The 275,084-nt window shown below is 42.1% G+C and overlaps 10 protein-coding genes across 26 annotated transcripts; 5 read left to right on the top strand and 5 right to left on the bottom strand.

Moving 5' to 3' along the window:
- Positions 1 to 24,151: 24,151 nt before the first annotated feature.
- rnd3a (Rho family GTPase 3a) lies at positions 24,152 to 36,287 on the bottom strand. Its single transcript, XM_026301640.1, has 5 exons — positions 35,842 to 36,287; positions 35,433 to 35,520; positions 28,867 to 28,976; positions 26,341 to 26,475; positions 24,152 to 26,114 (listed from the first exon to the last, which is right to left on the bottom strand). The coding sequence occupies exons 1-5, from the start codon at positions 35,989 to 35,991 to the stop codon at positions 25,866 to 25,868; spliced, it is 732 nt and encodes a 243-aa protein (XP_026157425.1). The 5' UTR covers positions 35,992 to 36,287; the 3' UTR covers positions 24,152 to 25,865.
- An 8,159-nt stretch (positions 36,288 to 44,446) lies between these two features.
- On the bottom strand, positions 44,447 to 48,945 carry LOC113127293 (RNA-binding protein 43). Of its 2 annotated transcripts, XM_026301748.1 has the most exons (4): positions 48,652 to 48,945; positions 48,073 to 48,167; positions 47,903 to 47,994; positions 44,447 to 45,117 (listed from the first exon to the last, which is right to left on the bottom strand). In XM_026301748.1, the coding sequence occupies exons 1-4, from the start codon at positions 48,848 to 48,850 to the stop codon at positions 45,012 to 45,014; spliced, it is 492 nt and encodes a 163-aa protein (XP_026157533.1). In that variant the 5' UTR covers positions 48,851 to 48,945; the 3' UTR covers positions 44,447 to 45,011. The 2 variants fall into 2 exon arrangements, with proteins under 2 accessions (XP_026157533.1, XP_026157532.1); XM_026301747.1 differs by lacking the exon at positions 44,447 to 45,117 and having other exon boundaries at positions 46,514 to 47,994.
- Positions 48,946 to 49,408: 463 nt separating this feature from the next.
- Positions 49,409 to 88,499, bottom strand: r3hdm1 (R3H domain containing 1). Of its 9 annotated transcripts, XM_026301257.1 has the most exons (28): positions 88,388 to 88,471; positions 85,035 to 85,183; positions 80,157 to 80,246; positions 77,506 to 77,704; positions 74,084 to 74,101; positions 73,379 to 73,468; positions 70,562 to 70,685; positions 67,958 to 68,036; positions 67,729 to 67,788; positions 67,213 to 67,353; positions 66,860 to 66,968; positions 66,581 to 66,676; positions 66,110 to 66,135; positions 65,756 to 65,809; positions 64,788 to 65,020; positions 62,815 to 63,084; positions 62,158 to 62,312; positions 61,629 to 61,754; positions 60,218 to 60,571; positions 59,906 to 60,035; positions 57,339 to 57,496; positions 56,722 to 56,855; positions 55,043 to 55,146; positions 52,836 to 53,017; positions 52,023 to 52,167; positions 51,789 to 51,886; positions 51,519 to 51,603; positions 50,349 to 50,668 (listed from the first exon to the last, which is right to left on the bottom strand). In XM_026301257.1, exons 4-28 carry the CDS (start codon positions 77,662 to 77,664, stop codon positions 50,349 to 50,351), a joined length of 3,450 nt encoding a protein of 1,149 aa, XP_026157042.1. In that variant the 5' UTR covers positions 77,665 to 77,704; positions 80,157 to 80,246; positions 85,035 to 85,183; positions 88,388 to 88,471. The 9 variants fall into 9 exon arrangements, 8 of the variants coding, with proteins under 8 accessions (XP_026157041.1, XP_026157045.1, XP_026157044.1 ...); XM_026301256.2 differs by lacking the exon at positions 85,035 to 85,183 and having other exon boundaries at positions 49,409 to 50,668; positions 88,388 to 88,498; XM_026301258.2 differs by lacking the exon at positions 85,035 to 85,183 and having other exon boundaries at positions 56,722 to 56,852; positions 88,388 to 88,499.
- A 29-nt stretch (positions 88,500 to 88,528) lies between these two features.
- On the top strand, positions 88,529 to 147,609 carry zranb3 (zinc finger, RAN-binding domain containing 3). Of its 2 annotated transcripts, none has more exons than XM_026301264.1 (22): positions 88,529 to 88,662; positions 90,199 to 90,378; positions 96,043 to 96,061; positions 96,328 to 96,506; positions 98,282 to 98,513; positions 102,162 to 102,247; positions 103,783 to 103,954; positions 106,860 to 106,994; positions 110,041 to 110,160; positions 113,583 to 113,702; positions 114,285 to 114,464; positions 115,028 to 115,198; positions 115,790 to 116,246; positions 121,041 to 121,337; positions 125,913 to 126,067; positions 132,082 to 132,186; positions 134,479 to 134,621; positions 140,201 to 140,335; positions 143,103 to 143,258; positions 144,117 to 144,309; positions 146,168 to 146,299; positions 146,999 to 147,609. In XM_026301264.1, exons 2-22 carry the CDS (start codon positions 90,254 to 90,256, stop codon positions 147,095 to 147,097), a joined length of 3,411 nt encoding a protein of 1,136 aa, XP_026157049.1. In that variant the 5' UTR covers positions 88,529 to 88,662; positions 90,199 to 90,253; the 3' UTR covers positions 147,098 to 147,609. The 2 variants fall into 2 exon arrangements, with proteins under 2 accessions (XP_026157049.1, XP_026157050.1); XM_026301265.1 differs by lacking the exon at positions 88,529 to 88,662 and adding an exon at positions 88,701 to 88,855.
- Positions 147,610 to 160,717: 13,108 nt separating this feature from the next.
- Positions 160,718 to 166,378, bottom strand: LOC113127172 (cyclin-T2-like). Of its 6 annotated transcripts, XM_026301496.2 has the most exons (9): positions 166,166 to 166,378; positions 165,619 to 165,700; positions 165,411 to 165,539; positions 165,211 to 165,271; positions 164,840 to 164,902; positions 164,517 to 164,562; positions 163,172 to 163,335; positions 162,886 to 162,956; positions 160,718 to 162,810 (listed from the first exon to the last, which is right to left on the bottom strand). In XM_026301496.2, exons 1-9 carry the CDS (start codon positions 166,321 to 166,323, stop codon positions 161,725 to 161,727), a joined length of 1,860 nt encoding a protein of 619 aa, XP_026157281.1. In that variant the 5' UTR covers positions 166,324 to 166,378; the 3' UTR covers positions 160,718 to 161,724. The 6 variants fall into 6 exon arrangements, 5 of the variants coding, with proteins under 5 accessions (XP_026157281.1, XP_026157282.1, XP_026157283.1 ...); XM_026301497.2 differs by lacking the exon at positions 164,840 to 164,902; XR_003295385.2 differs by lacking the exons at positions 160,718 to 162,810; positions 162,886 to 162,956 and having other exon boundaries at positions 163,199 to 163,335; positions 164,186 to 164,562.
- On the top strand, positions 162,808 to 184,283 carry LOC113127173 (transmembrane protein 163-like). The gene is made up of 9 exons (XM_026301501.1): positions 162,808 to 162,978; positions 168,763 to 169,111; positions 169,670 to 169,789; positions 175,689 to 175,732; positions 175,837 to 175,928; positions 178,440 to 178,536; positions 182,355 to 182,466; positions 182,644 to 182,785; positions 183,175 to 184,283. The coding sequence occupies exons 2-9, from the start codon at positions 168,919 to 168,921 to the stop codon at positions 183,233 to 183,235; spliced, it is 861 nt and encodes a 286-aa protein (XP_026157286.1). The 5' UTR covers positions 162,808 to 162,978; positions 168,763 to 168,918; the 3' UTR covers positions 183,236 to 184,283.
- Positions 184,284 to 185,586: 1,303 nt separating this feature from the next.
- Positions 185,587 to 191,532, top strand: clic5a (chloride intracellular channel 5a). Of its 2 annotated transcripts, none has more exons than XM_026302277.2 (6): positions 185,587 to 186,083; positions 189,275 to 189,384; positions 189,822 to 189,947; positions 190,030 to 190,136; positions 190,259 to 190,440; positions 190,524 to 191,532. In XM_026302277.2, the coding sequence occupies exons 2-6, from the start codon at positions 189,329 to 189,331 to the stop codon at positions 190,686 to 190,688; spliced, it is 636 nt and encodes a 211-aa protein (XP_026158062.1). In that variant the 5' UTR covers positions 185,587 to 186,083; positions 189,275 to 189,328; the 3' UTR covers positions 190,689 to 191,532. The 2 variants fall into 2 exon arrangements, with proteins under 2 accessions (XP_026158062.1, XP_026158061.1); XM_026302276.1 differs by lacking the exon at positions 185,587 to 186,083 and adding an exon at positions 187,163 to 187,397 and having other exon boundaries at positions 190,524 to 191,275.
- Positions 191,533 to 192,718: 1,186 nt separating this feature from the next.
- On the top strand, positions 192,719 to 252,556 carry mgat5 (alpha-1,6-mannosylglycoprotein 6-beta-N-acetylglucosaminyltransferase). Its single transcript, XM_026301659.1, has 17 exons — positions 192,719 to 192,853; positions 201,236 to 201,705; positions 204,761 to 204,925; positions 216,874 to 216,950; positions 218,029 to 218,118; positions 220,348 to 220,419; positions 222,883 to 223,044; positions 224,475 to 224,644; positions 225,106 to 225,240; positions 228,999 to 229,132; positions 234,760 to 234,893; positions 242,455 to 242,604; positions 246,224 to 246,370; positions 246,471 to 246,587; positions 247,360 to 247,434; positions 247,544 to 247,701; positions 248,318 to 252,556. Exons 2-17 carry the CDS (start codon positions 201,465 to 201,467, stop codon positions 248,514 to 248,516), a joined length of 2,226 nt encoding a protein of 741 aa, XP_026157444.1. The 5' UTR covers positions 192,719 to 192,853; positions 201,236 to 201,464; the 3' UTR covers positions 248,517 to 252,556.
- Positions 252,557 to 253,257: 701 nt separating this feature from the next.
- Positions 253,258 to 260,148, top strand: enpp4 (ectonucleotide pyrophosphatase/phosphodiesterase 4). Its single transcript, XM_026302005.1, has 8 exons — positions 253,258 to 253,630; positions 254,505 to 254,750; positions 254,921 to 255,214; positions 255,318 to 255,422; positions 255,566 to 255,764; positions 256,048 to 256,221; positions 256,331 to 256,600; positions 258,053 to 260,148. Exons 2-8 carry the CDS (start codon positions 254,514 to 254,516, stop codon positions 258,148 to 258,150), a joined length of 1,377 nt encoding a protein of 458 aa, XP_026157790.1. The 5' UTR covers positions 253,258 to 253,630; positions 254,505 to 254,513; the 3' UTR covers positions 258,151 to 260,148.
- Positions 260,149 to 267,402: 7,254 nt separating this feature from the next.
- On the bottom strand, positions 267,403 to 272,937 carry xkr6a (XK, Kell blood group complex subunit-related family, member 6a). Its single transcript, XM_026301838.1, has 4 exons — positions 272,124 to 272,937; positions 269,471 to 269,667; positions 268,313 to 268,730; positions 267,403 to 267,907 (listed from the first exon to the last, which is right to left on the bottom strand). The coding sequence occupies exons 1-4, from the start codon at positions 272,708 to 272,710 to the stop codon at positions 267,403 to 267,405; spliced, it is 1,707 nt and encodes a 568-aa protein (XP_026157623.1). The 5' UTR covers positions 272,711 to 272,937.
- Positions 272,938 to 275,084: the final 2,147 nt, after the last annotated feature.

Raw genomic sequence — 275,084 nt, forward strand, 5'->3', positions numbered from 1 at the left:
GCACAAACGGCAAAAAAAAAAAAAAAAAAAAATCCTAAATTGGAGCCCAAATTGGTCAGGATCTCCTGAGGAAGAAGTGGGGGGGAAAAAATCAATATTTTAAAATACAGAAACTGTGATAGATGCAGCCATCAGTTTTACAATCCAATCACTGGTGTGGAGATAATGATGGAGCTGATGAAGAAAAAGATGGGACGCACAAGAAGGGACGCAAGTGATGCGACAGAAATGTCCTGTAGCAGGCTCAAAACAAGCTCATCAGATTTATTTTGGAAATGCTACAGAACGCTATATCTCTACAAGAAGCCATCACAGGCTCCAGTAATGATGACCAGACCTGATAAGCGCTAAGTGAATACAAACAATGGCCAGGCTATTAAGCAGCAAAACCCTCAAGGTTAGAGAAGCAGGTCTGGGAGCACAAGGTCACCTTAAACCCCCGGAGAACAGGGGAGTAAAACATCCCTTTCAACTGAAATACATTGATCAGGCGTTCCTACACACTACCAAACCAATAATGCCCAAGAGTGAAACAGTTACATCTGCATTAACTGATTTTCTGACCACTAACAAGATATAAACACAATTCTGACATACAGTACTATCACCTTATAAAGCGGATATAAGAGCAAACATTGCCTGTTGGCCAGCAGATGTTTTACCACCTGCTACTGTACGTGATGGAATCAGGCAACTTTATTAAAGCTCTTCCTGTTGTTTACACTAAGTGATGTGCTTCCTCTTTGGAATAAACAGGAAAACGACACACAAACAAAATGATTTTGATTTCACGTGTGAGGTCAGAGAAGCAGAAATACTTTAGCAAGAAGTGATACAGTAACTGTGTCAAGAACAGGAGAGAAAGATTGTGGATTACCACCCAGGAAGAGGCAGTGACAGATCAGCCCCTGTGTGCTCTCAGGGTGCGGCAGTGGGGCTAGATGAGGGAGGTAAATAGATTTTGACAGCACATTTTAAAGCCTCTTGGCTGGATGGTGAAGGACGCATAACACAGACTCATACTAATGCATTCACAATCAGTACCACGAATGGTAATATATAAAACGCAGTATACATCATTCTTGCAGGACTAACGCTTCATTTGCTTTAACGCTCGGAAAGAAGTCAGTGCCACACATTTTCTTTGTTTTGCAATCAAACTCAGATTCCATCTCTACTGGCAAAACTTAACTCTGTGAGAAAAAGAATAAATCTGACTTCTGTGATTCGTTGGGGATACAGTTATTTCATCAAGGTCATCTCAATCTCCTCCCCCTGCTCAGAGCAAATTAAGTTAACCGTCTGGATGTGCAGGCATGTGTGGAATCTAGGTAATTATCTTCCGCTCTGAGGAACCTTGAATGATTGTTGGTGTAAACCCTGTGATGCAGCACTCCTCCATCTAAGAGTCGCTCTGAACTAACCAGGATTCAGCTGCTTTTTTTTTTTCTCTCCCCACAACATGGTCTGCAAAGGTTAAGAAAAGCCTCTACCTTTTACCTCTGCACACAATGTCACCCTCTACTGCTTATTTATACGCACACGGATGGGCAAACACACACACAGCAGCAGCAGAAGATGAGGGTCAAGGACAGGTGGGATTCTCAGAGAGATGCTGTTGAAAGCTGATGGCCTCTCTGAAACAAGGACAGACCCTGGGATGTGGAGAGAGAGGCAGAGCAGCAGATGAAAGAAAGCTATCAAAAGTAGCAGCTGGATTGGTTGTGACAAGATACTGATGGGATAGAGACGATCCACCAATATAGAAAGCCCTGCCATCAGCAGTTCAGTGCCTTCAGGTACGGTAATGGACAAATAACATGCATTCACTTCCTCTCTGATGCACTCGCAACAACAGTGCGGCACTTTGATTCCTGCGAGAGTGCTTTCCTTTGTTGCCTGTGAAGCAACAAGGGTCGGTGGGAGAGGCAGCCACGCTCTGCTCGCACCGTTCCTCCCAGCAGATAAACTTTCCTCTTTGTCTTCCTTCGCTGCCGCCGCTGCCTTGTGTGTTTTTGCTGAGCATCCAAAATGGGAAAACTGTCATTTCAGGATGTTTCTGTTCCCAGCTACACAAACCGCCTCTGATTCACTTTCCCCCGACAGATGGAGGTGAAGTGCCTTTTCTGATTTGCAGCCACTATCCGCGCTTCAGTCAATTACCCAGTGGCATTTTTGTGACCTTGCACAAGATAGTAATGACCTCCCTCGTCCTGCTCCTCTTTTTTTATTTTTTTCCTCCTTTTTTTTCCAGGGGACAGCAAATCCTCTATCACAGCCTGAGCTGATTGATGCTTTAGGTGCATGACCTCCTGTTAAACATGAGGATGACAGGAAATCCATTCTCAAGTTTCCATTTCAACACATAATTCGCCCTTTTTCTAAGGGCAAAAAAAAAAAAAAGAAAGTAAGTCAATTTTTTCAAATTTTACTTAGAAGATTTTTCATATTCCCTGAACCCCACACAGCCTCGGAGATTACTCCACCGAATCTGAAAAAAAACCTCTCCTTGGATAATCATGAACATAAGAAAGAACTCCAGCAATGCATTTAAAACGACGACATGATGACTGCTCTGCTGAAACGCTGTCTTGAAAAGAATAAAGCTGTGCCTAAAGCAATAATCACAGATTAAACAACAGAACTACAGACGGGATCATACAATCACGCTAAATTCCATCTTGTTTCACAGTCAAACTGAAACTAATGATACAAAAGTAAACAGACCATCGTGTACAGGGCAGCTATCATGCATACTAGCAGCATAAATGCATTCATGTATAATCTTAACATATTGCTACTGAGTGTGGTTTATATTAAGGCAGATTCCTTTGCAAAACATTCACTTAGACATATCACCCACATGAAACTATAATGCCCTGATGTGTTGTGGCAGTGTCTAATAAAGACACACACACATACACACCTATATGTTGACGAGGTGTGATATGAGCAGTGACAGTCATTGCCGCACGCTGTCTAATAAAGTACAGTGGCTCGGCTCCGTATTTAATATGTCAGCTGTCTGAGTGTCATCCTGGCACTGAACTGTTGTGACTGAATATGAAGCCTTGATACAGCAGCTTTCTGATCAGCAGTGCTGCACTGACACCCTGAGGCCTCTCTGTCACATCCTCTACATGATGATCAAGAGCTCACTCACAGCGATTTCTTTTTCACTATGTTCTTTATTCAAATTTTCTTGAAAATGCAGAAAGTGTATGCAATACGGAATAATCTGCAAACCAATATCAGTTAACATTGGTATAATGTGGTGCAATAAAGCAGTACATGCGTAAAACAAAAAAAAAAAAATCCCTCTGAACTGATAAATATTTTTGTTTAAAGGCAATAAGCAGCCTTATCAACATTTTACAGAGTCTGCAGAATGTTGGCTCAGTGAGATATCATTTTCAGCTTCCTGGGGGAATTTGCCACTGTTCATTTAATCTGTGGCTCCCCACGACACGTCCCTCAAAGAGAGGGGAGAAACAAAGGAGGCAGAGAGAAAGGAGAACACAACTCATATTTCATGAAATCAGTAGGAAACCAGAAAGCAATCAATGCGGAACACGACTCCACCATTTTCTTATTCACTGACTCAGACACTGAAGGATAAAGATCTTGTAATTTGAAAGCTTCATATTAATATTAATTCTGACAGCTGCTGTAGTTTCAGTTGTACATGCACATATCCACATGCATGCATATAAATATATATGTGAGTCTATGAATATAAGAGTTGACTCATACCAACTTCTCAACATTCATGAAGTATGAACATGTATTATTGATTAAAAGCCAGAATCACTGTAAACAAGAATCTATTACAATCACAATCTTATCATTTTTCAGCTGGAACCTGAAAGAATTCACACATACAGGCTCATTTTAGTCAAAATCCAGAGTGTGACATTATTGTGTATCAAATCAAAGACATCTCTGCTTTGCAGCATCCACTGAGTGTCACAGGATGTGACAGCAGGCTGTGGAGACCACTGTGCTCTGCAGTGACACTCTGTCCACTTGCATCAACAGCGCTGTCCCTTGCAGGGGGCCTGTCACCGCTATTCCCCTTTAACCACCTGCTCAGGGGGGAAAATAAAGCAGCTATGGGAACACCTGCCCACATCTGGCCCCTGTGCAGACGCCCTGTCACTGTTTTTATGGGTCACAGGGTGATCGCAAGGCATTTTACTGATTGCTGCTGAAGTAGAGCAGGGATGCTTTAGGTAATGCTGCATATGCAGTTTGCACATGCTGGCACATGATGTACCAAAACCAAAATGTAAAAATGATGTTGTGGTCCAAAATAATAATACATATATATATATATATATATATTTCCATCACATAACTCCCCTATCAAACACAAGACTGTCACTTTTAGCCTCTGGACAGGCGGAGGGTGGCTGCTTGTCTCTGCTCCCTAACTGTGCTGAGCTAAGTTACCATGCTGGCTCTACAAGAAAAGCAATTAAGCCCATAAAATGTCAAACCATTCCTGAACCCATTGCTTAACTGTCTGACAGTATCATATAGTATATGCTGTTGGCTCCCCAAGTGGCAGCAAATAGTAGCTGATGACTAAAATGCAAAAGGTCAGGGAAACTCCTCTTTATTACAGGGTTATGGTACTGAACTGCATTATAATGTTAGCTCTGTCATGCCTATTTGAACTGGGTATAATGAGGTCAGACTGTTTTGTTAGCAAATAACAAAATCTCATGATAAGATACCGGAAGAACAGCAGAGAGAGAAACAAAACAACTCTGGCTACATATATTTTCTTGTGTGCCTTTTTACACCGTAACACCCACATTTGTTTTGTGTGAAGTTCTGAGGTCATTTTTTTTTGTTGTTGTTGTTGTTTTCTCCTGCGGTGTGCAGTAAGATGGCAGCAGATGGTTTCCTTTCTGACTGCACTTTTGTCTGCGTCACTTGGGAGTTAATCCATCAAATAAACTACCTGTGCAGTGGTGTGTCTTGAATTTTTATTCAATTCTGAGTGGAAATAATATCTCCCACCCTGTCTCACAAGTTATTAATAAACATAAAACGCTGGCACTGTTTACAGAGGGGGTTTCAGTATTCATCTAAGCATACAGAGGAGATTACGTTTTGGAAACGCACTTGTGCTCTCAGAAAGTAGGACTTGGGCCGACATGCTCATCTATCTCAGTCTGATGTACAAGTTTTCAGCTTATGAGCAAAGTTAGGAAAAAGAAGTTCCAGCGTTGAAACTGGGAATTAGTTATCAAAAGGTTCTATTAGTATCCAAACTCTGAAAGCTGTGGAGGCTTCTTCGTTGGTATTACTTGGAAATAAAGCAGCAGTAGAATAAAAGGCGAGAGGTAAATATACTGTATGATGTTTCACAAACATCACCACCAAATAATTAATTTAGAACTTTTCCATTTGCAGAATGAGTGCAAACACTGAGTAAGAGCTTTGGCGGAAGGTGAATCAGGAGAGAGACAGAAACAAGAGAAAAAGTCTAGTGGTTACACACACACACACACACACACACACACACACACACACACACACACACACACACACACACACACACACACACACACACACACACACACACACTCTGAGTACACAGTTTGAACTCTGTACTTGGTTTTGCACTGTAGTGTTGATGGGGCGCAGCCTAAATCAAAGGCTTTTTTTTTTTAATTAACTCACTATATTTGCTTGTCAAGCTTCATATCACATCAGCTTCTGGCTGCTCCTACAGTAAATATCATGATAATGAGAATGTGAACAACTGGGGAATTCTGCATTTTAGATTCAGCAATTTCACACATTACTCTCTGAAAAAAGGAATTCATGAAATCTCTATTCCGAATCTAATTTCCTTCACAGTGCTCAACTCCCCACAGAGAAGAACAGATTAAACGGAGCCAAACCAGATGTGCAACAATAAAGTAAAAAAAAAACAAAAAAAAAACAGTAGATTAAATTTCTTCTTGAACTTCCAAAACAGCAAATTACTTACTTGGCTGTAAGGCTTTAGCAAAGTTTAATTGCCAAACAAAAAAAATAAATAAATATATTACCAAGAAGAAGAAATTTATTTTAATTTTCTGGAGTAATGTAAACATTCTCTGGGAGGAATCGGTTTTTGTTACTGATAGACAATCCCACAAAAGCACCGCACTGTGGAACACTACAAAAGTTAGAGATGACTCAGCATCTTCTATCACCCACTATAGAAATAAACTATTGATTATGTGTTATTGGGAAGATTGATGCGCAATTAAGGGAGAGATTTGGGAGCCTAATATCCTACTCACAGGAAGTTGGGCAGGGGACGACCATGTCAACTCACCATGTCTATAGCCATCCAGTCTGCAAAATCTGCGGGGACACCCCCCCCCAAAAACAATAATTCCTAAAATATGTCTTAAACCTTTGAAACATGGGAAAATATGCACAACAGTATAATCTTGAGTCAACTAACAGAGTTTAGAGTGTGTCTATGTTTTCTCATAAAGCATATAAAATGAGTTTCCTAAGCGTTTGTTTGCTCTTCTTTCTGTGGGACCCACTGGGCCAGTAATGAGATTGTCATTAAAAGGCCGGTCACTTTTTCATAAGCAGATCTGCTACTTCTCTGCGGGGCGTCCACCAGCCTAAAGACGGCAGCCAGCCGCTGCCTCTGCAGAGCTGCAGGAGAGCAGCCAAAAGAAATCTGCATAGTTCTTTCTGAGGAAGTTAAAATGTCATAACATTTTAACAGAAAGCAGTTGAAAGGTCTTTTATTATTAGGTGGCTACTGCTGGGGAGAGTTCACTGGGTTTTTACAGTTTCACTTATCCTTATTATTTTCATAAGGTTTTCCATTATAAGTTCTATTTCATCCCTACACATGTATATTCATACAGTACTCCAGATGCCAAAACACAGGAGGTGAAAAGCACCGAGACTTGTAAATCTGTAAGATGCTTAACTCCCCCGCGGCACCTGTTCTTTCTGCCTGTGACTCAACCTCCAATCTGCTGGCTCAGTTACACTAACATCTCTGCAGGGTGAGCCCTCTCCCTGACTTAATCCTGATTCGTTTGTCTTCCAAGCCACTCTGACGGCTCTTCAAGTGGGACTGCGTTGGAGAGATACGAGGCTCGCTTGTGTCAAAGCAGCATCGTCTGCCTGGAAAAGGAAAAACTCCCTTCCTCACAACCCGAAAACTACAGAACATACACACAAAACTAAAAGGAAACCACACAAAGCCTGAAGCATCAGTCTGGTGGCTTTTTATCATTAAAATGCTGCAGCTGGACTCCAAGCTTAAGGCAAATACATAACAAGTTATTAAGGCTGACAATACTGACAATGCGATGTGGGAAATTTTATCCTTTGGTCACAATGAGTAGTATCTTACTGTCTGTCAATTCTGTTTCAGCTTTCCTTAATGTGCTCAGAAACTGCTAGTGGCTTTAACCCTTTTGAATAAACACCAAAATATATACGTCACGACTGCAGGCCAAAAGACTCAATTGTCTCCTTGTTTACAAAAGAAAAGGGTATTTTAATGGGACTTGCTATCATGGTTTTTGTCTGCATGGCTTAAAATAATCAAATTAGATCCGAATCTATTCCAAAAACACATTACATTGCGTCATTGCAGAGACTAGAAGATGTAGCCAGTCCCTCTGAGCCGACCACCTCTAAAATGTTTGTATCCCATCACACAGACTGTAATTGTTACATCTGGTGTTAATGCATTATGGGTCCCTGGGCACAGACACACACTTTTTTTTTCAGCTGCGGATTAATATGCAATTTGACTATGGAGTATTTGTTACACAGGATGCTTCATCTTGTAAAAAAAAAAAACAACACAAGTACAGATCAAAATACCCCAGGAAAGACATCACACATAACTAAAACCACGGTAATATTTCCCAGCCTTGACTCTTGGCTACAGTCCTCGCAGTCCTGTCCAACATCATGCTACAGTAGAAGATGTGGTTTCAAGGTAAAAGTCTAAAAACACAACAGTGGAGGTGAGGTTTTCAGCAGGGTTTTGCACTTTACAGGTCCTATGCCAGGTCCTTCCTTTGACAACGTCTCCACTGACTACAGGACAAAGTGTGTGTGTGTGTGACTATCTACGTGTGCACAGTGCATACATACCTTATGTGTGCATGTCATGGGGAGGAGGATTTCACGTTTACACAATCTGACAACCAAATCTATAGCAGAGGAAAAAAAAAAAAAAACACAGCCACTGCAGTAAAAGTCTGCAGCTTCACAATTTGAAAAGATAAGTCTTCGACAAAATGCATCACAGATATGACATATCTGGGTCTCCACCAGCGTGGAAAAATCGTCTCAGTGAAGTCACAACTTGCTGTCATATTTCTGGTCCATGCAGGCGTCACGGACACGGTCGTGTTCAGGATTTCAGGCTTAAATTAGTCAAGCCATTCCTACTGTATCAAATGCTTTCACAATTACAAATTACGACTATTTTCCAAACTTCAAAAGTTGCTACACAAAACAAACAGTACCTTCTACTTCAGCTTTCACTGGGGCATCAGGATGTGCTTGTATCCATGGAGCCAGTGTCCTCACAAGCATAGAAAGAGCCTAACAGTGATGACAGATTTAGGTTATTTGGTTCATGGTCCAAAACAGTGTCTTTCGGTTTTGCCTCTAACTGCTGATTCCAGTCATTTTAATCAAAGTTTTGAGAAGAACTAAACACTCATGGAAATACTCATCACAAAATCTGTATTAATCCATGGCTGTAATAAAGTAAGTTCTGCTAAAAAACTACAGTTCATTATTTTCTGATTAATACCTACAGTAGGATCTAGTGGGTTTGAAGCTAAGCAAGGACTATTATATGACTATTGCATTGTTGGTTTTGGATCACTGCATTTAATGATAATCAGAAAAATCTAAAATACAACTTAAGGACCTTATGGGTTATGGGTTCCCAGGTCTCCATGGTGAAACATCAAAGACATAAACTAAGGCAGGCTTTGTTTTACTTTTATTTTAAACTGCATTTCTCTATGTCCTTTTGCTTATTCTTCTTTCCTAAAGCACACTTTTCCAACATGTCAGCAAGTTTTGCCATCACCGCTCTATTGAGAGCCACTTGAAACGAGCGTTTGACTCTGACTTCACTCACCAAGCCTCTGGATACACTCCCACTGCCATCCCTCTTGCTTTCAGAGCCACACACAGAGTGTGGGACGCCTGTGGAAAACACAGAGGGGATAATAACCAGCGTGTCAAACCTGGAGCTACATCAAAGCAACCCTCTTCATCGCAGCAGCAGTAGGTGGAGGGGATTTTACATGTTGCACATCCCTAAACATCCGCTGAAGTTTTCAATGAAATGTTCAGTTTTCAGTTTTGTCTTGTATCAAACCTGACGTTTTTAAAAATCCTGCTAATTCAGCACTGTGAAAAAGAAAGAAACCGAAGGGAAGGGTATGTCTGCAACAGTATTGTCAAATATTATTTTCATAAGCCATAAGCAGTAGTTTGATGTTCACTGATCTTCAATAGTTTTGCAGATGGATCCCTAAAAGCAATTAAATGTTCTCTAATTGTGTTTTCATCAGAGGCGAGGGAAGAGCCGGGATCCACCTGCAGCGTTTTTTAATTAGTCATTTCTCTGATGCAGTTTTAACAAGACTCACCTATGGAGAGCTACTGGAGTCTCTCGATGTTTACAGTAGCTCCTCACTCCTGCATGGATTTAAATACACACTATACACACAAAGTGCAGGAAACAGGTAGGGGGATGGAGGAATGACAGCACACCGCATTCAAAAGCATCAGTATACAGTTGATAACCTTTTATTATTTAATACTACTTCCTGATACTAGTCTGTCAATGAATTCCTGACATTAGTGTTACTGTACTTCTCTTTAGAATATACTGTTACAGCCTCTTTTACTAGACTTCAGTTAATATGGCCTGTCTGTACAATGTTTAAAAGCATCTTTGCAATGGATTGGCTAAGTTAAAAAAACACAAATGTAATGAGTAATGGAGCTAATTATGTCTGCGGTTGAGTAGTTCATAATGTAATGCAATTACTTTTCCAATCATTAAAGTGTAATGAGTACATTTTTCAAGTAACTTGCCCAACACTGGCTGTCATGCAGTGACCTCAGAGAAAGAAAGAAAGAAAGAAAAAAAAAAAAAGCAACTGCAACCAAGCGTCTAATCAATATCTAATCCAATTTTGGTAGCGTTTGATCAAAACACACTTTTAAAGGTCAAAACAAAAGGAGCAGCAAGCTGAGAGAAAGGTTTACGCTCGCCGCAAGTGAGACAACACATGAGGCACAATGTTTTTGTGCAGCTTTTCCTATCAAGCTAATCAATATTCTTTGGTCTGTAAGGTAGTTCAGTCACTTTGGGTTCTAAAAAGAACCCTGCGCATGTATGTCTAGGTTATTTCAACTACATCCTACATTTTTTCAGTGGTGTCATATTTAATGGGACCTAGGATTTAACGCTAATCTGGTGGAACTTCTGCATAAACAAACTGACCTTTTCAGTTCAGGTGTGTTTGTGTGCCTGACGCTTTGTGACAGTTCAGCTAATGGTTCCACACACAGAAAAAAAAACACCAACCAGTGCAAATATATTGTAGCTAGGGAGGAGCTCTAAATTCGATTTTCTGTTATTTAGCTGTCATTTTGTCATCCATTACTGTGCCCGTTGTAACATTGCTTACATTTAGATCAGGCAATGAACCAAGTCAAACTACTGTCACTATTTACACCAGGATTTAAATAAAGGGTATGCACTGAAACTTCCAGGAGTCATCTGTGCGGCATCACATGTATTTAAAGGGAAGCCATCTACCAGGATGTTTAGAGAGACCAGGCCGCCTTCTCCTCCATTGTGCCTCTATCTCTTCCTTTGAACTCCACCAGCTTCACCTCCCAGCTGCGAGGAAGGAAAGACGAAGGGAGAGAAGAGGAAAGAGGAGAGCGCAGGAGGAGGAGGAGGAGGAGGAGGAGGATGGGAGGGACAGCGGGGCGGGGGACGCTTCCTGCAAAAACCTCCAGCAGCTAAGGATCTGAGAGGAGATGAGCTCTGTGCACACAAAGCTCCTTCAACCAGCACACACACACACACACACACACACACACACACACACACGCACGCACGCACGCACGCACGCACGCACGCACGCACGCACGCACGCGCACGCACGCACGCACACACACACACACACGTCAAGTGCCATTACACATGAGGTCAAAGTGTAAGAAACACATTCCTCTGTCTGCAACAAGGGTCATAAAGTTATACATCCAGTTTGGAGGAGATTGTCCTGTTGGCATGGTGACCAGTGACAAAGAGGATGGATGCCAAACTCATCCATGTACAACACATGGCAAACATCATTAGCAGAAAACGCTTTTCTAATTAATATGGGATGAAGAAATGAACACAGATCAGTCCATAGGATGTAGTAAGACTGTTGTCACCTGGCGTGTATTGATTCCTGTGTGTCTATGGGAAATTCCCGGGGGGGTTTCTAGCATCTTCCTTCACCACAACACTGAATAGTTTTAAACAAAATTATTAACTACTTCTAATAAGACGACATCATTCTGACATCCACAATGACAAAGGCTTTTTTAAGAAATCTATGGTGTACATACTGGCTGAATGTGAAGCAGCTGAGGTTAGGCTTCCTGCTATTGATGAGGACACTGCTAACATGTCCTCTTTGTCCTCAGTATTTCGTTTAGCAGACAGCATTTGCATAATCATGCTGGGAAATAGCATAAGCACAAACACTTACTGGCATTTTGTTATTTTACAAATCATCACCAAGTCATTAAACAAACTGCACAGGCCATTTTCTTCACAACAATCTTGGGAAACAAAATCCAAGAATTAAAGCCGGACCCTGGTTCACTGCAGCTTTTCTGGTTCCATTTCATTTGAAGCATTAGGGAAAAGTGTCCACCACCACCTTCAGGCCAGTTTTCAGGGTGGAGTCACAGATCGCTGATGAATATCAGGTGGCTTCTTTTTTTTTTTTCTCCATTTCATGAGGTCATGTATCTGTTCTCCCCTTGAACCAGATGATTTACATGGATCAATGCAAAGCCAACATGGATGACTGTCTGGTTACATGCTTTGATCCATTATTAATAATGTTGAGGTAGTGCTTTTTGGTGTGTCTTAAGTGTGTATGTGAGGTTCCTTAGGGAAATTGTGCAGACGGCATATTTTACTATTTTACCGGCAGCAGATACAAGACAAATTAACCTCCAGGAAAAAAGTTTTTAGTGTCATAATTTTTGCTTGTTATTAATGTAGCTGCCCCCCCCCAGTCATTCATCATCAATATCACTCTCATCATCCTGAAATAGGAGCTACAAAAAACTGTGTGTCCTTCATGATCATTTAAGTTCAAATTGATGCAGTGATTTTAGTTTGCCGTTGTTACTCAACCATCTTTAAGCAAAAGCTTTGACATCCGCATTGAATCAAATCACAAAAAGATGAGCTGCTATTTAAATATTTCAAAGATGATGGGTGTGACTCCTGGATCAAAAACTGGTTCCAGGTCTTTTATCTCACTAGCTGACACACACGTAAAAATCAAACTGAAACTTTGACCTGTTCAACAGGAGGATGAATAGAAGGAAGTAGGTAAACACAAACCAGTGAATCAGTCTTTTGAGTAAATAATAGCCAGGGATTAGCTCCCTACATGAGGCTTTTATGTCGCTTTGGAAAAGATCCAGGTCAGTTTGGTAAAATAAAAGCTTCCCATTCTAGCACTCCAGTGAATGGTGTACAGTGAGAGCGGTGGTAGACTCCTAGCTCAGAAATATTTTTTGAAACACTGGGCCTTTAACTTCTAATAGAATCAGACAAAATCAGCAATTTAATGATATGTTTTACTTAAACCCCAGGTCATTCTGAGGGTCACATATCTGCATTGTCCTCATTTATCTGATATGGCTAAAAACCCCCTCATTTACATTGCAGTCCATCCATTGATCAGTCCTACTCCTGTCCACTGAGTGGTGGCAATGTACATGAATTTAATCTGTAAGTGCCAAAAAGCCGGAATAAAAGCAATTTGCACCCTTCAGAAGTTATCATGCCGGTAAAAAGAGAACTGGATAAGGTGCCAGCATGCGGTCTTGCTGCAACCTTGTCACAGCAGCCACTTGATCTTCACTCTCACTGCTCCTTCACCTCATACAAATGAATGCTGTAATAGCATCCACTGAAAGCACTCTCACTTAGCTGGGAATGCTAACATCGGATCAAGTAAATATGCCATTTAATCCATTCCGTGCACTTCTGCTGTTGTGCGTATCTGTCATATCAGAGCACGATTCAGCAGACAGTCCAGGTATTGGACAGTTCAGGGGGAGGGGTTAGCGCATTACGTGACAAAATTTAGAGTTGCTATTAAATGCCATTAAAATAAAGGATTTGCTTTAAAGTATGCTATTAAGATAAAAGGGTGTAATTTTGATATAGAAACACAAGAAAATGCTTTACAGCATTCGAGACACACACAATATATGATACACTGATGCAGCCACTCAGCCAGGAACGCAAGGTAACAACACAGAAAAGGCTCTTTTCATTTAATGGGACTATCAAGGGATCTCTTAAGGGACCTCTTTAAATGTCTGACATTAAAGCAATGCAAGGCTATTTCACATACTGACAGCTGCAAATGGAAGCAAGAGATAAGTGCTTGAAATGCGATGACTATGGGGCCCAGAAATCACAGCGCGACTTCGGCAAACTGCATTCTGCGTGCTTACATTAACCAGTGCAGTGCTGAAGCACATTTGAGGAACAATCTGGTCAAAGGATTACATGATGGTCCAGCTTTCTCAGGATGAGCAGCTTGGAAGATTTTGGGATTGCAGGAATGTTTTACAGGGTTCATTTAGCACTTCTAATCAGAGGAGACAATTTCCAGTCAGTCTTCACATCCATCACTTAAAGTTTATAATAAATTTATAACAAACCTGAATGACCTACACATGATCTTTGAGGTGTTTTCAAGACCTGATTAGATCATGCAGGATGCTGTAAAATGCCTGCGGGGGTTTTTCTTGGGTTATTTCTTAATTTTCCAGATGGCGAGGGAAATCCCGAGAGTTTGCCTTGAAATATGCAGAATGACTGCAGGAGTACTGTCTTCCTTGTTTAATTGAGTTTCAGTTTTTGGGCCCCCACCTCCCAGGGACTTTGAGTCATCTATAACCTCTCTGAGATTTAATTGCTCTTGGCTGTCATGTGCCTCGGGGGAGAAAACTGGCAGCTGTACAGGATTCCTGCGTTAGGAGGTACACGCTTTCACTATACCACAAGGTTTTATCACATTCATCGTGCAGAGGAGAAAGGAAGTTTTAATAAGCGTTGCATGGATACAGCAAACGTATTGTAGCGCTACAAGTGTGTCCTCATCAACAGCAGTATCGAACCTTTGAGGGAGTGCAGCCAAACCCTGCCTCTCCGTCTGCTCTCCACTGAACGCGGCGACAAATTAACAAGACATTTTCAACCCACATAATTCATCATGATTACATAGATGCTATTTGAGTGCCTTATGTTGTCTTACTCAACAAATTCACTTTCTCCTCCAGTAAATTGCTACTTTAAAAAAAAAAGAAGCCGCTTCACTTCCTTTTGTGCTAGTGTTAAAAGAAGGGCCTTGATGTTTTATTTTAAATGGCTATCCCACTCTTTTCAGCGCTAATGCTGCCACCGAAGGTATCTCCTTGAACACACAAGGGAGTGGCGCGGCTCTGTCAGCGCAGTCGTTCAAAACAGGCTGTGTGAAGAAAGAGTCACTCTCCCCTCAGCTCAGCAAGCTGCTTTCTATTAGCATGCATTCAATGTTTCTAATAGGGTTTCTAATAATAGTGTCGCTGTGGCTTCTTCCATCTGTGATCCATCCTCAATCTTTGGCTTTGCTCCGAGATGACTGATAGGTGAAAAGTCAGTGGGCTGCACACAGCTGATAAGCCAAGTCTGTACAACCCTATGGACTCACCTCTAATCTTCACACACACTCTGATTCAAGAGGGTTATGTGTGAGTATGTGTTTGTGTTATCTAACCTTGAGAGTTTTTTTTTTTTGGTTAGCTGAACAAACACTATCTTGCTGACTTTAAGTGGAAGAGTGAAGACTTTACACGCTCACTGACCTACCCTTTCATAACTGTCACATGTCAGGCTTCTCTACCTGGAGGAAATCACTAATGTAGTTTCTGGGATTACTCTTCTATATGACCCCTGCCTCCAAGATAATGGGTACAAAAAGTGACTAAATGATCGGTCATTTGGTCACACACACGCTGTTCAGGAAATTATTTATTTCTCTACTTGAAAAATCACTGTTCATCACTTATCCCACCTCCAAGCTCACAAAAAACTGTGTTACCATGGAAATAAAATACATTATTTAGAGTCTGACACCTGATTGGTCCATATCTAACCTTGGCAGGAGGTCGATTGGCTTTGTAAACAGTTATGCTAATGATGGTGCATCTCCACCTGCTGCTCCATCAGCACATGAAGGATCCCAGGGGACTTCTCCTCCCAGCTTCCTCCCTGCTGAGACACCAGCCACCCAGTTCAGTGCCATGTGGACATGCTACCACTTGTATTTGCATTTTAAACCGTAATCAACCCTTCAAATGATTTGTATTATCGTGTGGAGGTTGGACTGAAAACGACGGATAAACAGAGAAAATTCTTTCTCTTTGTTTCTTTCTTCCTTCTGAGTCGACTCCACGTTTTAAGGCTTTTACCCGCCCCCCCCCATACAAAACTATTTGAGAGGCTCTCTGCTGAGCTAATGCATCTGAATACATTACAGTCCATTAACAAATGGCCGCAGCAGGGACGTAATTGTGAGTTAATAGCCTGAGACAGGAGAGGTACCAAATAGAAAAGACGTTTTTGATTTAAGAGGATGATCATTAGGTGCGAACCCTTAAAATGTGCTTCAATAGTATGTTAAGATAAAGTTTAGCTCAAGCTTGATGTGTGTGTAACAAATCTTCTCACTCAGATTGTGTCTACAAGCTCACAAAAGCATGATTTCCTCATTTAGCGCATTTATTTTGGATTGACAAATCCAAGCAAGCACTGCACAATGAGCTTGTGCAGATGGGACTGCAGGCAAAAAAAAAAAATCATCCTGCGACGATGAATAACTTGTCATAGCTTTCTGTTCCCTAACAAAATGGGATCTCAAGACATTCACAGCTCATCAGAAGAAAACAATGACCATGAGCAAAAAAAAAAACAACAAAAAAAAAAACAGATTTTTAAGCAAATTGAGTTACAGCTCAGCAAAACAAATGCACCGCAGGGTTTCAGCAGCACACCAGGAGTGGCTGACAACTGATAAGCGTCTTTGGCACAGTGTAGCATCAGTGGCACTGTAGGGGGTTTCGGTGGGGAGGTGTGAGGGAGTTGATGGGTGGCGGGGCTGCCAGGGACCCATCCAGAGCCGAGTGATGATAATCAGGGCAGGTGGGAGTCCTTTTGTGCTCTGTGGTTCTCTTTCTCACACACACACACACACACACATATAAAGTGACTTGTGACACTGCAGTTTTTCTACTCTTTAGGGTGTCTTAAGCTCATGGAGTTACTGAAAAAATAACTAATAAATAAATAAACACATAGGATCATAGGATGCAGGTCTTCATTGAGAACAAATGGAATTTGAATTAGATGTGAATAAAAGGTGTGGGTGTGTGTCTGCTAATGCCAAGTGTGGGACTGCTGCATGTGGAGTCTCCTATTAGGAATAAACTAAACATGTTTGAGATACAGTCATGCAAGAAAACCTAAAACTAGAAACAGATGGGACTGTTCTCTACATGGCAGTAAAGAGGAACACAGAAACAAAGCCTTCCATTTGTGTCCTTGCTCCATCATTGGCTCCTGCCCACATGAAGTTCACTGATATGATCACTATGAAGTGGATATATCAGGGGATGGGGACTGTCTCCTGACAACATGCTCAGACATGTGTTGAGTCAGTCAACATTTGGCCCCTGACCAAAAAGGCCAAGCTGGGGAGCAGATGGCAAGAAGAGGGAGAGAGAGATGCAGCAGGTCAGTGGTCTGTATGTAGCCCAGACTGAGGATCAAACATATGGCGAACCAGATCGAAGAGGATGTTGGGGAATGATGAGAGAATCCAGTTTTCCAGAATATAATAATCAGCTGATTTAAAACTTTAAATGCAGTGAAATGCTAATTCAAATTAAATGAACTCGAATTATTACGTCACTGCTTTGGGGCAGCACCTTGTGAAACATAGTTTCAACAGGGGGGACGGATCATTGACAGGGAAATGGATTTTGGCACAACTGCACAAAAAAAAAGCACCAGACAGTCAAAAACCAGAGAGGTCCCGGATCATGTTCCGGCAGGATCCTGCACAAATTAAGCCTTGGGAGCCACTTGGCAGGTCACAGAAAAAAATTCTCCAAGAAGAAAAGAAACTGTTGTTCCCACAGTGCTCCTCCTATCACAATCCCCACGTGGAGAACTGCAGTAAGCCAATGTGAAAATGTTCTCCTTTCATTGAAATAAGAGCTGACTGGTGGATTGTGTGAGACTAGGCACCTAACAATTAGTAAAAAGGCTTAGAAGTACACACTGACATCAGTCAGTGGGTGTTAGAAGCCCTGAAAATGTATTTTCCTGATCTGCACCTTAATATGACAAATGCAGTCATACAGCAGCACAGCATTTTCTGGCAAAGGCAGTTTTGGTTATTTCACATGAGAGATCTGACTTTAGTCTTTGTTACTGAAACAAAGCTACATAAGGTTCACATACAAATACAAACTACTGTTATTTGAACATGAGCAGGCCTGTATTATCTGAGTAAGCACACCGAGGTTCCACACTGTTGCTCTTGCCTTGTTGTGTCAGCATTTTAGATTAAACCACATTTTCCCGTGTTGCACCCGTGAACTAAAAGCTTGTCATTCAGCCCAAGCCGTCTGCAAACCTCAGAGCCACGGGGAACGCGTTCTTTTCTTCATCCTCTTTTCTCAAGACCTTCAGCATTGAGTCTCCTACAAGCCTTTTCTGTAAAAAAAAAACAGCCATTGTTTCGCTTTCAGACAGTTTCTATTTTACAGCTGTGCATGACTGATTGTCTGAGGCAGGAGGATTTGAGGGAGGGAGGGAGGGAGGGGGAAACCAGTGAGCAATGCACAACCAGTTTAGACCCATTGATCTCCATGCTTTCAGTCTGTGTCTGTCCCAGCTGGTCGTGCAGGAAAATAGGGAAATGTGGGGGGTTGAGGTTAGTTGCTGGTGTCACACACACCAACAGCTTGGAGAGGCATGCAGATTTCCATTTAGAGAACTTAAAATGCGTATGAGAATATTCTGCGGGCAAGAAACGTTGATTTCTGCTTTATTGAGACGTAATAGCTCACTTCTGCTTCAGCCTAGTATAATATCAGTAATTTATAAAAAGCAATATGTGGGTGATGGATTATCATCCCTGCTCAATTGAGTTCTTGCTTTTACAGTTCATCCAATTGTACTGTAATCTAATCCAAAATTTTATTCCTTAATCAAGATGGAAAACAGTATTTTCACTCCTGCAATGGTGATGAATAGTGTCCTTCTTTTTCTAAGCCTGTTACTGCAGACAGATAAAGAATTTATTCTGTAGTGCACTGGAGAGTGGGAAAAGGTTCTTTGGCTTAATATTAAAACAATTTATCAAAACTATACATCTGGGAAATCCTGAGTGATGGTTTAATGTTGTGTTTGGATAGTTTACAGATTTATCCTTTATGAATCAAACTTAAGCTTTTTCATACTGTGCATCACTTATTTCTGCAAAATTCAGAAAAATGGCTAATGATGAATGGCACATCCCATAAAAGTGCAGCACCTCACAGCTACATTTCAAAGCACACAGTTTGTCACCTGTCAGGTAACTGCACCGGAGGCAGGTGTAAACAAAACAATATGGCAAAAGATTCTCTGATCTCCTTCTTCAGCCTTTTGGGTCCGAACTAGCCAAGGCTAAAATGGAGTTGAACCTTTTCTGTACCAGTAACGCTCAGTGCAGAGTCATGACACAGATATGGCTAAAAACATACTCTGAGTCTGAGCAGCTGCAAATCATAAGTACACAATCTTGGGAGTGCAGCGGAAATCACTTGCAACATATTGGCCATCAATGCATTTGCTCAGTTCACCTCCCACACTTACGCAACAGGACTGGGCAAAACGAGGCATTGTGGGACACAGAGTACAGAACAGGGTGGGCTGCAGACTTGCTGAAGGCTGATTTTCTGCCTGCTCATTCTGCTCAAAGGGTTTAAGACCAGAGCTTTGCTTTAGTGGTATTCCTTCCTACAGTATCTGGGTCAGCCTAAATACCATGACAGCTGTAGAATTATGGCATCAAAGATGTGTTCTTTGTAGGGGTCGGTGTCAGGCTCCCACTGCTATTGCAGTCCTCTGTGGTGAAGTGTTTTAAGGTGTACTGGGTTAGCACATGGACTGCTTTGCCTGTAGCTGCTACATTTTTTGTGTGCAATCACTTTCTATTGTTCAGTGTTGTGAGAGCTGCTTGCTGAGCTGTTGTAAGCCAGTTTGTGGTTTTCTTTTTTATCCACCCTGCCTCATTTCACATCAGCGAGTTACTACATTTGCTTTATTTCCCAGAATCCACTTAAACAAGCCTCAGAGTGCCTGCTCAGAAAGTCCCGTTCAAATGTAGGAAAATGCAAATTGTCATAAAAGGAACAGTAATGAATGCAGTGATGGCAAGAAAGCATTTTTTTTTTAGTTCAACATGTCAGACATATTTCACTCTGTTCTCTGGTGAGATCAAATGTTAGATGTTCTATTGGTGAATATAGAAGCAAACATTCCTGTTGCATTAAGTAAACCAACCAGAAGGTTCATATTACAACTATAAAGTTCAATTTAGGATTGAATTATCACAGCAACAACAGTTTCTGCATGTTTAACAAGAGTACAAATAGAACAAAACAAGTGTATATGTGTATATACATCCATATATATATATAAAAAATATATATAATATATACTAGGCTATATAGCCTAGTATACAGTGGGTACGGAAAGTATTCAGACCCCTTTAAATTTTTCACTCTTTGTGTCATTGCAGCCATTTGCCAAAATCAAAAAAGTTCATTTTATTTCTCATTAATGTACACTCTTCAACCAAATCCAGGTGTGAAAAACTTGTTGCATCATTCCTAAGAAGACTCATGGCTGCACTAGCTCAAAAGGGTGCTTCTACTCAATACTGAGCACAGGGTCTGAATACTTATGACCATGTGATATTTCAGTTTTTCTTTTTTAATAAATTTGCAAAAATTTCTACATTTCTGTTTTTTTCTGTCAAGATGGGGTGCTGTATATGTATATCTATATGTACATCTCTATGTAGCCATATAGATGTATATACATACATACATATATGTGTACATATAAATATTATATATTTATATACTAGCTTATTGCCCATATACGTATATATACATTGACCACTCAGGACTCGAACCCCTGATCCACAATCTCTTGCACCAAAGGCAGTGGCACAAAATGCTGAGCTATCCAGCCACCCTATATATCTATATATAGACGTGTGTGTGTCTTTACATGTGGCACAAACACTACGAAATAATTTCAGATTGACTCATCAGACTGCCTCAGATGAAGATCAGCATCAAACAGGATATTTTATTGTGGCTATAGTAGGATATATTATTGTAGATTGTAAGATTCCTGCGTTAAAGATTAAAGAAATAAAATGATTCTACATATATCCAAAAAATGTATCTAAATTTATCTTCTGCTTCTTATCTTAAAATATACATTATATATTGGATACTATAGTGGCATGTCTACATAGAATGTATAGGTGGCTGGATAGCTCAGTGCCTCGTGCCACTGCCTTTGGTGCAAGAGATTGTGGATCAGGGGTTCGAGTCCTGTCTGGTCAATGAAAAAACACAAAACAAATGCTACGGCAAGGGGGAGCCAGGACGCCCGGTTGAGGGGGGGGAGTAATGTCCCCCCCCCCACCCAAGATTAGGTAACAAGTCTCCTAAATTTAAACTTAAACTGAAGATGGCCACTGAAGTGTGATGAAGACCAGAAGACTAAGGCATGCCCCCAACAAAGAAGGCCATGAAAACCCCCCAATTGAGAGAGCATGAACAAGACTTGTTACCTAACCTTGAGTGGTGGGAATGACATTACTCCCCCCAGTGTCCTGGCTCTAATTGGAGATGATTAGACATACATATGATTTTATATGCATACAGAAATTATTTTTATTGTTATTTTTATTATTATAAATGAATTATTATATATTTTATGTTTCTATATATATATATATATTAAAAATAATATATAACATATATATAAATAATATGTATATGCAATATATATTATTTTATATGCACATATGTACCTACATTGAATGTATAAATGATGCATATAAAATTATATGTATGTCTAATCATCTCCAATTACAGCCAGGACACTGGGGGGAGTAATGTCATTCCCACCACCCAAGGTTAGGTAACAAGTCTTGTTCATGCTCTCTGGTCTTCATCTTCATCTTCATCTTCATCTTCATCACACTTCAGTAGCCATCTTCAGTTGAAGTTTAAGTTTAAATTTAGGAGACTTGTTACCTAATCTTGGGTGTGGGGGACATTACTCCCCCCCTCAACCGGGCGTCCTGGCTCCCCCTTGCCGTAGCATTTGTTTTGTGTTTTTTCATTGACCAGTCAGGACTCGAACCCCTGATCCACAATCTCTTGCACCAAAGGCAGTGGCACGAAGCGCTGAGCTATCCAGCCACCTATACGTTCTATGTAGACATGCCACTATAGTATCCAATATATAATGTATATTTTAAGATAAGAAGCAGAAGATAAATGTAGATATATTTTTTTGGATATATGTAGAATCATTTTATTTCTTTAATCTTTAACGCAGGAATCTTACAATCTACAATAATATATCCTACTATAGCCACAATAAAATATCCTGTTTGATGCTGATCTTCATCTGAGGCAGTCTGATGAGTCAATCTGAAATTATTTCGTAGTGTTTGTGCTACACACACGTCTATATATGCACATATAGGGTGGCTGGATAGCTCAGTGTTTCGTGCCACTGCCTTTGGTCCAAGAGATTGTGGATCGGGGGTTTGAGTTCTGAGTGGTCAATTTGAGATTGAAAAGATACGATACAAATGTTATGGCAAGGTCAGGGGGCGAAGTAATGTCACCTTCACCTAAGATTAGGTAACAGGTCTCCTAAATTTAAATTGAATCCGCAAACCAGAAAGACTAAGGCAGCAGACAAACTTCGAAGAAACCAATTAGCTTTGTAGCTCTTCAATCTCTAGTTGACCAGTCGGGACTCAAACCCCCAATCCACAATCTCTTGCACCAAGGGGCAGTGGCACGAAACACCGAGCTATCCAGCCACCCCACACATACATGTCCGTGTGTCTTTTCATGTAGCACAAACACTACGAAATAATTTCAGATCTCCTCAGATGAAGGGAGAAAAGTGGATAACGCTCCTAGTTTTGATCTTCTCCCATCAGTCCGACTTTAGTTTCTACTTTTTAACATCTGTTCCTTTTTACTTAATTCTGCTCTTTTTTTTATGTTTGTCATGATGTCTCCATTTGTCTTCTGATAATTTCATCTTGTGTCACCTAGAAAGTGTTTCCTTTCCAAGCTCAAAAATATAACACTTAAAATCTAAGTACAGCTAGTTTCATTTGACTATGCGTTTTTCGGGGCTTGTGCACAAAAACGAAGGCGGTAGGTAACAAGATATGGATATTGTTGCTGCAGTGTCTCTCCACTTAGAGATACAATAGATGAGTCTTGAGATTTAAAACTAATACTAATACATTAGGTGAAAAAAGTGTCCTCCATGCAGCCATAAAAGCACAGATGTGCCCTTCATTCCTGACATTTATGTTTCACCTGAGAGACCTGTTTCCCCTCCCTGACTTCTTGTACTGTACATGATGAAGTCACTGCATGATATATAGTGTGCTTTGTGTGTGAGGAAAAGCAGTTTTCATGCTCGGCAGCCCCGGGGGAATTTACCATGGCCTGTACAACACCATCACTGCTTCCAGCGATGCTGTAGCTTTTTCAAGCAGATGAGACGACGCAGTCTGACTCACACAGAGCTTTTTTGTTCCGTTCTGCTGCTACATAACCTGCTTTGCACACAGACGTCAAGGCAGTCAAGGCCTCAAGTCCGAGTTGTTTTCCTGAAAAGAGACTGTTTTCATACTGAAGAGCTGAATGTTAACGCTAGTTCTTCTGCCCTCACATTAAGTAGAGTAGCATTCGCTGTAACGTAAAACCCTTATCACACAATGATCCACGCTGCAATGACGGCAAGAAGTTGGGGTCAGACCTTATCAAACAATTACTTTGCGTTAAAAAAAATATTAACACGTTACAATTTTTAGATTAATGTAATTTTAACTAATTTTAACTCAAAATTTATTATGGGCAAAAGTCAACTTTGCACAATTCACCAAAGCAAATATAAATACACTGGAAAAATGGACTTTATTCGTGGTTTCTAAGAGATTTGACCCCAGTCATGTGTGTGTATTGTACATGTAAAAAGCTTCTGTTAAGAGAGAACAAACGAGGGCTGAAAACCAGTGTGAGCTGCAGGGTTTTGTGTGAGGGTGACTGAGCAGGAAACGGACAAGCCACATATAGGACACACCTGTGCAGTCATGACAATGGATCCCAGGTGTGTCCGCTGCCCAGAAGGGTAAAATGGAAAAGAACAAAATAATTCTCATTTAAATCTGGGGTCAAACACAGCTCTAATTAAAAACTAGTATCGATTTAATACAGTAATATAACCATTGCATCTCTTCAGTGGTGTGGTGACTCCTTAGAACCATCTTAGGTCCACTTTTACTCTCAGGCAGCAGATCACGGTGTAATTTTGCTATGATTGTAATGCTTTTTACATAACCCCCTCACATGCCTGGAATTTAGGCCACAGGTGCTGAGGTGTTTAGAATTTGCTCAATAAAGAGAAACACATACACTCCTCTTCAGTTATTTCTGCATTTATTCTGACGGGAAAATATATAATTCAATAAATATCATGGCAAACGACACTGGCAGACATTGGAAGGTGACATCAACATTCAACATGATAATGTACACGGAGAAGAGACAACAGACTAGGAACTGGCGATGGTAGTTGGGTCACTGAGCTCCTAAATGTGACAGCACAGGCATTTACACAAGCTGATTGGAAAAGCTTGAGAGTTACATTGAAAAGTGCATCAATACCTTTGATAGTCAAACAGTTGTTAGAGGATAATCACAAATCAGAGAAGAAATTGTTTTCTCAAGATTTCTTTTTTTTTTTTTTAAAAAGACGAGACGCCACAGTTACATTTTGATGGAATTAAAATAAACCCCACAGGCGAAAGGGGTCATGAACCCTGAACTCAAGCTGATAAAATTTCAAACCACATAGGAAAAATAAAATCCTGAAATTTGAGTTGAGACCTAGTCACACCAGAAAGTGTATTTCATAATTTTGGACTAAAACAAATCCAATAATCTACTGGAATGAAAAAAAAATAATAATAAATTGGTGTGACTGGGCTTTTATGAGGAGTCTTCCTAAGAGCTGAGTCAGAAAACTTCAGTGAAGCTGTGTTTGCTGCTTTCCACTCTCTCTCTCTCTCTCTGAAGTGCAGTGGGAAAGTGATTCACAGCTCTGACTGGCTGTCTGCCTGTTTAGGACACGCTCATTTTACACTTTTAGTCAAATTTCCACTTGTTAAGTGTTGGTCAATCTTTCTGGCCCATTAAGGATCCATTATTTCTGTTTCTGAATTTCAGCCTCACAAACTGGTGAAAATGAAGAGCCACATTTATCATGTGGAGGGAAGGAAGTGTTGGCCAAATCTTGAAAGCTCACTCTTGTTTTTGCCTTTTTTTTGTTTATGGCTCTGCAGCATCACACAAAGGAGTCCATAAACCTGTCAATGTGGAGAACAGTTGGGGTGATCTGTCCTCAGAGAGTTGTTGTGTATCCATAGCTGTTGAGGTGAACAATATGGCTCTTAGTGGGGAAGGAGCTAAAATAAAACAATGACGTAGTTACACAGCAATGACTTCACATTATACCAACGACATATCAGAGACAGGGGACACACAGCGGGAGGTTTCCTTTGCGCAGGACTAGAGAAATTCCTCTAATTTCCTTTGCTCGCAGACTAACAGTTACACAAACAGAACGGAGCGTGAATCAGTTCTATACCACAGTGACGAGTTGTCGTATAAGCCCAAATAAGAGCAGCTCCTGTTTATTTTTTACCCCAATCATGCTTTGGCACTCATTCAGGAGACCACATGCCCTTATACCCGTCCTTCACAAATGAGAGTCTCCTAATGACATCACTCCTCCTGCTCATTTCCTGTTGGTGTGGAAAACCTCGACTGCATCCGCTACGTCCTCCCAAGGGAAGCAAGTCACTTCCCAAGCAGGTAGCCCACTGACGGATAGCTTCCTCGTCTGGTGGGGCAAAAGGGGGGGGGGGGCACATAGATTAGGAGGCTACTACGCATTAATTTTTCAGTGGAGCAGAGTATTCCAGTAACATGTAAGTGAATTGAAGCTTATAAAACCCCTTTCCAGACAAATGAGGGGTCTTTAGCATGGAGGAAAGAGCAATGCCCCATAGCTTCCTGCTTGCGCTGAGCTCTGTCCTCATTCTCCTCAGTCTAAATCCCCTCGGTCTCACTCCTCACATGACCGAGCAACTTTTGGCTTTGTCCTTCCGGAGGTCCGAGGCCACAGCCGCCAGGTCGGGCCTACCGGGCATGTGTGAAATCCTCTTGGTGGCACGGGAGGCCTTACTGCGCTTGACGTTTTTGTTGCTTTTGTTGATGCAAGCCAGCGTAGCCACATGGAAAATGTCTCTGACGCTGTTCTCCGACTGCTGGGCTGAGCACTCAATGTAGGGCGCCGAGATCTGTTTGGCCATGCTGGAACCCTGTGGAGGACAGAGGTCAAATATGATCAGCGCCAGAAGAAAAGGCTTGGAGGTCAGCTTAGCAAGAGGGACATTTATAAGTACCTGCGTCAACAATGAGGGAAGGATTTCTGCTCTTGGGGATCAATTAAACACAGCTCAAAGTAGAGCACAATGAATTCAGTCACAGTCTTTGAATATCTGGCATTTACAAATGTGTCCTTTACAAGATTTCTAATCTGCTCACCTGGTCATAAGACACTGGTGTCTGTCTGTGATTGGAAAGCTCCACCAGCGTGCTCAGATCAGTGCGCAGGTCAGACTTACAGCCAACCAACAGCATCTTGGTGTTGGGGCAAAACTCCTGGATCTCCCCCTTCCACTGTGGAGAAAGACAAAAGCTGTCAATCGTGATTCACTCAGAGAAGATTACGAGTGAATATGATCTTATGTTATGCAAATGGTGACTTTACCATCCTAAATAAACATATTAAATAACATATATATGTTAGACACAATGACCTGAGTTGCACCCCCTGCCCTCCATCACATGGAGCTCCTCACTCTTTGAACCCTGGAAAGGAACGACAAATAATCCCCTGTTTCCGCCCTGGCGACAGTAAATGCGCTGTGGAATTTCTCCGGAGGCTTTAATCTGAGGCTAATGTGCTGACTGGTCAGGGGATCAAGTTCATCGCCTTCCATAGAGGAAGTCGTTTGGTACAGCGTGTCTACCCATGTCTGCCTACACAAACACCACAAGCCAGGACCAATGGTAATTCTCATCTAGATGCAGTGTACAGGCTGAAACCAGACCTTTAACTGACACAATGTGATGATAAGACCTTTGGAAAGGTTGTGTACTTTCTGCTTTCTACATTAGGGGACAACACATGCCCTCCTGCTGAGAAAGTGGTGAGGAGGGACCACAAATGAAGGCCAAACAGATGTATATCTGGGGTAAAGGGCTTGACAGGTCCTGGACTTGGAACCCTGAACCCAGTTGGACCTAGTCTGACTTAAATTGAGGCTGTTTTCTCTGGTTTCTGTTACATCTTGGCACAATCCTTCTGGGTGGACCCGACAACAGCAATCACACTCGGCTACGGACCAAAGCAACTGCATGAGGCCCTTTAAGGGACGTGATCTCATTCCAGTCTTAAAGAAATCTGAAATTGATGTGAGCCAGCTGCAGGTTCAGTTAACTGGCTCCTCCCTATAGCTCAGTGTTTCATGCCACTGACTTTGGTGCAAGAGATTGTTGGTCAGGGGATTGAATCCTGACCGGAGTGTCACTGGTTATTGAGAGATTGAGGAGATACAACAGAAATGCATGAGGGAGTCAGGAGGAATCATAGAATCACTTTTCCTTTCTTTAAGGAGCAATCCTACAATACATCCTACTATAGCCAATATATAATGTATATTTTAAGATAAGCAGAAGATAAACGTAGATTATTTCGTAGTGTTTGTGCTAAGTCCTGAGTGATCAGGTTAGAGATTGAAAAGATACAAAACAAATGGTAAGGGGGAGCCAGGATGCAAGGGAAGTAATGTCACCCCCCACCCAAGATTAGGTAACAAGTGTCATTAAATCTGCAGAGCAGAAAGACTAAGGCAGCAGACAAACTGTGAAGAACCCCATTTGTTTTGTACCTATTCAACATCTAGATGACCAGTCAGGATTTGAACCCCTGACCCACAATCTCTTGCACCAAAGTCAGTGGCATGAAACACTGAGCTATCCAGCCACACCCTGCACACACGTACGTGTGTGTGTGTCTTTTCATGTAGCACAAACGCTACGAAATAACTTCAGATTGACTCATCAGACTGCCTCAGATGAAGACCAGCATCAAACAGGATATTTTATAAGCATTATTAACCTAGTTTTTGGTGGTATAAACACTGGCTCCTCCTGTCCATATGTCAAGACACTGAAGCCCAAATGCTCAGGTGTGTTATTCAGAGGCAAACTGTAAAACGCCTCCTCTGCTGAGGTAGAAAAGTGCTACACAACCACAGTCCATTTATCATTTTCGTGCGGGTGGCTCTGAATGAGACAGTCATCAGCCCAGACTATCATAATTATCATAATTCTAATGCATTACAGTCATAGCAGGAGAAAAACATGTTCTGTGATGTGGAGGAAAAATACCACGTATCACTGGTCTTTTCAGCCACAGCTGCTCATTAGGGTCTTCTCAGTCTCTGTTTGGGTCTGTTCTGGTCAGTGGCATTTTGGATCTGTCTTTCTGTCTACATATTTTTGGTTCTTTTTCAGACTGCATCTCCCTGGAAAACTAATCTGCTGATGTCATTTGTGGGTAGATTTTCCATTGATCTACTGGGTCTGAAACCTGGACCTGTGAAATCCTAACCAGGATCTGTAACTTGCAACAAAAGAAAACGACAGAATGTGTCTGACTGCAGAAAAGAATGATTTTACAAGTTAGTAATCTTTCTATGAGGATCATGAAAGTCAGATGACTAATGCTGGCTGTTCTGCTTCATGTTCAATACACACTCAGACATGTGGCAGTCATCAGATGCTGGGGAACCAACAGCTTCTTGAGAACAACTTGTGGCTCTGCAACGCCTCAGCAGGAGTTGAACTTCCTTCTTCCCGCGAGGATTTAACACTTTACATCTACACATCACAAGATCTGCTACAAAACAAAACTCTAGACTTACATCTGTTGACCCAGTTTAAACGCAACGTGGTCTTGTGTCATCATGTCAGCACAGAAAATGAAATCAAAGTGCAACGCACCTTTTTCAGCACGCTGTCAAGTGTTTCAGGGCGGCTGATGTCAAAACAGATGAGGACCGCGTCCGAGTCTGGGTAGGACAGAGGCCTCACGTTGTCGTAGTATGGAGATCCTGCAGCAAAAGGGAAACAAGTAACTCAAAAAACAGTATTTGCCCAACCTTCAGACTCAGTTCAGTTTGAAGCTGTTACAGAACGACATGGACATAGGAATCTGCACACATCCAAGTCAATGCAGCAGAACCTGTCACTGTGACAGTATTTTTAGTTTGTACTTGAAAATTAATGGCTGTGCTGCAGAAATCACTGCAACTTTAATCTTCACCATCAAAGCTGTTACATATTCACTTTGCTGCTGGGTGCTATTCTGGGGAACCAGCTCCAAGAAAACCTCACCATCAGTAATTTAGAGCACAAAACTGAACAAGTTGTATCACTCCCGTCTCATCAGCAAAAGTTGTATAATTTACGTTTTTTTTTTTTTTTAACTCAGACGGCTTCGCAATTGGGAACACGGAGATTTGGACACTATTTAAGTCCTGAATTCTTTTCACTGACATGTAAATACCTGTATTCAAATGGTGGAAAGCAACCACATCCACAACATACTGTATGCATTAACACAGCAAAATCATCACTTTAATCGCTGAAGCATTCCTGACAGTTATTCTCTTATGACATGATTGCAGCTCAGCCGTAATCCATAGCAACCAGGCAAGAAAAACAAATCATGCAGCATCAGTAGAAAAAATGTGCTGACTGCAACAAGATCACTTGTTGAAGAAATCCTCTCCAGAGAAAACAGAGAACTTCAGAGTGAGGAAATAACTCCCTCCTCAAAATTGAAACCATGTGTGAGGGAGACGCCCATTTCTTGGCCAGACTGAAACATCTCCGGAGAAGAAAGGCGAGGACGGGAGGGGCAGGGAGGGATGGCGTCACGTCAAGGTGAGTCAAGATCACATGACGAAAAAGAAAAAAAAAAAAAGAGCTGACCACACACACGACCAGCTGCCAAGAATCTGGAGAATCTTGTTTTTGGTAACTGAAGGTTCCCTTGGGAGGTCCTTTCTAAACACTGCTGTGGAGAAAAGCCAGGAACACAAACACATACACTCGGAGGTCTAGCGTTCTTAATCTAAACAGTCTGGATGGGAGACGAGACCGTTTAAAACAATCCTCGGTTCCTTGCAGGCCTGGGGCTCGCACAGCAAAGCATGACACTAGCTGTTGTAGCTGGCTCCACCTCTGAATTCCACAGTGCCACTTTTCCAAATGTTGATGCACACAGGCCATCCACAATGCAGCTAATTTGTTTGCCTTAATGCCTATTACCATTTCAATAACTGAAGCTTAGTGAAGTATGCGTGCCAGGAACTCCACAAAATATATTATTTTGATGTCTCGATCTAAATGTAATGTCTTCCAGATGGGAATGCACTCGGTTATTTCCCAACGCCTCTTTGCTTTTCTACTCCCTCCCTAAGAATTTTACTGGAAAGCTGTCTGATAGGTGATACCACCAAAACAAAAAAAAAAAAAAACGACATATCACCGACGCTGCACAGGAAGTGAAAGACAAGGAGGAATGTTGGGGTCCACCGCAAGAATTTATTTCACGATCAAGGTCTTTTATTCCTCCCCCGTTCCCTGCCTGGAACCGATCACTGGGAAAATAAAGACGCTGAGACTGAAAGGGTAAGCTGTAGAAATGAAACACAGGCGTCTGTGAGTTGCTGGGTCCAGGCTGTGAGGTCTTCTTATGTCCCTGCATGCATTGCTGTGAACTTACCTGCAGGTTGAAACATTTATGGTTTCACATCTTTGAAACGCACTTCCAAAGCATTTCAAGCTGCACAAGATAGGAAAACAAACAGCTTCCACACAGGAATAATATTGGTTTTAGTACGTGCATAGAACTGGATAACATCAGGCATTTTCTTTTCGTGTCTGCTGTGACCAAACTCTGCTCTGAGGTCATCTTCCTGCCAAGCGGAAAGATAAGAGGAAATCCCACACACACACAAACACACACACACACACACACACACACAGATGCACACATGCACACAAGACCTGGTGACTGTCATCTAATTAGCTCCTGTCATTGTTCCCCCACAGGATCTCTAAATGTGGAAGGAAGACACACACCCTGTCCTCCCTCTCCCGACACACACTCTCCAGCCCCTCTCGCCTTCTCTTCAACATGTGTCGTGCTCACAGTAAATGAATATGATTGTGCACAGTGGCATGAGAGGACAAAGTATGCCGTGAAACAATACCAACCTCCCACTGAGATCCTGATGAAAAACCAAACGATTTTCCATGACTAAGTGGACGCTCTTCCAAGACGTAAAACTATTCTTCCTTCCTGATTGGGTAATGTGCTTTTACGGGCACAGCAGCTGGGATCAAAAACACCAGTTAAAGTAACAGCTATTCACCAAGCAAACTGGAAAATACATTCCACTCTCTTCACGTAATGTGACTCATAATTCAAATTCCCAGATGTTTCCTGACTTCCTGTAAATAAAAGTCACATTTTGCATGTTTGGAATACTGATCTAAACTATTCCCTGATTATATACATAGTGCACCTTCTGTAGAAAGCCTTCACACGGTAAACGCTTACTGACATGTAGATGCATTTTATCTCACACCAACACACAGTCCTGAAGAAAGTCTCAGCTGTGACTGACAATCTGGCGGTATTGCAACAGATCTGCAGGCCTGCTGATTTACTGCATAGCTAACATAGCTGAGCTGAGGGGCTGAGGTTGTGTGTGTGTGTGTGTGTGTGTGTGTGTGTGTGTGTGTGTGTGTGTGTGTGGAGAGGCGTTAAGCCTTCAGGGACACCTGTGGAAATAAGAAACAGCGACAGGCACGTCCAGCCCTCCTCCACTGTCGAGATTAAATATATAACCTCTCACCACCCAGACACGTTCAGTATAAACGGAGCAGAAGGCAATTTCAAACTCAGGTAACCTGAAGAAACATCAGCTGCGATCACTACGGCCGCTGCAAACATCCTGCAGCATAAAAATCTGAAGGGATCTGTCAGGAACGTGACAGTTCAATACAATAATACAATTCAATACGTTCTGTTTTAACACACTCCACTACATTGGTAATGGTTCATTATTATACATTATGTGGCAAAAGGCCACATTAACAGCAAACTGAGTCAGGTTTGACCCCGGTGCAAATGTATTCTAACAATAAGTTGTGGAGAGTCAAGAATGCACAAGCAGATTTTAATGTCAGGTGTAACACCATACTAATGACATTAGCAAGCAGGAAGTAACTTAATCGCTGCTGGGATTCTGCCGTCTTTCAGTTCATACACTGCACCACCGTCACACCACCACTCGGCAAATTCCACTGTGATTTAATTTCCCCCCGTAAAGGAGGTAGGGCTTTACTCCGCTAAGGATCTGGGTCTGGTGGGTACAATAGGGGTCTTTGTAGAGTAGGAAGCAGAAACCTTCAGTCTGAGGAATGCCAGACATGCAGCTCCAATTCGCTGAGCCCAGAAATGTGATCCAACGCAACAATGGCTGCCGACAGAAGAGCAGGGCGGGTGGGGGTACGGTGTGTGAGAGCAGCAGTGGACCTTAGTGAGTTCATGAAAACGTCCCACAGCTGAAGTGAACTGCCATGGGGGTAGCAGCACATGCGACGTGCTCGAGACCACTAGAAGGAAGTGATGATCTTCCCTGACTAAACTCCTTTATCTAAATTTCTTCCTGTTTTTCAAAGTGGGTCATCTTTTAATACGCTCAGTCGGCAGCTGTTCAGAAAACAAAAAACAACCAGTTTTCCCATAAGGTTTCCTGGCATAAATATCATCAAATAAGATCCATGGGGTTCCACGTGTGTCTCGTTGGGAGCACTTGATGTGAAAATCCCTAAGCTCCTGTGGTTCTTGTGTTTTTCTGGTAAGGTTTCATTAAAGCTTTTATTTGTCCTAGCTTGGGGAAAATTGCCAAACAGAGTTGGAGCAAAAAAAATAGTTCTGAAGTAAGAAAAATACTAAGCTGTTTCCTGCAGTCTGCTCCAGCATAAGTACATAATGAATATTTCAGCAGTGCAAAGGTGCTAAATCCTCTGAGAGATTAGCAGTGAAATGATTAGTTGATTGAAAATTCAGCAATTTTAAAGCTGCTCTCATCAATATTTTAACAATGCAGCACATGACGCAGTATAAAGTAGCTGGTAGTGATGAGGCCACGAAGGACTATCACCAGGTTTCTGCAGCTCGTCGCAGCATTTTAGCATCTTTCAGCTTGTTGTTTTGGTGTTTGCTAATGTTCCTCTGCTTCTCTTGGATGTGTAAAGCAACTGATTGCGGTTAACAATGTGATAACGAGTCAGTGTTTTTACAGCTCACTGTGCTAAGTCCCCACAACAAATCAATTAGGATTTAAGAAACAAAAAAAAATGTAAAAATGCAAATTACCTACAGGTTACAGCTTTAAATATCTTTGTGTTTGGGACCTAACACCTATCTCATGATGGGTGTTTTTAGATTTTTTCAAACATTGTACAAATTACAGTCTTGAAACTATCCAATACCTGCACCAATACTGACTGACCTTTAAGAAGGTTATTGAAGTTTTGAGACGCATTTTTCCTCATTTCTACTGTGGAAAATAAGAATAAGCCTCAAGCAGGCAGGCACTGAGCTCCAGGCGTAGCTCTGTTTACCTACACTGTCTCCCTATCCTGTTCGGATCTCAAACAAACACCTTTACAGCTAATTCAGTCATGCAGGCAGGCAGACAGTAAACCGTAAACCATTTCCTCTGCCGGTGAAAGAAATGGGAAGCATCAAAGGCTGCAGCCTTGGCCCCGGGGGACCCCACCCTAAGGCTGGGAAGCGAAGGCAGCACTGACAAACAGGGTGGGGGACAAATGGAAGGCAATACAACAGGCAGGCATTTACCTTAATGACCTGAATTACTCTCATCACCCTCCCTTTTAAACACACACACCAGGCTGCTCATTAGGCCACTCATCACTGCAGAACAAAGACCAGCACAGTGTGTGTAGGTGTGTGTTTGTGAGGCATGGCAGTCCAGTGTTTGTCTTCATCTCTGCATCCCAGTCTTTGCCTGTAGTGCATGTTGGGGTCTCACACACACACACAGACACCCCTCCCTAACACACCTCAGGAGATAAGGGATAGATTCGATCGGCCATGGCCAATGGGTGTCTCTACAAAGGGACCAGTCAAGCTGAAAGCTGTATCAATCAGTCATTGGGTGCATGCTTGGGTGGGGGTTAGGACTGAAGGTGGTTGGGCGGGGGTTCTGGCTCCATCTCAGACCCACTGATCTAATAGGAACCATGCCCCCCTTCCCCCCCATATCCCACCCCTTGCTGTTTTATGAAGCAAGAGAGAAAAAGAAAAATGGCCCCAGGCAGTCGGCCAGAACAGTGCAATAAAACAAAATTCTCACTCTAGCTCGCTTTCATTTCTTTGCCTTTCCACTTCCACAACACACACACGTAGGGATGAAGGAATCTGAAATTTGAGCTACTTGTTTTGCTTGTAGGCTTCCTGAGCCTGGAAATTAGCACTATCTGCCGACGCTATTATTTTCATTTCCCCAGGAGACTACAAGCCCAAAAAAAGACCAAATCATCAAACCTGAAGACGCTGCTTTTGCTGCACAAATGAGATCAGGCTGTTGTTAAACATGTTAAATCAGAATAAGAAAATTTATTCTGTTTTTTTTAAATTTTCTCTGAAGAGGAAAAACATTCCGTGTCGATCTTGAGAAAGTTGCTCACACATTTCTCAGGAATTTCAGGCAAGAGACCCGCAACAGCTGGCTGTTGGCTTGTTGCCGCCCATCACCGCCCCCACTGCGTGTGTGTGCGCACACACACAAACACACACACACACACACACACACGGCATGCACAAGGCATGACTGCCGTGCTATTCACTGCTCGGGCATTGATGGATGAGAAAGTGGGTTTGTTTACCCACACCAGGGATGCAGCAGCTGGTTTGGACCCAAAGTCCGACCAACAGGAGATAAAGGCTGGAGAGCCTGCACACACACAAACACACACACACACACACACAACCAAACTATCCCAAAATACACAACAGGAAGTATTTCAAAGTGTGTCGTGCACATGTACGACTGTCTACTGAAACATTAATTCCTCTGGTGCACGTCAGTGTTAAGTGTAATACCAAACACGTCCCTGTAGGTGAACGTAGACGGGTAATCTCAAAGAGCAATTCCCACTATGAAAAAGGATTAACCCAGCTCTATTGATTAAAATGGGTCACATATCAATTTCATTATTCAAAAAAAGGTGAGCCTACAGCAGCAGGCCCAGGGAAGTACCTGAGCAGTAGTTTCTGGAGATAAGGCCGATCTCCAGCTGAACAGTTAACAACAATAATCTATAATATAATAATCACGTCCACAGGGGTCACTGGGGGGGGGGGGGGGGGGGGGGGGGGGGGTCTGTGCTAGGGAACTGGATGTTTGTACATGCCCGGGCATTTCACCAGAACCAAAATTGGGGACGGAGAGCAGGATTACCTGAGGTGTCCCACAGACTCAGCTCGATCCTCTGGGTGTCGATTTCAAAGCTGGCTGTGTAGTTTTCAAACACTGTGGGGACGTAGCTCTGGGGGAACATGAAGAGAGGGCATGTTAGAAAACAAGCCTGCTTGGAAAATGCACTGTTTATAGCTTCAACTCAAGCTTGTACACAGAGGAGTCCAAATACTAGTACTAATACTCAACTGGTGCCACATTACAGCACTGTCACCACCGTTAAGACCTGTATTCATTCTAGGAACAGTGTCATACATGCATCACAGCTAAAACACAACGCATGTCCTTCATCAGCCACTCAGACACCTATTCGGGTTCACATACAGTGGATCATTACGATCCAGATTAGAGGCGCGGTGTTGGTGAGTGTGCGGTGTCTGCGGGGTCTCACCTCGGGGAAACAGTCCTTGGCGAACACGTGAAGCAGCGCAGTCTTCCCGCACTGGCTGTCCCCCACCACCACTATCTTACACTTCACACTCTGACTGGGATCCATGCCGGATTTCAGAGAGAATTTCTGACAAGAGCGTCTCTCCTTCATTGAATTCAATCGAGATCAAATGTATAAAATAAAAATCTAATAAAAAAAAAATCCTAATAATAATAAAGACGAGTCCAATCCTGTGCGTGAGCGAGTCGTCGAGCTGTAAAACGCCAGATGCGGTCTCGGTGCCTCCCTTGCCCGTCTTCCTTCCCCGGTGTTTCCGCCTGCTCTGAGCCGGTAAATGCCATATGTCGGTATTTATAGGGACGCGTCGGCCAATGGCAGCGGCTCTATGGCTCGTCCCTCCCGTCAGCCTCACACAGCAGCCTGCCGGGACCAGGACTCCACCATGGCGCCCCCTTTGGACACGACCACAACTTTGTAATAATACAAAACAATCCAATATAAACGATCATTTTCACATCGTCTGTGCATAAAGAGTAACTGGGTGTGAAACACTGAAACCAAAACACAAGGTAAAAACATTATTTACACATTCATACAACATAATCTAAACATTACTGAAAGCACATCTTCCAATGAGGTCACTAAAATAGCATGAACACATAAGAAAATAAGATCCAGTTAGAGCTTAAACCCTTTAAAGCTAAAATATGGACTATAACTACATATATTAGTAAATAACAGGAAGAGTCAGAGTTTTGAGTATATGAAAGGAATAACTGCATAAAGAATGTAATAAAGTTATGGTTTGAGGACTTTGAGGACTTACGATTAGTTGTTTTCTATCACTGCACAGGACGAATACTGTAAATAATGATATAAAAAGCAGTAACCAGATATGTTTGGTGTTTTCTGTCCACACACAATATTATTCATTATGTTTTCTACACATTTCACTCAGTTCTTACCCAGAATGAGCCCTCAGGCTGCTTCTGAGCTCGACCGTGTGAGCAGGTATCGATTCATTCACACACACACACACACACACACAGAAGGCTTTTTCATTAAGAACAATTTTCACTTCTCTGCCACATAAAACAAAAAAATAAACCCAGTGAACCCAGTACCAGATGCTGCTTATTTCCAGTGAGCAGCATCAGTAGTTTCCAGAGAGGATTCCCTCATTATCTGTGACTAATACATGTGGTTATTGTGGAAAACACAGGCAGGGAGAGCACATCAGCTTTCACCCAGAGCCTTATGACAAGACACATAGAAAAGGGGGGGGGGGGGGGGGGGGGATGGGAAGTAAATTTCCCTACAGGGTCGATAACTCAGATTCACATTTTTCTGTGTTTTTCTGGGTGTAAGCGGGAGCCCTTCTGGTCTCACAGCCTAATCTCTCAGCCTTCAGGCTACTCCAACATGGCATCACCAATCATTTCACAAAAATGGGAAAACAGCAGTGTTCTGCATCAGCTCTCCCCTCTGCGACAGAGCGATTGGACTCTGGGTGTTGCTGGCAGCGTTTTTACAGTGAGACAGCTCCACCCTGCAGGCTGTGTGATAGGAGTCCCGTCTGTTGTGTGGAAGCTCTTCCTGCAGGACCCAACAGTGCCAGGGGGAGAAGGGACTGGGGGGATTTTACACCCTGCTCTTTGACGTCCATCTTTGCACCATATGCATTTAACCTCGTTCAAATTCTGGCTGAAACAGATTTGGGATTTAGATTTTTTTGTGTCATAAAAAACATCCTCTAGCTAAGCGGGGATATGTTATACTTCCTTCGATCTCTATCATTTCTTTATGTTCAAATAAATCCTGCTAGCTGGGACTGAAGGGGCCCTTAGCAGAGGAACAACACTGCATCAAATGAGGTGTTTACACATTATGCCCCTGTGCCCTTCTCCAGTGTTATTCAGGCTGTGTGTGTGTGTTTGTGTGTGTGTTTGTGTGTGTGTGTGTGTGCTGCACAGCCATAGCCTGCAGTATTGCCAATCTCATTTAGATGCAGCCACACATTTGGGCCAAAGTGAGACTGACATCATTGCAGAAGCATCTTAAAGGAAAATCCCCCCAATTTATAGAACCCAAATGGCAACATCAGCTTGATGATTTTGAGAGTTTTTGCTAATCTCTTTTTTCCTCTCATTGTGATTTCCTACATTTCCCATAATATATTGTGGCAAACTACAGAGAAGGTGCATAAATCTGCCCGAGCAGTTTTAGAACAGTGGAAAGGTCAACATGTCTCGTTGCTTCGTTTCATTGTGGGCTACTGAGACTCAAACCGGTTCCATGATTCTTCTACAAGAGATTTCTGCCTTCATTTCTAGTATGATCGATGTTTTCATATCTGAAACAAAAGGCAAAATGAACCAAGAGGGACACAGGTAGACATTATACTATGTGTTTCTGCAAATGGAGCTGGTAGACAAGTACGGGCACACAACTACTGTATAAGGTTCCTAGAATAGAAAACAGGGTACCACCTGTTTTTAGTCACGTGGTGCTGTCAACATCCTGTGAGCCCTTTAAATTTCCATGAGGGCAAGGAAACAACAAATCCTTTCAATCAGAGCTCATTTGCCCCTTTACATAGTTGTCATATTGATTTTTGTTAACATGAGTCAACAGAACATTTAACTAAGCATCAGCTGTGTTTCAGAAAAAAAACTCTTCCTGTTGCCAATAAATGTAGCAACCCAAACTGAAGCCAAACTGATTTGGAGACCTGGACTGAATCATTTTGGATGTTCAAACTCAGATTTACAAAAAACAAATAATGATGTACTAAATAATTTAATGAATATACTGTAATTAATAGACCTTGACCTTGGTCCGCATCCCATAATGCTTTATTGCACAACTAGGTCAGCAGACATCTACCTTGCAGTATGTTTAAAGCATTTCACTGTCACTCTTAGAGCCATGGCACGGTGAATGTTGGATAAAAAAAACAAGTTTCTAGTGTTAAATCAGCGGCAGATATTTTTACGGCTATGAATAATCTGAATTATTCATACTGAAAATGCCTTAGAGCAGCAATACTGTATTTTCCGATGATAAACTCGCATCTATGGCTGTTTTGTGCAGAAAGCGCCCGTCGCTGTCTGCGATATCCAGCATAGTTCACGTCTGGGTCACACACCAGCGAGCATAACTCTTCCTGTGTGCGATAGCTCCTTAGAGCACCAAATCACAGGGATTTGCCCTACTGCTGCAATGGTTTCCATAAATCTTAGGCAACCGTTTGGAAAATGATGAGGAAAAAAAAGAGTTTTTCCCACACCAGACAGGTCAGAAGATGATTAAGAATGAGCACCAGATAACAGAATTTGACTCAGGTCTGAATGATTTGGTTTTAGCCAGTGGGGCGGCAGTGCTGGAGGTGTGATGAGTCGAGGTCACTGGGTCTCTCTGCCCTGACAGCCTGCTGCCCCACAGTTATCTCTGTCAACGTGCATTGAGTCAGAGGGAGCACTGACATTTACTGCTGGGGCGAATGCGGCACACATTCCCTTGTTTTCGGTCTGAGATAGATTTCCTCAGCGGTTGGCCACCGTGACCGGGAAATTAAGGGCAGATTCACAGCAGCTCAAGAGAAGCAGCGGCAGACGTCTCTTTTGTTCTTTATTCAAAAACGAAGCGAAGGCACCATTGAATTAACTGCAGCATATTTTCACTGGCATCTTCGTCTTAGAACAGACAAAAAGGAGGTTCCTTTCAAGATATAAGTAATAAACTTTAACTTTAACTAGCGGCACTGACAGTCTTTAAATCATTCTTCAAATTGGACTGTCCACTGGGTCACGGCTCTGGTTTTTACACCACGGTCATTAAATAAAATCTTCAAAGTGCATTGGTAGAGTAATAAGATTTTGTTTTGCAGGAGATGTCAGGGAGTTGTTTGACTACTCGCAGTATTCGTCCTAACCAGCCTTGATCTCTGGCCACCAGCAGCAGGGGGCCCTCAGCCTGAAAGCACTCCAGTTTCAGAACAAGGAGAGGTGTTATTTCACACCAGCTGGGCCACTGAGTGACCCTTAATAACATATGTGAGTGTGTGTGTTTTCGTGTGTGTGTGTGTGTGTGTGATTACTTACTCTGCATATTCACACAGAGATCAGTTCCTGAAAAAGTAAACGAAACCAATAACAGATTAAATGCCACGCTAATAAAAATGTGCCATCGCAAACCAAAAACACCTTAAAATGATGCTAGAAAACATTACTACAATAAATAATGTAAAACCTACTGAACAATATTAGTACTTTCCTGCAAATGGACACATGTATGTTACAAATTAGATGCAAGTTAAACATGACAAAACCACCTTTTTCCCAGATCAACAGTGAAAGTTCTGGCAGACCCACTTAATGCCACATACAAATACAGTGGGTTGCTCAGATGCTAAGCACACACAGCATCAAACAATCAGCATGTAGTAGCAGCCTTCAGCCTGACACACCTGCTTCCTTTGCCCTTATTAGTTTGTTGCTCTCCCATTGGCCAGCACTGGAAGCTGGTTGGTGGGTGTGCCACAAACCCAGCAGCCAAAGGCCCAAACTCTGATACAGCAGCGTCCAGGACCAGCTTCCACACATTGGATGTGCCGGTTATGTAACCTAGCTAAAACTAACACAAGGGATTTTTGTTCAAATGACTGTACTGCACAATGCACTGTACTTTCCAAAATGCCACTGTAGTAACCTTATTGTCATGACGTCATTGTTGTTTCTGTGACATCATAGTGAAGAAATGGCTGTAATTAAAAATGACAGTGATCATGTTGCCTGTTGTGAAGTGTAACGCAAGCAGAACATAGTGAAAATTACTGAACATCCCTGGGAAAAACTCCAAAATTCCTCTGAGCTTTGTCTTGGGAAATAGTTTTTTCCCCAGATCTTCTGAGTTCATCCTGTTCTGCTACTGGTCCAAGCTGACATGTGGTGGAGAAATGCACAAGGAAGTTTGATTTTACCGACAGCAGAGTGTTTGCTCCCCCAAACTTTTTTCATGGGATTGCACAGTTTTACCAAATGTTGGATGAGTCACCCGCTAACATTATATGATTTGTAATTTTGGCATGGGGCAGCAGAGTCAGAAGGCGTCCTGATTTAACAGGTACTCTTTGATGAATCCTATTAAGCTTTGTCTGCCTTTCCTCCCCCCCTTTGGCTTAAAAACATATGAGTTTTTTTCTTTTTTTAATAAACCATTAGCTTAATATCCTCGGACGAACGTCCTGCGGGGAAGCGAGGGCACAGCGCGCACACACTGCGGCAATGACACACACACACACACACACACACACACACACACTGCACAGCACAGTAAGTCTGTGGAGTGTCAGTCATTAGGTCTGCTCAGACATGGATACACACGCTAATGTAACATGCTCAGTGTGCGTGTGTGTTTAATAGACTGGAGATTGAATCATTGTGGGGATGACCTGATTCTTTAGGGAAGTTTTTGAACATGTGTTTGTGTGTGTGTGTGTGTGTGTGTGTGTGTGTATTTAAGGGTTAACGGTGCATGAAATGATGTCTTCATCAGCATGTCCTCAAGACGAACCACATGATGTGACAACAATCATATCTGTCAGTCACATGACAGGAACAAAAGGATATTAAAACCTTTGTATACATTTGAATATTCTGCTCTGATCTTAGCTGTGAAACTGCATCTTGCAGGATGTGACTTTTTCTTCACTGGACCCATCACAGCCACGCCGACGTGTCATATCACATGACAGGGCGATCCAGATCTGAGGCGTTGTGTGTTCGTGTGTGTGTGTGATGTGCGAGGTGCGGATGGGGGTGACAGCCAAGGAAACAGCCTGCGGTGTCATTCAGTCTCTTTAGCCCGGTAATGAGAAACGAGAAGCTCCATATGCGTGGCCGCGAGTTTAATGTCAGGACTGAAATTCAGCCTCACAAAAGGCAAAAGGGAGATAATACAACCACTGCTCTCATCAGTGTCAGCCTAATCAGAAGCAATGAAATATTAAACACCACCGACTGATAGCGGGGCTTCCAGGTGACAAAATGTGCCCTCTGGCTGCAATATTACAGGCCCTCGGCTGTTAATGAGACACAGCAGCTGATTGTACATCTAAATGCATGACAAGGACCACCACGCATTTGATATTAATCTCTTCAGTCACACCCCAGACTCCAGACTGCGTGCTGTACATGTTCTGGATACCCTGTGTTACCTCTTCCACACTGCTACAGCTCTGCACACTGACGGCTGCTTCACGCAGGGTTTAATAGCAGACTGCAGAAAACAGCAGATGATCCTACAGTCGTGGTGTCACATTAAGCAGAAATCTGGACACAAACTGTAAATAAGCCACACTAAAAATAACCTTCTCACATATTTCAAGTGTCCTGGCTATATTTAGCCAACAACCAGGTCATCCTCTGGCCCATATATGTGCTCACTCTCCAGCTGAGCTATATAAGAGAGAGGTTGGAGAGCCTCTACAGGTCGATGATGAGCTAAAGCACATGTTAACAGTCTGAAGAAAAAAGTAGAGCCTCCGCTGTCATCTGGATTCCTCTCTGTGGTGTGCCACAGTCAGATGAGAGCAGCGCAGAGCCTTCTAACAACTCCTCTCAGAGTCTCCTTCTCTTTGTCAGCACCCTGCTGATGTTCATGTGATCTCCGCAGCCCGGCGTGTGCACCCCCCTCCCCTCCCCACCTAGCGGCAAGCCTCTGCACCCGCCGTGGCCTGGAAATCAGCGGCACACATGGCGAGCATGGCGAGCCAAGCCCGTAACGCTCGCCCAAATGGACGCGGGGGAAAGAACCAGAGGGGGCGGGTGTTGAGAGGATGAGGTGTGATTATATCAGCATCTGCGGGTGCTCATTTATCTGCATAATACAACCATCCTGCTGACAGATACGATCATTTGTGGATGTTTGATGTCTACATACACAAACAGGCACCCAGACAACACTGAGCTGATTCTGCTGAGGGACAGTTTAAAAATAAAGAGGTGTGTGTGTGTGTGTGTGTGTGTGTGTGGTGGTGGGGTTTTCCTTCCAACATTTCTTTGATCTGTAGAAGTGGCCTGAGGTCCTGTGCGGCCTGCTGTGAGCTGAGTGCAGGCTGAGTAGGTGGGTGTGTGTAATTCAACACATTAAAACCAAGGTTACACTTGAAAACACTACAGTGCATAGTATCACACTGGATTGTTTTAATGAGAATAATGTGTCAGGTGAGATTAATATGTGAGGCCCTTTAGTTCATAAATCATACTTCCACCCACACACACACACACACACACACACACACACACCTTAGTCTTGTAAACACGATCATTCTCACTCCCACTTTCACACACGCCAATATGTGTGAGACAGAACAATTATATTGTTTATAAAGAAACGGCGTGAGTAAGATTAAGAATATATCTAAGAGGGACCAGTAGTTCTCAGTTGGCTCACAGCGTTAATGAAAAACCCTGCACTTTGCTCCAAGCAACATTTAAATCAAGCCGCGATGCGTTTATGGACAATTTAAAATGAACCAAGTTTTAGCAAAAAAAGTGAAGTTTCTGGCGACCGTTGGTTACGACAGAGAAATGTTTAAATCCTGAATGTCCTCCCGAGGGTGAAGATTTACTGGCACTGGCACCGGCACCATAATGCACCAGAGCATTAAGTGTAATATATGAGGGAGACCGTCTGAGCAAACAAAGAGGAAATTCTGCTAAAACAAGGCTGATATCACACAGACTATATGTGACACACTTGCAGCAGAGTTGGTGGGCTGAGGGTGCAGCCACCAGAGGGAAATGTCACTTGTCTCTCCTCATTTTCTGTCTGTCTCTACTCATAAAAGTCCCATAAAACCGGTAATGTTGCCCAGATGTAGACGTTTTGCCCGTGAGCTAACAATATAGAAGGCGCAGTATGTTGGGAATGCCTTTGATCAAGGCTTTATGAAGGAGGAGGCCTCTCTGATGGTTTTGCTGACATTTCCAGGCTCGAGTCGGGTTAATCAAATCAGTGTGTTTTAGTTTAGGTAGCAGTTCATTTTTTTGATGGTTTGAGGATGAGGAGACATTGTGTCTAAGTGTTTTCTGAATGAGTGAAAAGATGTTTTCAGATGCTTGTACTTCGGCAGCCCTGTCAGTGAGCAGAGACTCACATTTACACATCCTGTGGAATACTAGCTCAGTAATTCTCCATGTATACTGCAGTATTTCTACATATTTTCGTGATCACATGTAAATGTTTTTTTTGTTGTTGTCTGGTATATGTGACTGTGACCTGGTGTGACTGTGACTCTGCATGATCTGTTTACTTTTGGACACTGGATGTGTCTTTGTCCTTTGTCTAAGCGCTGACATTTAACTCGAAGCCAGCACGATCGTCTTCACCACGAGGCTGATTTCTGATGCCGGGCGCATACAAATGCACTCATCACACACACACACACACACACACCTGCATACACAAACACACTCAATTCCCTATTTAGGCAAGCATCTCATTTATCAACCAGACTTCCTATATTTTATTTTACCACCATAATTAAAGCGCTGACTTATTTTACGCTTCACAATTAACAGCAGAATCACAAGCCCCTCGTTTCAACACCGACTGGATTTTTCTGACTTTATCTTTATTAGTTTGCAGCAACAAATATTTCACTTTCAACCACTATCGATCATGTATTGACGTTTATAACACAGTAACCTTCTTGGCTAACGACACACGAACCACAAGGCATGGAATAAAAAGTCCATGAACCCAGCAGCAGAGTGTCTCAGTGAATCATCACTCAGGCCTGTAGTCCCTCTCGGCTCTACAGGTAACTTTTAGCATTTTAAATGGAGACTGTAGGAAAATGGTTAAAATTGTCTTCCTGTGTATCATTTGGAATAAAAAGCTAAGTAGCGTCACAATGAATGGGATCACTGGGGTGACACAAATCTGCCGCTGATTATTAGTCACACTTCGGGTTACATTTGCAACACTGAAGTGGATTCGGTGTGTTTACATTAGTGGCCATATGTTTTGAGACCAGTTAAACACCATTCATCCTTTCTCCTCAGCTAACCCACACACACACACACACACACACACACACACGCACACACACAACAGCATTTTCTTGGTCTGTTGCACACAATTCCTCCTACAAGGCTCTTCCATCACAACTCCCTAATACCCATACAACAGTTTGGCAGAGCAGTGGGGGAGCGGCGGGCACAACTCATATCCTTCCCCACTTTCCCCTCTCCCGGGCAGGGTGATGATCTGTAAAGAGAATCATTAAGACGCAATTTGTGACTGCGGCACACACACACACACACACACACACACACACATCGCCTGGAGAAGGCTATCCATCACCAGCAGGCCCCTCATTCCTCACTGTGAAAAAGATGCAGAGGCTTGCTGCTGCTCTCACTGACCTCTGACCTCCAAGATGCATGCGCCTAAACACGACGGCACAAGCACAGCGAGCAACAACCGGTGTTCCAGTGGTGACTGTGTCCACCACACCCAAACAACTAACACCAACCAACAGCAGTCGCTTTGTGGCGGTTTTGCATCTGGCCTCTTCCTCCATTATGAAAGTCATAAAAGCTTTTACTTTATTCAGAAATACAGCTACATAATTAAACTTTATGCATTAATATATTTTCTGCTTTGTGCTTGTTGACCCTCCCTTCTCACAATAACTGCAGCCCCCACCCAAATAATGAGCAGCTGTTGGAGTCGTGCTATTGAAGCGGTTGGCAGAGAGGTGCAGGTGTTAAGGGGCAGCGCTCTCTCCTCTGCTCGTCTTTGATGAAGGGTTCTTCTGCTGGAAATGTAATTCCTCCATCCTCCTGGATGTTTTCATTGTACTCGAGAATTTCCCCTAACAACGCCCAGTGCTGGAGCTCGGCAACCTCTTCCACTACGTTCCTATGGTAACAACCCAGTATATGTATGTGTGTGTGTGTGTGTGTGTCTGGGAGATGAGTGATTGTCTGTGTTTGTGTATGGCTTATTTTTACATAATGAATCAATTATCAAGGCTGTGGGGTGAGCTCATTTGAATAATCACAGACAAAAAAAAAAAAAAAAAAAAAAAAAGCTCTGCACAAAACATGATTTTGTTAAGTATCTTCACACATATACAGATCAGTGCTTTCCCAGGAGAAGGTGCAACACTGAATGTATGTGTGTGTGCATGTGTGTGTGTGTGTGCGTGTGTGTGTGGGGGGGGGGGGCGGCGGCACACACACCATCCAACTGACATCATTCTCCTGCCAAAACCCTCAGTCCATAATTGCTTCACTGAGCAGGGCTATGACAAGCTACAGTGACTTTATTTTTAAGCAGTTCACCATGTGTGAGGAAGAGTCATGTCGCCCCCTAGTGTCCACGGCTGGGCCATGACTGATAACAGCAAAACTAAGAAACATCACAGCCCAGCACAGTACTGAGGCAGGACAGGGTGACTTTATTTATGACTTAAAACAACACAAACATCTATTTATGTTTTACTGTCTGTATCTTTACGTTCTCTACTGCCATGAAACCGACTTTAGTCTCTTAACAAAAACCTTGAAGAAAATAATATATTGCCAACAGACATGACATAAAGTTTTGAAAAAAAAAAAAAGTTTTGTGTACTGAAATTTCCACTGCTGGACAGGAGAACAGAAATCCATCATTATGTGAGACAGGTTGGCCTGTGTCATTTATGTCTACGGCACGGTTTGGATTTAGAGCTGCTGTTTAAAGGCCTAATTATTAATCCAGGCATAAACAAAAGGAATGCTGGTCTTATAAAGCACATATACAGAACAACTGCACCACGCTGTGGCCACTGATAAAAGTACATCCATTAATTTTTAACTACTGTAATTATCTATTACCTGACCTTAGTCTTTCATTCACACTCACGCAGAACAGGCAGGTAGACACATATGGGCCGACGACTTTGATACACAAATCCTCACGCATGTAAAGAACATCATCATATATGATATTCACATCTTTGCAGATCTTATCCAGTTTCTGTCTCTGAGACTGGTCCCCCTTGTGATAATCAATCTGTTGAACTCTTAAGATCTTCAGCCACTGCTCCTCCAAACGCTTCAGGTTTTCCAAGGCCTGCTGGATCCCTGAGGCCGCCTTCGAGGACTGCTTCGCAGTCAGACATATCCGCACGAGGTCGTTTTGTTCGACATACTCGGACACATCGAAGCCTCTCAAGCACCTGTCAAACTCCTTCTTGTCAAACCTTTGAATGTATTTTAATATATATGTGTCAATCCAGGTGCACTCAGAGTCAGGAACTGGCAGACAGACGGCAGATGGGTCGTCTGTAGCCTCAGTGTCACACTCAGAGGATATCAAGGCATCTTTAAATCTGATTTTTAGCTGTTTTGATGTGTCTGCTGAGCTGCTCCGATGTGATTTCCTAACATGGTCAGTCCTGCTGTAGTGAGAACCTAAATGATTCCATGTTCTGGTGTTTGTTGCTGAAATCCTGTCTGGTCTAGCGTGTTCCGGTGTAAAATGGTCTATTGCTGGCTGTTTTGCTGATATTTTCTCTGCAGGGACCAGGTCTCGGTCAGCTGAAGATGATCTAATCCCTGCATTGATCTCCCCCCTGAACACTGGCGTGGGGCTGGCTTTTGCTCGCTCAGGTCTACGGTCTGTGGACCAAGCATTCATCTCCTTCTCTATGTCAGTGTCTGTGCCATAAAGCCTCCCCATTGTTTGCCAGTTTTTAGTTAGTGCAGTTGAGAGGAGGCGTTTGACTTCACCTGCCTCACTTATTTTACGCAGCGGCATCAATAAGCTGTTTGCGCCTTCTGCTTCCCGCTTAGCTTGGGAACCACTGCAGCCTGCCAACTCAGGACGAGATATTAGCCTTGGATTAAGACGAGATTCTCTCAGTTTGACGGCAGCAGTCGGGGCTGTGGATTTAAGCTGGCTGGCCCTGTGGACGAGGTCCTCTCTCAGGGCCTTGATGGCACTGAAAGGTCCCTGGATGGTGGCTTTTCTCTGGTGGAGCAAAGGCTGGAAATGCACTGACCTGTGAGTTGACTGCAGACTCTGAATGAGCGATACTTGATCACTGCCGAAAACGGAGAGGTCTAACGTAGCGCTGAGGACGTACAAAAACACCTGCACAGGAACACATTGGAATCAGTGTCTTGACTGTAAATACTCTGGACTAGAGATGCTTTTGGTGGCCGTGCTTACGTCTCTGGTGAAGGGGAACACAGTGAGACGGTAGTCTTCAGGAAACCTTCTGTCCATCATCACCTGCTGCTCTTTTCCCACCACTCTCTTCGCATCTGCCAAGAGTTTGTATTTGTTTAGCTGTGGTCAAAGCCTGACTCCACCCCTCATGTGCTGGTCTGCTGCTGACTTCTTTATTATATATATATATTTATTACAGTATGTGATGTGATAATGACATTTGAGTCACAGATCCAACAAGTATTAGATTTTCAAATAATCATCTAAACCCTCCATCTGTTATTGCATTTGCAGGTGTCTTATATTTTGAGGCTGCAAAGGCCCAGCAGACAGTTTTCATCTTTCTGGAAATAAAGAGGACTTGTTTCATGCCTTTGTAAAGGCTTCATTGATGACCCCCTGACTCAATGTGCACTGGTGAGGTATGAGGAGCAAGCAGGGGCCGGTGATACGGAAGTCGGTTTTAGTTTTCAGCCACTTTTGGAGCCTGGCGTATAAAAAGACGTCTAGTTTTAGCATGAACACGAAGAGGACACAGGCCAGTTCTAGACTAGTCTACCGTGACCCTGCTTCACTTACCTTCCGCTTTGTCAAAAGTGACAAACGCGACTCCCTTCATGTTAGTGGGGTATGTGACGACCTCCACGTCCCCTCCGCGGCTCCTCTTGGGGCTTTGGAAATGTATGGTCAGCTTGTCGATCATCCTGCTCACGGGCAACACGTCGATCACCCCGGACACCACCACGGTCCTGCTTTCGTCCCAGGAACCGCTCTCCATGTCGGCTGCGCACCGTCAAAAACCTCAAAACCACCGGGACGGACAAACAAACGCGCGCTTCTCCTCCACGCAACAAACACACTCCCCGTCCGTTGCCATACACACAGTTTTACACTTTCACTTTCACTTTGTCACTTCTTCTGTGCAGTAACAGCATTTGTCCACTGGGTGTCGCTGTTTCTCCACACAGAGCTGAGAGCGTTCACCGACAATGGCTCATTTATGCAGCTGGAAATGAGGCTACTAAAGCAGAGCAAATATCTCTGCAATGCCCTGAAGGCAGAGATGCAAACTCCATGGCAACGATTTCCAACGAGCTGCCTCATCTGTCGCTTTTTTTTTTTTGGTCCCCCCCCCCCCCCCCCTCCCAAATATCTCAATAAACCCTCATTTTGCTGACTGGAGTACAGCACAGCTTATACCCTGGAAAAAGCTCCATCAAAAATGTGTGGTGCAAACATTTATTAGTGAAAACAAAAAAAAACAAAAAAAAAAAAGAAAAAGCTACACCAGACACAGAACACACACGCAAATCCAAAAAAAAAAAACTTGACTGCATTTTTCTTGTGCATATAAACATTTTAATTAAATATAAAAGAAAAATGGCCTGGCCGAGTGCAACAAACAGGAACAAGGGGTTAAAAGAAAATCCAGGCTCTGTCTGATACCAATCAAATCTCCATCTTGATCATCACTTCAGTGCAAATGCAACATTCACTGTGTATAAAAGTGACTTTAAATAATTCAGGTAGTATATCTATTATTCAGTGTTTATGATTGTATGGGCTCACATGGTACAGGTGCTGCTGTGTGTTACCATTGGGAACATGTACAAGGGAACAAACTCATTCTTGTGTATCCAACGAGACAAAACACGCTGCTTGGTTTTTATGAGTCAGTGACTGGGATCAAGACACTTCTCAGCTGAGTTACTGATCAAAGGTAAATGAAATAAAACACTTGATCTGATACGAACGCGCGATTTCTATATGACAGTATGGTCAAATTCTCAAAGGTGGGCGCAGAAACAGTCTTGAAGCAGAAACAAGAGTATCATGTGCATGTTTTGTTCACTTGTGGTGCTCACAGTCATACGCCTGTTAATAAAATAGCCACAGTGGAGACACTAACACATCTTAACTTGGAACTAAATCCCCAAACTCTCCAAACACTTTCACGTCTGAACAGCAAACTTGATTTTTTTTTTTTTTAAACGATAGAGGGGGTCTCTAGTTGAGCTCAGCAGCCACGGACGCATTTTACAAACTCGACCAAACTGGCAGGTTGGCGCTCAGTTCCTGCTCAGACCTGTAGGCCAGGAGGGAGGAAAAAAAAAAAAAAAGTAAAACAAAATAAAAATAGACATTCACTCTTCAAACATTTGATACTGTTTTGGATTTGGACAGAGTCTGGGAGGTGGTCCAGACTGAGGCAGCAGAGGCAGGTGGTCAGATGTGCGTTCATGTGGCGCTCCTGGGATGCACCAAGATCTTAGCAGCTATGAGCCAGCTTTGTCCGACTCACACAGCTCCCCTTTGTGTCTGGTGCTAGTTCGGAGTTTAAAGGAGGCCCGGGGGCCGCTGTGGTGGAGCGTGGTGCTCGGAGCAGCGTATCTGGAGGGGAGCATGGCAAAGACAGAGTATGATGAGGCCAGGTCCCTGCCGGGAGCGTCTCTGGTTGTGCTGCACAGCCGGGGCTGATGGTCTGACAGCCGCTGGATCAATTCGCCCCCTTTGCAGAGCTCCGCCAGGAGGTGGTGGGAGTCTGTACAGCTGATCCCCTCCGGAGGATCTGTCACTTCCCGGACCTGACTGCTCACTGCAGACACACAGACAACGCTGTGAGCAGTGGAGCCAGTAAATAAAACAACTGTCATGGGTGAAGAGAAAAATCAGATCTGGGCCGTCAGGAGGCTTCAATAAACTGCTGCTGTCAGCTTTAAAGTTAAAAGGTGGAAGGATGGTCAGGCCTGCCGCAGTCTGCTCCAGCAATTATAGAAAAACCTCAGCTGAATTTAGTTCGTGCCGTTTTGAACGCACTGCTGTCAAGCCTATCAATAAGTTTGCTTTTCTGCACTCCTCTAAAAAGTGACACGGGGCTGCATATGAGCCCACTCCTCGATGATTAGTGTGAATGTTGACAAAAGCAATAATGCAAATAAAAAAAAAATCTCAGCCAGTGCAAAAAATATGATGTGATATTTGAAGTAATCAGCACATTTCTGTCGGCACGAATACCGTCGGGGCTGCAGGTTCCACTGGCAGGTGTGGATTCTGCCCCGTCTGTAATTTATTCTGCTTACAATCACAAAGATGCCTTTTCCACAGCAACAGAGCACAGCAGGCACATTCTGACACAATCAAAACCTGATGTTATTTCAGTTAATCTGCTAAATAGACGACACAGCAGCCGCTTTATCGGGCGATGCATCCTAACGCGAGATTCTCTTTCTGATTGACATCTAGAAAACCGTCGCTCTGGCTGCGTGTTTTCAGTAACTGGTTAACAGCTAAATTTGCCAGATTAACATTTAGTGCTGCTTTCTATAGAGCAGGTCAAATCACAAGTCAGGCTGCGCGGTACAGTAAAAAAAAAAAAAAAAAAAAAAAAAAAATGCTGTTAAATCGAGGTTCACTAAGCTCAAGCCTCCCTCTGGACATCCAATTACCTGCTTCACCTACACTGAGATCTGAAGACAGAGGTTTTCTGCTGGCCTTCCTCCCAGGACCACTACGCCAAACCCCCAGTGGACCCTACGGAGACAGAGAGGATAACAATCAGGTTGATTTGTGGAAGGCATGGACTGAGTTTCTTGGGGAGTTTGCAGACTTGAAAAGTAACACACCAACACAGAAAGTGACTGTGTCAATTTTATAATCTGCGAGATTATAAAAGAACTTTTATTAGTGACAAACTAATGTGTGCCTGTGTGCCTGACCTGGTGTTTGGCCACCATGTGGGCAGTGGGGATCAGCGGAGGTCTGATTGAAGGTTTGTACTGCAGAGGCTGGCCCAGTAGAGAGTAGTGTGCTTCACCTACCAAAACCAACGAGCAAAACACAGAGTTACTGAAAACTCCAACATCTCTTTACCACTGGGATGTATGTGTGTGTGTGTGTGTGTGTGTGTGTGTGTGTGTGTGAGAGACACGTGTGGCCCATGTGTCTCTGACCTTGTCCACTGTGGCAGAAGGATGCAGGCAGCTGCGGGTGGTGGTGGGTTATGACAGGGATGGGCGTGATGCCTGATGGGAGGCCCTTGACGGTGGACAGCTGGCCTGGCGAGGGAGTGAGTGCCGGAGACGAGGGCAGGCTGCTCTACACACAACACACCAAGGGCGCATCGAGAGAAAACAGGGGGAAAAAAAAAAAAAAAAAACATTCATTCAAAAAAAAAAAAAAAAAAACACCTTGGCTATATCTTCTTTTCACAAAGTCATTTCGTGGTTCAAGTTGTTGCTTTAATGTACCATTCCATCCACATTTGTCCCCCTAATGTACCATTACACCCTAATGCTAAGGACTATTTTCTCCTCATTTTCAGGTTACAGCAGCGTTGACTTAATTTGCAGAGCCTATTTACTACAACATTTAACCTGCCTGGAGCTGCAGGGAGGCCGGTTTTGGCTAAAGGGGACAATTCTCACGTCACTGTCAGCCTCACTAAATTGGCTTTCAAATTGCTTTTTTGTGACCGTCGTAACTTTCTGACACATACTGTAGTGTCCTAGGTGGCAAAAATTACCTGAGCTGACTTGTAATTTAATTTCAAATTATTTGGGAATTGCTTGTTGTCAAGTCCAAACCTCTGGGCCACTGAGCTAATTAAATGTTTTCAAAACCAACCTCCAATAAGGTTGTTAAAAGGTTATAAACACCAGACACGTCATTTTGTAGAACCAACTTTTTAAGCATCGTCTGAAAAGCTGCACCGTTTCTGTGCAAGTGTCTCCTCCAAGCTCAATGCGCTCGGGCAGCGTTTGTACCTGGGTGTTGTCTAGGGGCAGGGGGAGCTCAGCAGGCCTGTGGCTACGCTGGTGCTCCGGGCCCAGGTGTTTGTGGCTGGGTTGTTTCCGCTGGCAGGGGGAGGGGGCCCGGGGCTGCTGGCAGGGGGGCGCTGTCATTTGCAGCATCACCATGCCACTGCCGGGGGCCGGGGGTAACAACCCTGCATGCGCACAAATAAAAATAAAAAGACAAAAGCTGTTAAGAGTGTTGGTTCACAAGAGGCAAAGCAGGGCAGGCAGACGCAGGGAAAGACTTAATACTGCTGATTCCAATTTAATCCGTCACAGAAACTCATCACTAAAGTCCTGAGTAAACTGACTTTTTTCAGCACTTCTGTTCAGCTACACACCTCATCAGTGAAAACACCGCTCTCACACCGTTATCCGCCAAACAATTAGGTTGTAAATGCCTTTATTATAAGGCCACATCTGTAGTGGCAATAACAGAATCCATTTCCTTTTCCTGCTAAACCCTCTGTGATGATCCAATTATCTAATTACTTTCTGACACGTGACGAGACTTTAAAAAAAAAAAAAAAAAAAACACACACACACAAACAAACACAGGTTGAGATGCAACCTCGTGCTCTATGAACTCAAAACACAGAATATATTTCCATCTAATTAATTTCTGTTTACACATTAAGTGGAAATCATACTGCAAACTCTGCACGGCCCCTGACGCGCTGTTGATTTATGAAATAATACCTAATAACAGTAACAAGGACAATGGATATTTGGACTTAATCTGCAGATTAGTCCTGGCCCTGGCCCACCCAATTAAAAATGTTTACTGGTGACGCTGTAGGTAAGGCCGCGGTGAGACCTTCATCTGTCCTCATTACTGACAGTCTGGAAATGATGGCTCCCTACACTGCTCTCCCATAATAATCAAGAGATGAAAAATAAAGGTCATTAGTAAGGAGCCCCACCTGGGCCTCTGGACAGCTATTCTGCGATCCATGAAAACCTGGCTTATAATAAGGAAAAAAAAAAAACAAAAAAACAAAACAAAAAAGTAAAAACAGTCGATTTAAATTGTGGTCTTTCTCAGTCACTTTGCAAAATTTCATCTACGTATCTCCCACCAGCACTATTGCCTGGACTATACTGCTATGAGCCTTTGATTGTGGATGCATATATATTTAAAAGTAGAATGAAGTGAAATCAAGTGTAATTGTCTTTTGACTCACATCTTATCAGAGATCAGGGGCATAAACACACAGAGACGACAAACTCTTCCATCCATGGGACAAAATGAGGGTTTGCATGTAAACTACATATTAAAAGAAACACATGCGTTTTATAAAAACACCTAAATACCCACTCTTTTTTTCAAAATGTTCCGCCTCAACCTCATATTTTCTAGTTTGTTCTGAAAAATAACATCAAACTGAATATTTGGAGAACATATATAATGGTTCTTTGGTGAACTGCAGGTAGTTTTTCCTGCTCTCACGGGTACAGTCTTTGCTGTAACTGTGATGAATGAAAGAGAGAATCATTATTTAGTAGTAGGACCAGTTGGGAAACAAAGAATATCATTAGCAGTAATAGTAGATATGCTCATGTCAAAGCATGTGATAATCTGTCCCAATGCAATCAGTGAATGATAACTCACACTGTGGAGATGCCAACAACTTCATCCGAGGAGTCGTGAAATCAATGATTTCTTACTTTAATTTTTTTTTTTTTTTTTTTTGCACAGTGCGAAACAAACAATGAAGGAGTTATTGTTGATGCAACATTCGCAGCGGTCGACCTGCTACTTGTTTAATCTCCGTCCAACTCCGGAGAAAAAGGTGGATGTGCAAATCACTTTCACTTATCCAACCTCCAGGGAGTCGTCATCGCCACGCCTCACTGTTTTTCATTTTGAAAATCTGGCGTGTAAATCTAATCACGCTTCTGATGCATACACAGTGGAAAAGTAAACCCAGGGAAGATTATTTCATTATGAAGAGCGGGTCGTGGCTATGAAGGAATATATTCTGCACTTATTGACACTAAGGGATGGGGGAAAAGTAAGGAACACTGGAGCTCTGGCAGTGATGGGGAATATCCAGGGTGACTATAGTCAGAGCCAGAAGTGAATGTTCGTACTTTACTGATGTTCCTGTAGAGCTGCATGTGTCTGACTCGAGACTCTGACTGGTCAGTGAGTCGGCTCCGATGGGTGAGCGTACCTGCGTACTGCTGGCCTGGGTGCTGCTGGGAGACACACGGGGGCGAGGTCTGAGGAAATTGGAGCTGCTCCATCATCGGGGTGGGCAGAAAACTCACTGTTGAGCTGTGAAAGGACACACACAAAAACTGCCTTACACTGAAATAAAGTCAATCTTGTGTATATAAGTGTTTTTTTAAACTGTTGGTCAGCAAGAAATGAAACACAGCATTGATGTGGACAAGCCTGTAAATACTCTATATCAACTAAATGTTGCCGTATTTGTCAACTTAAATGCTTCTGGCATGAAGAAAAAATCTAACATGATCCCCCTTTTAAATAATCAGAAAATCTTAAAAATCACTTCTAAACCTGCGCAGATATAATTCTGCAGTAGCTCCGAGATCCTAACGCTGCAGAGCTGAGGTATCAGATTTAAAATTCAGCAGTAAGTCCATCTGCAAAGTAGGCGCTCTGCTCTGTGAGGAACCCCCCCCCCCCCCCCGCCCTGTGGGGACTCACATACAGCTGGTGAAAAAAGATGGGCTGCAGGTGGACAGTCGGTCCTCGTGGGAGAACAGCGAGTGGCTCGAACGCTGCCGCATAAATCATTCCCACACTCCCTGCCCTACTAAAGCAGCCTCATTTTACAGCTGGGACAATGAGAACGTGACCTCTCTTTGCATGTATGTGTGTGTGTGTGTGTGTGTGTGTATCTTTGCATTGTTCTTCTGCAGGTGACGGTGTGACATGGCTGCTACACGTCTGGTGTTTATGTATATGCGGGAACACAGTGGTCCCAGCAGTGCCTCACTCACCAGCATCCAGATTGATAGGGTCCATGGAGGTAGAAACTAATTACATGTTTTGCTTACTGTGAACTAGTTCTATCAATCAGCTATAATGAGAGAGAGCACGGCGCTCCACCCTGCTCCGCACAAGCAGAGTGGAGAGGAAAATGACTACAGCTAGTCGAGAGGGCGTCAGACTCGACATTCATCAGCCTGATGCAAACCCAGTTCACCAAAAGCATCGTGGTAATAACTTCATTTTTCTCTCCCTGCGGTGAACACACATGACCTTGGCTCAGAGGTGCTTCGGGGGATTCACTCATCAGGCCTGTCGGGTCTATAAATAAGAGGCACCTTCAGGAGTGAGGAACAGCGTCAAGCGGCAAGTGCAAATCGGTTTCTGGGACGAAGCGTGTGCACGGCCGAGCTGAAAGTTCCACTCTAAACCTGATTAAAGCAACTTCAGCTTTTAAAAATCTGTCAAAACTACAAGATGCACAGAAAATCAGAGCATGACACACTGATGTGCGTCGATTCTGGAGCACAAAGCTGAACCAGAAAACATAATTAACTCTTCTTAACAGCTGTGTCAGGCCTTTATTCTCATTATTAACTGCATCGGTATTAAATGGGTTACTAACAATATAAAGTTAATACAAATCACTAACATGAAATATCACCTCAGACTAATTATGCCAATGTATCACAGTACCAATTTGTAACTGCTGCAAAGGATAGCACAACTGAACAACAACAGCTTCTGCAATAACAACTGGATTGTTAACCGCTCTGTTAAACCCTGAATCCGATGTGAACCAGTTTTGCGTTCACACAGGACACCGCTGAAGCTGAAGGAGAAAACAGGTACTGTAACACGTGAAGGGCGTCAGTGATAAAGCTATGGTCGTACCTCATGGTGGTGTGCTGGTTAGGGGGGAGCAGGCTGTAGCAGGGCTGCATGCCAGCAACAGCCACTGCTCCCTGTCCTGGCTGGCAGGACACAAACACTGGCTGCTGGTACGTCTGTTGCGGCAGAGAAACCTGCTGCAGGGAGGAAAAAAAAAAAAAAAAGTAAATCAAGCAAATAAAATGGAAAACTGGCTTTGCTGTCTAATTCCAGCACACTGACACAATTGTTAGTCCGTTTGTGATGTTCTCTAATCGCATAAAATACAGATACTCATTCTCTTTTATGTGTAACAAGAAATAAAATCGTTCACTTATACAGCTTCAGTGGAAGTGCTTTCTCTGTGACACTGACTGCCAAAAACTGTTTTTTAGCGAGCACGCCAGTTTTGTGTTGCTTATTAGTCATGTCAAACTCCACTGCATCAAAGTTGTGTCTTTTCCTTCATCTTAGGGACAAACAAGTCAACACTCGTGTTTTTGTTCTCAAGAACAGCAAATTTCAATTCGTAACTAAATGAACTGGAGCCTTTTTTTTTTTTTTTTTTTAATTTTTAGCCTGGTGTTATTAATCTATCTGACACTCATGGGGAAAGCTCATAGACGCATCTATGATACTACCTGATAAGATTGCATTGGAGGGTACTGGACCATCATGCCTTGCATCTGGTTGCCCATATTGCTTTGCTGGTTGCCAGTGAGAGCGAGGTTGGATGTTGGCTGCATGCCCACCACGGTCTGGTAGCTGGACGCTGGGTTTGGCATCACGGCTTGGTGCACTGAGGTGAAATGAGAAAAGGCACAACGCTGTGACAGAATGAAAAGAGACTCCTGATAGGGACACGATGACAATAACAAGATTATTATTCATGAGTCACATGCAACAAGCGACTTTCACAGCAAAAGCACCAAGGAAAGGGCTTGGCTATCAAGATTAAAACGGGTCAATATTTGAATGATTTTATTGTGAAAGTCGCTTGTTAAAACAATCACAATAAAGAAATACTGAGAAGGAGAACAAGAGGACAAGCAGTAGATTGAAAGATTGTGGAAGTCGGGGACCGGCTTGGGGAGTTGAGCTGTTACAGCCAAGCAGGTTTCAGGCAGTCGGAATAAATGAGAAAGTCAATATATTTGATTTAGCCTGTGGTGGCCTGAACCTGCAACCTGCCACCCCTCTGCCTGAGTAAATAAATAAATAAATAAATAAAATAAAACACCCTTTTCCACTTCAATGAGTGATTAAGTTCAGGGGGTAAACAGAAAATGGGATCACATTTCTACAGTACTTGTTAAAACCCCATTTGGAGCGTCACAAAAGACAAAGTCACACAGAGACGGCCATTTTCCAAAATGCCTAAAATGGTGGTGCTTATTCCTAGTCAGTGGTCTGTGTGTGTGTTTGTGTGTTGGGAGAGAGGGGGTATCAGACACTTAAATGTCAAGGTGACAAAAAGAGACATTTGAAAATACTATCCCCTGTGACACCCACAGGAGAGGACGTCCTTTGTGAAGGTGTCTTTACAGGCTGCCGCCCTGGGAGAGAAGCTACAACTAGACAATGAAAGTGCTCCGCGAGGAACCGAGGGGCGAGGACTATTTTTATCCACCCTCGTCTCCCACCTTCACTCGCAAACCAAGCATGAAATGACCCTAATATCAAACGCACACAATTTTATTCCATTCCAGCAGGCAGCAGATGAGGGGACGGGTTTTACTCCTTGACTTCAAAAAAATTCCTTCAGAGGCCGATAATGACCAACTGTCCGGACGTCACTGATCATTCTGTTTTCGAAGGATGACAGTTTTGAGCAGCTCGGGGGATTAAACTCCTCCTGTGAGGACAGAACAAGAGCAATTTTAAAAGGGAGTTCCTGCTTTGCGTTCGCACACGGTCGACGGCCGGTTTTTACAGCCGCCTCCTCGTCGTCGTGATTACCGGCCCCCTGTGCTAGTGCTGACTGTCCTGCCACGGCGTCGTTACAGTACTGCATGTCTTACAGGTGAGCAGTGAAGGGCTGAAAAAGAGACCGGTTCACTGTGAGATTCATAGAGACCTCTCAGACAGCGTCCCGGCCCCGCATCCCGCCTCTCAGAATCATTCCGTTCGTGAATAAACACATGGCTAAGACTGACTGAAGGTGTAATCATTTAAGCTCTACGTACAAGTGCCAAATAAATTTGGTGGAAACTTTCTTGTAATAAATAGGAAGGAAGACAAATCCTTTGAGCCCTTCATATTATAACATACTTTCCCAGAATGACCAGGACTGAAGCAGATGCCCGGTGGTGGTGGTGGTGATGCAAGTAAAAGGAAACACAGGTTTCTCTGTGCACACCAACTGGGCAGTCAAGAGAATTTCTTCTAATAACTTATTTAATATGTGCAACCCGTGCTGCACAGCCTCACCTTTAGTTTTATATGTATTTTTCCTGAATTATGGTAAAAACATAAGGGAATTGAGGTGCTGCAGTCATTTTTTTGTGTTTCCCTGTGAAATAATTGCTGTCCTTTGCCTTTGTAGGTCAGCGTCATTTGTCCGCTGTCTATTCCCCGGGTCCCCAGCAGGGAAGCTGCATTTGCAGCCTTACAGATGACAGAATAGTGCTGCAGTCACTTACAGAGACGTGTGCACGCATGGCTGTACAAGTTATAACTGTAGCAAGACTACAGTTAATATGTGTGTGTGTGTGAGCTAAGAGAGAGGGCTGAGAGGGAGCTAACAATCTCAAGTCCTGTGGTGAGCGGAGAAAAAAAACAAAAAAAAACAACAGGAACAGAATAATCAAGTGGATGACTCCCGGGGAGGCATCTGAACTCGCAAAAACAAACAAACAGAGAAAAGGAAGGGAGAAATATGTGTCCTTCACTAGAGCTGTCGGACTGCGGCTTGCAGAGCTCCCTCGTGGAGAAACAAACATGAAAAACAACAAAAGCTACCTAAGAGCCATAAGTGGGAAGTTTACTAAGTCTATTGATATAACAGGCTGAGCTCTGCTCTTGACAACAGCAGACCTAGAAACTCACATCAGTTACTGTGGCTTTTATTCATTAAACAGCCTTTGATTTGTCTTTACATCATTAAGGTGTAGCTTTGGTTTTATCACAGAGGCCAGAGAAAATGGAGGAAAATGAAAAACGGACTAATTGGGACATAAAACCCTTCTTTAAATGAGCATGCTTGTACCTTGCTGCTGGGGCAGGTTTTGGCTCTGAGGGCAGTTATAGGGCAGCGGGTTGACGGGGGTCCGGTAGTGCTGCTGCTGCTGGTTGGAGCAATGAGGGTGGTGGGCAGAAGAGCAGTAACATGTGGACATCTGGAAGAGACGCAGAACACAAACTGAGGGACTGTATGACACATGGACTGTCGAGTTCATTTCACAGCAACAGGAGAAAAGAAGGAGTAGTCATGAAGCTGATTTCACTGCAGCACAAATTACAACCTTTTTAAAAACCTATATACAGCCAGTATTGACACTGTATTAGGTGCGCTGCTGACCTGCTGGACAGGGGGCTGGATGTACGTGTGCTGCTGGAACAGCTGCTGGTTCAGGGTGGAGCCAGGAAAAGCAGCAGAGCCCGGGCTGGTGCTGTGATATGCGTGGCTTTGCCCCGAGGTCGGCAGCGGCACGGGCTGGCCCTGCAGCACCCCCGGGTGCCCTCCTGATGGACCTGCCACCATGTAGCCAGCGATCTGCTGCGGAGGAGCTCCCTGCAGTACCACAGGGGAGGGGTGGTGGTGGTGGTGGTACACAGTCGGATAGTGGCGGTGGTCTGCGGCTGAAGCGCCGCTGTCGCTGGGCGGCTGCTGGGCCAGGGTCATGTGACTGAACTGCGCGTTGAGGGCATCAGGCTGGACAGATAATTCAGTGTTAAATTTATGACACGGCAAATGAAACGCAACAGTAGATGTGGATATATAGAACACAAGGACAATGATGATCAGACCACGGGTCACAGTGTTTCACTCATTAAATCTACTCATAATATGGATTATTACAGTTCAACCACCAGGGACACTGAGTTGATTTATAAGCTAAAGTGCTAAATCAAAATCAAATTGACTTTCAGTTCCAGAGAGTAAATCTGCCCCCTGGTCTGCAGAGACGAGCGGACTCTCGAGTGACGTGTTTATCTGTACCACCAGTGCAGTGCAGTCCACGGCGTTTCTGACATGTTGTTGGAAAAGTTGTGTTTTTAGCCATGGTTTATTCAGCGCTAACATCTGGTGATGAATGAATTATTAATGGAACTTTCCACAGGCATAATTAGTCACAGAGGCATGTCTTTCAGTAAAACCGGGTCAGAAATGAGGTTAAGTGAATGCATGGTCTATATATGTGGGTAATGGCTCCTACTGGATTTAGATACACCTTTCCACCAATGGACTAGTTAATTGGGGGAATAATAATAAGGTCTGTGTTGAAGTTTGGAAAGGTGAGAGGATGTCATGCTTGATTTTTGATCCCATTAAGAAGACCTTGTTAAGCCAGATCACCAGTAACGCACAGTCAAGACAAAAACCATGAACTACAGTGAATGTGGATACTGAACTCTGCCTGCTGAATTTACACTTTACAGACCCAACATTTTTCTGATTGCAGTAAGTGCAATATATGTGGCAAACAAAAAAAAAACAAACAAAAAAAAAAATATATATCTCCCAGAAGATCAGTTATTAAGGCAGACAGATACAGCATGAAGACCTGGATCAAAATAGAGCTCAGAGCGATTCCATAGCACGACACCAGCTGAGCAGAATTCTTACGCTTTCTGGACATCCGTGTCAGAGTTTGATTTATTAATTTAACTGCTCAGAGGAAAGTCTATAAATAAACTCTTAATGAGCCAGGTCTGACAGGAGATGGAGCAGGAGAAGAATAATAAAATGGAAGAAAGAGGTTCTGTACCACAGTGTACTGTTGGTTAGGACAGACGGGCAGGAACTGAGAAGGAGGAAGAGGAGGAGGAAGAGGGTAAGAGACCGTTGGGTTGTGGACAGGCTCGGATGACGGCTGGAGAGGAGGACAGATCGGCTGGGGAGGGAAGGGAAGAACAGATGGACAGAGGGACAGGAGATGAGACTTGACATAGTAGAACAACAGTAACAAGGTGGGAGCGTCAGCTGACCGCTCGCCTCCCACATTTCTAGCTGTCTGCTGTTGAGTTGCCATTAACATTAGCTCTGTGTCATTTCCAACTAACTTCTTTTAAAATGAGAAAAATCTGCGATTGGCGGCTACACTCATGACGTGCTGCAAAAATACCGTGCCAGGTCGGTCAGCGTCCTCACCAGCTGTTTAACTACACTGAAGACTGGAAAGCAACGAAACAGGACAGTCGCTGTGTGGGGGAAGTGTTTATTGAGGTTATCAGAAAGTTAGCTGTGCACTTTACACGACTCCGATCTTAATTGGGAGGGGGGGGGGGTTCGCTCACCTGGGAGTGGAGATGACTGGGTGGCTGTTGCTGGCTTGAGAGGGGGATTGGCTGCTGTGGCGTTTTCCCATGCTGTGGGTTCCTGCCAGCTGCTGGGATGACGCTGGCCGGGTTATAAATGACTGCGCTGCCATCAGTATGGACGAAAGGCTTGCCTGTCAGATTAAATTCGAAAGAGACCAAAAAGCACGGTGATGTCAACTTTATACAAACGAATAATTCAGCATCATGCAAATAGACTTGAATAATGATCCTTGTGACAAGAAGGACGAAACCATACATGGTCCATAAAAGGAGAGTCAACAGAATTAATAACCTTGGCAGCATTTTGCAGTTTACTGCCCAAAAGTGCACAAGTGTGTGTTAGGCCATGATGAATATTTACAGATTTCTCCCATCTGTTTGATGCATTTTGATCAGCATGCTTTGGTCTGACAAACCGAGTGTAGCCCCATGCCAACCTGTCCCCAAATCATAAATATTTACTAGGAAACCAGAAAATTACAAGAGAGGGAATATTATTTTGGGAAAATCTACTTTGATTTCACGCAGCAGATTGAGACCGGGTCACTGACCGCGGGAAAGGAAACAAATTAAATTTGTTTTTGAAGCAGAAACTAGCTTTTCATGTTGACATAGGGGCGCCGCATTACTCACCTGTGTGTGGGTTGACCAGTACACTTCCAGGTGGTATCCCTGAGGCTTCCAACGGCAACACGTAGTAGTTTGTTGTGTCTGCAGCTGGTGGTGGCTGTGAAGGGATGTTCTTGAGCACCTCACTGTGTCCAGGGCCTCTTGTGTCGGCGGTCGGGTGGGTTAAGGGTGTGCTGGGGACGTTGGATCGAGATGATGCTGAACCTGGGAGAGGCAGCTGGGGACGGGATAGCGAGCTTGATGAAGAACCGACGCTACTGCAGGATTCAGAACCTGAGGAAGGACGGGACAAAGTGATGATCATCTCCTCCCATATTTTCCAGGACGACCTTAAGACAGCCTCTGTGAGGAGGAGAATGAACTTGCTGCTTCTAAATTGTTAGTTATTCACGTGGGCGGAAAGACTTGATGGTGATAATGAAGCACGAGAGAAAATTCACAGTTGTGCCTCCTGCTAATAATGCAACCTCTCTAGGGGTTGCATTGCATTCTGGTCTCTTGAGGCAGCTGCTGATGGAGTTATTGACATCTTAGTACATTCTGTGATGGATTCCTCCCTGGGTAATTACTGAATGTCGTGCGAAACGGTAACCATGTAAAGAAACCTCTCGCTGCTGGGAGGAGGGACTGACATGGCAATCTGGTGTTTAGGGTTTTAGATGGTTTATTGTTTCCTGCTATCCTTTAAATGTCCTTGTAAAATCAATGTTTTTAAATGAGATTCTGATAACGCTGGAAAAGGCATTCAGTCCTTTAGATTTGAACTCTCCTCAAAAATTGGGTTGTGGACTCAGAAAAAGGGGAAATTAATGACATTGCTGGCTCGACCAAAAACAGAACGATTATGTCAGTTTTTTTTTTTTTATATATAAAAAGGTTGAAACAATAACTTTATTTTCATATTTGAGGAATTCAGACATAAGCTCCTTTGTTCAGGTAGCGATGGCGTGCAGCCTGTTGCAAGGAAAGGTTATCTGAGGGCTGAGGAGAAGGGCTAACGCAGGAGAACACGGCAGCACAGGCAAGATGTCTCCTCAGCTTAAACTCCCAAAAACACACAAGTGAGGGCAGCCAGCCCCCTCGCAAACAACTTAAAGAACTGCTCAGGCATGAAGCCTGCTGCTGCTACCTCTCCGTGAAACAAACAAACAAACAAACAGATAGAAATACACACACACAAAAAAAAAAAAAAAAAAAAAAAAAGAAAGAAAAATGTCATACAGAAACAATGGCAAGGAACAGATCAGAAAAAAGCCAAGGATTTCTACCCTGTGAAGAACATGCTTCATCTCATCTCAGCCATACTGCACTGTGGTGTGAGCAGTGGCAGTTGGGGGGGAGCAGCCCTAACTTCATCTCAGTGACGTGCGTGCTGTGCTCAGACATGCATTATGCAGTAAGTCCTCACTGCTGCTTCTTAAGAGCCTCTTCCATCACTCCGTCGCTGTACAGTAATTACTTCTGACAGCTGTCCAGCTACAGGGTGGCCCAGAGACTTTATCGACCACGGCAGGACAACAAACATTTGTTGTGGTAAGACCTCAGGTGTCTCGAATGCCAAAGGACTCTGCTTAAAAATGTGGATTTTTCTACCATCTTGCTTGTGATTTTTTTTTTCCCCCCTGTTCGTGCTGTGATAGAGGGTTTCTCCCGCCCTTGTTCGAAAGAGTGAGTTCATAAACAACATGCTCGGTCCAACGTTCAGAATTAAAATTCTGGTCAATGTAATCAGCCACATTTTAGGACGAGAGTCATCCATTAGCCAAGGGACGATTCCGATAGGACGTGACATTTCTCTGCAGAAAAACAATTCATTAATGGCAGAATACGGACTGTCACCATTCTGCGCCTGCAGATGCATCTGTTGTTTTGCAGACTGCGTGTTCTCAGGACATGTTTTTTAGCACCAAAGGAAATTAGAATCTTAACACTGTTACATTTGGTGCAGACTGCTCTGCGCCCTCTGTCTTTCTTGCCTGTTTTGGAGAGCCTCCCAGTGCTCTTGCTGCTGGCTGTGCTGTCCCCTCGCATGAGGCCGGGGGAAATGCCGCTGAAGCTGCTGGCCTTGGTGATGGCGGGCCGCGGGGCGAGCCTGTTGGAGCTGTCCGAGCTGTCGGTGCTGCTCCACGGCCGAGGCTCGCCATGCCGTGGCAGTGTTTCCGTCTCTGAGCTGCTCTGGCGGCTGGCACCTGACCGGCTGGCCCGTAACCTGGAGGAGGAAATCCATTTTTCGAAATATTTTATCTCCTGCTTTATCATTAAATCAAACAGCTGATTAACCATTGTCCACAAACAGAATAGCCTCCAGTCAAAACACTAACAAAATTAGTTCATGTAAAAAAAAAAAAAAAAAACATCACAGGTTGGCAAATATTTCAGTCTCATCAGCTTTAACCAGACTTTAACATTTCTGCCTTAAGATCTTAAAACATTAAAACTATGATAAATGAATGAGTTATTGAGCTATTTAATTTGTAAATTACTTATTTGCCACAGTTACAAACTAAACAAGACACCTGCATCAAAGTAGCTGCAAAAAAGAAAGGATTTATTTGTATGTTTCAAGGCCTGAAGTCAGAGCAAGACTGATTTCCCCCCCACCAAAACAGAACGCTCATGTATGATCACTGCTTGATCAATAAAAGATGAAATTTAAGAAAGAGATGCTTTCATGGTTTAATTGGTCAGCTCTGGTTGGGATTATCTGTCCCACATGAGGAAGCCTGGGCAGAAAATCCTATTTAGGAGAATCTTTCTCGAGCGGCAAAAAAAAAAAAAAAAAAAAAAAACAACAAAAAAAAAAAAAACAACAAATCCTCAGATCAGCGCTCCTGTTCCTGAGCGAGCCGATTAAGACAGACTGCGATTCAAAGGCTTTTTTTTCTTCTGCCTGCGGTTCAGGCTCTGAAAGGAGCTGAATGATTTGTGACGGGGGTGGTCCTACCTGAACATTTGCCGCCTCTGTTGGGTGCTCATGCATGCGTCTTCATCCTGAGCACTGAAGGGAGCAGAGAGGTATTACAGAACAGGCGCTGACAAAATGAGATATCCACCATTTTAAGACATGACAGAGCTGACTCTAATTGCTGCTCTGACAGGAAAACTATAAAAGTGATTGAAAACCATTTAAATTGAACCACGTTAGTTACACCTGAAAGAACGGAATCAGCTCTATTTTGGCCAATTAACTGATAATCCGTCATCCACGTTAGATACAGCTCTTCGGGAGAATGTTATTCCTCCATGAGAGGAGAAGCAAAGTCAGTGGTCATTGAATTAATGCGGTTTTATTGCTTACCTCCTATCTAGTATGAAGTGATCTCCCTATGGGTGAGAGGAAAAAATTGCAGTCAGTTACAGGGGAACGGCCTTTTCTTATCTCAAACGCATCTGTGTTTGGATTTGTGCTATGTTTAATTACTCAGTGTAATACAAATCTTATGTCTCATTAATGTGCTTTTAAATCTGAGTGTACAATATCAGTTAGCCAATAAACATCACCATAACTTTGATGATGTTCTGCTCGGACACCATTATACCAGGCTGCAGGTGTTAGTTATAAATCTGACTTCTCCACAAAGATGTGGCTCCAAATCGGAGCCACCCCCTCTACAAATTCATAAATCTGCAGTGGTAATTGGTAGCGAGAAATCTACTGAATTTGCACATGAATAGAAACGACACAAAGATTTGTGCAACATGGCTCCCCACCCCCCCACACCCCCCCCCCCCCCCCCCCAATGCTCCCGCCTACACAAACAGCTCTCACATCATGTGCAAATATCCTTTCTCTGGCTCGCTGGTACTCCTCCTCCCTCTCCTCCATCGATTTGCTCCTCTTGTCAGCTTTCAAACGCATTCGAATCTGGCAAGGACACACCACACACACATACATACACACACACACATACAGACACACCCGCTTCTTTAGCAGCTATGTCAGGGACGCCAGATTGTCCCACTCTTACCAACATGTCAGAAATGAAAGTGACAGCTTGGTGGGGAAAAAAAAAAAAACAACAAAAAAAAAAAGAAAAAAACCACCTACCGTGCTGTCTTCTCGATCAAAGCTGGAGTTGTCTCGTTTGAGAATGTAGCGTTTCTGAAAGTCGTCCGCCCTGTCATCCTTGATGTGCTCTGAGAATTTCTGATCGGGTCTGTCAGAGGGGGAATTCACAAGAGTTTTAGCGGCAGCTTAATTTCAGGCAGATGCTGACAGCAGCATATGTTAACCAACAAGCAGGGCAGCAAACCAACCTATCTGTCGATGGCTGCACGACATTTACCACCAATTAAGTCACAGTGTAGTGTCCATTCAGTGATCATCAGTCTGCCAAAACTACAATTAATGTTCCGTTTTAAGAGGCTGGGAAAACATCAATAGACTAAAAAGAGGCTCACATTCTAGTGTTGATGGTTTTGTTGATCACCACTGATTTTCCACTGGGGTCCACATTGTGGTCCATGCCAAAGTAAGCTGCCACTCTGTGCAACAGCATCCTGTGGTAGGACGTCATGGGCGGGAACGTTCTCTTTTGGCTCCTAGACAGAGACACAAACGTAGTGAGTCTCCACAGTGTAAATGTTTAGGCTCTTTTAAATTGATAACATCCATCACGTTGCCAAGTGTGAAATGAGGACCTCAGAAAACGGGAGTGAAGTAAAGACCTTGATGAGTATAAACAAACATGACTACATCACAGTGGTCCAGACTGAATGGACCAAAAGAATCTAAATAGAGAATCTGAGGCCCAGAAGTACAGACTCTCCAGAGCAGTCACAACTGAAACAGGTGGGACCGTGAACAGCTGTTCGTCCCAAATGACTGACATCACCGCTCATCCGAAAACCCGTGGTTCCTCCTGTGCTCATGTTCTGGAGAGTTAACATGATAATACCTCAATGAAGATTTCTTACTTGTTATTGCTGATGAAGTCCAATATGTCCTGTTCCAGCTTCAGTAGCATAATTCGATCCCTAAAAGATAAAACACTACTGTCAAACACTTCACAATTGGGCTCATATCATATCAAATGCAAAGATTTAGTCACAGCTGTTGAAAGGAACTGATTCCACTGGTGTGATCAGGCCTTGAGGGGCCAATGTTTCACTGCAGTCGTTTTCTTTCAGTGTACGGTGAGCATACCTGGGGTTGCCCTTCAGTGTGTTGACCAGGAACTCATGGAGATCAATACCAGTTGAATCTGTGTAGTCTTGACTGGAATCTAAACCAACAGAGACATACGTAAGCCTGGTTTCAATGATTAACACGATGAAATTAAAGCACTGCATTACATAGACTCCCAAAAGAATATTCATAAGATCAAATTTAATTTATGAAACAGTCCCTCAGCTTAACTGCGCGCATGTAAATTTCTCAATACGATTTCTTTTCTTGATATAAACAAGGAACTTGAAGTGTTCCACCCTGTTGACTCCCCAAATTAACACTGAACAGTTAATGAAAAGCCTGTTGTGACTGCTGATATGCAAATGGATCAGGCTGTCATTCAGCTGTTTATGAGGGAAATCAGCAAAGTCAAACTACACATCAGAAAACAGAAACTTCATGGAGAGTGACACTGTTGGGGACCAGGCTCTTTGTTGGTTGTTACTGGCAGGGCCCAATTCAAAAAAAAAAAAAAAAAATAAAAACTGCCAGCTTCTCTGAGCAGCAGTGAACACTGCCAGCTGAACCATTTACAAATGAAGATGTGGTCCTGTAACATGGAATGAGATAGGAGACAGTAAGAACTGAACAAAAATGAGGACATTGAAAGCAAATAATTCACCTTTCAGTTTCAATTTTCCATTTTTCAGTTTCGTTTTTTTCAGTTCTCATTTTTTCAGTTTCAGCTCTGACACAAACGTCTCGTGGGGGCGGGTGTTACAGGACCGTGTCCTCATTGGCCAGTTACTTTTGAGGGACTGTTATTTTGCTTCATTCTTATTGGTCATCTGCTGTTGCCATGGCTGTTGTGCTGAAGACTGGGTCTGCCTGGAGACTGATTACGGCAAGTGGGAACACTCGGACTGTTAAAGGTGTCGCTGGCCCAGTTTTCCCGTTATAAAGTTAGAAAACAGACACTGCATTTGTGTTTGTGGTAGTACGAAGGTTGTAATTAGCATTTCTAAAGAAAAAGTAACTGCATAATCATAATAGCGGCCAAAGGAAGCAGTATTAGCTGTACATTCTTCAGTCGCAGCTCCAAAGTGGAGGTGACAGTTTTTCATTATCTGGAACATTTGTCTGTAACACAAGTCGCTTTCTTTCTGCTGTAGCCTGTTTGACGGGTTACAGACAGTTTCACAAGTCAAACATTTAACCACGTTATCCGGGCCAGCGTCACCTATAACAGTCCGAGTGCTCCCACTGGCCGTAATCAGTCTCCAGGCAGACCTCAGCACAACAGCCCCTGGCAACAGCAGCTGACCAATAAGAATGGAGCAAAATAACAGTCCCTCAAAAGTAACAGACCAATGAGGACACGGTCCTGTAACACCCGCCTCCACAAAACTTTTGTCCAAGAACTGAAACTGTAAAAAGGAGAATTGAAAAATTTTAAATTGAAACTGAAAAAACAAAGAAACAAACAAAAAAAAAAAACCATCACACATCAAACTGAAAAATGAATTATTTACTTTCAGTGTCCTCATTTTTGTTCAGTTCTTACAGTCTCATATTTCATTCCATATTGTAACAAGGTTAACGCCAAAAAAAATGTAAAACAAATAAATAAAAGATGTTCCCGTGCACCAACAAAAAGATGGGACTTATCGGCGGCAGTCAGCGGACACATGGAGAGCACTCCCCTTTGTGGGTGTCTGGTTTCTATAATTGGAGGCTGCCTCATCAGTGGTGTTGCTCCACAGAGGGAAGCAGACACCTTTATACGCCCGTGGGAAGCCGTATAATTGCTTCACGCCTTGAGCTTGTCGCAATTAACTGAATCACGCCAATTATCGGCCCATAATGAGATATCATTTAAAATGGAGAAGTGGTTTCGGACAAACTGGAGGGCACTGCACTGGGAAAAAAAATGTTTAGGCCTGGATGTTCTTCGTGACATGGTAAAGGATATAATTATTAGAAGGCTGTAATTTGGCTGAGTGACATGGATTGTGTGATAAGTATCAGTAAAGCATTTGGCTTCATTTCAATACACCACCTTCAGTGTCACCACTAACACACCATCACCAATATGATATCATATTTGTGTGTGTGTGTGTGTGTGTGTGTGTGTATATATATATATATATATATATATATATATATATATATACACACACACACACACACACACACATATATATATATACACACACATATATATATATATATATATTAGGCTCCAGCAGATCCCCGTGACCCTGAGCCAGGAAAAGCGGGTATACAAGATGGATATATATATATATATATATATATATATATATATATAGCACATTCATGTCTTAAGCTCCTTGTTGGGAGTAATGTTTTTAAATGAGGCCCCAGATGTTTATAACGTAAAGAAAGCTGAGGTGCTAATGGAAATATTTAAGCTTCTGTGGCTGTGATGGCAAATCGATTTCACCGACACTGAGCTCATCATGTCTCTAAAGACTGAAACGTCGCTAAAACTATATTAGAGTAGAGCTGTTGGTTAAAATAAATAAGGATAATTGGAAAATGTAGATATTCAAGAAAAAAAAAAAAAACTTAAAAAACTGTAAGACATCAGTTCATTAAGGGTTTAACTGTATTTCTCACCTCTTGACAGCATTTTTCTCTGCGTTTTCTCGGGTTTGTCCACCTTGTCGCAGATGTCCTCTTTCTCAGTTTGGTCCTGTGTGGTTTGCTCTTCCTTTTCAAAGGGCTGGAGGTGGAATCCATCCTGTGTGGGGGAGGAAAAACAACTGAAAACTCTTGGGCGACAGAGTTACACGTTTGAAGCTGATGCTTATTAAATGATGGATTGTGCATGTGTTCGTCAAAAGGCCTCAGTTTCACCAATTTGGGAGAGCTCGACCGGTTACAAGACGCCCAAGTGCAATGATGTCAGCATTTAGCAGGAGCATCACACAGAAGATGTGACCTGTGTCTGCTCTGAACAGCGAAGTGATTCATTTAGAAAGGAGGCATTTAATTGTGTGTGAGCTTGCCTCAGGTTCTAGGTCAATTTGAGAATAGCACGGGCCAAAGAGGCCACTGTAAGACACTTAATAAAATCCTGGTTTATCACCGAAACCTGTTTCCTTGTCTGTAATAATGCAGATGCCTCCATAAATTCAAAGTCACTATGGCAATTAATCCACCAGATTAGCTTGTTTTTATTAAAGCGGCTGAATAATACATGAGGTTGAGCCTGAAATTAAACAACACAGCACATTTCATTCCTTCAAATCAAACAGAAGGAGGAGTGAGCTGTAAGCCCCTTCCAACTGCAAAAACTGACTGTGCTGCAATCTGGCTGAAACACTGCTGTGTGGGTTTTGGGAGATCTATCAGAACTGGCCTCAGTTCACCCCAGACATGCTCTTCCCCGCCACACACACTCCTGCACACTCACACATGTTCGACCCAGAGCAGTATCTGATTTGCTTTTCAGGCAGTTCTGTAACGGCTGGATAGAGAAGCTGAGTAGAGGAGAGGGGTTGCCAGTGCCGGCGAATCAAATGCAACTGTGGAAAGCCAACATCAGAGAGTCTGTGTGTGGCTCAGAGAGACGGGGAAGGGGATGAATGAAAGAGTGAGAGAAGGGGTGACCTAATAGTGGGAGAGCAGCTCGTAACCAAAAAAAGGTCATAAGTTTGATCCCTGTAACAGCTGCGACGCCAGATAATGAGATGCTACGTTCTCCTTCACTTTCAGACGCTTGGAATATATGTGAAAATGTAATATGCTAATGTGAAACGTGACTGACTAATTGCCTGAGCGAGACTGGAGAAAGCGAAAATGAGTCTGGGGATGTGTGTTGTATAAGTGACAGCGGGTTCATATGTACAGTATGCCTGTGTGTGTGAGTGTGTGTGTGTGTTCATGAAAGTGAAAGGATTTTTTTTTTTTTTCCTAGCAAGAAGCAGTGATGTTTGCTACTTAATGCCACCCTCTGCATCACATGGAGGCAGCCTGGTTGGTGTGCAGCTGCTGCGAGCTGCCTCATTTGTTTCCTGACACCCATTTACCTCGAGATAAAGGAAAAACAGCATGAAAATGATGGTCTTCTGAATATGTAATGAACATGCTGTCAGTCTAAAACAAAAAGTACGGCTGTATTCGGAGCCCCTTGACTATCGGCCATTGATTGGAATTGACAGCCAGGCGTACAGTGTATTTTTCAGGATGTGGAGATGGCTTGGACAGCCTGTAGATCCACAGAGACAATAAGGCAAAATGGTGAACAATGGGAAATGTTCAGATGTGATAATCACGTAGTTTGACTGAGTCTCGGTGATCTTGAGACTGAATGTGTACTCCACTAATGTGTTCTCTTTTCTTTATTGCTTTGCCTCGTCCCTCCAGGTTAGGCTGCCGCAGAAGGAGTCTTGACTCTGGGCCCAATAACAGTAGCGGGGGAAATATCAGAAGTATTCAATTAGAGCGCTCCACAGCTCTCTGTAGCTGACGTGTGGAAATTGTAATTTCCTCGACATGATTGATGGCAGTAATACAGGACGTCGTGTGAGTGCAGACGATGCGAGACTGTAGTGGGAATAACACCGCCCTCTGGTTATGGAGCTCGGTGCTGACTGGCTGAAACCCCAGGAACAGATACACCTGTGTGTGTGTGTGTGTGTGTGTGTGTGTGTGTGTGTGCGTGCGCACGTGCCAGGAGCTGTGCAGAGCGCCATGTAATGGAGAAAGTTTGATCAGATGAGGGGGGTGGGGGTTGGGGGCTTGCCTGAAGATATGATGTAAAAGAAGAGTTGATTTAACAAGCAAGCAGCCGGCTCACAATTGGAGCTCTGAACTTTCTGTTTTGATGAGGTGATGTTTTCATCAGGCGGTCACGGCCAGGCGTTTAATCATAGCTGTCAGGCCAAGGCCACTAATCGAGCATGGCGGGTCTACCTGCTCAAATCGAATGACCTGAAACAAACTGATCCCAGGTCAGTACTTCAATGTTATGCATATGGGCATGTATGTCACACTGAACTTGATGCTTTATGTTGCCATGTATGTTCTAGATCTTTGAATTTTAATCACTACAGAAGCTCAAATTTAGCTCAGAAACTGTCAAAGGTGATATAATTTCCATCCTCTACTGATGAATGTGAAGAGTTGATCCATCGACCTTGGTGCCACCATGGAAGAACATGATACATTGAGACAATGTAATGGGTAAAGTGCTGGTCAAATTTCAGATAACATCGAAAACATGAAGGCATTTTTGTTCACACTCCATGTCAACCAAGTATAAAAACCATTGCCGAGAGGAGTTTCCCTTTGGTCACTTCCTTAAAAGTGCAGCTCATCCTCACTGGACATTCAGCACACATAAACTTGATGCACTCCAGACGGACTAGCTAACATTAGCATAGAAAATCATTGAGTAGCTGGAGCTACCCAAGCTCAGGAGGTGGTTACCTGAGGTGCTGCTGAAGGCTCAGGAATAGGGCAAGGAAAGGACTCTTCACACACTGCCAGGCTCCGCACGAGTTTTAGCCTGGTGTTGGACTAGGGTGGGGGGGGGGGGGGGGGGTTCAGGTAGGTGGGGCACAGTTAAAACCATGCGCACACACACAACTGCATCAATATCATCACGCATCACAGTGACAAGTTAGAGGAAAACAGGAACAGCCAACGAGCACAATCGATTTTTGTGAGCAAATCATACAATTTTAACATTTCACATTTTAGCTGATACATCTTTCCCCAAGCAACTGAGTTTTTGACTGCTAAAATGAGTGTAGACCTGTGGCTGCAGAGCTTCTCAGATCACCTGATCACAACAATCTTACATTTAAGAAAAAAAAAAAAGGAGTAAGCATATTTTTAAATAAACCCAAGCATTCTCATGTTTTTCCCTGAGGGAACAGCAATGCAGCAAGCACAACGTAAATGCCCATTTCAGACTATTTGTTCTTTCAGGCAGAGTTCACACCACAGCCTCCACTATCATTCATATATAACGGCATCTCAACATATTGCAGCGAGGTTATATTAGACATCTGCAGCAATGCATGTGATGACATCTTGCTTGACAAGAAACACAGGCACAACTTCAAACTCAATCCAAGCAAAACAACGCAATCCAAGTGCACACGAGACGTCATGCCGAGCCTACTGTACCTTGGAATACTTCGCAGGCTGTCCATAGTTAGAGGGGGTGGTGCAGGGAAGAAGTGCACAGAAAAAAAAATAAAATAAAAACAAAAAACAAAACAAAAATCAAACAAGCCACTCAAGTTTGGAAGAGAAAAGAGGATTGTTTAAAATAGTGAAGGTTTGAATTAAATATTACTGGCCTACATTTTGTGCCTGCGTGTGCTACTAGCTCTGTAAAAGAGCACAAAAAAAATTCATAGCGAGAGAGCGAGCAAAAAAAATAAAATAAAATAAAATAAAAATCCTGCAATGGTGGTTTATGTCTGCTGCTGAACTCAAAAAACCAAGAGCACAGAACAAAACTTGGTGGTATTGAAAAATAAAATGAAAATCCTTGAATTCTCAAGTTCACTATTTTCTGCAAGCATGAATAAATTCCTGCAGAGCATATGTTACCAGAGTGGTTGCACTGTAGGGCCTCTTCCTCTCACACACACACACACACACACACACACACACACACACACACACACACACACACACACACACACACACACACACACACACACACACACACACACACACACACACACACACACACACACACACACACACACACACACAACACACACAACACACAGAGCAGAGCAGAAAACAAAAGCCAGACATTTGGCTGAGAGCGATTCGGGTCAGTTTTATGTGTTGCTCCCAGCTCCACTTAGCTGTGATGCGAATCAGACCAAGGCGCTGGAGGTGAGCTGCAGAAAGCAGAGAGAGACCAGCCGCCCAACAGTGTGTGAGACAGCTCAGTGCCTCTGCACTTCATGCACTAGTGGTTGTGTGTGTGTTTGTGTGTGTGCGGACGTACAAACAGAAGGTCTCTCTGTAGCACGCATAGAGGAGCAGAGGAGGAGGGGGGGGGGAGACCTGGCAGGAGCCATTTCAGTCTAAATTGTAACAGAGCCCAGTCCTCTGCTTCCTAATCCCAACATGAATCCACACATACACACACACACACACACACACCACAGCTCTGTCCTTCCCACCTGTCCTCTAAAATCAAAAGGACAACCCCTCCCCTCACTGAGCTTGAGGGCCAAATAACACCTATAAAAAATTGAAATGGGCCGCTGTTCGCCCATCTCCAATGCCTGTGACCTGACGCGCCCCTTTCTATATCAGGTAATATGGATGTGGGGGTGGGGGGGTGTGGGCTGGGACTGTGAGCGCACTGCTACACCAGCTAATTGAGCGTCGTGGGGCCGGTGGGGAATGAACAATGCCGGCAGGAGATAAAGGAATGGGGAAGGGGGAGAGGGAAAGGGCTGAAGTCAGCAGAAGTAGGGCGGCCAGCAGCCACCTGTCCTGTCGCAGAGGACGGAGCTGGAGAGCTGGAGGCAGATGGTGGCAAAGTCACCCAGTCTTTCCTCCACCACCCCTCCCACCCACACCCACACCTCTGTGGGAATGCTTTTCTTGCCCCTCCTGCCACCACACCCCATTTCTTATCCCAGTTTCCTACCTCCTCTGTTCGTCCCACAGTGCACATTTCAAGCGTTTAACCGCTGCCCTTACGCAGAACGACAGAATGAACTTCACCTCCTCTACTGCTGGAAAATTACGAGCAGAAAGGTCAGGGCTTCATTGCTGTCAGCATATCTTGGCAGATCTTGTAACTGGGGAATAATTACGCTACTGTGAGTTTTAGGAATAGGAGCAGAATGGGAGGTGAGTAGCTAGAAACTTTGTGAATAAAGGGAAATGAAGGGAGGCAGGACACACGCAAAGTCATTTTAAGGTGAATCATGGAAGAAGGGCGGGCAGAGCTTTGCTTTAGGTGGGAAAAACTGAGGCAAAGGGCAGCTTGTATAAGTTGAATTTGAAAAGTCAAGATTATTATTATTATTATTATTTTTTTTTTAAACCAATGCCACCCCATATTTCAACCACTACTTTGACCTCTTATCTTGTCTAAATATTATGAAAAGGTTTGGTTTTAATGTAGAAATATATTCATTTTCAATAGAATCAGCTGAAGTGCTGAAGAGTTGGAATTAATAAACCTTCTTGTCTTCAGGCTAAATGAAACTAACCAGCTGCTGGCTCTATCTACAGTGTTATCAACATCCTCATCTCATTCACTACCATTAGCCACCATAAGCTACTGGTTATATCACACCAAATATGGCTGTTACAGCAAAACCTCAGAGTGATATGAATTGAGCAATGGGTGCGTTTTACTGCTGATGAAGTCAACTTTTCATTTCCACGGAAGAACTGTGTCGTTTTGTCTTTCGAAAGTTACATTTTGTCACTTAGCAAAAGGAGAAACATGTTCTGGACCCTGTCGATCATGTTTTAATACCCACATCCTCTCTCTGATCCCTCTTTCTTACAGCGTTCAACCCATTCCTCTTTCCTGCTTCCTCCTGCGTCCCCCTCCTTTCTCCTCTGCTGCTCCCCCATGCTGGTGTCATTCTGTTCCTCGGGGTAAAATAGACACAGGAAGTTGGTAGATAAGCCAGGATTTGAGCTCCAGATTATCTGCCTGCCTGACTCCCTTGCTCTGCCTGCTTCCAACTACAAGGCCAGATTGGCCTGAATCCTATTTTTAAACTGCAGCCAAACAGACAATCCTTTCCCTTTCCTGGATTTTTGTTTTTCCCGAACAACTCCTGAAGAGATTTGACATCGTTTTGGCGTTTTTTCGCCTTTTTGTGTCCATTCCTCTGTGAGCATAGACCAGTCAGCACCTGTTAGACTGAAAAGCCAAATGAACAAGTGCAAATTTTCGGCAGTCCCAAAGCACATTTGTTGCAATGACACAGAGACCTAATTAATTAGCAGTTTATTTGAAAGTTCTCTGAGCTGTCCTGAATCCCCAGCAGATCCACCGCTTTAATGTCTCCCATGGAGGATACATGAGCTACGCTAGTTTACATGCCCTAATCATCTGTGCTGCACATGCCAAAGTTTCTCCACAGTCAGGCAGACCTCACTGCTGTGGCAAAGCAGACTCCAGTCCCGAATTATTATTTCAGTCTGTGCAGATCGTACTCTTCAGGAATACTCTGGCTTGCCGAAGCAGCTGGAAAAGCCATCTTGAACGCCGCAGGTGACAAGAGATCCCCAGGGCAGTTGGTGTTTGACACTGACTGGTAGTGAATTTTCATGAAGTTGAGCGTGGAGAAAAGTGAAAATGTCTGGTGACATGTCAAGTGTCCTCAGCTCAATCTGGGCCTGGTCAGGGTGCTGACAACACTAAGCTCTCAGAATGAATGTTTATGAGCAGGGCTAAAGAAATGTTGAAATATCTGATATGAGAAACTGACACTTCCTTTCATAAAAGTACTCAATCATTCAAGTCAGTTCAATTCTGGTCAGTGGTGGATGTATATGTGACAGAAGCGTTACCGGACAGTTTTTAAGGCTACATGGTTCTTTACCTGATTGTCCTTCTTATTGTTGTTGCCGTGGTCATCTCTGCTGCTCTGGTTCTGGTCGGTAACCTCAGACTTGGTGGTGTTGTCTTTGCGAGATGACACCGGGTCGGCGGCCTCGGAAACCTTCATTGTTTCAGTGTCAGTGGTATCGGACATTCTCATTGCAAGGTCTTACTGGGAGACACTGGAGAACAGAGTGAACCTAAAAGACAGGAATTTGCCTTTAAGGCTCATTTTTCTGTCATGAAATAAAAGCGAGAATAACAGATGACTGGCTAATGGCTGTTTACTTTCTTTCAGGTGTTCTTCTGGGTGTTATTTTGAAAGAGAAAGGCAAAACACTGTAGGAGTAATAGCTGTGAATCTCCCCAGGTGTAAAGGTACAAAGTCCCTGCGGAAGAGCATAACAAATGTTGTCATGGTGGATATTTAGAGCTGTTGTTTTGAGTGTTATCAGTGACAACTTTAAATGTCCGCCATGAAAAAGGTCTATGCAGTAACAAGCAGGAGAAATAGGACAGGCCCAGTCTGTGTGTGTGTGTGTGTGTGTGTGGTGATCAGTCACTGCTTTCTGTCTATGCCGTCTCAACCCTGCAGCTGTTCACCGAGAGACGGTGGACATGACTGGACAAGAAGCAGCAGGAGTACCGTTTGCTCCTGTGAGATAATACACATTTAGATTAAGTGTCTGTCTCTGCCTTGGGTCAGAGCAAGAAAAAAAAAATAAACAACACAACATTTCAAAATAAAATCACTCAATAAAGATATATTTATATGTGTTTTTATATTTAACTGAAGTTTTTTTATTTTTATTTTTTTTGTTTTGTGTGCCACTGTCCAAAAGCTTGCCAGCAAGCTCAACTCAGCAGGATAAAAAAACAAACAAACATAATTTTCAAAATAAAAGAACTTCTCATTGTTGCCTATTGTGGAACGTTAGCACCTATGGTCCAATCTGAGGACATATTTGTGTAAAGCCATAACCTCCCTATGCTGAAGTCATGGTGCGAGTTCATCCCGCTGATATGCCCTAATTACGCAGTCAGGCCCCATGCAGTGAAACACACACTCACACACAAGAAGGGAGGGCAGACATCTGGTGCATGAGGGCTATGATTAATAGGTTAATTAGAAACGGGCTCATCAAATTCACTTTGCACATCAAAAACTGGATCTACACATGACAGCACTTTTTTCTGAGCTCGAGTGTGTACGTGACTGGCTGCGTGTGTGTTCCAGTCTTCACCAATCAGCGGGGCTTCAACCCATTTGCCCGGCAGTGATCAGAGCCATTTTCCTATCTGATCGCTGAGCAGCAAAGCGGCCGGCTGAGACTCGATTGTTTATCTCAATCCCAAAAGAGCTGAGACAGCGAGCGGGAGCTGCTTCTCTTTAAAAGGTGGCATCCAATTCCTCTGTGTCAGAATAATTGACTTCTAGTAAGGTCTGCTGCTCTCCTGAGCTCCAGCACCAGGCAGATGTATCGCTAACACAACGCTGCATGAGGCTATGAGGTCAGTAAAAATTTAGCTGGGCACTGGAGAGTCAGATGTCGAATTTCAACCGCCTGTCAGAGGTTTGACAGAAGCAACAACGGCCGCTGCATTACATTATTTTTTACATTCTGAAGGAAAACAGCTTAATACTCCAGAGTGCTGTGCACGCCTTTGAATATTTACTGTCTGTTGCTGACATTTTGATGAGTGAAGTCTCTTGAGTCGCTCCGTTGAAGATTTGCAATATTGGACAGATATTTTCAAGAGTCGGGCTTGTGATGGATAGCTATTTTGTCCCTCACCGAATCATTCATTCTTCCAAACACATTTTATCATGGGACTGGAGTGTTGGACTAAATTTGGCTTCAGACTTTTGATGCATTTGAATTTCACTGTCTCGTCTCTCATGGCTGAGGTAATTGCACTGTGTGCCTGTTTAGAATCCCTAATGTTTTGACTGCATAAATAACATAGATCATCATTTGATCCTTAGTGCTACATTAAGGAAGCGCCTGGGAATTCAAGCAGCAGCAAATTGGTCTCTGATGAGTCAGATTGAAAACGGACATCACCATATTTCTGTTATTTACACATATTTATGGCTCCCTTAATATTGTAGAGTCATATCATGGGTAATCCACTCAGCTTTTTGCTTTCATCAGAAGATATGAGGATTATGGCAGAACAACAACGCTTATTTTGAATGTTTAGGTAACAATATATAGCGTGATAAATAATCTGTATTTCATTACTCGTGGAGCGATGATGAGACCAAATTAAGATATGAAACATACATAAATGTCACATTTCCACCACACTTTTCACTGAGTTTGTCTCCCTTTAATGACGTCATCTGCCTTGAGCATCAGTGGTCCATCTGCCATACACTCTTCTTCTGCAGTGGTTTGATGTCACCTGACTAGAGAATTAGCGCCACCAGCTGTTAATACTGTAGTGGATAGAAATCCATAACTTGCATTTTTGATGTAATCTAAGTTGGAATCTGGGCTAACATTGGATGAAAACCTGACTTTGGTAATACTGAGGGTTTATCATATCCCCTGACCAGCTATTCTTGTCAACAAATAAAAAGGAGATGTACGTTTTAAGTGCAGTGAAGGAAGATGTGGCTGATGAAATCAATGAGACTGAGCCTACCGATGCCATCCGAGACGTCTTTGCCCATGTCTGCTTCAGCTGCTCTGGACAGCAACCGGGGCCTCCGGCACCCTCATGACCCCTGCTGACCTGCCAACCAGAAGAGGCACAGGGTTAGCCCTGGGGTGTTAGGGGTGGGGGAGAGGTCAGAGATTCAGCACTGACACTGAGGTCACACGGACTGACAGCGGTCAGGATGTCAGCAACTCTGAAATATTTGTGTGCAAAAGCGAAAAAAGTAAGTGTGGCGAGTGTGTATTTCTGGGCCTATGCGTGCCTATGCGTCATAAATAATGGATGAGCACAAAGATGGGAGTGCAACGAAGGCAACAGGAGAAGGCACCCCTGCCAACCTCGTAAAAACCAAGCATTAGGAATTCAGAGAGCGGTGGGGGAAGATAGCATTTCTCAGCTAAAAATCCTCTGCCATTTGGTGGCACATAAATTTCAAATCGTCAAGCGTACAATCTCTACGTTCCAGCAAATTCCTCTCTAGCTGAACCACGGGGTGAGATTAGCTGGGCAGGGCAGACATCTGAAACACCAACAACAGAGCTGCAAAATATTGACACAATATCAGAGAATAGGTTTTGTGATATAGTAAATTATTAATAACATCTGTATTTTTGTACAGCAAACTGTGAAAGGAGGCTCATATAATTTCCTAAAGTGCAAGCTGACATTTTCCAATGTCTACTCAACATTTGACAAGAAGTCCAAAACCAAACAATGATCCATTTAATAACAGGATATCAAAAAGTTTCACATTGTATGCCTGATTAATCGATTGCTGCAGCACTGACTGAACTGCCTCACGTCCAGGGCTTCTCATTGTCTTCGTGCTTCTCCCCTCTCCCTCCTCTAATCTTGTTCTCACCAAGCGGGCGAGTTATAGGACAGCGCCAAGGCCTGGCTGCCACTTCCCAACATCGTCTTGGTGTGCACCCCCCGCCCCCCTCCCCGTGCCAGCCAAAAAGGTCAAGTGAAATCCCTGCTCACTTTTATAATCTTGCTTCTCATGACACCTCAGCCTGCAGCCAGAGCCACAGACGGAGGTGATGAAGGGTGGGAGAGATGCACCAAGTAGGACTTGCTTCCTTTTGCACTGCTTCTGCTCGAACTGCCTCACAGAACCACAAATTCTGAATGTTAAAAATACCTAACCAGGGCCACATTGGGCTATTAACACCCCTTAACTCCCTTGAGATCCATGCTTTGTTATTATATTTGTTGGAAAAGTGTCATTAAAAGGGAAACTCAATTCTTAGAACTCGCATCTTACATAACTAGTTTCTCTAATTGACCTTTTTAGGAAATTGTGGGGAAAAAAAATGTCCCCTTCATCCCGTAGCATTTCTCCTTGGCACCTGCGAACGGACCACTGATGCTCAAGGCAGAATGCATTCATCAATATCGATGCCATTTATATGATTACTTACATCTGCTGCGTGCAAAACCTAGTATATGCAGTTTGTGTAATCTGTGACAGCATGTCCTTCATCTTGAGACAGGGTTACCTGCATCTTTTTCTGAGACTCTTATCTTTACTCTTCTGCTCTTCATGTTCCTTCATCTCATTCTAAACACAGCCAGCAAATTCTACATGGCTGTTCATGTGTGACAGGAGTGCCATCTTGGTGCTGTGGCTCAGGATTTTACTCTTATTCCTCCTAGCTGAAGGCAGAAGCGGTGCCAATTCAAGCTGCTGCAAAGAGGAGTGCCAGCTAAATGTCTGAAATGGAGAAATGTGGAGGCTGCTCTGTAATTCAGCGCTGGTCCTGCAGCTATCTCACACACACACACACACACACACACACACACACACACACACACACACACACACACACACACACGCACACACACGCAGAGTGTAAAAGTTGCTCTGACAGCGGTGTGGTTGAGTCTGGCCACGGGTGCTCTAGGGTTTATAACCAGAGCTGCTGAGCGGACAGTGCAGCCTCGGCTCAGCCGTCTGGCTTCAGGACTTCACACCGAGCCTGTGCATGTGTGTGCGTGTGGAGACAGTAGTATGAATGCTAATGGCGCAAACAGAGCACACCCAAAAAAAAAAAAAAAACTGTTTTGACAGACACGGACACAAGGAAGCATCACCGTTTGATTGGTGCTCAACAGCTTTTAACGCACGGCAGTACTGCAAAATGCACACACACATACAGACGTGCACATGCAGACACACGCACACACACACAGCAGTGAACTTATAGAGATGCTCCGCCTGCCTGTGCGTCCTCCACTATTGTGCTGTAGCTGACAGGGAGTGGTTCATTGGTATTACAGTCGCCGCAGAACGCAGCCACCTTAAAGAGGCTCCCTCTGGCATCATTCATTGTCACACGGCCCCCTCATACCACCTTTATCGCCTTGCCCGACGGCATGTCAGCAGCCTCTCACACTCTCACACACACATACACACACACACAAGTGCACAGATCCATCAAACTAGCTCATCTGAACACAATCACAATTAAAAAAAAAAAAAAAAAAGCATGAATACATTAAAAAAATGTAGATATGCTCAATCAGATTCATTTCAATACTTCCATCAGGAAAACAATTAATTGTAATAAAAATATCAAATATTCTAAAAAAAAAAATGTTTTAATTTGTATAACCGCACAGCCACATATGCACAAACACACAACTTTTTCCCCTGCACATACCAAAGGGAAATTGATTTCTAAAATAACAGAAAAACACTACAGTGGGGTCATGAGGGTGGTTGTCAACTGAGCTGAGTTAATCATACGCTGGGCTCTTAACGGGCTACTCTCACGGACGATTATGCTCGATGGAGTCTAATGAGAAATTTCTCAATCACTGCAAAGCGCATAAGAGCCTGCTGGTGATGGCGTGCGTGCAGACAGACACACACACACACACACACCCACACACACACCCACACCCACACACACACACAGGAGCAGGCGAGTGAGCACACTCCAGTATACTCATTTTCTTTTTCCTTCACAACACACACCTGCCTCTCTTTCTCTCTTGCAAAGGCTGACCTTTCCCTCCCACACCTCCGCTCTGTTCTGCTCAGCTCTGCGTGGATCCAGGCTCTTGCCTGGGTTACAGCCAGCTCAATTGGAGGTGAAGAACCCTCAATCCCTCCCTCTATCTGCTTCTCTTTCCCTTGCTCTATTCTTGGCAGAGAATGAGGAGATGAGTCAAACACGGGGAGGAAGAGAACGTTCACAAACAATCACCAAAAAAAAAAAAAAAGAAGCAAAGATTTCTGAGCACCTGAACAAAAAGCAAAGAAGTACCAGCATCTCTCTGCACGCTGTCGTAGATGCTATGTTAAAACATAATTTACACTTTATTGCTGCTGATGAGCTTTTGTAAGTGTCACATAAAAAGGACAACAGCAGGAGGGGTGCCAAACAGCTGGGATATTGTCTGCAGAGATGTAGAATACTAATCAGAGCTCTGTTCAATGGAGCCGTGTGAGACAAAAGCACAGACATAAATACAAAGGTAATGCCATGTCTATGGGTTACAGCTCTATGTCACCCGCTCGTCATTTCAGGTTATTTTGTCTGATTTTAACCAAGGGAAACACAGCAGACGCAGCCCTTTATTTCGTTGCTGTGCTATTTTCAAAAAATGTTTTTGTTCAATTTTTAATTGCAAACAACCCAAAAAAAAAAAAAAGAAAGAAAGAAAGAAAAAAAAAAAAAATTAAAATAGGTCTGGTTCTAGCAGACTGCAGGACATGCACCAGCATGCAAAATCAGGCATCAAATAAACAGTTAATTAGGTTACTAATGCCGGTTCACACTCACGGCTCTGCAATAAAATTGATTTCAGTGTTTTGCTAAACTGAGTAACTAATCTCCCATTTTCTAGCTATTTCTGCTAATTGCAAAGCAAGAAAAGCACTGACAGGGGAGCTATATAATTGGACCAGAAAACGATTAGTGTAAAGCCTATGAAATTATATCACTTTCATACACTGCTTGCCTCAATTTCAGGGCGACGGAGGCAGTGTCGGTTTAAGGAACTGCCTGTAATAGCTCAGACTGAATTAACAGAAAAAACATAAACAGGCACAAATGAGCCTTTAATTGCGCTGCTCGCTTTGCCTCCAGGTCGCATAAGGCGGCGTGAGTGCGGTGCGCCGCAGCAGAGGTGCAGCCAGTCAGCATTAATAAATTAAATCCACAGCAGAGCATGTAGGTAATCCATTACCTATCCCATAGGAGAGCTTCCAGGGAATATCAATCTAGGCAATTAGAGGAGAAACAATAAACACAGAAAACTAACATGCAAGTCTAGCAGTTTTAATCTATGGAGCCTTATGAGAAAAGAATAACTTAAAAAGTCCGCCAGAGTCATTAAAAGTCCATTTGCAGACAACACCTGCAGAACAAACAGGGGAAACATGGGAGACGGAGGATGAGCTTGGCTGGAGAACAATGCAGAGCAAAGCCTCTTATTGGCTGATCTTGGCTAATTATCCTCAGAATGAAAAGCAGAAGCAGCAGCACTGTAGCAAACTGGTAAGTAGATTTCAAAAGCTCTGGCTGAGCTCACTGAGCAGCACGGCACTGACAGCACACCAAATCTCATGTTGCGCTTAGTTTAACAAGCCAGAGGAAAAGCCTGCACACTCGCTTGCTGACTTGCTGCCATGCAGTGATAAAGGAAAGAGACAAACTAGAGAGATTTCCCCTGTTGCTTCTGAAACAGCAGTGGATAGAACACACGCTCACTTTATGCGGCAACTGACAAAGAAAATGCTAAAAAAAAAAATAAAAAGCAGTATAAATAAACAGCAGATGAGAAACCAGAAATGGCTTGTGAGATCTATGCCAGCTCCCAAACAGAGTGGTTTGGAGCTGCAGGACTTACCTGCCCGGCAGCTCTGCCCTCCATCCCTTCTGCTACGCGACCGTTTAGTTTCCATTGTACAGGAGGCACAATTTGCTGGAGAGGAGGCTGGAGTCGCCTCCCAGCCTGCTCTTCGGCAGCTGCCTGCTGCCTCCTGTACGCTCGCTCGACTGAGTGAGAGTGTAAGACGGGGAGAGGGGAGTGTAAAGGGAGAGGGCGAGGGAGAGTGGGTGTCACAAAAAGAGAGAGAGGGAGAGAGTGAGAGAGGGACGGAGGGAGGAAGAGTGCTGTACGAGCCCAAGTCTACCTGCCACAAACCATCAAGCCAGCCAGCCTTGGAGACAACGCCAAATCAACAGCTGGCCTCTGTGTGATGTCAGAGCCTCAACAGCCAGTCACAGCAGCCGAGGCCAGCCGGCGCTACAGAGCACTGACTGAACCAAAGTCACCGGCTAAATGGGGCTCTTCATTAGCTACTCTGCTTTAGGATGGAGGCGGGAGTAGGAGGAGGAGGAGGAAAGGGCAGCCAGGGACATGGGATAGATAGAAAGAGAACAAGGGGAAGAGGAGAAAAGGATGAGAAAGCGGGAGGGTGGGACGCAGAGCAGTAAGAGAGAAAAAGCGAAGAAAAGGAGCACAGAGGAGGCGAAAAAGAAAGCGAAGGAGAAAGAGAGGCGACAAACAGGGAGGAGGAGAGGACAGGGAACAGGAACGACAAGTCTGTGGCCAGCTAGGTGCTCTAAGACCAGGTGGAGAGTCGATGGGGAGGCGCTGGCTGCTGAGAGGCCGAGCTGTTCACTGGGCTGCTTTCCCATTAAAGCTGGTACCCTGCTTTACACACATGAAGACAAGGCTACAGCTAATCCCACTGACTCAGAGAGGGAGAGACACCACCTAAAATACCGCCCATCACTGAAACAGAAAAGTGAAATACTACAATAAAACATTCAGCTTTAGGCAAATCTAAGATAGGCTTATTCATGGATCAGCTACAAAACACACTGACAGCATAAAGAAAAAGAGCAGCTGCTTGTGCATGAAAAAAAAAAAAAAAAAAAAAAAAAACCACACCCTTAACCTCTTCCATTTCAGCTAAATCTTCCTTTAATGACTTTAGAGGATTTGAAAGGGAAAAACAGTAAAGGATCACAGCCTCCATCAGCGCTGGCTTGGCTCGTTGATTTCATTAAACATCAAGTGTTTTGTCCACTTTGAACATAAGGAGGAGAGAGAACATGGATGAGAGGGATAACTGAGCCCTGAAAACAATCTACTTCATGCTGCACACTTTCATCACACGGTGACTGACAGGCTGTCAAAGACAGAGGAAGTCACAAACAGCTCCTGTGTGTAGCTGAAGTCTAGACTGCCATAATGTGATTGTTTTTGTCCTTTCAGTCACTCAGACTTTAACAGCAAACACAGTGGGCGGAAAAGTTCCTGCTGTCACTTAGCAACCAACACCAGGCTGCGACAACCGATCCGATCCAATCCTGCCTCATAATTGTACCATTCGTTATGCCAAGTCTCTGAAGAATTTATTATTGTGCTTCCTTAATCCCATGAAAAGGTCACCAATTGAACAAACAATTTATGGATAGGTGGATGAATTATTTAATGGCCCAGACCAAATATTATAGGAAAGAAAGATTTCCCCCCTGGAAGGCGAATGAATTATTTATTTGTTGAGCCATATCTTTGGTAAAAGCTATTACACTGCATCCTCAACCTCAATACCTGATAATGTCATCAGCTCCAAATACACCCTAACCTGCGTAATGAATGGTCAACACAGTAGCGGCTGCGGTGGCCTGAGCAGCCGCGGGTGAAAACTGTTTCGGCAAACAATTATTAGCGTTTATTTTAAGCCTTGGAGGGGTGTGCTACAGAGTGCAGGCAATCGCAAGGGAGCATTTAAGCAATGATTTAGAGTAGTTTTTCTGACTTCCACTTCTTAATGCACTCTACCTCCCCTAGCAAGTAAAAAATAGATGGTAAAATCCGTCCCCTTAACATGGGCCCAAACAGATGGAGGACTTCCATATGTTGCTGAACAGTACAGTCGCCAGTCCTGGAAAGACAAACGAACCATTTCCACTCTCTAAAACAGCACCAGCCAGGATCTGCTGGTATCTCCAGAAATAGATCATCATCTTAATGCTCAGCTTGCAGGCAAGCAGGCAACTTGTACGCTTTCACTTCCATCTCTCTGGCTTACTTATTAAAACAAGCATCAAAATTAGATTTTGGATTTTTTTTTTTTTTTTTTTTATCCATTAACTAGTAATCTGGTTTGAGGCTGGTATATCTCCCTACTTTCTATAATTTCTCTGAGAACTGTAATACAGGTGTACCACACTTGTGTATAGGACAATTATAAAACACACTTTTGAATAAGAAAATGCTTAAAGAAAGATGCTACACTGCATCACTATTAATGTAATCCATAGTTAGGATTCTATTGTATGAGACATGCATTTGAAATGCAAGATTCACCCCCCCCATCCGGCTTGATTCTCTGTTACCTCAGCAGTGGCTCCGCAACATTATAATGAATTATAATGAATTTCTAATACACTGGCTGGATTAATTAGCGTGAGTTACTTTTCTATGCTCCCATCGTCTAGGAAAATGTGCCAGTGCCAGTCAGGTATAAAGCACATAGACCAGAGACCATGATCCGTGACATGGCACAGAAGAAACGCGTGAAGAACCAATCGACGTTTGTTTTGATAAATCATTTGGAGCAACGCAACTTAGGTGCTAGTCTTCCACAGCGAGCACGTCACACCAGACCCCACTACAAATTTAGCAATTTAATGTTTATTTCGACACACACATAATCCCCGGACAATATGTAACACTTCAGTGTGATAATATATACAAATACCTGAAATTCGGCCGGTATAACATTTGACTAAGCAGTGCACAAACTCATTTAAAGCCCTGTTTATTAAAACAGCTAAGTACACATTGTTCGTTGCGGCATATATTTCTGGGGGAGGATCACCAGAGCCAGGCCTAAAAGTTATTGAATTATGCTTTATTATTCAATAACTGCTGTTTTTCCTACGATCGCCGAATTGGAGTGCGGCTTCTTATCATTTGCACTTGGCGTTTGCTTGCGGGTTGTGTACTTTCACCGAAGAGCAAGGTAACAATATGATCTAGACCTGGACCGTGTCGGGGCTAGGCTAACGACTCTTACCTGGCACGGTGGCTTGCTAACGCCTAAGAACGGCTAAACACCGGCGCCCTGAGCTGTCACGCATTAACAAGAGAGACGTTTACGGCTAACTAGCTGGTGTTACGTAATCGCACCTTTTCGATTAACATTTCTGGGTGGACACTACACATATCCAGTGTTGCCTTACCGATCCGGTTTACAGTTGGTGCTCAGCCGTGGTCTGTACCGAGGGTGAAGGAGCTAGTGTTTGTGGCGGAGTGAGGGAGAGGCGGCGGAGTCCGGCAGGCTGACTGTGCGTCACCACCTCACGTTCGATACGTGGGGTGTTGAAATTATGTCACGTCTCGTCGTTGCGTGATTTTGTTTGCGTTAACGCAGCACGTATGCAAGTGGTCTGCGTGATACGTTTGTCACACACAACCAGAGACATCATTTTCATGGCGACATGAAGTGTTTCTACAGGTGGGTGAACTATGATTAAATTAGGTCATAAAGCTAAAGGAAGTTGTCGTGAACACCCGGGCGATGACGCGGTGCTGTGGTGCTATAAATCGAGTGTACCTCTAAAGTGCCGCGAAACTTTTCAGTCTCCTTCGTACAGTCTTGCTCGTTTTGAAAAATACCTTTGAAGCTCTTCGCCAAACTGGTTCACTAGGTACGCAAAACAAAAACACCCCTATGGTGTTTGTTGTTATTTAGCTTTGCAGAGACAGAACTTTTAAAAACATTTGGCGTGGCTGAATAATGTTGTTGCTGCTGTGTTACGACACCGTAGCGACGCCGTGACCAGGTGGTCTCCTCTTTTTTAAAGTTTTCTTGGCTTGTTGTTTTGTTGTCTGCTCATTTAGCTACAGTTTAGGTATCAGTCAGATATCACAAATAATAACAATGAAAAAGAAGTTGACGAGTGTTTGGTTTTAAAAGCCAAAACGCTGTGCTTTTATTTATAAACTCTGTACTTACGGTCTATGTCACTAACTAGCTAACCTGGACTAGATTAGCTTGTAATTAGTGTGTGTTTAATTGTTCATTTCACCTGCTAAACTTGCTCTGCGAGTAACCAAACACGTTGTTGATAAGGTTTTGGAAAGGGTGACATGTTTTAGATAGAGAGATAGAGCTTTCTATGACTGTTGTTCTACAAAGTGGAAAGTTGAATAACTTACATGGCCTTAGGTTGTTACGTAACTTACAGTTTTATCTTTGGTCCAGTAGTGATTCTGTGGGGCTTTTAGTGCACATGTGGACCAGCAACCCCTGCCAGCAACACTGGTCCACGAGGAGAAAGCCTTGGAAATGAAAGTGGCTAAATTTTTAGCAGAATTGGGTCATTAATGAAGGAAAACGAAGTCCTGAGTGTTAACTGGCTCCAGTTTCCAAGATACAGTTCAGGTCAAAATGCATCAAAAATAATTAGGAGGGTGGTGGCAAATGAATGAGAATGGTGCCACATCAGTCATTATAAATGTATCTTCAGTCATTATAATGACCACATCAGTCATTATAAATGAATCTTTTTAGTGATACCAATAACATAACTTTACATTCATTTATTGGTCTTTCCATAAAAAACACCCCCCTCCCTTGTAGGCAAATAACTCACCTGTGTATAGATAATTATAAATCTTTATCATCAAACATCTTACAAACTTTACTAACCAGCACCTTTATCCCCTGTTTTCTCACTCAGTGTAATGACGATGAGGAAACACAAAAGTTGCTGTATATAGGGACAGCTGATACAGGCAACTTTTACCATCCCATTTAAAATGTTGACTTTCTGTGTCCACTATTAGCTTCTGACCATCATAGTCCCATCAGTGCTAGTAGGCAGCGTTAGAACAGTACTTGCCATTAAAAAGAAGGTTAAAATCTGTTAAATAAAAGTGCTGTAGTGAATAGGCACTAATGCAGATCAAACCTACTCTACAGAGGGTCACTTTCAGATGTACATTTTGTTTTAACGATGTATTTTTTTCCCATTTTTTCTAAAATCAGAGTCGGCTGACTGTGCAAGAACAAGAAACTGATGAGGACCTGCTAATGGAAATGGATGATAATGGCCTACAGACCTCTCACTGTGATACAAGATGGTCAAAGCAACTGTCAGGCCTTACTCCGAATGCTGATGCCTTTCCAAAGGGAGGGTGTGGAGTTTGCCTTGTCAAGGAATGGGCGGTAAGCAGTTACATCACAGCTCTGTTGTTTGTCAGTTATACAACTTAGTTTCATCTTTGAAGTTTTTTATAATAAGGATTTTTAAAGAGATTAAAAACTTGCATCTTGTTTGAAAAGTTAATAACAAAGAATGGAAAAATTATACTTGTCAGCCACAGATAAGTAGATCTATTGTTAAGGTTTGAGTGGCTCTATTTCAAAGCAGTGTAGTCCCCCTCTGGGTTTGTGCCACTCTGCGTTTGAGGCCTTACATTCCACTCCACCTCTTCTGTGTGTAAATATTGATTTATTGCTGTGAAGATGCTTTCAACTTTAATCTATTGTGTGAGTGTTTCATAGAAGAACACAAGCAGCTTCACACATTGGTAACCAACAATTACAGGGAGAGGTAAACTAAGAGTGAGACACTCATTTTTGCTGATCGTGTTAAATCCGTAGTGCTGTACTAACTTATTTGATAAGAACTTATGAAGTTCTGTTCATTCGCTAATATGTTTTGATTTTTCACTCCATGCTCATCAACATGTTCAGCTTGTGTCCATACTTGATAGCAAAATGTCTTTGAGTATACAAATTTGTGCAGAATTTGCCTAATGGAGCTTTAAAATAGGCAGTTCCATTCCACCTCTATAGGCAATGAAGAACATGATTTCCCTCTAAGCTATAATACGTTATAATGGCTCAGGAATCAAGAAAAAAGGGAAGAGTGTATGTGAATATATTCTGAATTCAGAAGGTCAAATAGAGTCCCGGTTGTACCTTTGAAATTAACTACTAGTCCACTGGAAGTGTCTGTGTTGCCCTTCAGTCTCTAAGTGTTTGGCTGTGTTGACCATTAACTGCAGGAGCAGGCCAGGACTTGCTCATTTCCTGCACCCCGACCCGTCAATGTACGCTCGGGTCCTCGGGAAGGTCAGCACAGGGGGAGCCAATCGGAGCGTCCCTGCTCTGATACAGATCGGCCATATTGATTCAGGAACACTAGGAGGCACTGCTTTGTTACACGGGTGGGTCAGATGTCAATTGGCTCTCGCTGCACTGTGTGGACAGCTACCTCAGTCAATTGGCATCAGTGTGACAGTAAGAGCATTACGGGCAGTGCTTTTCTCTGGAGACAAGGAGAAGGGGCTTTAGCACAAGATATTATAAATAGAAACATTTCTGAAGGTTTGATTGTGTATCCTAGTTACTTGTTTACTGGTTAAATATAACACTAGAAATATGTAAAATAATTAAATTCTCAATGGTGGCACACTTGAAGAACTTGCATTGTTTAGATGGTGTCTAACTCTATGATCCTAGTTCTATACACAACCTGTGTGATCATAAGATGAATCTCGTGATTATTTTCAAATGTAGAGCACCCATTGTGGATCATTATGCATATCGAGCCGATGCTGTAGGAACGGTACAGTATGTGTGGAGATTCTCACTCTAGCAACACTTTCCTCATATAGGTTGTTTCTGTAGATTTTAGGTAACCTTTAAAGCAATATGACACATATTAGACATTTCTAATATTTCTGTCTACAATATTCTTGAATAAATCATAATGCAGATTTGTTAGATTTTTAGGAATGAGTTTAACGGTTTGGGAAAATGTAGGATATCAGGACCTGAAGTGGAATGAGATGAGGCAGGCTGACAGACAAAAAAATAAATGTCAGTCCTTCATTATAAAATAACTCCTGAAATGCACTGAACATCACAGATTGATGTTGAATATCTAACGGTGTAGGAGGATATGGGGGTGGATTTTTTCCTTTAAATCTCATAGTCATTGTGTCTTTTCACATCCAGAGCATCAAGCGTACTGAACCAAAACATCAAATGTTGTTGCAGTTCAAATACTCATCGAGCCCGCTACGTCGGGCTGTGTGGGAGGGTGAGGGATAATGTGGGAAAGTTGTGGTACAGCGTGACAATAAAAACCCATGAGATGTGGTTGATTGTGTTTGGAAACTTGGGCAGAAGTTTGAGTGCTGACATATGTACCCATTCAGCTACTCTAAAATGTACCCAGGGTACATGTGTAAAAGGCCTGCCTGCCCAGAAAAAACATCAATTTGGAGTAAAAGTAAATCCATCAAGAGCTCTTGGTCACTTCCATTAAAGTGTTGACTGCAGCCATGTGATGCAGTACATGTCCAGCCTGCTGTGATTTGTCCAAAATATTATTGGAAGTGACTGTGAGTGTCTGCTTTTATTGAATAAGGCTTGCTTTGCTGATGTGAGAGGAGATCAATAAACAAAATGTCTCTCCATGTAATGGTCAAATTACTCATAGGCCATTCCAGAGGTGGAGTTTGTCCTCAGATGTATTTGATGTATTTATGCAATGTTTGAACTGGCCTATAAGTGTCGTTCATAACATAAAGACTGTGTATTTGACAGCACATCGGGAGCATCTTTTGAACCCAATTCCTCAAATTTGTAACAAGCTTTCAGGTTGTTTTTTTTTGTTTGTTTTTTTTGCACTTTACTAAGCTCCCTTCATAGCCACAAAGACATTATGGATCTATTTTCAAGTACTTATTTTGACTAGCAAATCTGATCACTACACACATCAGTATAAAAGCTGGCATTCAGCAGTTTTAGCGCTATATGACACTGTCACTTGTCGTATTTTACAGTGATGGGACAAAAACCTGTTTTTCTTCACTGTCCTTCAATTCTGCTGCAGACAGCTACTGATCAGTGTTACATAATGTTGACCAGTTTTTTTAATATAAATTTTTCAACCTGAAACTTGTTTGACTGAAGTCCAGTAGTTTCTGAACAAAACAGATTACACAAACCTGAGTGCCATATCACCCATCTCTCTGTCTCTCCCTCAAAGTGCTCAGTTACAGTATTTACTTTCTAAGGTGCTCTAAATTCCATTTCCTCCTAATTAAGCATGAAATTTGTTACCAGTCTTAATGGAGCAGGGTATTATATTTTTGTGTTATGAAGACGGCAGGAGATTTGTTCTATTACGCAGCATGAAAAATGTAATTTTACTCATCATCAATAACCTGTAGCCTTAATAGTCCACCTTCTGTTATTTGGGTAGTATCCATCGAGGATGTAAAGAATAGGTATTTTTATAGTAACATTGTATAGGGACTAGACATGATAAATACACCGCATAGCCTGCTGGGTGAGAATTACGCTGATGAGGAACACTTTTAATGAGTATTGTACCATAAAAAATATGTTCACTTGGTGAAGTAAACTGAAATCTTGAGAGTAAATGCATCATCAAAACCAGGTGGAAGAGTATCCTAATGGACAAACACCTGTAAGAGACACAGAACAAGGATTATGTTTGAACAAAACAATCAAAAGTATCAAGGATTATTTAAATCCATAATCTAATGACTGTAAAATAACATAATACAGCCTGACGTATTAAGTGGTCTGACCTGACCACTTGTGTATGGTTTCTAATGTAAATTCAAACAGTTCTGATGATTGTTATGTGGATAGACTTCCTTCCTTCATACACATGTAGGCACCGTGTTGATGATGATTCATCGCCATAATGAACACCAGCAGTTCAGGTGGCATCTCCTTGTGTCTGTCTGAGATTTTTTGCATTATTGGGAATTTCCTCATCTGTAAAACACATTGCATTGTAGGATTCTTACCAGAAAGTTGTTAAAGTAGTGCTGCATTTTCGTTTCATTATCACTGTGGATTACATAATAAATGGAGTCAGCCACAACAAGTTTTAGCCAATGTTCACTAATGATACCTAAGATTCTCCAACTATTGAAACATGCAGTAGTCCCAACGATTGTGATTTTAAGTTCATTCACAGTATATAGTAAAACTGCACCCAGAACCCTGTGTGAGATCCTCGTCATGAAATACTGTAGCACCCTTCAAATCTGCCTTTTGTGCAGCATCCAACCTCGGAGCATTTTGACTGGCCATGGCACACTACAGGTCCAGTCCTCAGAAGAGAACCTTAACAGTGCCAGAAGATTGAGGTTACACACAGGGCCACACAACACATCACTGTGCAGAGGTCAAAGCCATTAAATCACTGTAGCCAGCTTGGGAGGTAGGGGAGCCCATTTCCTGACACTTTGGGGCTTGTGGGTTTCAGAGATAACATTAGAAAGATGCTGCGACGGGGACGTGCCGTCGTCAGGCAACAGCACCGCAGCATCCTCGCAGTCTCAAACCGTCAAGACGACACTCAGGTTATTTAAAGGAGGATGATTAATGTGTTGAGAAATGGCAAGCACCTGCCCCAGCCGCACTCCCTTCCCAGTTTGTGAGTGTGGATGTGTGTACAAGAGTGCGGGTGAGTGTGTACGTTTACATGTTTGCATTTGTGTGTGGACTTCCTTTGTATATTGTCTATTTTTTTATTTTTTTTTTTTTGTCTTTTGTGTGGCTTTTTTCTGTGTGTGTGTGTGTGCGTGCGTGCGTGCGCGTGCGTACGTGGATGCGCGTGTGTGTGTGTGTGTGAGAGAGAGAGACAGTGTGAGAGTGTGCGAGCGCATTGCGCTGACTGGGCCGGTGTACTGGCAATTAGAAAAACCACCAGTGGCAAGGTGCACATTAATCATGTTCCTCAGCTGAAAGAGAGAAATGGGGCGGAGAAGGGGGGAGAAAGTGGAGGAGGAGGAGGAGGAGAGGGAGGAGGAGAAAGAATAATGAGAGTGTGTCTGAGGTATTCAGAACTGCTCTGCTGCACTGTTTGCTCTGACATGATGTTGGAAGCATTTATGAATAAGCAAGGTCATGACAATAGGCCCAAACCCACTGGGCAGAGGGAGCCAGAGGTTGATCTAGCTGCACTTTTTCCATAGGGGCAACTTCAGCTGTCATGCTTATATTGTTCCTTGTAACTAGTTGGCTGTTATATAGTTGCTGAAACATATATCAGAGACAGCCACAAGAGGTGAGGCTGGTACTTTAATCCCAGTTTAAGGTTGGATTGCCAGCTAACATTGCACTTGAAGAAATGTGGAATAAAGGGAGAATCAGTATTAACAAAGATTAAACTTTAAAAATGCCTAATGTGTTTTTTCCCAGACCTCTTGATGACATTTTCATTTTGCTTTAGTTTGGTTTGGTCTGATCAGCATTTTGAATTTCAAAGATTTTCAGTTTGCAGTGTTATGAGGCAGTAAAGACCCACATCTCAGATCCTATAATCAACTAATATATGGTATTTTTGCTTGATATATAACTTGAATGAATAACTGATTATCAAAATCCGATCATTTGTTCTTGATGTGTCAGCCCTTCTGCATGACAATACAAAAAAAAAACAACGTATATTTTGTTAATCTTTACCATGTTGCAACCTTTTGCTCAACAATAAAACTTCCTTCCATATGTAAAATTTTACCTTACAGGGTCTTCATCTGCCACACATATATTTTATTTCTTCTGCATCACCTAAACACAGTGAAAACAAAGTGAAGTTCACAATATTTAATAGGAACAACAACATAGATACACTTGAAATTTGTTCAACAGCAGCTGAGTTTGAGGTGGCGGTAGCCCACGACTTTGACTTTGTATTTTCTGTGGCCAAAATGGTCTGAAAAGATGAGTTGTGACAGGAGGGTTTCTGGTATGAGTTCTTACTCGCTGCAGGGGCTGTTGTCATCTCAGAATCCACTGATAAAGTTTTCTCTGTTTTCTTTTGTTTTACAGATGTATGATTGCTGATGAGGTAAGCACACACAACGCTGGCTCAGGAAATCTATTTTCCAAAAAAAAAATGAACCCGAGAGTTCGCTGCATGCCTTCCAAATTAATTTGTCAGCCCTGTGCAGCACTCCCACGTGCGTAATCGATTTTGACACAAGAATCATTCTGAGACCTTATTACTCTTGGGCCTCACATCAGCTCGGCCGTCATATGCAATTTACCGCAGGGTCTGTGTACGATTGACTTGTTTTTCTACCCCTTCCCCGTATGTTGATTTGGCTGGTCCAGATGGGTCTTGGGAAGACGGTGCAGGCCATCGCTGTGGCATACGCCTACAGGCATGAGTGGCCTCTCCTGGTGGTGGTGCCCTCGTCCATGAGATATCCCTGGATTGAGGAGCTGGAGAGGTGGATCCCGGAGCTGCAGCCCGGAGACATCAACCTGGTGGAAAACAAGAGCGACACCATGTAGGTCATTCAACCCCACCCCCTCCACCTTAATCCCTCTGAACCACTGCAGACAGGCACATATATAATAATTATAATTATAACAGTTTTGAAGTTATTACTTTTTCTGTACACATGATGATGACATAATTAGAAGATGTTATCTTGGCTATATCTGTACAAAGTACATAATCCAAATGATTATGTTCATTCTACACAGGATTACATAAGTGAAAGGTTGCAGCCATTATTTGATCTTAGAGATAACTTGTCTCTTGTTATGACTTTATCTCCTGGTGATGATTTACCTAAAGAGATGTAATAATGTGAACACTACTGGGCACACAGTGTGAAAGTGAGGCGGTGTGATAGACAGAGAAGTTGTGGCTGACAAATTAATCAAAGTGTCCCTCAGTGTCAGGAGGAGGCAGCATGGGCTGATGTTTGACAGTGCTGACAGACATATCATGTCAGACCGACGTTCGCAATATTGAACAACAGCTGAAATTTTTCAATGCAGAAAGTGGAAAAGTAGAGATCCTCATTTCCACAGCTGTTTATATTGATTCAGGTTTGCAGCGTATTCTTGCACAAATAGGCCTTGAAAATAGCTACTTTTATTCATTTCTCAACTTTCCCCTAGTTTTCTTAGTTTTTATTCTTGAATGAAACAAACTTTCTATATTTGTGAGAGGGGGGAAAAACCTCCCCACCTCACATCACAGATGAGGCGCAAAGAGGTTGTGAAAGCCTTCAGGGGGAAACGTGTCCTTGAACTGGATGTGTTAATGACTGAACGAGGAAGCAAGAAAAAATTATGCAGCACCTCCTCCCAGTATTTTGACTCACTTGTTCTTTTGTAGAACATGAATGGCACCTCAGCTTTTATTTCCCGCTTGGAAATGTGTGTGTAGCGAAGGCAAAAAATTAGAGCCTGACAGATGCTGAAAATGCTTTTGATTTCTCAGAGATTCTTATTGAGTTTCATGCAGCTGAACGTCGCCTCTATGTTTGTTTGTTTATCTGGGACTGTGTATCTGTGTGTTTGTGTTAGGGCTGAACAGAACCTGAAAAATACAGAAATTGCAATATAGCCCAGGAAAGGATTTCTTAAGTGCTAGAGAAGAGGAGATATATGAAACAGGTGCAGACCTACTTTGTGTTTGGCACTGTGTCCATGCATGTGTGTTTTTTTGTTTTTTTTTTTCCTTTGTATGCCTTAACATTTACCCACACACCCTTTTTAAATTATTTGGTTTGCTTTACCTTTAGGGCTCAGTTGCCAAGTCAATAAACACTAGAATATTTGAACAGATGTTGAGTTTGTGTTGAATTCTAACACTTGCAACACAATTATCTGTGTTAAAGGTGGCTATTTCAAGAGTAACAGCAGGGACTTTAAGTCCGACTATATTCTATATTTTTTTATATTTTCAACAAATCCTATGAAAAGACCAAAACCAGCAATGAACACATCCTTTTTCCAGTGTGTGCATCCATAGCATTGTATATCTGTGCTATGCAGCATCACTGTAATCCAGAAACCATTAAACACACTTCAGTGAGCCACACTGTGATATGAACATGGGCACTGTACTCAATTTTAATGTATTCCCACAAATCTACACTGCCCTGCTGATGTAAATACTCACAAGAGCACCAAGTGTGTGTTACTCAGCAACTGAAAGTAGTCCCCAGTCTAATTTTTGGAAATTGCTGAGCTTTTTCCCCCAAAATCAAACTGTCTCTTATTCAATGTTTTCTGAATGTCCCTGCTTGTGTTGTTGCCTCCCCAGGGGTATCAGCAGCAGTAAGGTGACAGTGCTGGGCTATGGCTTGCTTTCAACAGATGCGCGCCACTTGGTGGAAGCTCTGAGCAGGCAGAAGTTCGCTGTGATTGTGGTGGATGAGTCCCACTACCTCAAATCCAGGAATGCAGCGCGGACTAAGGTTCTGGTTCCTTTTATTCAAAAAGCCAAGCGGGCCATCCTGCTCACTGGTACCCCGGCACTGGGTCGACCTGAAGAGGTAATAACATTTGAACAAAGGAGAATTGAATGGTGCCTCAAATTTAAGAGGAGTATGTTTCCTTTAAACACCGCCTTGAATTTTTGATGAAAATATAAGAAGTGATAATGCAGACAAATATAAGAAACTACATTAAGCAGATTTGAGAAATACATCTTAATGCTTCAAAGGGGATCCTGAGCCCAGAGATTAGTAGGCCAGAGAGCTAAGCTGTGGCTTCTGACAAAGGTGTTTGACTCTACAGCGCAGGTAGATCGCCATGGTAACTTGCTTTGGAGCAGGTAATACTCGGATCCTACATTCAAAAACCCAATTAACTCTCTCCGGCATCACTTATCCTTGAGGATCCCGTGGACTTATTTCAATAACCTTTGTTGCAAAAACTTCATTTACAAAGCCCGATATGAACAGACACTGCACTCCAATAAATGAGACAAGTAATAAAAAGAAGCACAGGAGGGCTGGTGGGTGGGGGTGGGGGGAGCTATTGAATGTAGAGACAATAAGAAGGGTTGTTCATAGGACAATGGTGTTTGGAGAGCTGCATAGCCATTCCCCTCTCCATAATGATTTATTATATCAGTTTTATATATGTTGTATTGAAGCTGTAGATTGCAGCCATATTCCATCACTGTAGGTACAAAAAGATGAAGTGGATTGGGTGAATTGAAAATCTTTTCCCAGTCTCAATGTGAAGACACAATACAGTATCAATATTAAGCACTGTATGTCCACTGTACCCTAATGATGGGCCTCTAATGCAAACTTTGTGCTTCAGCTTTTACACTGTCTAACCTCAGGAGCAATGCTACTTTGACTACAATGTTGGTGTGTTGCTTAAATGATCATGATCATTATTTAGTAAATAATTATGTGTTTATTATTATCAGTGGATTTATTGTATTTCCAAATTATACAGTTGATTTGAAGAATAGTTCTCATTACCTTCTATAAAACGTTAGCCTTATTTTCCTTTTTTTTTTTTGCAATTACAACTATTGATTGTGCTTAAAAATTTGAAACATAGTTTATTATTGATCTGCCCATATTGTACAGAACATCCTGTTTGTGTGTAGCTATCCTATCCAGTACATGCGCACACACACATACACACATTATGATAATAGAATAATTCATAACAAACAGTGTTGCTTTTTGGTTTATCTGAATCCATCTGCATTATGTATTGCATACATTACAACTTTATTACTGTTAGAAAGTGGTATGAAGGATAAAGTCAGACACTGAACTGAATTTACATGACAATTCATTTTTCTATAAGAATGTGAACAGATTTGTGAAAGATTTTGGTGTGGTTGTGTGTAAATGCTTACTGGCGAAAAATGTGCTGCTTGAGAGAGTGAGCTGATGACCAACTGCATAAACACTATGATTGACTTCATACTTTCATGACACACAGCTCAGATCTCACTGTCATCTAAGTGCCATGCTGCTGTGAGGAAAACTTAATTATTGCCTATGATGATAATTAACTGATGAAATTCAGACAGCTAATTAATTCCAAAATGAAGTGAAGTTAGTACTTGTAAAAAGTCTTGAGGTGTGTCATAGAGAAAGTGTGTGTGTGTGTATTATATGGTGCACATATGTCTGTGTGTGATACATGCCATCCTGTCTTTACTATTGCCTGTCTGCAGTGGTGAGGTTAGTTTTAAGATATCATCTCTCCCTCTCTCTGCCACTAGAATCTGAAACTGAATATAACATTTTATCATCTGCAGCATAAACCTGATAAGCCCTGTCCCTGCCTCTGTGCCAGTCTCCTCACTGCCATCATTACTCACTGAGGCTCTGACATCGAGTTAGCACACAGCTCAGGGCATGCTGCACCGTTCATGATGTGCCCTCATTCCACCCACCTATTATATCAACAGTGTGAGGGGGGAAAATGCAAAGCTCCTGTTGAACAAGTGCTGAATTTAGAATAGCGCTCTCACTGTGGCTGCTTATTCAGATCACCATACTGAAGATTACCTGTCATTACTTCATAAATTGCTGCAAATGCTGAAAATTGACAAGGATGTGGTGTGTACACACAGGCACATTGACTTTGGCACACAGACATTCAGGAAGCTTTGTTGCAACCTGTAATGCATACACACTCTATTAAAAGAGAATTGCCATATGCCTGCTGACAACAGTATTTATAAATCAAATAATTTAAAGATCTTTTCATGATTTATAATTTTAATTTCAGCAGCTGTTTAACAGCAGTACAATGATTTTCTATGTTTTATTCAAGTGTCAGCTTTACTTCCTTTGCAGGGTCTAACTCCACAGTGGTTTGACCTGGTTAATTGGCACTGACACAAATTACCGCACAGTTGCACTGCACAGAACTGGTAAACTAGGCAAAGGACAACAGGACCTTGAATCTCTTGCTCACAAGAGATGACAGTAAACTAAACGTGAGCACAGGTAGGGTTTGTGTTAAAAGCCAAGAAAGGATTGAGTTATAGTGTGATTTCAGACTTCCTTAACTCAATGCTCAGAAGTTGTAGGAACTAAAACGGTGTGTGCACTTTTGTCAGACGCTATTCAAATTTATATATCATAGAAAAATAACTTTCAAATAAATATTTTCTTTATTGTCCTAGTAAGAGGGAAGCAGGCGATTGAACAATGCTTCACATGAAATAATTTTCTTATTAAATTATTGCTATTGTCTGTTCACTCAACAGCACCTACTGTGGCCACAAGTTGCGTAAAATATGTCTACACCTGGTTTAAGCTTTGTGATATAAATAGTTATCTGTGACCTGAATGGCAGTGTAACAGTAGCACAAGTAGAGAAGGAGCAACAAAGTTAACAAAGTAACTGTCACAGCAATATTCAAAGTTTGCGAGCATTAGCTAACATTAGCCAGCTGAAGCTACTTGGTGGAATTGAGGCTGTCTATGCTTTTTCTAAATGAGGAATAGTGACAATTACAGGACAATGGTGAATATCACAGCATAGCATAACATTAGCATAACAAGTTGAGAACATGTGTGGTGTTCATATTTTTGTGTTTGTGGTTCTGGATCCGCTGCATTTTGGGGTTTTTAATTCAACATCAAACAATTTTATGTTAAAATACTCAACAGATATTTACTTTGGGCCCTGCGATGGACTGTCCAGGGTGTGGGTGTACCCCTGCCTTTCACCCAAAGAGAGCTGGGATAGGCTCCAGCAGATCCCCATGACCCTGAGTAGGAATAAGCGGGTATAGATGATGGATGGATGTTTCCTTCATCTCAATTACAATCAGTAAAATACTGTCAGTGACACTGCAATATCTGTACAAAATTAGTAAACACTAATGCTACTGTTTATACCAGGCGAAGTAGCATAAGGGGACCAAGGGTATGTTTTTTAAATTAATTTAAGTTCTTATTTAAGAATATATTATTTCTGTTCTGAAATGTTAAAAAGTCTAATTATAAAATAAGCTTTGGTAACTTTATGAAAGTTTGCTAACATTAGCTAAAATAAAGTACTTCAAGTTTAAACAAAGGTAAATACTGGAAAGGGTTAATAAATAATGTTGACACATTGGAGAAATATTATTACATATATTATTATTATTATTATTAATAGACATATTCTCTCTGATTTGTCTTGTCATTTGCCTGTGTATTTCACAGCTTTTTACACAGATTGATGCCCTTTATCCCATGAGGTTTGGAACCTGGACTGATTATGCCAAGAAATTCTGCAATGCACATTTCAAGTGAGTCTTCAACATACACAGATACAAGCTGACATACACCTTATAGAAATATACAAATATATTCACATTTGCTCTAAAGTAAAAGTGAAAAAAAAAACCTGGACTTCAACAGCTAACTAAAAATAAATAAAAAATACATATAAATAGTACATTGCAGCTTGGTATGGATCACATGCCCATGGTATTGCATTTTTGAGGTGTTGATTGGTAGATTTTGCTGGGATAATTTCAAAATTACCCAATTTTTTTCTTAAAATGGTACATTTTCTTAGTTTAAACGTTTGATATGTTTTCTATGTTCTATTTTAAATACAATAAGGGTTTATGAGATTTGCAAATCCTAACTTCTTTGGAATTGGGGTTGTAATTTCACACCTGATTTCAGGCTTTGGAACCTGGAAGCAAGATAACCATATCCTTGCTTTAGCGTCATATTTAACTGATTTAACACTAGATATGCTATTGATCTCATCTAACTCTCTGCAAAAACATCACAATAAGCATATCCTTTTTTTTTTTTTTTTTAAGTGCAAGACCCTATGCCCACCTGTTCTTTTTCATGTAGTATTAATTTGTAGCAAGCAAAGTTTAAATTGATCCCATCTACCAATTAATTTTTGCTTTTTTCACGTCTGCTGGGATAGGGTGGGCTGTACCTGAGTCTGGTGTGGCAGTATTGCTGAGTTGAGGGTTTGTTGTCAGAGCCAGACCATAGCTGAAGCCAAGCGTTAAATGCCAACTGGCTGCCAGTTGCAAGTGATGATCAGTTACATGTGTGAACAAACACATCAAATGCATTGTTTTGGATGTCCATCAAAGTCGGCAGCTTAGTCAGGGATGGGCCCGGCTCCATTAATGAAAACACTTTGTATATAATAGCACTTAGTGTGGCTGGGGAATGCCATTCTGAGCCACACACACACACATTGAGATACAAGATGATACACAGATAATTTTGCAGCAGGCTTGGAGATGGAAAAACAGCATCACAGCTGGAATATTGCTGGCTTAAGTCTCTACACCAAGCATAAACTATTTCAATTATTTTAGGAGGAGTTGAGTCAGTTCTTCTTCCTTCAACAACTACAAGTTTAAATACCGAAGTGTGAAACAGCAAATTTTGGCAGTGCCTTGTTAAGTTTGTCCACACTTTCAGCCAATATGGCAGATAACCAACCATTTGTGTGGAGGGCCAGTTCTATTCTAAAAATCCATTTGGCTGATGAATTGTGAAAGTTCTGCAAAAGCGAGTTTTGGGATGATTCTGCTGCTGTGGCCATTAGACTAAATAGTTTCCTGCTCTGCAAAGTGCCCTTAAGCAAAAACGGATCCCCCAACTGCTCAGCGGTAAACGTGGCAGGCTGGTGTAGTGCTGGGCAGCTCCCAGGTGGGAATGTTTAAATGTGTTTAACTATTCCTTCAGGGCAGTGCTGTAAATAAGTATGTTTTCTTAGACGGTTTCTCTGTTAGAAATGTGTATAACAACACAAATGCATCAGCAGGCACAGTTTCAACTCTCATTCAATCTTTCACAGGTACTTTGGGTTTCGCAGGCATTGGGACTGTCGTGGAGCATCTAACCTGGATGAGCTGCACCAGCAGCTGAGCCAGATCATGATCCGTCGTCTCAAGGCGGAGGTGCTCACTCAGCTGCCCCCCAAAGTCCGCCAGCGTATCCCTTTTGACCTGCCCAAGGAGGCTGCAAAGGTACATATTAGGTGACTGAGTGTCACCGGATTTTTTTCTGGTGGACAGACATTTATTTCTCTCAACGTTTATGTCTGCAAACTCTGATTTTGCTTCCCAATTTATTTCTGTGCTGCTCTGTTGCTGGCAGCTATAATAATATTTTTTAATAATACAATGCAGATAAATTTATTTATGTTTTCAGCCGCTTCTTGACGCAGACCCGAAGCCCTGCGATGTCAAATTCTTCTGTTCTTTGTCTTTTTTTTTTTATGAAAATTGTCAACAAACAGCAGAGCAGATTGCTCTCTTAAGAATATTTTCCAATTCTTATCCTAAATCCACCTCACTTTTTTTTCCGAGGCTTGTGTGTAGAAGTGTTGCGTATCAGATTCATAAAGCCCATTCTCCTTATCCAGGACTTGATACTTTGTTTGTATTTAAATCGGAGTAAATGTCTGTTTCATGTGTAGGTGTTTGCATCTCTCTTAGCATCCCAAAAGTTATGGCTGCGGTTTCTGCCTCCCACACCGTAAGGGTATATACACATGCATCCATGTGAATGTACACGTGAATGCTAATGTGGGTTTGACCTGGCCTGTGCGCCTGTCAGCGTGTTTCCTCTACCCTGTGCGCCAGGTCATTGGTGTCAAAGCTACGAGGGGTTAGTTTCCCACTGGGAGCGACAGCAACACACTCAGAAGCACTCACTAAGAAGCCTTTGTTATATTTTGTATAATATCAGCAGTAGAAAAACCACTGGAGGAGCTTTTTCAGTGCTAATTACGCACCGAGCCACCATCTCAGGAATGACACAACAATAAAGAAGTTGCTTGAGAAAATGATGATGCAGGATATTACCCCAGTCTCCCTAAATGTTAAGGGACACTTTAATAGGGAGCTGAATACGGTTAGTGTTTTTAGGTCCCAGTTAGGCCACTGTAGTACTGCTGGAAAAGTTCATGCCTTGTAGTTGTTCTAGCACTGTTCTCCTATCTCATGTTGACTGAAACAGCAGCTTTGATGCATAGTATCCTCAGAGGAATATGCTCAGAGATTGCTCATCTTTGATTGAAAACAAAAAGCACAACCGGCTATAGCTGATCTCTTTTACAGTTCATGTTTTTGTGTTCATGAGATGAACCCGTGAGTGGCGTTTTTATAGGTATTTGTCCACTGCGAAGAATAGACAAAACATTTCATCCTTCCAGCTAAATGGACTGGTTTTAAGAGAAGAGAAAGGAAGGTGTGGAATAGCCTTTCACTCAAATCTGTATCCATTGTGTTTCTCAAAAGTAGGAGAATATGAACAATATAAAACATAAAAGACTGGGTGGGCATTATTTCCCTCTAAACAAACTGTGACGATATATACTGTATCCTAGAACCACTCACCAGTTCATTTCTTCTATCTCATTTTATTCTGTAATGATGGCTTTTATCTTCCACAGCCAGACACTCTTTATGCCCCTCCTGCCCTTTACATTTTCAGCCCTGGCCTTCTGTCATTGTTAGTCTGGTTAATATCACTGAGGGTTGAGTCTTTAACCACTCAGTTTTTTTGTTTTTTTTCCTGGCAGATTATGCTTGAACGTAAAATGTTTAATTAGAAAAAACACTGAGGACAGTCATAACTGTTTATGCAGGTGCTGCTGAGTGAAACATCTGAGGAAAATTATAAAGGAAATTTAGCTTTGTGCTTCTGCAATATGATACTATTTATTCATTCAAATGTCCTTGACTTTGATGAGGTGTGAATCCAGTGAAATGCTAATTATTTCCCTGAATGGTGCAAAGCTTTCATGTTTCACCAAAATCTTTTCATTGTCTCCAGTCCAGAAAACAAAAATGCAGTTGTGAAACCGGCTTGTTTGCACATACACGAACATATGTGTGTGCTCTGATAAATATGTCTTCTCCTCTTACTTGTTTTTCTTCCCCTCTATCCTCCCTCCTCTATGTGCAAACCCCCTAATGTCTATGTATGTGCCCCATCACACATGGCCCACCTCTTCCTTCAGCTTGCCATATGGTTCACAGTTTTGCATCATTTGATATGCAGCACTTTAAGAAAGTGTTCACTGATGTGGAGTGTTTACACATTTTGTGGTGTCGCAGCCTAAATTCAGACAGATTCATCTGAGTTGTTAACAATAGGTGCAAAATAACCTCTTTTGACAAAGTGGTTTAAGTTAGACAACTTTTTAAAAAGTCAAGGTATAGGGTTCAGCGCTCTTATGCACTTAAATTATATGCATTAGATTTATTGCATGAAAACTGAATGAAACATCTGGCTACTTTACTACTACTTTGTGTAGTATGTTGCATTGTGACACAAAATATAGAAGAAATGTGTTGAAGCCTGCTGTTGATGTTAGTTTTATACAAGTGCTGTTATTATGATAAACAGCGGTAACCTACATGTCAATAACAAATGCATGGCCCCTCTGTGTACAGTATCTCATTTATGGGCAGAATGTAGCATATGCTGCTCTTCACTGGCAGCCTCTCCCACTACGATCCTCTCCGCTCTCCACTCCCGCCTTAAATACTTCTCGCCAATCACCTTGAGAGCACGCGAGGTGTCTTTGATTTATTGTACCAGCATGGCTGCTTCTCCATCTTCGACCCCAGCTTGTCACAAGGCGGCTATAATTGGGAGACGCTCATGACCCACCTAACACAGGAGCCCAGTTGGAGGGGGTGGCATCCTTGGGAATTCACCATCTCTCGCTCTCTCTCTTTTTTTTTTTTTTCTCCCTCTTTCCTTCTTTCTTTCTCTTCCACTGAAAGTAGGACACCCAGCAGCACCATTAATTGTTTTGCCCTTTATATTTCAAAAACCATTGAGAACGAGAGAGAGAGGAGGTTGGATGAAGTATTAAAGGACGCAGCCTTGCTGTCTTTGTACTCTCATTGCTCGCAGGAGGCCTCAGCCAGCTTCGCAGAGTGGGAGAGACTGATGAGCGGACTGAGGTCGGGGGTCACTGCCACGGACAGCTCCTTGACTGAGGTCATTGGTCTGGTCACACAGATGTACAAGCAAACTGCTATAGCCAAGGTAATGGAAGACCAGGTTGTGTTAGAGTACATCTTATTTATTCTACCTCTGCCCATGTATTATATGTGTACCACAGAGTTATATTATTGTCCAGAAAAACTGTTACAACACATCAGTGAGCCCCACGACTGCACTGGAGGACATGTTCCTTCATTACCATGAACACACGCACACACACTGTACTTTATTTGAACTAAATACCAGATCCTGTCTTTTATTGTCTTTTTATTGCTTAGTTGACAATAAGAAAAATAGAGTAACACCAGCATTAAGATTTCAAGATCTTAGTCTCTGATGCAGAGAGTCATATTTCATGTTATAGCTTTGGACTGATGTGCTCAAACCTCCATTGCTGTTGAGCTTCAGTCAACATTCAGCATTATCTGCTTTTACCACTAGCTCTGCTCTGTTTAATTGACAGAGCAGATATGTTGCTAGAAAGATGAAGATTTGGCCTGTAGTTATGAGTCCTGTTATGAGGACTCTACAACTCCTCTGAAATCAGACTTTTAACTAAAACTATGCCTTTACTGCACAGGAGTTTAAATAGCTTTAAAACTGAGAATGTAATTTTTCCAAATTTTTATGTTTCAGGCATGATGGTACAGCACCATGCTCAGAGAGCTTGGCTGACCACTCACTGAGATCTCATGGGAAAGCATTGCCATGGTAACAGAACCTAATGATCGCCATTGAAAGCACTTAGACAAAGTAGAGAGTTGTACAGTAACTGAGGTATTATTTAGTTGCGTCCAGCCTGGCATGATTACACCTTATCTCAAAGTTACACACCGCACTAAAATAGGATCTCTGTGATGTTGTTGCTATGGAAACTCGGTCGGCTCTCAGTTTGAAGTGACATTTTTTTAATGAGAGAGAAATAAGCAATCTGAGAAGGTGGCTGGGTGCATACACTATGAAGAAAGTTGGGGTCAGAGCAACTGGTGTCAAGATTTACTTGTCCTGGTAACACGTTTAATACAGTGATGCAATTATGAAACTCTGATCAGTTTCTAGCATCACTAATCTTGATGTCAAAAGAAGAGGCAGTTCTTCAGTCTCTTATATTTATGGTTGAGTAAACATTTCCACCAAATATAGTATCTGCTGTATTCGAGGACTGGCATTCCTCTCAATTAGCCTGACGCCCTCAGCCATAAGGAGCTCGGCCTCAAGGTTAACGAAGACCGGAGATAACCACCGAATGCAATCATCGACATGCTACTCGCTCGGCCTGCTGGGATCTTGTTTTTTTTTTTTTTTTTTTTTTTTTGTTCTTGGCGTTGTTTGCTGATTGGATTTCTGCTCAGTTTAGCCTAACACTGGACCTCCTTTCATTACAAGGACCCCTACCCACTCACCCACCTCAAAGCCGATAGGCCCGGTCTCATTTCCTCTCCTATTGGTTTTTAGAGTCAGACACACTTCCTCTACTTCTGAAAAAAAAAAAAACTCATTCTTTCTTCTTTTTTTGGATCATCGAGTGGGGTGGAATGGTGTGATAAATTCTCACATCTATGTCACTCTGACGAGCATCATGGCCCTTGCCTGCCTGCCAGTCCGCTTGGCGATGGAGCTGCCAAACGCCTTTGGGGTGTTTTTATTGCTTTACCCGCCAAGCATCTGCTCCCAATTACCCAGAGAGGACAGCTCTGATGCTGGACTTTAAAGCAAGCTAACGGGCCGCTTCAGACAGCCGAGAAGTTTGTGCACTAATTAAACTCAGTGGAAGGAAATCGGCGAAGCCAAGCCGTCAGTAATGAGGACCCCCCAGATCAGAGCAGGGTCAGCAGGCCTGGCAGCGAGATTCATTATCAGGCACGTCGGCTAATTATCAGCAAGGCGAAGCAGAGGTTCTCCCACCAGAGCAGGTGTGATGGCTGCAGAGGTTGTCAGGTTGCAGGAGATTTGGAGATTACAGGGGTGGGATTCACACCAAGGAAAAAGGCCTGTCTCCAAAACCGTCCAGTAAGGACTCTGTTTGCCTCAAATCAAACCTCAGTATTCCTCACTAGTTGGTGCTATTCTTGGCTGCTTTTTGGCCTGGGGCTCTGAAATGAGCCAAGCCCGGATGCTCAATGACACGCTCATACAGCACATCCTCTCCAGCTTTGCAGAAGGTAGCAGGAACGGCCACAGCCATCACAGTGTGATCGCTGGGCAGCAGCACACGGTGAAATGATAGATACAGATACCTGCAGGGTACAGTTAACTGACTTGCACTTCTGCTGCTTTCTTTTCTAGATTGTTAGTTTCACACTGTCAATCAAGGTCGCAGACTTTAGCAGAAACAAGTAAGATGCTGTTAAATTTGGACTCTGATGCTTTTAAAGCACTGTTACCATTTGACTTCATAAATAAAACAAGACTAACTGGTAAAAAAAAAAAAAAAAACACCAGACATGAATAAAAACATGGTTAGGTTAAAAAAAAAATAACTCCAGAATAACTCCAGAGTAAAATAGCTGAGAACTGAACTTTTACTTACTGCGGTAATTTTGGGCTGCAGCTGTCACTTTGACAAGTCTATGTGCCTAATACGTGTTTTGTGTTGACAGAAAAATCTGAAAATGTTCTGAGTGCAGTCTCATAAGGAGTTGAACATCCTGAAGTTTACTTAGTGCTTGTCAGTCCACTACAACATCAACCCAAATACTCTTACATTGTTACCCAGTGTGTGTGTGTGTGTCTGTGTTATTAAATGCATTAAAAAAACGTTCTTATTGATATCAAAAGGTGACTTGTTGCATCTGGTGTCACTAAAATTGAAAAAAGAGCACACACCCATCATATCTCTGAGTTGTGAGTTATTGATTTCCCCTCACTATCTGTGAGCTGACAAATACACCCCAGTCGCTCTGTGTCCTGTCTCCTTTAAAGTCTGGATCCCCAGCATTCAATAGAGAATTGATCACACAGAAAGGATGCCGCGGTGATTAATTGACTTCTTCACTGATCTAGCCGATTCCTCTGTGTGTGGTCGAGCAGTGATGGATTCAGTAGCTCCCTTTCATCTATGTCTATTTCTGTATCTGTGTGTGGCCAGGCGGGAGCTGTGAAGGATTACATTAAGATGATGCTGGAGGCAGAGCAGCTAAAGTTCCTGGTGTTTGCCCACCACCACACCATGCTGCAGGCCTGCACCGAGGCCGTCATCGAGTGCAAGGTAACCCCAGGCAGTCCACAGACAGTTCGATCTTCTGAAAGATGGTAAAGGGGTAGTAGTGTATGAAAATGTGCTGAACATGTAAACTTGCCTTGCCTAGTAAGCAATGACTGCTGGAGAACCTGTAGGAAATCTCTGTTGAATTATTTTAAATTTCAAACAGGCCTCTGGTTCAAATGTAACTTTTTAGGATGGCAAAGAGTTTATAAAAGCACAGTTTAATCTATTACTGTACGTTTCTTTCACTGCCTCCAACAAGAACACATTGTTCCATATCACATGCATTGCTCCTAAAACCACAGGTCTCCCTGCCACTGTCCTTTTGGATCATAGTTAGCCATCACACACTGTAGCACACGAACCTTTCAACTGATTTTTAGTTTAGTTTTTTTTTTTTTTAAATACTGCTGAAATTCAGATGCACTTACAAGGTGCTATGGCACGTCTTCGTATGTCTCATCTCCTCAGCGGCCCTGAACATAATACCCCGCTGATGAGATACCCACATCTATTTATGGATATGTATGTATACGTGCAAATATACGTGGATGTTACTGTGTGAATGTACTGTATGAGCACATTTATGTTCACACGACATGCACATTGCACATAATTAGCCCTTTCCAGTGCAGGAACTGAATGCAACATAACATGTATCATGATGAATTCTTTAAACTAAATTTGCACAGAAGGTAAATTTAAGTTCTACGAACTCGCAGGGTTTGCTGACAGTGCTCTTGATGGTGAGTAGATGAACAAATGTGAAATCACAGGTACTACTGCATCAGTATGAACCAGTATAGATCAGTTAGCTGTTCAACTAATTGTGTAATTAATTATCTACCTACCCTCTAGCTTGTTCTCTACCATGTCATTTCTGTATATAGTTAGCTATAAAGCTGCTCTTTTCCTCTCTCTCTAAATCACCAGAATTGTATTAAAAGTATTTAATTGGCAAAATTTAAAATTTGTCAGTATAGTCTCTAAAGGTCTTGGTATGTAGTCTCTTTGTTTTTTACAGTATCTGTGCTGTTTGAGCTGGAAGATCTAAGTGGAGGAAATGCATTTGTCATTTTAGCATCATGTCACTTACTGTAACCATTCATTTTCTTTTTTATTTTGTTCATAGTTTGAGAGTTTTTTGTCAGTTGTGATCAGTCAGGATACCAATACTGTTACAAAGCCTCAGTCAGGATGCCGGAGGTGTTTAAAATCAGTCGGAATTTTTAAATTATTTTTTGCCTTTATTTGATAGGACAGTGGAGAGTGACAGGAAATTAGGAGAGAGAGCAAGGGAAGACATGCAGATTATATGATGGCCGTATTGGGGGTCGAAACGGCGTCCCCTGCGTATATAGATGGGTGCACTACCACTGCACCACCAGCAGCCCCCCAATTTTTGTATTCTTAAAGTTATGGGTCACTTTCGACAAGAGAGCTCTGTTTTTACATGGCACAAATTTTCATTTCTGTCGTTTTCATTTAACATTGTAAACTTTTTTCCCCCTGCAGAGATCCAAATTGCCTATTAACGGTAACTTGCAAGTACTAAATGTGCAGAATGTATTCATGTTTCACTTCTTCCTGGGTAACTGGAGTTAATTGGCCTTATATTTAAGTTTTATTCTTTTATCCATAGCCCTTCTGTGTTTATTAGTCAAATCTCTGACATATCTGTGATTAACTTAGATGGAAGACTGAGACTTAGGCACGAGGGGTATACAACAGATGTTAGAAGCCTTCAATTATTGAGTCATCGTTGCTAAATTCAGGTAGAGTATTTATATAATTGACAAATTCAATTAATTTAAACACGCTAAAGTAGAACTTAATTATCATCTAAGCACATTGCATTTTTTTTCTTGCCGATAGAGAAAAGTCTGCTTTTTCTGTCTTAGAAAGTAAACTTTACTTCCACAACTAATCTCCCAAGGCATTTTTCACAAGTCATCACAAGCAAACGATATCTCTTAGCTCGGCGCCGGCAACCTGTGAAAGAGTTCAAGTTGTCTGTCTGTTCAAGTTTGCGTTTGTGTGTATCGCAGGGGTCGAGGAGGTGTCGGCACAATGTATTGCAGCGGTACGTGTGATAGCACATTCTTTCGTGAGACGCTCACTCTCTGGTGTGTTCGCACTCACCAATTAACAGAGATGGGCTAAATAAAGAAACGACAGACAACGCGTTGCGATGAAAAGCTCGACAGAGACGAGTGACTGCGTCCCAGTCACATGATGTTATCACTGCTTTTGTGCTCCACACTTCTATTTCTCACCTGGTGTGGAAGTGGTTGCACGATTCGTTTAATAAAGTTGCGTTGAGCTCAGTTGAAAGAGCAGGCTTATATGTGAATGCGTTTATGGTCTTGAGATGTTGTTTAACCTTCCAACTTCTCCATTTGAAATGTATTTTTTCTGGAAAAGTCATCAGACCTCTATGTTCTTTCTCAGCAAGGTTCTCCTTCAAATTCATGCAGTTACAGTTCTCACAAGGGAGCTGCTCAGTATGAACACACTCTCCAACCGATGGCTGCAGAGCAGCTCCGCATGACTGATGGACCAAATTCAAAAGAGTGTGGTCACCACAGTGCATTAGCAGCTCAGTGAATGTCAAGTTCACGATTACTGAATGTGTTCACTGCTCTCTTTGCTCTGTGTTATATGGTGTTATTAATACCGCCCTCATTTTCTTTCAAAGAAGCTATTCATCTGGTATTGAAATATCCACAGTATAAATTACAGGATAATGAAATGATCCCCTCCTTTAATGTTCATACACAAATTTGCACCAGCTTTTTAAAGACAGACAATACTGCCCCTTCTGAATTGTGTGAACCTTCACTTCAATGGAATGAGCAACCACACTTACATTATTTCCTCCAGTTATTTGCGTGATCCATTCTACAATGCATATGCAGGAAGGAGAGAGGTTTAATTAAAATGACAGCTGACTACAGTTTTAGGCCAGCGCACCTGTAATAAATACATGATGCCTCTATACCGCATGAAAGACTTAATTTGGCCTTGTCAGACTGTATGAAGCGACATACATCCTTGTTCAGTGCACTAGGCAGTTTTGCTGCTACAGCCTTACTTGGTCTGGTGTAATCAGTAGCTTGTGGTGGCTAATGTTAGTATTTGTGGAAAAAGAGCTAAAGATTTTCATGAGCCCAACTGCAGGTTGATAATTCTTTTATTAGAGACTTTCACATTACATTTGAGCCATTGTTGCCAACTTTAAACCACAAATGCTGTATTGGTCCCTCCTCTATCACAGAGAAAAGCAGCGTTTCTTTCGAAAGTGTTCCATCAGCTGTTCACATGACATGCGTCATTGTCTGGTTGAGTTAACTGTCATCTGCTGTGAACTGTTTTTTTCTTCTTTGAAAAGTAAATACTCTTGTACTTGGCATTTGTTCACACAGGCTGGTTATATCCGCATTGATGGCAAAGTCCCATCCTCGGAACGAATCAAGTTGGTCCACAAGTTTCAGACTGACCCGGAGACACGGGTGGCCATCCTTAGCATCCAGGCAGCCGGTCAGGTACTCACTAAAAACACTAAAGTCACTAATGACACTTTATGGTCACTGAAAAGTTATTTTTCATTAAAAAAAACTCAGGTACAAAACCTTTCTAATTAAATGATACAAATGAACACCCTGCCCACTATTTCTGTGGGTCGTTGCTGTTGTGCTCCTACAGGCTGATTGGGCTGCCTGTTGTAGTGCTGTAGTACTATAAGGTTAAACAGATCATTTGTCATCTGTCAGTAATAATAATGACTGTTAGTGGTTGTAGTGCATCATAATAGATAGACTGTGCTAAAAAGTGCTAATACTGTGTTTTAATAACAAACTGAAAGTCACTGACATCATTTATTCAGTCTGAATATGTGCGTAAGTGTCTTGCATTCCAGTCAAAGGAGTAGGTGCTTGAAGCACTTATGTGGCAATTAGCTGCTAATATTCTGTCATTAAAAAGGATTTCTCCAAATTAAATTTCATTGGAAATGGGCTGGAGTGATCCATTTGAGGTGGGTGAATGAGATATATTTCTTTCGATTGGGTTATCATTAATCTGTGTGTGTGTGTGTGTGTGTGTGTATATGTGTGTGTCCTCTCCAGGGTTTGACCTTGACTGCTGCCAGCCATGTGGTGTTTGCCGAGCTCTACTGGAACCCCGGCCACATCAAGCAGGCTGAAGATCGAGCCCACCGCATCGGGCAGACAGCCTCTGTCAATGTGCACTACCTCATTGCCAAGGGCACCATTGACACCTTCATGTGGTCCATGCTCAACAGGAAGGTACTGTGGATGGTGTTAAGGCCAGAGAATTGGAGAAAAGCTTTGCTGTGCTGTTGAGTCTTTGCCAGAAGTTCAGTCACTTAAGCTTTTATTGATGTCACATTTCATCTGAATGATAAATCACTGAAATTACTTTTTCATTCAGTGTGATTGCACTTTTACTGCTCTTGTATTGATCATCTGCTACAGTCTGTTTTATGGAGACTCCACTAATATATGTAAACATACTGTAGCTTAAAGCACATCCTATAAAAGGCATGCTTAAATAACACCACTGCCTACTCTGAAAAACATTTAGATGTATATACTGTACTTTATGTATGTATGAGTAAATCTTCATGAGTGAAACTGATTTGTATGTGAGACGAGGCTTTGTGGATTTACATTAATAACCAGAGCAGATTTGTAATTACAGAGAATTTCCACTAGACATGTTATCGCTCATTATATAACTGATGTGATTCATGAAAAAGATATTTTTAGTTTTTATCAGCATGAGGTTTTAGGGTGAAACCAAACAGAAACACAACAAAAAGAAAACTGACTGTCCTACGGCCTTTCAGGAAAGTGTGACTGGCAGCACCCTGAACGGCAGGAAGGAATACTTGAAGGCTGACATAGGTGACGAGGATAAGTGGGAGTTCCTCAACTTTGCCAGTGCATGGACACCATGTGAGATGGTATTGCCACCAAAGAACACAGGAGATGTGAAAGATGACATATTCTTCACTCATGTGAGTCAGCTGGAAGAGTTCACCAAAAACAATAGTTGTAAAATGTTGTTTTATTTTACTTCTACTTTTAGTTCATGCAGAATTAATTTTAATAGCTGAGGAAGAAGCCAGAAAAGTCTTTTTTTTTTTTTTTTTTTTTTTTTTAAGTTGGTGTCAGAGAAGGGTGCATTTAAGGACCATGGGGAAAAAAACAGTATCACAGAATCTGTAAATACAAAGTCACGCCACAGGTTGAAATTTTTTTTTTTTTTCCGATTACATACAGCATATTTGCACGTTTTTGCAGGTACAACTTCTATTCACATAGGAAGGAGCCTTAAGTTATAAGTCGATGTCACTCTTCAGTATTTGTCAGGAGGTACTTTTCATTTCTCTGTTTCTACAATACAGCTTGGCATCAGAAACTGTTGCTTTGTGTTTTTATCAAGGTTTTTTTTTTTTTTTTTTTTTGTAAACGCTGCCTTGTGACAGTAACAAAGGGAAATTTCTGTTGTGGATGCTTTGTTGCCTTACAGGTAGATTACAGGGATTACAGGTGGCTGTCACGCATGTAATCAGGCTTAACTGTGTGCTGTGCATCTTCTTTCTTAGTTTGAGAAAGAGAAGCAGCACGACATCCGTTCCTTCTTCTCCCCCAAGGCCAGCAAGGAGAAGAAAAGGAAGAGAACAGAGGATGAGGAAACATCTCCCTCAGCCTCCTCGGAGATGACTGTCACGCCGACTGGTAGTGGAACACACTCTGGCAAAGGGGAGAAGAAAGAAAACCTTTGCTCACCAACATCCGACTTACCGAACCAAGACTTCTCCCCCCAGCTGAAGAGGTTGCGGACCCCACAGCCGAGCCCGAGGTCTCGAATCGGAGGTATGAGAAGACTGACAGCAGGTTCAATCATCTCTGCCAGCCCCAGCACTCCGGTTTCCTTTATGGCGCCACAGAAGCAGTTAGCTGAGACCTGGAATTGTGCGGCCTGCACGTACACCAACAACAGCCTGTTGCCTTATTGCGAGATGTGTGAGCTCCCGCACCCTTCCACTGCTGTCAGGTCAGGTAGGTTTTTGAAACAAATGCTAACAAATCATCTTATCTGTCCTCCCTTACTTTGTGTGTCTGTCTGTGAGTTCCACTTTTTTTCTTTTTTTCTTTTATTGACAAATTTAATTTCACACATTACAAACTTAAGATAATAATTCCACCATGTCTTGCTTGGAATCATAATGATATTAAACATCTAAAAATGAAATCCATTTATTGCTTTATTTTCTCCCCTGTCAATACCAATCGTAGCAATCTGTTGACATAATACTTTTGAACAGCATTACAGATTTCACCAGATGGAGATGCGTGATAGTGAAAGATGGAGGCAGGCTTGCCAGAGTCTGAAATATCTCTGCTGGAAGAATATTGGCTGTCTCTCTCTCTTTCTCTGCAGATGACAAGGACACAGTATAATTCTCACCTGTCAAGCTAAGAGAGAGAGAGAACAGGCGCCTACTATTGCTGCAAATGTCTAGCACAAAGTTGGGAAAAAGTTGAGCTGGCTCTAGCTGATATCTCTGACAACCTATGATTGTATCTTGCAAAAGAGAGGCAAGGGAAGTCGTTATGACCTGGCAGGCTGCAGGTCCATGCTCTTTAAATATCTCAGATGCATCAGATCAGCCCAGAGATGACTTTAAAAAATACATATTTGAGTCTCAGCACAGCTTTAGCAGCAGTAATATCCAGGGACTATTAGTTTCAGTGCTTCATTTACTGCCGGATGTTCTCCTGATTGTATGGCTGTATTGATATTTGAGGCCTTGTAATTTAAATTCAGACAAACCTGTGTATCTGTACACTTTCAACAAACACAGCCTCCCTGTGAAAATCAACGGAAAATATTACAGCACCAACAGGTGGCGTCACATTTTATAACGGCACAAAAGCACAATTAGTTCTTAAAGTTCCACTGAAAACTATTTGAGATCAAATGCAGCAAAGGGCTCATTAATTGATGACAATTGTGAAAGGTGTCAGAATTATTATCTATCCAGATGACTCAGAAAAAAAGAATCATTTGATAAAAATAACCTGTGTCCCTCTGACTGCCAGCTTAGTGGAAGGAAGTTTTCCCCTTATTGTCTGACAAATGAAGGCTTTTGTGTTTGCTGTTGAAATCTAAATTAGAGGAGAAGTGGATTGAATAGAAAGAAAACATTTACAATGCAAATATCTGTTGTTCGTACAATGGCTAACATTAGCACTAGCATGTTAGCTTGTCATCAGAGAGAGAGGGGTATTACTTTTTGTTACTGTTAAAAATTCTACTTTAAATGTGCACAATGTGTCAGAATACACAGACACCAAGATAAACATTACCAAACAGCGTGAATGGATACTTTGTTCTTAAGACAGACAACTAGAGAGATAGACTGATGAACCAGAGTTGTTTGAAATGCAGTAAGCTTTTCATTGCCGTTGGTGCCAACTACCTATGAACATGTCATATTCCGAAATCTCCTATTTCAGTCTTTTATTTGGCTAACATTTTCATGTATAGAGGAATGTGTTGATAAGCAGAAAGTACACACTGTAAATCTCTCAATTGGGATGACTATTTTAGCCATAAAAATGACACATTCAACAATATCCAGTAGGACTTGGTAAAATATCTTTACAGTAATTACCAAAACACATCCAGTATCACACCCGTCTGTTTAAAAAATATTAACACTGAGTTAATGACATTAAAATTTCTTTTTTGCTAATGCAGGGTCTATATTTCGTGTAAGGACACAGTAAATATCGGCTATGCTCCATCCACTGGAAGTGAGGATGGTGCACTTAAAACACACAAGTTCAAACAAATGGCACCTCAGCTTTTGAGCAGCGCCAAAGCACACACCCACACACTCCCCTACACACATTTTTTTTTTTTTTTAACAAAACGCACCCCCCCATTTCATGCTCAGCTGCAGCAGATGCTTGATAACTATTCAGCAATCACACTCTCTTCTTTGTCATAAGCGCCACTCTGCATTCACAGCAGCAGGCTGTGTCAGCTCGCTAGATAGGGAATTTAACAACCTGCTAAATTTGTAAATGACAGACTGTGCTGAAAAATAACAACTGTATTTATGGAGATATCCCTCAACTTGGCACTGCAGTCCTCAGCTTATGAAAATGTAAGAAAATAATCAGGTCACAGCCTATATGAGAGATGTTATCCCACTAACAGCAACAATTTCCTTACAATACACATAAAAAAAAGTTGTGACACTGTGTCATCAGTTGTGTCACTGGCATTAAAACATGTTGCAAAGAATCATAGAACACCAACACTTGATACAACATCAGGGTTTTTTTTCTTTTTTTTCTTTTTTAAGTATAGCAGTGCAGGAAGTAATATCATAATCATTTGGCTCTAACTGTCTTTGGATTTAAGCAAATGTACAGCACGCAGCAGTAGCAGCAGCTGTAGAGGAAGAATAGTCAGCATGCAGAAGGATAGTGGTCTGTTGTACCATGAGGTGTTTGTGGGAAATGCACCAGAATGTAACAGAATGAGATGGATGGAATGATGTGAACCCTATAAGAAGACACGTACACATGCATTTGATGGCTGTGACAAGATATTATTTCTCATGCTATGATTTCCTGCGTGGCAGGTATGGAGAACTCACCAAATCCAGATGTTAGACAACAACAGCTTTTATTAATTGGATACAAATTGAATCACTGCTGCGCTACGTTGTCAGTAAATGAGAATTGTTTTTAATCAAACTGTCACAGATTATTACCTCCTTATGTGACAGGGTTTTGACATCTCAGGTGGGGTAGTCTGAACCGTTTCCTGTAGTTGATTTACCATCAGTAAACACCCAGGCAGCTTGTGTTCAAGCATTTTCAGGTCGAACCAGTGGTGTTGAGTTCCTGTGTTTGCAGCTTTTTCGGGCCAAGAGCGTGGGCACGGTTCACTCCTTCAGCTCTTTTACCGGTAGCCCAGCAATTTGTCTCTCAGCACCTACTGTGAGAGATATATGCAGGAACAGGGTAATTTGGTTATCTCCTGGCTCTTACATCTTTCAGCTAGCTCTCTATCCCTGTCCTGATTTTGAGTTTTAGCATCTAACTACTTCTAGTCCAGTTGAATCTTTAAATATGTGATATCATTTGAAGACTAAGTACTTTCCTTTGATACTTTGTCACAGACCACCGCTATATCACTCCCTGCAGACAGCAATAAAAGCTTTTTTTGTTTGTTTGTTTTGTTTTACTCCATCACTCGTGCTGTTTTTTTATGTGAAGCCTCATAAGCTTATGGCATTGGCTCACTCATAGGATCACATGCTTTTTGAGAGTTACTTGTGGAATCTTATCAAGCCACTACAGACTTAACAGGACCCTGATTGTGGGGAAAACAAGGGGGTTGACTAGTAAAGTCGAGGCACGGCCCTGTAGGATTTCCCTGTTAACATCTTCCTCGGTGGGGACAGCTTAACACAAATTGAGCCGTCTCTTTGCGGTCTCGCTTGGCTTGTTAGAGAAGGGGGGCAGCGACGGGGCCAGGAGCCCGGAGACTCAGATGACATTTGAGGAAGCCGACTAGAGGCTGGCCTTTTGAAGAAACAAGCTATAGAGAGGCAGGCTCACTAATTAGCCCTCTGCGTCCCCGAGTCTCACAACTTACTGTCTTGTTAGATTTCGCACCTCAAGTTCAACAAATAATGTGAAAGAATGTGATTTAAATTTAACTTGAAAAGTAGGAATAGGGATTGGAATAACGCTTCTCTTGAAGAAGTTTTGCTCAGACTGAAAGTTACATTTGACTATAAATAACTGTGTTCTTGTCTTTTAGCAGCTAATCTGTTAATTTTACCTCGATACAGACATTAGCACTGCAGACGCTCACTTCACGAGTGACGGTGCCTCAGAATAGAATTTAGAAAATACTATTTAAAATAATGTGAAGTCTGTGCATAGTAATGGCATAATCCCTGCATTCATTAACATTTTTGTGTCTTAGATTTCTGCTTGACCTTCACACAATTACAACATTCTGCATGAATGAAAATCACATGAATAGTTTAAGAGTGCAACTGTAGATCAAGCTTAATAGTCAGTCTACTAGGTGCCATTCACTGATTCTTTCAAGCAAGATCTGCGATTGGCAGTTCGCCACTATCAGCTGTTTAAATGCTGCCTGGGTGCACAGATGCAGCAATCGCTGACAATTATTTTGTTTAGGTTTGATTGCACATGATGCAGGCAAGCAATTAACAAAACAATGTGACACGATCATAATTCATTCTCCCAGCAAATTATATTGGCTGTTTGATCCGAGCGCTGGTTGTGGAGGGTGGGAGGGGGTAGTGGTGGCAGGTGTTCCATCAGCAACTCTCTGCTTCACTGCTGACGTGTTGCTGAGCTAAAGACTAAAAACTCAGTGTAGGCGTTCCATGAGTGGTCATTCACTAACGTCACCCAATAGATAATATTATTGTTTAAAAAAAACCTGCATTAAAACATGTTTTATATGCAGTATAAATGCTTTCTTGTATAAATTAACATCCTCTTAATAATAATTGGGTGTGTTCCACTAAATCTCTGTTCATGACTATCCATTTTACACAATCATATCCTCTAAAATTGCCAGTAAAGGACTTATGATAGATAATAACATCACTAATGAGCCATATTGAGTTTTACTTTCATGTCAGCAGTCATTTTGTCACACTGTCACACTCTTCAGATGATGGATATCTCGCCTGGGAAAGAAACTCTTCAAAGTCTGATTACACTCTGCAACTCGGCCAATAAAGTAATCTCAGTCTTTCTCTCCTTCTTTCTCTGTTGGCTCAGGGCCACCCAGGCCTCAGCAAACCCCCTCGACCGAGAAGGACCAGGCGGGCATCGTCCTCTCCAGCTCCGTCGGTGAGCCAGAGCTGAGCTGGGGAAAAACCCAGCCTCTGAAATCACGTAAAGACAAACAGAGCGAGGAGGAGGAGGGAGAGGAGGATGAGCCTCTGAAAGACAAACAGAAACTAGGAGAAGCAGAGGAGGAGGACAAGCGGCGGCTCAAAGGCAAACAATCAGAGGGAGAGCGAGGCGACAACTTTGCTGATGGTGGCGGCTGCCTCCCCCCAGACCACACACAGGGTAATCCCACCTGCAATCTTCTCTTTTTCATATCTAGGGAAATTGGCTGGTGCCGCCTTGTCACCTGCCCATATAATGCTGTTTAATATCACCACTTCAAATCAATAAGGGACTATAACTCATTCCATATGGGGCTTGGCATTATTATTGTTACTATTATTAGTATCTAGTTGGGGATATTGCCTATTTCTGCACTCAGGAAGCTACAGGAGATACAGAGTAAAACTTCACTAATCTCTAGAATGCAGCTTGTTGAAACATGTCAGTGCCAAAATACAAGGTTTGAGGCTTAATCCATTATCCAGCAGATAAGTGATGAGCTTCTGATTGGCTGTTGGACTGAGGTCTATGGTGCAGGTTTTGTCCCTGTACCAGCTGATCCTTGAAACACAACTGTCCATTCTTGTTATATGTCTACGTGTATGCTAGTCTCAGAGGGATATGAGGAAACAAATTCCCAATTACACAGTCTGTAATATTGCAAATGAAGACCTGAGTTCAAGTACTTGTGTCTCAAAGGGCTACGCAAAGCAATAAATTGCGCTAATTATGAAGAACTAATTACACTGTGCAATATGAAGAGCTCTAAAAAAATTGCCAGACTTGCAGAGTCTAAGAAAAGCCTGTGACCTGGGTGTTACCTCTGAAAGCATGCAGGCATTTGGGGTCAGATTTATTGAAGGGGGAAACTGAGCTGATAGCAGTTCAGGCCTGTTTTTAAAGCTTTTGTGCAGAATACTTAACATAGGCAGGAATATTGCACAAACCATTCAGGTATTTACTGGCAAGCTGTCAACCCCTATTACCCTTTAACTTCCTAAGATCAGTGTGCAACAACTTGGCAGATTCCTTTCCTTTCACAGCCACACGCACACACTTTGACTATTCAGAGATCTATTAGGGCCCAGAGATTGTCAAGTGGTTAATTTCCCATCCCTGTACCTACCTGTGCCCCCAACAGTCTAGGATTGAATCCCACTGCAGCTTCCCCTGCAGTGCCTTCAACACTCTGTGCCCCCCTCCTGTACTTTCAGTTGAAAAAATACTAAAGGTGAGTGAAAGGGCTGCTTTCTTTTTTTTAAAAAAACACCTCTATTTAGACTGACTCTAGGGGAGAAATAAAAGCTTCACTGTCGATCAGAAATGGCAGCACTAAAGAGAAACTGCTGGAGGCCTACTTGGCCCCCTGTGTCCCCTTTAGACATGTACTTTTCCCTGGGGACAGCTAATTTCTATCTTTCTGCCATGTGTTTTTCTGTTGAGAGTCTGTCTGTCTACTGTATCTCTCGCTGTCATTGTGCCTCTGTGTCTCTGCATTTATTTATCCATCTGTGTCTCTTTGTCCATCAGTCCTATTGGTGGTAAGTCAGTTTGTTAGTTACATGCCATTGGCAGCCTGTCTCCGGCAGTGTTGGTTTAATACGAAACACAGCAGTTGTCCAATAAAAGTGACCTATGGGGTCAGGAGCGATGCCTAATGATTTTCCTCTACCTGCTCATGGTTTTAGAAGGCAAACCGCAGAGCTATCGGCCGCCCCCACCTCTTGATTGCTCCGAGATTACTTTCCTCCGAGCACAGACAGGCAATCACTCCCCAACCTTTCTGTCTCTCTCTCCCCTTACAGTCTGTCGCTCCGTTTGTCCATGTCACCAAACAATTAAACGTATATACATGTTTTTTTTATGTAAGTTCAAATGTCTCACCAGCATCAGCTGCACCAAACGTATTTATACATGAAGACTGCAGTTAGTTTTCTTATTTTTTTTTTTTTTTTCATATCTCTTGTTTCGATCCTGCAGAAGATGAGACGACTCAGTCCAATTAGGCGTTGTTTTCTTTCTCTCGCAGTAAAATAACAGATAAATCCCTTGGGGTGTTTTGAAGGCACTGTTCATACTGTGTAAGTGACAGTCTAATAAGACGGCTTTCTAAGATGAATTGCCCCCATCGTATAAATGGCCCACTTAATGCAGCTGGCGCGTTCCGCCACTGCAAACAGGGGAAGGGGGAAAGAAAAAAACTGCTTACAACAAATATAGAGTGCACATTGCAGAGCTTCTAGGTTTCATTACAGATGTAGAAGGACAGATAGATGGGATTTTGTGAAATGCTAGCGTCCTAAAATGTTCTAGTTTTGTACCTCTGCACAATGCTTTGGGCTGGTCGCCTGCGTATTTTTCAGGCACAAAGTGGCCCATTCCAGCTGAAGGTGGGGTGAGATCAGAACAGCATGTACCAGGCACAGGAAAATTGCGCCTATAAGGAGGGCAAAAATAAAAATGAAAGATATGGACATTGTACAGGATAGGTCAAGGAGAGGAACTGACTTAGTAGAATGATCTCACCTCGCAATAGAAAAGTTTTACCATCAAATTGCAACACAAACATTTGATAAATCAGATGTAGAATGTAACTACTGTAATTTCTCAAATAAAAGACGACACCTAAAGTAATAGCCAGCTGTGCAGGAAGTGCAATAACAGTCAAAAACCAGTAAGAAAAAGAATTACTGTAATTATTGAATGAAAACAGTGTTTCCATCAAAAAGACAATTTCATAGCAGCAGAGCAGTTCAAGGTGTATCTTATTTAAAATGGAGAATTAACCATAAAAGTAAAGGTAGAAGTCCTCAATTTGCCGATATTCATCCCACTTCTTAGAGTTAAAGTAACCACTACTTTGAACTTTGATTGATTTACATTTCAGGACAAAAGGATATGCAGTCATCTATGACTGCTACAGTACTGCAGTATTTTCTGAAGTTGGGACATTAAATGTGTGTTCGTATCTGAAATATGTATGACTTAATGAGCAAAATTGAGATTAAAGTTCAGGAAAAAAAAAGTTCTTTATATATTATGTAAGAGTTAAACGTTAGGGAGATGTGGCTGCAAATGTCCTAACATAAGCAATGAACTCCACAGCTGTCTAATTAACATCTGATTGGTCCAGGGAAATATATGACATCACCCTTTTCCATTAGAACCCCGCCCTCTTCAAACCAAAGAGCACAGACGCAGACAGTGCCTCATTAAAAACAAAAAAAAAACAAAAAAAAAAAACTTTGGTAGAAGAATGTGCTTTTTTTTAATCCCGTCAGTAGTTGTTATATGACTTTCCATTAAAGCCATGATACCATGATGTTAAAATGTTTGGCTCCTTTGAGTTGACATCCCAAGCGCTCATTCGGGCCCACCTTCAAAGCATCATGGGAGGGACGTTTTTGTTCGAGTATGTTCTTCTGTCATTCAGTCCTCTCAGCTTTTCATTCCAAAAGCCGACTCTGCCCCGTAACCACCAGAGACCCGGTGCACGTACATGGCAGCACTTGTTCAATAGAAGCACTCCTGTCACAGACATCAGCTTGTGACAGTATTTTCTCCCATTAGCAAACCAAATGGACACGCACACATTCTCTCACATACACACACACTGACAACTGGCCACGCGAAGTGATTTAAGGCAAGTATTATCAGAGTGTTATAGGTCATTGTCTAAATGAAGCGTGGTCGAGCAGCGGCAGTCTCATTTCCACCGACTGACCTTTTCTTGCTAGATGCTGGCAGGATGAGCGAGCTACATAGCTGACATTAATGACCTGCTCTCTCTCTTCTCTCTCTCTCTGTTTCTCTCCATCTGTGACTGTCATTTTAGCACTTTCTCGCTCCGTGGTTGTCTTTCCATCCTGTTGTTCAGCAAATTCTTGAGCAAACTTGTGAAAAATAAATTGGGAGGATTCTGTATACAGACTTTCTAACTGCACATTCTTATGCAACATTAAATGAAGAGTTCAGGTTTCTTCAATCAGGAAAGATCATTTAATCCTTCAGTTTATCTGATCATTTTAAAATTGTTAAATTTTGACATTGCTGTCTAAGTACAGCTTTATAATATACCAATTAGCAAGTAGTTGCTATAATACCAAGTGTCTAGTACCACTTATTTTGTGGATGATTCTTTTACTAATCTGTCACACTCACTGCGAGAAAGCCAATATTTTCCAAATTATGTAACTTTTACTAAAAGAGCTTTGATCCATCACAAATGGACTTGAAGACCCGTTGCCTCTGTGACAATTCCTCAGTTGGTACTGGACAAATCTTTTTCTATTCATTCAGAAAAATCAGCCATTGCTGCTTTTTGAAAAATAAAACAAGAAAGCGTTTTGACCTCCACATGTAGGTTGGTTGTTATATAAACCGATGATAGCATAAAGGAAAATTGACTTTCGTCTCTTAAAATGAAAATGTCACAGATAATTACTTCAACATTTTCATTTCAGTTTCTATAATCAAGTGTTTGGAAGCAGTAAGCATAAATATAATGTAATTTTTATTTTTTATTTTTTCAAACATACTGCATATGCATCTATATTTGTGTGATCTCCTACAAATGTCATATCTTCTCAATATTGTGCTCTGTATAATAAAGCTGCTGGAGTTTAATGTTTCTGCTAGTCACTGCATCACCAGAGGAGCAAACAGAGGTACCAATAAAGCTGTGAAAGCCAATAACGAGCCAATAATATATAGTCAGTGAGATATTAGTCAGACTCTTCCTCTCTCTCCCTGCAGACCAGAGAGCTGCAGCGTGTTTGTCTTCAGCTGCTGATGCTAATGACAATGATGAGGGCAAGGATGGAAATGACGCCAGCACCGCCCATCCAGTCTACCCCGGCCTGCAGTTCTGCGCCAGCCAATACACAGACCGAATCTATCTGTACACCAAGGTACCGCTGCCTGTGTGAGCATTTGATATGCATATTGGATCATGTTTAGACTCAGCTCATAAGGGAACCAGAGGTGTTTTACTAATGATTTTTTTCCTGGCTCTCATTTTTTCTCAAGGCTGTGAGGAAATCTAATGCCTTTACCTCAAGGTGTTGACTGTTAGGTGTTGGTTTTGTGTGTGCTGCTGCCAAAAAAAGAAGCACGGTGGCCATAGTGATACCAAGACCAAATAAGACTTTTCAAGAGCAGACTGGCAGAGGTATAGCCTCATGAATTACCTTGACAGAATCCAAAAAGACTCCCAGATTTTGGCTGAAATCACAGATAACTTCACTTGACCTTTAGTCTATGACTTTGAATGACTTGATATCTTTGCCAAGCAGACAGATAATCATGTATATTCAGCTCTTCACTTTTCAGTCACGTTGCACAAGTGCATTTGGCAGCGTACACACAGTTACATTATCACGTTCAGACATTGACACATTCAGGTAAACAGACTCCAAATTTAATCTTTTGGCAGTTTAAATTACAAATGGCAAATTAGCTAATGACGTTAGATACATGCCAAAAGGCCAGAACTCTGAAACGTGAAACTTTTGGCTCCACTCTTTTGTCTGTCTCAGCCAAAGATCATATGTGAAACATTAGCCCTTTTGGAGTTTAGCAGCACCAACAGACTGGTGCTTCTTCTAGAGCGTCACAACCTACTTGATCATTACAGTAGTTGGAATCCCATAGTTAAACTTTAATTGCATTTCTGTCAGTGGAGAAAAGTAACATGGAAAAAAAAAAGCACGGTGCCTTTTCTGCCACATTTAAAACCGAACCAAAAAATACCACATGAATTAGACAAAAATCTATACTCTTTTAATTGCTTGGGGGGCCTGATATATGAAAAATACATTAGTAAAGTGTATTATAGAAAGCACGCAGCTAGAACGTATTTGTTTTTGCCTACCTATATGTAAAAATATGTCTCCTGTCTTAACAGACAAAAACAGCTCCTTTTACTGTCTATAAGAAAGCCAGAAATAATGATTTTTTTATTTCATGTCTGACAGAAATAATAGGACTGAAAGGTCATGTAGACTCACAATCTTTTGTTCCTTACCAGTATATTCAATTGAACAGTGAACAAAACATAATTAATTTCTTTTTTTCTTTCTTTTTTTTTTATTTAAGTGGGAAGTCATCATTAGATCCCCATCTCTTTATCAAGACGTGAGTTCCACACAATGAAAATAAGAGACATGCAGTTCTTCCACGCGTTGCCAATTAGCAAACAGGACAGATGTGAGGAAATAGTTACAGACAACATTAAGAAAGTCAAAAGTTTAAGAACAAAATGTTTTCCGAACTAATGGTTGCTAAAAGAACAGCAAATTACTCCAGTTACAAGCTCCATGGCAACAAAAGCAGCTGTGATGAGCTCAGAGTTGAAAAACTGCAATGTGTCATTATAGGTTTAACACAGTTTAAAAATACTGTTTCTGAATAACCCAATGCTTTATACTCCTATTACCAGAAGAATCAGAGCCTGAGACAATTTTTTTGTGGGGAGAGAAAAACTCTTCAAATCCATTCATATTCTTTGATTCAATGCAAATTAAAGGTTTAGGAATTACTGAAAGATTACCGATACAATTTAATAAGGAGCTGCCCATCTCCTGTCTTCAGTCTACTGCAACAGCACAAAGTAAACTAGCTGGAGATAACAGCATAGGTAACTAATCAGATGTCTTTAGTAGATGTGGCTGTGTAGATTTTTCACCAAAGATGTTTAGCAGCTGATAACCGGAAGTTAAGAAACAAAAGCTGAAATAGAACAAACCAGCAAAAGCATCAAGTCAACACTACTGACTAAAAATGCTGTGCTGCACAGATTTTGCCCATTCATTTATTTATCTGTCTTTCACACCTCATCCAACATAACAGCAAACAAAAGCACTGAGACAGAACAGCAAAAGTAGTTTATCTACAACAACCAATCATGTTATATTTCAAACCAAGTGCAGGCAGCTCAGGTATTTCATTCAGATAATCAAGGAAATGTTCTGTTTCTGTCAATGAACTCTGTGAAGTATCTTGCACCCCAGCAGACCAAGAGAAACTATAGTTTAACCCCAGTCTGGTTTCGGCTACACTTCTGTGCAGTCTTGGCACTCCACTTGAGTGCCACTTGCCAACAAACCTCTATATTGATCGAACTGTGATACTTAACACCCTTTTGTTTCATTCATGAGGGATCAGATTCCTTCTGCATTTTCGTAGATAAGACACAAGAGGGTTTTACATAGAGAAGACCAAAGCGCTGAACTGAATCACCAATGGAATATTACCCTGACGGCAATAGACAAGTGTCATGTACGTGTGGCTGAGACGATAAGCTGCAGAGATAAATGTCCCCCCGCTGTCGTTTAAATGATAAACTGGAGGAATACTGGCTGAAAAGCTGTCACATCAGGATAATCCTAGACCAGGCGCAGAATTCACACAGGGGGCCGCTCAGTGCACAATCAGAGGAAGATTTGTCACCAGGGCTTCAAAAAGAAATATTGAGAGTATTAGGAATTTTATGTCCATTTTCTACACATCAAACACTTGTTTTATTCAAGGATTCACTGTCCCTGCTCTAAGGCGCATGGGTGGTTTGTTTAATGTCAACACAAGAATTGCCAGATGGGTGGGGTTTACAACATCAGGATTCAGACACACATTATACTGTTCTAAACTTAATTTGAAATCCTTTCCTGTGACTTCTCGTATGGCGTTGTACACATTACATTTCATAAGTGACAAACCCCTTAAATACTTCCTAAAAATCAATACTATATAATTCCATAATCGTCTGGGATGGAGCTATGCACAGAACTGGTCCGCATGCAAGGAACATCTTCACTATCCCAAAAATGAAACTCTCCTGTTAGCCGGCTGCACAGGAAGCTTTTAGCATGTAGTTATGGATTGATTTAATAAGGTTGTGGACAGTTTAGGTTTAGAAGTTTTTGAGGAAGAAACGTCTGTTTTATGGCACGACAGCTCACTGCAAAACAACATTAACGTTGCTCTCCGAGGGGAAAAAAAAAAAAAAGATTCCAAACAGATGTGCAGAGCAGCGTTGCCAGATTGGACTGATAAAAAGTAGTGCATCATCAGAAAAGTAGCTACATTTGAAATTCTCATTGAGGTGAGGGTGTTCTCTGTGGTTACACACTGTATATAGAAATCTGAATGCTAACTAGAAGAATTATTTTACTCTGAACTCCAGTAACTATCATGACATTGTGTTTTCTGCCCCACTGCTACCCATATTATATGCCGACAAATAAAACACACACACTAGTATGAACAAACAAACTGACGTGAAAAGTCTTTTTTAAAAATGTAATTAACCTTTTCTTTAGCAATTCTCCTTTGCTGCAATGTTTGACTGAGTTAATGTCATATTTTCGTAAACAGATTTTGAATTTTTATATTTGTTACTTATGTGTTTGTTAGCGGTGAGGATGGTACCTCTTCAATCACATCTAGCATGGCTCTAATCCTTCTCCATGCTGTTACAGCACAACCCGCTCCACTGTTCCCCTGACTCTCCATGATATTTATTTTACCATAATCCAAATAAACACACGGGCCTCTGTGCACTGAGAGTACGGCACAGGAAAAACTTCCTAATGTTGATTTGTATCTCCAAAGCCATGAGTCGGCTGCCAGCAGGTATTAACCTTTAGACTTTATCCTGTCTCCTGTCTGTCATATCTGTCCTCTATTTCCATGCCTGAAGTGTCAGATAGTAGCTTTTACCTAAATTCACTGGTATCCTCTTTCTTTAAAATGTTCCTGATGTTCAATCACTGTTGTTTGAATGAAGTTAACACTGAGGGTAAATGGCTTCTCAGGCTTCGATTTGGCAGTAGTTGGCACTAATCAAGCAATAATAACTGGGAAAATGTTCTTTATTGTTCCTTTTTACAATGATTATGCAGTTACTTCCAAGCCACAGTGGTGTGATTTTTTTTTTTTTTTATATTCTTCATAATCCTCATTATTTTTCTTACTAATGCATGCCTGCTGTCACAAGAGAAGCATTATCTTCAAAGTACTAGGCTATACATATATTAGAAAACAAGGGGGGGGGGGGGGATAAGAGACATTACTAGCAAGCTCCTTGGTTATCAGAAGAATTACCATGGCAACCAGTAACGAATGAAGTGCGGCCAGATTATAGACCTTTAATGTAATTAGAATCTGAAAGTAATTAAAATGACTCTTGGTTGAAGGTACATATAGTTTTAGTACAACCTGATCTACAGTACACACTGAAACTGCGTGTAAATACGACAAAAGTGGTTCTTTGGTTCCTGATCATACAAGTAACCCCAGCTCCTGTCATCATACATGTACTATACAGGACCAGCTAACTTATAGTTTCAGCCATCATGTGCTAGAAACTAGTTTTGATCTGTTTATTTTATAAAGAATTTTGACTGTTATACTAGTTTTGTACTGAAAACCACATTATTTTTATGTTCCTCCTGGACTGCGGCTGCTGGAAATGATTGTCATAGCCCATAACAGCAGGCCTTGTTTCATTATCCTGTGATAGTTCACAGTAACATAGCATTGGTTTCTGTTATCTGAGAGAGCAATGCTAGCTTTACATGAAATTCTTCTGTTTTTAGCTAATGAGAAAACAGTTTCGCTTGCTGTTGCTCACATTTCCTATGACACATAAAGGTAACATCTATTTGATAGCATCAGGAAGGTTTGTTTGCTGTGTAACCCTCCTCCCCTGTGTTTCAAAGCTATATAAATACAATATTACCCTGACATTTACTCTCATCAGGTGAGTGAAACAACTACCCTGCTGCACCGTCGTTCCCTCAGAAGGACACTCGGCGAGTAAACTTGCGTGGTTGTATTTCTGTTTGCTTTGGTTACACCATCGAGTCCGCAGCAAAATCCCACATCTCACCAAGTGTTTGGGTAGGAAAACATTGGGAACCAGGCAGGAACCTCCAAAGTGCCATGAAGTGAGCTAGTTTGCTGTTTAGGGCCTAGAATGATTAGAGCTTAGAGCCTGAATATTTCATATAGTTAAGTGTGCAGAAGAATTTGTACATTGTTGAGAAAAGTAATTGAAGAATTTCTTTTTTGAGCATCTTCTGTGTGTACAATGTGCAAATTTGTATGCTTTACATTTATTTAAAGGTGCATAGAAAGGAACAGATCAGATCATTAATGTAAATTAATATTCACACACAACCATGTAAAACATTTGAATGTATGACCCCCCCCCCCCCCCCAAAAAAAGAGAAGAAAAACACAATTAGATGTAATTTTATCTGCCCATATTGTGAAATGAAATTTTTCTTTGGAGCTCCTTCCCACTGAAAAAACAAGATCCTTATAAAACCTTCTAGAGCATGCTCTGTGGATTATCAAGAGTAATGGTGGCACTGTCTCTGCAGGTGTTCTTGGTGAATTTTGTAAATGTTATTTTTCAGTGCTGTGAGCACTGCAGATTGCATTCCATTCAATTGTGCTGAGGTGGAGGCAGAAATCACATAGACAGATGTCTCAAACCCTGGGCAAGTTAAACCAAAACTATCTACATGGCTTGATATCACTGGAGGATCTGAGAAAATGCATTTTGTACCTTAGCTATACCTTACAGTTTAGGGGCTGTCAATAGCCATAACTATGATGAGTAACAGGATGAGTTGTTGGGGGAAATGCAAAGGTGAATCCTTCAAAATGTTCTTATATCTGCTTACAACAACATTGTAGTGTCCTATAATGTCTTACAAACACACAATTGTTATATGGTGCTTATTAGTGTTACTGTTTAGGTGAATGAATGCCTTAATATCAGAAAATCAATCTTTTGTTTCTTTTTTGGGGTGGGGGGGGATTTGCACTGGTAAGTGTGATAGTGTTACCAATAACAGTAGTAACCAGTTTTTGAGCTTAAGGCTGTCTTCTTCGTCTGTGTCTCCTCATCCTTTAGGACGGTACAGCATTGAGCTTAAATTTCATCCCTCTGGACATCAAACTAACCAACTGGGATGACCTGCCTGAGGCCTTCATCCGGCGCCAGGAAAATCGAATACAGGTCTGCCCTTCCCGCCAGGCTGTGTGTGCGTCTGTGTGTGTATGTCTTCCATGTGTTCTGATATTCAAGAATATTGCCTGGTGTGCTTGTGAATTGGCATGTTTACACAGGGGAAATCTACCTAGAGTACTTAAAGGGGAATACGGGTACAATTTTTAGATTATGAAATGTGGCAAAATTTTCTTCTTTTGATTGATTGGAAAAATGCAGCCACATGACTTTACACTCATTTTCAAGATGATGAGAAAATTCTACATACCGTATGTAGTTAAATGTTTTTTCGGGTTGTTCCTCCTGACAGCTGAGATCAGTGAGTAGAACTATTTTAATTCCACTGACCCAATGAAGATGACAGATATTTGTGCATGCGTGTGTCACTGCCATGTGAAACTAATGACACCACTGATCATGAGAAGGAAGCCCAGCAACACAGCACCTTGAGCCTGGCGGATAGTTGGGGAGCGTGGACGCCCACTTTCTACCACTGCAGGGTCTGGAGGAGGAGAGGAAAGGAGGGGATCAAGGGGGAATCATGGAGATAGGAGGAAAGAGAGGGGGCGGTTTGGGGGTTTGGGCAGCCGGGGAGACCAGCAAAAGAGAAATTGCTGTTTTATGAGGGTCGTTAAAGGAGACGGATCATTGCCTCAAATGAGCCCTCACGCCAACCAGCTAATATTAAATCCTGCAATCTGCTGTGGCAGTACCAGAGCCGCTGACAGACACCCCACCTGTCACATTGTTTATGTTGCTTTGTAAAACAAAGGCGTGAGTTGCATCCATGCTCCGACCCATCATTTATGCCCTGTTACCCACCAATTGTCCATCAAAATCAATACGAAGCAAGCGGTTTAACACAACTTAGAAAGGGAGGCAGTGGTGTGTAAATTCAACTCACACTCAGTACAAACAGAGAAACCAAGACAGCCCAAGAAAACCTCTTTTTTTTATTTTTTTTTATTTTTTTTATTAATTCATGGTCAGCCATAAGGTTAGTATAATTCTGTACTTTTGGTGCTTTGGTTAGTATCTGTAGCAGCAACCATCCAACAATAAAGGAATAAAATGATCAGAATTTACAGTAGATGCACAGATATACTGATTCAGAGCAATTCATTGTGTGTTCTTCAGCTTTTATGTCATTTCTTGCCAACAAAAGAATATCACCAGACTCAATCTTTTGAGAGATAAAAAAACGAGATTAACATACAGCTTTGTCCAGCTACACAGTTAAATCAGAGCCCTTCCAGTTTCCACCCACACAATGTCTGATCCTCACCTATTAACCCCCTAACCTTTGGAGAAGCTGGAAGCTGGAAACACCATCCCACTCTCCTCCTCAGTCATGACTTTTGACATCTGATTCAACTCCTTGACTTTTGGATAACCTTTGGTGACCTCATGAAAGTTACATCTCAGGATATCACTGAAGTTTTTGTGCAGTCTTCATGTGTACTGTACTCCTGTCAGGACTTTCCAAATACTCCAGAGCAGGGTTTCCTTACATCCTTACTGACTTACTGCACTTTTATGTCTCTTAACTTGGAAGGTTCTGCATTTTACATTGTATTTATTTGGGAAAAACTCTGGACATCCAAGCTACAGAGGATGATCAATTTACTATGAAAGGAACTGATTAAGATCAGGGTCCAAAAATACCATTACAGTGATTTCACCTGTGTTGTCCAGATCTATTATATCTCAAGCCTGATTTTAGATACCTAAATCTAACATTTGCTTTTAGTTAAATATAACTTACTAGTTCAATTTCTGTCAAAATATACAATTCAGCTGCTAAAACATCAACAAAGAAAGCACTAGTGGTATAATAGCTTTGAAAACTTCTAATGCGTGTTGAGTTTTATCATCACGCAATGTTTTTGTGAGAGTAGGCATCATACCTGAAAAAAACACTCTGAGTGTAATATACCTAGGTAAATTGCCCATTAGGCCTTGGTGCTTTGTCTGCTATTTGTTATTTTGCCAGTGGATTTTCTTTGAATCCTTGGCTTGGCTGAAAGCATATATAGCTCTCTTTGGTTTGATGGGTTTTGTTCAGCTATCTGGAAAACTGTCTCCTAGTGTGTATTAGTGTGTGTGTGTTTTGCAAGTTTAGATTGTTTGTTTTCAGTTCAAATGCATTTTCAGAATTGAAAAAGTAAGAAAATTGTTTGTTTTTTAAAGAGCCTTCAATGTCCAAGCTATCAATTTGTGTTGGAAGATGAAGGCTCTGGTGTTTTCTCTCTTTCGGCCTGAAATTGAGTATTAAGTGAGATGCCCGTGTCCTCCCTGCAGGTGCAGAGGTTTGTTCAGGAGTGGAGCAGTCTGGCAGCCATGAAGCAGAAACTGCTTCGACGCAGCGGCCTTCTCTTCCGCAGCCCTATTCTGGGCTTGGAGCAGCTGGCTGCCACCCAGCACCCTCACTCCAGCACCAAGAGGTCAGAATCTCACTGAAAACATGTTCTTGAAGATACATACACTACCTTGACTTTCACAAACTTTTCCCAAAAAAAAAAGTGTGATTAAAAATTCTGGTAGAGTACTAATTGATGGTTCACTAAACTTTTCCCCAAAGTGCTGATTTCCAAATCATAGCTACACAACTGTCAGTCATGGCAGCTCTGTCAAGCTCTGGATTTTGTGTTACTTAACTAACTAGACCCGTGTTTAGCAATGCTGCCCTGATCTCTGCCTGCAACAGTTGTTACTATAGATGACAAATATCAGTGGTTGTTGTCGACAAAATGAGGACCCAGCTTTTGTCTGCTTCTTTATGAAATTAATAACCAAGCATTGGTTGATTTCCAGGCCTAAATCTTCCCTCATCATCACTGTAAATAAATCTGTAAATTGCAGAGGATAAATCTCTTCCCTGCAAACTGATGAGTAAAAAATAAATAGATCTAGCGCCCCCGTTGTTCTAGTGAGTGTAAATCTGAAAATGATGGTAACAGTGAGATGAATTAGTTCCCAACATTATGTCAGAGTCCAAAAAGCGATGTGCAAGATTTCACAGAGGAACAAGCAGATTTGTAAATACTCAATGCCCCCGGCGTCATGGAACGCTGAATAGTATTTGTGTGCGTGCATGTGTGTGGGTGTATCAAAGGGTGCCAGCTGAGGCATAAGAGAGGATGTGATGAGTGCTGTGTATGTGAACATGTGTGTTTTTTGACAAACAAGCATTGTTGCTGGCACACTAATTACAACTGGCATGGATAGAGGCGGGGAAAGTTTGCCAATTACAGGGTATACTCATATGTGTGTGTGTTTGTGTGTGTATAAGTGAGAGTGAGTGTTTCTCTACTGTGGAACGTGTTTGGGTGCATGAACCTAATCAAGGTGTGAGTAGGAGGCAATTGGCCCAGCTTGATTTGATACCTGTTTGATTTATTCACTAATCAGAACCAATCAAGCTCCAGCTTCGGCTCAGCAGGGCGATCACGGTTCAGCTTCACAGCACTGAGACGCTCAGTTTTCAACTACTTCAAACTTAATGCACTTTGCCTGGGTTTCCAGCATTGTGGGTATTTTTGTCATAAGCCACTCATGGTGATTTACAGTGATTCTAAAAGAGTTAAGAGGATTTTAATCTAGTTTGCATCCTGCCTAAGCATGGTTTATCGCTAAAATTACTGCAGACATTGACTGTAAGTGGTTTATTGCTGCAATGATGCACTATTGTAAGTAAACAAGTATGTGCATGATTTTTTTTTTTTTTTTTAATTTTCCATATATTGATTGATAATGGTTGCCGGATTACACACATGTAAGTAGCAGAGGTTGGTAAGATTCAGTGAATGATCGTCCATGCAGAGACATTTTTATTGGTCTACATCATCCTATCACCAAAAAGATGATGTCGTTATGGCAACGTATGGTAAAACGGTACTCTGGCTATTTAGCATGGTGCTAATATAGCGTTTGGGATATTGTGAAAAAATTTTTAAAAAGTCATAAATAGAAAAGAAAAATAATTTGACGTTTTGCCCCGTGTTTGACTCGCACCACAAAAAAGGTTCAGGTTCGTAGCATCTTCCTCCCCAATAAATGCCCATATCATTTTTATCATATCAAGCCCCGATTTTGTTACTATCCATGGCCAGTGCTTTTCAGAGATGTAATGTGCTTGAATTCTGTAACTGCCTCATCATCATAAAGCTGCTTTAACTGTTACTGGTAGAGTCTGTGGTTCCTGTGTGAGATTCAAACGACCATAAGTGTCATCAATTCTACCAGGACTAAAATGAAAGCATTATAGTTTCCATCACATCACGTCAATAGTCCTCATAAACACAGATTTTTATATACACACCATTATGTTCAACTTGTCAGAACATCTCTAACATGAATGGCTACACATAGCAGCTTTCATATTTCTCGATCTGAGCCATTGCAGTGCGTGTAATTCATTAATAAGCCCACTGGGAATTTCGACAACTGATATTAAATGGAAAGTTGCTTTACCAGCCGTGATACACCGAGGCTCCTGTAGGAGAGCAACAATCAATCAAAGATGCTTTGGCTGGATGAGACCGGAGCAGCAGCTTGTTAGTTTAGCTTCCCACACCTGAGCAAGGTCTGGCCCTGGTGTTGAGCCCAAAGGTGTCAGCCTGGCCAGGAAGGGCCTGTTAACTGCAGCTCTCCAGGTACACACCGCAAACGCATTAGCACCTTTGTAGCTACAGAAAACCACATCAAAATATCCAGTTCAAATTAACCTGTTGTGTTTTGTCAGATCTGCTGCAACCTCCACCACTTCTGTGGAAAATCTTTTAAACTTATTTATTTTAGTAAAGTTTGACATTTTTGAAAATACACTTATTTGCCTTCTTGCTGAGAGCGAGATGAGAGGATTAATACCACAGTCATGTCTATACAGTAAATAGGAAGACACCAGCAGCAGCTGACCAGTTACTAAGCAACCAAGGGAGAGTTTAGCTACCTCATCCGACTAAGCAAACATCCCATACACATTCCTCTGAAAAGCATAAATAAACAAAGATGTTAATTGGTGAGGTAGAGGTGCCAGGTGGACGTAGTTAACCTTTGCAGTTGTTTCCAGTATTAATGCTTAGCTAAGTTAAAGCTGCTCCACCACTAGAGGGTTTAGTGAGGCTCAAAGCCAACTCGCACTATAAACCACTACTTAGTGCTTTTTGCCTCTCCCATCCTGCCCTGTTTGTTACAGCTTGACCTGCAGCTACCATAGTGTAGCTGAGAGACACCAGGTCAGCTCCCATTTTCTCTTGATTTAATGGACCATATGTCAAATCTTACTTAATGCAAACATTTGCAAATCTGACCTTTTCAATACAGTAAATTCTGAATTAGTTCATCTACATTTGCTAGCTTGCAGGCTTCTTCTTCACTGCAACAACTGTCAGTCAGTGGTATAGCATGTAATGCGCAGTGTGCTAAACAACACATGGAACCACATGTATAAAGGTTCCTTCACAGAGCCATATAATGACCTAATGATGGAAAAAAAAAAAAAATTAATTATTCTGGTTTTAAATCCACATTAGAGTTGGTTGTCCTATGGAATTACAGGTTTGACAGATATAATTAAACAAATCCAGAAGCTAGCTGGCCCCTGATACTAGAAACACACCAAAGAGGCATGGATCATGACAGAATGCAATACATAAGAAAGGAGCATCAGTCACCTGTGTGTACAGAATTACTGTCCAAGCTCCTAGCTGCATAAAAACATGCAAACACACACATCCACACTCTCCCAAAAGCACAGTTGGACTCACAGTTTAGTGTAAGGTATCTCGTTTCATCCAGCCTCTGTGCTGGGACTGTTTGAAGCAAAGGAAGCTCTTGTGTTTGATGGAGACTTACCTTTTTCCTCATCTCTCCTCAGTTTCCAGAGAAACTTTTCCTCTTTGATGTGTCTCCCTCCTCCACTTTCTGCCTCCTGTCATCCATTTCTCCTTTATTTTTTCCCTTCTGCCTTCTTTCCCTCTCCCTCCCAAAGAAAGTATTCTGTCCAGATGGAGGTGGTGGAAATGCATAAAAATGTCACTGCATAGCCTGCTTCCATGGAGGCTAGTGTTTCATTAGTAATCAGAAAAACAACACAGTCTGGATGGAAATGCACCATGTAAATGCAAATGTAAAGTACAATTACGTAACCCTTTTATTTTTCTTTTGTAAACTATGAAGTTTTGTGTGTGTGTGTGTGTGTGTGTGTGTGTGTGTGTGTGTATGTATGTATATATATATATATATATGTATATATATGTATGTATGTATGTATATGTATGTATATATGTATATATATGTATATATATATATATATATGTATATATATATGTGTGTGTGTATATGTATATATATGTGTGTATATATATATATATATATATGTGTGTGTATATATATATATATATGTGTGTGTGTATATATGTGTATATATGTGTGTATATATATATATATATATATATATATATGTATGTGTGTGTATATATATATATGTATATATATGTGTGTGTGTGTGTGTGTGTGTGTGTGTGCATGATATCATTTCCATCATCAACCATTCAGAAAGATGACATATTTTTATCCTTTAAAAGTCAAAATAAACCATGCTACGTATAATCAGAGGCAGTTTTTACTGTGTAGTAAATGTTTCTTTGTAGGTAAATAGTGTTACGTTTATTTTTCTACACGTCCCATAGTTCTTGGAGCTGTTCCAGTTATTGATTTTATTTCTAAAGTGGCAGAGCTACTGTTTGTCTGCCAGCAATAAAGCTTCATCAAACTAAGAATTGACGTAGCTGTCAGAAGGAATGTTTGAAAAGTACAACATTAATTATCGATCTACCCAACAATTAGCGAACCGTTTTATCACCTAAATTGATTGTCTGTGAAACAGCTACAGTGCACAATGGCTGACTCCAGTTCGTCTCCTACTTTCTTCTCTTTTTTTAAGCTGCCTGTTTGCTTATCATTTGCAATGTTACTTTGTCCAAACAACACTTTGTTGGTACTAAAAAGCCCCTGAATTCCAAATACGTACAGAATGATAACCTATTAAATATATGCAGCTCTCATTTTGCATCCTTTTGTTGGTTTATTTTTTTTGTTTTTGTTTTTGTATCACCATCCACTTTTCCAAAGTGTCTTTTTTGAGCAAGACACAGATTGTCTACCGGCTGCAGGTCTGGTGTTTATTAGCTGAGTCCAACCTGTGGTTTCCCTGTAGAGGAGAAAAAAGAGGATAATTGTACTTCAGGGACCATGAGATTGTTACATCATCTCTCTTTGGAAAGCCTTAATGTTACCTGGTGAGATTGGTCCTTTTCTCTAGGAATTTTCGTTCACCCAGAACAAATAAGTTGGTGTTTTTTTTTCCCAGGACTACGCTCTTGTATTTCATGTCAACTCTGACACCCTCGGGTCATTTTAATCCTGCCCAGATTCAGATGTAGTGTTTTGTGTAATTTTCGAATTGCACACCTAGCATCTGTATTACAAGGGACATAAAAACCAGTGGTGAGGTAGATTGATTAGATTAGATGATTGACGATTCCTGTGGGGAAATTAGATTGCAGCTGCAGCAACAGTAATAGGATTCAGTGGAGGAAGAGGAAAAACAGAATATAAGCACACAGGCAGAATAGTGAATAAGCAATGAAAGAAAGAATTTGTGCATTCAAGCACATATTGCTGCCAAGAAAAATATAAACGTGCATCTGGCACTGCACTGAGGCCATTTGTAAAGGTTTGCCAGTTCTGTGGGTGATGGTGTGTTTTACAGGCATGTGGGAGAGTCCCCGGATCGCCACAGTCCGACCAGGTGACTAAGATTACTGATCTGCTTGAGCGACATCAAATTTCCCATCTTACTCTGGACTAAAGCCATCCAGAGAGAGGTTATGAATCTATCTCCTTACAACAACTCCCACATGCTCCACATGTGAATCAGCTCTCTTCCTTGAGCTCTCTGTTTATATAACATCTACAAATCCTCCATTGCCTCACAGCCCCGTTTGTCCAATTTTCACAGGTACCTCAGTAAGGACGAAGTGGCCCAGACCTCCCTGAGCAAGGCCCAGCAGGAAGGAGGAAGTGTTCGACAGGTCCCCACGGAAAAGGTCACTAAGAGGAGGTCGGCCTCTTCACTAACAGCTGCTTCGGCGAGGTAGGTTACAGGACAAAAAAAAAGGAGTGGATGTTCAGGCTAGGAAAGGTCAGTCCATCCTCAGGTCTTTAAAACTCTTTATCTTTTAAGGCCAAAGTTTTCCACACCTCAAATCTCCACATTTGAATTCAGCTCTAGATAAATACAATGCACTGGTTATATTCTGTGCAACCAGTGTTTTAACATCATGTCCAATCTTGTTTGTGGTTTTTAAAGGTGAGGTGTTATGGTCTCTGCATGATGGTGGTTTGTCTAATCACATGGCTCCCTCTTTGGGATTTGGTATATTTTCATTTTCCTTTCCTCAGCTGTCTCCATGGAGATCTGTATGTGCCTTGTGGGAGAGGCACAAAGACCCACTGAGTGTGTTAGTACAGTAAATATAGACCATAATAAAATCTGCTGGGTGAGATGTAACGGCTAGCTCACCCCAGGAGGGAATATCACTATGGAAACCTGCGGCAAACACACAAGCTCTCACACATATGTACACAGCAACTAGTGTTACATTCAAAATGTCTGTGATAGTCCATCCAGGGTTTTGTATGGCTTGAAGGGGTATCTCTGAAAAAGCATCTGCAAAAGCTGACTTAGTGTCTAGCCAACAACATGAAAATAAAATCTGATAATATAACAAAAATTGTGCCCAATCTTTTTGGCCTTAATAACAGATGTTTTCTTCATGTTAACAATTAGATGCATTTCCTGTCCTTAGGATGTGATAAAATGAAAATGTATAAAATAACCTCTTAATCAGCATCAGATCTTTTTCCTCCCTCGTGCCTTCAGTCTAAAGTGTCAGAGATAAGCCACAGTGGTAAACATTAGCAGGCTGTGTGCCATTTGCTGAAGGCATGTTGCGTGATTTCTGGGGTTTGAAGTATGAGTTTTCAGAGTTACCTCATGCTGCGATGTAGAGCTGCCAACATGCTTCTTTGTGCATATATATATATATATATATATATATATTCACAAAGAAGAAAAATATATATATATTATTTTTTTTGTATATATATATATTATATATAACTTTATAAATTTTTTTAGTGTCTTTATCTGGGTTGATTTTTTTTTTTTTCTAATGAAGCACCAGGTTTTAACCAACTTCAGTTTCAGCACACCAGTAAAACGTCTATTTCAGTCTCTCTTTCATCCACTAGTCACTGCTGGCACAGCATTTGTCTCTTGGTACTTCCAATTTTTGGTATCCTCTCAACTTTGAAGCAGCAAGGTTCCTTTTTTAGAGGGTTTTCTTCTCCATTTCAATGATTAAATCTCTCTCTGTAGTGCTCTGTTTCTCTGGCTCTTTGTTCTTCTGTCTGTCTATCTGAATTGTAAACCATGGGGAAAGAGAATTTAGTCCATCTGTCCCCTCCAACGTGGCTCTAGCGCCCTGCTGGGACAGTGTGGCAAATGCCCAAACTCGCTGTCCTCTGCCAAAACGACGGGCATGCACATACACATACTCGAAATGTTCCGCAAATACATCACTGTCATGTACATATACACACAGTATGTACACATTTCACACACACCGGCCATATGTCTCTCAACTCGGCATCTGCAGCACTTAAAGCAAACGCAGATATTTTCAACAGATGAATATATTGGATTGTGTTTGTTGTTCTGCTGATGTTGAAAGAATTGAGTCTTACATTAAATCTTAATGTTGTCTTATTTATTGATGTCTGTCACATCGGTCAAGGTAACTTCTTGCTGACATTTAGTTCACAAAGGGCTTAAAATCTGCAGCGGCCTTGCTTCCTGCATCAAAATGATATAAAAAAAGATGTCTTCTGCTTTTCTGATCTGAACCTTCTTAGATTTTCACTTGGTGTTGCTGTCAGTGCAGAATGTGTAAAAGAGGATTTGTTACAGTAAAGAAAACCAATACGAGATTTGACCTTTGTGAGCAGTGCATTTATGTGAATTTAGAGTTTGTTGTCAAGCCAGATACCAAGAAACTTGTATCTTTTAATATCTTTTAACATAATGGATCACAGTGGAAATTCTAAGGGGACACCTAACTTGCAATAGAATTCTGTTAAAAACCATGTAATTAGTTTTATTTGTGTTTAAAATATAAATGGAGACTAGAGAAAGCACTTTGGATGCTAGTGAATCTGGCCTGCACTGAAGATAGTGCAGTAGTCAAGGAAGAGCTAGATGTGTAAATAATGGTGTCATCAGGATATAGATGTACATGAGTCGTCTGTGGCATGGGCAATGTTATTAACATAAATATTAAATAGTGTAGGACCCAATATGCATCCTTGTGGAACACCTTTACATAAGGGCAGGGGATCTAAAGAATTCTCTCCACCCTCACTGACTGTAGACGACCAAAACATGAACTCCTGAACCAGGCCAGACTGCTCTCAGAAAGTTCTCTCTAAATGCTTGGACTTGTGTATGTGACTCTCTCTGGCCCCTTACCCAAGACGAGGTTAAGAGATGCTGCTGGAGGTCAGGGTAAAACTTTGGGTTTTGGTTGACCTCAGATCTGGCTATAACCACCTTTCATTAGACAGTTAGATTGATTAAACCTTATTTGAGAATTCATAAGGAATTTACTATTGCAAGCTCAAGCCAAGTTTATACATCTTCCATCATGCAATTCAGTCCCCTCTTTTATAACAGTCCAGGCCTTTTCCCTGTCTGTTATGTTTTGTTAAAAAGTGTCACCATAAGAAGAAAGCTACTCAGCTGAAGGTGGAACCCAGCTCCTCAATAAATGCATTCATTGTTAGTTGCTCTGTCTCTGCAGGCAGGAGAATGAGTCCTGTAGGGTGGAAGAGCTGCCATCATCAGAGTCCAACTACCTGCAAGCTGTGGACAGCCAGGGTGTCCCTCTATGTCTATCCTGCCAGAAAGCCTGCTCTAGCACGAGAGGGGCCTGGGATGCTTTATTCTGCAGCCACAGGTATATGACAAAAACAGAGAGAAGATGCATATACATAAACCTTAGCCCCACCTGCTTGGAGCACCATCTGGGTGGGGTTTACTGCCATAGGGTGATTCAGGCAATCTTAGATAAGATGTCAATCAAAGAAAAGGATATTAAATTAACTTCTAAATCATTTTAGTCTATGATTTCTCAAACTTTCCAGCTCATCATGCTTTGTGCTAAATCCCACCCATCTGGCAACTATGAAATCAATTATAATTGGGGCTTTAACACTTTTTTAAAAACAACTAAATCAAAAACACAGTGCAGTAATGTTGACTCTGTGTAGAAAGAGTACTGTTAGCTAATGACTAGAATATATTTTTGCTCCCAGGTTAGACTGCAGCTCTTAAAATTTACAATGGTCCTTTTTTGTTATAGTGGTTTCTGGAATTCATGATCACTGCATTTTAACACAAGTGTAAAGAAGATTTTTAATAAAAAATGGAACATACTGACAGTATAGTTTGAAATGTCTTTCTGTCCTTGAGCAAGTCACCCCTGCCTGCTCTCTCACATGGTTGGCTAAATTCTTCTGATAGTGTGTTGTGTCTGTGTGTCGCTTTTGTCTTGCTGACTGTTTAAGGTAGAAATTCAGTTTCCTCAAGTAGTTTTCAAAAGCCAAATTCAGGTCATGAAGTCAAGGTGAGACACTGTACTTCTCTGTAGCAAACTTCAAAACTGTGCAATGTTTCTGCTTCTTTCAGCAGAAATATAACTGCTGTAGAGAAACAGACAGAAGTACCTTTTCTTTTTTATGAAAATAAAGACATCCAGCTGTTGTAAAGGTCTGAAGGCTCCAGTCCAGATGTGTTTCTGTTCCTTCACCCATAGGTGCCAGGAGGAGTTTCGGTTGCGCTCCAGCCAAACATACATGCGCTCGCGGGTGCTAGAGGTGGAGCAGGGCATTTGCCAGCACTGCAGCCTCCAGGCCCATGACCTCTTTCTGAAGGTTCGTGATGCCCCGCCCTCTGTGCGCAAAGAGATACTGGAGAACTCTTGGCTCGCCCAGCTGTCACTCAACGAGGTCAGAACCAGGAACAGAATGCAAATCTTTTCATTTTTCTCCTTACAGATATTTGACTGGCAGCCAGATTTAAATACTTCTAGCTCTCATAAATACAACAATATAATTCTACCCACGCATTGTGGCATCAGTATTAACAAGTTAATAATGTCTGTTATAGTGTAAACAGCCATAGTCAAAACACCATAACATCTTTACTGATCAGTCTTCTGATGTGAGCTGCAGTAAATAACTGACAACTAAAGCCATTTTTGTGTCTTTGTGTTTGGGCAAGTGCAAAAATAAGAGGTTCTCATACTCTCCATCCAACCCAACTACACACACACACACACACACACACACACACACACACACACACACACAGGTTGATCTGCACTCCAAGGGGCCACCAGCTCCCAGTAAATGGATTGTTGGGCCCATTGATTTTTTTTTTTTTTTTTTTTTTTTTTTTCCTAGTGCCGGGCCTCAACCAGTAAGCCTGTTTGATTTGGTTGGCTGTTATCCTGCAAACCCCCCACCACCACACACAAACACACACGCATACACACTCACCTCCTTTCCGAGTGCCGCCGGCAGCAGCATCAGGGCCGATCGATGCACTGAGCTTTAGAGGAAACAAACTCAGCCACATGATAAGACGCAGTGGTGGAGGAGCCTTGAGATTATAGGCTCATTCTTTGGTTCATACCAGGGGTTCTGGTGTGTGTGTGTGTGCATCTGTGTTTTGGTCTTTATGAGTACGATGGGATCTGTTTGGTATGTGTGTGTGAGTATTTTGGCATGTGTGTATTGGTATTTCCGTGTCTTTGTGTTGACTTTAGGTGCCTGTAAACATAATGTTGGTGTGTGTAAGAGTGTAGTAGTGGGGTCTGGTGCAGCAAGGTGCATAGTTTTGGCACAAAAGCAGGTTCAGTTGACTGAAATGTGTGCGTGTGTTTGTAGAGATGTGAACTCTGCCCCTGTGAGCAGGCCTGTTCTTTAAATCTGTTGGGATCAATTCCAGCTTGCTGCCTTAATGTCAGCAGAGAAGCACTCAAAGCAGGAAAATGGATTTTTGGACCTGAACTCTTCCCATCAGACTTCTCTTTCTCTGTTTTTAATTCTCTCAGTGATCCTTTGCTCTTTTCTTTCTGTGCTTTCTTCATCTGTTCTCTCTCTGTCTTCTCCTAGATCTGTCTTTTTTTTGTATTCTCTCTCTTATTCTCTGTATTGTCTGGTGGACTTAGCAAAGTATTCACTGATTAGGTTTACAAGCAGCTGCCAATTATGCAGACCAAAAAACATTTAGGTGAGTTACAGGCTATTGTGGTACCTAAGGTATCTAATGGCAAGTCAGAGTTCACTGATTTGGTGTTATCCTCACAATCCTACAGGCTTACACTAATCTCAGCTTTTTAAACCTTTAGCTGAAGCCTTTTTTGCAGTTTGCTTTTATTATTTCTCGTTATGGAGCCCTACCATTTATGTGTCTTGCTGTCATGTGTACAACTTGAGACATTTTTTCCTTTATTGTGAAGTGAAATGCAGAAGTGGCCCTGTGGTGAGAGATTTCAATAATTGTGACTGTGTGCTACAAAATAACAATCTTAGTCACCGTTGTACACAGAGAAAAACAGAACAGAGATTTACTAAAGACATCACAGTTAAAAAAAAAAAAATTAACTTGAGCATAGATGGATGGTTTGGAAGGGAAGTGCAATTACAGCTTGTTTTTTGGCAATTTAGAGCAGTATGAGAAAACATCCATGGGCAGTCAGTGCACTGAGATGCTTCTTTGTGTGTGTGTGTGTGTGTGTGTGTGTGTGTGTGTGTGTGTGTGTGTGTGTGTGTGTGTGTGTGTGTGTGTGTGTGTTTATAGCTGAATGAGATGATCCGTGCTCCGGTCGAAGGGGATTTCTGGCAGGTCGACCACATCCGGCCGGTCTACAGCGGAGGAGGACAGTGCTCCCTGGACAACCTGCAGACACTCTGCACCGTCTGCCACAAAGCTGTATGTGCACACACTGCACCACTGCACCCATAGCAACCACAGCACCCGCTTTTAGAGCCAAAGGGCTTAAGGGGCAAAAGCAATTTGTCTAACGTTTAAGGTGCACAGTGGATAGACCTCTCCTTTATCCTCATATAAAAAGAAAGACTCATCACTCATGTTGGGGATCATCTGTGCTGGCAGTAATGTGATACATGGTCAAACACATTGATCAAAAGCCACACCATCCTTTCACAAAGCTATACATTGCCTGTAATAACATCACACAATGTGTCTGTATGACATATTGATATATAGCATTTGTAGCAAAATACTATACACTGTATCTTACTCAGGAACATTTTCTTCTTGAGCTTCTTCAGTCTATATTTCATAATCATAGACAATTCTCTCCGTAAAAGCAGAACTGATGTGAGAGCAGGGGTTTTAAAACACAGCTTTCATTGTAACCTAAAATGTGCTTTACTTTCACGCCAGAAAGCATTTTCATCAGAGTGGGTGTCAGTTTGGAAGGAGATGCTTCATGTGTTGACGTGTATAAACTGATGTGGAGAACTGCACGTTCTGATAAGGGGATCCACTCGCTGTTTATGCCACCTCTCAGACACTTTAATCTAGAGATGCTCAATATATTGATCTTACTTTTCAGCGCCGAGTGCAGATTTAACCTCTTACATCATGTTCCATTTTTCTCCACAGAGGACGGCTCAGCAAGCCAAAGAAAGGAGCCAGATGAAGAAGAATGTAGCAGCTTCCAAGCTTGCATCAGACATCAGCAGGTTCCTCATAAGGAAATGAAAAAGACATAAAACGTAAGGGCTGTATAGATTTCCTAAAGTATTAGAAATGCCATTCACTGACAGATTAGGATAAAAGGCCAGCATTTCTTTGAACTCTTTTGAGAGCTTTAGGTTTTTTTCTACCTTATTTATCGATTAGTGGCATCCTGTTGGATGCAGGGGATGCTGTAGCAGCGGAGACTTGCCTTAAAAAAATAAAACAACCAAAAAACAGCTATATCAAATGCAAATCCAGCCAACTCCCCTTGCGTCCCCAAAACGTCACAACTGCGGTAGTTTTGATTTATGACTTTTGCTTGAGGCCGAAATGGAGCAGGTTGTTTAGAGAGATGTAGCTATTTTAAGATTTTGCTAACCTGGTGAAAAGTAGCAAGTGAGAAATGAATAGAGGGGCCTTGTGATTAAAACACAACCAAGTGTCCTCATTGACAACAAGTGGCGCCTTGCAAATCTTTCTTTTTAGAAGCGAGATGAATGTTCCTGGATGAAATAAAAACCTGTTTTCATTTGTTTGATGTTTCTCCCTCTGTTCCTCTGGTGCTAACACCATGGTTTGGACTGTAAATACACCAAGACGTTGGCTGTTCTGACAAGCTAGCAAATTGTTTCATCGCCTCAAGTCAGGAACATTATTGTCCATGTCCACGCATCTACCTCCTCTTCAGCTGTGCTTGATGATCTGAACAGAGCTAGTCAGTCAGGAGGGCTATGTTTAGAGAGACAAGGAGCAGAGTTACTATGGAAACAAGGCTTCAGGTTCAGCAATGTCGGGAATATTGAATCTGTTCTTGTGAGAGTTATACAATGAGCCAGACAGACATCAGAAACTCCAATCAATACCAGCAGGCTCCTGTGAAAATGAGGCTGTCACATTCCTCCACAGCAGAATTTTACCACCCTTCTTGGTGCTGAGGCTCCAGCGCTGACGTCGCACATGTCGTCATGTCATGATGTGTCTGTCTGTCACCCGTGTCAGACTCCGAACTCAGCAAATTCCACCACCACTGGAAACTTTTACATTTTTCTGGCAGCCCCAACTTCTCTCAGCCTATCAGAGAGCTCAGTTGAAGCCACAACTTCAAACTTTCTCTGAGCCCATGTGGGTGCACGCGTGGGTGTGTGTGTATTTCCCCTACGGCTGCTCCAGGTCTCCACTTAATAAGACCGTTGTTCCTCTCCTGTCCAAACCGACAAGCTTTGTGAGTAATGAACATCTCCCAGGCAGCCTTCCAACAACAGCAGGTTTCAGTGTCAGTCCCTGTCAGCAGCCAATGACTCTGATCTGTTTTATTACACCCAAAAGGTGTGTATGTGTGCGGGAGAGAGAAAGGGAGGGAGGGGGGGACGTAGTGAGAAAGTATAACGTTACACAAATAAAGTGTGTGTTCGGCAGAGGAAAAGTGTATATTGAAAGAAGGAGGAAGTGGTGTGTGTGTTTGTCAGACGGAGTCATAATGAGGCAGCGCCTAGATAAAGACGTCTCATGTTCTTCCCAGAGGGTCTGCTGGGTAAAGAGCAGCGCTGCAGCCGCGTGACACTGTTTGCGTTGGACACCCTATCAGCCCAGAGGAAAAACATTACCTCCGCAGGTGATGACAGTAATAAAGATGGACTCAAACGCAGACAGACGGCCACCAAGGTTTGCATGTTTGCTCTCTAACACCTCCCCTCCCACTCACTTTTTTAAACTCAGCATCAGAGCAAAACCCAACTCACTTTTTCCATCAAGTGCAATCAACGTCTTTGCCTCGGTGCCACTGCAGCAGAGACATTTCAACAGGTTACATAGCAACACAGCATACAGGGAACGTCACAGGGCCAAAATTAGCTGGGCAAATATCTAGCGGAAATAATCGCATATTAGTTAGAAAATCACAGATCAGTGACAAAGAAGAGATAATAGGGAAAGGAACGACGGTGCCATCTGAGCATAATCCATGCAAATTAATTTAATAAGAACTGCAGTGAACCTGTGATGTCAAAATTAAAGACAAATGAATGCAACACAAATCTGTAAAGACTTTATCAGGAAATATATCCTATGTTTGTGTCAAGACAAAAAAGAAAATAAACTTATGTACGAGGTGCATCCGAAATCTCTTACTTCTCTGTGCTGTTGTCTAAAAACTATCACACACTGAAATGCAGTTGGGCAGCTTTAGCTTTCCTAATATAGTGTGTTACCAAGTGAAGCGCAGAATGCGGGGAGTTACAGGAGATTGGGTTGCTCTGTGTTGGCTTTTTGATTTGCATTACTGACAGACTAAGACATTACGAGTGTAAAGGAAAATTCTGTGGCAACAAAACTTGAGTTCAGTCTTCAGAAGGAATAAAGGAGCCTTGTCACAAATCTATTTCTGCATTTGAAGCTGTGAAAGAAGAAAGAACGGGACAAGTTGTTGAACAAGTGTTACTGCGTTTTTAACCTTGCTGTACAGATTCTCTGAGTTTTCCAAGGACAGTTGTGTTACGTGGTTATTCGGTGGCTGTGGAAAATTAGCCCTTGGCTGTCCTTCGAGAGTCTTCTGCAATAACCGGAGCTGTAGAGTACCCAGGAGATGGAGGAGCAGGTACAAATCAGTGAATTAGACCTCAACCTGCTCTTTTGGAAATGTTAAAGTTTCTGATGACGGAGATCCAAACATAAACCTCAGAGCAGTGATACTGCCCTGCTCTCTTAGTCTGACAGAAACTAAGACAACTGAGCCTGCACCAGCCAAAGCCACGCATCAAGAAGAAAAACCCATTTCCTCCACGTGCTAATATGTTCGGAGTTTCTCAATCTGGGTCAGAGGGTCTCCAGAGGCCTTGACAGGGCTCCTGTGGGTCCACAGTAAATTAAGAAATAGATTAATATCCCTGTAACTCAATTCCATAGGAATTTCCTAAATTATAGACATTACCAAGGCTATCAGGATGATTATTGTAAATGTTGGGTTCAGTTTCAATATTGTCTCCCCATAGGTTGTAGAGACAAAAGGTGCCTTTTTAGAGGTCTCTGACATGAAAATGACACGTGCTGTTCCAAGAAGGTAACACAGTAAACTACACAGATCATTCATAATTCAGTCATCATTTGCATTCAGACAGTTAGGCATTATATTCTGTGCCATTCCATTGGTTATTCCATTTCAACCTCCCCTGCCCCCATAATCTACTTTAGCCTTTTCAGCTGAAGGAAGCGCTTCTACAAACCCAATCTTGTGTGACAGGTGTGATGGAGAAAGGCCAATAAAAGCCTGCACAGCGCTCTGCATGCAGCCGCCGGCTCTCCAATCCGTGGCTGAATCCTGCTGTGGTTTGAATCCTGCCTGCCATACTCTCCGCTGTGATCCCTCTGTGTCTGTGACCCTCCCTGCCCTTCAGCAAGGAAAAGGAAATAGACACCAGGGAGGCCGTACCCCACTGCTCTCCTCCAGGAATGAAAAACAGGAACACTACTTTGTCTGTCTTTCCAAAGAACCTCTGCTATATTGTCATTTAGTGGAATGAGAACTGCAGAACCTTATTACAGAAAAAAAAAAAAAAATGGGCCTACATTCATACCTCTGCAGTATTGTGTTAAAATATCAAAAATGCTTGTATCCTAAAAGGCTGTACTTGTATCATCTAATTGAACTCTGGAGTCGGTGTATACGAAGCAATTCCCAGCTTTAAACGGTCACGGCCGACGAGAGGCTTTTGTCTTTATTGTCATATTATCTCGTGGGATGGTAAAGAGATGATTAATCATTTCCTGCTGCAACCTCGCACTTGCAGAAGGCTGGCACTGCTCCACAAAGTGCAACACCCTGGGTGGAGGAAAACAGTATTATGGCTCAGGTAATTGGTGGAGGACCATCATTCATGAGCGATCTAATTAATCTCATTAAAACAGCCTCTGTGGCTGCACAGAAGAAGGTGTTTTCCAAACAGGGCTTATGCATCCTGATGGACGTCATAAACAGCAAAGATCTTCGGAGAGAAACTGCAGCAGAATCGATACAGCAGTTCTGTATAAAACCCTGGCTGGCTATTTTCTGATGTCACATGGCATAGTAGGGGATGTGCAGTACTAAAAGGATGCTTTCTCATTGCTCAGCTGGGGATGGCTTTTGTCAAGTCCAAATTCTATTTATTCAAGATGGCTCCCTGGTTGTCTCCCAAGATGCATGGCACGCTGCGGATTAAGACCAAAAATGCAATCAATTCACCCAGCAGGAGATCAGAGAAAATAACAGATAAGGTTCTTAGCATAATTCATACAGTCCCCAATCTGGTGAGGATTTATGTATGTCTTTGCTGTAGTTCACTCTCATTTGTATGTTAGAGCTCATGTAGGGCTAAATTGGCATTTCATGTGGCCCATTACAATCAGGCTTTGTTTGGAAAGGGTCCGGCGAGGACTGGATCTGACCACATCGTTTTACAAGGCATCTGTACCAAATACAATTTAGGACTGGTGTAATCTCATCTAAATTTTATTACCATTAGGGTTTTCAGGCTGTATCAGCATATTAATTTGTACATTAACAAAATCGCAATCGTAGCACCGTAAATAAGAGATGTCTCCTGAACGCATAAAAGCACTTGAAGCAAAGACAAAAGTATAGAAAAGGTACAGTTCATACCTTAAAATGCTACATCCAGTCCCGGTGGCACTGGATGTTAAGAGGAAGAATGCCACAGTAGGCCGCAGTGTTACCATTTTCTCTTTTCATGTACGCTGTGTTCAGATGATTGAGGTTAAAAATGGAAAGCTGAACAAAACGCCCTCCAACAAGTTCCCTTTCATGAGCCTTAAAAGACATCTTTTCATCTCCCATTTCATTTTGCTGCCATTGATCAGCCATCTTTCATAGATTGCTTCCAGACATCTATTCAGCCACTCTGTCGCTGCTCAGCATGCCTCCATTTCATAGGTCTTAATGGCAAGGTCTGGCTTTTGTGCTTAGATTAAAACCTGAATCACAATCATTTAAATCGCCAATAAATTCACATGAAATAGTCTTTGTTGGCTTTTGTGGAACGTGAATCGACAGCCCCGAAGGTTTTACAATGCATGGTGATGCAAAAGTGGGCAGGTTTTTAAATTTGGAGGGGAAAAATAGGACTTTTCTTGCCTCATCCTTTTCCCCCTTCAGCACGAGCTAGAAAAAGGTCATGTCAGTCTTGTGACAAGAGTGACGGGTCTGGGGCATCATTACTGAGACTTGGAAGGTCTGTGTAAGCACCTTTGGTCACCTCAGGAGAATAGATCCCCATCGTGCTGCCGCTGGCCTAATGAGCACAGTCAGCCCTGCATCTAATGAGGAGAGGGCAATTGCGACTGTCTTCCATCAGCCCTCTGCTCCGTCGGTACATCATCCCATGATGCCTTGAACACACAGCGTGAGCAGCTGAACAGCGGTGGATATCTTGTCACACATCAATGCAGGAGCTACAGATTAAGTAAAGGAGTCTCGCCAAAATGTCCTCAATGCAGCTCTATGCTGAGACACTGTGACAAGTTTCCTTTAGGTTGCCTAGATACATGTATATACACACTTCTACACAGTTGGTCATGTGACAGTATGTCTGGACAGGCTGCGAGAAATAAATCAACACCCTTCTCTGTTACTGTGGGAAAGTATCAACGGTGGGAAAACAGTTTTGGATTACATCAACTAAAACAGTTTTTTTTTTTTTTTTTTTTTTTTTTGAAGTTCCTTGTCAAGCATTTTCTAAATTCCTGCCTTGTTAAACCCCTACAAAAATCTATTTTGGTTGCGTTCTGATCCACTTTGCATTTCATATTCTCGTGTGTATAATGCTTTCTAGTCTTATTCACTTGGAGCTGAAAAACAGCACAACTTCTCACACATGTTGCAAAGCATCCTGTATCTGAAAACAGAGCCCACAGGTGTGCAGCTTTAATGGTACATTTTATTAGAGGTAGCTGCAAAATGAGCTCTTACATCCTTGAAAGGTTATGTTTTCATCAGGGTGTCTCAAAACCGTGTGAGCGTCTTTAGTGGATATTGGTGGACAGATTGGCTTTGGACTTAGCAACAATTGATTTGCCTTTAGTGATGATCCAGATCTGGGATTTGTGCCACTAGATGATTATCACCTTGTAGCTGTAATTATAAAACTAGGAAAAACACTGACTTCAATCCAAAAGTTTTGGGCTAACTTTTGTAGAGGCCAAGAAACAAGTTAAACTTCAGTCTGAAGCGTTAGGAACAATTTCTTTGGGTGTAAGTTGGAGAGTTGCTCAGCGTTGGTGGAGGTTTTCAAACGCCTTATAGTTAGCAAATAGTCCACTCAAATCAGGAAGGAGGGAGACACCTTTTCTTAGCAGCAAACACAATTAGTCACATTCTGGAAAGTTATATTGGCATTTAAATTTTCACTATCGGCCAAGGATTTTTCAAGGTGTGATGCAATTTATTGTGAGGCCTTCCCTCCCTCATGCGGTATCATTAGCAAATATCCGTGCATATTAATACACTGAAGACCAGTGTAATTACTGTGATCACAAAGATGTGCCATTTGCCTCGTTTCTTTTCGATATTATGAATAAACAATGCTAAGACATTATGAATGTCATCCTCTCCTAGTTTGAAAATGAGCTCAATAGCTGTTGCTGCACACAAGTGCTAAAAATACCACTGAATGGAAATGTTCAGCCAAGTGAAATGCAGCCACTGTCATCAAGCTTTCATCATATATGTAAATTTGACTTCATACTGATGCAAAACCAATTATACCTGTGTCACAAATGTCCATTGAAATTTATTGATAAGTATTTTCACAATTAGCTGTTTGAGTGGGTTGCATTTGGCCACTCAACCGTGGACATCTTCACACCCACACCACATTTTTTTTTTTTTTTTTTTTTTTTTTTTGTATATTCAGTTATGCCAGTTTCTCAATTACTGTGTGAGTGGGCTGGTGCAAAAAAGGGGGGAAAGTTGGCTATAGCAACGTTCACCATCAGCCCACACAGAATTATTCTGTGTGATGATATAAATCTTATTTAATTATGTGATAACAGGCAGGTTTGCCAGCCGTGATGAAAGGAGCGAGCTGTTCAGATATACCTTGAGAAGCGAGGGTTTTTCAGCTAGTTGGACAGTGTAACACACGTCAGGAACCTCTGCGCTAATCCAGGGAGTACAAAAAAATCAAGTCAACCCCATGCCAGTGTTTATATAAGTCCACACCTTTGGATAACGGAACTTTTTTAGGTAACTTTGAAGACATGATGTCCTAGATTCATATCAAGTGTATTATTGTACAGGCTACCTTACTAGCAGCAAATAAGTGGTGTTTGCTGTCTGACAGGAGCAGGATAGTGGTTGTTATGATCCATCTTGTCAGGACACCGGTTAGTGTGTTCAAATCAGTTTTTACATGTGAAGAGATATGTAAGATGGTACATTTAGGCATGGATTGCAAGGAGCTTCCATGGCTTGAACAGATCTTTTCTGTTTCTCCGCTGCTGGTAAATGCATCAGTGTTTTTCCCAGCGAACTAGTTTGTACAAACTGAACATACATGTAATGGAGGCAGAAGTGTTTACACCTGTTCCACATGGACACGCTGAGACAGCTGTCAGGGCAGCTTAACCATCATTTACATCCAGTGCCAATGTATAGGAGGTTTAAAAGTGTTGTCGCTGCAGGGAAGACTCTGAAAGGTTACTGTGCTTCTTACTAGAAAAAAAAAAAAAAATCCACCATTAAATCCCTTGTAAAGCCATAACTTGTTTTCATACATTTTTTAGATATGTGTTAATTAGTTAGCTCTGGAGGAAGCTGGTAGGCAGACGTGTCCCATAGCAGCGGTCCTCTCTGGCAGTGTCATAGAGAGGGCCGAGGTGTGATGAAGTGGGGATAATGGCACATACTTTCCTCCTTGAGGGCTTTTATGGTCTTTTACTCACAAACAGTTACAGAAGTTCATTTAAATGCTGCCTACTTTCTCAACTCTGTGTTCCTAGCTAGTCTCCAGGGGGAATGGGCACGATTGTGCTGCTGGTTTTTGGAAAGTAACGTAAACCGTTGGCCACAGCTTCCCCGATGTCTGAAAGGTGTGGGAGGAGACAGATAGATGAACTTTTTTAATACTTCTGATTCCCCAGACCTTCCCACACCCTCCAAATTGAACGAGCTTGACATTTTACAGATGACTTGTGAATAGACACCCTCTTTCTTGTCGACATCATATGTAAGAAAAACAGACCAAATGGAAAAGACAATGTTTTTGTTGGTGAAAGAGGTGTTCGTGTGCCATGCAGCATCATGGTCCTGCCTCCCTAATAGATGAGCTGACTTCAGATGAAATTTTTATGTGTGGGGAAATTTGCTTCCTTTATCTACAGAGAAAAAGACGCATACAGAGAGTAATGGAGCTGATACAACAGGTGAATACAGCACTCAAACATATTCAGAGAAATAGAGCGAATGAATATAGAACATCATTGTGAGACGCCTTATATGAGTGTAATGTAAAAACACACTTGAATATTTCCAGACAGGCAAATATACTTCCCTATTCATACTGTCAGATGTATAGTAACATATGTACTGGAATGAGTCACTAATGAGAAGCCGATTCAAAGCAAAAAAAAAAAAATATATATATATATATATATAAAATAAAGATAATACGAGGACAAGAACACACAAAGGAGGAATTATATTTCTCTTAGACTCACACATAGAGGATTAGCTTTGTTACACCCACAAATGCCTGAATCCCTGCCTCACACATGCCTCTGCTTTTAAGGACGTGGTGATGGAAGATGTTTCGGTGGTGAAAGTGTCCGACTTGTAAGATTTGACATAGCATTAAGGCACCAAAGATGAGCAAGTTAAATATGAACATAAATACAGATACTGTTGCCCTTTTCATGACTCTGTGCTATGTTTTGTAAAACCAGCATAGTTAGAGAAGCAAATACCATTATTATATCTCAAAACTAGAGTTACTATTTTCATCTGTGCTGCTTCACCTCAAAATATCAATAAACCCTTGGCAGCATCCAGGCTGCTTCACCCTGCCGCTGCGAACACAGAAAACCAGATTTCTATGCTCTGTCGACCCAAATCCAGCTTTGGAAAGACTTGACTCCTACCTTTCCAATTCAGCTCTCTCAATAACCAACTCATCCTCCTCTTCATCCTCCCACTCGGCCTCATAATCCAAAACATTTTGTTTCCCTCTTACGCTGATGACACCCAGCTGTATCTCCCACAGAAACCCAGTGATCCAAATAGCTGTTTCTGCCACGTTAAGCACAGGACATCCAAGACCCTTGACTGATAGTTCATCATTCTCATTGAAAATCATTAATTTGCGAACTAGCCGATCAGTTCGGCACTAAGATGAAGGAAATAGGTTAAGATTGGAGAACAGAACATAGGTCGTCCTCTTGTCCTCGTTTAAAGGAGTTTGTTCATGTTTTTATATCATGTTATTTAGTCTGCAGTAACTCCTCCACAAGAAACATCCACTGTCCACTGATGATTTTCAAATCTGAAATGTCTGACCTCAGTGCTCTGAGCCTTAGTGCTACCTGAGGCTGCCTGTGGATACAGCCATAGTTTCTATATATAAACAGACTTCAGATAGACATCAAGCTTCATTCTGTTGCACAAAGCTGTCTGGGTCTTTATTAGACACGTAGCTAAATTACAGCCCTTTTGCTTTTTTCTAGAGCAAGCTGCTCAGGCAAACAAAATTAATTCATCATATATTTTTTCCAGGAGGTCGCTAAAGTCTTGTCTCATTCCTCACTTTACAATCTTGTTAGGAAATAACTCTGAACCTAGTTTGTGTCTCTTGCCGGTTGATTGTTACCATGGAAACTTGACAGAGTTAAAGAGGCTAACATTTTAATTTTGATGCTAAGCTAACTTAACCTTGGTATTTAATGGACAGAAATGGGTGGCACGAGAGTTGTGTTACATTTGTGTATCATTTTTCATTTCATCAAATACATGTGATTATTATTGTTATTAGCGTGATCAACATTATTAATCCTTTCAGTTGTTGAGCACTGATGACAAAAGCCATAGCAGTGTATAAACTGAACCCTTAGGAGCAAAATAATTATTAGGGTAGGTATTTTCTTGGTGTTGTGATTGCAGGGTCATTATGCTCTCCCTAATGAAACAAACCAGCAGAGAGTCTCCATCTCGACTGTTGCCGTTATCGTCCCCCTTCAGAGAATATAAAAAGGAAAACACTTCAGCAGCAGGCTAATTAAAACCAGAGAGGTCTGGATGAGGAGGCCAAACAACCCACACAGGTGGCGGGTAAGTCACTGTGTGTTTTATGTGTGTGTGTGAGCTACTGTAGCACATCATGTTTATGCATGTCTGTATGTGTCTGTATAAGTGTAGGTGTGTGCAAAGAAGCAATTCATGTGGGCTTTTTTTTTTTTTTTTGTGTGTGTGTGTGTCTGTGTGTGTTGTGGTACATCTGTGAGCTTGAGTGTGTGAGAGAGGCAGCAAAGGATGATGTTGAGTGTGTGTTATATTTGAGGCGGCAGTTCCTGTTTGTGAATGTGTGTGTGCTTGTGTCAGTGGTGTATGATTGTTAGAGGTGCTTTCCATTCATTTTAATGGCTTCAGCCTCCACCACTGTCACTTCATTCTGCTGCCTCCACCGCTGACAGGAAGGACCTAGCAGCTTTCATCTGACAGGACCCTGCTCAAATAGGCCATTGGTGCACCATAATTAGTTCAAATGTCGAAGTCTGTGAATTATTGATGATTGGGGACGAGTAGGGAGGAAGACATTTCACATCAACAGTGTGTCTATATATATATTTATTTATTTATTTTTTTAGCTTTTTCTTTTTAAAGGACAGCTGGTGCTCTGCGGTTCCCACCACAAACATGAATCTCTGGTGTTCAGGCCACGAGAGGATGCATTTGCATCGGGCGGAGAAATAAACTGGGGTAGTAAAGGGAATAATTGCAAAGGAAAACTGAAAAAACATCTTGTTTTTCATCTAAGAGCAGCTGGATAAAGAGAGTGTTGCAGGGCTTGGTTTAGGCATGTGAAAAAGGGATACCATAGCGCTGGTCAGAAACAAAAGGTAAACCACACCAGAAGACAGAGGCTAATTTATGCTCCTGCCAATCATTGGATATAATTGCGATACCATGGCATAATGGCAGCCCAGGCCCAGTCATTTTCCCCCTCTGGCTCTATCTCAGGTACTTAGAAGGGTTTCCATCAGCTCCTGATTTTTCAAGAGAGACCTCTCAGACAGGAATGACAATGGACTTTCAATGGCGTGTAATTATGCCACTTTCCTGCACAATTTCCTGGGCATCATTTGCATTAAGACTCATATGAGTATAAGTGCACCACATGCTGCTCTGCAAAGGCCTTTTGATCAAATCCACTGCTGAAATTACCAAGTGCTGTGACACTTCCTGGAATGTCTCTGAGCCGCCGCCATCTGACAGTTATCTGAATCTGTTAATTAGATGGATCATGTCCAAAGTTTGTGGATGGTATGAGCTAATGTGTGGACCACTAAGTGTGCTCAGACCTGAGACTTGTGGTGTCCTTTTTTCAAGGTTATTCAACACTGCCTGCTTATTTGCTTGTATTTATTTATTTATTTAAAATCTTCTAAAAGCAAAGGAATTGATGCTGGATGTCGGTCGCTGTTGATCTGCCTGCTGCCAGTAATGGCCAAAGGTAATACTGCCATCTAGTGGACATGAGGCAATAAAACAGCTTTAAAATCGGAGGAACATCATGACAAGGAGATGGATTTTTGCTGTACAAAAGAAAAGAAAAATGGCTGCTAGAGCTATTGTTCTTGTCCCAAATTAAGCAAATTTAGATGATGTGACGTCTTGTTGCAGCCACTTATCTGGCAGCTGGATAACATCAGAAAGTAGCACAGATGGTGGGAGAAAACAGGTTCTTTTTAAGTGTGAACTTTTAATTTGCTGCCTTTGCTGCTGAAACAACCATAACAATGATAATGGTATTTGTGTCTGGGACCTTTGCACACAGCTATATATGTTCCTGTTCTTTGCGTTGTAATTAGAGCTTGGATGGTGTTTTCCTTTCAGATGGCTCTTAATTCTGGGATTTGTTGCTCACAAAAGCCACTCTCATATCTCTTCCTCTCTGCGGATTTTCAAGCAGTAGGCGTCTCTTATTCAGCTCGAGAGGTTGCTGAAAATAAATCATCACCCTCCCACCAGTATGCGAGAATGTCCAGATGGTTAAATTTTCACTGACGTCTTCCCGCTGAATTTCCCCATTGTCTTCCACGCTAAAATTAGAAGGTAATACTTGGTGAAAACGCTGCGTCTGCTCTGAGGGTGCTAGTTAATTATCAGGAACTGGATTTATGTTCCACCCCCAAAATGAACCATCAGCGCTGTATTGTGCAAGTCCAAAGTTAAACCTTCAAAGACCCTTGAGGTTTGTTGGAGGGAGCAAATGGCAGGTTCTTGTTCCTTTTTACAAGAACAAAAGAGAAAAGAAAAAAAAACTCCTCAAGGTAATTCAGCTTCTTAAAGAGGATGATTACATTTTCCTCCTGGCTCCCACAGTTATGAAGACACAAATCCTGCTAAGATGCAAAATACAACTCTAAAAACATTTATCTGAATATTCTGCTCCAGCAGCAGCAGCAGCTCAACATGCATTTCTAATCATGCCTTGTTACTCCCATTAACATTACTAATTCAGTGGCAGCAACCCAAATACTAATCACTTCAGCACTCTAATAGAGCTCCAATATGGCCTCTACTTAAGCTGATAATGTGGTCAGTTAATGTAATCGGTATTGTTGGTTAATAGCATGTATCAATCAATTAATTGGCCTGCTATGTGTCAGCAGACAGACAGCAGATGACCACTCTGTTTTGTTTTGATGAGAATTTTCTTTGACAAATGAGTTTTATCTTCAAATGCAGCAATGAGGGCTGAAATTCAGTGGGAGGAAAAAAAAAAGCCAATGTTATGTGGCTGGGATTAAACCATCTGCATGATTTGGCAGTTCTTTTCATTTTTGCATGGTGCATGTACCTTCAAGGCCAAAACTTGGCCCCCCCGCCCTCCCCCACCCCACTGAGAGCTGCGTTTTTTTTAAACTAACTTGGGCCACTGGGATCCCAAGTGCTCTGTGTTGACTTTATAAGGTCAGGCAAGGTTTGAGGAATGCTCACATTTGATAAGGAAAAAGACCTTGTATAGATGTCGGACCATAAATGGAAAATCGGGGCTTTCAGAGAAAACTCCATAGCAACAAAATAAGCAAAAATGTCCAGGGATATTTCATACTAATTTGCAGATGCACTGAACTCACAGCCCACTGATTAGTTTTTTTCCCCCCCCTTGAGTTTTTGCTTCAGTCACATAGCAAGGTGTTTGTGCAATAATAAGCTACTGTGCAATAGTGATAGTCTGATCAAACGCCATCCGCTGAGGAAGACAAGGAGATGTAGTGAAAGCTCTAGCTAATGAGTTAACACTGAGCCAAGGGTTTGTTTTTTTTTGTTTTTTTTACACTTCTTTGGACTAACTACTCTTTAAAAAAAAAAAAAAAATTAAGAAGCAAGGAAATATTTACATTTGAAATGGCTGAAAGAGACTTAAAAACAGGAAGTCGCTGTGATGTGTAAAACTCACTTTTACACCTTTATTTGGGCTCCCAATACACAAATTGAGGATATGTTTATCAATACAGAGTCTGCCTCAGATCTCATGATACACTGAATGGAGGGTTTGGACTGATGCAATAAACCAACAGTTTGAAATCTGAACTACAGTCCTATATACACAATTTTATTGTAGAGATCTGTAGTTTCTGATAGTTAACATTTATCATACTGAATAGCGATTGACAAGGTACAATCACAAGGCCTTTTTTTGCCGATATATCTTCAATGCACTTTCACAGCAGATGTAACGTAAACTTTGTTTGTAGCTATATAATGAGTCTGCACATTAGGTTCAGGTGCAGCCTTGGAAGTCCCAATAGACAGCAAATAGAAAGCAAATGGAGCCTGCCTCATATTTCTATTTTTTTTGGAACTATTGATGCACTCATTGAATAATAAGCAGACCGTGTTTTCTAAGACAGATGCCAAAGTTCTGTCATCTTTGTCGGCAAATCGACGAGGTGATACATCTCCACAGATACAGGTATTCAACCCAAACAAAGGAAGATTTGTTCTTATATCAAAAAAGTCCAAGACCTGAGATTCGCAGTGGAACATAATATCTTAAAATAAAATTTAAAAAAAAAAACAAACAAAAAAACTGTAAACTGTCACGATGGCTGCAAACACTAGCCGTCTTCCCTTTTGTGACTGAAAACATGCACGTTAAAATCGATCAACAATGTCAGCTCGCCTTAAAAGAACCTTTAAAATCCCATTTTTCAGTCACATTCTTCAAACTTATTTGTTTTTGTTGCAAGCTAGTACACAGCTCTACGCATATAATTTTACATTTCTGACAGCTTAATGAGAATCATCAATAATCAGTGTGTAGACACGACTGAGGGCGATGCAGAATTCAGATAACTTAAGACAAATAAATTCATTTTTTTAAATTCCATTAAACATGGTAATACCTTATACTAGACAACACTAGGGAGGGTTGTCAGCGTTACAAGTTCATTCCTTGGGCACTTAGTAATGAGTCCAGCATGTCGAAAGTGTCTTTGTAGTCAGTGTGTTGGCCGTTGGAAGTCAGCACGCCGTTGGTGCCGTCGTGGCCGTGGTGCTCCATCATCCTCTGGCTGCTTTCTGATGAATAGTGGGTCGAGCTCAGGCCTCCTTTGGAGCTCCTGCTGCTCTTGGACGAGTGGTGGTGATGGTTGTGGTGGTGGTGGTGGTGATGATGGTTGTGGTTGCCGGTGTCAGAATGGGGCCTCTTACGAGATGAGCCGGAGGAGCCCCCATCGTTGCAGTGGCTGCTGGGAGCTCGTAGAGATATGGAAGCGTTGTCTATTGTCCCTCTGCTGTTTCCACTGAGAGAATAAGAGTGTCCGTGTTTTGAGTGGCGGTGACTGCTGTGCTCTTTGTGCTTGTCTTTTCCAGACAGAGTCCCGCCCTGCTCTGAGCCCCCATGACGCTCCGACGAAACTTTGATTCTCATCTTGAGCTCCTCGCTTGTAGCGGAGCCGTTCTCTGTGAAGGAAGACGGCAGCCGAGGCTTTTTAGAGCTGGACTTCTCTCTCCTGTTGTCCCCTGCCTGGCTGGCCTGCTGCGGATGAGAGCGTTTCTTGTGGTGGTGAGAGGACAGAGCCGCAGGAGTGGTGTACATGTCTGTGCTGGGATCCTCCGTTGCACCGTTCTGCAAGGCCAGCTCCGCCGCGTGTTTCTCTCTGTACTTTTCGAGAGTCAAAACTTTCTGAGGCCGTGAAAAAGTCGCGGTGTTCACACCCAGCTGCTGGTGTTTGCTGCTAGACCCGCCTGCAGCTTTGTGTTCATGTTTCAGCAGCGTGTAGTCCGAATGGGAAGGCTGGGAGAACTGGTCATAGTCGCAGGTCGTCGACTGGTCGCTGAGCGGCTGGTAGGAGGTGTAAGGGCCCGCGATGGCGTTCAAGGAGGGCATGTCTACGGAGTCAGATGCAGAGGTGGAAGGGAAGAAAGAGCTGGCGACACCAGGAAGGCTTTCTAAGGACGTCCCCTGGAAGGCACTGTCCACTGTTGGGCCCTCTGTCTTTGGCTTCTTAGCTGCTTGAATCGCCTACAAAATGACAATAACATGAGATACCAGTGAAACTATGTATGTTCTGTTCTAATCTCATGGTTTATAATATACCCTCCAGTTTCTGATCCTCTTCAACCTGCTGGGCGTCTTCTCCAGGATCTGAAGAAACTCATGAGTGAGCTCTGGAAACAGTGAAGACAACAGGTTAGTGAAAGTGAAATACAAAAATGAAAAATGTATACTCTGTGGATAATGTAATATATATATATATATATATATATATATATATATATATATATATATATATATATATATATATATATATATATATATATAAGGCAAAATCTGAATTTAAAGTGCAACTTCAGGATAAAAAGCATTTAATGACAGCTCTTACCATCCAGCAGCTGTAACGTCACAGTGCGGTCCACATACTCCCACCAGTGTTTGCCATCTGTCGATACAGGGATCTCCCAGTTGGACCACTTACAGGCCAGGTGGATGCAGACACAGGCAACGACTGTGGGTCTGTACTGCAGGCAGAAAGTGGTGAGGTGCAAACTGCAGGAGGAGACAAGAAACACAGCAGAAGTATAGAGCCGTTAGCTGGAGGGCTTTTATAGCCACAGATTTATATTTTAGACTGCAGTTAAGAAACAACATACAGGCAGATTCATAGCGGAGTTAATAGCCATACTGTCAATCAAACTCACATACACACCACCTTACCTTAAAGAACCGGAACATCTAAGAAAACCTAAATTTGTTAGGATGTCTTCCTAAATGTCTGAATGAGACACACACACTTTCTATATTATAAAAATGTGGGCTATTTTATTATATTTTGATTTGAATATGAAAAAGGGGAAATTAGTTAATCACAGTTTCTCAATCTCAGCAAGCAATTAAATTAAAAAATGAAGAATTATTCTACTCAAATTAAAAAGGGATAATACTTGTATTAGTGTAAAAATATATATTTATAACTTAAACTAATGATCAGGCTTAATGATTTCTAAGGTTAATTTCCCCTGCACCCTGAATCCCAAACTGCACTGCAAACTGACTCGTATATGAAATGAATACGTGCAAAGAGCAGCATAGTGCCAAGTTAGCCTGGATGAAAACTAATCTAAACCCCTGCAGAGAAATACATATTTTCTATGAATTTAAGATATTTAGGTTTGATATTTTGATGATCATTCTAAAAGGGGAAACACGTTTGAACTTCTAGACCTCATAATTTGTGCGTAAAGTAAAAGTAAAGCTCCTACATCAGCTTTTGAAAAGCCTATCCTGCTGAATAAGCATTCAGTTTGCAGTATAGTTGGGTGTTTCATTGTTAGCTCTTTTGGAGTGAAAAATATGTTTAAATAAAACACATTTAAAAAGAACTGTGAACTATACTTACCAAAACACTCTATAAGTTTAAGAATCTTTAGTGGCAATCTATATTCAGGCTACCGTTTGAGTTTTTTAGACATATGCACTCTGTACCAAACACCCTTGAGAGGTAAACAGCACCACTACACTCCACATTGTGCATTCAACCCCTATGTGCCAACACAGAGCCCTTGTACAATACACCGCACACAGCAGCCTGGCTGGTACTTCCCAACATGGGGTGGGGGGGTTCCCAAGATCCAGGTGCATACAGGGCGTTGGACACAGGAAGGGGGACCCTGCAGGACAGGAAGCTATAGTGTGCCATTACAGTGCAATAATGGGAACAGGATAATAACCTGTTGGTAGCCATGAAATAGGAAGTCTGTGCCAAATCCTTGCTTGCTGTAAAAGAAGAGAAGAGCTGGGTTTAGAACAGAGTTGACAGTTTGGAGACATATCTGTAAACTGAAATCAGGCAGTATAATTCATATGGCTGTGTATATGTCATATTAACACTTTGGGTTCCAAAATGGGACCTGCACTAGGAAAAAGTGACACAGCAATAAAAAATTCAATCTTTAAAAAGGGCAGGTAATGTTTAAGCCTTTAATTTGAAATTGGTGAAATTACAGAAAGCGTTATTTTTGAAATAATACAAGTTAAGGAAGGAAAGTTATACCTCGCACTAGCTGGGAACACCTCACAACATCTGTGTGTGGATGATCCACTGTTATTTCAAAACCTGTAATCAAGACGTTGAATAAGGACGATCAGCCACCGATGCGAGCACAATGTCAGAAACAAGGGGGAAGCAGAAGCCCCGTCTAATGTTCTGGTTCAAGTTTTTAAAAAAGGAAGTAAAGGGAAAAAAAACACAGTATTATCTGATGAACGTTCGAAGATGAAAACCACGTGTTGTGTGTCAACATGCCCACGTGCTTCTTGTGTAACTCTGCTGTTTGCACATACTGCTTTTGAGGGAACAGTGCTGTTAAGACTGGCTAACTGTAGAAACACCCAGGAAAAGTGTGTATATCACACAGCACTCACCCAGCGTTTGCAGCACTACTGTTTCCAGTGCTACCAGCTCTTGTGCCTGCAGCTGGAATGCCTGAAAAAGATCCACCGATAAAGAACTTAAAAGCCGGTAGGGTTTAACGCAACAGGGTCCGCATAAGGCAAGAACTCCACACAGCAGCTGGAGCAGTAACTCTGTGAGAGGTCTGTTCATTAGTCAAGAGTTTACTCACATTGCTCTTAGTGTCTAGGGCAGGCTCTTGTGGGTTAATGCAGGCATGGGCTATTTTAATGACATGCTCCAGCTTCCTGGGCTGCTCCTCAACTTTAGCTGCCAGGAACAATGTGGTCTGCGAGATGACCTGTAAAGAAAACCAGAAAACCCCAGTCAGTTGTCACTGCAGGTGTTAACACTAATAGTAGCAGCGCGGTGGCACTTACATTTCTATGGAACTTGGTGAAGGAGTGAATCATATAAAACCTGTGCATATAGACTATTGCAGTGTTGATGATGAGTTGGGAGCTGAGTGCTCAAGTTAAGGTTTAACACATGGTGATGTGCAGCAAAACGTGACAAGAGATTTGATGGAGGAACATTAGCAAGAGCAGGATCGAGTCCTGAGGCCTCAGCTTGTCCACAGATGTGTCTAAACATCTGGAACACCGTGTATCAGAGCTCCGGTTACCGTCGGTGGTCATTTGTGACCGGTATGTTTAGACAAAAGCCAACAATAGAGTCAGCAGCCCAGCGACAGAAAACAATAGCTAAGCTAGCACCAGGCCTCGGTACTTATTAAAACACCGTGTTCTCAGAGTTAGAAGACCCAGTTCATCAGAGCCGGGTCTGTGCGTGACTAAGAAGGGGGTCGGGTTTGTTTCGAGGGTTAGAAACATGGACTGTGACGAGCCCTTGTGCTCTGGCCCTGCTGTCGGCTAATGCTAGCTGGAGCTAACCCGTCCATCGGCCCGTGCGGCTCAGAAAGGATACACGTTGAGTCTCTGGCCTATGTCCTGGATCAGGTTGGCGGCCTGCTGCCGGTAGGACAGCTCCCTGTCGGCCTCTATTCCGCAGCGTCGAGACGGCGTGTTTTCGAGCTGCTCCCGGGTGAAGAGCCATTTCGTAGAGGGACCCCGGTGCGCCGCCATTACGCTCCCACAGCCAAGCCCGACGGTGTTAACACCGGGAGGAAGTTGGGGCGACGGGGGCACCGGAAGGACGAAATCAGTAGCCGGTTAGCCGTTTTTCTGAACAGCGCCACCTGTCGGTCGGTGGTGTGAGTGACGCTATTTACTGTTTGTTGAAAATACGTGTATTAGGATGAATGGGGCAGAGATATTTGACACTTTAGACTTTAATTATACAGGGACTGTCTTTTTCATTACTGGTTCAATAAATAAAAACAAGCTTTTACATCTGAAATGTCCGAATTAGCCACTAGAGGTCGCTGCTGCACTTTACAGCCTCTTCTGTTATACTTTTTATTTCAATCCTATTAAAGTATAGACAGTGCTTTCATTTTCTTTTTGTGTATACAGTATGTGAATTATTTTACATTTAAGTGTTTGTATTTTTTTCCATAGTATTTCCAAACCAAATCAGGTTAAAAACGAGATATAAGATGTTTTAATAATCATGCAGTGCCAGGGTTAAAATCTTGTTCAGTGTAACACTAACTTTATTCAACTTGAATTTACACGAATGGACCTGCCGTCCACACGTGTAATAATGAGGGAATAGTTTCCTTAGATTGAAGATTATGTTGTGGAGCATTTACTCTAATACCTGTGAACACTGAATCCACCATGTTAGACGGTGCACTAATTCAGAAAGAGTGCGTGCACATTTTCAGTGCCTTAGCCAAGTTCAGAGGAGACGTAGAAGACGTGACAGTGCAGACATGTATCTGACCCTCCTCTGACCTGCACTGCTCTGTGTCTGCCACTAGGCGGCAGCAAAGCGCAAGAATAGAAATGAAGCCTCAAGTGCCCTAATAAACAAAAGCAATGTAAAGTCCTGGTCTAGCTATATACTCGACCTGCTGTGTAGGCATCTTCATCTCCATATTTCCATCTAACCTGGTTAATATTAACTTATTAAGTGCGGGATCTGCGTATGAAACGTCAACATACAATATCAATGGGAAAAAAAGAGTGTGTTGTTTCAAGCTGTCACAGATAATTGACTAATAGATATAGCCTATGTTGTTTTGAACCCAATAAATTAGTCTTAGCTGGTATTTTCTAGAAATCGCATTCCTGGTCCCCACGCTGTCTGCTCACTGACTTGCTGTACAACTAAGCAACAACAAACCTTTAGTACATCCTGCCTGATGTTGAGTATTTATACGCATTATATCATTTGTCAATACCTGAACAGCCTTTGTGATATTAACGCAGAATAATAATTTATTGGCCTACATGTTTATCAAGTGGCTCTGTATCTTAGCAACCCGTTAAGAGTCACGTTACAAAAATGATTATTTGAAGAGAAACGTTACTCGTTACACCTGCAGCACTTTTAACATGTCACGGCAGTGAAGTACGAAACGATGTGGACGTTTTATTATTATTGTCTTTTGTACGTGACTACTGAGTAACGGGTCCGCGCTGTGTGCGCACGTCCGCCGGCCCGCTCCGTCTGCATGGGACAGATGTTCGCTCGCGGACGCGGAGCGCAGAGCGCGCGACATGAGAGAAGCAGTTTTGCCCGACTGCAGCACGCGCAGAGGGCTCGTGAGCTCCTCAGGGTAATTAGAGTCCAGGTGTAGCCACTTTACGACGCCAGTGACTGGAGCCAGCTGTGATTGTTTTTCTTCTACTTGTGCGTAACAGCTGTCAGGTTGGTCAGCGTACGCACGTAGAGTTCCGGTTGCCACCTACAAAATAAACCGTTCATTGGAAATATAATTATACTGTGAAAACCTTAAAACCTTTGGTTAATTTTAGTCCTAATTAGAAACTAAAAGCAGAAACAAAACGAAGATGTAAAATGACTTTATTACAAGTGGATGTTCTGCAGTGAGGATTTACCAAAGCGATATATTATGTAGGTTTTAACAGCATATTCTCACTGTTAAGTCTAGGCTAGATGATTAAAAGTATTACTGTCTGGTGACATGTGTTAGTGTCATGCTGTTCGAGGTAAACAACGTTTCGTCTTATTATCCCATATATGAAACTATGTATTAAGCAGCACAATATAGACTTAATATTGCTGTATACTTAATATTTATAAGTGTCTGAATAAAAGTCGTTATTTTCAAGCAATTTTAAATCTTCTGATTGTCCAGCAACGATAAATAAAAGAATATTAAATAAAAATAAAGAATACTAAATAAAAATAAGAAATACTAAAAATTAAAAAATACTAAAAACAATAAAATGAACCTCGGATTGTGTGGTCATTAAATATCATGATCATAATTCAAATCTAGGTTAAAGATAACAAAAATCACCAAAGATGTTTCATTACTGAAATTTGAACAAAGTAATTATTGGTGTCGCGTTATGTGTTTCAGTGTCTGTTTGACAAGCAGGCCTTTGTTTTGAAGTCTGCCTAATTTCCGGTATTGTGTCACTGTACAGTGTGTAATTTGGTGCAACTGGAGCAGCAGCCGTGTGAGGTGTCTCCCTTCCTCCCCTTCCCTGACTCTGAGTCTGTCCCCAGTCGAAAGCCTGCGCTTCTCGCCCAGGTGCGACATTTCTGGAGTGCCTGACTGGAATCTCCACCCCCCCGACAAGATGACGGACTCCACACCGCCAGACCCCAAAATCTTACCGGACCCGACTGTAACAGTAGAGCCCACAGTAGTGAACGGGCAGTGCGAGCAGGTGGACTCCGAGCAGCAGCAGCAGCAGCCCAACACAGAAAGTCAGGGAGAGGCTTTAAAGATGGACCAGGAAATGAAGATAAGCGACAACAGAGGGGATGGAGGTAGGCAGTGTAAAATATGTTCAAAGTTTTGGAGTCACCGGATGCCGGATGGTTACTCTCCATGGCATTACGCACAGTGCGTAATGCCATGGAGAGTAACCAGGTATATTATATTTCCATTTATACTGGAAAATGTTTTTCTTCAGTGTCTTATAATTTGCCTTCATATGTATTAAACTACAACACAAACACAAATTAATTTCAAAGGGGAAAGAAGTAATGTAGTTAATTAACACATGGCTCTTACAGTCAATATGATCAATTATTTATAGGGCTTGGGTGGATTTGTATTATGGAGTATGCATACCTATGCATTCTGTTAGATATTACTGTGTTGGCTGAGCCACTGTGCTTTGATCACCGATATGGTGAATACATAACCTCCAGTATAGACAAATTCCCCCTGTGAAAGTCAGGGAGTGCTCAGATTTACCTAACTAAACACGCTGTGGCAACTGAACTTACAATTAATTAAAACTAAGTCAATAGCCCCCATGTATTTCCCGGTTCTGCTCATTCTGAGTCACGTCTGGGTCACTGTGCCTGTGGGGTCTGCAGGTCTTCTGGAAAGCAGCATGCGCCTGAAGCCTCATGAAGCACAGAGTTACCGCAAGAAAGCTCTCTGGGTGTCCTGGGTGTCCATTGTGATCACCATTATCCTTGCCATCACAGCTTTCAGTGAGTAAACCTTTCAGGTCTTTAACAAATCCCACAATGATTCTTTTTACATTTCTGGTGTGAGTTCAAGAAATAAAGACGTCTACAGAAACAAAATCCAAGGAAAAAGTGGTGCCTGCTGTTCGGCCCTTCAGTTGAAGGACAGGCTTGATAATTACTGTGACACCCTGCTGGTCAGTGTGACACCCAACAGCTTGATTAAGCAGTAGCACTATAAAGGATAAAACAACACTAAGCACAAACAAGTGATGCGATAACACACTTCAGTACCCTAACTTGGACAATCCAGACATCACACCATGATCTTGGTTCATTTACTCCTAAACTTTGTCCTCCCACTGTGTCCACTTCAAATAACCTAAATAAATAATGAATCCAGAAAAAAATCATCTCAAATAAGAAAGCACGAACTCAACCCTGACTCCTGCTGAGGATTTATGTCTTGTGTAGGTGGAATACGTTTGAGCATAAGTATATTAGTGTTTTGTATTTTTTTAATCATTAAACTGCTGCTGATCAGACCTCTGAGTCTGATTTGGGATAGGAGTGAGTCACTTTGTAGATCTGATTTAACTAATAACATTTAACATTATTCGGTTTTTTAAATCCTGTAGAGTTTTTAGATGTTTTAAAGACTTTAAAGAATCTGGAGATAAGCGTGTGTCAGTAATCTTTAAAGTCCAATGCTTGAAGGGATAAGTTTTGATTATTAAAGTATCACAGACCCCGTTAGTCTTGTCCAGTCACCATGACCACTGTTGGGAGTGTAATGCATTCTAAAAGTAATGGCATTACAGTAATATATTACTTTTTGCTGTAAAACAGTAATATGACACATTACTAATAAAGGTTTGGTAATAATACACTTAGTACTACATTTGCGAGATAGACATCCTCCCATTATTTTCACAGTTTGTCAGATAAGAGGACAACACAATAGTGTAGTACAATCTATGTGCGACACAGAGGGAAGTCTGTATATAGAGAAATAACACAACTTCCACTGGATATAGAATGAACAAACAACATTTTAGCTTTTTGGAATGTTTACTCATACTATGATACTGTGACTCGTACTATTTTGGTGAAAGTAACATGTATAATATTATAATAAGGTTAATATAACTGACAGTAATAATGTAAGCAATTACTTTAAAATGACAGTAACTATTCATATGTAATGTATTACATTTTGGAAGTAAGTTGCCCAACACTGACCATGCCAAACTGCATATTCAAACGGTGCTGCTTCTTCCTTCTCTGCAGTAAATGCAGATTAGTGCTCGACAGAAGCATACATAAAGAGGACAAGCTTTGCTGCAGCATAACAGATCACCTTGAAACTGGTTTGCAGATGTGAGATATGAGGGTTTCCTGTAGTGCTGAAGACTAGACAGCAACTAGCACAGCATGCTATTTTTTTTTTTTTTTTTTTTTTTTTTTTTAGCATAAAAGCTCATTCAGACTGCTGAAAGGACTTTTCTCTTCAGTGGACGCTTTGTTAATTGCTTTGATGAAGTAGTTGTGGGTGACAACATGGCCGTTGCCTGGTGTGTGATGCAGCTTGTTGTACAGATTGAGCTGGTTGTGTTCAGTTATCACGCTGGAAATGCTGAGGTGAAATTAACCGTGTATGGCAGGATGTGGTAAAGGTGCAGTGAACAATTATTACCCAGTGCACTTTTTGTCACATTCAGCTAATGTTTCCTCCTGGTCCACTAGCTGTGTCTGTTCAGTGTGTGTGTGTGTGTGTGTGTGTGTGTGTGTGTGTGTGTGTGTGTGTGTGTGTGTGTGTGTGTGAGCGTGTGTGTGAGCGTGTGTGTGAGCGTGTGTGTGTGTGTGTGTGTGTGTGTGTGTGTGTGTGTGTGTGTGTGTGTGTGTGTGTGTGTGTGCTGAGAAAACAAAACAATGTCTGTGCAGAGTCCTGGGTCTGTTACTGGTAAACAAACAAACACCACAGCGCTATTTCAGCACAGCAGCAACAGGGGAGCTGAAGTTGAAGAAGAAGGGCAATGTTTTGCTTTATTAGAAATAATATTTGATGATATTATTTTGTTTTTCAAGCCATTAGCAGTGTTCTGCTCCTTTTTGACTGACCTGGAAAGTTATTGTAAAGAAAACATCATTCAGCTTAATGCTTAAGTTTTATTTGTTTTTGCTGTTTATATTCACATCTCACCTATTTCAATGAATCATTCCAGTTTACATCTGCATAAATTAGATTTAGTGTCATCTCATCACAGTTCAGCACCTCCTTCTCTTTGAGCCACCTGCAGCTTCCTGTATGACAAATGAAATGAAACTGAACAAACCGCCGCATCACTTGCGTGATCACTCAAACACTTGTTAGACCTTCTGCAAAATATTTTCTGGCCAATTGGAAATGAGCCAGTGTGCACTGAATATAAAATATTTATGTGGATTCCATTGTAAATATTTATTTTTCTAATGTGCAATGACTGTGTGAGAATCCTGTTAACTACACGATGTTAGCGTCACAAGCTGCCCTACTTTACAGTTGTTAGCTTTGCACTTGGACATTCCCTTGAATGTCTGTTTTTATAACCAGCACTAATCTTTTGTTGTCTTTACAATCTAAAATCAGCCACTATGAAAGGAATAAAAACTCAAGTCAAATTGTTTAAACTGTACGTTGAGAGCACAGGGTAGAGAAGCTGGAATAATAACACAAGGGCTGTAGGTATAGTGTCATTGAGGGGGGTAGTACACCACGTCCTGTCACATTTATCACACTATGTGAAATGTCACTTATTGCACCTTTAATTTGTATTCAAACACAATTAAGTGTTTCCTGTACTGTTCCCTGCACAACAATGTTCAGCTGTTATCATCTAATGTTACTACATTAAGTTTATGGACTTAATTAGTTTGAAAAGTCTTCAGGTTGTTTTTAATTAAATTTATGTTATTCTATTGACAGTGCTTAAATTAAAAACATTGAATAAAGTATGATTAACTTGCAAAGTTAAATTTAGCAAATGTGAGCACCGGCGAACGTTTGTTCTGGCTTTACTCTGTGGCCGACTGAAGAGGAAGCAGAACTGCAAGGTGTCAGAGCGCTGCAGTCAAAACCAAAACAAATAACATTGTCATTTATAAGTTACAGTTTACATTGATCGACATTCTTTATTTAAAAGGCACTGCTTTTTTTCTCCAGGTACTCCGGTTTCCTCCCACAGTCCAAAAACATGTATGTCAGGTTGACTGATGACTCTAAATTGTCCGTAGGTTGTGTGAGGTTGTTTGTCTCTATGTGGCCCTGTGATGGACTGGTGACCTGTCCAGGGTGCACCCCTGCCTTTCACCCAAAGAGAGCTGGGACAGGCTCCAGCAGATCCCTGTGACTCTAAATAGCAATAAGTGGGTATAGATAATGGCACTTCAGGGGTGAGGTTTGGTGGATTTCACAATAGAGATATTGGCCAATTTCAGTCTAAAGTGCCCTGTTTGGGTAAAACTGAAAGTTTCTTTTCCAGCTCATGTTTTATTGTCTGCGTACCTTTGTAGAATGCAATTAGTGGAGTAGAACTGGGTTAAAAAAAAAAAAAATCTAAATGTAATTGCTTCCCTCAGTGGTGCTTGAATAACAACACATATGAATTGTTACAACAACGCAATGGGAGGCACCGACTGTAAAAACAACCTTGGCAGCAAGGTATTTCACTGTTACTCATGACACAGGTCTATAAACAGCCAGTGACCTGGCAGGGCTCGGATGCTGTTTTATCTCCTGCTTCTTTTGCAGGATGTAACGTAGGGTGGGGTAGGGTGGGGGGACAGGGAGACAAGAGACCTCAAACTGTGTGTGTGCGTGCAAAGCCTGATGCGATGCAGGAACGTCGTCCCCGCTGACGCCCACCCAGCCTTCTTGGGAGCCAATTAGCCGTCGCTGGGCTCTGCCTTGACGACCGCGGAGCCGCAGCACATTCATTTACACAAATTTTTCTTTCTTTCCGCTTTTAATGAAGGAGCTAGCAGGAGAGGAAGGGAGGAAAGAGTGGAGGAGGCAGCAGCAGCAGACACACTGCTCATGAGATTACACGTGGAAGTTTGGAGTTTCCATCCAAAATGAAATTTCTAAAAACAGAACAATCTACTAAAATAACATGAAAGCTAAAATCACACTGGAATAGGAGTGTGTTTCAGAATCTGCATCCACTCCCATATTTACCTTTTTCTAACAGCTGTATATAATCTCTCTTTGTGCATAAACATACATTGCACTCGCCTCAATTAATGTGTCAAAACCTCTCACGTAAATAAAAGAAAAAGGTTTTGTGTACCTGCTACTTTTATTTTAATTAAGCCAACCCTAGCATATGTGTAACACTCCCTCTTTTCCTACTTTCATTTGCTCAGCTGTCAGTTTCTATTTGCTGTCTAATAGGTTTGTTACCACAGTGAGAACTCACTCACATGTTTTTTTTTTTTTTTTTTTGCCATCTCCACCCTGCACCCTTAAAGGAGATATCAACCAAGCAGTGCCCTTGGGTGATCGTTTAATCTCACATGCTTTATGCAACATACAAATTGTATACAAACGCATGGATGTGATGATAGTCAAAATACACACGAGGAGGTAGTCAGGAACCACTTAATTCTTAAGTCAACCAATATTGACTTAAGAATTAAATCATCTTGGCATCCAGGGACATGAAAATCCAACAAAACAATGCGGCTACATCTGATATAAAAGAGATATAAAAAAAAAAATAAATCTAAGAAAAAGTTTCTCATTTGTAACTGTAACATTTTAATGTATTTAAAAATTAAAATACAGAGCTACTGTATCTGTTCAGGCATTGTATTTGACTTTTTTGCTCAATTCTCTGACTAAAAGTTGTATTATAGATCATTTTTACAGGTTTAGGTTGATGATGCCGCTTCCATGCTGCATCTCTGCAGATGGCATCAGAAAAAAAACCCCTACCTACTCATTTGTATTCAGAGGTTGTTCGAGTATGCTGAAGTATTTTCAAGAGAAATATGAAGGCAGTATTCAGTCCAGTCTTCATTTTGGTCTGTAGGATGGTAGGGGAGTGAATGACTGTGCCTTCAGCCCAGAGAGAGGAACTGAATGTAGATGCACCAATAAAGGGTGACGAGGGGATAAAGAAAGGGGGAGCAAGGGAGATTGGAGGAGGAGAGGAATAAAGGTTCATGGATAGATGGAGGAAGGAAGAGGTGATTTTCCTATTCTTGCAGTGACTAAATGGGGAGCACATACCACACAGTGCTGTGTTTCAGTATGCAGGGCTGAGGCAAGCTGCTGGCCCCCAGTGAGCTCTGCTAAAAATAAACCGGAGAGGAGAGGAGAGGATTCCTCCCCTCTATCTATCTGCATCTTTGTCTCTTCTCTATTCTCACCTCCATTGTGGTATGTGTGGATTATTACACATAGCAGTTTGCCACCATATTTGTTCTCATCACATCTATGACTCACTATCTTTGGGTCAAAACTAACAAATAGTATGCTAACAACTAAATTACTTCAGTCAACACGATGAATCTTACCCTGCCAGACAGGTTTGGTGTACAAACTAAAAAAAGTACTTCCATCCCAAAATTTCCCCTCTGGACATTTTTTATGATAATCATCCATCTCACCTCTCTGTGCACTTTGAATGAGTGATTGTCCCCAACCCTTTATTTGATCATCTGGGAAATCTTGATGTCAGTATTCCTGCAGAAAAGAATTTCATCTGCTGTGTATATACCTGCTGTTATTAAAAAGAAACTAAAAATGCTGGTTTTCAGTGTGTTGAACAGAGAAGCTAATGGGCAGACATGGAGTGGACACATACACTAAATCACTGTTACTTGATAAAAATGTAATTTGCTCTCTGTTTTTTTTTTTTCTTTCTTTCTTTCTTCCCAGCTGTTTCCATCATGCGCCATAGTACTTCCGCTTTCGGATTTGCTGTAAGTCAATAGCAAAAGTCTCCGCTTCACTAATGCTGGGATGTGTAACACTGCGCGATGTACTGAAGAGAGATTAAATGTCCTTGTTCGTATTCACTGTACAGTTTGATGCCACGCTGGACGTGTTGTCGTCTATCATCGTATTGTGGCGGTACAGCAACGCTGCAGCCGTCCATTCAGCACACCGTGAATACATGTAAGTACAGTCGCTGTTTGGTCAGATCCATGCAAACCTGGTTTAGAATCACAAGAAATGAAGCTAATTATTTAAGTGTTGCTCAAATCAAGTAGATGTAAAAATGAACTTTGCCTGTGTATACCAATTTGTAGGGCATTTGATCACTGTTCAGACAGAAATTGTTTTGTTTTGATAACTTTGTTTTTACAGTTTGTCATTTTTCTCTTAAAATTAGAATTGAAGGCTATTTCCAGATACACCACAGTTGTGAGAGATTTGTTTTGGCATGTCCAGATGGGCTAATTCCATCTGTGAAAACTTAAACACAGCCAGAAAATGGATGCAATCCATTTCAATTTGTCCACAGCGTCTCATGTGTGTGTGTGTGTGTGTTCTGCTTTGTCCTGTAGGGGAGTGTGTCAAACTAAAGTCTCTTTAGCTCTGTCAGTCCCACTGGGACTGATCACAGACGAGCCTCTCATGTCTTATCTCCACCTGGCTTAAAGTGCCGTGTGCATGTAGGGGTCAGAGCCTGCTGAATGGTCAGGGTGCTGGCAGCAGGCAGTGAACAAAGGAAAGAAAAGAAAACACAGTGTAACTCAGCTGTCTTTCCCATCATGAAGTGAAAGGATTTCAACAGCAGTAACTAGCTGATCTAGAATTTAGAGAATTCCCATAGCTAAAAGAATCTGCTGCTGAATTAAAGTTAATCAGATGAAGAAGAGAATTCTCACTATCTTTAGCCTTACACTCTGGTACATTCATACAGTGTATGTCACACACACACACACACACACACACACATTTATTATTCACATACACTCATTCAAGAACAGAGACAGTGTCATGTTCTCAGAGGAGCAGCAGCTAATTGCTGTAGAGACGACAGATGAAATCGTGTCCTCCAGAGATGTGACAGTGACACAAATGGAAAAAGGCCTTGATTCAAATATGTGATTCAAAAGTGAAATATTTTTGTCTAATTGTATATTAGTTCAAGATCTGAAACTGCACTTTACTCCAGGTTTATATAATGAAAGCTAACAAACCATCCCGTCTTTTGTGCAGCTACATTATCAGCTTTATTTTTCCTGCCGCAAATTAAATTACCTACATATACAGCGTGTGTGTTTTAAGTGAAGAAAGAGCTACTGTGCTGACCAAAAGACATGGAAATCCTTTGACAGTCAGATATGATGGGAACAAAGAGACAGCCTCGCTATAACACTTGGTGCTAGGTTTAAGGGTCATTTAGGAGAGTAGTGCCTTGAACTACTGGATTCATTTAACACCCAATGCTTTTAATTTTTTTCAGCTGCATCCTTGGTAGATAAATAATTAGTGTTAATGTTAAACATTAAAACATTAAAACCCACACAAAACCAGCCTTCGTTATGTAAGTGGAGCAATCGGGCAAAGTTCAGCCAGTAATTGTCTTCATCGAGAGGCCGTGGTTCCGCCTGTTTGAAACACACAAGTGATGCACATCGAGAGGCTGTAAGGTTTTTTGTGTGTTCATTGGACAGTCAGTGAGTTCAGACTGAATGTACAGCTTATGTACACCACAACTATTGATTCTGTTTTATTTTTCTTATGTTTTTTTTTTTTTTTAATTTTTTTTTTTTTGAATCTGTCTTTTTGATAGGGGAGATGTGGCTGAATAGTGTGATGCCCAGGGTACAGACCGGTTGCCAAGGTAACAAGCTTGAGATGTCAAAAGAAGACGAATTAGGGAGTTCTGTTGCTAAATGAAATTGTGGAGCTTTTCAAAACAAACCCCTTCATCCTCATGAAGGCAGAGGTTAGAATGAGAAAGTGATGTTGTTTAGATATTCAGGTGAAACACTTACGGAAATATGGAAAACAGCACCTTTATTTTTCTGAGAAAGATTACTGGTCTCTGCAGCTTGGTTGTTTTTTCTTGTTAAGAAACATACGTTAGAATTTTACCCTCTAGAGTGGGTAAGACACAACAGGGAGGTGTGGGGATTGAGAGCTCCCATCTTGTGTGTGTGTGTGTGCGTGTGTGTAGTGCGCGCGTGCATGTGCATGTCCTGCTGTGGACTTCCTAGAATGATGTTGGGCGTTGCCTTGGTTACCTCGTCCGGTCAAAACCCAGAACACTGAGTGTTGCTCAAGTACAGCCTTCAGACTTGAACACACACACACACACACACGTGCGCACACACACACACACACACACACACACACACACACACACACACACACACACACACACACACACACACTGGTAGCCATGTGTGACCGGGGCATATGCTGCCATTGTTTTTGTCTCCTCCAGAATTTGTTAATTGGGTGAAAGTAGGACATCTGCATCATTTTAGGGTCACAAGATAATTTGATTTCAACAAATACTAATGTCAGCATACACTCAAGCATAAACGTTTACCATATTAATCACCACTGATATTTTTATCTGGTGTTTTTTGGGCCAACACTTTTGTTTGGTTATGTGGGTCTATTGATGTACTTGTCACCTCAGTTTTCTTCTTTCCTTTTCCCCCGCAGTGCTTGTGTTATCCTGGGTGTGGTTTTCATTCTGTCGTCCCTTTGCATCCTGGGTAAAGCCATCCACGGCCTGGCCACCAGGCTGCTGCCTGAAGTGGTAAGTTATTTACTAGCATCGCAAAACCCACAAAAAAAATCAAACGCTGGAGCTAATATGGTCAAAAACACTCAGTAAGACTAGAGGGGAGTTGGTGTAGGTCTGCAGGAAATGGCTCTGGCCTTGGTGCAGAGGTCACAGTTTGATTCAAACTAGAGATGGAAGAGGGCTTTGGATTAAAGCACCACCATATGGGACAGATTATGTTATCCTTTTAACACATTAGCACACTGTAGTACACTATGAAAGCCAAACAGGGTCATTTCATGGGTTTTGGCCTTCGCACTCAACTGAATTTAAGCCAACGGCGCATATTTGTATATAATCTGATGTTTTTGTGGAATATGTGCTTATTTCTAAAGCATGTACAAATACTAACAAGCACTTTGTCCCGCCGGGGACAATTCTGCTCTCCCTGCTGTAATACCACCAGTCTGCCAGAGACACAGATTTAACTTCAAATCCAAAATAAAGCCCTGTTGACTGTGGGCCTATATCTAATAATATCTTCTCCAAAACAGACTGGGCTTCTTAGCATTCAAGGCAAACTCCATGCATGTGATTCAGATGAAAATGTAGACATTTTGTGGTTGGTTCTTGTCATTTTGGACTGGCAGTGTATCTGATAAGATGGTTTCAGCTTTGGTGACTGTCACGTGGTGGCAGTCACTGGAATGCTAGAGATTCAGACCCGACTAAGGCCAAGAGTAAACAAGAGAGAGCTTCGCTAAGCAGCTCTGGAATTTTGCCTCCTGGCGTAAGAAAAATAAAACCAAGTTTATATGATTTGCTTTTAATTTAATTTTCTGTTGAAGCTGTATCTGAGAATTACAAGAAGGAATAACAGAGCACTTGAAAACAGTTGGTGCAGCGTGGTGAGTGTGTATGGGTTAGAGATGCTCAAAGGGAAAGGAAGAACAGTAGTGCTTGGTATAAACATGGTACATCTGCATTTGTCAAAACAGGAAAACCACGTGTTGTGTATTTACCAGGGCGGCACTGATACCTAAGCAGGTAATATCCAGTATATTATACATGGAAAACAAGTGACATTGTCCTACTTCAGCTTTGTTTTTGTGCCACTGGCGTTGTGTAAGTATGTTTGTGGACGTGCATATGAAGGAGGTGTAAGAGCATTGTTGCTGCTGGATGAAGAATGTCATCTCAGGTGTGAAGACTCAGGAGTTCTCACACTTCCTGAAATAGCTTTGTCACCCAGTTGCCGGGCAATAGTCATCTTCGTAGAAACACTGCTGAAAATCTGAATGCAGTGATGATGATGATGACGATGATGATGATGATGCGTGAATATGGAAGTGAGCTTTAGGGAACTGAACTGTTGTAGAACATTTTGGCTGCTCTGTACGTTTATTCATAGTTTTGAGGGAATAAATAATCGTTGTCTGATATGGACATATGTGTGAAATGTGTTCACCACTGATGCTACAGTTCATTTTTACAAAAAACATAACTTGAATTACTGGTGTGTTCCTGCAGCACGTACAAATGTTTGGCTGTTCAGGTTAGTAACTAACCTATAAGTTGTAATGGTGCATCTTGATGATGTAACCTCAAGAAACAGGAAAATAATCAAAGAAAGAAAGAGGTTATATTTTATATACACTCAGAAAAGACAAGCAGCGTTCAGATCAGATCAGATAATGACAATATACAAGGCTGAGACGTGAAATCCTTTTGATTTTTGGTTGATGCATTGGGCCGACTGTGTTTTCCATCTATTCTTCAGTGGCAACAAAAGCTGGGCCTGACAGACAGCGAGCACCAAAGCATAAACAAAGGCAGAATGTGGGAGCGGCGAGGCAGACAGATTGTGTTTTTCTGAGTCGACCCGCTCTTCTTCTGTCACACACTCGGGTTATAACAGACTGCTTTCTGGTGCACCACAGTCGGAGTTAAATATAGCTGTATGTGCCTCACAGGCTTCCTCATTATGCCAATGTTGGAAATCAGGTTTATTTTCACCGACTCCCCCCCTTCCTCCTCGCTATGAAATATTAATAAGGTAAGTAGCTGCTTAGGTATGCAGTGGCGAGAGGGAGGGGAGACAGAGAGTGGAGGAGGAAACATGTGGTGGAGGATGTCTGGTTTGTGACACCTGACTGCTCGTGCTCTGCTGTTCCTCTGAGCCCAATTAATGTCAGTTAGCAAAACAACATACAGGCATTTCTTCACTGGTATGTGAAACCCTTCCAGGTCCCAGCAGGTTTTTCATAACTTAATTGAATTTAAAAGGCCACGGTGACCCCTGAGAGTCAAGACTTCAAGCCATCGAGGCCTTTTAAATATATAGGATCATCAAACCAAAGACAAAATCAGTTGTTAACTCAAGGTCTTATTTTCCCCAAATATGGAAAGAAAAAAAAAATCAGTGCAATACAAATGATTTCAACCAGTTTCCAATGCAAAGCAACTCAGACATCTCAGGATTTAAGTGAAGTCTTATTTCAGTAAGCTCCATATATCTTGGTTGTTTAATGAAACATAAAACTGACACGTTGTGATTTAGTGACACAGAATGGATGTTTACTTTTCTATTATTACCTCACTTCTGAAAAGCAGAACAGCTGGCGTCATTTTCATATTCTGCACAGGGATCTCTGGTTGTCAAATGTAAAGCTCAAGCACTGCGTTCATATTCTGGTCAGGGACTGTTTGTCATGAGCTCCATCTCTCCTTCTCTGATGTGTGTGTGGGTGCGTGCATGTCCCTCTCCCATGGGTTAAAATGTCAGCCCACCCACTTTGAATCTTAATCAGAAGGTCACTGAGGGGATTTCCCATGATAACAGCCTGAGAGTCACAGTACGCCATCTTTCATTTCAGCTTTCTGGAGGCAGAGCTTTTAAAAATAACTATATCACAGTGATCACTGGTGTGTTCTCAGTGAGATTATCTGGAGATTTGGTTGCTCTGTGAATTAGTTGAAATGTGCATTGGCCAACTTGAGTGTAGACGACCGTAATATTGAGATACAGATAATTTTAAGTTGTTGTTAGTCCAAATACAGTAAAACCTCCTGCTGCTACTTAACAATAAAATGATTCTGAAATGGTTGTGATCCTGTTTGAGATTTGATTTTCACTGCTGGGTCACGGCATTGACTCAGGTCCATGCAGCATGCTGAGGGTTTCTCTCCATCTCCTCTTTCATGTCAGTGAAATTGCTAAAGTAGCTTTTCGTGGCCCCAAGGCCGTGGTGCAATATTAATGCTGCTGCAGAGGCTCTGAGAGCTCTGCAGATCCCTGCACCCATCCCTCCTTCTCACATTTACATTTCAGGCATTTAGCTCACTCCTTCCAGTGGGACTCACAACAGATGGAGCAAAAGAATAAGTCAGGAAAAGCCAAAACATTTGCAACCCAGGATGGATCAAGAAAAAAGGCCTTTACTATGAAAATAAATGAAATAGGACCAGCAGGTGCAGTGAATGATGGTGAGGGCAGGTGATATGGATCAGTGGGGATGTAACGGATGATGGTGTTTTGACAGAGAGATGAGCACCTTAATCAGTTAGGAGAGGGGACCGTTATCAGTTGTAGGGCTGGACTTTGGCCATTCCTGAATGAGCTGTAGAGGGGGAGCCTGTAATGTGGCTCTGGTGTATCAGCTCGGCTGCCTTCAGGGTCTCGTTAACAGTAATAGAGAATCTTTCGCAGCCAAATCTGACAGCAAATGTGTGAGTTTGGTTTCAGGAGAGATGCAGTGAGACATGGGTTGTGCTTCTTTCACACAAAAAAACAAAAAATAGGCAGTTCACCATCAAGACTCTCACTGTCACACCGTTCATTTGTCTCACAGGATGACTTTCTCTTCAGCGTGTCCGTCGTCAGCGGATTGGTCTGCTTCATCCTGGCTGTGATCAAGTTCATGCTCGGAAAAGTGCTCACAAGTCGAGCCCTTATCACTGATGGTAGGCGAACACATGGTCCAGCACTGACTTTCAGGTCCCTCTTAATTTTTAAACAGTGTAGTCAGGTGCTTGGTTCTTAGCTGAACTAATTAGCAGCAGACATAATATATAATTATTATTTTTTTTGTTTGTTTTGTTTTGTCTTTTTTTGCTTCAGGTGTTTGTTTTCTTTTCTAGGATTTAACTCTCTGATAGGGGGAATTATGGGCTTCTCCATCCTCATCAGTGCTGAAGTGTTTAAGCATGAACCCAAAGTGTGGTACCTGGATGGAACAATAGGTGTCCTCATTGGCCTTATCATCTTCGCCTATGGAGTCAAGTAAGTGATTATGATTATGATGAAGTTACTGTTAAAAATAGTCAAGTACTTATTTTGGGAAGAGATAAGAATATGTACTGTACCTATAAAAGGTCTAGAGATTTCACTTCATATTTTAACAAGATTTGTGAAGAAAATGTAGTTTTAAATCTTTATTTAAATATTATATGAAAAGACTTTTCTATAAAATGTCTAGCTGAGATAAAAAAGAAGATGTCTGGCTCTAATATTAGTAACCAAACCTGTGGTGGGGAAGGAGATGCAGAAAAATACATGACTGAATCGGGTTTTCTCTGAGGAGAAAGGTTTTTATTGTACTCTGAAGTTCCCAATCACCACTGCTTTCCAAAAGGCCTCTTCTTCTTCTTCTTCTGCTTCTTCTCCTGCAGGCTGCTGATCGATATGATCCCACGGGTCCGACAAACGAGGAACTACGAGCGTTTTGAGTGACGGACCACAGAGGAAAGGAAGCAGGGAGAAGAGGGATGGAGGGTTTGGGAGGGATGCAGAGGGACTAAGTGACGGACTGAGTGACCAGAGATCTACGGGATCTACAGGATCTCCATAGACAATAACACTGAATCCTCACGGTGCCAGTGGGAGGCTTCAGTGTCTGTACAGTTGTCCCATTCGTGGCAGTGTCAGCAGGTCATGTCTGCCCACGTTTGTGTTTTACAATTTGATGTACATATATCTTTATCTATCTTGTCACAGTGAATTGGGGCAGTCTGTTCTCTCATGCCTCCATATTTAAACATGAAGGTTGAAGAGATCAAAGCTGTGAAATATGGACCCTGAGTGTCCATAACTGCGTAAAAGCAACAGTTTTTCGTACAGGAAGTCGATGTACAATACCTCAGTTACACAAAACATAGCAGTTTATTTTTCCCATGATTCCTTGAGGCCTTCGCTCAGTCGTGCTATAAAATGTTGTGCGGTGCAGGACGTCAAACTGACTGATAGAACTTTGGAGTATTAATGGTGTTTTACTGTTTTTATCACTAGGGACAGAGAAGATTTCTGTTCTAAGCCCATTCGGGTTCATGAGCGCACACAGGCTGAGTAACACGTGACTTGCTGTTTACAATATTTATCTAGAGTGTTGTGATGTGAGCAGGAAGACTTTATAGCGGCCACTGTTTCAGCTCCTGGAGGATTTTTAGTTTCAGTTTGTGTAGCTGATACTTTACATTCACAACTTGCACCACCTGCTGACCAGTCGAGGTAACTGCCTTGTAGATGTGAATATTCATGTATGGTTGTTATAGCAACTCAGATGTGGCCCCAAGTCTCACTTTAAGGATTTTGTCATTGTCTAAGGTGTTTGTGACTTGGCTCCTCTTTTTATTAGGCTCCAGTATAAAGATGTTGTTTCATATTGTGAATATGAAACATATTGTGTTCATATGAAACATATTCATATTGTGTTCAAATTTGATGCCTTCCCACAGGTCTATGGCGAAATACTTGCATCTCTAATAAATTCAGTGCTGACAGTCTTCAGGAATTTACATTTTCCTTTATGTGTTGGAAGGTCTTTCTTTTACCCTTAAATATCTTTAGACTTTGTGAAGGGTTTTATATGTGACCCTCTTTTCATGCACATTCAATTCACTGATAACATTAAAAACAGCTGCCTGTTGATGTGTAGGTGTTTTTGGTAATGGACCTTCTACTTAGCGAGCTGGATTCACTGTGTGTTCTGACACCTGTCCATCACAGCCAGTGGTAGGTTTTTCAGGTGTGCTACAGGACTCTATCACTGGGATCGGACCTATAGGCATGAGCCTTCAACACCCATGATCCTGTCACCTGTTCATTGCTTGTCTTTGGGTAAGTACAGAATTGAATTTCATTTAAATAAAATTGTATTCGTTTTAAAGATGGCCGAGATGGGCCTGGTTCTCATGGCAACAGGGCATTCAGCCAACCTTAAATGTTTGTTCACCCTTGACACGTACTACTGTACTAGGTAAACCTATTTACTGTTGGTTCTGTGTCTTTTGTCTTGATGCCTGATAAACATCCATGACAGAAGCTGCTTAATTATTTCAACATATTTTGAAGACCTCCACTATCGAGCAGAGATAGGAGATGTGGGAAATACAGACCAGACTGTTCAGAGGTTTACTGGATGACTGTTTAAAAGCTAAAAGTCCATTTTCAGAGCCATGTTCACTGACTCCACATCAGTGTGCATGCTCACACACAGTGCCAGGACGGTTTTTGACAACAGGCAGGTTAATATGTGCCTTTTCGATATTGGGTCGATATGTCTTCTCCCTTATCTTAAGCTTTTGTTTATTTTGGCATTTGAAATGGCAGCTTCTATATCTTTGGCCAAGTTAAATATATTGGCTATTGGTGTAATAGCTTTTTAATCTTAATGATTTATTTCTTCTTAAAAAAAAAACACAGCAGCCATATTGAAAAGATATTTGGAATTATCTCTGATGTTCTTAGATCCTCCACTTGTCTTAAATGTACCATCAGCTCAGCTCTTACTTAACCTTCAGCACTGCCAGTTGGAGCTAATGTGAGCACGCAAAAAAATCAGGATGTCAAAATGTTGCATTAGTGTGATCTATTATTAGCCCTGTAAGTTGAAAAAATAAAAGCTTCTATGTCTTTATCTCAGTGGGCATTTGGGCAGGTATGACTCACTTAACAGTGTGAGATAATAGAGTGGTGAATAGAGTGTATTCTCCTTTAAGGACCACTGCTGTCTTTCCTAGGCATTGACTTTGTGCCCTCCCTGTCTAAAGTCCTGGAGTGCTCTTTTGATAACTAGGCACTATTGGCATCACAGTCACTCTCCTGAGCTGTCCTGAGTCCAGTCTCTTCAGCTTGACCTCTCCACCCACAATAGATCCCTCAGAGAATGTACTGTATATATGATGCGACAACCCTCGGTCCTGATGACAGAGTATAGGAAAACTGGATGAGCCTTTTTGACCTCCCCACCTTGCCATCCCAGCGGTGAGAGGCAGGGTAGTTCATCCTCCTCGTCTTCTTCACACATTGAAGATAAGGGGCAAATCTTTAAAATCTACATCTACATTACAAAGGAGAAAGAAGGATGAAGAGACGATGGAGATGGTGGTGATTGGAGAGCGCGGTCTCCGGAGGTGGAAGGAGACCAGGGGAACTCGTCACGCATATCCTCAACATCTCCACCACCCCCTAAGGAAGAAGAAGATAAGAAGAAGCCAGAGTCTGAATAGAGTAAATCCAGTGACACATTTTTTGTTGAGGGTATGGAAGAAATGGCCTGGATTTTACAGCCTTAGGTGATTCAGTGAGTTTATTTCAGTTTGTTTACTGTGAGATTGTATGTGTATGCACACACAGTTTCCATGTTTGCGCTAATTAAACTTTCATTGAAGTAGCTTGTAGTCCTCGTAAAGCGCAGCCGTAATTATCTACTAGGTGATTGTTTGTGTGTATAAAGGAAATATGACTGTGGTGTGTCCAGACATTATGGTTTATTGTTTGGACAATTCACACACCCAACTGGTGCTGTTCTCTCTCACACGCACACGCACACACACACACACACACACACTTCTATTCATATGTTTATTCATTTCTGTGTGAGTGTGTGTGTGGGGGGGTCACTCCTGTTCTATATATAAGTTCAGCTGAACTGACAAGAATGTTCTGACTCAGGACCGGGACGGTTTCTTGTCACATGTTTATTTGTCTGTTTAGCACTAACAGCTAAACATTGCACCTTAACTCACACGCTAAATGAATTTATTACATGATGTGCACATTCCACCATAAAGTCCAACATTAACCCTGAGGTCACTGCAATGTGTGACTGGCAGCAGCACAGTGCCCAAAACTCTTTTCATGCCAGCTTCTTCCCTAAATATTTAGCTTAAGTGTTAGCATTGGAACCTCGATTTAATTTCTTAGGTGCTTAGTTATTTTGTATGTAGCAAACTAAGCCCATTGTATTAGTAGGTAAATTGTGATGCAACCTCCAGCTGAATTAAAGAGCTACAGAGATGAGATGTTTTTGCTGTCAATAACTAAACCTGTGACACAGCTCAGACACAGGCTGAGAGTTTACAGCATGACACCCATGGGTGCTGATGAGTCTAAGGAGGAGACGGTGACTTCTGATGATTCAAAATCAGTTGGTTGTTCAGTTAATTAGTGCTGTCAAAGGTGGGAGGGGCAGGACACCCTTGGGTGATTTGGTTTGCCCTTTCCCTCCTCAGTATATTTACCCTATTTACCCCCACCCAATGGGGTTATTTTTACTGTCAGGCCGTGCCCCATGACTGAGGCGACGTGTACAACCTCTCACACACACACACACACACACACTGTGTCCCTCTCTCTCTCTCATGTGCACACACATACTGGCATTCATCCTCAGCTGACAGTGACAGAGCTGCTATGGGACCAGAAGGACTTCACCGAATGGACCTGTAGCAGAATCTGCTGTAAACTGAGACGACTCTCATAAACACACACACACAGGCAGTGACATCTACACACTTGTTGAAACAAAACACACAAACCAAGAGTGATTTTCTTGACAATGACGGACACTGCAGCTGAGGAAGATAAGGACCCTGATATTGAGCTTTTTGTCAAGGTGGGGCTTTCAGTGTGTGGGTGTGTTTGTGCACAGTTTGTGTACATACTGAGCTTTCTTTTCACTTCTAAATGACACCGTTTATTTCTTCCCATCTGCTCACTCTGTAGTAGTACTCAGTCTGTAGCAGTTGGTATTTTTGTGTGTAGCGAGTCAAATTTAAGCTGCAGATGATAAAAACTTTTGGTTTTTTTGTGTCTTATGTTTGTGGGTGGCTCCTTTGAACGTGTGCATGTCATGTTGTTGTTGCATGCTGGTTTTCCATGTGTTAACCTGACACCCACGTGTACTGACATCTCTCTTTCTCTTTCCCACTGAATTATTACTGCCAGTTCTGTACTGTGTAGTTATGCCTGAATCTATTTAGGTCCATAACAGTCGACTGACAATGAATACTGTAGTTTTGGTGCAGTACACATGCAGTCATGTTTAATTCTAATTGCAAACATGTGTAATAAGAAAATGATTTATTCTTACAGTAAATATTGCTTAAAAAAAAGCTTTTTAGGGTTTTTGCAAAGGGACACTCAATGTAAAGCTGCAGCCTGTTAGCTTAGCTTAGCTTCGAGACTGGAAACAGGGTCAAACACCTAGTCTGGCTCTATCTGAAGGTAACAAAATCTGCCTACCAGCACCTCCAAAGCTAACTACATAACATGTAACATCTTACTTTCATTTCTGCAGAAACTCTATATACTGTGCATGCAAACCTGCTGTTCCTGACTCAGGCAGGTTTTATGTGTCTGTTCTGATTTTCTGACATATTGTACTGAAATGAACAGACAGAAATTGCTGCATTGAAAAAGTAGAAACATGTGATTTCTAGTAAATTTGCAAAAACCACTGGTATGATCTCCTAATCGTTTGAGCTCCTCAAAGTAGATCAGACATGTGGTCACACTTGAGTGGTAAATGGTATGAGAAATGCTATAGCTGATACACAGTGCTACAGTATGCAGGAACCAGCAGTTCAAACAGCCAGTGAAGCGGCTAATGGAAGCAGTGTGGATTATTCATGTAGGACTCGGTGTCTCATTACAGTGTCCTGTTGCAGCTTTGCACACACACACACACACACACACTATCCTACTGTAAATTTGTATGTGCACACAGACATATAAACAGTATCATCAGACACCTCAGCTTCAGCTCTTTGAAGTAAAAGACTGACATTCTTCCTCCCTCCATTCTAATTATTTTAGATGTGTGTGTGCAGAACGTGTGTGTGTGTGGGGGGGGGGGGGTATTGTACAAAAGAGTCTTCAGTGTTCAGATTTGTTCATTTAAAAGAGTCGACTGTTCAGTTCATCAGTATCAGTCCCTCCTCTGAACATGTCCAAACCATCTCAATCTGGCTTCCCTGGCTTTTTCTCCAAAACCTCTAACATGAGCTGTCCCTCTGATGTCCTCATTCCTGATCCTATCCATCCTCATCAGTCCCAGAGAGAACCTCAACATCTTCAGCTCTGCTACCTCCAGCTCTGCCTCCTGTCTTTGTCTCAGTGCCACTGTCTCTAAACCAGACAACATTGCTGCTCTCACCACTGTCTTGTCCCCCTTTCCTTTCATTCTTGCTTATACTCTTTTGTCACACATCACACCTGACACTTTCCTCCACCCGTTCCAACCTGCTTGCACACATCCCTTCACGTCTTTTCCACACACTCAGCGTCATCTGACATGAAATGAATATAAAGGGTTCTCTAAAGTGACTGGTACCATAAAAGTAAACGGCGCATTCATACAGTCCTCATTACACGTATGTTTGTGAATGAACGTTACATGTCTTACTAGAGGAGGCGTAGGTCTCACAAGAGCAGTGGTAATGTTTCTGTAGCTGTGTCAGCATCAAACCTCGTCTTTATGTGTGTTTACAGGCTGGGAGTGATGGGGAGAGCATCGGAAACTGTCCTTTTTCTCAGCGCCTCTTCATGATTCTCTGGTTGAAGGGAGTTGTCTTTAATGTCACCACTGTTGACCTCAAGAGGTAACAATAATATCAGAATATAATATTACAGTAAATGACTCTGTGTCGAGCCGCTTTCAAACAGCACTTGTTTAATTTTGCTTCAGATATTGCATGGAACTGTACAACGTCTTATAACATTTGATAAAGATGATAAAAATAGATTAATAGCAGTTTCCAGAATGTACATTTAATTATGCTCTGGCTGTAAGTGGTGATTTGAGAAATACATGACTATAATGAACAAACTCTCAGAGGGTCACATTTAAAGCCACTTCACTTATAAGGGTAATTGTTTCAGGGAAACAAGGCCCATGATAGTTGGCGTTAATAGCGATAGCCGCCATGTCTCAATTGAACAGGTTGTTGGCAGCTCTAATTCTAGGTGATATTAAAATAGCAGCTCATCACGATAGAGATTCATGGATGAGTCAGTAAAATGATTCTGCTCTGGTTAGAAAACCAGCTGACCTTCACAACCTGGCTCCAGGGACCCACCCGCCCTTCCTCACCTTCCAGGGGGAGGTTCTCACTGATGTCAACAAAATAGAGGAGTACCTGGAGGAAATGTTGGCTCCGCCCAAGTAGGTCTTGCCACCCAAACACGCACAAGTAGGAAACAGGGCACACAGCACCTTGACGTCACGTTGACATCCTGTTCTTCAGGTATCCCAGACTTGCAGCAAAGAACCATGAATCCAACACAGCAGGAAACGACATATTTGCCAAGTTTTCAGCTTACGTCAAAAACACAAGACCAGATAAAAATCGGGGTAAGTGGATGCATCCAGTAAACATGCTGTTTCTATTAGTGGTTTACAGAATGCAGGGTAATTCTCCCAACAGAACAACCACATTATTAGATCATTGAATTTTTTCTCTTTGTGTGTCTCAGGATTAGAGCAGAGTCTGAACAAGGCCCTGGCTAAGCTGAATGAGTATCTGATGAGTCCACTGACTGATGAGGTTGAGGTGGGACACCACAGCAGCAGTGGCGAGTCTAACCGCAAATACCTGGATGGTGATGAGCTGACACTGGCTGACTGCAACCTTCTGCCCAAACTTCATGTTGTCAAGGTAACATGCATTGTGGTGGTGTAAGTTTGGTTCATTTGTCCGTATGAAATAAGCCTGTGGTCACAATAATATCTTTTTGGCAGGTGGTTGCAAAGAAATACAGAAACTACGACATCCCATCTGATTTCAGAGGGGTGTGGCGTTACCTTGGCAACGCCTACAGCCGGGATGAATTCACCAACACGTGCGCAGCTGACGTGGAAATCGAGCTGGCCTATAAGGACGTAGCCAAGAGGCTGGGAAAATGATTGCATCACCACCACAGGCACTATTGTACCTTTATCTTTTCTTTTTTTTTTTTGGAAAATCTATTAGACATCACTTCTGCCACACATGACGCATCACTTTTAACACTAATGTGCTGAAACATGCTCAAACGTAGCAGAGTGGTCAAGATGTCTACCTGTGAACTGCACATGTGCAAGAACTTAACAGGCTAAGTAATAGTATATAGGTAATATGTATTGTATTGCTTTATGGATAATGATGTGCATAAAGCAGGGGTTGGTTATCTGTCCTCTTTCTTCTGTGTGGCTCTTCTGTGTTGTAGGAAACTACATTTAAGAATGTGTTTCAGCCAAAGTATTTTGTCTTTTAACTGGTGTCAGCTCTGTGGTGTCCCTTTTTTAATAGGGCAATTAAGATTTTATTTAACCACTTCAGTGTTGGCTATATTTATTTGGAAGCGAATGCATTTCCTTAATTTACTTTTTTCTTACTTTTATAGTCTGACACCACAGTTTACAGCCCCGTCTCGGCCGTCCAATACTGTCATCTGTGTATCTCGCATTAAAACCAGTTCAGTCGGACTAACAATCCTGTATTGGAAAGAAAAGGCACCAAAACAAACCAAAGTTTCCTCCAGCTGTTGTGATCTCACGTTATGGTAGCAAATTTAACCATGAGTGCCTTAGTGTGAATCAAGCTCTCCTCTGCTCTCAGCTCTTTATGTCTGTACAGAATGTGATATATGTTTAAACTGAATATGTCTGTAAATGATTATAGCACAACTATATGCATGTTCTTTCTGAAGATTAGAACCATGAGCCCACTGTGTATATGTCATTTATTTGAATAATAAATCTATTTTCTCAGAGACCAAGCTCAAGAGTTGTAGTTTTCCATCTTGTTACTTTATGAATGCAACACAGCAGGTCCCCAAGGACCTTTTTGGCCTCATTTTGCAATTGACAATTCAAATGCAAAGAGAAACAACATGGGGATATAAAATGCAACTGGTTTAGCTTTCATTTAAATTATAATAAAAAATAATTCAAACTGAATTGAGAAATGAATAAAGAGGCCAAAAAAAAAAAAAAAAAACAACGTACATACTTTTTAGCAAATGCTCATTTGCTAAAATGATTAAGCGCAGTGGGCAAAAGGCCCATTACTGTGAAGTGTGGAAAGACTTTAGCGCCTCACAGCCAGCAGATGGCAGTAAACACAAAGCGTTCACAGGTCTGTGGCAGTATAAGGGGATAGTTAGGGATCGTCCTGTTTTATGTTTCCAATGTTTGACTACTTGGAAGAAATTCAAGTCACTGACCAACATTGACTGTCAGTTTATATTTTTTTTATACCTGAATTATTGATCTTTTTATTCAATGTGTTTTTTATAGTGCCTCCTAATGCACTTTATGTCTTATGATGCACATTTCTCTTCATGAGTGACTGAATATCAAAGGTGATTTTGTCTTTCTTATTTATTTATTATTTAATGTGGGGGGGGGGAGCTTTTATTGTCAGTAGTGTAATTTTACTGTTTGTTTTTCGATCTTGAAGAGATGAGATGTATTTTTCATATATAAATTCCATAATACATGCTTCTGGAACTTATTTTAATAGCAGAGGTTGTTTTCATCCTCTGTAGACTTCCATTAATACTTTTTTATATAGAGATTGCATTATGTGTCTAACATTTATAAAATTCCAAAATAAGAAAATAAACAAAAAAAAAAAAGCAAAAAATAGAGTGCGCCTATATATCATAAAAAAACATTAATAGAATAATATAGACTGTTAGGGGTCAAAGTAACAGTTTCACCTGAAAATTTTAGGAAATATAGCACATCGACAGCTTTTAAATTCTTTTGTTGCTGTAGGGATTAATTAAGTTGTTTTAAAAAGTTAGATGGCGATGCATCATGACATCTTAATGAGGACCTTATGACTAGGTGTGTAGATTATCCCTAGCATTATCCACTCGCCGTACGCGGTTTTGCGTTTTTGTGCGCGCCGTAACACGCAGACGGTCCCTGCGCGCTCCGGTCTGTTAGTGGGCAGAGCCGACACCGAGCTGAATCTCATCGTTCCAGTCCGCTTCGCGCATCGACTCCTCACGTCGCTCCTTCGCTGGATTCCAAGTCCTACTGCCGCCGTATAACGACACCCCTGGCTACCGCTGAGAAAGGTAAGCCCCCTTTGAGTCGGAGAAACCGTGTCGGAGCCCGTTTCGTGGTGTACTGTGGAGGAAGTGGTGCTGGACGAAGAGGCGCAGTGTTTCTCTGTGTGCGCTCGGGAGTGGGCGACTTGTCATTGCGGCGGCGGTGCGTGTTGTGTTGTGAAAGGAGCGGTGGTAGACGGAGGCAGCTAGCCGCCTCAGCCCCCACCTCCCGAAACAAAGCGAGTGCAGCCAACGACGGTGGTGGCTCGGGTGCTAAACAGGCAGCCGGCTGAAGGCAGAGCTGGTCGGGAACAGAGGACAGGGGCTAACGCCAATGCTAGTTAGCTGTTTCCAGAGCCGTTTAGGACCGTAACGGTCATCTCCCGTCGTCGTTTCACGGCGGGTTGACGTTAGCTCGGAAAAGAAGTGACAGCGGGGGGATAACGGAGAGACTGAAGGCAGGGTGTCTACTGCCGAACAGCATCACTGTGTCCCGGGCATGTGTTGAAACAGGTTGCTCAATAATAACGTTCAGCTCAGAGCCAGTGCCTGCGTCTCTCTGTTAAACTGCCGCTTTTTACGGCGGCGCCTGGTTAAGGCACCGCCTGTAATGTTAGTTATTACTCCAGTTTCACCCGAGGACGGAGCGGCCGCGTTAGCCTGACATTGGACTTTCCTCCCCCCCCCCCCCCCCAACACTCGCCTGTGTTTCGGTGCGGTTTTAACAGACAGCTTGGTAAAACAGTAACCAGCCTGGGGAGACGTATTTATACAAAAACAGCTTTTATGATAAAGACCAAGCTTGTGCCTGCTCAGCATTGTTTGCTGTATAACCACAGCAGTGTATTATTTCACCGAGGCTCGTTGCAGAAGCACTTAGCTCACCAGTGCAGAACGCTCGTTCTCTCCTAATCAGGTTATGCTGATTTGAATATATGACTTGTATCTAGTGACGTTATCATGTAAGTGTGCTTGTGTGTGCTTTTGATGGGGAGCTTGTCACTTGTGAATCAGTTCTAAGACATTTCCCTACTTGGTGATGAAAGTATATCTTATGAAAATGTCCCTCCTCCCTGTGTATGTGAGCCAGTGCCTGGGTGTAGTGACCATCCAGAGGTGAGCCACCGTCAGCCGCTGCTTTATAAAGAGCTCTTTCAGTTGCTTTTTCTGCTGAAGCCCTTGGGATTATAAATCCTGAGGAAAAGGAGCTTTGCCTGGGTGGCATGCTTCGCTGGCAAGAAATCATTCAAGGGTGTGCATGCGAGGGGGGGGGGGGGGCGATGGGGGGGGCAGTGGAGGGATGAGGAAGGAGGAATTGAAGATGGAGGAATCAGAGGAGAACTGGACTGTGATGATGGATGCCATGCGGGGAAGTGGAACGCTTGGCCTTTCTGTGATTAAAGGACTCCTGTTCTCTAAGCATAAACACACACTCTGTCTCTCTCTCTCGCTCTCTCACACACACACACACACACACACACATACCTGTCTTTTCTTATTTGTGCAGTCTGGCTGGTTAAATATTTTCCCAAGTTAGAGATTCCTATAAGAGATTTGATTTCCAGTATAAGGTACATGTTAGTTGGAAAATCAGCTTTCTTTTGGGGAGTGGGGGGCAGCATTGTGCTGTGTTTTTTTTTTTTTTTACACTTTAGCCAGAAACCCACCCCTGCACCTACAGTATGCACTCCACTCTGAAAAGGCTCTCTGTCATTACGCAAGACACATTCTGTTATTAACAGTCAGGCCGCTGTTAGGGCCTCCGCTGTCGCAAAGCACTCGTTTATTTGAGCTGCAGAGACACTGGTAAGTCACAAAGCCCACATTCTTTTGAAAGGCCGTTTTAATATCCAAGGCGATGGTAAAAGGGAGATTAAGGATTTTCAGCAGGTTCACCTCGGACTCCTAAAAACTGTTTTCCTGCCTGTGTTTGTCTCGGTTTGCAGTTTGAATGTGAAACTCCTTAAAGGTAATTAGGGTGTGCAATTTAGCTGCTTCTTTCAGCAATACTGGAGTAGTGCAATGTCATTCTTAAATCTGGTAGATACCGACATGGTGACCTAATCCTGTTTCCTGTCACTGTCAGTCTTAGACTGATAATTATTGTTGTTAGGTTTGTATCATTATACAGCCTCTGTTATGGTGATTAAGTTGTTTTTCTCACTTTCTGTGTGATGTGTAATTTAAAACTTTTGCTGCAGCTTCCTCATAAAAGAAGAAGTAAGCGCTTCTAGCAGCAGGTTGTGTTACATTTTATGACACTGATGGGAAGTGAGGATTGTTTTTTGCCACTCTTGACATCTTTAAAGGGTTTTAGAGGATTTGGGCTTGCACTGAGGGAGAAGACTGGAATTAGGATTAGTTTTACTTTAGGGAAAGTGTTGTGAGTGAGGAATTTAATGCAGTCAGTGACACCCCTCAGGGACATGATGATATCTGTGTGTGTGTGTGCTTTAAACATCTCACTGCATAACTTAATTTGCCTTAAATGCTGTTCTTTATTTATAAAATAGCTCTGTTAGCTGAAAGCACTTGGCTTTAAGTGCCTTTAATGCTGAAATATGATGCTAATGTATGTGTTTGTCTTCTTTTTTTTTTGGATTTTTTTTTTTAACACATTAGTGATGTTGTGGTAAATATTGGAATAAGGCCCACTTGTGCCATAATTGGAACAAAGATTGTCAATGGCGGTGACAGGAAAAAACAAAGAGCTGCATGTACCGTCAGCATCTCCTCCGCAGCTTCGACCCACACTTGCCACCAAGTTTGTTTTCAGCATGTGCATAATGTTCAGGGTGGTCTCGGCCTCCCCCTCTTGCCTCATGGCGTGTTGTGGCAGGCTAAACCTGTCCGTGCGAGCCTTAGCGCTTCCTAAGTTGGTGTTATAGTTACTTTGTATTGACTCGGTGAAATGAATGACTGTGAGATTCAAGTTCCTCCCATCATCCCGACTGTGCTGAGTTTCATTTGTTTATGAGGACAGTCAGGAGCCCCACAAGTGGGAGAAATACCAGCCTTCACAGCCAGACTGATTGGTCATAATGTGTCCTAAACGTTCTTTTCGAACGGGCTGAATTAGCCAGGCTGACCTGAGGAGAACAATGCATCTGAATGAGGCTGGAATTTAAAATTTTCTCAGGAAGCAGAGTGCAGGTTATGTGACATTGTTAGAGGTTTTGTCAGCTGGCAAACAGCAAGTGTTTATTTTGTGAGGGTGTTCTTTTGTTGTGTGACTTTTTGTTTGTGGCGATACAAGTTTAGCATCCTACCTTTTAGCATCCTACATTCCACTGCTACTATTGTACACACCTTCCTGTTGAGGCTCATTGTGTGACTTTTTTTTTTCATCCACCAATTGCTGTGGTTGTAGATCAGATACTATTGTTTTATTTCTCAGTGAATATGGCAGCTACAGAAAGCTTATTTGATCTCTTATCCTTATCAAAAATTTATGTGAATGTCTATATGACTAAACTTTAAATCAGTGCCCTTGAAGAAAAGTTTATCAGTGATTCAATAAAGAATATGCTGATCTGTGCTCCTCTCACATTTTAAACAAACTCTGTGGGCTTAGCTGCCGGGGAGAGCCTGCCTCAAACCGTCCTGTCAGTTGTTGATATCTGGTTACGAGCTGGATTCACACCAGTAAGGAGCTGAGGCTGCAGCAGGGCCTGTTTCTCCGGAGGGCCTGATGAATAATTAAGAGGCGGGGCTTATGTGAAGAAGCCCATTAAGATGCAGAGTCACACCGGTCTCCATGGTAGCAGGGCTATGTTATCAGGATCACGTCTGCTTTGGCCATGCAGATGGTGAGCTAGCACAGTTGTACTTTGGATTAATGGGAAGGAGGAATTTACTTTTCCTGGATGAGCTTTGACTTTTAAAATAATCCTAAAATCAGAGCCATTGAGAGTCTGTGCCAAATGGAGGCCTGTCACAGCCTCTATCCTGAGACCACCTCAGAAAGTCCCAGTCTGATTCCAAGTTGGCTGTAGTGGCACTTATTTGTGATGTAAAGCAGACCCAACCCAGGATCTGTAGGCAACTGTAGATGGTTTTAGCACAAAATTTAAAATGAAGCTATCAGCCACATTCTGGCTACGAACAGTCAAGGGAGGGATCCTATAAGTGACCTGGATAAGTGTTATGGGTCCCTCTAGTGATGATGATGCAGGATGCCATCACAGATCAGTGGATATGTCTCTACCTATGATTGGAGTTATAAGGTGTGTATTTTCTGTCTGATTAATAGCGGTTTTGCAAATGTCATTCGTGTAAGACAGAACTCACCTGGGTGTGTTAAATCCACCTGTGTGGAAATATTCTTCAGAAAGGTGGATACCTTTTCAAAACGGATCCAAAATTGATTAAGGAGGCTACATTTAGAGCACACTTCACTTCTTTTGTAGTTATGCAACAAACTCTCTCAGTCTATGTTATTTCAGTTCGGCAGTATGCTTTCTGTTTTAATGTGGGCCTTTCTCGGCATGCTCCACCTTTTATGGACTCTTCCCTGAACTGGATTTAAAGGAAGTTATTTTCAGGTCGAGTCACAGATGCTTAGGAAACAGTCTTTACCTCACCCAGCCATGTGGCCCAGCCTTAACATCCTTGCATGTAATAAATAGAACATGCATGATTAGGACTGTGCTGGAAAGATAATAAAACCAGAGATGATTATTTTGACTGTGATGCCATCCCATTGTTTACTTCTAATCCCATCTGCAGAGAATGTAAAAGATCCACGATTGGGGCAGTGTACTTTAAAACATACTGGTTATTATCACATTCTTGACCAGTCCTGTAGGTATTTATTAATCTCAACAGGTATTTCTAAAAAAGGGGCAAACAGATAAAATAAGGACCCTAATTTGACATGTAGAGTTTTTGCACTGGTATGTGTTCCTGGGTAATTGGGGTCTCTGTTAGCCTGTTACTTATTGTTACACATGTACTTCACTGGATGTCATCTGTCACACTGTGGTTACTAACAGGTGGTCTACGTGCTGGTTATTATGCAGCAACAAAAAAAAAGCATCATTGCCTGCACCAGATTCAGGTGTGACGTTCGGTTTTTATTTTTGTGCTTAATTTAGCTTGGTTAGTTTTGCAGAGTAGAACATGTTCTGTTTGTGTGTGGCTGTGGCCAGTGCTCTAAACTGAACAACAAATGCAGTTTTAGAGTCCTGTTGTCCCCAGCAGGAAGCCGTTCTTCGCAGCAGATTTGAGAGGACAGTGATTTCTCCCAGGCTTGAATGATTCAATTGTTTCTATCTTCACTTGCCTTTTGAACCTGCGGTGCTATCGTGCGTTGCTACTTCAGCAGGTTGTTACATTATCATCTCAAGTTGCGAAGGATCGTATATTCTGCAGCCTTAGCTGGCTGTCAACACAGTTTCACTGGGCTGTTGCTGCTCAGAGCCAGAGGGCTCCCTGCCAGACAAATTAAGTTCCTGAATTAGAAACCTGCGTCGCCCCTTTCTCTACAGATTGGAAAGCTTCCTGAAAAAAAAGACTGATGTTACTTGATTGGTTTATCTTAAATAAGATGGATAGAAACAGGAAATCAGGCCAAACCAAAGTGTGCATTCAGAAATGGTTGAGTCTACTCTGTGCAAGGTTTTGGCTCATGCCTCTCACAGCGATGTAATCCCCCCCCCCCCTCTGATAAACAGCCCCAGAGTCTCCCATCCTTGCCGGCGTCCAACGGGCGAGCGATGCCAGCCTTTTCCTGCCCTCCTGCTCCTCCTCCTCCAGAGACCCAAGCAGTGAGAGACATCCGATGTTATCAGCACTGCAGATTGTACAGAGCTACTGCCAGCGGCTTGCTTGAATTCTCAGTGCGCTGCAGAGATTTTCTTTTCTTACAGAAAGCCTTGTTTTGCACACATCACAAAGCCAATCAGAGTTAAGTGTTAGGAAAAAAAGATACAGGAATTAGCCTTTACCCTTGTCTTCATTTTAGACAATGCAGTATTGTTCCTTGCTTTGTTAGAATGTAAAAGAGATGTCCATGCAGATAACAAACGTGAGCCTTCGTCTTCCATGACGGAACGACTGTGGTGTGTCATAACCTGCTGTAAGATTTCAGCCCTGTTGGAAGCTGCTCTCAGCTGTCTCTGACCTATTTATGAAGCTCTGGGATGTAAGGTGAAAAGAGGCTTTTGTGTTGTTGGGAAGGTGCTGATGATTTTCTCCCGACAGCCCAGCACTAATACAACCACATTTGGATGCAAGAAAAAAAGCTTTCCAGCAACAGATCAGTAAACACAGCAATTAAAATATGGACAGGTGAGACAGCTTTAGCTGTGTGGGTCGAGTGTGTGTGATGCTGCTGTGGTCCCTGACCTGGTTAGATCCGGTTTGAAAGAGCAGAAAAGACACAGTGCAAATGCGAGGCTGCAGGAGTCCCCTCCCCACACTTAGCCTCATTTACAGCCTGGTGGTTGAATGCAGATGAGAGAACATCCAACGTCTTTTGTTTTTTTGTTTGTTTTTTTTTTTTGTTGTTTTTTTTTTTTTTTACTTTTGGCTTATGTGCTCAGAGATTTTTTTTTTGTTTCTTAATGTTTAAAGCCAGAGGCGTTTATTTAGATGTGCATAGATTGCCTTCAGTTTGTCAGTTGAGATGTGTTGAAGTATTTAACAGATTATGTTGTTAGTGCTGCAGGGCTGCATTATTTTGTATTAATTCAATCAACAGTAAGAACAAGCACAAAAAGGGCATCTTCCAATTTATGTACCTCAATTAGCCTGGTCAGGAGGAATATCTGTTCACTCAGGATGACATTTTCTGATCCAACTGATAAATAATCTGCTGTTTATAAAGTATGTTATTACATCGCAGCAATAGTGCATGAAGTTGAACACAGAGCTGCCTGAAATAAACAAGAGGTTATAGTTTTGTGAATTTGAAAATGGCTCAAGTGAGACCCTGGTTGCATTTACACCTCATTTTAAGTTTCCTGTAGCATTCATAGCAACACGTCTGCACAATAGTCCGCAGGGTTACACATTGGTAGTCACGTATAAAGCCACCTTTTAGTATATGCGTCTGGTAGCCACATCACAAGTCTGATTCCAGTCCATGTCATCTTTTCTCACGCACGTTGCGCTCTTACCCACTCAGTTGATGGCTAATCTGAGGCAAATATCAGTTTTGCCCTATCAGTCACAATGCAGGGGACAGACCCTGTAGATTTTTCCAGGCTTGCTCTCAAAGCTGCAGTTGGGACTGTGTATGCTTGTTCATGTTGTGACTGTAACAGTTTGCAGTGTGTTTTTTTTTTTTTTTTTTTTTTTTCTGGTTCATCTAATTAAGAAAATTTATAAAAAAAAAAAAAAAAAACTGAATTTGGAACTACTGGCTGTACACAGAAAGTAACTCTCAAAAGTTATAACATTTTACACTATTTCCTAATCTAAGTGATTGACAGGTTAATCAATAATTAATCTAATTGACAGTTGCAGTCCTAGTTGTATTTAAGTTACAAATTTGTTGCCGTGAACTATAAATTCAGTAAAACTCGCTGTGACTAATTGACCTCATCCCTCAACTATGCCTCCTATGGATGTTTTTTTTTTTTTTTTTTTTTTTTTTAACCTCCATTGAGTAAATGAACGAACTGGTGACCTTTACATGTCAAACATCAGTACACATCCTCTGCCACACAACCTCAGGAGAAGGGCGGAAAACCTTACTAGAAGTTTAGCAAAAAATGTCAGAGAAAGAGACGGTGTATTTGAAATTCTGTTTGTGTTCTCACTTGTCACTTGAGGAAGATAAATTGTAGGCTATCCAAATGTTTATATTTTGAAGGAACTATAAACCCTCTTGCATAAATTCCACACTGCCGCATCAATCATAAACGTCACGCTGTCTGGGTGAGACAAGGCTGTTCTATGAGCCTCTTTTTTAAAAGTCAGAGACGCATTCAGCTCAGATTTAAACCACTCTGTAAGACCTCATATTGTTTTTAGCTGGCTGCTCTTTAGCTGAAAGCCTGTGTTGTTTTACATCAGACATAATCCATGCTATCTATGTGAGATAGATTCTGGTTCCACATTATTGTTGTTTCCTTGATGATGTAATAAAATACTAGTTAGTCAGACAATCTCAGCTATTTGACAGTATTAGCTAATGGGTGTTTTTTTTTTCAGTTTTCACTAGTTGTCACTACTTTTTACTTATACAATTGATTATTAATTGATTAAGCCTAAATATCCTTTGGTTGCACTCCTGCTTCAGTTTACTGAATAATGGTTGACACTGCTGACTCACCCTCCAAATATCAGTGTTTCTGTTGCAGTCATGTACATGTTGAGTTGGGCTGGGAAAAGGAACTCTGTCATTATCTTTGATTAGCACAGAAGCCAGCTAACCACACTCCCTTTCTGTCTTTTCTGCAGAACGATATATCAGGTCGGACTCAGTCCCCTGAGAAGCCCCTGAGTGATGAGGATGGGTCAGAGAAGGAAATCACGCCGGTGAGGCGAACAAGCCACACACCACCACTCCCAAAGACCACTGCAAGCTACACTGACACAGCCATGCCCCACCTGCTCTCCTGATTCTCCTTCCTGCCTTTTGCTCCTTCACTCGGTCAAATCAGAGTCGCAGCAGCCCTGACAAGTCAGCATGGCGACACCATTCCTCTGGAAGCTGTCGTCCCAGAAACTGGGCTTCTTCCTGGTCAGCTTTGGTTTCATCTGGGGCATGATGCTGCTGCATTTCACCATCCAGCAGCGAGCCAGCCACGAGAACAGCGCTGTGCTACGCCAGCAGATCCTGGAACTCAGTAAGCGCTACATCAAGGCCCTGGCTGAGGAGAACCAAAGTGTCATGGATGGGCCTTATGTGGGTACTATGACAGCTTATGGTGAGTAGCCAGCTCTCTAACCATATGAAGTTATTGAAAACTAACTGGTAATAGGCTTTCAAGGAATATGACCATATATACTTTTCAGCAAGGCCAGGCTACATCCTTAAATCAGTCCCGCTGCAGAACTATTCAACAGAAGCATTTGTGCAGTGACTAACACAGTTTAAAGAAAAGGAAAATACTTTCATTCTCTGTCTCCATGCAGGTTCAACCTGTCCTAGGCCTGCGATCTTCTGTGGCTTATAGGTTCCATGTCTTTTTGTTCGTTGAGTAAAACTGAAAGTGTAATTGATTTTGAGTGAACAATAATTTCTTTTATTTAAAGAAGTCCATTACTAAGTGAGAATATAACCACCATTCAGCAGAGTTATGATGCTGGGCTGGTCTTTCCTGTCTCTCTCTCTCTGTTTACATCTTCTTTAAATTAGATTGAATGGTTCCACTTGTCTGCTGCTTGAGGAGGCATACCATTGCATATATTTAGGAAAACTTGTTGCTGATACAGCTGCATCAAAGCATAATACTTTAACAGCACAGGTCCAGAAGAGCCATCAATAAGTTATTCAAGCCATTAATAGACCTGTATAGCTCAATGGGAGGCTTCATTAGAAACCTGAGATTGAAATTGATTGCTCTCTAATGCCCAGAGAAACAACAGGATACAGTAAAGCTCCCAAAGATTAAATCAGCTCCCAGAGAACACACAGGACAAGAAGCTGGAGAGTGCAAAGAAAACAGGGTGTAGAGTTTATTGCTGTTTGCAGTGTTTTTTTTCAGGAACACTGGACTAATTGTTTGGGTGCATGGAAACAGATGGAAATTGTCAGCTGAAGATGCAAACCACCTCCGTACCCAAACTACAGGATGTACTTTTAACATTAATCTTAAAGGTGCTGTTTGTTTATAGAAACGCCTCAACATGTGACTTATTGAATCAAATGTAATAGACTGTGACTCAGCTGTATTAACGCTGGATAAAGAATAAATTAGGTTAGTTAGAAGAGAAAATATGTATCACCAACATGTCCCATATTTCCTGTAATATCAGCCAGAGTTCCTGGGAACTGTAACCTGTCCAGTTTGTTTTGTTCCTTTATGTGATGGATTGATTTTCACGGTGCTGTTGGAGCTGCAGCACAGTCTGGCGACCACCGTCCAATATCGCATCAAAATTCATTTGGTGTTGTTGATTAGATAGGAAGGCTGCGGGATACTTCCTGTGTTCACTCACTTGGTTGATGTTTTGCCATGATACAATTTGTAATGAGCTTAAGAGGAAGCAGAATTTCCTCTTTTGCCAGCCATAAATGATCCATAACATCTTAATGCACATGAATTTAATATTGTACATCCTGCAAGCTCATTTGAAAGAGCTTTATTGCTTTATTGGTCGGTCTGGTTGTTGGAGACACACCAGCTAAAAAACATGGACAAATCTTCATTTTTGACTAAATGTAGCCTTGTCTAGAAAGGTCTAACAGTTTATTATACAAAATGTTCTGTAAGAAAGCTGTAATTATCTTCAAGAAGTGGGTGTTTTGGTAGAAATCAGCCCAATAGTAAGACTCAAGTACAGATGGCAGCCATTTATTAATTTCGCTCAGGGCCTGCTCAAAAAGTTAATAGGAAATATCTGTGCACTGCTGCCACACTGTTCAGTGAGTCCAGATCACAAAAGATGCACCATGTTGGATCTTAGTTCTACCTCTAGGTTGTTTGTTAAGTATCTCAGGGTGGAAATTCTGGCATGACAACAGAACAGTGGGAGGTCTCCATTGTTGCTCTGTGTAATCTTTGACTTTCCACCACACCAGAAACTGATTGATAACAAGCCACAAGACACCATATCCTGTTTCCATACAGTCCAGCCGCTATTGTGGATTTCCTTTGTCTTCCAACTCCATGGTACTGAGAAGGGCAGAGCCGTGTGCCTTACTGTGTTTTTCTGGTTACTTGGTAGCAGTGGGAGGAGTAGTCGTATTCACAATAGCAGGGATGCTTTACAAGCTAAGTACCAGCAGCGATATCTCATCTTACCTTACTTTTAGACAAACCGGTTCAGCAGCGACAAATATATCTCTCATTGTGTTTAGGAAAACGTTGATGGGATTTTAGACTAAATTATGCCATCATCTTTTAATGCATGTTAAAAGTGTAATTACTGGCCTGTGTTTCTGAGGTGAACATATGGAGGCATTAACTCTGGACTCATCCCCTTTTTACTCAATTATGTTCAGCCCAGTAGCTTGGCAGGGCCGCTGCTTCAAAGCTGCCCATTTGGTTTCTTTCTGGTTTCACTGTGCCCCACTCTGTACATCTGCTCCTCCCTGCGCACACAGTTTGTCCAAATCAGACAAATACTCTGCCATTCCTCTCATCACGAATCAGGCTAGTGCGCTGTGCCAGGTCTCGTTGTGCCCTTGCCAATCTCGCTGACGTGATGAAAGTGGCGTGTCAAATGTATTGCTGTGAGGGGAAAATGTGGCGCTTGTATGTGATAGACGAGCTGCAATTATCATCGTCTGAGGAAAGTGAGTGTGATGCACCCTGGATTAGGCTTCACGCACATAGAAGTGCAGAAATAATATAACACACCATGGATTTGTTGATTACGACGCAGCACTTTGACCATTAGCATGTTGATGAACTTGTATTTGTTGTTATAGTGTTTGTACAAGTTAGAGCGGGTTGAAACACAAACATCTCTCTGTAAATGTCATTGCAATAGCTTCAGGTTACTATACCAGACAAATACCACAGTCAGTAAGGGCAAACAAAAATGCCATGTGGTTAACATTGTGACAGTGCTATTTGGATTGTATCCATCTCTTTCCTTTCCATTGAGCTGTGTCCTATGCAGATAAATGCTCATAAAACAAAGATGCCCACAGAAATGCAAAAACCCCAATTAAACGGCAAGGTCACTCGCAAAGTGGCCGTGACTTTGGTTTTGCATTTAGATGAGTCTCAAGCTGCCACCTGAAATCCAACGATTTGTTATAGTGGAGTGATTTCCCAGACCCCAGCTTAAATTACATGCATGTACTTGCAGACCTGAAGAAGACCCTCGCAGTGCTGCTGGATAATATCATGCTGAGACTGGGCAAGCTGGAGTCCAAGGTGGAGAACATCTACAATGGCACGGGGGGCAACCTGACCAACGGCACCGGTACTGCCATACCCAGCGCCACAAACTCCGAGAAAGTTAACGTGGCAGGTATGTTGTGGATTTTTTTTTTTTTTTTTTTTAAAGCCTGTTTATCTGTGTTGAAGAGTTGTGAGTGCATGAGGCTGTGAGGTCATAAGAGAAGCAAAGGGACAAGAGTGCTGTCTCTTTCCACACTCATCCGTCCTTTGCATCAGAAAGCAGTTTTGTATACAATTTGTGTTTCCAGCTTGTTGTTGAGGGGAAGAAAGTGTATAGTAAACATAGCTGAGATCAATTACACAAATGAGAATAAGCTGATTGTGCCTGTTTTCTGTGATGATTTACTTCAAAAATTCCCATAGTGAATAACTTTCCCCAGGCACACAACTAACTAAACTGCCATTATTGCACAGTGCACACCAAGCACTTTATAGGACTAGACCACATCCTTGGACATAATTCAAATAAGGCCTCCTGTTCACGCTGCATGACCCTTTTATTAGTTTTCATTGATTTTCCTGCCAGCTTTCAGATGATGAATTCTGCCTAGTGGAGAGGGCGAAGTGTTGGTTTTTCTGGAATCCTGGGACCTGCTTTCTGTTGCTCGTGCAGCAAGGAACAGTAGAAATGTGTGCAGTCAGTGCTCTGACGGAATATATGCAGAATGAGTATGACTGAGCTGTACGAAGTCACATTTGAATAAATCATATCCTAAAGACAGCTGCTGCACTGAAATCTTTCAGCAAATGTTGACACTACCTCTGTAACTGGCAGCTTACCATTTAAATACCAGATAATCAAGTTAATCTGATCAATGGAATGAGTGTTATATAAAGGTGAGTCACTATTGTCAGGACAATTGACATGAGAAAACAGGAAATGTGACTTCTTTCTGTTTGTATGAAGCTTTTTTTCTTTTTTTTTTTAGTGATAGCTAACCACTCAAGCCACATCCTTTTAGTTTCTGTTGCCAAACTATGTCTCTTACATTTCTCTTGCTGATGCTCCAGTGTTAGTTTACTTTGCCTTTTGGTCACTTGTCTTCATGCAGTTCTATCTGGTCTTTCTCTAACGTCAACTTCAATAGTGTTCATGTAAATTCCACCCATCCATTATCTACGGATTATCTTTTAGAACCTCAGTTGACAGTGGGAGACGCATGCTACACCCAGGATACGTCACCAGTCTATCACAGGGCTGACACATACAGAAAAACACTCACATTCATACCCAGGTGCACTTTAGATTCCCCAATTAGCCTAACCCTAGGCTCAAACAGGATTCAAACCCTGAACCTTGGTACTGTGAAGCAACAGTGCTAACTGCTAACCACACATGCTGCCAGTCATGTAACTGAATGTCATAAGTTCTTACAATTGCTGCAAATACACGTTGTAGTTGTTCGATATAGTTGCTAGTCTTGGTCTTATTGTAAAGAAGGATTTGAGCAGGTGCTTCCTGAAGTGCTGTTAGCTACAGCAAACAGTTATGCAGATTATATGTCCTGTAGAAAACCAGTAAAACTGGAATCCACTGGGGCCTCTTGTTCTTTCCTTTATGTTATATAACGTGACAGGTTATTTACTTCAGGTTGTTTTAGTTAGTTTAGTAAGAAATGTCGAGTCATTCTGATCTAGCTTATGTTTTCTGGTAAAGCCTGAAATATTTTGTCTTGCGTTGTTTAAATTGTAAGTCAAGTCACATGGTGTCATATATTACTCTAATTTCACAGCTTTATCATAGAAAGACCACTCTGTTTCATAAACTGTTAATGATTAACTCATTATTGATTGGCAACCTGGCCAGCTATCGAATAGTGCAGTTACTTGAATTTTGCATCCCTACAAAATATTTGAAGACATCAACTTGGCATTTTTTTCCTGTCATCTTACATTCTGTAGAGGAATTTATTAGTTGAGTATCTTAATCAATAAGAAAACTGGTGTTGTAACTTGAAATGTCAGCAAGGAATTAAAAGGCTAGGTACTTTGAAATAAGTCTACATAAGAATAAAGCATAACTGGAACTGTTTAATAGACCCGTATATAAAATCTTTAAAATTGACAGTAATTCTGGCAGCCTGGTCTCCCCAGAAAAGACTTTCCTCTGACAGTAAATGTCTGCTGTCAGCGGCAAGCCTTCTGGTGGCTAAAGGTGACACACTAATCACATATGGTGTTGGTGAGGCACTCTTGGCTTGAGCTTATGTGTTCCAGAGCGCAAGGACCTGGACCTGTGACACATGACAATAAACCTACACTGCCCTATGCTCTTTTAACGTCCACCTGTACTTTCGAGAGACGGCACTGGGATCCTGAAAATGATGCCCATGTCTGTCGTGGCAATGAACTAAAGGCCCCAAAACTCCAGAGTGACCGCTGGAGCATGTTTCCTGTCTTGGAGTGGGTGGCAGGCAGCGTCTTTGCCAGCTCCACCAGCGCTCCTCCCTGACTGGAAGGCAATTACAGAGATAAGAATCAGGACAGTGAGGAGAACATGCCTGCCTTTCCAAGAGGCTGCTATCAAGATGGAGCTGAGCTGCTGCCCTGGGACTGTGCTCTTTCCATCTGGACTGTATACATTTTCTTAGCTAAGTACTCTGGCATGTCAGGGACCAAACATGTGTCTTGTTAGTGTTCACAGTTCACTTTTTTTTTTTTTTTCTGAATTTATTTCTCTCCAGCTTAAAATCAAGGATGGGCTTAAATTTTCAAGTTTTCATATAAGTGCAGCATCTTAGAGAAAACTGGCAGAAGAAATTGCTATGTGTTTATTTCGTTTTACATTACAAAGCTTTAGAACGAGTGTCCAATCTTTACAACTAGTTAAACTTCAGCCTTTCCTTCGCTACTTAACTGCTGTTAACCAACAGCTGTGCACACGTTGTGGAACATTTTAATTTTTTTGTGATTGGTCATTGCACAAGTATGTGACCAGCTCTCATTGTTTTTTACAGTCCCACTCCAGTGCGTGTGTTGTCGAAACTGCATTGGCGGTTTGAAGAATGATAAGTAGTGCTTTGTATTTGCTGGAGAGCCGGTTCTGACGGCGAACAGGAATGACTTGGGCTTGTGCTCTGTTGCCTCCACCCAGCAGGCACAGAAACCCCTTACAGGAGCCGAACGAGTCGATGTGGGCTTGGTTGCTGCTCAGCAGGAGGCAGACGGGACTTGTTCAAGTGGTAGTCTGTGACGCCTTGTTCTGCCGTGTCATGCTAATGTGGCTAATCATCCTCATCAGCAGTGTTTCATCTGCTGGCTAGCTTGTAACATGGAAGTGTAATCTCCTACACACACACACACACACTCCAGCAGATAGACAGAGATGTAATGGATGGTCAGGGGGTGATTTGCATCCATCTAGCAAGCCCTCACCTCTCTCTTCCTCCATCTTCTTTCTTCTGCAATGTATTTGTTCACTCCTTGTGAGCATTTAAAGCTTTTCCATCTCAGCCACACAGGATGCTACAAATCAGTCCGATGTCAGAGAAACTCTGACATCGGACTGATTTGTAGCATCCTGTCCCTCTAACACCGTTGGCTATTTTTTGTAAACAGAGACCTGTTTGTTTGGAACTCAGGGCGTCTTCACTGCTTTGTCTCTTTCAGGTATTGATCTGCTTGTGTATCTGTTTGCTATTCACACTGAAAGACAAGATGCAAGGCCTCAATGTCAACAAAGGAAAGGGACAAGGACAGGCTTTGTGCTGGGGATTACAGGCGCCTACTGCGTCCCTCGGGAGTTTCACTTCATTTTCATTTTCCACCTTTAGCTTATGTTGTTACGTATCCCGAACATCTCAGAGGAGAGAGGGAAGGTGAATTCTTTTTGGAAAAAAATCTAATCTATGAGCAGTCACTAAACAATTGCTATTTTAATACATAAAATACCTCATGGGCCTCTTGGATTTAAAGCAGAGCCTTGGGTCTCCATTATGTTCTGAAAAGCCTGTTTACTTCTTCAGCCCTGCAGATCAATACTAATAAAGTACACACATACACACAAACTCACTCAGTGCTAATAAGTTGCTGAGAGATGCTGTTTGCTCCCACACACTTTCAAACCCCAGCATGGATCCTGACACTCATCACCCGACAATCTAATGTAAATTACAGAGCAGCATACTTGGAATCATGATTTGAATCATGAGTTGTGTGGCTGTGGCGATATATGGTGTACTTTATTGTTTCAGCACTGAGTGTTTCAGCACTTGGAGAAAAAAACTAATTCAAACAAATTCTTTGAATGCAATGTTACAAATGACACACAGAAAACATTTCCTGTAGCATAATATCCATAATTTTATATGTTAGAGATGTAAGAGTGCAGAGTGCAACGGGGCTAATTATGTAAAATTCCACTGGATCACATGCATGTATTATTTTCTGAGACTCCCATGTGCATGTGAAGATATTGTATTGTCACAGTTAAACATTACCAGTACTGTGACACAGACACTGTGTTAATGATCCAGCATGTTGTTTGACATGCCATCAGTCCTGCAGCTGTAATTGGGACAACTGGAATTGAGTTTTGATGCTTTTGTTATGGAGATCTGGAGAGGAAGCGTTGTCACCTCCGCAACCTCCTTGTGCTCACCTGCCCCTCTGACAGATTGACATGGTCTGAGCCATTCTAGGACTTTCCCTCACATACCAACAGACAACAAGCGCAGACAAGCACTTTCACTGTGTGTATGTGCATTTTTTTTTTTCTTATGTATGGAATCCATAGCTGCAAACTATACACACCTGTGAATTTGTGCCTGTATATTCAGACATCACATTCAAAGGTACCTCTGCAACTCTGTTAGACATGTTGTTTACCATCGAGATTGAAGGGTAAATAGAAAATACATGCTGTTTCTAGCAGCGCTCTTTTTTTTCTTTTTTTTTTTTTCCTTCATTCATACAATTCATACCAGAGATGCCAGTGTGATTGCAGCAATTGCTGGACACTGAGCAGATTCACTGGAAACTTAAAATGTAATGTGTTTTGGTCATTACTTACTGAGGAAGCCACAATACTCATTCACCATCAGATAGATTTAAACATTTATATAACCAGGACAAGATCAACAGTTTCCCAAATGCTAGCCCTTTTATAGCATTTTTTGTTGCTTTATTTTTTAGCTTTGTAAATAAGATTCTCAGTGTATAGCAATTTGTTATAGACTGCAGGTTGGACAAAACAAGGCACAGATGTCTCACTGTACCCTGTCATCTTACGGCCCAACAACAACTTATGAATTGAGAAAATAGTCAGTAGATTAATCAGTAATCAAAAAAGCTGTTGGTGAAACCACAAATAAGCAATAAAAATGGAAATGAACAAATCCTGTGCCACTCTTATCCTATTGGTAATAGAGGCCAGAGTGCTGCAGAGTGCTTACATTGATCTATTATATGGGACCATTTTTAAATTAATACATCAACAGAGCCATAATTCCTTTCACAGAGAGCCTGGTGGAAGAACACACATTTGTAATCAAAGATAAGTCTTCCACAATGCCATAAATCTATCTGTGAAAGTCATTAATCTCCCTCGATTTCATTATTCTGTAAGTATACTGCTTTTGGTCCAGAAGCAGTAGTCTGAGAGACATGTCTGTGGCTTTACCCTGTATATGCATTTGTCAGTAATTTTGAAAGGTGTCTGTATGGTCGATCTTTAGACTGAACTCCTCATTTGTTCCTTAGTGTCTGCCAGCACTGCTACTTCACTCACACATTAGTTAGAGCAGGCTGCAGCATAGGATTTAACTTTTCAACGGCAAATCAGTCGCGTCGCAAGTGAGCAGAGGCCGTTCATCAGGAACGCACTCACAGTATATCACTGACATTAACACGCCAGGCCCCTTCCATCCCCACCTCCACGCAAACACACGCGTTCTCTCTGTTTCCTCCCCTTTCCCCACAGGCTGGCTTATCCCTCATGAGGCTGTGGCTTTCTGTGGACGTAGGGGTGTGTGATGGGAGGAACATCTGGGGCCTACACACCATTGGCTGGGACACGTGCACCCCATTTCTCTCTCTCTCTCTCTCTCTCTCTCTCTCTCTCTCTCTCTCTCTGTCTCTCTCTCTCTCTCTTACTCTCTCTCCATGATCTTATGTTTTCCTGTTTCCTCATAGTCATATTCAGTGACTGTTTTGAGACTTCGTTGATTGTGAAATTTCAGAAATATTGTGCAATTCTGGGGGTATGTTCTGGACATGGAGGACAGGAAAGTTTTTACATGAGAGCTAAGGTCAGAAGCTCATCATTTACATACACAGTATCTCCAAAGCAAATGATATAAAAATAATATCCAGGTAATAATATTTCCAGTCCTGTTCGATCCCTAGTACACGCTCTCTCATTGCAGTGCGCGTCTCCTTTCTGCCGCTGCACACCGCACTGCTCTGCTTCTCTTTGCACGCTGCGCTCCGTCTCTTTCCTCCTTTGTCTAGTCTCCCCTCATACCAATAAAGCTGTTTTACCAGTTACAGCCACAGCCCCCTGGCAATGCAATCTGCACGGCATCTCTCTGCTAAATATCAGCTGTTATCTCCAGGCACGGTTTTTCCTAAATAATGCACACAGAAACACTCGCACAGGTGCAGACCATATACACAAACATCCACATCACCTCCAGCCTCATCTTGCAATCATTGTTCTTCAGACAAAAGTGGCGGGATCCAAATTGGAGGATAGAGCTGCAGATGCAGGCACTTGCACTTGAACTGAGGGAATAACACAAATACGCATTTGCACGCTGCAGCTAACAACACAAAAATATGCTTTCCAGTTAGTCTATAGCCTGTAGACTCATGCATACATTCATACACATTCACACTGGGGTTTTTTTTTTTGTTTTTTTTTTTTTTTAGGTTCTGTGTTATACAAGTCTGGCTCAGAAACCACTTCTCTAATGACGACATATTTTCAGCTTTACTGCAGTGCCTTTTAGTTAAACTAAAGCAGACTGAGCATTTATTCACTTCGCTGTTTACAGGAAATGTTTATGTCTAGTGGGTCAAATGTTTTCTTCACTCGAGGCTCTCAGATGAAATGGAATATTTCTCAGGAACATATTTAATTCAGAGCCGCACTTGGTTCAAGTTGAAGTCTCAGAAGTTCTTTAGTGACAGAACACTTGACGCTCAGGTTGTCGCACGCCTTCTGCCATTTGTTTGGATCACCAGCAGAACATTTGCCATAGTTCTGCAATGACGAGAACTGATCAAGGTTTTTCTGGCCCGTCTTGTGTCCTCACATTGCTTTCGGTGCAAGGTTTTAGAGGTGCAGTCTAATGTGTGCAGTTTCAGGTCATTTCTGTCCTAACCCACTACTTCTCTCCGGTGTTCAGTGACAAGGAAGTAACTAATTTGTTTAAAGGCCATGCAAAAGAGCGGCACCAAAATACCAACACATTTATATCTTCACCAAAGATCTGTGTCATAAAAGTGACTACAGTAGAATAGCAGCTGTTTTTAGGGCTAACTCAGGTTCCTGGTTTAGAGTAGAGGCTTTCAAACTGTGAATCTCTCTCATTCTACTTGCAGTCCTAACAGAAATGTATTCCTAATTATGCATTGATGCTAAGTACATATCATATACAATATGATGTACTGTATATATCTCTTACTCACCGTTAATGACAGTGACTTATACATGCAACATTTTAGTCAGATAGATCTTATCTAACGATTCATTCTTTTTCATGAGCTCGGTGAAGGCAGCTGGTCCAAAGAGAGCCAGAATCATTTGTTTGTCGTATGGGCCCCTGATTTAGCCAACCCCTCTCCACCTGCACAGCTGCTAGCTTTCCTGTGCCTGAGAGGACACCGTCCATTAGGCAGCCTGCCTTTTTTTTTCCTAACTGACAAGCTGCCGCTAAGTTCACAGACACAAACCCGCACACCGATATCTCCGCTTCTTCTTGCAAAGTGCATCTAAAATTAGCGTTTTTGAGCCAGTGGAACAGACGACACAGACGGTAAAAGCTGCACTTTTCACCCTTGAATATTTTTTTTTAGATGTATTTTAAATGCTTTTTACTTCAGCTGCATCGCCGTATTGACACATGACACATAATTTATTCCAAATCATGTCAATTCATTGCTGGAGCATCTGGTGTGCAGCAAAGTGTTGAAAACCAGTAGCATAATAGTTAAAACTCTGCCAATGGATGTAGTTAGTCACTTTTTTTTAGTTTCTGCAGACCAAACTGTGTCACTAAAGCTTGCCCTTGGCAGATTCTGTTATTTGAGGAAAGGTTTTTAGTTTAGTGGGCCTGAGAGTGAGATCAGTGACAGCGGGAGAGATGGGAAAATAAGAGAGAAGAAGAATAACATAAACCAGATGTAACTAAATGTTTTCTCTTGTCAGATGTCAGATTACCTCATTGCTTTGGACCAACACACACACTGTGGCAGGGTGAGGGAAACTGATCCTGTTTGTGTAATATCAGATATTGTTCAGAGATGATGCTATTTAAGGACTATTGGATAAACCGCACTCTGAGCTTGGAACTAATGGTGACCTGAGTACCTCAGAAGTTTGAATGAGCTCATCTGTTTTCTGCTTTTAGTTCTCTGTACAGCCAGTGCTTGATGTGTTTTTCACCACATTAATTTGAGCTGTATGCCGTTCTTGCTCTATTTATATAGTTTTACCATGTGGTGGTGTTCTGTTTTTTTTTTTTTTTATTTTTTTTATCCATTTCAAGTTAACCTTTTGTTAACTGCTTCTAGTCGTTATCTTTGTTCTGCGTACTTCTCCGGCTTGGTTTTATTGGTTTGTGCGTTTTCTATGTTGAGGTGTGGTTTGCTTCAACATGGCATTGGCTGTGACCTTGTTCGGTCCCATACTGCATGTGAGGAAGCGAGAAGAGCCGCAGCCTCGGCGCTCTTGTGTCTGCTTGTGAATTTTCCTGGTCAGTAAAGGTTCCGCTAATGCCCCTTGGTGTTCTGCCAGACTGTGTTGCTTTAACCACACGGTGCTCAGCTTTAATGTGTAGCAGCTTCCAATTGGTTGTGAAAATAATGAAGCTCTTCCACAGGACGAGACGTTTTGACTAAACGAAATCTTCTTGATACGTTAGGGGTGAATTGGCTCCCTTTGAAACAGCACCACCTCTCCTGTGTTTGATTATGAAGGGAGCTATATTTAGCTGCTCCTTGGCAGCGGCTTCATCTGCTTGATTAAAGCTGGGAGACGATTTGCCTGGTGGCTTTGGTGCTCGCTGGCTGACTGGCTGAATGACAGAGTGAATGACAGGCTGCCTGGTTGGTTGTTTGATTGTTTGGTTGGTCGGCTGGCAGGCTGACTGGATGACTGAGCGTCTGAAGGATGAGATAACAGCAGCTCACGCTGCACTTGTGGCCCCTTATGTGCTACACAAGACAGCCACTTCAGCAAACAACACATCACATGTGAAGCAGCTCTTTTAATAAACCGTGGTGTGATTTACAGAAACGGGAAACGCTAAGCGAGCAGCTTTGTGTTGAGAGCTTTGTTAGAGACTACTTTTTAACATGGGGGTCATGACATAACCATACACTGGATGGAAACTTGTGTTTGTTGGTTTTTTTAGGTGTCATCACCTTGCTTTTATCTCTCTCTTCCCTCCTGTGAACTGCTGAGGAAATGTCAGTGAAATATTTTGGGGTTTGTTTGTTTGTTTGTCTTTTTTGGGCATTGCTCTACATGGAGCAGCACAGAAACACAGAAAGAACCAGTTTACCAGTAGAAAATCTGTTTACTGCGGTAGCGCGTCAGTGTAAATAAAGCGAATCACCAGTGAACACGATGTGGGAGCCTTTGCTCCACCCACCCTCACAGAAGCCTGACCCAGTGCTGTAGCTGCTGATTAGCTTCATGCACACACACACACACACACACACACACACACACACACACACACACACACACACACACCCACACCCACACCCCTTCTTTCAAAAACACCACCCACACGCTCATTACATGTGTGTGGTGTTTGCCCCAAAGCTTTTATCTATTCACAGCACAGGCTAGCACTATGCATTATTTATCTTCTGGCTATAAAGGTCAGTGGTGATGGTGCTAACGTCTTTGAATGGGGATATCAAAAAGGTGATTATATGGAAGAGAGGCCTGCGTGCAAGCCGTGAATGTTAATCCTACACTGATATTGGCTTCCTGGGGGGATTGAAAGCGGTGTGGAAATGATATTGGTGATCCCCCCCCCCCCCCCACTGCAGTTACATGAATGTTGTTTATTTTACAGAAAGCCAACAGTTCAGAAAAAATGTTTTAAATCTCCTCGACCCGTTTGTATCACTGTGGGCTCAGCTGGGCCCAGCCCTAAGCTCTCTGTGGTTTCTGTTGCTATGGAGTTCAGATTACTGAGCCAAAGGTGATCCTGTTGGCTGACAGTCATCCCTTACCGCACAGTAATGGCCGGGCTCCAGCTGTCACTGCAAATCCTTAAAAAGGTAAGGCAGCTCAAATCGTACCACAGACTGTACAACAGTACAGTCATGCTAGAGGCTGGAGCCGGTCTATGTACTGAAAACTTCATGGCACGCCATCCAATATTTGTTCATTTTAGCCTGGACCACGAGTGGAACCGTCATCTTTTTGTCAGCTCAGTTTTCTTGGCTTTGGAGAAATAAGAGCCAGAAATTCAAGGCTTCATTACTTTTTAAACTGAATTCAGCAGAGTCCTATGTTTACCCCTCACTTTTTGTTTTTAGAACCAGTATCTTGTGGCCATCAGAGGAACTTCACTTCCTTGTGAACCTCACTCCATTGCCACTTGGGATGCATATTGGATGCCTTCTCCTGTCCTATCCTGCAGTACGTTTGCTCTATTTGTACGTCTTGTTATTTCACAAGAGGAAACACACGATTAAGTTGCCACTCTTAAATTACATCCGCAAGAAAGAAACTGTTGAATCACCAAGCAGATGCTATCACCTCTGCTTTCTAAAAACAGCTTCAAAAAAAGCCATGTCATCTGTCTGCCCGTTCGTCTGTGTTTTGAGCTGGACAGGAAACTGACACCACCTACCAGCCAAATGTCTCTATATCTTGGCGAAGGGATGGCTTTTTTTTTTTTTTTTTTTTTTTTGTCTTCTTCTACAGGCTGCGTATGTACCAGCTGCTTTGGCAGGCAGCCACTGTGCTACTGAGCTGTGATAATAGAGAAAAGAGCAGGTGAAATTTGGATGAAACGAAGACGTTTCTATTCAAACAGGGCATTAAAGGCCTGTGGTAACCGTGGACTTTAACTAGGTGATTTGCTTACACGCTTGTGTGACCAACCACAACACTAGCACAGGTAGTAGATAATGATGGGATTTCATTAGCAGTAACTTGATGCCACCACAAAGGCTTCATATCATTTGGATAAAATTACAGTAATGCTGGATGCATTGATCTCCGTGTGTACAGGTAGGAAATTTAAATTGACAGACTGTTCCAGTAAACGTCACATTTGAAGGCTGTTACTGGCCATAAATGGTATTATTATTTTTTTGATTAGTTAAACAGGAACTCTAGCAGTGAAGTGGTCCACAAAGGAAGTCCTGGCAACAAGGCCGGGGCTGAGAGGATAAATGTGCGACACAGCTGTGGTGGCTGGACTTCATTTCAGGGAATTTTTATCTGCTCTGACTGATTCACTCTTGCTTCTCACATTTCTTTGGTTATAGTGATGTTGCTGCTATTCCACTGGCTTCCAGCTGAGCAGCTGTTTGTACACCACATACAGTAAAGCAGCAAATTAACTCCTCTCCAGATTCTTCTTTTTCCTCCCTGTTGGAAAAAAAAAAAAAAAACCACAGACCTCATAAAAAGACGTCATCAAATGCAGAAAAGCACCACGTTCCTTTTTTGTTTCTGGAATGTCAAAAGATTGCATCTCTGTTGTCTTTAGTGTGAGGCCCATACGTCCTGTTAAAGGCAGCTACAGAAAGCGAGCAAGCTGGAGCTGATTGACTTGACCTTATTGATTTTCTCTCCCTGTCTCTCTGTCTCTCTTCCTCCAGACCTCCTAAATGGAGCCCAGGAGAAGTGCGAGCTGCCGCCTTTGGATGGTTTCCCTCACTGCGAGGGCAAGCTCAAGGTGAATCACTCATAAAACACACTCTCAAAGGCAGCCTCTACATCTCCCGTTCTGTGCCTGTGTCTTTCACTCTATTTAAGTCAATGTGAAATAGGCAGTTTTGAATTAAGTAAAAGCAAAGCAGTGAGAGAGCATTGCCTATAGAAATTCAAACCACATAACCAGAAAATTTAGAGATCACATCATACTCACACAGTCTGACTGGGACATGATCTTCTGTCAAAAAAACTCCACAGTTATAAACAATAATCTGGCATTGCTGGCATGTTTTTAGAGCTAACCTGTTAGCAGACTGTTGCCCGTTACATATCTAGCACCACCCGACTGATGTAAGACAAAACGTTATGCAGGTTTAATTCCCCTTTTAGGGACAACTGGGCCCTAGTGGGCCCCCGCATGGGCAGGGCATAGATCTACACTCACAAATGACAGACACAGATGTACGCACAGTTTCAGTCCAGTGTCTCAGTTTCTGTGTGCATGTGGGGTCTCCCTAGAGCTGATAGGGCCCTATCATACACACCATCTGCTCAGCCAGTCCCAATCCTCCACAGATACTGTCAGCATTTCCAACTGGGCACTAGGCAATGCCAAAACATGCTCTGCCTGCACACACACACACACACACTGTACAGAATGTGTGCCTGTTTTTGCACCATGTCAGAAAGGGATCACAATTCACTAACCTGGCATTCCACTATCAGCACTCACTTGGTAATATCCGACAAATCCATTTTCTCAGTTTGCAGTGCTTTTCAAGTCACTATCTTGCTTCTCTGATCTTTGAGCCTCCTAAACATCCTGGATTCTTTCCCTGGAAGGATGGTGAAAGCCTGGTGCTCTCTCAGCACATCACAGTGTCTGCCACATTAAAACACAAACCTGACACCTTCTGGTCCCAAATAGAGACCTCCATCATTAGAATAAACCAAAGCTCTAAATGAGACTTCTCTGGGTGTCAGTGTGAATATTAGGGTAGAGATGATTGTTGTAGGCTCACAGTGGTCTCAGATATGTCCCTGATATTAAAGTGTGGGTGAGACTCAGATTTATTCTCCCCTCTTCTCCTCTTCCTCAGTGGATGAAGGAAATGTGGCGCTCAGACTCCTGCTACGCCAACTACGGTGTGGATGGATCCACCTGCTCCTTCTTCATCTACCTCAGCGAGGTGAGAGCTGTGTGTGTGTGTGTGTGTGTGTGTGTGTGTGTGTGTGTGTGTGTGTGTGTGCGCGCGCGCGCGCGTGTGCGTGCGTGCGTGTGCGTGCGTGCGCGTGTGTGTTTTTGTGTTTGTGCCCAACAAGAAGGAAAGTAGTGCTTGAGATTGAATGAATCACATCTTGGACATTTTCCCCTAAGGTAGGAGACAAGTTGGCAAAGACTAAAACAAATGAGTTATCAATTATTTTCAAAATCAAATTAATTTAGCTTTTTTTAATTTATTTTTTTTAATTAATATGAACATTTACGTTCAACATTTCCCTAATTTGGTCCCTACCACTCTGTCTGACTGACAGTGAGGATGATAAGATGCAAATGCTGCAACAGAACTCCAGAGACAATTCAGAAAAATGGATGGTGTGTGTGTGTGCACCGCCCTGACAGCATTCCTGCGGCATAGAGTAACCACGTAAGAATAAAACGCTAAAAATATGAGGGAGAGAAATGGAGGGGATTTCATTTTTAATGAGAGCAAATTGGAGTGTGTTGAAGAGGACAATGTGGGAGCAAGAGGAGATGATGCAGTGCTTCTTGTAGAGATGCCTTTTTTAGGCTACATGGGAACATGGAAAGAGAAAAAGCAGCCAGATCAAACATTACTGACAAACAGTAACACGTAGACACTGACGTTCATTCAAAGAAACTTTCACATAAATATTTCATGATTTGTCTTTGTCAGACTCATTTCTTGTTATCAAATGAATCTCATCTTTAATTCTAATTAAAGTCTGATAGAGAAGTTCATCAAGCTATGGAAAAGGTTTTAATATTTGCCTTTAGCCTCTCTGTAATTACTTTCATTCATCTCAGAAACTAAAATGCAGTTTATTAATGGATTTCTTTTACATGTTATCCATCACCATCTGCATACAAAATATTAAATGCTGGTTTCACAGCTGTTTTACACTTAAACTCCCAGATTCAGAAAAACAGCTCGGCTTCCCATAAGACACGACTGTGATTTATTATTTCAAAGAGCCTTTATAGATCACAGCCATGATTACTGTTGAGCTTGATTTGGATTCTGCAGTGTGTCTCCTTCTCTCCGTCTACTGCTGGAAAAACGCCTATCTCAATAGGTTTTCACATCATCTTCATGTTGATTCAAGAGTCGATTTATTATTTTTTTCTTCTTTCTTTCTTTCTTTATTTATTTTGTGGTGGTGAGCTGTTATTTAAAATCTTAGTATGACAGAATGTTTTTAAGAAGAGATTTTCCTGCTCTGGAAAGGTCAGCAGGCTGTTATGAATATTGTATATCTGCTGAAAGCATTGCAGGGAGCTAAGAAGAAACATACAGTAGAAAGGCTGTATGGAAATAGAAGTAAGATGGACAACGGCAAAATCCATTAGGAGGAGAGAAGCTTCTTCTTTTTTTGTGCTCCCTCGTCTTGGAAAATGGAAACAAACAATCCGTAAAGAGCAGCAAGAATTAGAAAACAGATGTGTCCACTCTGAGATTTGATCCTGCTAATCTAACAGCCTTCAGCCTCCACTCCTGATCATGTGATCTCACAGTTGCCATGGCAATGTGCATGTATTTCCATCGAGAAACTGCTGCAATGTGTTTGTTAAGGCTTAAACACACACCCTTCGCCATGTATAATTCATACTTGTCGATCACCGTATTAACCTTGCAAAGGGCCAAACCGAAGAGGGCGACATATCATGATGGATGTCAGTGGTAGAAGGTCAGGGCTCAAGTAGCACGCTGTGCGTGTTGTGGTTAAAGAAGGAGGATAAACACACTGACCTCTTCTCTAGCAGAGCAGTCTGTGTGGCAACACACACTTGTTCTTCTCCATACCATGCCGTTTGATCGAACACCAGATAGAAGATAAAGGAGGAAAGAAATGCTGCAACAGAGAAGCTGAAGATAAAGAAGATAATATCAGAGTCAGAGCAATATCTGCTTTACATCCAAGAAGTGACGAACCCAAACACTGCGCCTCTTTGGAAATCACTAAAATCTGCAGTACCTTGCAACTTCAGGAAGTTACTTTTAAAAATAAACCTGATTGTGTGCCATTTATTAAAATATTTTTGTTGCACTGGTTTTATGACACTGCTGGCTTAACCTTTTAACCATTTGTTTCTCTTCCCCCAAAACCTCCCACATCGCCTCTGTGTCATTGTTCCTAAAGGTTGCCTAAATGTTGTTCTTTGGTTTGCTCTGTAGGTGGAGAACTGGTGTCCCCGCCTGCCCTGGAGGAAAAAGACCCTGGATGAAGAAACGGACAGGAGAGGACAGGTGAGAAACACAGCAGAACTGGAACCTGGAAACACACTTCAGCTACTCCAGCTCTTGAGAGCTCTCATCACAAGATGCTGCTTGCTGCTAATGGTCTTTTCACACTACTTCACTACTGGGGGGGAAAAAAACACTGTTGATAGAAAAACTCAATTGTTCTGATAGTTACTACCTGAAGTTGTTGCCACGAAGCTCTAGCCACTGAACTTCCAAATCAGCTCTACACAGTAGAACTTAGCAAAGCCCTTGGTGTGCAGCCTTGTTGTAAAGTTAACTAGGATCACAGTGGTGCTGCAAGTGGCTTGGCTGGATGAGTTTGAGAGAGACTCATATGAGTGTGTGACAGTGATTTAAAAAAAAAAAAAATTTTTCTCCTCTTATCTAAATCGCCTCTTATCTAAATTTTTAAACAAGCCCCTCCCGATGCTGAGTCCCACTCCATCGTCGTCTGTGTAATATAGAGGCACCACAGAAGAAAATGACACAATCACTGTCTTTTAATGGAATATTTAATTTTAAGATGCATTGTATGAGAAGGGCTTTTTAAAATGACTAAATATACCAAAGTGGCAGCAAAGTGCAGTGCATCTGATTATATTTTAAAAGTGAGAAATGAACAAGCGGGTTGAGGCTGATCCACAGCGTCAACATGCCTCAATAGCATGTAAGAGTCAAGCTGTTCTCATAGGCCAAAGCCGGAGTGACAGGACCTTGGGACAAATCTGGACTAATGATCTTCTATCCCTGCCAATGCCGCAGCTCACTCAAATCCCACTTAGAGAGCTTCTCCGGGACGACAGGCCTGTGCATAGTCCTCAGTATCAGCGCTCCTCGAAACACCCCCCCCCCCCCCCCCCCCCCCCCCCCCCCCCCCACTACGGGTGAATCAATATTAAGCACTCTTCATCCCCTTCCCTGGATGCATCAACAGCATTGAGCCCTCTGTGGTAGGGAGATGCCATTTGACAGGCTTTGGAGATTTTAATTCAGGCCCAGATTTTAATAGGTTCAGTCTGCAGAAGTGATTTCCTGTCGTCATGAGGGATGCTAATGCCCTGCAACAGCCTTGTTTCAGCCACCTTAGCAGCTGGTAATGGCACTGTGGCTTCTCCTCTGCTCTCTCTTTCTCTCAACTGTCTTGTTTCCTGCTCCTGTTCCCCCTCTTCAGGCTGTCCTTGCATTTCATTATCTTAATTACACAAACAGAAAGCAGAATGTGTGATATTTTTACCTTTATAATGCTCTGTGGTTTCAGATGAGGTTATATTAAAGTGTAATGTTGTTCAATACACTCTGTACCCAACAAGGCAAGCCTTTCTGTATGCTGTGTGAGATTACTTAGAATTCATGTTAGCCACTGAGAAAACAGGATATGATGAAAGACAAATCATGCAGGCCTATTTTAAAATATCTGTTTTGGTTTTCTGCAAAGTATGTGTATTATTTCCTTTCCTCGCCCTGTTCTCTCTCCTTCGTTTCCTTTCCTCTTTGTTGCTACCTCTTTTTCCTCCCCCTCCTCTACAGTGTAAACCCTTCTTTATATATGAGCTATTAAAGGTGTGACTGATGTCTTCTCTCCGTTCAGACCGTACAGCCAGCTTTGTTCATCACTGTGAAGGCTTTCCACTCTGAATGCTGCCGTATTTGTTGTTCCTCCCACTATAAATACTTTACAGTGCCTTTCTGAATTCAGTATTTGTACACTAAGGTTCATTATTTGAAATATCGCTCTCAGGAGCGATCTCAGACAAATGTTCTTGGCACAAAGGCACATTTTTGTGTGTTCTCAATGTATAATTTCCTCTGATACTTTACAGTAGTACCTCAACTGAATCACTTGAATATCAGTGATTACAGCCATTTGGCAAAGGTATACATATAGTGCAGTATATTAAACATTCAACAGTCATCCACCCATTTATTTATACATGATCCCTACTATTCTTTAACTATCCTTTTATTTGCCTGTCTAAGGTGATTTAGGCAGTTGTTTTTTTTCTTAGACTTGTAGTGATTTTAAGCAGGGACTCTTGGTTGCATCGAGCTCTTATAGAAGGGCGTCCCTCCAAGAAAACAACCCTTTGGCAATCTGGAAACTGCAGGAGTCAATATTGCAATTTTAAATTAAGTTGGATTTAAATTTTAAAGAGCCTCCTGGGATTAGGTCACAAAAGCAGTGGAAAGAAGGATGAGAGCAGCTAGACATTAATATATGCATTTAAGTTAATTTAGCAAGCAACAGGATAACAAACTGAAAATATGGAAACATAATATTAGATATGGTCTGAAATAAATAAGTGACTGTGTTATCTGCTGTGCAAATGAAAAAACATACTGTGTATGTGGTGAACTACAGATTAGGTGCAAATCCGCAAAGGCACAGTAAAATATACAGATATACAGCAGCATATATTCTTAATGGGGCCATATTGGCTGTATCACCCTTGTGCTATGGTTGTGCAGGCGGAGATCCGGACCAGTTTTGAGGAGCTTTACCGGGTGATGTCACAACGGGAGGAGTTCCGCTGGATGATGCTGAGGATCAAACGCATGGCCGAGCCGTGGGTCACCGCCATCCGCTCGCTGGCTGCCAAGCAGAACCTGGCCAAACGTCGGAGGAAGAAGGTGGGCATGAAATACTAGCACACAGGAGAAACCAGAAGAGATGGCTCTAAACCAGACAAAAGAGTCTTCCTCTACACTGAATTCGATTTATGTTGACATTGTTGAGAATTGAGTTTTTTTCTCACAGGCCTTGTTTTGTTAATGCCACAGTTGTTTTTGGATGTATTCATTGCCCCCTGAAACATTACGTGTCACCTCATTCTGTGCTGCATTTTTTTTCAGAGAAGAGCTATTAGACACAATGCTCAGAATAATAAATAACATGCGGCATACCCTGTAGGTGTAAATAATATATCACTTGGCAGTGGAATGGTATATACATCACAGATTATTACTTTAAACAGTCAAGATGCAACACTCAGCCAAAGAAACAGGTGCAGGGAGATTTGAGTGTATTTCCAAAATTAGATCACTTTTTTTTAAAAGAATGTAATATTAATGATGTTATTAGCTTAAATTATTTATATTTAACGCAGTGTTGTTCTGAAATCAGCCTGTTGAAATACAAGCATCAGGTCCAGAAACACACTCATATATCACACTTGCAGACTTGCAGACTTGCATCTTTGCTCAGGGAAGAACTGGTGGTGGGAAAGGACAGACATGGATATTCCATTGTGTCCTGAGCTGGTGGCAGCTTCCGGCGTTGAATAATGCATTCCACACTTTCCACAGGCCTTGTGAATATTTTACATCACATTCCCATGATACCTCGGCGCCGATGCAAAGCAGTATTCGCTTTTGCAAAGTAGAGGTTCATCTAACTATCCATGGTAGCTTACCCGTCTTTCCTTACTCTTCAGTTGAATGTTTTCAGCCTATAATTAGACAAAGAACATGTTCTTCCACATACTGTCAATGCCAGTTCTTCATTTCAGCCACTAATCTCTTTTGGATATTAATCCACACACATTAATCCTTGACTAGTGTGCTCTGGGACTGGGGCTGGCTGTCACCAATGAAAAATGCATCGGTCATTTCGTACACAGCCTGCTTTTACTTCCTACTCCTGCTGCGGAACACTGTGTTCCCCTCAGAAACTGAAAACCGTCCTGTTCTGTGTGCCTGTATGTTGTGCTTATTTACCTACTGCAGTTGTGTTTTTCTCAGCAGAGGGAAAGTGGAACTGCTTTCACAGTCCTCTACCAGGATAAGGATGTTTTTTAGTACTTTTCATTTACATATGTTCAAATGCCAGCTCAATGGGGCGTCCTTGGATGTTTTTTTTTTTTTTTTTTCTCAAGCTAGCCTCTGTTACACTGGCCTTGGCCAGACAGTGTTTATTTAATATATATATATAAACCCTCATCCGGTGTGCAATAATGGTATCACATGTTGCTACAATAATATACAGTAAAAATTGTAAATGATAAGCTAGATGAGTTGCTTGTCAGGCATTTTATTGCCTAATTTTTCCCTTTCTCAAACAGGTCCTGGTGCACTTGGGCCTCCTGACCAAGGAGTCGGGCTTCAAGATAGCAGAAAATGCCTTCAGTGGGGGCCCACTGGGGGAGTTGGTCCAGTGGAGCGATCTCATAACCACGCTGTACCTGCTGGGCCACGACGTTCGCATCTCTGCCTCACTGGCTGAGCTCAAAGAGTCAGTACTAACAGCAGTCATTCATCACTCACTAAATATACTTGTCATTCAAGTTTAGGAAACTCTTGATTCCGTTCAAATTGCTGCTCTGTCTAATCAGCGGTACTTTGATACTGTGCCATTCAAATGTAGTCCTGGGCACACTGGGCCAGTTGTCAAAGCCACATTACCACATTTTCTTTGTCAAGGTAAATCATAAACCTGCCACTGTTTGCTTAAGGGTAGATCATTATTTGTCTTGTAGTAGTTGTTGGTTTTTCTTGGTAAACAGATGCCTGCAGCAAACCATAATCATTTTTGCAAATGCAAACTACCACATTGACTCTGACCAGTTTCACCTTGTTTAGTTACTTAATACAAATAAGGTACTGTTGAACCAGGGGGGGTGATGAGTACAATGTACTATAATCAGTGTATCATCCTATGAAAACTTGATTTTAATTTCAAACTTTCATCCCCAGGATCATGCGCAAGGTTATGGGGAACAAGTCCAGTTGCCCGACTCAGGGGGACAAGGTGGTCGAGCTCATCTACATTGACATTGTGGGCCTCACCCAGTTCAAAAAGACACTGGGGCCTTCCTGGGTCCACTACCAGTAAGTACATTATATGTCTTTTAATGGCACTCTATATTTAATGCATTTTCTGTTGCAGGTATACATAAAACTTTGACTCTGAAGTAGATCCATGTTTTGTAGTGATTGCAGTCAGATGTTTGTAGAAGCTGTATAGTAAAAAAAAAGAAGTTTGTAAATTAGGTCTCCCCACCACACTTCCACACTGGACTGTTTCCAAATTCAATCAGTTTTCTGCAAGTAGCTATCTGTTTTGTTTCCCATGGATCATCCTGCACTGTAACTTTTGCCTTTCCCTCTCATATCATTGTGTTACCGAGTCAGTAAAGTGGTACTATTCTTTGGCCTCGTGCTACAGCTGCCGGTTGTGGTTTAACAGCTTCTCTCACATGGGCAAAGGCCAGTGGGTTGAAGTTTGTCTGGCACTGATGGGACAATGAGTCTATTTTCTGCCCTTCTGTTACCACAATTTCCCAAAAGGGCTGAGGGAGTGTATGTTGTTCATGGTGTCTTCACCCACCACGTCTGGTCTCTCTCCGATTGCTCCGCTGAGGACCATGGATGTGGCCTTCCTGGTATGTTTTGAAAGGGCTCTCATCTGGTTCGACTGACAGGAAAAGAGAAGGAACAATAAGTCTGGGAGCACTAATGGCCCCACTGGTTCCTCCTGCTTGTCACCAGGTTTTGTTTGTTGGCAACATAACGCTTTAAACTGCATCCGCTCTCTTTGTGCCCTGAGGAAATTGATTCAGCCTCAGGCGTAATGTAAGGCCCAGATGCTGTTTTGTGCATTACTTCTTCGACCATTATTGAGCACTCATGTCAGAGCTTAATGTCACTGTACATTTTCTAAGAGCTTTGTGAAAGAAAAGACCTAGATTGCAGGTTGGGGCTATTTTTCTGTACTCTTTCCTCTGTCACTGAATGTAACCTGGTCAGTTTCCCTGCATCGTCTTCTGCCAAACTGTCTTTTGCTTTGCTGTTTCCTATTAGAAGTGAGTTACATTTTTCATCTTCAGAGCTTGACCTGAGAACACTTTTGTGAAACCATCTCAATCTTGCCCTGATGGTATTTGTCATACAGCAGTTCAGGGAGATAGACAGATCATGCGCCTTTGTTTGTATATCAAACCCAAACCCCAGGTTATTGCAAACAATAAACGATGTCATTATCGCTCTGCTTTTTCTGGTTTATTTTTGTGTTTAGGGACAGAGCAGCCAGGTCTGTCACATCTGTCTGTGATTAATGTGTTTTGTTATTGCCCCAGTCTTCTAGCTCCCTGTCTTACAGCAGAACTGTATCACTGTGTTTCATACTACTCTTGAGAGATTGGAATACTCTGAGCTATTGTTTTCTGGTTATAAACTAAAGCCAGTGTTGCCCTTTTGTTCAGTGTTTTTCTTATTCATTTGAACCCCTAACTTCCTCAAACAGTCCACTTTTATCTGCAGACAATATGCCCTTTTGAGATAAAGACAATAATGCAGAAGTAAAACAGGACCAATCAGCTGTTTGAAGTTTCACAAGTTTGATTTCATCATTTCACATCTTTACTCTCTCTGTCTCTTAGCCTGCTCTCTTTTTTAGCTGTCATAACGTTTTTCTTTTCCTGAGAACTTTGTTTTGACACAACAGTGTGTGTCCATGTGTGTGTGTCCGTGTCCATGTGTTCAGGTTTTACTGGTAATGTTGATACAACAGCTTGCTTTGGTAGCTGTGTAAGTTCTGACTCATAGTGGTAAAGCAGTGGCCAACAGGCACCGATCCATTACTATGCCCCTCCCTTACTCTAAGAAAAAGGCTACGTACATGACAAAGTAACTCAGTTCATGTAGAAGGAGCACAGCCTGTGAGTTCTTCAGTTTTATAAGTGTACATTTATTCTTTGATAAGTCTAGTAAAAGCCTGAAAGGATGATAAAAGAATAACATATTGGAGTCTGTTTTTCCCAGCTTCATGGTGTCCTTATGTAACCAAATCCCAGCAGTAATTAGGTCTAATGATTTTATAAGACAGAACTCAACTCAAAAGTCTGTTTATTATCCAGCTGCTGCGTTGAGCCTCGGGGTTGTCCAGACCCTCAGGTGAACAAAAATTCCCACATAATGTCATTGTTTTCTAATGACCCATTTGGGACCGCTTTATTTATGGCATTTTTCATATGGGAGATAATATTGACAGGAGAGAAACCTCTCATTTATGATAGCCACTATTACATATTGTGTGTGTGTGTGAGACCATTTCATGTGTGTTACATGATTATTACTTTAGATATAATGTCATATACCCATTGAGCCTCAACAGTCTCAACTCCTGCTACTTTATGTCAACTCACCGCCCTCACTGCAGCCACATTCACATCACACGCTTCTGCGTTTGTTGAGGATATGTCTACCGGGACAGATGAGGGTTGTTTTTCTCCAGAGCGAGAGGAGATAGCATGTGGGCATGTTGTTGATGTTCTGCTCTCAGACGAAGGTTTCCTCCTGCTGAATGTGTTTCCGAGCTCTCTGCTCTCCCAGGGCCTTTCACAGTTTCACAGCCAGCTGCACAGCATCTGCCTGGGCGGAGAAATAATCACTGAGAGAGACGGGATTTTTTTTTTTCTTGTGTGTGTGTGTGTGTGTGTGGGTGTGTGAGACTGTGTGTGTGTACGCTATATCTGTTTACACCTGGGTTCTGACTTCTTCTTATCACAGTGATAAATACTGATCATTCTACCTTGACCCAAAGTGGGAGGCAGTCAACTTTATTTACCCACTGGAATATTCTGTTCTTGGACCAAACATGATCAGTAAAACAGTCTCATCATTTTTCGGTTCTGTTGTAGTCAAGATGAGTTGTAAAACAATGTGATTAATAGCACAAGAGGGAGAAATAGATTTAACGATTTGGGTCAACCGATTGACAATGGGTTTCCTTTGCTTTACTAGTCTTTTACCTTGTTAGTTTAAAAATATGGATAGTCTGGAAAAGAGCACGTATAATCAAACCAGCATCTAGAAAACAAGTGACAGTGAGCGAGTTAATGAATGTAAAACATGAAGGCAAAGGTCACGAGGGGCAGTTCCCTTTACTGGTTGTGGTCTAATTAATCCTGTGCTGTGACCTTTGAGTCAGATATGATCCCCATTTATAGGACAGGCTTCCACTATCTGTCAATCTGAGGAAGGAGCCTTTATTTTTCCACTTTAATGATCATTTACAGAATGGATTCATTTCTGTGTGAGTGGATCAAACTAAATGAGCTGTTAATTTCAGAACACTGGTATGTGCTCAACTCTTTCACGTCATGCATTACCTTTGCTCCGTGTTTGTCCCTTCCCTATTTTTTTATTTGAACCATTGTTAACCACATACCTGTGGCCGTTATAGCTCTGATTTTATTTGTTAAAGTGAGCTAAAGCCCATTAGCTGTATAAGACATCGAAACAGTTAACATTTTTTGGGTTAATGTTGTGGTGTATATGGGTGTGAGTTTACCCTGAGACTTATTTCCTGGACTACTGTGAAGATGACTGGGACAAAAGTATGGAAAAATCCCTGTGCTGTGGTATTAACTGCACAGGGTGTGAATAGTTTGTCTTCTAGCACATAATATAACAACACTAACTCTGTACATTGGTGATTTATAATCCTGTTCGTGTTTCATTGATTTTTGCCAGATTTGAAAGCAAACATAATTGAAATACACAGTATGATGTCAAGTTATGATGTATGTGTCTGTGCCTCTGGCCATGAACAGACTTTTAAATCTCGTCTTTCTGTGATGTCATAGGTGTATGCTGCGGGTGCTGGATTCGTTTGGGACGGAACCGGAGTTCAACCATGCCCACTACGCCCAATCCAAGGGCCACAAGACGCCGTGGGGAAAGTGGAACCTCAACCCGCAGCAGTTCAACACCATGTTCCGTAAGTCGGCAGGACCCACACATCACATGCTCTTAAAGCACTCAAAATACATAGTTCTACAGGCTTTTGTGCTGGAGGATCAATAATGTGGGCCTACTTTTCCATATGACTCTCACAAAGTTCATTACTTCAGCAAGATCCCCTTTCTGTTGTCAAAATAAGAGCTAGTTCTCAAAAACTACTATGTAAATTATTTCACACTTCCAGTTAGAGTTTCTCCTTTGCTTGGAAAAGAGACAAATACTCTGAAAAAGCAGCAGCAGTTAATGGAATATCATCAAGCAGATTAAAAGAAAGTAAGAGGTCAGACACTCTCCATTTTCCTGTGATTATGAATGTGGGACGAAGGGGTTTTATTGCTGCGTGTGTGCTCTGCTGTGAGATCACTGCATAAGTGGAGTCAAGGATATTTGCTAAGGTGGATGAGAGGTGGCAGTGCAGCAGAGGAGGGCATTTTCCGGGGTGGAACAGGAGGCAACCCCCGGGGGTATTGACCTTTTCCCCATGGCTAAGAGAAGTGAAATGTTACCCCTGAAGTCTCTATTTGGGAAGTGAGGCCCAGTGTTCTCCAGAATACCACAGCACCTCAATAGGCCTTCTGTCCACTGAATAGGGTATGTCTTTCTCATAATACACTGGGGCCTCCGCACAGTTATAGAGTTAAGAGTCACAAGGTTAGATGATATCGCAGGTGAAACAAGTGCACAGTGGTTTGGCCGAGTGTTAAACCACAGAATGGCATCACTTCCAGACACGAGAGTCTAGACATTACTTTTTTTCCCCCCCTTGTCTGCATTGTGTGCTGTGCTCTCCTTTAGCTAAAGGATATGGGTGTCATGCATCCCAAATAGCATATTATACTGCATAAACATCACTGTGTATTGACACAGGCATCCCAGCTTTCCCATTATTATTAGGCAGTACTTAAATATTTACAAATTAAACTAGCAGTATGTATTTCTAAGCATAACCCATGTTGTCAGTTTGGAGTTAGAGTAGGTGGAGTTGGAAGCATGTGTGTAAATACAGTGTCCATAAGGTGAAATAACACAGATGAGCTCTGTAAACATGACAGATCATTCATAACTGCTTAGTCAAAGTTTGCTTAAAATCTAATGTTTGTATTTCTTGGTCTATAAATTGTGTTTTGACTCACCTATTGAATGTAGATGTGAGAATGGATAAATCAGACCCCAGTAGGTAATTTATCCCAGATTTGGATTGGTCTATTTGTTACAGTTAGGCAGGGTTTCATACATCATTGGTTGGGGGATTTGAGAGTCTGTGGCCTCTGGCCAAAAAGACAAGACAAAGCCAAATTGTCCTCATTAATCCATTTGAGAGTTGGAAGAGCAGGGAGTGTTTTCTGGTGCACACTTTTGTTTTTAAATGGGCTCCGTGTCTTAGTTTAGTTGGCTTTGTTTCTCAGCACAAGTCATTTATAATCAGGAGAGCTTGAAAATATAATGTAGTTAACCTTTCCGTAGGTCAAAAGTCCAATCAGGTCTAATTTATTTAGTCTGCAGTTCATCAGTTTAAAAACAAGTTCCAAGTTACAAATGACTTTTTGCTCTATAAATCTAAATGAACTATACTGACTTCATACCACAGACATCTGTATCCAGGCATTTTATCTAATTATTTTCGAAACATGGATAATTATAAATAATGATCCTTCTTTAATCCCTCTCAATGCTGTCACAGACATATGTTTCTTGTCTGACATCTGTGCTGTGCCCATGCACTCTCACAAAAACCCATTAGAAACCTGGTCAGCTTTCAGAGCACAGTATATGCAGTTGCTAACACGGTCTGCTGATGTGAGTGTTTAAGCCCTTACAGAAATAATGGTTAATGCTGGTCAGAGGTGGAACACAGCAGTAGATAGTATTTATCTTTGAAGCAGTGCCAACGATGTAATTGACCCTGAGATCTGCCAGGCTGATGGTGCCTGTAAAGCTTTGATTGATAATGTTTCTCGTGCTCACTTAAGGTTGTTTTTTCCATCTAAGTGAAATCAATAGATTTATGTTCTGTATTTTTTGACTCCAACACACCTTCTGTACATGTAGTCCAAAGTACAAATATACCGTCTACAGCACCTGAAAACACACAAACACATTCCTTTCAGCGATATCATTATGACTACCAAATTGCAAGGTGCATGTGGGGTACACACCATTTGACACCTCCTGCCAATAGTTATTGAAATGCTGATGAATGGCTTTCAAGTTGTTTTCCTACCTCTTCTGTACAGATCTGTGTCTCATGATAGTTTTGTAATGAAACATAAGCACATCTGACCTGAGACCTCTTGATTTCTGTGTCTGTTCAGCGATCCCAGCTGGGGGTAGCGGGGGCACCTCACACTATGTCCCTACTCTGTATTATTTGAAACCTCTTCAGGGATCTGCGTCACTTAATTGCAGTGGATTAACATAATGGAGGTATCGCAGGAAACTCCGACACCGGAGTCTAGAAATTCTTCAGAGACGAAAAAATATGACAGTGTTTTTCTAATCCATCTGTGCGCTTTTTTGTCTACTCACTAATCGGGGGCAGTGCAGCGACCCGTGCTAATATGAGAATTGGGTTGCTGCATGGTTTCCAGTATCATGGAAAGAACAACACAGAGACACACACACTTTCCAAAGTAGTTTTATGCTCCATTATGAATGCTGTATTTGCTGTGTTTTGTACTGTGTGTTGTGTGTTTCTTTGCTTTGTCCTTAGGCTGTATGAAATGTAGCTAACATTAGCACTTCACACTTGTGCCACTGTGGAATTGCAAACGTTTGCTTTAAAACAACAGCGCCTGTGCTGTCTGTGGTTTTCTCCTCTAACTCCTCTAAGTTAATAATTTCCATGATGGATATCTGTACCTTCAATTTCGCTTCACAGATGGTAATGCTATACTAATACTACTGTATCATCAGTTATTAGTTCTTTCGCAGGTGGTAACATTTATATTGCAGTTACTGAAGAGATGGAAATAACTACTGATTGCAGTGATTAATTTCGTCGCTGTGGATCCAGTGTCCAGATTTCACCTCACCTTAGTCTGAAAAACTCATTTAATTTAACTCTGGAGTTGTTAGCGTGAAAGCGTCCGAGGTGTAACTGATTTATCTTCAGCCTTCAGGCGGTTTCAGATGAGTGGTTGGACCACCAGATCTGTGATGTAAAGTTTCAAAGAAACCAGAGATTTTAGTGCTGACGAAGCATCTTTGCAGTTTGAAATCTGGCCACCAGTGTAGGAGTTGGTTTCATGTAAAATGATCCTGCATTCTCAGGTGCTGGGTCAACATTAATCACATAATCCTTAGTCTGTGACTTACTGTGGTTACATTTTCCTGCTGAGTTTTCTCGTGTAGGCACTGCTGTGTGAAGATGCAGAAGTATAATCTGTCCCTCCTGAAGATTTACTGCCACATTACTGCTCCTTTAAGGAGCAACAAGCTCCAGAACAGCCCCTCTCACCCTGTCGGAGAGTTATCCACCCCTCAAAAGTATCCCTGACATTTTGTTACTTGGTTCCACGGCTCTGCTCCACAAGGTTGAACCAATATTGACTCCCACTCCCTTTTAACAGACTGAATCCAGACTTTCTTACCAAGCAAATTTGGCCGCCTCGAACTGGCATGTTTGTCCAGAGCAACAAAGTAGCAACGTCTGCAACAGGGCTGTCCTCCCAGGCTGTTTGTTGGCTAATAGCAGAAGAAGCTGTGGCAGGCTGAGTGACATTTTGAGTGGCAGCTCTAGTGGGAGAGGAGGCATCTGTTGCCAAATGCATCAGGAGGGCCGAACACTAATTAACAGCCTGTCCTGTTTACACAGTTAGCTTGATACACAAGTGCTGCGTCCTCATGGTGCTCAGGACTGTCTCTGCCTCTTTACATCTCAGTTACTTGTCATCATTGAGATTTTTGCCTGACATGTTTATATATCTTTAAAATGAACTGGAAATAGGTCATTTTTCCTTTTGCATCCTATTGACAGTATCATGGCTATTGTGCCAATGTAGCGATTGCTCTTTAGTAGTGTAATCACCAGTGTTACCAAGGTATTTATATTGGTAACATTACTGTTTTACCAGCCAGGATTTGGTACACACTACAGGTATTTTGGGAACAGTTGTTGCATTCAGCTCCTGCCCACGCTGACATATCACACAGCACTTTTTAACATCTACTCCCACATTCCTGTTCTCTCCCACACACACACACATAACACAAAGTGAAATAACAGTACAGTAGCAGCTGAAAGGTTCCTTTGTTCTTTGCAATACTGAATGCTGAACAGGATTTGAGTATAATAGATTATAAAGCGCACATACATAATTTGCAGCCCTAATCACAAGCACCATCGAGAACAATATGTACTGCATGATAGTGTGACACGCTCACTGGCCGGCACATTAACCAGATACGGCATCTTACTCCACATTCTTGCCATTCACCTATTACTTGATCTGGTGCTGGGCACAGTTACTCTGCAGACCAGAGCCAGTAAGCGAGCAGCCCGCATAAGCTCTGAACAAACATCACCAACACCAGCTAACACCTGAACATAAACATCTCAAGCTGGTTTTGTGAAAGCCTATAGGAGCTTTTAGAGTATGTCTTTTTTTTTTCCTGCCCTTATCTGCTGAAGCACAGTTAAATCATTACACAGCAGCTGAGCTGTATTCCTGTCATCACGTCTTAAACATCATAAATTATCCCCACCTACATCAGGTGTAACTATCACCGTGATATTTGCAGTAGTTTCTTTAAATTCTGGCAAGTGCATGAATCTGCTGCAGCAGTGTGTTTTTTTTTTTTTTTGTTTTGTTTTTTTTTTTGCTGAGGTCTTCTCAATAAACCCTTTCTTTTTACTATACCGAGTGAATTCCATCTCCCCTGACTGCCTGACTTTAATTTGCCTGTGTTGTAATAATGTTGTGGTACAAAGCGAGCTCTGACAGCAGCTCCCTGGGGGCTCCAGCACAAAACCACAACTCCCCACCAAACACCTCCCTTCCAGCTTGTTTCATTCACTTCAAGGGGCCGATGGTGAGATGTGCTTTTCAGTCCGCTTGTATGACTGATTTTTAATTAAAGTTAGATTATTAGGCACATTAATATTTGACTGAATCCTGTCCACACTCCAAACCGTTGTCTTCTCACTTGTTTTACAAGGCAGCTGACAGTGAAGTAAAGTGCAGCTGACTTCAGGCGCCACACTTGGCCTGCTCATTTCATGGTTCCCATAGCAACCAGTCATCACCGGGCAATAAGGAATGGAGGACATAAAAACCAGAGTGCTTGTGCTGTCGTGTTGTGCAGCTGTTTTTATCTCTCTCTCTGGAATTAAGATCTGCGCTAAACACAGAAGCTTTACTGTATTTAAGTGAAACATGCACTCAGAAAAGCAGATGTGTGTGTAATAAAGCCATTTGTCATTTTATTCCCTAAGAAATGATCAGTGACTTTTGTCCTCATCTTTTTTTTTTTTCCCCATTTCTCTTGCTGCAAATCCTGTTTCAATGCACCATATTAAAGGCGACTGTAAGCTGCTTGTCTTAATTCACTAGAGTTAAGCATGTGTGCATATATATATATTTATGGTTTTATTTTCTCTTACAGCTCACACACCTGACAACAGCTTTCTGGGCTTCGTAGTTGAGCAGCACCTCAATGCCAGTGACATCAAGCACATCGATGACATCAAGAGGCAGAACCAGTCGCTAGTTTATGGCAAGGTTGACAACTTTTGGAAGGTACTATGATCTTTCATGCACTCTGACACTGAAATGTACATTTAACACTTTGGGTACAGCATGTTGGACCCATGTTGTTTTGTTAGTTAGTTTTTAAAAAAGGTGCATTTCATTCAAGTCCACTGTGTTTTGTTATCTAGATGTTGTGAACTTATGTTGTTCTTGTTCTGACATACAGCATGTACAGACACACACACACTCTTTAACTCTAATCCAAACACACACACGCACACAGACACACACACACACACATATTTATTTATATATATATATATATATATATATATATATATATATATATATATATATATATATATATATATATATATAACTCTTAAATAAGGAATGAATATATATATATATATATATATATATAATATATATATATATATATATAATATATATATATATATATATATATATAATATATATATATATATATATATAATATATATATATATATATATATATAATATATATATATATATAATATATATATATATATATATATATATTCATTCCTTCCTTCCATACAGATGAAAGTGCCAGACTTCACAAGGCCTGCCAAAAAATACCACCAAACCAAGGATAACCCATTTCCAGCCCTCTGAGAGCTATGCAGTCAAACTCTTTGAACAACCTTGGGTAAAACTTTCACAGGAAACTTAATAACAGTCTAGCTTAGGAGCCCAAATTCAGCTTATCACCTCTCCGTGGAGTTTCTAATATATTCAAATGCATGCTCGCACTGCGGCACAGAGACCAAGGGATTACTGTATCCTAGACAAAAACGACTTAGAGACTTGGAGAGATTTGCACATTGTTTGGTGTGCCATGGATGGTTGGATTACTGCCTGCGCCTTGACGAGCTTTCAGCCAACACAGTGTATGTTTCAGAGTGGGTCTCTCCAGATCCATCCGACTCTTCAGATGTCAGACACTAACTGGGTGGAATGATAATAGGAGCTACAAGAGAGAATTGTTTTCATGAAATAGATCTGTAGTCCAAATGCCTTCACACATCAGAAAGTGTGATGATGATTTAGCAAATTGAATAATAAGCCCAAAGTATCTGACTAATGATCTTACTTTGCTTGTATTGTTTCGTCAGCCAGTTGTGGTTTTTTTCACTTGGTTTTACCAAATTCTTTCACTACATTGATTCCAACATCAAACTCTTGTACCTGTGGGAGACCTGTTTAGTACCTGGTGGTTGCATACATTCATGTTCAGAGCTGCCCACTAGCAGCAGAGCTTCACCAGTGCCAACCAGAGGATTTGTGCTGTGGCAGACAGGGTTTAAGGATCTGGATTAAAGCCAGTAAAACATTATGTTTCAAAGGTTTGGGGAGTGTTTATTTGTTTAAAGTAAACGCTCATTTTTTTTCTTCTGGTGAAGGGCTCACACAGTTTCAGGATACTGCCCCCACCCCCTCATTACCAGAAATTACTCCAACATCCTGAACTTTAAAACTAGTAAATCCAGTTAAAATTAAAAAAATCAAACTATAGTCCAAACCTACCTAATCTAAAACATATTCATTAACAACCGTTGAAACGGTTTGAATTTCAAAGCTATATTATAAGGCTCTAAATCCCAAGGTGTCATAGTTGTTTTGTTTTTTTTTTTTTTTTTTTTTTTTTTTTTTAATCCACTGGTGTGCTGCTGTGGTTTCTGCCTTCTAGCACTGAGCCAGAGTGCACACAGTGATGTGCCGTTCAGTCTAGCTTTAAAAGGGCAGATGGGGGAGCCCATCAGCTCACAGCAAGGGGCATTAGCTGCTAATCACACTCCCAAGTGTGTTCATTACCTCCTGCTTTTAATTAAAGGGCCAGTTTGGGGCGGACTGATAGCGAGCTGGCTGGTGTGCTTCATTTCCCTTCCCCTTCCTTTCACATCACACTATTCTTCACCTCATTCTTTACACTTGAGAAGTTTCATTTTTAAATGATATATCAATTATTTAGAATGGAAAGTGGGACCCACTGTAAGAAAATGATTTTGCGCATCAAGGTAAAATTCACAAGGGAATTATAGTCCGGTTATGAGATTAATGATCTAAAGACTCAAGAAGCTGACACTTGAGGAAGATGCAGTCAGGTATTTAATTAATGTGTAGCAACAGCATTTAGGCCCTATCATCCCTGATCAAATTTGCCAAAATTGTGTCACCTGTAAAATTCTCCTCCTTTCCATCTGCTTTGAGCCCACCTATGAATGTGGAAATACCAAAGCCCACTTCCAGGTTTGAAGCCATATAGGAAGTAGCTCCAACAAGCCCTGGCTCCCATTGACTTCCATTCAAAAATCAGCAACAATTACAAAGTCACTATTGTTGCCAATGCTGAGGATTGTTGGGGACTCACTGTAAGCTGTAGTGGGCTGAGCAGATTCATGAGCAGGCCTTCTAATGCAACAGACAGAGAGGATTCAAGGAACCAGGCTGGCAAGTCATTACTCTGTTGTTGCAAAGTTGGTATTGAGACCTAAAATAAAGTGATCAGATCACCTCAGACAGAGACGTTTCCATAGCAACCCAGTAAGAGGAGTAGAAAGGCGAAGCATGGGAGCTGAGAGTGACTGCCTGCCATGTATTGACGCTAGTGTAAGATTGCAGCTGTCCACTTATTAAATATTCCAAACATCTCTCACATGTTGTCAACCTGTCTGCATGTTTATCTACATTAGCTGGCAGGGATTCACAAAAAATGAATCCAATAAAGCCTTTTACCTGGACTCCCGTCATCGCTGTGCCACACTTACATCAAATCTGTCAGTGTCTCTGGTTTGTAGCATTGGTTTTAAGAAAGCATTTGATGAGGCAGAAGGGAACATGGTGAAAGGTGAGAATGAGTAGGTTGTGGAGAGAGGGAGCACTGCAGGCCCTTGGCAGCAGATCAGAGGACATGGTGAAGAAAGGCGAATCGCACCGAGCTGACAGGGACACACACACATACAGAGGGCTGACATGTGCGGCGCAGGATGGGCAACCATCTCACACTCTTACCTTCACAGGCTTTTTCATCTCCCTTTCATGATGGATAAACATGTTGAGCTGAATGTTAAAACTTCCGTGCTTTTGCTCTTCTCGTCTGATCTGATGCTGCAGTCTTTGGTGCCGTTAAATGAATCTGAGCACCAGTGTAGAAACCTGAACCTGCGGTTATTAAATCAACATCTCCTGTCACAGATATTTTATTGAATCAAGGCTCAAGACATTTGCAGGACTTGCTGTTCTTGAATCTTTCACTTTATAAATCTCATCTGCTTTAAATTCACCTGTAGTGTAATAAGGCTAGAAGAGGGCTATGTTGTATGAAGGACACATGTTTCTTCCTTCTTCTCTCACAGAAGCAGTTATAGATTTACACAGATTTATGAGAGGAAGGCAGGAGCTGCCACAGAAATATAACGTGATTAACACAGAAATAAATGGTAATAGAGACAGCAGGGCAGCAATAAGTAAAATGCATTAACATTTCATAAAAACGGTATTTTGCCCATTTCTGTTAAATGATTTGGGACCTTTCTCAATCAACAGTAAATTTTATGATAATTAGACTTGAAGTAATAATGCCCATCCCCCAGTGGCACCTGTTTTCTTCATTGCAAGTGGTGCTATAAATGTATGGAACTGGTGCTAAGAATCCCCCTGGTGCCATTAGCTTCTTTATACAAGGTGCAAAGCTTTTAATTGCACCCAACAAAGCATGTGACAGCACAGGTGCTTCCATCGCTGCAGGACAGGCAGCACTATTATAGCTGCTGCATGTCTTTTTTTTTTTTTTTTTGGTCTTGCTCTCAAAGCTTCATTGTATGCGTTCCAACTTGTCAACAGTCATCTTCATTCTTCGTCAACTGCCTTTTTTTTTGCCACCTTATCTATTGTCTGACAATCAAAACGTGCTCTGGTGAAATTCTAGTATGTTAAACTGTTATGTCTAATGGGGTGTGTCAGGACAGTGAGGTTAACATCGTCTGACTGTGCTCCAAACACTTCTGGATGCTTGTTTACCGCCCATCTGTCAAAGTGTTTACAGTGTATTTATTAAGCTGTTCATTTTCAGCTACGTGCATCATAAATTCATCTCTAGGTCTATTTGGTGTTATTTATCTGTAGTGGTGTGCAGCTTTTTATACCCATCAGACACAAAGGACTGCACTGGAATTAAGTCATGCAAATGGTCATTATGCTGATTGGCACGCTTTTTGATTATGACATAATTATATACAAACCAACTGAATGCATTCAATTGTTGGCTGAGTTAGGACGCAAAGGAAGTGAGAACAGACTGTCCTTTAATCCATCTCATCTGAAACTGCACAGGTCATTAGAATGAACTCCATGAAATTCCTTACTGTACTGTATTAATACTTTTTGAGACAAAACGGCACTTTGATGTCCGCTGCATGCTTCACGTTTAGTTAATCAGTGATGATGTCCTCACTTTCGAAGAGGCTTTTTACCACACAGACAGACATCAGCCACCTGGTGCACCAACAGGGACTTGTTGAACTAGGGACTCTAGTACTGCTGAAGTGACCTTGTACAGATCACCACATTTAAAATGAGCTGCTTCCGTTAATGTCTGACTGACTCAACATTATGATGTCACCACAGTATTGTGTTTGTGTTTGTGTGTGTGTGTGTGTGTGTGTGTGTGTGTGTGTGTGTGTGTGCGTGTGCGTGTGCAGTGTGCGCTGCATGTATGAGTGTGGAATAAAGGAAGGTCCTGACTGACAAGCTACCAGGTTTTGGGGCCCTAGAGTCTGTCAGTTGGAAATTATTTCGGATAGGAAGTTGTTCTGAGGTGCGTTTGATGTTGAAGGCAGATTGAGGGTCGAATAAGTCAAACCAAGCGCTCCTGTCTGCATTCTGATGAGGCAAACTCTCTTCTCGCCTGTTGAGGTTACTGTAGTACACAGAGAAACCTGCACAACTGATGCTCTGCTCATAAGTGTCTTTATTCAAGACCTGGGCACAAAAATCACTGAGGTGAGCATTAAAATTAAAGAACTCTAGAGTAAGGCTTTTTTCCAACTGTGCTGTAATGCTAGCAGTCATAAAGACAGATCAGCAGTTAGCTGTGAACCTCAACCTTTTCTGCCTCACTGTTAGTATCAGAGGTGGTGTCTCCCAGCCGGTAAGCTTTCTTCCCCCGGACACTCATCCCTCAACCCTCCCCTCTGCCGATTTCTGTTTTCCCCTCTGAGCCAGGGTTTACAAATTCCCTCTGATTTACAAGGTCATAAAACTCTCCTCCTCCTCCTCCTCCTCCTCCTCTCCTGCTTCAGTCAACGTCTCCAGCTAAAGCAGTTATTTTATAACTCCCCAAGCATGTTCTCCCATACCGGGCCGCAACAATTGATCTGCCTCTCGGTTTCAGATAGCTTATTGTGCATGTATGAGACGTATACATCCACATTCACATCTCTGCTCTCTGCCAGTTCCCATGGGCTGTTGGGGAACGTGCAGGGGGAAAAAAGTCCCATAATGTTATCAGTCTTCACGCCAGGTAGTGTTACAAAGTCATAACTTCTTTTTACTTCACAGTGTGCTGACAGCTGGGACAGGATTATGAATTGAAGTTGACACAACATCATTACTAGGAAAAGCAAAGAAAATCCACAATGGATCTAAAACTGTCAGCGCCTCACTCGAACATGCTTCTCCTACATGTTGGCTGTATTTCTGTCTTGCTTTACCAGAAATGTGATTTTCATATATTTTAACCTGTTTGTGGGTGGTTGTTGTTGTTTTTTTTTTTTTTTTTTTTTTTAAACTCACTGCACTGCATTCCAGTGTGACCGTGTGTGAGAATCGTCCATGCTCCAGAAAGCATCCACTATGTGATGTCCTCTGACCGTAAAGCTTTAAGTGGCAGCCCGCTGTGTGAAGCACATCACACACACATCACGCTCCCTGCACAGATGATGTGCCATATTGCTCATGGGCCGTTTCCTTCTCCTCTGCAGGCGGTCATGTGACGTGATTTCCCCGCATTCATCATCCGTTAAATGGTCACAAAGTTGGTTCATGAATATAATGGATATGGATATTTTATATATTTGTATCTAAGTATAATTAGTATTTTAATCCGCTGAACCTGTTTATCATTAAAACATAGTTTTTTGTTTTATTTTATTCCATATTGACTAATTCAAACTGCACTGGAATCATGTTTTTTCAGCCCCATTTTTAGACAGTAAAACCATAATATACCAGTATCAACCTCATTTCTTGATTCATGTTACGGTGTGGGTGCCTGGGTACTTCTTCTCATTCCAGTCATCATCTTCTGATCTATAGATTTTCAAAAGTGTGTGTGGCTCCTCTTAAGATAACCAGCAACGTTCATTTATAAATCCGTCCTCACACACACACACAAATCCCGGCTCAGCTCTCCTGAGTGAAAAGATTACAGTGTAGTGATTTCACCTTCTAATTAGGTCTTCATCTAACACACACACACACACACACAGACACACTAGGCTGCTTTAGTTACAGCAGGCTGACTGGAGGTATCTGATAGTCAAGTCTCTAGAGACTCTGACGAGCGGCCAGCTGAAATTTAAGCCCCAAAAGAGAGCACTGAGGTAGTCTCTCTCTCACACACACACACACACACACACACACACACACACACACACACACAGAGCAGGGAGATGTCCTAGAGGTAGAACTGTTTCAAAGGCAGCCTCATGAAACGGGTAGCCTTCAACAGTAACAAGGCTTTGCTGCCTCATGGGCATCAAATCTAATGGTAATCAGTAATATTTTAGTGCGTGTGACTGGAACACATGCTTCCGTATGTACCTCTGTGACATCTCCTCACTGTGGAGAAAAATGGCCTGCTTTCATATCAACTGCCTCCCTGAAAGCAGTACTGTACGGTACGTTGCTCCGGTATGGCTTGGCGTTCAGCAGGCACAGGACAACATGAAGGAGGCCTGATTATACAGCATTCGTGTTCTGTTTTTTGTTTTTTGTTTTTTTTTGGGGGGGGTTTTTTTTTTTTTTTTGAAAAATCAAAGACCTGCTGCGACATCTCAGAGAGAGAACAAACAAAAATGTTTCTGTCCCGGCTGATTAAGTTTGATCTGCTAGCCCATCCCTTCCTGATATGTTACAGGTTCACATTTTACCTCTGAATCAGCCGGGCAGCATTCCTGCATATTAAAAGTAGGCTGGATATGCGAGCTGGTGGAAAGCAAGCAGGTTTTATTGGTTTCTTCTGAATGGTTCATTGTCTTTTTGATCAAGGGCATCACAGATCAGGTAGACTTCAATAACAATAGCAGGCTGTTGTGAGCACCGATGATGTTTAAGGTCTGCCCCCCGCCCCATTGGGACCACAAGGTCAGTCAGGTAGCTTGAACAAAGGTTCACCAGGCCACATGATAGCGTAATGATACTGATCTGCTCTCGCCAACAGTTATGATCCGAACAGAATTGTGCCAGGATCAAAAGAAAAGCACAAGTCAGCTTAAAAATGCTGCTAATGGCAAATGGAAAAACTGAACATGCCTGTTTTCTTTTTCTCTCCTCTCTTTTTCCAGGACAAGCAGAAATACCTTGACATCATCCACAGCTACATGGAGGTTCACGGCACCGTGCACGGTACTAGCACCGTGCACCTCCCGAGCTACGTCAAGAACCACGGTATCCTGAGCGGCCGAGACCTGCAGTTCCTCCTCAGAGAAACCAAGGTTAGTCCGCCTGGCTGCAATTTGTCTCACATAAAAAAAAAAAAAGACCCTGCTGGGAAATAAGTGTCAGGGCATGGTGCTTATTAGACACCTACGAAAACCACAAACCACCTCCCACACATTTCCTTTTGACATTTGTAAATACATACAAGACACTGCTTTCTTTGATTGAAGTGACTGCTCAGATATGATAAAATAAGGCTGTGTTGTGTGTTACAAAAAAAAAAAAATTGTCCGAACACTTGGAGAAGTAATTTTTAAGCGGGTCTCTGTGCAAAAACAAAACTCAAAAGACAAGTGAAAGTAGAAATTGGATTCTCGACAGAGACGTTGGTGAAGAGAAAGAGCGCGTTTAAGAGAACAAAGACCCTCTTTTGAAAGAGCCTTGAGCTGAGTGGCTGTCGGTTCTGTCCTCAGTCCAAAGGAGCACTTCTCCATTCACGTCATGACTTGTCCCTTCCTCTCACTACTCTAAACACTCTCGTTGACAAAGCCAAGGACACAGCCACAGAGCCTGCAGCCAGGCTGGATTGTACAGTGGTGTGGAGCAGGCTCTCCGGAGGCAGTGACGTATGGACACGTGTCAGCAGCTAAATGCGTACGTGTCCATGGGATGTGTTCAGCTGTCGAACACAAGTCAGCTTTGTTGTGTGGCACTGCAAGCGTGATGTTGTACTAAAAGGTCAGTAAATACACGTCACAGGCAGAATCTAAGACGGTGTTTCATCCGACGCCTTTCACTTTTACTCTTCACCACCCTCCAAACTTTAAATGCTTTAAAACCTTAAAGGCACAGGGTCACAGCTCTTAGAGCCTTGTGCACTCTTCTTTCAATCCAAAGCTTATCAAGCCTGCCGTGACCGGATGTGATTGCTAAGCTGTGGGACGATTGGACAGTCAGCACCCATGGAAGAGGTTTAGTTGCAGCAAGCAGTTGAGGGGGGCCTGCTTTTCTTTTCAAAAACCTCTGAATTAGCACTAATTGGAGCTGTCCATTTCCACAGAGAAATGGTGTTAAAATGACATGGCTCTCAAACACCAAATAACAGTGTGTGCTGAAGGTGAAAACCATCATTAGCACTAGCACTGCAAGATGCAGTCTGCCTTTTGGCTCCAGCCTTCTTCCCTTTCATGAGAGTGGAGGAGAGCTTCGATTTCTCAGTCCTCTGAAAGCAGATGCCTTCCCGTGGGACTGGGGAGTGGAGGAAGGCAACACCAGAATAGAGCATGGGGCTGAGATACGAAGCACAGGGAGTCATAGTCATGCTGGATTAGGGGTGCGTTAACATCGGCTGGCAGTCGTAGTACAGTACGAACTTCCACATCTTCTCATTACACGTGGCTCCGCATGCAAAACCCACCAGGATTGGCCAAAACAAAAAAAAACTTGTTTAAGAGCTTAGAAGGAAAACAGGAGGCACAGTTTTCCTTCTGCTGCTTAACAACAAATTTACTGTTACCTGCAAACAGACTGCCTGAGCTAATTGGCCTCGTGGGGCTTAACTCTCGACAGAGTGCACTGCAAAAATACTCCGAGCGTGGAGGCGCTACTGTGAGGACGAGTGCGTTGCCACTGAAGTCTGACATTTGATTTTCTCCTCAACAAAATTTCTTGGAATAACCTCTGACGAGCTAAGGGGAATAACATCAGTGATCAAAGTGCTAAAGTGGCAAAACTTTACTGTGTCATGTTTGTGGGCTGACAGAGTGAGAGGTTTAGGATTTCTCTCTTCCCTTTCTCATGTCTGAATCTACTTGTTTAATTGTCTCGCACTGTCTCCTTCAACTTTGTCTTCTGTGGGTTCTTCATTTTCTTTCTCTTTCTCTCTCCTCCACACAAATTGTGTAGTAGATTGTGTAGTAGACAACAAGCAGGTCCCATGGCGGGTGCAGGAACTAGAAACACCAAGAACAAACAAGCTAATTAACACAGCGGGTCACTGCACCCAGGGACTGTCATGAGGCTGCAGACTTCTTGTGCTGAAGCTGAAGAATGAGCTGGTTGTCATCGTTTGCATGACGGCCTTTGGCCTGGTCAGTCTGAAAACGTACATTTACATGCACGTCAGCGGCACACATGGGTTTTTGCATGTACTGTTGTTATGCTTGTGCTCTGAGTACTTCTAAAGACATCACTGTGCAAATGAACTTTATCACTGGTCTTTGTGGCTTTCGCGTTGATAAATTTTATTGCAGCTCCTCCCGGCTCTTGACAACCTCTCGTTTTGTACTTTAGCTTTCCTCAGAAAGGCAGTGGTTAGCAAAATACTTCTGTTTTTAATAGGGAAACTGTCTGATGATAGTAGAATATGAAAAGAACTGCATTCTTTTAGTGTTTTCATGCAAACACAGAGCTTATTGACTTCAGTCTCCTCAAAAGGATCATTATTACAACCACAGGAAAATTAAGGGATGGATTGAGATGAGCTGGAAGTGAAAAAATGCGGTTGTGAGTTTGGCTCTTTAATGTTTCTGTGGCCTGCAGGGATAGAACATATACAGAACCTTTTAATGCACAGGGATCAGACAAACCTGTTGTTGATTTTTAGACCAGTCACATATGAGGTGCAGGCGTCGTGTATTCATCTACCCTCTGTGTGGATCAACTGCTTTCCCTCTCAGCCACTGTCTCCCCTCATCCCCTCCCCACTCCCTGTAAGTAGTGGTCGACTAATTCTCAGCTCTAAGGAGTGCGCACATAACACACACACACACACACACACATACAGAGAGGAAAAAGTAGTGTGTTTTGTTGCCACCTGCTGGCAGAAATTTGAAACCTCAGTTGATCAGAACCATGTTAAACATAACTCACAACGCAGGTTTTTACAGCACAGACCCACATTGTGTGTCACTACTCCCAAAACAACACCGCGATCCTACGAGGAGGTGCTGACGTTCCAGTTTCGCGCCGCCGTGCTACGACGGCCCCGCCCACGTCGAGGTGGTACCACCTAAACAGAGTGGAGTAGAGCCGAGTAGGGCTCAACTGTGTAATGGATAAGTGGTATAACTTTCTCACACTCATGAGGACGAGCTGCTTCACAAATATTTGCTCTTCCCATCAGGAGGAAAGGCTTTTCCTTATGTATAGTATCTTTGGACAGTGCATACAGTTTCCTGGAGCACAGTTTACACAGAAATTCAGGTCGAAAACTTTCTTCATCCACATCGAGCGTGGCCTGTGCGGAGAGCAAACCTAATCGTGAGATATTCCTATCATTATTATTCCCAACTTGTTTTGAGAAACTGCTTTTCTCCCACGTCATCTCCTCCCTGTCTGCACTCAGCCTCTCCTAGCAGCTTTGAAAAGTGTGAACACAGACTACCCTTTAATTTGCCACTACCCTCATTTAGAGTTAAAGCCGTACCTTCATCGTTTTTCTCAGCTTCCTGCCTTTATGTTAATTCATTTGACGGGCGACCAGCTGTAAGAAAATCATTCAGAGCCAAAGCGTCCTTCACAGTTTTCCTTTGAATCTCATTTGAAGAAAACACTTAGAAAAGAAAGAAAATGGAATAAGGAGGGTGAAGGAATCCAACATTGTCCTAAACCTACTGTAAGAATGTGTCCTGTAGCGCGCTAGGATAATATTTTAATATGTGGTCTCCTCCACAGCTGTTCGTGGGTCTGTCCTTCCCGTATGAGGGTCCAGCCCCCCTGGAGGCCATCGCCAACGGCTGCGCCTTCCTCAACCCCAAATTCAACCCGCCAAAGAGCAGCAAGAACACCGACTTCTTCAAGGGCAAGCCCACTCTGAGGGAGGTAAGAGGAGGGCGACAGATCTGCTCTGCACCTTCCTGCGTTTGTTTTTCCTAACCTCTGTTCTGTGTTTTTATTTCCTTTTTTTCTTTCCTGCCTGCAGCTGACTTCTCAACATCCGTATGCTGAGGTGTACGTTGGTCAGCCGCATGTGTGGACGGTGGATATTGAAAATGCTGCCGAGGTGGAGAGGGCCATCCGCTCTATCCTCAGCCAAAAGGTAAATATGAGACGATTTATGGAACGGTTTACAGATTTTAGGCTTCAGGGTATGAAGAAAGTATAAAATCTGTTCCAGTGAGTCATTAAACACGAAGATATTCAGTTTATTGTCAGTTAAAGCCATGAAAAGAGCAAATCCTTAGAAAAGAAAAAAAAAAAGAAGATGTTTATCACAACTAAGTATCGTAATTGATACAACAGTTTGGAAGGAAACCAATCAAGAGAGAGGACAAGTGAAAGCACAGGGAAAAGAAAAAAAGGATCCTGTTCCACCTTCTCGTCCAGGCCCATGCATATTTAACAGCCGGCCCGGAGCTCGCGATGTGCTCTGGCGAGCGGGTCAGAACAATGGCTTTGTTCATCAGACACGCCTGCAGAGCTTCATGTGCTTTGTGATCCATGGCGAACCGCAGCCTGCCTGGCTCCGGCTTGGCTCGCATTCTCTCCCTCTCCTCCTCACACACACACACACACACACACACACAAGTCACTGAGCAGCTCAATGCAGCAACAAATGCATCAGCGGTCAGTCCGCCTTGTTTGAAGTGTTCCTCAGCCAATCGGAGTGCGAGGAGGTGGACGGGGTTCAGAAGACAGTGGTACAGCAGGTTTAAGTTTGACCAGGCTGATCTGTCTGTGTGAACCTTCATGTACCTGCTGACACACACAAACAGAAACAAGGTCCATCTCACAGTCTTTGTATGTTTTCAGTCCCAGTGTATCATCCGCTGACACTTGTTTGAGTCGGTGTGTTTGTCTTGTGTGACTAGATTGAGCCCTACCTGCCCTACGAGTTCACCTGTGAGGGGATGCTGCAGAGAGTCAATGCCTTCATTGAGAACCAGGTGATGCCTGTAGATGTTTTTTTTTTTTTTTATGGATGCAAGTCAGAATCTGTTCAGTACAATTGAGTCACTCGCAAACCAATTTTTGTGACTGTGCTTCCGTTTTCAGGACTTCTGCCATGGTCAGGTGATGTGGCCTCCCCTCAGCGCGCTGCAGGTCAAACTGGCCGAGCCCGGATACTCCTGTAAGCAGGTGTGTCAGGAAGCGCAGCTCATCTGTGAGCCGTCCTTCTTCCAACATCTCAACAAGGACAAGGATCTGGCCAGGTGGGTCCATGGGAGAAACTTTTGGTAGTTGTTATGTTAAGCGTCCACCAGGTGGCAGCACAGCACAGACTTTGAAACTGAATCTTTTTTTTTTTTTTTTACCTTAGAAATCTGTTAATTCACTCATTATGATAATTGAGTTAAGCTATTTTAAGGGGCATTTCAAGGGAATATTTAGTAGATAAATTCATGAATTAAAAAATTGAACAACTTCAGTGTATTTTTATTGACAATTCTGTTATTTTGAGAGAAAAACATTTTAAATTGAGAAGCAATTGAAGGTGTAAATCAAGGGATTATTTACAAATCAGTTTTTTCTCTTCAAACCAAAACCAATTATTAATGGGTGAATTAATGGGTTTCTAAGGTAAAAAATGATGGTGTTTAGTTTCATAGTGACAGGTTTGAGTTCATGCGTGCAGTCTCCCATAGAGTGCTTTAAACTGCAGTATCACAATGTTACCACTGGAGGGCTTAGTTTGTTTGCTGGCTCGTGACTGATGCTGATTCCTCATGTGGTCTGTTCCTCTCCCTTTCTCATTCGCATTCAGATGTTTCTGCACAGTGAATTAATAATCATGATGCATAAACACAGAATAACCTCTGTCTGTCTCAGGTTTGGTGTGGACTGTCAGACAGTGGAGTCCAGCGCCGACACAGTGGTCCCCGCCTACAGCGAGACGCGCCACCACTGCATCTTCCAGTCCGACCTGCTGCTGTTCAGCTGCGCTGGCGCCCACCAGTCGCTGCGACGCATCTGTCCCTGCCGCGACTACATGAAGGGCCAGGTGGCGCTGTGTAAAGACTGCCTATAGCACCCACACAGGCTGAGGGGATGGGGTAAGGTGGGTGTTGGAGTTCTGTAGTCCTGGCTGGATGGGTGTTAAAGGAAGTCAGAGCAGCTTAATAAGCGTCTGAGTGTGTTTGAGAGACGTAGACACACACTCCGGTGCATCACAGTCATGCAGGTGTCAATCAAACGCACACACTGGACTCCCGTGGGCTGAAAAACTTCCATGAGACTGTGTTTGTTCATCATATTTATTGTTTCCTTCAGCTGCCTGAAATGAATTGACTCCTGCAGCCAACCTGAACATTTGTCAACCCTCAGATTCACCAGCAGTGGCGCTACGGGTTGTGGAAATGGTGTAAAAATACTTGAATCAACTAAAGGGAGCTGTGGTAGACTTTAAAATGGCTGCAGATGAGCTCTGCTGCCACCTTGGTTGACTGGACACATCAGTGACCGGCTGCCTGTTTATCTCCAGGTTCACCGGGGCTGCAAGGGACCAAGGAGACTCATTACCCCTTTCTGACCACCACCCCACTCTGCCTCCTCCGCCCATCTCCCCCTCCTTAAATCTGAAACAGTTTATTCTTGAGGTAGGATTGCACTGGACTGACAGGACTGAAGCAAGTGCTCCTGTGTAAGAGGCAAGTGCCCACTCATAAGTAGCCACAAACGTGTATTCTGCAATTTACAAATATATAAAATCGCTTTTGTGTGCACAGTTCTTTAAAATGTGTGTATAGATTGATAGATGGGAGCGCACAGATCACCTGACACCTGGATTATGTTGCATCTTGCAAACTTTTTCAGACCCTTCTCTTACTCTCATATCTGCAATTGTACTTTGCACTTAAGGACATTCCAAAATGTCCAAATTGCTCACCGCTCTTTGATTAGAATTAGCATTTCTAGACATTTGTGGCTATTTCTGAGAGGGACTTGCCTCCACACATGGGGTGCTGGCAGACAGTGGCTAAAGATGAAACCACTTTTACACTGAAATGGACTCTTGCTTTCTGGACGAAACGAATGAGGGCGAAACATGAGATGTACATAACTAGATTTTTTTTTTTTTTATCATTTCCTGACATACTCCAAGCTTAAAGTGGTCTTCATTCTCCTCAATTGACAGGAAGGTCCACTCATGTGACGTCTGTTAAACGGATAAGGCCGGCCACTTTCTATATTAATAAAATTTTCAACAATCCTCTTACAGAGACTAAAACCAGCAATGAATTGCCTGTACTCAGTGTTACTGTGCGCCAGTCTCCAACCTGAATATAACTTGAATAAAGAAATGTGTGTTTTATAACAGGGATAATGATTGGCAGCACAGATCAATAGGCTGATCCTGGTTGGAGAGTGGAGGCAGTTCCTTGTCAGTTTTTATAGTCTCTATAGGGATTGGTGGAAATACTATTAATATAGAAAATGGCAGGTTTTCTTCCCAAATTGCACACTTGTTTTAAATGACGTTTTTGTAAGTTCTGAAGAAGACTGTGTGTGTGTTTCTACAAAAGGCCAGTAGAGAACTGTAAAAATGTTTTTGTTCCCGAGACACCGTTTGTTTTAGCACACCGTCGGGTACGACGCACAGGAAAGAGTGAGGGTCGATCTCTGCAGCTAAAGCTGTCCTGTACGGAGTCAACATGTGGTAGGATGTTGTGACGTTGTCGTCTTGTAGATAATAGGCCGTCGTCGTGGTAACACCTAGTTTCATCACCGCCCAGGCTAGGACGCCGTACCAAGAGCACGTTTTCCAAAGACTCCTCAGCCTGCAGAGAAACGTGAAAACCTTACCCAGGTGTTTGTGTCTCGCAGACCCACGCTCATCTCCCATCTAGACAACAGCTAGAATCCTTTCAAGCAAAACTATAAGCAACAAAGATATTGCCAATGAAGTGTTGAAACCCAACACAAAACCTCGCAGTTCTTTGTTTTTTTTGTTTTTGTTTTTTTTTGGATAATCATTAGAATCTTAATTTGCCTGCAGGTTTGTGAAGAGAAAATTAAGATAAAAATAAAATTCATAGTTCTTGTGGTGAATGGAAAAATGCACTACATTAATCTCATGGCAGAGGTTTAACGAGACATTAGTAACACTGTATATTGTTCGAGTTTTTCTTTTTTTATTTATTTTGTATACGAATCTTTATCTCTGTGTTTTGCTGGAAACCTTTTTAATTTATAGGAGGGGTGTCTCTTTTTTTTTGTTTGTTTTATGGATTTTTATTTATGGAGAGTGATGGAAAAAATAGAATTAAGCGTGCTTATCTCTGACTGGTAGAGTGAGGCCTTGTCAGCTTCTGTTCGACTTCAAGCAGCGATCGAGGGGAAAAATAAAAAGCTCATCAATCCGGACCAAAAAAAAAAGGATCGAGTTTGTGCTTGAATAAAATTCTCTGCATGATAATTTTCTCTACAAAGGACAATTTATGCTCTTGAAAAGAATATGATTTTTACTGTTCAAGATGTACAGTCAGAATTAGCCCCATCTGTAACTTCATCCCTGATCTGGAGCTTGGGCATCATGTTGTCTCATAGAGTCATGATTCACCGTTTGTCTTCAAGCACAATGTTCTATTCCTAAAAATGCCAAATATGTGGCTGAGGATTTGGTTTAATATTTAAAAAATTGTTTTAAATAATCTACTCCAATCTTTAAGAATCCCGTGTCTTCCCTGTAATCGCTGTCTCCTGAAGACGAACAGCAGTGGACAGAAAGTGCCTCATTTCATCATTAAAGCAGGAGCCTCGTACACTTTGTGCTTTGATTTCCAATCTCACTTTTTTTTTTTGGTTTGTGCACGTGTCAGCTCAGTATGAATGGCAGTGTTCAGCTACCAGCTATGCTTTCTGTGTCAGCTTAGACTGTTGTTATTTAATTTTTTTTAAACAGGTCAGTGATCTGCCGCCAAGTTAGTGTTTCAAAAAACATGTGCCTTTTTCACGTTTAAGTTTGGTTCTTGACAGATGTTTCCGCACAGATCAGATAATAAAATCTGTTTGTTTTTTTTAATGTTTAAAACATGATTTCCCTCTTTGGTCCTGTTGTTCAGAAGAATTTAATGATTTTTAAATTAAATATTTGATGTTATGTTTATTTAATACATATGTATACATATTAAATGAGAACAATCCTAAAACTTCTAATTTAAGTACAGTGATGGATTTCCCCTATGTGAAAGTTATTAATTCAGTATCTCTACCTTCGGATTATAAGAAAGGATAATACCAGTGTTACAGTTTGCCATGCATTTATACAAACCAAAGATGCCTATTGGTGGATTTACGTGTTTCTATTAACTGGATTACTCAATTCCAGCAATAATTCACAAACATTCATGTAAACACAAAGAGTCCAGTTAAGGTGATGTTAAAAGTATGTATAAACTGGTGTTAGGAGCGACCATGTTATTCAGATTATGGTTACTAACAGGAAGTTATGGTGACTTCCTGCTGCTGAGCAGATGTCACAAATACAGAAGTGGGTTCAGATTATGGCACAAAAAACAGAAATGCTGGTGTTATCCTTTCATTCATCACCCTGGCAGTTTTTGCATTTTTGTTCTTGTCAACACATCCCATTGACAGACCAAAACCAACAATGTGTTATTGTTACAGTTTTCAGGGAACATTACTCAAATACAAGTTAAATAGTGCATTTATTGAGGACTATTTTCCCAGTATGCATTTCCTGTTTTAGATTTACAGCATAAGGACTCTGTGACACTTGCACAGGTAAATGAGGTGCAGTAGGCTTGGGATCACTTTATTGTTGGTTTTGGGTTGGTTGAAGGGATTTGTTAACAGTCAGGAAACAAATGGAAGAATAGTAGTGTCTGAAGTCAATTTGTCCCCTCCCAAATAAACAGTCATCAGCCTTATTTACTTTACTGTTATTCTAAGCATGTTGTCGAGTTATCTGAGTAGCAAGTGTTTGGTCTCCAGAAATCAGCTCGGTCTGTTCCCTGAAAACAGGAACACTGAGCCGTCAGCAAAGATTCTTCACCATATCTGTCTTTGTTAACCTCAGCATTGAATGTCTCCATTATTTAAAAAAAAGAAAAAACTGCTTCTTACCGTCATACAAACATCTACCAGTCTTTATCAATCTTGACCTTGTTTGAAGCTCTCAGTTAACATCCAGTGTGTGAAACCCCAGAGTGGTGACAACTATGGTCCAAGCTGAATAATGCATTGACAACATTTTTGTTTTCACTGTCCTTGAGTAAGAGGGATATAACTTTATTTTTAAATAAACCTTTTTCTGTGACAAAAAGCTCAGATTCTGGTTTTACATTTCTTTGACAATCAGAAAGCGATTTAGACAAAAATAATATTTCCTAAAACCAAAAAATATCGCTCAGCCTTTAAATTGAAAAGACAAGTCAACACAGTAAAACATTTGGCAGTGTGTTGATTACATTCCTGCTCCACATCCCATACTTGTTTCTAAATCAGACAAATTATAACCACAAAACTTAAGCTCTTTATTATAAAGTATTGTCATTATGCCTCAACAATGACTTCATTATTGTGAAACTATTATTTATTCAAGTAAATTTGTTAATTAAAATTTACAGGAACTGAAGCTAAAATAAAATGTTTACATTTATTAATGTAAAGCCTGTAGTTCATTTTCCAGACACAAAATGCAGCTAATAGGCTAATCACCGGCGTTTGTCCCGCCCCTCAACCCCCGATCTGAATCCTGATTGGCTGCATCAACCGCCACTTCAGTTAAGGCGTTTGTCGACGGTTATGTCAAGTGTGCTGTAAGTAGAGAGAGCTTTCGTTTTTTTTTAGAGATAAAAACCAGAATTCGTGTCTATCTCTATATTTTATCGATCGTAAAGTAGTAGTAGAAGTGCAGCTGTAGTAGAATTGCAGTTTGTACAGTAAACAAAACTGTACACGACAGATATTGCGTGATTTAGTCTGACGCCACACGTCTTTTCAGACAGAGCTTTATTTTGAAACGCTTTCTAGCGTTAACGTAAATGTCGTAGCTAGCTTGACAACACCAGCGTCTGCCGAGGAAGTCCACTGACGATGCTGTTGCTGTGACAGGAGCCGACAGAGAAAGTTATTCAGCGGCACTTTGTGGAGGACACCTACCTGTCAGCCCACTAACAGGTGAAACAATTTAAACAGCGTTAGCTAGTTAGCAATAATATGCGGGTGGGAGGGGGGGTGGAGCATTAGCTAGCTAAGCTAATATGCTACGCGGAGCACTAACTGCCTCCGTACTGCCCGGAAAAGTAAAATTAATTATTCCTGATTATTCCATACCGCATATTATTCATGTGTCTTTTGTGCTGCTGCCACAGACTACTCATATATTTATTTGTGGCATTTTTTTGGGGGGTATTTCAGCGACTTCCTGGTTGTGACTGTTTATTTGACCTGTCAATTGACGGTTTTTTTTTAAAAGCGTGACGTCAAATGCATCACCGGTTGTGTGTAATGAAGTTAATGATGTGTGACCGTCACTAAGTTGAGCACTATGACTTTACGATCATCAGTAAGTGAACCTGTCGTACATCTTTAGTTGACTCTAATGTTGCCTGCAGGTACTGCATAAGTTTCAGTTCCTAAGTCTTTTGTATTTTTACTTTATTTATTTTATGCCAACAGACAGTTCAGTGATGTGAAACTGCGCTGTCCTCAGTCTGGATTATCCAGTTCCTAGTAACAGATCTCTGTGCTTTCTTTTCTTCAGGCTTTATTTAGCCCCACTGGAGTGTATTGGTATAGGTCCACTGCTTTAGTCCTGACTGAAGCATCTCAATGACTTTTGGTTTAATTGCCATAAAATGTAGTACAGGCATTCATTTACTCCACAGGAGGAACTGCAGTAACTGTGGCATGGCCTGTTTACTGTCTGATGGCACAGAATTTAACTAGTACAAGCTTTTCAAGTGTGACAGTATTCAAGTTTCCTACGATAATAAACCCAGCACTACACTGTTAGTGTTCTTTACCTACACCTTGTCTAATTTTTCTGCAGCTCCTCAGGATGTTATTTCAAATACTGCTGAGTTTCCTGTGTGGTGTCGGAGCTTTGGCGACAGACAGCAGCACGGCTCATCAGGTGCCTCCACCTTTGCTGCTCGTGTCCTTCGACGGTTTCCGAGCCGACTACCTGCAGAGGTTCCCCATGCCAAACCTGAAACTCCTGTACAGCCAGGGGGTCCTGGTGGAGCAACTCACCAATGTATTCATCACCAAGACATTTCCCAATCACTACACCCTGGTAACCCTGTTGTTTGTGTTTGTGTAAAAAATAGCACTATGTATTGCTTGTGACTTGTTTAATGTGGACTTGTAATAAATGAAGTCCCATAAAAAAGTGTATAATAGTATAAAATAAAAAATATCTTAAATATATGACAGTCAAATAATAATAATAATTGTTCTGTCCAGGTGACGGGGCTGTATGCAGAGTCTCATGGTGTCCTGGCTAGTAACATGTATGACCCCGTAAGCCACAAGCATTTCAGCACCAGCAATTACTCTGACCCCATATGGTGGAGTGAAGCACAGCCCCTCTGGCTCACTGCGCTTGATTCTGGCTACCAGACGGGGGCTATGATGTGGCCTGGCTCTGATGTAAGCATCAGCAACCGCACGGCAACGCACTTCTTTCCCTACAACCCTGATGTGACGTTCCAGCAACGACTAGGCAATGTGACAGAGTGGATGTTGGGCGATGGAAAAGTAGGTTTCAATTTTCATTCTGCTCTGTCACCGCTGTGAAACTTTGGTGCACAGGGCAATAGTTTGTGTCTGACAATCTTTACTGTGCTCTTCATGCTACCAGGAGCCAGGAGTGATGTTTGCAGCTCTTTACTGGGAGGAGCCGGACAGGTCAGGTCACATATTTGGCCCAGATAATGCTACTGCCATGAGCAAAGTGCTAAAGGAGGTACAGTAATTTGATTTAAAACCCAAGGGAGGCTTTCACAAGTAGTTTAACTTGTCATGTAGTACATGTCATGTCATAATTGCTCCCATGGTTACCTGCAGTTTAATACGGCCTTACCGCTGTGCCTGTCTTCATGTGATCAGGTTGACGACAACATTGGGCTGCTGATGTCGGAGCTGAAACGGAACGGACTCTGGGGTCGCGTCAATATCCTGGTAACCAGTGACCACGGCATGGCTCAATGTTCGACTGAGCGCATCATAGAGCTGGACAAATGTGTCCACCCTGACAATTACACCCTGGTTGATCTTTCCCCTGTGGCAGCCCTTATTCCACTCAGAGGTAACCAGGGTAGCATGAGCTGTTACGGGGTATACAATAAGATCCTGCAGGCAAACACAAAAATATGAAACAGGCTTTTATCATTCATCTAATCACCTTTATTTGAATTATTTTGCTGCAAAAGTAACTTTTATTCTTAAAATTCAGATAAAGCCCAGTTTTTTATCATTAATGTCGAGGTAAATTCTACTGTAAGTTATTGGTACAGTCCATGCATGTCCATTTTCTAATGTTTTTTAGGGTGTTGCTCTCACAAATACATTTTCCTGCATGTGCTCTACAGATCCTGAGGCAGTCTTTAACTTGCTGAGTAAGTGCCATCCCCACATGACAGCATATTTGAAGAAGGCCATCCCTGATAGACTGCACTACCGGAACAATGAGCGAATCCAGCCAATCTTACTGATTGCAGATGAGGGCTGGACCATAGTGCGGCGAGGGAACAAGATTTCGAAACGTACATCTTAACTGTCTTATTTTTTTTATGTACAACAAAGTCAGTTGGGATATGCGTTCATATTAATAACCAGATGTGCACCCATTCTCCCACTCTTTCCTTCCCTTAGTGGGTGATCACGGCTATGACAACTCCCTACCCAGCATGCACCCCTTCCTGGCAGCAGCAGGGCCCAGCTTCCGTCAGGGTTACCAGGTCAGCAGTTTACAGAGTGTGGACATTTACCCACTTATGTGCCACCTGCTGGCGGTACCCCCACAGCCCAACAACGGCACCCTGACCCGCGCTCGGTGTCTGCTGGCTGGTGAGACCTGCTGGGATGCCCCTATGGTGATTGGCCTGGTGGTGGGTGTCCTGCTCGTGCTCTCTTCAGTCACTGGTAAGTCAGAATGATTGCAGCTGTATTAGTGTTGTAGTACTCGAGACCCGTCTGGAGGTCTTGGTCATGTCTCGGAATCAACCTCCGTTTTACTTGGTATTGTCTTAGTCTCCGATGCTGCAGACTCGGAATTTTATTTCAAGACCAGTCAAGACCACAACTGTGTTTTGTCTGAAAGACAACAGGCAGCCATATGTAAATTCTGAAGCGCAGCTCTTACTGAAACAGCTGGGACCACTACCGTTAAGCTGAGTGGAGCTAGCAAAGGTACTTAGCTGGCGTTAGCAGTAACAGTGGTTTTGTACCAAAACCCTGTTTAGAATTATGTTACATGAAAGTTCGCTCATGTCAGTACGCTATGCTTTTATGCACCATAAAGGTGATTATTTCAATATATGGTAATAAAATGAAGTGGTAATAATGTTTTGCATCATTATTGAGATTGCTGTTTTCATGTCATTGATGTTTATAATCAGTACAACCAGATATTTTACCAGTTCCTCCTCCCTGATTTTTAGGCTGTTGGAATACAAGGCGGGGCAACACACGGATGTCACACAGCCAGCTATAGTGTCAGTTACCCAAAAGATGCAGGTCTGCCACCCAAATATGAATATACACTACTGTGCAGAACCTTTAGGCACATTAGATGGTTTGGAGTTTTATCATACAACACCATCAGGTGTCTGATTGATCGTAGGTTCATTGTGTGGGACAGCATGCCCATGAAAACCCCACTAGAGGTCATCAAGGTTTTTTTTTTTGGTTTTTTTTAAAAGAGGTGAGAAAAACCAGGAGTCCTGCAGCAGATGATGTGAGTTTTACAACAGAGCCCTGATCTGAGTAGTGTGGAGTCAGTCTGAGATCACAGGAAAAGACAGAAACACTGGGACAGCCTGAATCTACAGAAGAACTGCAGCAGCTTCTCCAAGGTGCTGCAAAGTACCAGGAGAAACCGTGTGCAGGTCAAACCAGAGAGAACTGCTGCTGGTTTTCAGGCCAAAGGGGAGAGCTGCAAATACTCATTAGATTTAGTTTTATTCCCTTTACTGCACTTTGAATTAAGTTAACTAATAAATGAAAAAAAATTATGTAATTTATAACAAAATCATCGCCTGCGTATTTTAGTGCCTACAGCTTTTGCACAGTACTGTGTGTATATATATATATATATATATAGATAGATATGCGCATTGGTCTGGTCTTGGTCTTGACTTGGTCTCGGCCTTCTTTGGTCTTGGTCTCGGCTTGGTTTCAGCTCCTTAAAGTGTTGGTCTTGCCTTGGTCTCGATTCGCTCTGGTCTTGGTCTGTCTTGGTCTCATCTTAGGTGGTCTCGACTGCAACATCGAACTACATATTGATGTTTTTCGTCTAATCTTAAAAGGACTCTGGGTGGATCCCTGGAAGAAAGAGGAGCAGTGGGTAAACTAACAGGACTTCTTTCTTTTCAGTTCTTTTCATTTTGCTGAGTCGCCGCCGTTCAGCCGGCCCCCGGCCCTTCCAGAGGCTGCAGATTGACGACGACGACGACGAACCCCTGTTGGAGTAAAGCCATCAGAGCCGTGTGGATGATAATCTGCCTCACCTGCCAGTGGCCAGTAGGTACTTGACATGCTGCACTTTACCCACTGACACGTCTGCCATAACTTTCACTCCTGCATGTGTGTATTGTACATTCATGTGTTCATGTGTGTGTACACACATGCATCACTGAATGCTCCAGTTGTCTGTAACTCTGTTACTGTTTAAAAGCCTGTGGCATTTTGCTGTGGAATGTGACTTATGAGGAATTAATCATTAATTTATTCTGGGAGATAAAAGGATGAATTTGTTTAAAATGCTGATTCATATTTCTTTTTGTGTTTGTTTGTTGGTTTATTTCTTGTTTGTTTTTTGGTAGGACTTGTCTATCGATAATGTTATTTTTCTCCATTTGCAGTGCTCCTTTTTGTCAGCAGAGGGAGCCAGTTGCTTATTTAAGGTTTATATTGCTACTCACTAGGAAAAGATACTTTCAGACTTTGGTCGTCACTGTTACTGTTTTGGTTTTATTGTTGCACTGACATCTGACTTTTATCTCAAAAACACTTTAATTCTACATTGTATCTACACATTTCACTTTTAAAATATAGTACAATAAAGTAATAATGACCATAAATACCACAGAAGGGTGTAATGGAGATTTCTATGCAATTTAATTATTGGTGGTTCATTCTGTATTTACAGTACATATATTTTACCAAAGATAGTTATTAAGCTGCACAACAGATGCCCCAAAGAGATATTTACCATATGATAAAAGCAGCATTTTTTTTTTTTTTTACAAATTCATGTCATGAAATTAAAGCAATATAATGTATTGGAAAAATAACAGGTTGCAAGTAAGACACTGGTTCACCTACATTCTTAAAATTGTGCAAAAACCTGAATAGTGTTAAAATAGTGTTGTTTTTATATTTATCTGACGCTTACAGACAGTGAGCAGCCACAGGTTCAGTGTCCTGCTCAAGGGCGCATTGACAGGGCACATGACTATTTTCAGGGGTCACAGAATGTGGATCAGAGTGCTGCTGAAAGTCACTGACGATGAGACGCGAAAGACGTCTGGTCATATCCTAGATTTTTCTAATAAACTTGTTAAAAGACAAAACCAACAATGAATTAATCCTCCTCAAAAATATGAGCATCCATCCATCTGATCGTGTTATACTTTGTTCTTTTATGTGAGTTTATTTTTAATCAATTTACTGCTAACTGCTGTAACTAATAATCCACTGCTGAAAAGAGCTCCTGACAAATGCTCCTTTTCAGGTAGTATTTGCTAAAAACCTCAATATGTGCCTGTCGTAAGAACTTCCTTTGCCCTCTTAAAATGATATTTTATATATGTTTGACCACTTTTTAAAGATTGATGTCTTCAGTTGTAACTAATGGTCTTGGAGTTAAAAGCCACTGACAAGTTCGCAAAGTCATGAGGTGCTGAAAGAAGTAACGCATTCTTGGCTGTGTTCTTTTTGTTCTTTTCACGGGCTTTGTTGCGAAAAGCCACACTGTAGTAATGCAAGTTTTATTCTTTAAGGCAGTGCTGTTTGTATGCCTCTTCGACCCTGTTGATTTATATATACTGTCCATGCATCTATTTGCGCGCGTGTGAGGGCAAATGTGCTCGTACCTTCAACAAGAGGAGGACTTCCATGCCTGATGTCCTGCTGTGTTCTGTCTTCTGGATGTAGCGTCAATCTCTGACATTTCCTATGCTGCCTTCAACAAATGACCATATTAATGACAGTTTCGCACTGGTGGAATGGTGTGAAACGCATAATAGAGGCCATCGTTATCAACAAGATGTTATATGGTCATGCTTGTGATGTTTTAAGTGCTAAATATAATCTGCATCTTTTGCACTGGATTTGGGATTAATCCCTAAAGTTACTATTTAAGTTTGGTCAATTAGAAAAATTCAGTACCATGCTCTCTAGCCTGTAACAGAGGTTTATGTGGTTTAATGAGGTTTTAAAAACGAATAAATGTTGATTTAAAAATCTGACTTTTGTCTTGTGATTGAAAGGAAAAGTAAAACCCCCTGACACCCAGCTTCACTAAATGGAAAGGAAGAGCGACACACATTTGGAAAAATTAATTTATATTCCTTTATATTTTTTTTTGTTCATTGCAGTCACAACATTACAACGTAATAAAGTGGTAAATATATAAAATCAAACTCAATACTGACACATATACATTTCTGTATCGTGTTCAAAACCAAATGAACTGTACATGTTTTCATTTATTTCTGTTTTACATAATTTAAAATGTCATTTCTATGTAGTCATTTGTATTATTGTAAATCTTCTCTTCACAGATAAATAGACTTTTATTTTTCAGGAGGTATTGTAACAAAAATAACACATTTCCTAACACTGGCCACCTAGAGCCATTGAAAATATCATTCAACTCTTCCTCAGGATGCTTTTACACTAATATTAGACAGAGAATACACAGACAAACCAGAGATAAACTTCTCCCCTCTTTGTTGTGTCCTTCATGGTTGGCCAGAAACATTCAGTGTGGATGCAGAAATCCACCTCAGACCAGGTTTCTATGAGCTGAGTTTGAGCAAAGGTTGGGGACAGCAGCCATCATTTCTGCAGTGAAGTCAGGAGATGTTAGCCAGACAGCCCTGCTCTCAATAATACCTGTGCCTCTACTGCAGTATACCTGTACCTTAGTATACCTGTGCCTCTACTGCAGTATACATGTGCCTTTACCGTAGTATACCTGTATCTCTACTGCAGTATACCTGTACCTTAGTATACCTGTGCTTCTACTGTAGTATACCTGTACCTTAGTATATCTGTGCCTCTACTGCAGTATACGTGTGCCTTTACCGTAGTATACCTGTATCTCTACTGCAGTATACCTGTACCTTAGTATACCTGTGCTTCTACTGTAGTATACCTGTACCTGTACTGCAGTACACCTGTACCTCTTTTACCTTTTTAAGGGCGTGTGCTTTGTTTATTGGCCTGTAGCTGTAGAACAGCCATGGTGTTAAAGAAAAGGCCCGTCTTAAATTAATTAATGAATCTTGAAAAGGTTCTGGACGTGAGAGTGAATGGAATATAATCTATAGGCCCCACAAAATTAAAATAGTAATTGTTTGATAATTCGGAAAATAATTTATGTTTAGTTTGGTTTCTGGTCTATATGCTAGGCAAGTTAGCTTAGCTTAGTAACGTATGCTACGCAGCTAGTGCACGTATTTTTATTTTTTTATTTTTTGGCATAGTTATTCTAGCTCTTCGGTTTTTGCTTTGATGAATTAAAAAGATATAACATATCAGTGTGTTGTAGAGCTGCTAGTAGGCGGGTATATTAAACCTGTGACATAACCGGACCAGCTATTCCCTTTAGCTTCCAGTTTGGGGCTAAAGTTAGCTAGGCTAGGCTAATATTTTTTGAGCGGAGAAAAGTATTCTTCATTCTGGTGAGTACATTTTTAGTTCACATACCTATTTTAGTTCGTTAAAAAAAATTCCCTGTCTTTCTGTGAAGTGAATGAAAAGATAATGTCGCACACGTCTGTAATGCTATGCTAAATTTAGCAGAGTAGCTTAAGTTAGCAAAAAGGCTGCAAGTAGCTTACATGATCTAAAACTAAAAAATTGGCTATCACCGCAAATAAATTCAACTAATGAACACTTATTTTATTTGGGTAATTTATGCACAAACATAAATGTAAGCACTTCTGGGCTGAAAAATCTATTTCTGGATGTTGCTGTGCCATTAAACATAAGCTAACCTCTGCAGGAATATGAATGAAATTAAGGGAACCAGCAAACATCCGTAGTTATATCCTAATTTTCACTTCTATAGATAAGCTGAACCAAAGTTAAATCACAGCTGCCTGGCAGATCATCTCCAAACTGTGCATCCTGCCCATAAATATAATATCACTGTGCTCAAGACAACACGTGGCACAGACTCCTATGAAAAGACAGTTTCCTGTCCAGCCATGTTTTTCTTTTCCTGTCTTACATTCTGGATATTTATAAAGACATTTACTATCAACACGTTTGAAAGAACCATCTAAGCAAACTCATCAAATACACGTCTAACTGAGGAGAATTGCCTGAAAAAGGTATTTACAATCAAAATGCCAACCACAAGAAAATAAAAGCTACTAGTGCACATCAAAATCTTTAGAGCTACTTTTTTTTTTTCCAAGCTGAACACAGTAGAAAAGCATGACTGATAAAATAAAAGATCATGGTACATTTTATAGATACATCCACATAAGGTGTAGTTTGACCCTGCCCTGTGCTTATAAGAGCCAGACCTGAGTCAAACCACTGAGATCCTTTCCACTTATTTATCATGATTGAATTTGAGTATTTGTGCGAAAACAACCCAACCTCCCCGGTTTTAATAAGAAAGGTTTTCAGTTGTAATTGGACTCAGATCTGGTAGAAACTGGTCTAAGATCAGAAACAGCTTAGCATCTGGTCTCAAGTTCTACAAAAACCATTATGAGTAATGATACTTTCACAGCTCTGGACCAAGCAAGTAGAACTTTGGCTGGAGAAAGCATATGAAGCATCACAAACACATACATTAGCTTGCACTCGCTTACACACACACACACACACGCACACACACACACTCACCTCTCACATACCCCTCACATACCCCACACATACCCAGCCTAACCGCAGGCCTCATATGCTTTGCAGACCCTGAAAGTGGAACATTTATGTGTTTATCCAAAGAAAAAAGTTTTTCATTTTCACAATCGGATGCACATTCCTCAGTCAGGAGGTCGCATCCATTGCGGTTATTCCCAAGATAAAGTTACAATACACAGTTTTTTTTTTTCCCACTCCCAACCAATTTAAACCCATTAACAGACAAACTTGATGGAGAAAAATATATATCAAGTGCATCAAAATGATAAATTTATGCAAAAAGTTTCAAAAAATGTAAACAAATGTTACATTACGTTTGCATTGCTGCACAACACTTAATGGTTTCTGCTGTTTTACTTCTCCATGGCAAACAAACAAAAAAGAAAGTACTGATAAAAAAGCATACATGAGAACAGTGATGTGGTATTTTTGTAAAGGTTATCCAAGCCCAGATTCTTTATGTTTTTAACTTTGCATAGCTGTGGATGTGTAGCCATACAATAACACTGACTGGATTTTATTTTCTTACAGGATGGGCCTGGCTAAGGCTCTGGTTTTTTGGGTAAAGGAAGAAACTTTCTTGTGTAGCAGACTCAACGGTAGACTGAGTGTGGATCTGTGAATTTCTGACTATTGGTGATCTGGGTGTAATCTGACTCTAAAACAAATGGAGATGGTACCTGCAGTTTGATTATGAAGCTGTGGTTGAGTCTGAATGCTACTCATGAATTCTTCCGTAATAAGAAATAACTGTGTTTTTGGTTGTGTCAGACCTGATGTGGCTGTGTTAAACCTGATCTCTGATTGGCTGGAGCTCTGGGTGCAGAGGGGCCATGGTTTAGGTCAGAGGTCAGTGCTAGGGAAAAGCTAGTGTAACAGCTGCTCTGGAGCTCAACGTAAATCTCCCTTTAACAAGCACAAACAAAGCTGTGACTCTTCAAGCCTTTAAACCTCTGCAGTAACCGTTTTTTCTTAGCACATGTGCCCTCAAATCTAGAACATTTATGCAAGAAATTCACGAGCACGATCTGTGAAACTAACAGAAAATGCCTGACTGTGTTGTCTAAATGGCACATGTTCGGTTTTTAGGATAACGTGCTAACACAGTATGCTGTTTTCCCTTGATTTCTCGGCCCCGACACACCAAACTCATGCTTAATGTACAGCGCATGTCGAGATCAGAGTGTACCAAAAAGTAGCACCACCCTCCTAATGTTCATCTTTTTGTACATAACTAGGACTTAGATATCGAAGAAAAAAAATCTACCTCCACCTCTGTTGAGTGAGTAAGGCATTGAGCTTTTATGTGTCACTCAGCTTCAGAAACAGGAGGTGTTGCTGTTTTTACATACACTCTCGACATGAGGAGTCAGATTGATTGAATCACACCGTTCAGCCAATCTGACTGGTTTTCTAAACATATTTGGCTAAATTCGTCATTCCACTCTAACCACAACTATACAAAAACCATCAAGCTTTTACTCAATAGCACCATATGAATATTGTTCCCAAATTATAAAGGGGTAAGGGATTATTGGACATTAGTGTGAGTGTGTTTGTGTTCTTGTATGTGTGTTCAAGCAGTGAGGTAGGGATACTTCCCATGTTGTTACACTACTTTTCACGCTCTGCCTGTATGTGTGTACTAAAGCATATCTCCCTGCTGCTGAGGAAAACCCTGTGAATGTGTGTGTGTGTGTGTGTGTCTGTGTGTGTGTGTGTTTGAATGTGTATGTGCACACTAAGCACATCTCCCTGCGTTGGAGACTTGCATAGCTTCTGCAGGACAGGAAGAGCAGTTGTCCGTTTGGACGGAGCCTTTGGCACAGCCTTGGCCGATAACTGAAGGCAGTACTCAAGTTGCACCATAGAATTCAAAGAGACAATCTGCCCTTATTGCACCATAAGTACATGTGTATATATTTGCACCATATGAAGTGGGATTAGCAGCCAATTGACTCTGTAGCTTGAGTGTTTTGCACCATATGAACGCAGATGCTGCTGATTCTGTTTCACACCTATTGAATCTACTTGCCAGTTTGCAGCAAATGATCTGATTTGTCGGTTGTTTTTTTTTTTATTGACTAGCACCACGGGAAAGTAATGTAAGCTCACTCATTGTTCTTACTGTTCAAACCTAAAGGGATGATTCAACATTTTTTGTGTTAGTCTTTTTTCCCTTGCCACTTTGTGATGAAAAAAAAAAAAAAATGGCCGCACCTATTGATTATGTTTATCAATTCATCTGATTCATCTAATTCTGTTTTGATGAATTACTTAATCTTTGACAGTGGGTCCCAACCTGGGCATGGGACCACCACTATGAATACTTTTGAGCACAAAAAATATAATTAAGTTTGAAACAATGAAGTTCCACGCTGGCTGCCACCCAAACAGTAACACTTCCAGATGAATCTTTGTACAATTTGAAACTCATGGCCAAGAAGAAAAAGGACTGAAACCCCCAAAATATGTTAGATTATCCCTTTTACTGCTCATTTAAATTCTTTCTTTCGCCTGCTTGATTCTCATAGCATAACAGCAGCATTAATAAGAAGCATGCGTGTGTTTGTATTCCTCTTTTGTAACTGCGCTATGGCTGTGGGTTTCACCTGCTCTGCCATTGTTTTTACTCACCACCACGTGTTTTTAAGGCGGCCTCGTCACGACATGAGATTTCAGGAGCAACGTTCCTGTCAACTGATGACTGATATCCTAGTTCATTTGTTGTCGCCTGCCAGTGTAACAGCTTGGATTACAGGGGTAAACAAACAAAAAAAATAAATAATGAGCCACACATCACAGCTCAGCTGTGGGCGGCTTTGGAGGAGTTGATATTGGACACGGTACAAGAGAAGACAAGTCATCGGGAAGGTTGTGATGACTGAAGTCCAAAACCGCTTTATATCAGCTTCAGTGGCAGCACCCCGTTAGCGTGGGACCTACATGATTAAGACATCACACAGAAAAACGTAGTAGACGTAGATCAAAAATAATTCGTCTGTTGAAAATTTAGACGATTTGTCATTTTTGTCACTGTCTAGCTGGGTAAACCAACGCAGCCGGGTTTTTTCTTTAAGCATTATCAACTGTTGACAGAATTAGTAAAATGTAACCTCCCACGACTCTTCTAACCAACATGATGGAAATGATGGAGAACTGTCAAACCTACAGATGGCAAACACACTGGAAAAACAGTGTGATAGCCATGTGCTGTGCTATGGCCCTATACCAGCAGTTGTGTTTATACAACTTAGTATACACTAGTAATTATGAAGACGTCATCGGATACTAGTTTGTTTTTGTTGTTGTTGTTTCTTTTATATTGCTGGCCAAACTTGTTTGTGCTATAACTTTCAGTCTGTTTGCATGAGTCCACTGGTCTGGTTTTTAAAGACTTTGGTTAACTATGTACTGTCTAGGAAAGACTCCAGGAAACCACCATGTCTTACCAAGAAATAGTTACACGACAGAACTGCCTGTAAACCCACACTGTCATTTTTACATTTCTGTATGTGTGCAGAGTAAACAAATGAGTCATGTTAATAACAGCATGCTAATTAAATAGCTTAAGAGCCTCTGGTAGGAGGATTTATTTTTTTTTTTTTAAAACAAAGCCCAACTAGTTGTTTCATCCTGCTTTTAGTTTTTATTCTAAACTCAGCTAACAGGCTTCTGGCTCTAGCTCTTTGTTTTGCATACAAACATGACAGTGGTATCATTCCTATCTAACTCCGGTAACAAAATGAATACTTGCCAAATGTTAACCTATTCCTCAAAGAGATTGTAGCTTAATTTTTACGGTGAAATGTCTACTTTGTTTATTAGTTTGTGAGATGCCAGTAACCTCTGTCTCCGTCTTTCCCATCATGCTCTCCTGTTGCGACCCCAAAACCAACATCCAAGTACTTTATCCCTAGTCGACAGTGTAACAGTTGTTATAAACATCCCTTCTGTACATAGAAAATATATACTCTACCTTTTGACAAGACTAATGACGACATGTTCACAAACTTCTTTTCTTAAAAGTACCGTTTTTTTTCTTTCTTTGTCTCATCTGTTTATTCTACTGAAACCCGTGAAAGTGTGAGCGACGCAAAGTAAACAGCATGCGGTGGGCTCCTGTGTGAAACTGCGCTCATTTCTCTATTTTGTTTTTGTTTTTTTTTTCTTCACAGCGGAGTGCAGACATGAAGTGAACAGACCAAATGAAGAGCGGTAAGAGGAGTTAGAAATAGAATGATAAGGAGTGAAAGAGATGGACTCGTGCCGAAGCAGCTTGTTGAGTCATGGCCATAGGACGTGCACATGGTAGGTGCCTGCAAGAAATGTCGGTGTGTGTGTTTGTGTGTACTTTTAAGTGTGTGTGTGTGTGTGTGTGTGTGAGAGAGCATTAGTGTGTGACAAACTGCTTTGTCTGTGTGCTTATATCAAGTGTGACATTGTGTTTGTAAATGTGTTTCTAAATTTTCCCTAAATCTGACCATTCATGTCCACATACATGTTTTTTATGGTGCACATGTGCTTATGTGTACTGATGTGTGTGTGTGTGTGTGTGTGTGTGTGTGTGTGTGTGTGCGTGCGTGCGTGCGTGCGTGCGTGCGTGTGTGTGTGTGTCAGAGCGAGGACTCATACTGCAACAGTTCATACAATAGGGGTCCGTCACGGTAGCGGATGCCCACAGCAGCTGGCGTTATGTACTGCAGGATGTTTATAGTCCTCCGCAGACGCCTGTCTACGTAGTGGGCGTCCCACGCCGGGTAACGTTTCCTGGGCATGTCGATCTTTATAAGTGGGCCTTCAGGCTTGGAGATGGGGGGGGCTGATCTCACCTGGAAGACTGGCAGACATGTCTCGGCCACATCCTCTTCCGTCTGTGATTTGGTCATGTGAGCTGGGGTGGGCGGGGCGGTGGGTGGGGCTGATGGCGGGAGGGGGAGACCCCAAAGCAGCTGGGCACAGCAGGACGAGGCGGGGCTTGGCTGGAGGTGGGCAGTGGCAGGGTGCAGGAATCCGTAGTACAGCAGCATGACAAGGACGCCTCCAGCAAACGTCAGGTAGACACTGCACAGTGCTGGGACAGCATAGGAGTCGGTCAGAACCGGGTCCCTGTAGGCGTACCTGTAGGCAGGTGACCACAGAGGGGGTTAAATTAAACAGACCAGAATCAACTAGAGTGCATAGTTCACAAAATGTTTTGACTTGGCCTGAGCCTCCCTGCAGTAGCTCCTTATCAAGAGACCCTCTTGCTTTAAAGAGTAGTAAGGCACACATTTGACAATGCAAGGATATCTGTAGCACAAAACCCATTCATTCAAACCTCACCTCTTCGATTTTTGCCTCACCAGCATCTGTAGTTCAGTTGAGACATATCTGGGATTAGTGTAGCTTTAGTGTGTAGTTTTAACAGGGTTGCAGGTTTGGCCAGCTGGTCCACTGCTGTAATTGCCTCAGAAGAACTGTGCTCTCACCATAGTTCATTGCACTAACTTTACCCTAATGCTAATGACACATGGACCCACTCACCACAGCCCAGTGAGGAGGGTGTTCTCAGCCAACACCACTGTGTAGTACGCCACCATTCTGTAACGTGTGCGGCCCTCCTTCACGTTAAACCAGCAAAAGATATAGACTATGCCAACCACCATATTGAAGAGCACCTCCTCCCACTTGGACATGCAGAAGTCTGTGCCTCCGTGCACCACCCAAAAGGCCATGGCGCACCAGTGCAGCACCACAAAGATGCCGAAGTAGATGTGGAACAGGGAGGCGAAGAGGGCAAGCGAGAGGACGCGGGACGAGATGGTAAAGAGGCGCCAGAAGAGGTGCAGCAGTGCCCCACGGTAACTCATGCTACGCTGGTCATCACGAGAATCTCGCAGCAGTTTGTGGTAGGAGGCCAGAACCCAGGCAAGAGACAGGAGGGAGGCCAGGGAGGAGATGCCTACAGAAAGAAGCAGAGGAGAAAAAGAGAGCAGAGGTGGATGATTTAGAGGCTTCTGTTTTTCTGAGTCAGTCAATCAGAACAAAGTGGAATCAAGATTTCAAGGTTTGTGAAACCAAAAGTACACAGGCTGAAATTTATGTTGAGTCAGTGTGGGTGTTTTAATCATTTGAGCACATCCTTAAATAAGAAGTAGAGTGTGACACGACAGAAACATTTGGTAATGACACTTAACAGTATGAGTCTGAAATATAAAGGTATTTTTAATGTCCCAGCTGTTGTGTGCATCCACCCCCTGTACTAGTCACATATTTAAAGTAGAAGGTGTCCCATGATAGGCATGGATAACACTAGTGGGTGGCCGCCTTGATGATACATTGCCTGGATGAATAAGGGAAGAGAGGCTGATGGACTCTGGCTAGCACATCCCCCGAATGCTTGTAATTGTGCTATCGTTCTAGCACTACCTGAACAAAAGACACTGTGTGAAAATCCTAAAGCAGCACCATCTGCAGCCACAAATTACTGAGCACGATGTACGCAAATTGCTAATTACTGTTTGTGCAGCTGCTGATTTGTATGTGCTTTGTGGGCTATATGAAAACATGGTGTTCTGTCTGGTACTGTGGTTGGAAGTTGGTACTATTGATGTGAAGCTGTTTTCCTTGGTGTTTCAGACACTCTGAGCAGTACTGTTGAACTGAAGCCAGTCCAGTCGGCGCGACCTGTGTTCCACCTACACTGCAACGTCTCGGCTCGGTTCTCCTGGATCATGATGCAGAGCTGCAGAACCAGCTGAGGAGCAGACTCCAGGAAAGTTTCCAGCAGTCGCAGCATGTTGACGTCTGCATATTCGAACATCATGGCCCAGTACCAGCGCCGCTGGTGCTCCTTCTGCCGACGCGACATGATGCCCAGATACAGCGTCCTAATGTACCTGCATGGGGTCACAGGTACGAGCACTAATTACTATTAATACTACACATTCTTTAGCCTTATGATTTGTATTGTCCATGCCACATTACATGTGCTGCTGCTACTGTGGTGGTTAATTCTCAATGATGAACTGCCCTTAATAAACAGCAATGCTAATTAGAGCACAGGACAATTTGTCATGAAAATACTAGAAATATTTCTATCTTTCATTGTTCTCTGATAACAAACAGCCATGACATGTTTTGAGCCATACATACTGAGTCCATTTGTAGAGGTGGTAAACTACTGTACATGTGGGCGGGATGTAGGCAGTGATTTCTATTAAAATTGCTTCAGGTCACTCACTGAGAGCTTGTGTGTGTGTGTGTGTGTGTTTGGATGCATGTATGTATATGTACATGAGTGCAAACGTATTCTAATGAAATCCTCCTCCTGTCGTTGCATTTGTGTGTGTGCTTATGTTCCTGCATTATGCATTGCTCAACATGTAGGGCTTATTCCAGACATCTTGTCTGAAGCATACAAGCTTAATTCACGTAACATAAATAATGCATCATATATAGAAAAACACCTTAACACACATCCATACCACTCAAACGCATTATTGCTCTTGCTTGTGCACAAACCATTAAAGGCTAAATAAAAGGAGTTTTGTTGAAAATGAAGTGTAAACACCAAAATGCTGTTTGTCCTTGACTCAAGAACAGTGAGGGATCCAGAACTAGCATTAGTTGTTTTGCTTTTTTTTTTTTTAACCTATGAACAGAAAGTTAAGGATGATGGTTTACTTTGCAGCAAGGCAGACTGCTGTAACAGCTATTTAACACCCTGACATAAAAAGATGTGTTTCATACTATATGTACCAAATAGAGTAGATCTCCCACCCCCAACACTCTCACGCTTCCTTTTCCCTCTGTCCTCTTGCTCACTTTCTTGCCCCCTCCCCCCAGTTTTACTCCCATTGTGCATGTGCAACCTTTCTCACCCCTCCTTCCCTCTACAGCCTCTCCATCTCTAAGCGATCTGTCTCAATCAGGTCATACCATTTCCCAGCTACAAACCCCCCTCCCCTCCTCCTTTCTTCCTCCTTCTCCTACTCGTCCACTCCTTCCAGGTGGGAGAGTCCATTGTTCAGGCTGAGGGGATGATTATTTGCTGGGGTGGATGGAGATGGAGGAGTGATGTGTGTGTATGTGGGTGTTGGGGGCGGGTAGATTTAACTCTACAACCATGGAGAGACCAAAGGAGAGGAGCTGAGTAGCACAGTCCTATCACAGCAAGATGTAAACACACACACACACACACACACACACACACACACACACACACACACACACACACACACACACATCACTTCTCTCCTCTCCTCTCCCTGCTGCCCACCCAGAGGCCAGTGGACACCATTAAGGAGTCTTCTCAGACAGAATGATGAGGAGGGAGAGTGAAAACTGCCCTTGTATAGAGTATAGAGCGCTGGGAAGCTGTAGACAACCTAGCACACTCCTGCTACTACTACTACCACTACATGTACACTGTGAAAGCTACACACACATGCACAAGCAAGCACACACACAATATATTAAGTGAGGAGGACTAATGAACCTACAGTTGCAAATGAAAAATGTGTGTGTGTAAGAGTGAAAAAGTGTGTTTTTCCTGTTTTTTCCCACCAAAGCTTTTAGCACTACAATTAGCAGCTACCCTCGTCCAACTGTGTTGTACGTGTGTAAATGTGTATGCGTGCGTAACAGAGAAAGAGAGTGACATAGCGAGAAGGAAACGTGTTGCCAGAAGCGCAGATGCTTTTCCTCTTTGTACTCTCCATGCATGCTGACACTCACGGGGAGAGCCATGACACCGTTTTTTCCACTGGTCACGCAGGCTGACCTGCCTGTGCACACACATGCACGCTCACACACGTAAATAAATGCACACGCACACACACACACACACACACACACACAATGACCCCTGGCTCCTCCGTTCTCCATCAGAGACACTGTCCATGGTGCTGGTGTATGTATCCAGCACCATGGACAGTGTCTCAGGCCCTAAACACACTGTCACTCATTCTTTAGTTAATATCTGCTTTTCATAAGGTGACCCAGAAATGAAAAGAAACTCTAAGAAGTTAGTGTTTGTCTGTGAAACTAGGATCGCTCTCTGACTGTCTGACTTAATATCTGTCTGTCATTCTCAGATAATAAGTGAAGCTCTGGGGAGGTCACAGAGAGCATTACCATGTCCTCCTCTTGCTCTTGCACTCCCTCCTGTCAGTCTGAGGCAGGTTTTCTTTTCTTCTAGCTACACTGAGTAGACACACCACTCACCCATTAGCAACATTAAGTGTGTGTTAGAAGAGAAAGTGTGTGTGTGACACAGAGAAATGAAGAGAGGGAGTGTTGTGATAGGTCAGGATCAAGTGTTTTGTTGTTTTTTTTCTGTTGGTCTCCCTACCTCCACACTTGTCCCAGCTGGAGGACGTGTATGATGGCTTGCCACAGCCAGATGGTGGCCAGCTGCAGGCGGTCTCTGCCGGGATACAGGCACCCCAAAGCCACCGTGCCCCGCTTGGTCAGCCCCTCCACCTCCCCGAGCCCCCCGCCGGTGTAGTCCTGCACGAACCAGCGAAAACTTAGAATCTGGACCAGAACCGATGGCACCAGCACAAAGAAGAGAGTGAGGCCGAACCAGAGGTAGTCTTGCCTCCGGTAGTAGTCCACCGCCAGGCACAAGTCCGTGCCAACGTCCCAGAAGAAGACGAGGAGGGCAAGGATGATCCAGAGGCAGTCCAGCCACAGCTGCTCCCGGGGCGGGCAGTGAGTTTCTCGGACGCCGACCCCTCCGGCAGGCTGGCCCCCGCCGAGCAGAGCGCCGAGGCAGGCTGAGCGGCAGCCCCAGTAGCAAGCGGAGGTACGGCAGCACTGGCAGATGTGGATCGCGGCGGAGTCCAGCGGCTCCTCGGCGTCAACATCGTACAGCTGGGCGAAGCCGCCGCCGCCGCAGCCGACCCCGGCTTTGCCGCCGTCCGACTGCGCGGCCATGTTCCCCTTCCCGCTCTTGCCCTCCTGCGAAACGCACGACAACCGCACCGTTGTGCTTTCTCGCGGGGCGCGGATACCACGTCACTTCCCAGATACCTGCTGTCCCCTTCCCTCCCGCGCCGCGGCGACTGCTGTGTCTCTTTCCCGCCCGGGGCGCGAGGAGCCATCAGAGCCGGCGGCCGCGCGACGGCGGCTCTCCTTCTTCTTCCACTGGTCGAGACACCGCCACCGGGCGCTCGCGAGCAGCAGCAGCAGCGGAATCCTTTCCCGTTCTAGTCCAGCAGCCCTGCATCATCCCTTCCTGTGCGCGCGGTCATCTAGGGCGACGGGAGGCTATGACGTAATGCATCTCCCGCTGTTCTTAAGACGTGTGAGTGAGCGTGTGTGTGTGTGTGGGTGTGTGTGTGTATGTGTGTGTGGGTGGGTGGGTGGGTGGGCGCGCGCACCGGACACCAACCAGTCTAACCGATCCCGACCAGTGCTAATATAAACTTTCCTGTGCAGTCAACCGGAAGACCACCGACTCGCGCCTCTCATCCTGCCCGCATTCAGGCCGCAGGTACCCGGCAGCCGCTGCAGCCCGTGTCCGCTCCGCTCCTTTCCGCAGCTCCTGCTTCCTCTCGTCACTTTCTCTCTCACACTGTCACTCCGCCCTCTACCGGAAAACGACTTCATCCCCGAGTGCACATCTGCACGCGGACACGCGCACACGCAACTAAGCAATCGCCCACTGCGCTTTAAAGAAACAAAATGATTGTTTCTTAATGAAAGCAGCTATAGTTTCCTCCAGCAAGAGCACTGAGGGAGAATAACATTCCCTTCGATCCATATCCATCAATCATCAGCTTTTCCCTCTATCAATATTCCCCTTCTTCTTGACTTCCCACCTTTTTTTTTTTCTCCCTCACTCTCCATCTATCCCCCCCATCATCTCTTCCACTAGGCTGACTGTCAGTGGCTCTGCCAGCCTAATCAGCCATAACATATGTGTGCATGTGAGTGTGTGCGTGATCCCTGCCAGGACAGCAGGAAGATGGAGAGCCATGCATATAGGAATGTGGAAACTAGGATAGACACTGGGTGTGTGTTTGAGAGAGTAAAGGAGCTAGAAAGCTGTGGGGTTTGGATAAAGAATGAGGGAAGGACTAAGGAATTAGAAGAGGGATGAAAGGAGTGTGTGTGCGTGACAGAGAGACAATGGATGATTCAAGCTCAGGCAGTGCAAAAGGATGAAGACACAGCAGAGATGAGTGGAAGATTTAGGAATTGTTTGGGGGAATGAAAAGGGCGTGTCAGGAACAGAAGAGGGAAAAAGGCACATTTTTCAAGGATAAAGGCACATAAGAAGAAAAGAAACTAAAACAGAAGAGATGCAGTTAGGAGTTTTAAAAAATCAAAGTCATAGAGGGATTAAATAAGGAATATTTAGAGAAAGTTCAAGGTCAGGGGAAGGAAAAATAAAAATTGTGAGGTGGATTTGGAGGTTTAAAAGGAGGCAGTGCTCAAAAAGCAGAGAAAAGGTGGACTCAGGAATGAACAGGTGATTTGATCATATATAAACATGGATTTAAAGCAGGAGTTGTGTATACTACTAAACGATGGCCGTATACACATGAAATATGCAAGCACACATCACTTACACACACACACACTCCCTCAATCTCATAAGCATGTTTATGTGCAAGCACTTTCTCTCGCTCTGTCCACTGGAGATTAGCCTCCCTGTTGTCATGGCGACCGTGGTTGTACGGCTGAAGGACAGCGAGTAGATGGTTGTACAGCTGTGCGAGTGTGTTCGTGTCTGAACGAAACACAATGCAAGTGAGTGACAGCAGAGTTCGAGTTATTAGGCTGCAGCTCAGAGTGTGGGCCAGTTCCCTTCTCACGTGGACTGAAGGTTAATTACACCAAATCTTTAAAAACTGCAGGAATATGATCCAAGCACCTGCAGAGGCATATTGGAAGCTGTTTGTTGTGTTCATTCGCTACCGAATTTGGCTTTTCGTGGACTTAAGTATGAAATCATCAGAAAAAAAATGAAAGATTACACGTTTCATCTACTCCTCAACTTTTTTTTTTTGGAAGTATCAGGTTCAATTCAGCCTGTCCGTCTCATACACAATCCTTGGAATATGAAATTATAGTGGGGGTAAAAAATACATGCATGCAGGAAAAATCAAGCTTCTTCTCATCAATCAGTCATGTAAGGTTGCAGCTGCAGATGCACCCTCCACTTTCAATATTTATCCAAATTAATTAGCGAAACACTCCAGAGGACACAAGATCAAATGGTTCTCCTGCTGATGATTTGGCCGTGCTATTTCAGAGAAAAAGAAGGCAGCAGCAGCGGCAGCTCCTGAATCAGGAAACATCA

This window comes from Mastacembelus armatus, chromosome 2 (genome assembly GCF_900324485.2).
Source record: "Mastacembelus armatus chromosome 2, fMasArm1.2, whole genome shotgun sequence".
NCBI lineage: Eukaryota > Metazoa > Chordata > Actinopteri > Synbranchiformes > Mastacembelidae > Mastacembelus > Mastacembelus armatus.

What these genes read in the sequence shown, in the direction of transcription:
- rnd3a (XM_026301640.1), bottom strand. Translation starts at nt 35,991, where the DNA reads ATGAAGGAGAGACGCTCTTGTCAGAAATTCTCTCTGAAATCCGGCATG. An exon ending in CCAAGGACTGTTTCCCCGAG is followed by an intron (nt 35,521 to 35,841) that starts GTGAGACCCCGC and finishes ATGTTCCCCCAG; the next exon opens with AGCTACGTCCCCACAGTGTT. An exon ending in TTGACAGCGTGCTGAAAAAG is followed by an intron (nt 26,476 to 28,866) that starts GTGCGTTGCACT and finishes CTTTCTCCACAG; the next exon opens with TGGAAGGGGGAGATCCAGGA.
- LOC113127293 (XM_026301747.1), bottom strand. Translation starts at nt 48,850, where the DNA reads ATGGAGAGCGGTTCCTGGGACGAAAGCAGGACCGTGGTGGTGTCCGGG. An exon ending in CACTTTTGACAAAGCGGAAG is followed by an intron (nt 48,168 to 48,651) that starts GTAAGTGAAGCA and finishes AACTCTTGGCAG; the next exon opens with ATGCGAAGAGAGTGGTGGGA. An exon ending in TGTTCCCCTTCACCAGAGAC is followed by an intron (nt 47,995 to 48,072) that starts GTAAGCACGGCC and finishes GTTCCTGTGCAG; the next exon opens with GTGTTTTTGTACGTCCTCAG.
- r3hdm1 (XM_026301256.2), bottom strand. Translation starts at nt 77,664, where the DNA reads ATGAGAATGTCCGATACCACTGACACTGAAACAATGAAGGTTTCCGAG. An exon ending in TGGGAGGCTCTCCAAAACAG is followed by an intron (nt 63,085 to 64,787) that starts GCAAGAAAGACA and finishes GTCCTTCCTCAG; the next exon opens with GTTCTGAATCCTGCAGTAGC. An exon ending in ACTGGTCAACCCACACACAG is followed by an intron (nt 62,313 to 62,814) that starts GTGAGTAATGCG and finishes TTAATCTGACAG; the next exon opens with GCAAGCCTTTCGTCCATACT.
- zranb3 (XM_026301264.1), top strand. Translation starts at nt 90,254, where the DNA reads ATGATAATGGCCTACAGACCTCTCACTGTGATACAAGATGGTCAAAGC. An exon ending in ATGACATATTCTTCACTCAT is followed by an intron (nt 115,199 to 115,789) that starts GTGAGTCAGCTG and finishes CTTCTTTCTTAG; the next exon opens with TTTGAGAAAGAGAAGCAGCA. An exon ending in CCCAGCTGTCACTCAACGAG is followed by an intron (nt 144,310 to 146,167) that starts GTCAGAACCAGG and finishes GTGTGTTTATAG; the next exon opens with CTGAATGAGATGATCCGTGC.
- LOC113127172 (XM_026301496.2), bottom strand. Translation starts at nt 166,323, where the DNA reads ATGGCGGCGCACCGGGGTCCCTCTACGAAATGGCTCTTCACCCGGGAG. An exon ending in TATTTCATGGCTACCAACAG is followed by an intron (nt 163,336 to 164,516) that starts GTTATTATCCTG and finishes CTCCTCCTGCAG; the next exon opens with TTTGCACCTCACCACTTTCT. An exon ending in GACGTTACAGCTGCTGGATG is followed by an intron (nt 162,957 to 163,171) that starts GTAAGAGCTGTC and finishes CACTGTTTCCAG; the next exon opens with AGCTCACTCATGAGTTTCTT.
- LOC113127173 (XM_026301501.1), top strand. Translation starts at nt 168,919, where the DNA reads ATGACGGACTCCACACCGCCAGACCCCAAAATCTTACCGGACCCGACT. An exon ending in CGACAACAGAGGGGATGGAG is followed by an intron (nt 169,112 to 169,669) that starts GTAGGCAGTGTA and finishes TGGGGTCTGCAG; the next exon opens with GTCTTCTGGAAAGCAGCATG. An exon ending in CCTTGCCATCACAGCTTTCA is followed by an intron (nt 169,790 to 175,688) that starts GTGAGTAAACCT and finishes CTTTCTTCCCAG; the next exon opens with CTGTTTCCATCATGCGCCAT.
- clic5a (XM_026302276.1), top strand. Translation starts at nt 187,341, where the DNA reads ATGACGGACACTGCAGCTGAGGAAGATAAGGACCCTGATATTGAGCTT. An exon ending in ATATTGAGCTTTTTGTCAAG is followed by an intron (nt 187,398 to 189,274) that starts GTGGGGCTTTCA and finishes GTGTGTTTACAG; the next exon opens with GCTGGGAGTGATGGGGAGAG. An exon ending in AAGACCAGATAAAAATCGGG is followed by an intron (nt 190,137 to 190,258) that starts GTAAGTGGATGC and finishes TGTGTGTCTCAG; the next exon opens with GATTAGAGCAGAGTCTGAAC.
- mgat5 (XM_026301659.1), top strand. Translation starts at nt 201,465, where the DNA reads ATGGCGACACCATTCCTCTGGAAGCTGTCGTCCCAGAAACTGGGCTTC. An exon ending in CCAAACGTCGGAGGAAGAAG is followed by an intron (nt 223,045 to 224,474) that starts GTGGGCATGAAA and finishes TTTCTCAAACAG; the next exon opens with GTCCTGGTGCACTTGGGCCT. An exon ending in AGGTTGACAACTTTTGGAAG is followed by an intron (nt 234,894 to 242,454) that starts GTACTATGATCT and finishes CTCTTTTTCCAG; the next exon opens with GACAAGCAGAAATACCTTGA.
- enpp4 (XM_026302005.1), top strand. Translation starts at nt 254,514, where the DNA reads ATGTTATTTCAAATACTGCTGAGTTTCCTGTGTGGTGTCGGAGCTTTG. An exon ending in GGATGTTGGGCGATGGAAAA is followed by an intron (nt 255,215 to 255,317) that starts GTAGGTTTCAAT and finishes TCATGCTACCAG; the next exon opens with GAGCCAGGAGTGATGTTTGC. An exon ending in AGCCCTTATTCCACTCAGAG is followed by an intron (nt 255,765 to 256,047) that starts GTAACCAGGGTA and finishes TGTGCTCTACAG; the next exon opens with ATCCTGAGGCAGTCTTTAAC.
- xkr6a (XM_026301838.1), bottom strand. Translation starts at nt 272,710, where the DNA reads ATGGCCGCGCAGTCGGACGGCGGCAAAGCCGGGGTCGGCTGCGGCGGC. An exon ending in CAGCTGGGACAAGTGTGGAG is followed by an intron (nt 269,668 to 272,123) that starts GTAGGGAGACCA and finishes GACCCCATGCAG; the next exon opens with GTACATTAGGACGCTGTATC. An exon ending in ACCCTCCTCACTGGGCTGTG is followed by an intron (nt 267,908 to 268,312) that starts GTGAGTGGGTCC and finishes ACCTGCCTACAG; the next exon opens with GTACGCCTACAGGGACCCGG.